At 43.8% G+C, this 287,726-nt stretch overlaps 4 protein-coding genes and 1 pseudogene across 8 annotated transcripts; 1 reads left to right on the top strand and 4 right to left on the bottom strand.

The window, feature by feature from the left end:
* Positions 1–4,063: 4,063 nt before the first annotated feature.
* On the bottom strand, positions 4,064–57,308 carry adamtsl5 (ADAMTS like 5). The gene is made up of 13 exons (XM_045209592.1): positions 56,037–57,308; positions 41,337–41,412; positions 26,862–27,022; positions 26,537–26,597; positions 23,345–23,450; positions 21,699–21,826; positions 18,561–18,681; positions 15,032–15,118; positions 13,669–13,832; positions 12,027–12,240; positions 8,839–8,985; positions 7,135–7,206; positions 4,064–6,775 (listed from the first exon to the last, which is right to left on the bottom strand). The coding sequence occupies exons 1-13, from the start codon at positions 56,054–56,056 to the stop codon at positions 6,432–6,434; spliced, it is 1,701 nt and encodes a 566-aa protein (XP_045065527.1). The 5' UTR covers positions 56,057–57,308; the 3' UTR covers positions 4,064–6,431.
* A 25,176-nt stretch (positions 57,309–82,484) lies between these two features.
* Positions 82,485–157,897, bottom strand: crtc3 (CREB regulated transcription coactivator 3). Of its 5 annotated transcripts, none has more exons than XM_041899199.2 (15): positions 156,619–157,897; positions 141,420–141,530; positions 135,238–135,369; positions 122,067–122,128; positions 108,645–108,707; positions 106,913–107,010; positions 101,431–101,469; positions 100,225–100,310; positions 99,865–99,914; positions 98,236–98,459; positions 90,454–90,719; positions 87,902–88,147; positions 86,114–86,260; positions 85,356–85,572; positions 82,485–84,287 (listed from the first exon to the last, which is right to left on the bottom strand). In XM_041899199.2, the coding sequence occupies exons 1-15, from the start codon at positions 156,748–156,750 to the stop codon at positions 84,076–84,078; spliced, it is 2,085 nt and encodes a 694-aa protein (XP_041755133.2). In that variant the 5' UTR covers positions 156,751–157,897; the 3' UTR covers positions 82,485–84,075. The 5 variants fall into 5 exon arrangements, with proteins under 5 accessions (XP_041755133.2, XP_041755135.2, XP_041755132.2 ...); XM_041899201.2 differs by having other exon boundaries at positions 86,180–86,260; positions 98,206–98,459; XM_041899198.2 differs by having other exon boundaries at positions 98,206–98,459.
* Positions 157,898–160,003: 2,106 nt separating this feature from the next.
* Positions 160,004–231,651, bottom strand: iqgap1 (IQ motif containing GTPase activating protein 1). The gene is made up of 37 exons (XM_041899204.2): positions 231,400–231,651; positions 229,021–229,123; positions 204,815–204,971; positions 202,843–202,920; positions 202,471–202,547; positions 201,092–201,159; positions 199,152–199,265; positions 198,721–198,899; positions 198,049–198,136; positions 197,615–197,778; positions 197,135–197,219; positions 192,113–192,276; positions 191,608–191,768; positions 190,085–190,209; positions 189,066–189,229; positions 183,041–183,131; positions 182,477–182,644; positions 180,690–180,832; positions 179,727–179,897; positions 179,028–179,111; positions 178,688–178,759; positions 177,770–177,839; positions 177,267–177,631; positions 176,872–177,035; positions 176,213–176,437; positions 175,841–175,981; positions 175,252–175,336; positions 173,131–173,363; positions 172,578–172,710; positions 171,863–171,965; positions 170,834–170,969; positions 170,085–170,172; positions 164,147–164,359; positions 163,760–163,929; positions 162,978–163,100; positions 161,517–161,625; positions 160,004–161,235 (listed from the first exon to the last, which is right to left on the bottom strand). The coding sequence occupies exons 1-37, from the start codon at positions 231,443–231,445 to the stop codon at positions 161,122–161,124; spliced, it is 4,974 nt and encodes a 1,657-aa protein (XP_041755138.1). The 5' UTR covers positions 231,446–231,651; the 3' UTR covers positions 160,004–161,121.
* Positions 231,652–233,340: 1,689 nt separating this feature from the next.
* On the top strand, positions 233,341–236,814 carry cartl (cocaine- and amphetamine-regulated transcript-like). The gene is made up of 3 exons (XM_041899604.2): positions 233,341–233,590; positions 234,635–234,712; positions 236,293–236,814. The coding sequence occupies exons 1-3, from the start codon at positions 233,453–233,455 to the stop codon at positions 236,398–236,400; spliced, it is 324 nt and encodes a 107-aa protein (XP_041755538.2). The 5' UTR covers positions 233,341–233,452; the 3' UTR covers positions 236,401–236,814.
* Positions 236,815–245,792: 8,978 nt separating this feature from the next.
* LOC121583440 lies at positions 245,793–249,258 on the bottom strand (annotated as a pseudogene).
* Positions 249,259–287,726: the final 38,468 nt, after the last annotated feature.

Below are 287,726 nucleotides of genomic sequence, written 5' to 3' on the forward strand. Positions count from 1 at the left end.
ACATGTTTGGTTTGAAGGGGCTCTCTGTGATCTGGGGTGTATTCGCTAGGAACAGAACGGAAACAAATGTGCCGAAACGGGAAGAGACCTACCTGAAATGTTCCAATAGGAAACGCTTGTTTTTGTATTCACGTTGCAAAATGCTTCGCTACGGAGTTCACTAATGAATACACCCGTTTTAGAAGACCCATTGAGGATCGAGAGCCACGTTTCTGTGAAGACTTCTCCACAGTTAATGACCAGTAATTTGACTCTGTAAAACCCACTATGATAGCAGATGTGTGAAGTTATTTTTGTAAATACATTTTGTAACGAAACACAGCTTTTGTTGATTAAAGTGTGATTTTTTTGTAAGCGAACAACCCCTAAAACCACATGGATTTTGGTAAGGGTTATGGCGAGTGGGTTTCTCTAATCACATGACATGGCCGGGAAAAAACTATGGCCCAGATTAACTAAGAGGACCACATTTTGAATTGTGTGTACTAACTAGATGGTAATTTTCCATGAAGAATAATTGTGGAACTCTTTAAGACTATTTTTGTGGTAGTGGAAGAAGTTTAAAACGTTTTACTTAAGATAAGCAGTTAAATATAGTCAAAGTTAAATGTAGTAAAATAATTGATCTGATTACTTTGATAGACTACTAGATCAACCTTATTACTTTGGATTGTAGGGCAGTTAAATCACACATTTCATCAGAAATAACTACACTTGGACTACTACACTTTTATACACTCTCCTACTAGAATATCACAGTATATGCAAACTGTAATAAAAGAGCACAGAAGACAATGAGGCATTGTTTAAGTTTTAAATAAAGAAAACATTATTTCACAACGTATTTGGACGACAGCGGGATGTTCATGAAGTCCTCTGGGCTGGAGGGGGATCAGTGGGAAGAGGGACCCACTGGCCGGAAAGGCGGAACCCCTTCCCTCTGAGGACCTCTGCCCCCAGGGGGGACACAAGTTAACTGAACACAGCATACATAGGGCCCTATAAAATCATGTAACTTTTTTGCCTGATTCCGTTTAGTTGTTTCCCGAATACCGTTTTCTCCGTTTAGTTTCCCCCCGATTTTTCAGGTTTTTGCTCTCAAAAATCACACTTTTTTAACAGATAACAACAAAATTGGATGTTCCAAGTCTACAACAATGCTTAAACCACATCAGGAGACCACTTTTGAGGTCTGTGAAAAATTGAAGACATAATTTTTTTTTGGTGTTGCCATTTAAAGCAAGTGTGCACCAGCAAGAGACTGTTGTTTGGTTATTGACGTTTCTGTAGCGCTCAAGTGATTGCAGAGTTTGCTAAACAAATGGCCACTGGATTGATGCAAATAATCATATAATTCTGCCAGGTAGGCATAGGCTACTTTGTAGTTAACATTTAATTGAGAAGGTTTTTGGGAAAAGCCTTTCCATCTCTACCAGAAGAAGGTTATCATTAGCATCATCGCTAACGGCTACACAAAGTGTGGACGTACACTACCAGTCAAACATTTTGACACACTTACTCATTCAAGGGTTTTTCTTTATTTTTACTATTTTTTACATTGTAGAATAACATTGAATACATCAAAACTATGAAATAACAGATATGGAATCATGTAGTAAACAAAAAAGTGTTAAACAAATCAAAATATATTTTATATTTGAGATTCTTCAAATAGCCACCCTTCGCCTTGATGACAGCTTTGCACACTCTTGGCATTCTCTCAACCAGCTTCACCTGGAATGCTTTTCCAACAGTCTTAAAGGAGTTCCCACATGCTGAGCACTTGTTGGCTGCTTTTCCTTCACTCTGCGGTCCGATTCATCCCAATCCATCTCAATTGGGTTGAGGTCGGGGGATTGTGGAGGCCAGGTCATCTGATGCAGCACTCCATCACTCTCCTTCATGGTAAAATAGCCCTTACACAGCCTGGAGGTGTGTTGGGTCATTGTCCTGTTGAAAAACAATGTCCATTGTCCATTGCTCGTGTTTCTTGGCCCAAGCAAGCTTCTTATTATTGGTGTCCTTTAGTAGTGGTTTCTTTGCAGAAATTCGACCATGAAGGCCTGATTCACACAGTCCCCTCTGAACAGTTGATGTTGATGTGTCTGTGACTTGAACTCTGTGAAGCATTTATTTGGGCTGCAATTTCTGAGGCTGGTGACTCTAATGAACTTATCCTCTGCAGCAGAGGTAACTCTGGGTCTTCCATTCCTGTGGTGGTCCTCATGAGAGCCAGTTCCATCATAGCGCTTGATGGTTTTTGCGACTGCACTTGAAGAAACATTCAAAGTTCTTGAAATGTTCCGTATTGACTGACCTTCATGTCTTAAAGTAATGATGGACTGTTGTTTCTCTTTGCTTATTTGAGCTGTTCTTGCCATAATATGGACTTGGTCTTTTATACCAAATAGGGCTATCTTCTGAATACACTATAGTTTTGATGTCTTCACTATTAATCTACCAAGTAGAAAATACTAAAAATAAAGAAAAACCTTAGAATGAGTAGGTGTGTCCAAACTTTTGACTGGTACTGTACATACGCACGCACACGCGCACACACACACACGGGTATTCCTGTTCCGTTTCAGAAAGTTGCAGGAAAATACGAATTACTAATGCTGACTGACTGAACCGAATAGGCTACACAACTCTCATTCAAATTAAAATGTCTAAACTACAGTTGTTGCATGTGAAAACCGAAAGAAGTTTTCACATGCAAAAAATGTAAAGTCAGAATGTGGGTCAGTGTTCCTTCTCCTTTCCCTCCTCTCACTTCGCTTGTTAGATATTGTGCACATTGATAGCTTGCTAGCAATCCTCCTCTCCTATTGATTTACTGTATCATAGTAGCAGGCTAACAGGAGGCAGCAGCAGTCTAAATGATCAGACCGAAACATGCGATGGGAAGTGATCGGGTGAAATATGAAGCGAGTGAACAGAGACAGCTTCACTCTATCCAATCAGAGTAGCAGGATCAACGTACAGCCCTCCCTTCTCTTTACAGACAGGCAACTAGCCAGTTGAGGTATTTACAGCACGGTGCTGAGAAGGAGGATGACACGCTGTTGCCTTGGCTGCCTCCTCTGGAGCAGTAGCTGCTTTCTTGTTGTTCACAATTCTTCATCATCCTTACACTATTGTTCTAAATTCAATCACCCTTTTCACTCTCTTCATTTTCCTTGCGAGTGTGAATATCCATAGCAACAGCTTAATGACGAGACATGAGAGAGCTGTTAGCTGAAGTTAGCTAGCTAATTTTCATCACTCAACTCAAAAAGCTGTAACCTTTGATTGGTAGTAGATACTTCTGTTCTGATTCCAGATTTGAATAGCAGATAAGTAGACCAAGATGTCATTACGTCTAAGTTGTTGTCTAAAGTGCTGCGAAAGTTGTCAAAATGTCTGTTGTTTGGAAAAAGTTGGTTTATGCAGTTACTAAAACAGATGTATCGTTAGATTGGTAGCAGATATTTTTGTTTCTGATTTCCGATTTAAATAGCAGAGAAGTAGAGGAAGATATCAAACGCCCAACTTTTTGTCTAACTTGTTGAGAAACTGGTCAAAGTAGCTGATTTGTGTCAAAAGTTGCATTGTTCACAGTGAATTGAATGTTGGAAGTTGACATTGTCACAACGGGACCTTTAGAAATCCCATGAAAGTGAATGAAGATGGGGGAAAAAAGGACAAAAAGCTTAATAGTTTAAAAAGTATAAAATATATCAAAAAGTTGTATGCAAGCATTCTGCACATTTGAAAGTTTGAATGACGTTTCTAGTTTAAACGGTGTAAGAGGAGTAGCATTCCAAATAATAAGAAGTATAACAAAAACTCTTGCTTCACAAGCCCCACAAAAAATTGCTGTCAGTAACTTTCTAAATTTAACAGGTAATCTACCTATACAAAAATGCATATGAGCACAGGCCCATCTGGCCTTGTAAAATGTGGTCTCGGTGGTGTTAAAGACAGCAATGTGTTGGCACATGTTTTAAACCTTATAATAAAAAAATAACTTGTTACAGCATAGTTAATGTATCGGAATGGATTGCAAATAATTCACCAGTCATTCAAATTAAATATGTTTCTTATATTTGTAGCTACTCAGTGCCACACCAATATACAATACTGTATAATCCATATTTTTACTTTCTCACAAAACTAAATATTCATGTGAATAGGACAACAGGAGACATAACAAAACAGACTAAGGGAACCTGATTTTTTTTATATTCAAAACACAGTAACACATTAACTTGCTCTTATATCGGTGTAGTTTTAATTGCATAGTAACAGTAGTAGAGTTGAGCGGTTTCTGTTACTATACAAGTGGAATAAACTCCACCTCATCACTATGCAATTACAATGCAATTAATGAAGTACTATATTATAACATGTAAATACAATGTTACTAGTGTAATTCATGACAGTGTTACTACACAGGTATAAGAGCAAATGAATGTAAATTGTTACCCAAAACACATACTGTACATCAATAGAGAGAAATGCATTGATAGATTATTTTTAAAAATATTATATTTTAGAAGCAAAACACAAATATAAATGTTATGATCTAGCTATTCTTTTGCCACATAAATACAATATGGAACAATATGTTGTTTTATACATCTTAGGTATGAGAAAAAAAGGAAAAGGCACATATTTATTTTGACAAAGAGTGACTGAACTGCTAGCAGTGTTGGGGAGTAGTTCCACTACATGTAATTCAGATAGTAATTTACCTAAATTTTTGCAGTAGCTTGGTGGTAGCTTAACTACATTCAAATCTTTGTAGTGTCTTTGGTAGTTCATTATTTTTATCATGTAGTGGTGTAGCTATCTACTGGAACTACCCACTACATTTATTCAACAACAAACATTTTTGGTAAATAACTACCCCCTATTTTTTCTCTCTCTCCCTGGCCGCTGGGCTAAGCCAAAGCACTCACTCTGGCTGTCACACAGATCTCACTGGGCTAAGCCGAAGCACTCACTCTGGCTGTCACACAGATCTCACTGGGCTAAGCCGAAGCACTCACTCTGGCTGTCACACAGATCTCACTGGGCTAAGCCGAAGCACTCACTCTGGCTGTCACACAGATCTCACTGGGCTAAGCCGAAGCACTCACTCTGGCTGTCACACAGATCTCACTGGGCTAAGCCGAAGCACTCACTCTGGCTGTCACACAGATCTCACTACACTGTTAACATCTGACTCCAGTGATGTGTTCTTGCAGTCATTTTTTAAAACTTTGTAGTCTATGACATTTCAGATTTAGATATGATAGTTTTTCACGAGGTAGTTTTCAAAGTAACTATTAAAGTAAACTATATGTTTCTTAAGGGTAGCTTAATGGTTCTATTCAATCAGATCCGCTTTAGCCGACATCCGCATAGCAGTTGTTTAGGCAGTGTTGGAGGTGGAACTGCATTAGAGCTGTCAAATACACAAGCAGCTCGTGGCATTATACCTAAAGCGGACATTGCCATTGGCTGCACGGAGTTGCATTAAGAGAAATCTCATGCAGCCTTGTTTATAAGTTTGAAACACTGGAATGTGAGATGTAATCTACATCTCGATTAGGCTGATAAAAATCCTCATTAATTCATTTAGGCTACTGATTTTCAATTTGAGCGTCATTATTTCTATATAGCCTACACTTTGTCGTTCTGAACATCTAACGCGAGTGACAATGATTAAGAGCATCTATTCACCGATTTGACAGCTCCAACGCAGTTACATCTCCGGCACCGTCAAACCATCAGCTATGCAGGTGTCGGCTATCGCCGGTTAACGCTTGATCTGATTGAATCTAGGCCTAAGTGTAGCTTAACCTCTTCCAGGGTGAAGTAATTGATACAAGCTGTAAACTATATTTTTAGAGTAGCTTCCCCAACACTGCCTGTTAGTAACCCAGACAGATAGTTATAGTCAGTTATCTGGTTAGCAAAGGGTACAAAACAAAACACAAACGCTTGGCCATTGAAGTGGATATATTCTTCTCTTTGGTATCTGAAATTTAAAGGTGGGTGATAACATCCACCTAAAGTGCTATACTTTGTGAGCTGGTCAGCTTTTGCATTGCTCTTTGAGAGGGATTTGCTTTCTTATCGTGGTGACTGACAGATCTACTGGGTCACTCTGAGTATCTTCCAAGGGTTCAACTAGTGTTTGCTTCTGCCATTTTCAGTTCCCCCATTTTGGAATTCTAGTGGTTCTGTTGCTCTCTGTGTGTCTTTTGAAGGGTCAGAGGGAGCAGTTGTTGCGTGGGGTGTATGGGGTTTTAATGTCTCACACACACATGCAGCCCTGTTGTTTGTCTGATTCGCCATCAGAAGTGCCCAGTCTTGAGGAGTGTTAAGGAGTCGTGACAGTGAAAGTGTATGTGTGCATCAGTGGTGTCTGGTGTGCAGGTATATACTGTACATGTCTGTCTCTAGGCATAGCCGCCCCTCAGTTCCGCAGGTGGCCTGGGCCCTCTGTTACTACACAGATCCTCCAGGGGGCGCAACAGAGTGTCCTCTCTGGGTTTATAGGGTATAGCGTAGCTGTCCTCCTCCATCAGTATCCGGTTCAACGTCTGCTCGTAGTTAATGTGGCGGCGCACCATCAGCACGTACTGGCGCCCTTCCTCCAGAGGGGGGCAGTCACACACGTTAGGCACCCACAGGAACTCGCGGTGCTCCAGGCGGAACCGATTGCGGTAGGTGTGGATGATCTGGACATCGTAGCGCGTCTCCTCGCCCCGGTACAGCTTGCTCATGACCTTGGCACGGAACACTGACAACCGATGAAAGACATTACGGTAACACTTAAAGCCAACAGGTATAATTTATTAGAACTTATAACTTACAAGCATGTATGAGCCTTTACAATGTTTTATAATAAGGCTTGTTGTGCCATGCTTGTTTTTCCATACTGTGATTTTGTGACTTCAAATGGCTGGTTTTCAGTTTTACAGAATTAAAAAAAAATGTTACAATTAAAGTGAGATTTGTCAATTTACACCACTAACCCCTAATGTTGTAAACCCAAACCAGCTGCAAATTGGGTAATGTGAATCGAAAGGTATTGTGTTCATAAAGCACACAAGGGTGTTTGAACCTCTAACTCCAGGTATTCAAGAAGTTCAGACGTACCGAAGTCTTTCTGGCAGTACTGCCTCTGGCGCTCCCCTCGACCCCGAGCCCGCCTACATTTCCCACAATGCCCTAAGGGAGTAGAAAGAGCAGCAGTGAGTTGATTTCAGCACAGATTGTGTAATACCCTGATTTAAAAAAACTATGTTTAGGATGGCACAGATGAGTTTCTGAGAGTGAGTAGGGGAATTGAGGATAGTAGAGTAGAGAGTAGGATAGATTAAAGGGAAGAGTAGAGTAGAGAGTAGGATAGATTAAAGGAAGAGTAGAGTAGAGAGTAGGATAGATTAAAGGGAAGAGTAGAGTAGAGAGTAGGATAGATTAAAGGAAGAGTAGAGTAGAGAGTAGGATAGATTAAAGGGAAGAGTAGAGTAGAGAGTAGGATAGATTAAAGGGAAGAGTAGAGTAGGATAGATTAAAGGGAAGAGTAGAGTAGAGAGTAGGATAGATTAAAGGAAGAGTAGAGTAGAGAGTAGGATAGATTAAAGGGAAGAGTAGAGTAGAGAGTAGGATAGATTAAAGGGAAGAGTAGAGTAGGATAGATTAAAGGGAAGAGTAGAGTAGAGAGTAGGATAGATTAAAGGAAGAGTAGAGTAGAGAGTAGGATAGATTAAAGGGAAGAGTAGAGTAGAGAGTAGGATAGATTAAAGGGAAGAGTAGAGTAGAGAGTAGGATAGATTAAAGGGAAGAGTAGAGTAGAGAGTAGGATAGATTAAAGGGAAGAGTAGAGTAGAGAGTAGGATAGATTAAAGGGAAGAGTAGAGTAGAGAGTAGGATAGATTAAAGGGAAGAGTAGAGTAGAGAGTAGGATAGATTAAAGGGAAGAGTAGAGTAGAGAGTAGGATAGATTAAAGGTAAGAGTAGAGTAGAGAGTAGGATAGATTAAAGGGAAGAGTAGAGTAGAGAGTAGGATAGATTAAAGGGAAGAGTAGAGTAGAGAGTAGGATAGATTAAAGGGAAGCGTAGAGTAGAGAGTAGGATAGATTAAAGGGAAGCGTAGAGTAGAGAGTAGGATAGGTTAAAGGAAGAGTTGAGTAGAGAGTAGGATAGATTAAAGGGAAGAGTAGAGTAGAGAGTAGGATAGGTTAAAGGAAGAGTTGAGTAGAGAGTAGGATAGGTTAAAGGGAAGAGTAGAGTAGAGAGTAGGATAGATTAAAGGGAAGAGTAGAGTAGAGAGTAGGATAGATTAAAGGGAAGAGTAGAGTAGAGAGTAGGATAGATTAAAGGGAAGAGTTGAGTAGAGAGTAGGATAGGTTAAAGGGAAGAGTTGAGTAGAGAGTAGGATAGGTTAAAGGGAAGAGTAGAGTAGAGAGTAGGATAGATTAAAGGGAAGAGTAGAGTAGAGAGTAGGATAGGTTAAAGGGAAGAGTTGAGTAGAGAGTAGGATAGATTAAAGGGAAGAGTAGAGTAGAGAGTAGGATAGGTTAAAGGGAAGAGTTGAGTAGAGAGTAGGATAGGTTAAAGGGAAGAGTTGAGTAGAGAGTAGGATAGGTTAAAGGGAAGAGTAGAGTAGAGAGTATGATAGATTAAAGGGAAGAGTAGAGTAGGATAGATTAAAGGAAGAGTTGAGTAATGGGGGGAGGCAGAGAGGATTGTAGCATTTGAGTAAGGGTAGAGTTGGGGTTTGGGGGAGTGGGGGTGAGATAGGGGTTGATGATTAGGTGAGATGAGGTGAGGGAGAGATTGGGGTGAGGTGGAGCAAACCTCCTCGGGGGGGTTGGGGTAGTCGGTTCCCCCTGGTTTCGTCCCTCTCCAGGCGGGGAAGGACAGGTGGGCGGTGGGGCTGGGGCTGGTGAGGGGGTTGGCGAGCTGGGTGGCGAGGGGACTTGACGGGCCAGCCACCTGGAGGAGCTGAGGGACAGTGCGGGAAAAGGTAAGTTACATTACTGAGTATCAACATGCCTTTGGACAAAGTTGGGGCCAGGAGTTTTTCATGACCTGACCAAGAAAATGACCTGGGTCCAAGACATAAACTTGAACGTAACTTTAAGGGATGGTTCAGCGATTTTACATATTTATTAGATATTTGTTTTCTTACCTTAGAAGCAGTCTATGGACAAGGAGTGACTGAAATCCACATTTGGGTTTTGTTAAACTAGCCACTGCCAACAAAATGTTACATTTTTAACCAAAGCACCATGTAGATCAATCTCCCCAGTTAAGCATGTTTAAAATTTCCTGCCCAAATAATTTTGAGATGAGGAAAGAAATATCTAAATATGTACAATTTCTGAACTATCCCTTTAAGTTTTGCATTAATCACCCATTAATGTGAGATTTGAGATTTGTGCAAACGATGGAGAAGCACATGTGTATCTTGAATCAGGATTCGGCCAAAGGATCTTTCCAATACATTCTTTAGGCAGAATCACTAAAGACTGACTTTCTGTCCAGCATCAAATCACTAGGATACGACATGAGCAAACATTGTCTTAGATCATTGATTTCTGCTCCAAAACGCTAACGCTAAAAAGCAAATCACTTTTGTTCATCTTGACTCCCCCAAAGGCTTTCAATGCTCCCTGTGACCCACAAGGTAAACAAGACCATGTTTCTGGACCAAACCCAGTCTTTAGCCACGACCCAAGAGGAACTGACTGCGTGACCCTTTAGTGGATCTAAACCCACCAGTTGGGTCTCAACCCGTCAGTTAGAAAACACTATGCTAGGGGCTAGGCTACTTCTCAACCCGCCAGTTGGGAAACACTATGCTAGGGACTAGGCTACTTCTCAACCCGCCAGTTAGAAAACACTATGCTAGGGGCTAGGCTACTTCTCAACCCGCCAGTTAGAAAACACTATGCTAGGGGCTAGGCTACTTCTCAACCCGCCAGTTAGAAAACACTATGCTAGGGGCTAGGCTACTTCTCAACCCGCCAGTTGGGAAACACTATGCTAGGGGCTAGGCTACTTCTCAACCCGCCAGTTAGAAAACACTATGCTAGGGGCTAGGCTACTTCTCAACCCGGCAGTTAGAAAACACTATGCTAGGGGCTAGGCTACTTCTCAACCCGTCAGTTAGAAAACACTATGCTAGGGGCTAGGCTACTTCTCAACCCGGCAGTTAGAAAACACTATGCTAGGGGCTAGGCTACTTCTCAACCCGCCAGTTGGGAAACACTATGCTAGGGGCTAGGCTACTTCTCAACCCGCCAGTTGGGAAACACTATGCTAGGGGCTAGGCTACTTCTCAACCCGGCAGTTAGAAAACACTATGCTAGGGGCTAGGCTACTTCTCAACCCGCCAGTTGGGAAACACTATGCTAGGGGCTAGGCTACTTCTCAACCCGCCAGTTAGAAACACTATGCTAGGGGCTAGGCTACTTCTCAACCCGCCAGTTGGGAAACACTATGCTAGGGGCTAGGCTACTTCTCAACCCGCCAGTTAGAAAACACTATGCTAGGGGCTAGGCTACTTCTCAACCCGGCAGTTAGAAAACACTATGCTAGGGGCTAGGCTACTTCTCAACCCGCCAGTTAGAAAACACTATGCTAGGGGCTAGGCTACTTCTCAACCCGCCAGTTAGGAAACACTATGCTAGGGGCTAGGCTACTTCTCAACCCGCCAGTTGGGAAACATTATGCTAGGGGCTAGGCTACTTCTCAACCCGCCAGTTGGGAAACACTATGCTAGGGGCTAGGCTACTCCCATTATGTCCTGCACCAAATCACTTGAGTAATTACTAAATGATCAAACCTGTTTTACTAAATTCTAAAGAATGCTAAAGTCTTAGATCATTGCTTTGTTGAGCACTACACAGAAATCAGTCAAAACTATGGTACTGTACCAAGCACCACTATCTCAGCATGGAATATGCAGTGGGTTTTGGGATTAGGAGTGTTATCACTAAACACTTCTAAGATAAGAGAGGGACATTCCACTCCAGAAACTTCATTCCTTGGCTTTATCTGTTATTGTCAGCCAAGTACAGATCAAAGTATAGCAGGTCAGCACATTGTATTCAGTTTTGGATCAAAGTCCACTTTTGCAGTTATATAGGACAAATATAATGATTTCTATTGAATGTTGGTTACATTCCAACCAGGGCCAATTTAATAGTAATACAACACTGATTATAAACCTATGATTGAGTTTGCAGTTAATCATTTCCCTCAGTTATATAAACGGATGTAATAAAACATTCCGGAAGACATTTGCTGCACATTAGCAAGGCACAGTCTGAGGCATTTTGTAGGCCAGGGGTTTTCAAACTGGGGTCCCTGTAAGCCTCCCAGTCCCATGTTGCCCAGGATTATGAACATAAATGGTAGATTACATTGTATTGTATAACACCCTCTAAACTTATTCCAAGGATCCCTTGGCCACAATGTGTTACCTCTGTTGTTGTTAATAATATTCATTTAAAAAAATGAAATGTAAAAAAACCTATTTGAATATTTTGAGATCTGGCAGTACCTCTGCAGTACCGGAGGCAGTCAGATCTGAAAATATTAAAAACGTTTTTTAAATTTAAAAACAAAAATGAATTTTACGTTGTAGAGCTTGTCGTAATGTGCGGATTTTGTTTTTATCTCTTGCAATAATGTTTAGATCCATCTATCTTCCATATCTATCTATCATGTATTGAACTTTAGTTACACAAACAGAGGATGAATGAAACCAGGGGCAGGTCTTACCCATGTAAATACGTACATCAAATTAAATTGACATTTTGGACATGAAATTTAACACATGTTAATATTAAGTACATTGACATCCATTTGGCTTTTGCTTAGAAAATGCTAGCTAGCTAAGTTAGCGGTTGGTGACAGCGGCTAGGTAAACAAACCCAAAACCTGGATTGCATTTTGTCCTTACACTTCTTACAAGGTAAGGAAACAACATGTTAATTTGGGTGAACTACCCCTTTAACAATGGTCAGCGGTCTTACCCCAGTAGGGTCTTGTGGTGACAGAGAGAGGCCTAGTAGTAGTAGTGGTGGTTGTGGTAGTAGTAGTAGTGGTGGTGGGGTGATCCCAGGGGATGTAGCTAGCAGTGTGGTGAGGCTGGCGTAGCTGACTCCTCCTGCCATGGTACAGGGCGTAGCTGTCTGGAGGGAGCCAATACTCGTATTCTATCCCCGGGTTCCTGTCTGTTGCCAACACCTGCAGACACATAACCACACAGTGTACAACGGATATATATTTGAATATAATTTGAAATATATTGTTTTATAATACCTGGTATATTTAAGCAATAAGGCCAAATGGGTGTGGTATATGGCCAATATACCACGGGTAAGGGCTGTTCTTATGCACAACGCAACACAGAGTGCCTGGATACAGCCCATAGCTGTGGTATATTGGCCATATACCACAAACCCCCCAGGTGCCTTATCGCTATTATAAACTGGTTACCAGCGTAATTAGAGCAGTAAAAAAAGAAATGTTTTGTCATACCCGTGGTATACGGTCTGATATACCACGGCTGTCAGCCAATCAGTATCAGGGCTCGAACCACCCAGTTTATAATTGTCAATATACCAACAATATACTGACAAAAATATAACATATGGATGACAATACATTTTGAAAATATACGTCAGTTACATATAGGAGAGAAGACTGAATGGTTCTGCTAAATTGGGGTTGAACAAGTATACTAACAAAGCTATCATTGCGTACCTTAATTTGTGAGGTTAGTTTGCCGTCTCTATATACGCTGAACAAAAATATACAGTAAACGCAACATGTAAAGTGTTGGTCACATGTTTCATGAGCTGAAAAAAAAAATCCCTGACATTTTCCATACGCACAAAAAGCTTATTTCTCTAAAATGTTGTGCACAAATTTGTTTACATCCCTGTTAGTGAGCATTTATCCTTTGCCAAGATAATCCATCAACCTGACAGGTGTGGCATATCAAGAAGATGATTAAAGCATGATCATTACACAGGTTCACCTTGTGCTGGGAACAATAAAAGGCCACTCTAAAATGTGCAGTTTTGTCACACAACACAATGCCACAGATGTCTGAAGTTTTGAGGGAGCGTGCATGTTGACTGCACGAATGCCCACCAGAGCTGTTGCCAGATAATTTAATGTTTATTTCTCTACCATAAGCCACCTCCAATGTCGTTTTAGAGAATTTGGCAGTACGTCCAACCGGCCTCACAATCGCAGACCACGTGTATGGCGTCGTTTGGGTGAGCGGTTGGCTGATGTCAACATTGTGAACTGACTGCCCCATGGTGGCGGTGGGGTTATGGTATGGACAGGCATAAGCTACAGAACACAATAGCATTTTATCGATGGCAATTTTAATGCATAAAAATACCGTAACGAGATCCTGAGGCCCATTGTGAGGCCCATTTGTTTTAAAAGGTATCTGTGACCAACAGATGCATATCTGTATTCCCAGTCATGTGAAATCCATAGATTAGGGCCTAATGAATTTATTTCAATTGACTGATTTCCTCATATGAACTGTAACTCAGTAAAATCAATGAAATTGTTGCATGTTGCGTTTATATTTTTGTTCAGTATAGTTATTGCATTGCAGCTCCTATCCCCTATAACTTTGACCAGACTGACCATGACGTGTAGGTCCTCCCTAGTGGGTCCAGGGACCTCAAAGCTTTCCCAGGTGTCCGCAGAGCGCTTGTACAGGAGCTTGGTTCCCGCTACGCTGTACTCCCCAGGAACACTGATCTTCCAGTTTCCATTAATGACAAACTGGGAACGCCCGTTCTGGAGCGCTGGAGGGGGAAGAGAAGGAATTGAATGAAGGTAGATGGGAATGTTTCTGATTTTCAATGCTGATTGGTGAAGTGAGACTGAAATTGGCTTTGTGACGATAATATGTATACAGTGTTTGATTGAATTATGCTAGGGTTGGGGTCATTTCCTTTTCAGTCAATTCAGGAAGTAAACAGAAATCGCAATTGAGGAAAATGTGTTTACTTCCTTAATTACATTTAACATTTTAGTCATTTAGCAGACGCTTTTATCCAAAGTGACTTACAGTAGTGTGCATACATTTTCATTTTCACAACCCTGGCGTTGCAAGTGCCATGCTCTACCAACTGAGCACATGGGACCACGGGACCACTTTACTAAATTGAAATGGAATAAACCCCAACCCTGCATTTTACATAAAGATTTCTTAATTCAGCAAAGTAATAAACATAGTTGCCTTGCCAAACAGAGTACCATTACTACATAATTGCCTTGTTTGGCCTAACAGTGACAAGTTGCAGGAACAGACAACAAATAGGGAAACCATCTCTTGGAAGTTAATTTTTTTGGTGGAAATCTTCCAACCAAATCAGAACTAACCAAGTACTTCCACCTTCCCGCCAGAAGGCCAGATCCCCAGTTCCTCCCACCCTCTTCCCGCACCCAGTTCCCCCACCCTGCCCCATGGCCAAATTAAACCTTTACGAGTGTTTCATTTCAGGATCCCTGCATTTTCCATTTCAGGAGTCACGTTATTTCGGTCTTGTAAATGTGGGTGAGAATAGATGGATAGCCTTGGGTGTTGTGTTGACTGGAGAGCCCACCCAGAGTGCAACTGGGTATCAACCAGAGAGCTGTATCGGTCTCTGGTGCCAGGAAGTGGCAGTAAGCTAACAGGAATGAGAGGGGAGCAGTATTATGACCAGATATGTAATGTGTCAGGGTAGCGGTGGAGTTCTATAGCCATGGGTGGGTGGGTTGAAACTCATAGCAGACATACAGAACATGATAAAAAGGATAATCTCTCAAAGCAAATTATCGGTCACAACCAGCTGTCTGTATATGTACTGTATATAGTTAGTGATACTACAGAACATTGACGCTGTCCTTGTGTGACAGTTCATTCCCAGTGTGTGTGTGTGTGTGTGTGTGTGTGTGTGTGTGTGTGTGTGTGTGTGTGTGTGTGTGTGTGTGTGTGTCAAGCTGAGCCATCTCTTACCCAGATAGTTCCTGCTGTTATCGGTGACGCGGATGTGAGTAGCTCCAGCTGGGATCATGGTCACTTCATTGTACCCAAACGGACCCGCTATAGCCAACAGAGTACAGAGACATTCATTAAGACAGATATTACACCAGTGGGAGACAAGCATAAACCATTCATTTAGAGACTGGGTAACACTAATGATGTATATAAACAACATATGTGGTGCAGCATGTGATATATGCAATATATATGTGAATATATACTATATATGCTTATATGTGTAACACTTCTAAAACTTTATTAAAGTAAATACATATGGATTTCTTTCCTGAATAATATATTCTCATAGCAAATAGTTAATACATACATATCCATTTACTAATATTAATGATAACGACTAAATTAGGATTATATAATGATTTACAGACAGTTTACTAATGGTTAACATTTAAAACCAAAGAGGGATATTTCACCATCGAGCCAAAAGCATGAACCATTCATTTAGAGAGTGATATTTCACTAGTGGGCCAAAAGCAGGCAACATCTCTATGGTCCCCCTGCTGCTGGTGGGTGAAAGGCAAGCAGCAACCCTATTCATCCTGTTTTTTTCTATGGGACTGAGATCCCGTTGCTCTTGTTTTGACAATTGTAGGTATCTGAGATTAAAAGCTATGCGCAGAGTTAAAGTGCTATTTTAAAGTTGTCAATTTTCTTATTATTTTGTGTTTGAAGAAAGCGTAAAGCTAATATTGGTGATTTACCGCCACCATACTGGAGTCCTGAACCAAATATTGTGTGCAATTCATATATTCTGGCCACTAGATGGCGGTGATATAGCTTACAGGGGCAATCAGCGGTTGCTACATCAATTTTTGGATTTATAAATTAATGATATGTACCCATTGATTCTTGAAGAATATAACTTATAAATGCCTCATGAACTTACTTCAACTGCTGTACCCCATCGGAACCCAAAATATAAGCTTGTTTTACTCCAACAAAGAAAATGTAAACAAACACTATTTGGCCTCACAACATGGTTAAAGCTATAATGTTGATATCATGGATGGTCAGTCCTTGCATTCGTAGCTTTGTCTATGAATTTGAGAGTGGTTACATTTCTCCAGCCCCATCCCTCAGCTTTTTACCGAAACCAGGGGCAGGGAGAATGCTTTGTTATTGTTTCTACTGCTGATTGCCGCTTTAAAGCCATTTACTAACCATATGCAACCCAATTTGAAGACAATGCTATAATCATTGACTAGTTTAAAATGGTGCAAGCACTCAATGGCAATGTCCATGCTAAAACAGGTTATGTCCATCTAGAGCCCTCTATCCATCTCTATGGTTCAGCAATAGACTTAGTTATGAACCTGAGTTTGAGTTTTTTTTATGAATCTCGTGTGTTAGTGCTGGGCTAGAACAAAGGCCTGCAGACAGCGGAGGGGCCTACCCTTACTAAGTTCAGCTGTGTTCAGGACTTCCTCGTTCAAACAAACATCTAGCAACATCTAAAAACCAAAACCATGTTTTCTCTGCAAGCTAACATTATTGTGTGGCTATACTTGTTGTTTTCGAGTTAGTAGGTACTGTTAAAAATGCCACGAAATAGCTTTTCATTCAAATTCCAGTGGTTGCATGGCCAAATGCAAAGCAAATGTAGGAAAAATCCAACTTGTGCAAACCTGCATCAAAGCAACACAGCCTAGTGTTGTGTGAAGAGCTGGAGTCAGTCAGCTGTTCTACAACACAACATTCTAAAACGGTCTAGTTTTGGCTCTCCTTATGGTCGGCTGTTAGATCTGTACAGGGCTGTAGAGTTAGGAAACTGATCTAGATGTATTTTTGTGTTAGTGCTAGGCTGAAACAAAGACCTTCACACATTTTAGCCACAAAGGTGCCTATCCTGTAGAGTTCAGCTGTAGGGTTTGTGTTATCAACCTTGACTTAGAGTGAGGAGGAGTTGTAAAATGTTCTGTTCCACCTCCGGTTAACGTTAGAGAGTTATAGCCTGACCGTGATGATTATTTGAATCAGGTGTTTTCGTGCTGGGCTGGAACAAATGCCTGTACACCAGACGTGCCTACCCTTAAGAAGATCTTATAGGGTTAGAAAGGTTAGAAAAATGTAAGTAAGTCGCTCTGGATAAGAGCATCTGCTAAATGACTACAATGTAAATCTAGATATAGCCTGACCGTGATGAGTTCTCTGGGCCCTTGGCTTTTGACCCTGTGGGAAGTAATGATTGTGCCCAGCGGCATCAAATCTGTTACGCCTCATTCGGACACACAGCTGCAGGAGGAGAGAAAACCAGGCAAGCCCTCCTAGGCTACCCAGGCACCCAAACAAAGCCTTCTTTCTCTCCATGTTTTCTCCTCACTCAAGCTGAACCATTATGAAGCAGTACAGTCACTCTTCAGTTACCATGCCCACACGCGGCGCCAGCTCAAGAGAGGATTCTGTTTCAGAATGGAGAGCAGTGCCAAATCACACGGCAGAGGTGTTGGCTGCTCTGTGTGTGTGTGTCTGTGTGCGGAGGATGTATTCTTGTGTCTGTATGTTTGTGTCTGCCTTTGATAGAGACAGAGTGCACGTGTGTGTGTGTGTGCGTGCGTGCGTGTTTCACTGCTGCTTGAACACTCGGTCACTGTCCTGCAGGAACCACTTAGGTTGAGAATTCCATGGCGGAGGGCCAGAATATAGAGTTTGGTGGCCTCTGCTTTGACCCTCAGAACACACACACAGTGCATTTATGGCCCTAGCGTAAAATATTCTGTTAACGCTCTGTTTGAACATTCTATTTCCATTGAGTGAAGCAAGTACCATTAATTAGCGTTCCCTTATCGAAACTTAATGAATCCAGCTTTGACTAAACATATACACTGAGTGTACAAAACATTAGAAACACCTGCTCCTTCCATGACTTAGACTGACCAGGTGAATGCTATGATCCCTTATTGATGTCACTTGTTAAATCCACTTCAATCAGTGTAGATGAAGGGGAGGAGACAAGTTAAAGAAGGATTTTTAAGCCTTGAGACAATTGAGACATGGATTGTCTATGAGTGCCATTCATGGGCAAGACAAAAAGATTGAAGTGCCTTTGAAAAGGGAATGGTACTAGGTGTACCGGTTTGAGTGTGTCAAGAACTGCACCGCTGCTGGGTTTTTCACGCTCAACAGTTTCCCGTGTGAATCAATGGTCCACTACCCAAAGGACATACAGCCAACTTCACACAACTGTGGGAAGCATTGAAGTCAACATGGGCCAGCATCCCTGTGGAACCTTTTGACACCTTGTAGAGTCCATGCCCCGACAAATTGAGGCTGTTCTGAGGGCAAAGGGGGTGCAACTAAAAATGAGGAAGTTCCTAATGTTTTGTACATTCAGTGTATGTCAGCCCATTTCGTTTACTCTGTCTATGCTTCAGAGGTTGTGTTTGTGTGTGTGTGGTGTGTGTGTGTGTGTTTGTGGTGTTTGTGTGTGTGTGTATGTGTATGTGTGTGTATGTGTATGTGTGCGTGCATGCATGTGTGTCTATACCTGCTCCCTGTGCATTCTGGTACACACTCCTGTGGTGTAGACAGGTTGAGTTCTGTCCTCCACACACCATACAGGCATCCTCCTGCTGGTCCGAGCCCAGGATCAGGTCACAGCCCGGTGTCTGCACAACACAAGTTCAGGCAAAGTACAGACAACGTTGAGACAATATACAGACAACGTTCAGACAACATACAGACAACGTTCAGACAACATACAGACAACGTTCAGACAACCTACAGACAACACAGAGACAATGAACATAAAACCAGACACACATCAGACAAAGCAACAAAAATAATCTAGGTTGAAAACCAAATACAGCACCCAAAGATAACACCTGAAAAACACAGCGCCACTAACTGGTGATGGACTTGTTAAAGGTAGACTCAGCAAAATTCCACAAGCAGCACCGCAGATACTGAGATGAGCAAGATGCAAGACTCTCTAAGGGTTATATGTGGTTAGGCAGCAGTGGTCTCACACGATGACCAGCTAACTCTAACCATTCTATAGAGAGGCCAGTGCTGTCCGGATGCTCGGAAAGGCACCAGTGGCCCCAATGCACCTTCTACGGCAGAGAATTCAGACACAGATACGCACTCACTCACGCATGCGTGCACACACACACACATATATATGCAGTCACTCACACAACACACAAACCCATGTGAAAGTGCATGTACACACCATTTACTTGGATATACCACAGAGGCACAAAGAGGGACTGGTGACAAGGGAAGCTGTGGAGTGATGGAGGAGAGAAGAGGAGGGGAAATGAGGGGAGAGGAGGGAAGGAGAGACGAGGAGAGGGGAGGGGAGGGGAGGAGAGACGAGGAGAGGGAGGGGAGGAGAGACGAGGAGAGGGGAGGAGAGATGAGGAGAGGGGAGGGAAGGAGAGATGAGGAGAGGGGCGAGGAGGAGAGGGAAGGAGAGGGGAGGGGAGGAGAGATGAGGAGGGGGGAGGAGAGGGGAGGAGAGACAAGGAGAGGGGAGGGGAGGAGAGACGAGGAGAGGGGAGGGGAGATGAGGAGAGGGGAGGGGAGGAGGATGAGGAGAGGAGAGGAGAGGAGAGGAGAGGAGAGGAGAGGAGAGGAGAGGAGAGGAGAGGAGAGGAGAGGAGAGGAGAGGAGAGGGAGAGGAGAGGAGAGGAGAGGAGAGGAGAGGAGGGGAAGAGAAATGAGGAGAGGAGAAACGAGAAGGGAGGAGAGACGAGGAGAGGGGTGGGGAGGAGAGGAGAGATGAGGAGAGGGGAGGGGAGGAGAGATGAGGAGAGGGGAGGGGAGGAGAGACATGGAGAGGAGAGAAGAGGAGAGACATGGAGAGGAGAGAAGTGGAGAGCAGTGACGAGCAGAGACGTAGAGAGCAGAGACGAGGAGAGGAGAGGAAAGGAGAGGAGACGACAGAAGAGGAGAGACGTGGAGCGGAGAGACGTGGAGAGCCGAGGAGAGACGTGGAGAGCAGAGACAAGGAGAGGAGAGACCAGGGAACGGAGAGGAGAGATATGGAGAGAAAATGAAAGGAGAAACATGAACCCTACAAAGCACTGGAGCCTGGTGAAAAGCACCATATAAATAGAAATCATTATTATAATTATTATATTAAAAACTCAGAGCAGAGAGAGAGAAGATTCAAGTGGGACTTTGTGTATGTGTGTGTGTGTATATGTGCGTGTAAAGGGGTCATTTGCTTGCTACACCCCAGAGATGGACAGATTACAGTCTGTACCTTCCTTCTGCAGTGCAGAGAAAACCAATCAAGTGGGAGGTTCTGGAGTAGAGACCAGCAATCTAGGAAACATATAATGATCTACCCCTCACACACACACACACACACACACACAGTGAATCTGTGTACACAACAGGGTATGAATCAACGCAACAAGCTACCTGAGTGCATGAGGGGCCCTTTACTGTACACACACACAATATTTAGTCCAGGCAGCTTTGTGTAGTGTTGGTCTGAACTCAATCTGTGTCACGCTGCCTTCCAGCCCAGCTGGACTCTGCATCTGCTTCCTGTCCTAGACCACGCCCCCCCCCGTGACCTCAGACAGCTTATGGCCACCGCTGACCTCACGCCCCATAAATCCACTCATACACTTCAACAAAGACAGACAAGCACACATGCAGACATAAAGACCAGCATGGTAATGTTCACACTCACACACAGAGACAGACACACACACACAGAGACAGACACACACATGTTTGGATTTGGTACTAATGACCAAAGCCTCAACCTCAGGGTAGAGAATTGAATTTCCAATCATCTCCATCTGCTAGTGTGTGTGAGAGATGGGAGAACCCTATTACTGAGGTGTGTGAGTGTGTGTGTGTGTCCCTGAAAGGGCCCCTCATGCAACCCCTTGTTGCATTGTTCCATTTGCACAGAGCCACAACATGTCTGTGTGTGTGTCTTTATCTGCTGCTTGAACACTCGGTCACTGTCCTGCAGGAACCACTTAGGTTGAGAATTCCATGGAGGAGGGCCAGAACATTGTGTTTGGTGGCCTCTGCTTTGACCCTCAGAACACACACACACACACACACAGTGCATTTATGAGCGTAATGTTCTGTTAATGCTCTGTTTGAACATTCTGTTTCTTTGTAGTGCAGCAATACCATTCATGTTTAGTGTCCCCTTATCGAAACGTAATGAATCCAGCTTTGATTAAACATCAATTAGTTATAAAAGAAAGCCACAAGGAATGTCAGCCCTTGACATTTATTTTGCTCTGTCTATCCTTTAGAGGCTGTGTTTGTGTGTGTTCGTGCGTGCAGGCGTGTGTGTGCTCTGACAAGTCCACTGACAAGTGCACTCTGGTCCTAATGCACAGGATGAGTGCACTACTGCTGAGAGAACCAGAGGAAATGGCCAACACAGTCCTAATACTGTCCAGACAGAGAGAGACAGAGAGAGAGACAGAGAGAGAGACAGAGAGAGAGAGAGACAGAGACAGAGAGAGACAGACGGAGAGAGAGAGAGACAGAGAGAGAGAGAGAGAGAGAGAGAGAGAGACAGAAAGGGCAAGAGTGAGAGAAAGAATGTGTGCCTTCGATTCCCGTACTGCCTGACACACACACATCGTGAAACCACCTCTCTGCATAGTGGGGGGACACACACAAAATTGTCACTCACCAAGCATTTTCCGTTGACACACACAGCTCCAGGCTCTTTACTGCAGGCAGTGCCGTCCAGGACGCGACCAAAGTTGTAGTAGAAGTTGTGACCCAGGGCCAGACAGCTCAACTCACATGGGTTAGAACCTTAGGAGAGGAGGGAAGTTAGAGTAGGTGGTATTATATAACAATCTAAACGTACACATACAGCACTAGTCAAAAGTTTGGACACACCTACTCATTCCAGGGTTTTTCTTAATTTTTTACTATTTTCTACATTGTAGAATAATTGTGAAGACATCAAAACTATGAAATAACACATATGGAATCATGTAGTAACCAAAAAAGTGTTAAACAAATCAAATTGCCAAGAGTGTGCAAAGCTGTCATCAAGGTAAAGGTTGGCTACTTTGAAGAATCTCAAATATAAAATATATTTTGATTTGTTTAACACTTTTTTTGGTTACTACATGATTCCATATGTGTTATTTTATAGTTTTGATGTCTTCACTATTAATCTACAATGTAAAAAATAGTAAAAATAAAGAAAAACCCTGAATTAGTAGGTGTCCAAACTTTGGACTGATACTGTATATACAACCACCTCACTGACAGACATTACCTCTCAGCTACACTAAACAGTACAGTTACAGGTACTAGAAAGTTGGGTTAGTCAGGTTACTGGCTGCAGTGTCTATGAAACATTGCATTCTAGTCTATTGTCTCCTAGCCTTAGCACAGCAGTACAGGGTTTTAAAAAAACGTTACATTAGAATTGAAGGAAGGAGGTAACTTGTAGCAGGTGGGGGACAGATAGGAATGGAATGAGGTAGGAGAAGAGGGAAGGAGGTAGGAGGTAGGAGAAGGAGGTAGGAGAAGGAGGTAGGAGAAGGGGGAAGGAGGTAGGAGAAGGGGGAAGGAGGTAGGAGAAGGAGGTAGGAGAAGGGGAAGGGGGAAGGGGGGAAGGAGGTAGGAGAAGGGGAAAGGAGGTAGGAGGTAGGAGAAGGAGGTAGGAGAAGGGGTAAGGGGGGAAGGAGGTAGGAGAAGGGGGAAGGAGGTAGGAGAAGGAGGTAGAAGAAGGGGGAAGGGGGGAAGGAGGTAGGAGAAGGGGGAAGGAGGTAGGAGGTAGGAGAAGGGGAAGGAGGTAGGAGAATAGGTAGGAGATGGGGGAAGGAGGTAGGAGGTAGGAGAAGGAGGTAGGAGAAGAGGGAAAGGAGGTTGGAGAAGGGGAAAGGAGGTAGGAGGAGAGGGAAAGGAGGTTGGAGAAGGGGAAAGGAGGTAGGAGGAGAGGGAAGGAGGTTGGAGAAGGGGAAAGGAGGTAGGAGGAGAGGGAAAGGAGGTTGGAGAAGGGGAAAGGAGGTAGGAGGAGAGGGAAGGAGGTAGGAGGTAGGAGAAGAGGGAAGGGGGGAAGGAGGTAGGATAAGAGGGAAAGGGGTAGGAGAATGGGGAAGGAGGTAGGAGAAGAGGGAAGAAGGTAGGAGAAGGGGGAAGTGGGGAAGCAGTGGTGGGGGATAGGGTGCAGAGGGGAAAGAGTGAAACAGGTCAGTGGAGAGTATGGACTGAACTCATAATACAGGTGTGGCCAAATGACAAGCAGATTTCCAAATGGACACATGCCACATTTAGCACGCACACGCACACACACACGTGTCATGCCTCACCGACCTCCATGGAAGGTGGTCCATCTGTAGCTGTTTCCAGCCACCAGCGGTCTGTCGTTGTAGGCAGAACACTGCATCTCCCTGAAGTCCTCTGAGCCCCCAGTACACCCCTACAGCAGACAGACACAGAGAGACCTGGTTACCCAGTGCTATGCACTCACACGTGCATGCCTCAAAACACCTCACCATCTTATGTTAATATGTTTAGAGTTCATTAATATACTGTACTGGGCTCCCGAGTGGCGCAGCGGTCTAAGGCACTGCATCTCAGTGCTTGAGGCGTCACTACAGACCCCCTGGTTCGATTCCAGGCTGTATCACAACTGGCCGTGATTGGGAGTCCCATAGGGCGGCGCACAATTGGCCCAGCGTCGTCCGGGTTTGGCTGGTGTAGGCCATCATTGTAAATAAGAATTTGTTCTTAACTGACTTGCCTAGTTAAATAATGGTAAAATAAAAAAATATTTAAAAAATACTGACTCACTGTCTAAACACACACCCACACGTCTGACACACAGGATCCGCACCGTATACTTTCCAAGAAAACGGTATATCTTCAAGAATATATATCATGAGGGTGTAGATGAAAACTCTATGTTATATCTATCTATTTATGGGACTCCGATAGAAGCATATGCACTGTTCATATAGTATCAGGAGCTCAACTTCTGTACAGTACAATGAAGTGACAGGTTCATATTTTCAGTGAAACTGATCACGCCCAGACAGCATACCTGCTTGGTTAAATATAGTAACAGCACAGTTCACATTCACTGAACCAACTTTGTTATCAGCCCTCAAGCACACTCAGCTTATCGTTTCAAAATGTTTGACAACAATATGAAAGTCTGCATCGATTAAGACCATTCTGTATAGAAATCCATCATTCAAAAGTTGTTGTGATTCTGATTACAACTTTTTTGAAGGAGAACAGATAAAAAAAATTTATTCGGCTTGGTTATTCTTAGACAGTGAAGAAAGGGATGATGTAGGGTTAAAAGTGATTGACTTTAGGGCGGACCGGGAATCAAACCCTTGTGTCTTGGGGCAAAGCGTGATTGGGGGTCTGCAGTAGACAGCACATGATAACAAGTTACAGTTACAACAAGACAGTGGAATCTACAGTGGGGAGAACAAGTATTTGATACACTGCCGATTTTGCAGGTTTTCCTACTTACAAAGCATGTAGAGGTCTGTAATTTGTATCATAGGTACACTTCAACTGTGAGAGACGGAATCTAAAACAAAAATCCAGAAAATCACATTGTATGATTTTTAAGTAATTAATTTGCATTTTATTGCATGACATAAGTATTTGATCACCTACCAACCAGTAAGAATTCCGGCTCTCACAGACCTGTTAGTTTTTATTTAAGAAGCCCTCCTGTTCTCCACTCATTACCTGTATTAACTGCACCTGTTTGAACTCATTACCTGTATAAAAGACACCTGTCCACACACTCAATCAAACAGAATCCAACCTCTCCACAATGGCCAAGACCAGAGAGCTGTGTAAGAACATCAGGGATAAAATTGTAGACCTGCACAAGGCTGGGATGGGCTACAGGACAATAGGCAAGCAGCTTGGTGAGAAGGCAACAACTGTTGGCGCAATTATTAGAAAATGGAAGAAGTTCAAGATGACGGTCAATCACCCTCGGTCTGGGGCTCCATGCAAGATCTCAACTCGTGGGGCATCAATGATTATGAGGAAGGTGAGGGATCAACCCAGAACTACACGGCAGGACCTGGTCAATGACCTAAAGAGAGCTGGGACCACAGTCTCAAAGAAAACCATTAGTAACACACTACGCCGTCATGGATTAAAATCCTGCAGCACACGCAAGGTCCCCCTGCTCAAGCCAGCGCATGTCCAGGCCCGTCTGAAGTTTGCCAATGACCATCTGGATGATCCAGAGGAGGAATGGGAGAAGGTCATGTGGTCTGATTAGACAAAAATAGAGCTTTTTGGTCTAAACTCCACTCGCCGTGTTTGGAGGAAGAAGAATGATGAGTACAACCCCAAGAACACCATCCCAACCATGAAGCATGGAGGTGGAAACATTATTCTTTGGGGATGCTTTTCTGCAAAGGGTACAGGACAACTGCACCGTATTGAGGGGGAGGATGGATGGGGCCATGTATCGCGAGATCTTGGCCAACAACCTCCTTCCCTCAGTAAGAGCATTGAAGATGGGTCGTGGCTGGGTCTTCCAGCATGACAACGACCCGAAACACACAGCCAGGGCAACTAAGGAGTGGCTCCGTAAGAAGCATCTCAAGGTCCTGGAGTGGCCTAGCCAGTCTCCAGACCTGAACCCAATAGAAAATCTTTGGAGGGAGCTGAAAGTCCGTATTGCCCAGCGACAGCCCCGAAACCTGAAGGATCTGGAGAAGGTCTGTATGGAGGAGTGGGCCAAAATCCCTGCTGCAGTGTGTGCAAACCTGGTCAAGACCTACAGGAAACGTATGATCTCTGTAATTGCAAACAAAGGTTTCTGTACCAAATATTAAGTTCTGCTTTTCTGATGTATCAAATACTTATGTCATGCAATAAAATGCAAATTAATTATCATACAATGTGATTTTCTGGATTTTTGTTTTAGATTCCGTCTCTCACAGTTGAAGTGTACCTATGATAAAAATTACAGACCTCTACATGCTTTGTAAGTAGGAAAACCTGCGAAATCGGCAGTGTATCAAATACTTGTTCTCCCCACTGTATGTGTTACACAAACTCCCCAAAAAACGCAGCAAGTGACAAATTGAAAGGTTACAAATTCCTGTCATACACACAAGGCTGATGCAGGGTTCCACATCTGTTTGTGCTTTAGCCAACTCCTAGTTCTGTTGGGTTTGTCTGTTGTCATGCCAACGTGTCCTGTCCTATGGCAGGAGTCGGAGGAGTTGGCACTTCAACAGATGAGTCCAGGGATGTGTTAATTAGGCCCCGAAAGGGGAAAAACAGACTAAAGGGACTTCCTGGACCTATCCAAAACGAAACACTAATTTAAATATTCCTTTACAAAACATTTTAAAACGTTTTCCATTGCGTGCCCTACACAAGCTTGACACTCCGCTGCATGATATTCTGGATGTTGTACTGGACCACTAGGTCTTGGCATGTTATGATAGACATGTGCAAACACAGCATACTGGTTTCCATGTGTGGTGATGTCATCGTGTTGACACATACCTTGGGGTTGCAGATCTTGTATTGTCTGGGGTCTCCTGAGCATGGCCCGCCAACTGGGTTCCTGGGACAGAGTTCAGTCATTTATGAAAATGAGAATGACTGTACACTTAAGGGCACACTAAATAAGGCCACTGGTCATCCCATTACAGAAAGCTGACTTGAATGGGAAAGTTTGTGGTAGTCATTCTGTTTCCCATGTTGTATTACTAGACAGATCACAGCAAATACAGAGAAAGCAGCCTACAAAGTCATTCACTTTCATTTTTTGAGGATTAACCTGTTTGAAGTAGATCTCTGTTGTGATTGGTCCATCCCTGGTTCTTACCTGGTGATGCAGGTGCGTGTACGCACCGAGGCCCCTCCCCCACATGAGCGCGAGCACACAGACCAGCCGTTCCACGAGGCCCATTCGTTCCTGTAGTGCAGCTGTCGTCGGGCACGCGCTGGACGACCCTCCGACGGACCCCACGCAGACACCCAGGAAGACTGAGACACAGAAGGTCAGAGGTCAACATAATGTATTGACGTAAAGTAAACTAGATTCTATCTATTGATATATTTATATGGTTCACATACTATATAAACAGCATTCTGCATCAACTGATTATTCATTGATTTACTACAGAATTGATCCCAAAGAGCCAAGGCCATTAGCTTATTGGTTGGACGATGGATTCTCTAAGTATTTGACCCCCTCTCAATCAGAAAGATTTCTGGCTCCCAGGTGTCTTTTATACAGGAAACGAGCTGAGATTAGGAGCACACTCTTAAAGGGAGTGCTCCTAATCTCAGCTTGTTCCCTGTATAAAAGACACCTGTCCAAGACCAAAGAGCTCTCCAAGGATGTCAGGGACAGGATTGTAGACCTACACAAGGCTGGAATGGGCTACAAGACCATCGCCAAGCAGCTTGGTGAGAAGGTGACAACAGTTGGTGCGATTATTCGCAAATGGAAGAAACACAAAAGAACTGTAAACTCAGAGGTCAACATAATGTATTGACGTAAAGTAAACTAGATTCTATCTATTGATATATTTATATGGTTCACATACTATATAAACAGCATTCTGCATCAACTGATTATTCATTGATTTACTACAGAATTGATCCCAAAGAGCCAAGGCCATTAGCTTATTGGTTGGACAATGGATTCTCTAGGGGCCCAATTATGATTCCTTAGAAGATACGTCACTTTGGATTGAACGATTGACTGATTGATTTGGTCATTCAACAATACACGTAGACAACAGTCAAATCAGTTTACATTATTACCACTCACATATTATAATTAAAGCAGTACATTTATTCCAAATGATTGAGCATGTAAATGTATTGCCAGAATAAAGCCAGCAACTCTGCAGACGCATGCCAGATCTTACAATGCCTGGATAAGTATTTAACATATCAGTCTATGTGTGTGTGGTTGTGTGTGATTGTGTGTGGTTGTGTGTGCGACTGTGTGTGTTTGAGTGCATCAATGTGTTTGTGTGTGAGGAGGGGGTGAAAGCGAGGTATAGGTGAGGTAAATACCATAAATGTGTGAAAGGGGTGTGTAGTGTGTGTGTGTGAGTGTGTGTGTGTGTGTGTGTGTTTGTTCACACCCTGCTACCTGTCAACAAGATCACCTTGGGGAAGCCAGTTGTTTAGTGCTATATATAAAAACCTCTTCTCTATCACATAAATCTATTTTTGTGTGTGTGTGTGTGTGTGTGTGTGTGTGTGTGTGTGTGTGTGTGTTCACACCCTGCTACCTGTCAACAAGATCACTTTGGGGAAGCCAGTTGTTAAGTGCTATATACAAAAACTTCATCTCTATCACATAAATCTATTTCAAGTGTGTGTGTGTGTGTGTGTGTGTGTGTGTGTGTGTGTGTTCACACCCTGCTACCTGTCAACAAGATCACCTTGGGGAAGCCAGTTGTTTAGTGCTATATATAAAAACTTCATCTCTATCACATAAATCTATTTCAAGTGTGTGTGTGTGTAGTGTGTGTGTGTGTGTGTGTGTGTGTGTGTGTGTGTGTGTGTTTGTTCACACCCTGCTACCTGTCAACAAGATCACCTTGGGGAAGCCAGTTGTTTAGTGCTATATATAAAAACTTCATCTCTAGCACATAAATGCTCCTGGTTATCCGTAAATAAATAAGAAACACGAACAATTGTGCCTACTGGTTTGCTTAATAAGTTATTATTCATACTTTTACTTTGATACTTAAGTACATTTTAGTAATTACATTTACTTTTGATACTTAAGTATATTTAAAACCAAATACTTTTATTCAAGTAGTATTTTACTGGGTGACTTTCACTTTTACTTGAGTCATTTTCTATTAAGGTATCTTTACTTTTACTCAAGTATGACAATTGGGTACTTTTTCCACCACTGATTACGAGCCTAGTTGGTTAAGCTACAGAAAAAGACAGCAACCTTCCCACTAGCCATGATTGGCTGAGATAATGAGTGGCTGGACATGCCGAGAGACGAGTTCGGATTGGTCTGCAGTGAGGGAAAAAAGTATTTGATCCCCTGCTGATTTTGTATGTTTGCCCACTGACAAAGAAATGATCAGTCTATAATTTTAATGGTAGGTTTATTTGAACAGTGAGAGACAGAATAACAACAAAAACATCCATAAAAACGCATGTCAAAAATATTATAAATTTATTTGCATTTTAATGAGGGAAATAAGTATTTGACCCCCTCTCAATCAGAAAGATTTCTGGCTCCCAGGTGTCTTTTATACAGGAAACGAGCTGAGATTAGGAGCACACTCTTAAAGGGAGTGCTCCTAATCTCAGCTTGTTCCCTGTATAAAAGACACCTGTCCAAGACCAAAGAGCTCTCCAAGGATGTCAGGGACAGGATTGTAGACCTACACAAGGCTGGAATGGGCTACAAGACCATCGCCAAGCAGCTTGGTGAGAAGGTGACAACAGTTGGTGCGATTATTCGCAAATGGAAGAAACACAAAAGAACTGTAAACCCCCCCGGCCTGGGGCTCCTTGCAAGATCTCACCTCGTGGAGTTGCAATGATCATGAGAACGGTGAGGAATCAGCCCAGAACTACACAGGAGGATCTTGTCAATGATCTCAAGGCAGCTGGGACCATAGTCACCAAGAAAACAATTGGTAACACACTACGCCGTGAAGGACTGAAATCCTGCAGCGCCCGCAAGGTCCCCCTGCTCAAGAAAGCACATATACAGGGCCGTCTGAAGTTTGCCAATGAACATCTGAATGATTCAGAGGAGAACTGGGTGAAAGTGTTGTGGTCAGATGAGACCAAAATCGAGCTCTTTGGCATCAACTCAACTCGCCGTGTTTGGAGGAGGAGGAATGCTGCCTATGACCCCAAGAACACCATCCCCACCGTCAACCATGGAGGTGGAAACATTATGCTTTGGGGGTGTTTTTCTGCTAAGGGGACAGGACAACTTCACCGCATCAAAGGGATGATGGACAGGGCCATGTACCGTCAAATCTTGGGTGAGAACTTCCTTCCCTCAGCCAGGACATTGAAAATGGGTCATGGATGGGTATTCCAGCATGACAATGACCCAAAACACACGGCCAAGGCAACAAAGGAGTGGCTCAAGAAGAAGCACATTAAGGTCCTGGAGTGGCCTAGCCAATCTCCAGACCTAAAACCCATAGAAAATCTGTGGAGGGAGCTGAAGGTTCGAGTTGCCAAACATCCGCCTCGAAACCTTAATGACTTGGAGATGATCTGCAAGGAGGAGTGGAACAAAATCCCTCCTGAAATGTGTGCAAACCTGGTGACCAACTACAAGAAACGTCTGACCTCTGTGATTGCCAACAAGGGTTTTGCCACCAAGTACTAAGTCATGTTTTGCAGAGGGGTCAAATACTTATTTCCCTCATTCAAATGCAAATACATTTATAACATTTTTGACATGCGTTTTTCTGGATTTTTTGTTGTTGTTATTCTGTCTCTCACTGTTCAAATAAACCTACCATTAAAATTATAGACTGATCATGTCTTTGTCAGTGGGCAAACGTACAAAATCAGCAGGGGATCAAATACTTTTTTCCCTCACTGTAGCACACTTCTGTCTATTTGAGCTGGTCAGTATGTGTAGGTAATCGTGTCTAACGTGGCTTTAAAAAAATGTATTGCATAGTAAAACTGCATAAGTGTTGCTCTCTACTTTCTGGAGGACCGAGTTTTGAAAATCAGTGGAATTCAAGTATGATAGCTAAGGAGATGGAGAAAACATTCTCAAACTAAGGGCAACCATGGCATCTGTGACAGGGAGACGCATCCATCCATGATGTATACGGGTAATATAGTCTAGCTAACTACATTTTCAGATATTACACATTTCTAATTTGGACAGAAAGTAGTTTCATTTCAAGTTAAAGTGTACTGTTAGCTAGCTAGCTAATGTTAGCTGGCTGGCTCGCTAGCTAATGTTACGTGTATGATCTTATTATTCGTATCTCAGAGCCATTTGCTTTGCTAGTTATAGCCTAATGTTAGCTAGCAAACATTGAACCTGGTTGGTTAGCTACCTGCAGATTCATGCAGGGTAGTAACGTCATGAGTTGGGATTATGGTTCATTATTTACCTAGCTAGCTAGCTACATGTCTTAACAAAAGACACCACTATGCAAGTAACCATTTCAATAGAATGTCACAACTGTTGATAGACGTAGCTGGTAAATTTGCTCTGGCTAACTACTCCGATTTCAGAGCACTCCCGTCTGAGTGTGCCAGAGCGCAGAATAACTGACAAATTCACGAACACTTACCACCCGTTGAATATGGCCGGTGTCAGTAAACGTTGGCAAAAAAGCGTAAATTGTTGCCAGCAGCACAGTTGCAGTCACCAATGCTCTGGATAACATAAAAACAGCCTAACCAGCTCTGCTAGGGTGAGTAATGGTCAGTGAGCTGTTCTCTCATTTGTGTCTGGAAGCAGCTAGCAAGTTAGCCAGTTAGCTTGGGTGCTTGACTGCTGTTGCTAGTACAGAACGCTCGGATCAACGCTTAAAGAGATGGGTGGGGCTAAAGCTTAAGAGGGTGTGAGCGATGGTGAATGGGTGTAGACAAAGAAGAGCTCTCCAGTAGGTACCAAAACATTCAAAGGCCATTTTCTCAAAAGTGAGGTTACAAGTTTATCAACTTTCAAAGCAGCATTACTTTACCATTGTTCCTCAAATGCAGTGTATGATATACCATTTTGTAGCTCTGTGTCTCTGCTTTTATCCAATGTAAAAAGACACCATTTCAAATGTTGCTACATAAGACCGAATCAAGGTGGTCGGGGTCCTAGATCAACAGTCCTACTCTGAGACGCTTCCAGAATACGGGCCCTGATGAAGCAGATGCAAAACACGTCATTCATACCATTTCTATTCACACCTTAATAAAGACTAAACACTATGATTGGAATCTATGGTAGTTCTCAAGGTTGATTGTTGTTTTTCAAGTGTATAATTTTGCATCTGAATGACTCAGGTAAGATTTCAGGTAGGACTCAGGTAAGATTTCAGGTAAGACTCAGGTAAGAGTTTAGGTAAGATAATAAAGACTTCCCCAAAGTTGAATTGTTGTTTGTGTAACATGGTGGATGGACAAAGCACAGGGGAGCAGCATTATACAGTGTGCTGTCCTTTCTTTATATATAGTGCATTTTTGCCCAGCACCTGTTTTCTTTGGGTTCTGTGTGTAGTGACACGCCGCAGGCTCATGGTCTCGTGATAAGGTGGCCCTGCTTGAGACTTCAAAATCAATGTCACGTCTATAACGGTGTACTCCCTGTTCACCCATGACTGTGTGGCCAGGCACGTCTCCAACTCAATTATCAAGTTTGCTGACAACACAACACTGGTAGGCCTGATTCCCAACAATGACGAGGAGGTGAGAGCGCTGGCAGAGTGGTGCCAGGAAAATAACCTCTCCCTCAACATCAACAAAACGAAGGAGCTGATCGTTTACTACAGGAAACAGCAGAGAGAGCACAACCCATCCACATCGACGGGGCCGCAGTGGAGAGGGTAAAAAGCTTCATGTTCCTCTGCGTGCACATCACTAGCGACCTGAAATGGTCCCTTCACACAGACAGGGTGGTGAAGAAGGTGCAACAGCGCCTCTTCAACCTGAGGAGGCTGAAGGAATTCGGCTTAGCACCTAAGACCCTCACGAACTTCTACAGATGCACCATTGCGAGCATCCTGTCGGGCTGTATCACCGCCTGGTACGGCAATTGCACCGTCTGCAACCACAGGGCTCTCCAGATGGTGGTGTGGTCAGCCCAACGCTTCATCGGGGGAACACTACCTGCCCTCCGGGACATCTACAGCACCCAGTGTCACAGGAAGGCCAAGAAGATCAAAGACCTCAGCCTCCCCGAGACACAGCCTGTTCACCCCGCTACCACCTATAAAGGCGGAGACAGTACAGGTGCATCAAAGCTGGGACCGAGAGACTGATAAACAGCTTCTATCTCCAGGCCATCAGACTGTTAAACAGTCACTACTAGCCGGCCTCCGCCCAGTACCCTGCCCTGAACCTTAGACTCGGTCACATAATGTTTATATGCTGTTTTACCCAATTAATATGTATATACTGTATTCTAGTCATGGCTAATCCTATTTAACTATTGCTATACACACAACTTTCTATTCACATACTGTCCATATGGTCGATACACATCATTCACATACATATACAGTGCCTTCAGAAAGTATTCATACCCCTTGACTTTTTCAAAATGTTGTTGTGTTACAAAGTGGGATTCAAATGTATTTCATTTCCATTTTTTGTAAACGATCTGCACAAATAACTCTGTAATGTCAAAGTGGAAGAACATTTTTCAAAAAATGTAAATGTATGTAAAATAAGTATTCAATCCCCTTAGTTAATACATGTTAGAATCAACTTAGGCAACGATTGCGGCTGTGAGTCTTTCTGGGTAAGTCTCTAAGAACTTAGCAAACCTGGATTTTACAATATTTGCCCATTATTCTTTTAAAATTCTTCAAGCTCTGTTAAGTTGGTTGTTGATCCTTGCTACATAGCCATTGTCAAGTCTTGCCATAGATTTTCAAGCCGATTTAAGTCAGAACTGTAACTAGGCCACTCAGGAACATTCAATGTCATCTTGGTAAGTAACACCAGTGTATATTTGGCATTGCGTTTTAGGATATAGTTCTGCTGAAAGGTGGATTTGTCCCCCAGTATCTGTTGGAAAGCAGACTAAACCATGTTTTCCTCTAGGATTTTGCCTGTGCTTAGCACTATTCCATTAATTGTCATCCTAAAAAACTCCCTAGTCCTTACCGATGACAAACATACCCATAACATGATGCAGCCACCAACATGCTTGAAAATATGAATAGTGGTACTCAGTGATGTTGTGTTGGATTTGCCCCAAACATAACACATAATGCTTTGTATTCAGGACAAAAAGTTAATTTCTTTGCCACATTTTTTGCAGTATTACTTTAGTGCCTTATTGCAAACAGGATGCATGTTTTGAAATATTTGTATTCTGTACAGACTTCCTTCTTTTCACTCTGTCAATTGTTAGTATTGTGCAGTAACTACAATGTTGTTGATTAATCCTCAGTTTTCTCCCATCACAGCCATTAAACTCTGTAACTGGCTTAAAATCACCATTGGCCTCATGGTGAAATCCCTAAACGGTTTCCTTCCTCTCCGGCAACTGAGTTAGGAAGGACACCTGTATCTTTGTAGTGACTGGGTGTATTGATACACCATCCAAAGTGTAATTAATAACTTCACCATGCTCAAAGAGATAGTCAATATCAGATTATATATATTTTTACCCATCTACCAATAGGTGCCCTTCTTTGCGAGGCATTGGAAAACCTCCTTGGTCTTTGTCGTTGAATCTGTGCTTCAAATTCACTGCTCGACTGAGGGACGTTACAGATAATTGTATGTGTGGGGTACAGAGATGAGGTAGTCATTCAAAAATCATGTTAAACACTATTATTGTGGAGGCGAAAGAAACGCACACCTATTTAGGCGAGGTGCTGGCTAGCGGAGTAGAACACCTATTTAGGCGAGGTGCTGGCTAACAGAGTAGAACACCTATTTAGGCGAGGTGCTGGCTAACGGAGTAGAACACCTGTTTAGGAGAGGTGCTGGCTAACGGAGTAGAACACCTATTTAGGCGAGGTGCTGGCTAACGGAGTAGAACACCTATTTAGGCGAGGTGCTGGCTAACGGAGTAGAACACCTATTTAGGCGAGGTGCTGGCTAACGGAGTAGAACACCTATTTAGGCGAGGTGCTGGCTAACAGAGTAGAACACCTATTTAGGCGAGGTGCTGGCTAACAGAGTAGAACACCTATTTAGGCGAGGTGCTGGCTAACGGAGTAGAACACCTATTTAGGAGAGGTGCTGGCTAGCAGAGTAGAACACCTATTTAGGCGAGGTGCTGGCTAACGGAGTAGAACACTTGAAAAAGAAAAGGAAAGCTGCACACTCTAAGAGCTCAGATGTTATAATTTAATAACCTAATACCCAACGTTTGGACTGTCGAAACGTTGGTTATTAGGTTATTAAATTATAACATCTGAGCGCCTAGAGTGTGCGGCTCTCCTTTTCTTTTTCAAACACTAGTATTGCATACAGTTAGTCCATGCAACTTACTATCTGTCTTGTTAAGCACATTTTTACTTCTGAACTTATTTAGGATTGCCATAACAAAGGGTTTGAATACTTATTGACGCAAGACATTTCAGCAATGTTTTTATTAATTTGTAAACATTTCTAAAAACATAATTCCACTTTGACATTATGGGGTATGGTGTGTAGATCAGTGACACAAAATATAAATGTAATCCCTTTTAAATTCAGGCTGTAACACAACAAAATGTGGAAAAAGTAAAGGGGTGTGAATACTTTCTGAAGGCACTGTTTATTTATATTCCACTAATTTCCTGCAATTCTATCCATTTTGCTATGTGGTTTTGTCCTGTGTATTTAAATACTGTATTCTCGACATAGCTAATTCTAATATTTCTACTACTGTACATTGCATTTTAGTTACACTGTTTATAACACACACACACACACACACACACACACACCTCATATTTATTTATATACTGGATTCTTGACATAGCTCACTCTAATATACAGTTGAAGTCGGAAGTTTACATACACCTTAGCCAAATACATTTAAACTCTGTTTTTCACAATTCCTGACATTTAATCCTAGTAAAAATTCCCTGTCTTAGGTCAGTTAGGATCACCACTTTACTTTAAGAATGTGAAATGTCAGAATAATAGTAGAGAGAATGATTTATTTCAGCTTTTATTTCTTTCATCACATTCCCAGTGGGTCAGAGGTTTACATACACTCAATTAGTATTTGGTAGCATTGCCTTTAAATTGTTTAACTTGGGTCAAAAGTTTTGGGCAGCCTTCCACAAGCTTCCCACAATAAGTTGGGTGAATTTTGGCCCATTCCTCCTGACAGAGCTGGTGTAACTGAGTCAGGTTTGTAGGCCTCCTTGCTCGCACACGCTTTTTCAGTTCTGCCCACACATTTTCTATAGGATTGAGGTCAGGGCTTTGTGATGGCCACTCCAATACCTTGACTTTGTTGTCCTTAAGCCATTTTGCCACAACTTTGGAAGTATGCTTGGGGTCATTGTCCATTTGGAAGACCCATTTGCGACCAAGCTTTAACTTCCTGACTGATGTCTTGAGATGTTGCTTCAATATATACACATAATTTTCCTTCCTCATGATGCCAGCTATTTTGTGAAGTGCACCAGTCCCTCCTGCAGCAAAGCACCCCCACAGCATGATGCTGCCACCCCCGTGCTTCACGGTTGGGATGGTGTTCTTCGGCTTGCAAGCAACCCCCTTTTTCCTCCAAACATAACAATGGTCATTATGGCCAAACAGTTCTATTTTTGTTTCCAAAATGTACGATCTTCGTCCCCATGTGCAGTTGCAAACCGTAGTGTGCCTTTTTTATGGCGGTTTTGGAGCAGTGGCTTCTTCCTTGCTGAGCGGCCATTCAGATTATGTCGATATAGGACTCGTTTTACTGTGGATATTGATACTTTTGTACCTGTTTCCTCCAGCATCTTCACAAGGTCCTTTGCTGTTGTTCTGGGATTGATTTGCACTTTTTCGCACCAAAGTACGTTCATCTCTAGGAGACAGAACGCGTCTCCTTCCTGAGCGGTATGACAGCTGCGTGTTCCCATGGTGTATATACTTACGTACTATTGTTTGTACAGATGGACGTGGTACCTTCAGGCGTTTGGAAATTGCTCCCAATGATGAACCAGACTTGTGGAGGTCTACAATTTTCTTTCCGAGGTCTTGGCTGATTTCTTTTGATTTTCCCATGATGTCAAGCAAAAAGGCACTGAGTTTGAAGGTAGGCCTTGAAATACATCCACAGGTACACCTCCAATTGACTCAAATGATGTCAATTAGCCTATCAGAAGCCATCATTTTCTGGAATTTTCCAAGCTGTTTAAAGGCACAGTTAACTTCGTGTATGTAAACTTCTGACCCACTGGAATTGTGATACAGTGAATTATAAGTGAAATAATCTGTCTGTAAACAATTATTGGAAAAATTACTTGTGTCATGCACAACGTAGATGTCCTAACCGACTTGCCAAAACTATAGTTTGTTAACAAGAAAGGTGTGGAGTGGTTGAAAAACAAGTTTTAATGACTCCAACCTAAATGTATGTAAACTTCCGACTTCAACTGTATCTACTGCTGTACATACACTGTAAAAAGTAATTGCCTAACTCTTAAAGCGATTGTGTAGTGATTATCTCCAACTGCCTGTAGAACTCAAATCATATAAGTGGTACTAACTCAGATGTCAATCAGATGTTCTTATCGCTTACTGTTTTTGAGTACTGTTAACAAATAATAGGTTATTTTATAAATAACTTTATTTATCTGTGTTCTGCTAATCTAAAGTTGATTTAATATTTTAAGGTCAATCTAACATTTATTAAGTTGTTCTTACTTGATTCTATTATGTTTTACATCTTTAATTTAAAGAATAAAGTAGTAGTCAGACACATTGATATTTGAGTAAAAAAACACTTGATTTATCTGATCTAGAATTATTACGTTTTTGTAAGATATTAATACTTAATAGTGGGTAATTATAATTTTGACTTTATTTTGCATGGAAGTTTGAAGAAAGAAAAGTATATTTCTAAAAACCATGTGCACCACTCTTAATGCCAGAGGCTAATGCAGCATCCTGTTCTGCTTACAGGTAGCTCTACCTTACTGCTAGAGGAATGTGCTCATAAATGTACTTAGCAGAACTAATTACTTTTTACAGGGTATTATTCTTAGTATATCTCATGTTATTTAATCTGGTGTATATATGCACAGATTGCGTTTGGATTACTGTTACAGTGCTTTTTGGGTTGTTCATTGGATTAGTTCTGAAATGTATTGATTCCCTGTTGTGTTTTTTATTTATTTGATATTTTTTATTATTTGTGTACTTTTTTGACATTAAACTGCATTGTTAGGAGCTAGTAATTTAAGCATTTCGTTGCAACCGCTATAAAATCTGCTAATCTGTGTATGCGACCAATAAACTTTGATTTGAGACTTTGGTTTCTATCATGGGTGACCTGGGTTCAGATCCCGCCCATGACTTCACCTTTGTTGGCTTCAAGAGTTTGGCACATGCCTACCTTAGTTGGACTGTAAAGTGCTCAGTTCGATCGTTCCAGCATGCCTCCCCTTTTCACTATAGCCCAGTCAGTCAGAGGAATGACACTGATGATTGGCTGAGGGTTAACAGACATGGATGGGCTTGGTTGACTGCCTCAGCTAGTCTCAGCCACCTGAGGGCAATGGGAGTGTGTGTGTGTTTGAGAGAGAGAGAGAGAGAGAGGTATGTGTGAGAGAGCAAGAGAGAGAAAGAAAGAGTAAGAGTGAAAGGAAGAGTCCAGGGCCAACCTCAAGTTCAGTTTTGCTGCCACTTTTAGTGGAGCTGCCTTTTAAACCGTTCTGTCTGTGTGTCAATGTTCAGAGGGACACTTGAGAGGGAGGCCTTTGGCTTTGACGTCTCTGACCAACTATTTGCGGAGGGACAGAATGGAAGGAGTGGATGGAATTCCACGAGAAAGTCATGTTAATAAAAACACTGCTTAGTTCGAGAGGGGGGGGCATCTTAGTCACTCTCTCTGTCACCGCCTGTGGACAGGGGACTATTTGTGTACGTGTGCATGTGTGTCAGGAAAGCCCCCTTCCCCTCAGGCTCTCCCTGACAACCAGACAAACAGTGATGAAAGATGGCCGCTCCGCTTGGAGAAGAAGCGAGGGGCAACGCAGCAATTAGAGCGTGCCCAGATGGGAGAGAGATGGAGAGCAACAACCAGCCCTATAGGAACACGCTAAACGCTACACAAACATTCCAATCAGCTCCTTTCTTCCAGAACCTCAAAACCTCAATAGCCATGCCAGCAGGACCCCTCATCACATCTGATACTAGTCGGAGAACTTTGATTTGTATATTATCTAAATGACCTGGATTTTCCTCAGGGAAACACTGGAGAACAGGGATTTGGGGTGTGTCCCAAATGGCACCCTATTCCTTATATAGTCCACTACTTTTGACCAGGGCCCATAGGGTTAGGGTTAGGAGTGCACTATATAGGGAATAGGGTGCCATTTGGTACTCAACATTCTTCGCACAGATTAGAGCATTACACTAATCAGGCCCTGTTCTCAGACCTGTTTGTGCTGTCTTGACAACTCCTATGGTCATTGTCAAGCCAATAGGAGTTGGCAAGACAGCACAAACAGATCTGGGACCAGGTTACTAAATGGGGCCTGTGAGTTTATAAAGCGTCCAGCCAGGATGGGTTCAATTCCATTTCACTTCAGCCATTTCAGGGGGATGATTGGAAATGTCCCATCACTGTCCCATTAATGGAACATACAGTACCAGTCAAAAGTTTGGACACCTACACATTCAAGGGTTTTTCTTTATTTTTGCTATTTTCTACATTATAGAATAATAGTGAAGAAATCAAAACAATGAAATAACACATATGGAATCAATGTAGTAGCCAAAAAAGTGTTATATTTTAGATTCTTCAAAGTAGCCACCCTTCGCCTTGACAGCTTTGCACACTCTTGGCAATCTCTCAACCAGCTTCACCTGGAATGCTTTTCCAACCATTTTGAAGGAGTTCCCACATATGCTGAGCACTTGCTGGCTGCTTTTCCTTCACTCTGCAGTCCAACTCATACCAAACCATCTCATTTGGGTTGAGGTTGGGTGATTGTGGAGGCCAGGTCATCTGATGCAGCACTCCATCACTCTCCTTCTTGGTCAAATAGCCCTTACACAGCCTGGAGGTGTGTTGGGTCATTGTCCTGTTGAAAAACAAATGATAGTCCCACTAAGCGCAAACCAGATGGGATGGCATATCGCTGCAGAATGCTGTGGTAGCCATGCTGGTTAAGTGTGCCTTGAATACTAAATAAAATCACCAACAGTATCACCAGCAAAGCACCCCCACACCATCACACCTCCTCCTCCATGCTTCACGGTGGGAACCACACATGCGGAGATCATCCGTTCACCTACTCTGCGTCTCATAAAGACACGGCTGTTGGAACCAAAAATCTCAAATTTGGACTCATCAGACCAAAGGACACATTTCCATCGGTCTAATGTCCATTGCTTGTGTTTATTGGACAAGCAAGTCTCTTCTTCTTATTGGTGTCCTTTAGTAGTGGTTTCTTTGCAGCAATTCGACCATGAAGGCCTGATTCACACGGTCTCCTCTGAACAGTTGATGTTGAGATGTGTCTGTTACTTGAACTCTGTGAAGCATTTATTTGGGCTGCAATTTCTGAGGCTGGTAACTCTAATGAACTTATCCTCTGCAGCAGAGGTAACTCTGGGTCTTCCTTTCCTGTGGCGGTCCTCATGAGAGCCAGTTTCATCATAGAGCTTGAAATTGTCCGGATTGACTGACCTTAAAGTAATGATGGACCGTCGTTTCTCTTTGCTTATTTGAGCTGTTCTTGCCATAATATGGCTTGGTCTTTTACCAAATAGGGCTATCTTCTGTATACCACCCCTACCTTGTCACAACACAACTGATTGGCTCAAACACATTAAGAAGGAATGAAATTCCACAAATTCCCTTTTAACAAGGCAGACCTGTTTATTGAAATGCATTCCAGGTGACTACCTCATGAAGCTGGTTGAGAGAATGCCAAGAGTGTGCAAAGCTGTCATCAAGGCAAAGTGTGGCTACTATGAAGAATCTCAAATATAAAATATATTTTGTGTGTTATTTCATAGTTTTGATGTCTTCACTATTATTCTACAATGTAGAAAATAGTAAAAATAAAGAAAAACCCTGGATTGAGTAGCTGTGTCCAAACTTTTGACTGGTACTGTAAATGTGGACTTTCATGAACTGACCCAAAACCGTGGCATCCAGTCAGTAGGTGTTGAGGTGAATCCAAACATTCTTGTCTGAGCTTTCCTAGCGAAAGTGTTATTATTTGTTATTTAGTAGTGTTATCTTGACAACATGAAATCACACGCTCATAGAACAGTTAAGTGCTTCATTTTACAAATTCTGCTCGTTCACACATAGAATGTATAATTGTTACTCTCTCGCGGCTGTGCAGCAGGGCTGTGGAGAGAAATAAGAAACTTCTTTAGCGATGGGAAACCCAGGCTCAGCAGGCGCTGTGGACATGTCTATAAGTGTTAATGAGGTGTGCTGGAGAAGGGGGTGAAGAGGACAGAACTAACTTACGCTGTGCTGGGAGGACAGGCAGATGGCTGAGACCAGCAGGCAGATGAAGGTCAGAACCTGGCAGTGACACAATCTCCTGGAGACAGAGAGAATAAACAACCTCACTCAGTTACATACCCACCTTTTCTCCATACCAATTACATCGATAAACCACCCCGATTGAATCAGAGAGAGAGGAGGGAGAGAAAGAGAGGAGGGGGAGAGTGAGAGAGGGGGGTAAGAGAAAGGGGGAGATGGGAGAAAGAGAAAGCGAGAGAAAGAGAGGGGGGACAGAGGGAGAGGAGAGAGACTTGATGCGCTTTTTAAAGAAATCCTCACTTAGTTAAAAAGCAGAGACAAAGAAACATCCTCTCTTAGTTAAAAACAGAGACAAAGAAACATCCTTCTTAGTTAAAAACAGAGACAGAGAAAGAGACATCCTTACTTAGTTAAAAACAGACACAGAAGGACAAATAAATCAGGTAATTGATTAAATTCAAGCTATATGTTGTAATATCTAAGCAGGATTCCTGATACTGTGCATATGTGAATGACACCAGCCCAAGTGCACCTTGGAGTTGTAGAGTGGTATATTTGTTGTGAAGATATCCATCTTGTGGGCAGACATGATGGAAAGAGCGAGCGAAAGAGAGAGAGAGAGTAAAACAGAGACATAAACTGATAGAAAGTGGGACAGAGAGAGAGACCCATCGGGAGACAATGAGAGAGAGAGACAAATCGAGAGACAATGAGGCAGAGAGAGTAAGAGAGAGAGAGAAAGAAAGAGAGAGATTGCTTTCGAGAGGGCGGACAATTCAGGCCTCGCTTAACACAGGAGCCCCAGCTCTAGGGGTCACTGATAATAACAACAAATAAGCTGCCATGCCACTGGGGCCCCTGTTGGCAGGGCAGGAGCCAAAGTCAAGAATGCCCCCACACAACTACCCACCATCATCATAATTAACTCTCTCTCCCACAGCACCACCAGGGTTAATTATTAACTGGCCCACACACCCCAGGGAGAGTGTGTGTGTGTGTGTGTGTGTGTGTGTGTGTGTGTGTGTGTGTATATATATATATATATATATATATATATTTGTGTGTGTACCGGCTACCTACCTTATTTAACCTTAATATATACCCGAGAAACACACACACTGCATTTGACTCGTTACACGCACATGCAAACGCACACACACACGCACAAAGGATATCTGTTCTTCATCCTCTCCCGGGCTGACACACACACACACACACACACTTGTACAGTCACTCTGACTCAAAGGCTTTAGTGTGTTTTCTCAGAAATGCCTCCTCAGAAATGATTGGAAACCCCCCTTCTTTAAAGGCTTCTTGGCACTGCTTTGCTTAGTGCTAACTAACTACTGAGAGTTGCACAAGTCAAGTGGGTCTGATTTGTCATTTGAGAAACAGCACATGGGTGCGTCCCTAACGGTACTCTATTCCCTACATAGTGCGCCATTTTTTACCAGAGCCATAAGGGCCCTATAAAATGGAATAGGGTTACATTTGAGGCGACACCCATGCCATTTGTCCAAGCCTCAGTATTAGAGACCACTAGGGTAATTTCCAGGATCTCCCGAGTGGCGCAGTGGTCTAAGGCCCTGCATCGCAGTGCTAGCTGTGCCACTAGAGATCCTGGTTCGAATCCAGGCTCTGTCGTAGCCGGCTGCGACCGGGAGACCCATGGGGCGGCGCACAATTGGCCCAGGGTAGGGGAGGGAATGGCCGGCAGGGATGTAGCTCAGTTGGTAGAGCATGTTGTTTGCAACGCCAAAATTGTGAGTTTGATTCCCACGGGGGGCCAGTATGAAAAAAATAGAATAATAATAATGTATGCACTCAGTAACTGTAAGTCGCTCTGGATAAGAGTGTCTGCTAAATGACTAAAAATGTAATTTGATGTTAGATATCAAGCACCAAAACAACCTCCTCCTCTTCTTGCCTTTTCTGTCCATCTCCACTCAGGCCTCATATAAACCGGTCCAGGGGAATAGGCACGGGTGGGCACAACCAACCACTGGGGAGCCAGGCCCACCCACTCAGATTGAGCAATTTAAATACACTAATATTTGTATTTATTTATTTTAAATATTTGTTTATGCTATTTACTTTTCAGTGTTCCAAACAGGACATTATTTGTCTTTTTTATCTAAACATGCAAACACCATCAGACAGAATTCATAGCAAGCAGTGCACTGGATTAGTCAGATTGGATTAAATATAACAGAACACATGACCTGGAATGACATTCACTCTCACAGGATGAGTTGCCAAAAAGAACTAACTGAAAGCCACATTCCCAATAAGCCACAAATATGACTACATTGAGGCATATGTCACTGCTTTTATGGCTATATGCATCATGCCACTGCCTATTTAAATTTGTTCATTTGGCAAATAAGACAGCTCATAATCCAGTGCCTTTATCACAGTCAACACACCTATATTTTAACTTTAGAAATGCTAAATATCGGGATGTTAGCTGCTTCCCACATTTCTGCAGGCCCACCCACCAACGAATTTCTGGCTATGCCACTGCACCGGACTAGGAACCATATTTTTACCTGGGTCTCCCTTCAGTGTATTTGGGTCTTCCCATGTAATGATATGCCATTAAGCAGACGCTTTTATCGAAAGCAACTAAAAGTAGTGCATTGATACATTTTGTATGGGTGGAACAACCGCAGTGGGAATCAAACCCACAATCCTGGCATTGCAAGTGCCATGCTCTACCAACTGAGCCACACACACACGATTCCCTTCCCCTTTACGCGTTCTGTTTATTCTCCCCCTCTCCTCCCTCTCCCTCTTTCTTATCTGTCACAGGTTCGTAAACACACATCTAGGCCAAAAGCTCTGTTTTGGCAGAGTTCCAGGTCAGTAGTCGCCCTGTCCAATTAAACGATACACATGTCCCTCACATTCCACTGAGCAGCCCTTCTACTAGGGAAGCCTGGGGGAATCTGGTGCTGGGCTGGAGCTAGAGAAGCCTGGGGGGAGCTGGGGGAATCTGGCACTGGGCTGGAGCTAGGGAAGCCTTGGGAAGTCTGGGGGAAGCTGGCACTGGGCTGGAGCTAAGGGAGGCTGAGGGAACATGGGATGGTTGGGGGAATCTGGGCTGGGGGACGCTGAATTGGTGCAATGGAAGGCTGGGGGAAGGTGGGGGGATCTGGGTTGAGACTTGGGGAGTATAGGGAGGTTGCAGGATGCTGGGTTGGGGCTAGGGGAGGCAGGAGGAATCTGGGCTGGGCTCAGGCTAGGATAGACCGGGGGAAGTTATGCTAAGGCTGGGGAAGGTTGGGGGAAAACTAGGCTAGGGCTAAGGGAGGCTGGGGGTAGCTGGGCTGGGGCTAGGAGAGACTGGGGGGTAGCTGGGCTGGGGCTAGGGGAGACTGGGGGGTAGCTTGGCTGGGGCTAGGAGAGACTGGGGGGTAGCTGGGCTGGGGCTAGGAGAAACGGGAGGAAATTAAGCTAATTGGGCTGGGGCTAGAGGAAACATTTGCAAAAACCAAATTTACGGAGGGGAAGTGTAGCAGTAGGCCGGATCCAAGATCTAATGTGCCGCTTATCAGACAGAATGAATTGAGTCGTACCCAAAACTACATGCTGGACCTTTAATGCCTACTCCATTTACCCCTGGTCGTAAGGGAGCCTGTCTGGCCACTGTTGGCCCCCTAATCACAGAGGCCCTACTGGAGGTCAACGACATTTCCTGCATCTCATTAAGCCAATGATAGCACATTAGAGCAGGGCTCAGGGGCAGGCAGGGGGAAATGGCTTTAATCAATACAAGACAAGTTGTTTATTTTGACTGAAATTAGCCTTTCTATGGCATTGGGAAAACATACCCATTACCCATCCACATGGGTACACACACACACACACACACACTCACAATAAGTCAGCGAAAAAGCAGTTGGTGGTACCTTCATGGTGATGGGTATCCCATAGTCTCTCTATTAAACCTGTGACTGGCAGCATCATGCTGTGGGGATGTTTTTCAGCGGCAGGGACTGGGAGACTAGTCAGGATCGAGGCAAAGATGAACGGAGCAAAGTACAGCGAGATCCTTGATGAAAACCTGCTCCAGAGCGCTCAGGACCTCAGACTGGTGCGAAGGTTCACCTTCCAACAGGACAACGACCTTAATCACACAGCCAAGACAACGCAGGAATGGCTTCGGGACAAGTCTCTGAATGTCCTTGAGTGGCCCAGCCAGAACCCGATCGAACATCTCTGGAGAGACCTGAAAATAGCTGTGCAGCAACACTCCCCATCCAACCTGGCAGAGCTTGAGAGGATCTGCAGAGGAGAATGGGAGAAACTCCCCAAATACAGGTGTGCCAAGCTTGTAGCGTCAAACCCAAGAAGACTCGATTCTGTAATCGCTGCAAAAGGTGCTTCAACAAAGTACTGAGTAAAGTGTCTGAATACTTATGTAAATGTGATATTTACGTTTTTTATTTGTAATAAATTTGCAAAAAAATCTAAACCTATTTTTGCTTTGTCATTATGGGGTATTGTGTGTAGATTGATGAAAGGAAAAAACAATTTAATCAATTTTAGAATAAGGCTGTAACGTAACAAAATGTGGAACAAGTCAAGGGGTCTGAATTCTTTCCGAAGGCACTGTATGTATACAGTATGTATGTATTTTTCAGATTTTACTGAATAGAGCGAGAGGATGACAGTGGGGAAAGATAGGGAAAAAAAGGTAATGGTTTTATTTGGCCACCAAGTTGTCTGAGCAAACAAACAAACAATATTTTTTTATTTACATTGTTGGACATGAAAGACTAAAAACACCAGGAAATCAGCTCCAAATCTGTTCAAGTATTCCCACATATAATAGAAAGACACGTGATTGTATACAAATGTAAGCAAGGTTTGAAATGATTATGTTTTAGTCAAACGTTATATCTGTTTGTGCTTCTTGCGGTCAATTTGCAGTCTACAAATTATTTGTAATTATGTTCCGGCCCCCCGACCATCTGCTCAAGAAAAAAATAGTCCGGCAGCTGATTCTATACTGAACAAAAATATAAACGCAACATGCAACAATTTCAAAGATTTTACTGAGTTACAGTTCATATAAGGAAATCAGTCAATTGAAATAAATTAAATTAGGCCCTAATCTATGGATTTCACACGACTGGGCAGGGGCATAGGCCCACCCACTTGGCAGTCAGGCCCACCCACTGGGGAGCCAGGCCCAGCCAAACCGAATGAGTTTTTTCCCACAAAAGGGATTTATTACAGACAGAAATACTCCTCCATTTTTGTTCCAGCCGAGAACAAACACACCTGATTCAACTAATCAAGGCTAGGGCTTGGTGATTAGATTCACTAGTTGAATCAGATGTTCTAGTGCTGGGCTAGAACTAAAAGGCATGGGTTCCTAAACTAATGCATTTCGGTAAACACTGGTCAGGCCTGGAGGTTTCTAAGGCCGGGATAAATCTGAAACCGAGCTATATGTCGCTTGACATTTAAAGGGAATTTCCAATTGAGCTGACATCTGCAGTGTTTACCTTGAACGTGATCTCCGCAAACACGTTAACATTGCCGCGTCTACAAGCACAATCAGATTGAATCCTGGCCTAAACTATGACTCAACTATACGCTTGAATGTATGCAGCTGTGCCGGAGCTACCAAAGGTTTCTATGGGAACGGGGTGCTTTTCTGGGTAAACATATCAAGAAAACTGGGTAAAGAAAACAATAAAAATTACAGCTAAGGGGGCCTCCTGTGTGGCGCAGCGGTCGAAGGCACTGCATCGCAGTGCTAGAGGCGTCACTAGATCCGGGTTCGATCCCGGGCTGTGTCACAGCCAGTTGCGACTGGGAGACCCATGAGGCGGCGCACAATTGGCCCAGCGTCGTCCGGGTAAGGGGAGGGTTTGGCCTGCCGGGATGTCCTTGTCCCATCACGCTCTAGCGACTCCTGTGGCGGGCCGGGCGCATGCACGCTGACACGGTGTCAAGAAGCAGGGTCGTGTTTCGGAGGACGCATGGCTCTCGACCTTCGCCTCTCCCGAGTCCGTATGGGAGTTGCAGCGATGGGACAAGACTGTAACTACCAATTGGATATCACAAAAAAGGCGTTAACATTTTTTATTACAAATAAATATGACAGCTACACCCTATGACTGCAACAATGATATATTCAGTTCATTTTGCATCAGCTTTTTAAAAAAAATGTATTTTATAAAAGAGCCATAAAATGAACTGAATACATCGGCGTTGTGTTCATCTGCAGCTTTTGAATGATCCACAAAGTGAACAAAAGCCAGTGTTTCTAACCAGTCCCCCATCCTCCATGACCCAAAGGGACTTAGCTGTGACACACTATTTGGTGAACATTGGTTTAAAGAGATTCTCCTGTACTTTTATATACTTTTTAGCCAGTAGTTCTGAAAGTAGTGCTCATGAGCCAAAAGTGGTCCTCGAAAATTGCGTACTGTGTCACATATGTGCAGATATGTGCACCACATCATTGTGCTCTCTCTTGCTTTGCTATGTGTGCATCTTGCTAGCTGTCGCTCAAATGGCGATGGGCTAAAGTTCATTGGAGCTTGAATTGCTAGGAGGCTGGCCCACATGGGGGTAAACAGTCACTTTCAAACTAGGGGTTTCGTGGCTTATTGAAGTAAGACAGTAATTCTGCTAATATATTATGCATGTATGAACTACACATTGACACATCCAGTGCAAACCGGGAGGTTTATGTACCTGTGCGATGGGATGAGGTTGTGTTTCTCTAAGCGGGAGGTAAGCTTGGCTTCTTCTTTATATGGTGTCGAGTAAAGCTTAAACCATGTATTTAGATTGTAGGTAGGTATTGTAGTTAGGTATTGTAGGTAGTTTATCTAGGTAGTTATTGTAGGTATGTATTGTATTCGGCTGAGCCCGATGAAGCACGAGGCTAGCTAACCCACTACCTGGAACAATAAAGCTAGCTAGCGGGTAGCTACTGGTAACTATTAGCAACTGTGGATAGTTGTTTCCAATGTTATTTCACGCTTAAGAGTACCTGTAATTATGCCAGCTAGCTACCTACCATTCAGCTGTTTTTCTAACCTCATTATCTGAAGCATTAACGTTAGGTAGTTAGTAGCTACTGTACTCGAAATGTAGCTAGCTTTTTGCTACCTGGATAGCTAACTAAACAATAGCTGGAACGACCTAGCTGTAATGTTTGGAGACGCTTTCTCTCCGTTGGGACAGACGCAAACTGGCTAAATCGATTCAGTAGCTAGCTTTACACTTAACTAGCTAACAGTAGCTACTAAGGGTAAGTTATAACCTACATTTATTTTTATTTTATTTTTACATACTGGTAACCAGAGTCATTCCCTCCTGCTCCGTGGCTTGACGACTCATTGCAAGCTCACAGAACAGGGCTCCGGGCAGCCGAGCGGAAATGGAGGAAAACTAGACTCCCTGCGGACCTGTCATCTTTTCACTCCCTCCTCTCTACATTCTCTTCCTCTGTTTCTGCTGCTAAAGCCACTTTCTACCACTCTAAATTTCAAGCCTCTGCCTCTAACCCTAGGAAGCTCTTTGCCACCTTGTCCCTGCTGAATCCTCCTCCTCCCTCTCTGTGTGGATGACTTCGTCAAACATGAGTGTGCCTTGAGTGTGCCGTCTCTAGCCAACTCTCCTGCTATCTCTCTCAGAATGACCTTCTTGATCCAAACCAGTCAGGTTTCAAGACTGGTCATTCAACTGAGACTGCTCTTCTCTGTGTCACGGAGGCTCTCCGCACTGCTAAAGCTAACTCTCTCTCCTCTGCTCTTATCCTTCTAGACCTACCTGCTGCCTTTGATACTGTGAACCATCAGATCCTCCTCTCCACCCTCTCCGAGTTGGGCATCTCCGGCACTGCTCACTCTTGAATTGCGTCCTACCTGACAGGTCGCTCCTACCAGGTGGCGTGGCGAGAATCTGTCTCCGCACCGAGTGCTCTCACCACTGGTGTCCCCCAGGGCTCAGTTCTAGACCCTCTCCTATTCTCTCTATACACCAAGTCACTTGGCTCTGTCATATCCTCACATGGTCTCTCCTATCATTGCTACGCAGACAACACACAATTAATCTTCTGATAACAAGGTGGCGAATCGCATCTCTGGCAGACATATCAGTGTGGATGTTGGATCACCACCTCAAGCTGAACCTCGGCAAGACGGAGCTGCGCTTCCTCCCGGGGAAGGACTGCCCGCTCCATGATCTCGCCATCACGGTTGACAACTCCATTCTGTCCTCCTCCCAGAGTGCAAAGAACCTTGGCGTGACCCTGGACAACACCCTGTCATTCTCCGCTAACATAAAAGCGGTGACCCGATCCTGCAGGTTAATGCTCTACAACATTCGCAGAGTACGACCCTACCTTACACAGAAAGCGGCACAGGTCCTAATCCAGGCACTTGTCATCTCCCATCTGGATTACTGCAACTCGCTGTTGGCTGGGCTCCCTGCCTGTGCCATTAAACCCCTACAACTTATCCAGAACGCTGCAGCCTGTCTGGTGTTCAACCTTCCCAAGTTCTCTCATGTCACCCCGCTCCTCCGCACACTCCACTGGCTTCCAGTTGAGGCTCGCATCTACTACAAGACCATGGTGCTTGCCTACGGAGCTGTGAGGGGAACGGCACCTCCTTACCTTCAGGCTCTGATCAGACCCTACACCCAAACGAGGGCACTACGTTCATCCACCTCTGGCCTGCTAGCTCCCCTACCTCTATGGAAGCACAGTTCCCGCTCAGCCCAGTCAAAGCTATTCGCTGCTCTGGCACCCCAATGGTGGAACAAGCTCCCCCACGATGCCAGGACAGCGGAGTCACTGACCACCTTCCGGAGACACTTGAAACCCTACCTCTTTAAGCAATACCTGGAATAGTATAAAAGTAATCCTTCTACCCCCCCATAAAATAAAATAAAAAGTGGTTGTCCCACTGGCTATCATAAGTTGAATGCTCCAATTTGTAAATCGCTCTGGATAAGAGCGTCTGCTAAATGACGTAAATGTGAGGGATTAGCCCAATCAATGAGGCAACAATTCATCATTGCACTGGTCATGAAGCAATGAAATGATCTGTGAATTTGCACGAAACATTGACATTTTTCAGCGAACTCTTAGTTGCCTGATGGTTTGAAACAGATGGTTTGATCAAAGAAAATATAATGTATTTGAGGCTACTTTAAAGGGACATTACATTCACAAATCAAAGTTGGTCAGATGTTTTCAGAGCGCAAAATTAGACTAATGTTAAGATACATCCATGTCCCAGGTAATCTATTGTGCATTAGATCCATGGGTATACGTCAATCCAAAATGAATGGCAAAGATGAGCACCATATAATGAATTTCTTTCAGTTGAGGCAGGAAACTCGATCAACACAACCGATGATGTGGGATATGGCTTTTTTACATTTACATTTTAGTGATTTAGCAGACGCTCTTATCCAGAGCGACTTACAGGAGCAATTAGGGTTAAGTGCCTTGCTCAAGGGCACATCGACAGATTTTTCACCTAGTCGGCTTGGGGATTAGAACCAGCGACCTTTCGGTTACTGGCACAACGCCCTTAACCACTAAGCTACCTGCCGCCCTAGTTAGCTTTTGACTAACTAACTTTGTGTAATACCCCTTTAAGCAACACAAGTAGTTTCTTAGACATTTATTTAGTAAAGCAGTGCTCAGTATTGATCAAATGCATTATGTTTAATGTGATGCCATTCTAAGGCCCGAGGTTGCTGTTTAAATTAACTGTTGCTCTGACTGTTGCTCCTAAAACTCAAAGATGCTCCTCTGTTCCTCTACTGGCTGACTGGCTGCACCATCATTCTCCTTCTCAGGACAAACAGACGAAATCTCTTGACATTGTCATATCACTTGGATTATGAGCTTATCTTTTCACATTTGACCATCTGTCTGATCTGGTCTGGCTGGCCATCTACGGTCATGCTCTTCCTCAGCCAGCTCCATAATTTGGATTTACTGACATGGTGAATAACACCAGGGTCATGTTCAGTAGGGCAAGCAACAGAAAATGTTCTAAAAAAATGTGCAATGCCAAACGAAAGTGTGTGTTTCTTATTGGTCAAATCCAGGGAGTCCCTGCCTATTTAGGTCCGTTTTCTTCCGTTTGGTGCCTAATGAACATGACCCACTCCCAATCTCATTTTAGGTCACTTCCAAACACCAACATTTTTCCACCCACACTTCCTCCACTGAGAATTGAAAACACACCTGGTCCCAGGTCTGTTTGTGCTGTATAGCCAACTCCTACAGTGAGGGAAAAAAAGTATTTGATGCCCTGCTGATTTTGTACGTTTGCCCACTGACAAAGAAATGATCAGTCTATAATTTTAATGGTAGGTTTATTTGAACAGTGAGAGACAGAATAACAAACAAAAAATCCAGAAAAACGCATGCCAACAATGTTATAAATTGATTTGCATTTTAATGAGGGAAATAAGTATTTGACCCCCTCTCAATCAGAAAGATTTCTGGCTCCCAGGTGTCTTTTATACAGGTAACGAGCTGAGATTAGGAGCACACTGTTAAAGGGAGTGCTCCTAATCTCAGTTTGTTACCTGTATAAAAGACATCTGTCCACAGAAGCAATCAATCAATCAGATTCCAAACTCTCCACCATGGCCAAGACCAAAGAGCTCTCCAAGGATGTCAGGGACAAGATTGTAGACCTACACAAGGCGGGAATGGGCTACAAGACCATCGCCAAGCAGCTTGGTGAGAAGGTGACAACAGTTGGTGCGATTATTCGCAAATGGAAGAAACACAAAAGAACTGTCAATCTCCCTCGGCCTGGGGCTCCATGCAAGATCTCACCTTGTGGAGTTGCAATGATCATGAGAACGGTGAGGAATCAGCCCAGAACTACACAGGGAGGATCTTGTCAATGATCTCAAGGCAGCTGGGACCATAGTCACCAAGAAAACAATTGGTAACACACTACGCCGTGAAGGACTGAAATCCTGCAGCGCCCGCAAGGTCCCCCCTGCTCAAGAAAGCACATATACAGGGCCGTCTGAAGTTTGCCAATGAACATCTGAATGATTCAGAGGAGAACTGGGTGAAAGTGTTGTGGTCAGATGAGACCAAAATCGAGCTCTTTGGCATCAACTCAACTCGCCGTGTTTGGAGGAGGAGGAATGCTGCCTATGACCCCAAGAACACCATCCCCACCATCAAACATGGAGGTGGAAACATTATGCTCGGGGGGTATTTTTCTGCTAAGGGGACAGGACAACTTCACCGCATCAAAGGGACGATGGACGGGGCCATGTACCGTCAAATCTTGGGTGAGAACCTCCTTCCCTCAGCCAGGGCATTGAAAATGGGTCGTGGATGGGTATTCCAGCATGACAATGACCCAAAACACACGGCCAAGGCAACAAAGGAGTCGCTCAAGAAGAAGCACATTAAGGTCCTGGAGTGGGCTAGCCAGTCTCCAGACCTTAATCCCATAGACAATTTGTGGAGGGAGCTGAATGTTCGAGTTGCCAAACGTCAGCCTCGAAACCTTAATGACTTGGAGAAGATCTGCAAAGAGGAGTGGGACAAAATCCCTCCTGAGATGCGTGCAAACCTGGTGGCCAACTACAAGAAACGTCTGACCTATGTGATTGCCAACAAGGGTTTGTCACCAAGTACTAAGTCATGTTTGCAGAGGGGTCAAATACTTATTTCCCTCATTTAAAATGCAAATCAATTTATAACATTTTTTACATGCATTTTTTCTGGATTTTTTTGTTTTTATTCTGTCTCTCACTGTTCAAATAAACCTACCATAAAAATTATAGACTGATCATGTCTTTGTCAGTGGGCAAACGTACAAAATCAGCAGGGGATCAAATACTTTTTTCCCTCACTGTACATATGTAGGATCTTCATGTGAGCCAGTTTGCTACAGCAGGAAAACAATCCTGCGGCAACAGGAAATGTGGATTATAATTAATGGCTATTTTTGTAGGGGCTGATACATTTTTTGTAATGAAAAATCAAGTCTGACATTTCCTATTGTAAATTACAAACTTCAGTAGTCTTTTTAAACCTCAAATACACTACAAGTTTTACATTTCCTGCATTGCAGGCAAGTTCTCCTGCAACAGATTGGTAAAATTAAGATCTTATATCTGTGCGGTCATTCAAGCCAAATCATATGATCATAGAAGTTGACGAGACAGCACAAACAGATCTGGGACCAGAGTACAGTGGAATACAAGCCAACACATAAACATGCGATTGGGGGAGAAAGTGCAAGGTGATATTAATATAGACAAACAGAACTGAACTATCATAGTCATACCATTCCTGACGTGACTATTGAGCTGTAAATTCTTATCTGACAGTGTACTTTGCGACACTCCAGTGTCGCTCTAAAGGATCCATCCACATTCTGTTAATCATTCCTATTTCTCAACGGCACGCAAATACAATTTATAGTTGTGCTGACCCAAACCCATAGTCCACTGTGCTGGCTCAGATATTGTATGTTTTCCACATTGTTATTTCCAGCGCGGTTTCAATTCCAGCAACTATGGTGGGTAAATAACCAGGCCAGCACAGTACAGCTGCTCAATAGTGTGAAAAGTTTAAAACAGAAGAGGCTATATCACAGTGTGACCGACCAGAGTTCTAAGGCTACGGCCACACAGACGTATGAACACGGATGAAATCGTATGTGACGTATAGGATTGTCCGTTTTTGTCCGTCAAAAGTACAACTCAAGTCAACTATTTTCATGGAGGAGTTTATCAGTCAAAAGACAGACCTTTCGTGCGTTTTTTTGTCAGACAATCATCCACGGATGACTCCCATTGAAAAAGCATTTGCTCCATCTGAAATTCTCGGACACAAAATCCAAGTGTGCGGATAGCCTTATCCAGGTCTCCTGCGGCGCTGAGCTTAAGCCTTAGCTTGGAGAGCAGACGCACGTGGAACCGAACCTCCATTACACCATCAAGGATCAGACCTACTTATCCATGACCTTCATTAAAGTATAGATTACACGCTGCCTCATGCATAAACATACATACCCATCGCCACGCAATCGAAATTCCACCCCGGGGGAAGAGATCTCTCGAGTGACGACATCGACATTCTGAACCTGTCGCTTCAATTAGGGAACTCATTCCGAAGGGATTTGGGCAATGTTCAATATTACATTGAGGGATCATAGTGATGAGCTGGCTCGCTCCCAAAAAAACATTCCTCAAGAGAAGGATCTGGGAGAAACGCTCCCTGAGGTCTGACTCTGTTATCCCTCTCATGTCCCTAGCATTCAACCTGATCAGCCCATTTGACAGACTACAGACCAGTACAGGATACATCATTGGTTTATCCTGAGGAAGCTCATGTCATCCATTGAGAGAAGACTCACTATTTTGTTTGTGCTTCTAATATAAAAACGACATTTGATTAGTCAAAAAGTGCTTCATTAGCTGGTCTAAAATCCCAAAGCACACCCAGATGTTCTGATTCTCATTTTCCCCAGGAATGTCTTCTTCAGTGAATTACAGAAAATATCTAGGAAAAGTAGATGATACTTCAACTCTTCAGGAAAATAAGACACCTCATCTCCTATTAGGGACAGAGTATTGAGGCACTATCCAGTCCCATTATTCCAGCAGGATGGTTCTGTAGAACAGCCATCATGAGACTCCCCTTATTCTAGTGGGGCGGTTCTGTAGAACAGCCATCATGCGATACGTATGAAGCTGGATATTTATAGCCTCTGACATTTGGAGATAAAGGTAATGGAGCCGGATGAGAGGAATGCACAGCCAGGGGCTTCTATACAAGCCACGCTGCTGCGGTCTCTCAGTATATGGATGGGGGTTACCTCATAGACTAGAAAGGCTACTTCACTCCACTTTTGATAAGTATGCCAGACTGTATCTGCATCATACTCTGATAGGGACTGTTACACACACGCACACACACAGCAAACACAAGGCCGCATGCACGCGCACACACACTGCATATACGTTTGCCAGGGCATTCAAGACCAAACTTTCACTTGTTTACCATAACAATGTGTCCGGTCACTAGACCATTTTTGAAGTGTTAGCCAACTGCCATACAAGGATATACCATGTACAGTGGGCTATACATCACAGGTAATCTTACAGTTGTTTGTCATCAAAAAGATAATGTGTTCAAGATCATGTGTTCTCTACTTAATCTTAATATACTCATTTCAATCACACCTTCATAGTTATATTGGATAAATCAGAGTGTATTAAAGCATTCATTACACCATAGGGTGATATATAGTAGGCTACATAGTCACACAGGAGACATAACTCAAACTGCCACTGGAATTTATCACGACAATCCGTTGATGTAGACAATACACACACACAGTCTCACGCTCCCTCTCGGTTCAAAGTAATAACAGACTAGGAGAGAGCTTGCCAAGTTACTAAATCAATTTAAATCACTATGGGCCACTAAATACTCCCCTTTCATTCACTATAACAATTTGGCTGTGTGGATTAATTATAACTTTATCCGAGTACGTACACCGTCATAAACATATACTTCAGCATAAACATAGGCTACTTCAGCATATAGGCTACACTTGTACAGTCAAACTTGTAGGCTATATAAAATGTTAAAACTGCGTTTATAACCATACACCTTTGTTTCTAAACATTGTGTCTTACCTGGTTAGTAACGTTGACATAGTAGGTCCTTGTCAAATGTGATCAGCTATGTTGCATTCGATGTCAGGTGCAATTTTACGCTTGCATCATGATCCAAGCAGTTTCAGCTCAGTCAATGGGCTTGTTGGGCATCCCCGAGTCAGTGTGGTCCAAGAGAACGTTCACGAATTTAAGCTCAAGACTATCCATACTTTGAGAGAGGTCTTCCGGTACTTTGTTGAAATACCATAACCAGCGAATTCACTTGTGATCTCTTTCATTCAACCTTAGAACGTGTGGCTATCCAAAGAGTTCCACATATATCCTTTGCAGTTCTATTCCATGTTCTTGCTCCGAAAGGCGCGCATCCCCTCTTCTCTCCACGACGAATCCCTTTTGGAAGACAACGCAAAACTAATCTCGCCAAGTAGACCTTCAGGTGCAATGTCACAGGACACACACTGCGTTCTGCGTCTGGCCGTGTCAGGATTAAATTACATTTGTATTATGTCCTATTCTCAGCGATAACTTTTATGAGGAGAACATTGGAAAACGCAATGGTTTATCATTGGAATGGTGCCAATAGCGCAGGTGATCCCAAACCCGATTGCTATATTAGCGTACAGAAAGCATAGGCTAGGCTACTGGCAAGAATAAGATTACAATCTGACACATTTGGTTTGCGTTTCAGGCGATTTAGCAATGGTAGGCTAAAATATGAACAGTAGGCATATGCTCTTAAAATGGCATGAATGTGCGATTTAGCCTACTGCTGTCTATTTTCCCATGCGCACAAAATCAATATTGTGGAAAATACAAGAATGAGGGTGTTTTTTCCATTTAAGCAACTTTTTTGAGTGAGCTCTTACAAAGTGGTGGAGCATTACAAACAAATAGATATGTTAAGCAAATAAACTATTCTGTGGACTAGGCTACTCCTCTGTATTCTTCATTAGTCAACATCTGTTCCATTTGCAGCCGGAAAAAAATATCCTTCTGATATGCCGTTACCAGCAGCCAACAGGACAGGTAGGTAGGTAGCCCTGTACCTCTCTCTCAATCGAAACAAGTTGTTTAGGGCCCAGTCCTTTTGTAAATATCCTACACACGCAAGCCTTTTCAGATATAATAGATCGCTGTCAATAAATAATGTCAACCCCGCAAGCCACAACCACCCTTTAGTTATAGTCCACCAATAGGGATCAGCTTGTCAAAAAATAAACTCGCCGAAAATAAAAAAGCTTCTCTCATTTCTGAGCATATCCAGTCATCGCTTCTAGCCTGCTGCCTACACCTGAGGCCCGCTCCCCTATGCTGCATTCCATTGAAATGTAGTAAACACGCCCCTTTCACTCAGCGCGTCCAATCGAGAGCGCGATCGCTCAGTAGCCCTGCAAAAAAAAAAAAAAACAGGAATCGAATGATCTGCTATTTTTGTCTGTGTGTTTGAAATGATGAGAGAGTAGGGGACTGGGGTATGTACACGTAACTGCCAAATAAAGGAAACACTTGAGTAAATGAGGGATACAAAGTATATTGAAAGCAGGTGCTTCCACACAGGTGTGGTTCCTGAGTTAATTAAGCAATTAACATCCCATCATGCTTAGGGTCATGTATAAAAATGCCCAGTTGCCCATTATTTTGCCTACCATGGCTACGCTCCTAGAAAAAAGGGTTCCAAAAGGGTTCTTCGGCTGTTGCCATAGGAGAACCCTTTTTGGTTCCAGGTAGAACCCTTTTGGCTTCCATGTAGAACCCTCTGTGGAAAGGTGTCCACCTGGAGCCCCAAAGGGTTCCGCTATGGGGAAAACCGAAGAACCGTTCTAGGTTCTAGATGGCTTATTTTTTTCAAAGAATGTAGAAGAGATCTCAGTGACTTTGAAAGAGGGGTCTCAAAGTAGCATAGGGGGTTTAAAGGGTGTGTGTGTCTCAGTCACCAGATCTCAACCCAATTGAACACTAATGGGAGAATCTGGAGCAGTGCCTGAGACAGCGTTTTACACCACCATCAACAAAACACCAAATTATGGAATTTCTGGTGGAAGAATGATGTCACATCCCTCCAATAGAGTTCAGACACTTGTAGAATCTATGCCAAGGCGCATTGAATCTGTTCTGGCGGCTCGTGGTGGCCCAACGCCCTATTAAGACCTATTCTGACAGTTACCTGTAGCTTGGCTACTGTGTATTGTCTGCAGCAGCCTAGCTGTCAGACACAATAGTTATACTCTGCATTCTTCTTGACCTGTAGGTTACCTGGCTACAAGCTACAAGCTGACTTTCAAACTCTTTGCTCTTTGAACCTATATCGCATGAAGGGCTATGACACTTAACTGATCTCTTAGGCTATTAGTGAAAGTATCCTATTTTTGCCAAGCGGTTGTACCAATGTCCAGAAAAAAGTGATAGGAGAAAAGACCATGGGGAGTGACGTGTGATCCGTTTCTCTGACAATGAGTCCCAGACTGCCTTTCTCTCCCCATAGGCCTCATCACACACCTCCTCCCTATAGGCCTCATCACACACCTCCTCCCTATAGGCCTCATCACACACCTCCTCCCTATAGGCCTCATCACACACCTCCTCCCTATAGGCCTCATCACACACCTCCTCCCTATAGGCCTCATCACACACCTACTCCCTATAGGCCTCATCACACACCTCCTCCCTATAGGCCTCATCACACACCTCCTCCCTATAGGCCTCATCACACACCTACTCCCTATAGGCCTCATCACACACCTACTCCCTATAGCCCTCATCACACACCTCCTCCCTATAGGCCTCATCACACACCTACTCCCTATAGGCCTCATCACACACCTACTCCCTATAGCCCTCATCACACACCTCCTCCCTATAAGCGTCAGCATACACCCCTTCCTATGGGCCTCATCACACACCTCCTCCCTATAGGCCTCATCACACACTTCCTCCCTATAGGCCTCATCACACACCTCCTCCCCATAGGCCTCATCACACACCTCCTCCCCATAGGCGTCATCACACACCTCCTCCCTATAGGCCTCATCAAACACCTCCTCCCTATAGGCCTCATTACACACCTCCTCCCTATAGGCCTCATCACACACCTCCTCCCTATAGGCCTCATCACACACTTCCTCCCTATAGGCCTCATCACACACCTCCTCCCCAAAGGCCTCATCACACACCTCCTCCCTATAGGCCTCATCACACACCTCCTCCCTATAGGCCTTATTACACACCTCCTCCCTATAGGCCTCATTACACACCTCCTCCCTATAGGCCTCATCACACACCTCCCTATAAGCCTCAGCATACACCCCCTTCCTACGGGCCTCATCACACACCTCCTCCCTATAGGCCTCATCACACACTTCCTCCCTATAGGCCTCATCACACACTTCCTCCCTATAGGCCTCATCACACACCTCCTCCCTATAGGCGTCATCACACACCTCCTCCCTATAGGCCTCATCACACACCTCCTCCCTATAGGCCTCATTACACACTTCCTCCCTATAGGCCTCATCACACACCTCCTCCCTATAGGCCTCATCACACACTTCCTCCCTATAGGCCTCATCACACACTTCCTCCCCATAGGCCTCATCACACACCTCCTCCCTATAGGCCTCATCACACACCTCCTCCCCATAGGCGTCATCACACACCTCCTCCCTATAGGCCTCATCACACACCTCCTCCCCATAGGCCTCATCACACACCTACTCCCTATAGGCCTCATCACACACCTCCTCCCTATAGGCCTCATCACACACCTCCTCCCTATAGGCCTCATCACACACCTACTCCCTATAGGCCTCATCACACACCTACTCCCTATAGCCCTCATCACACACCTCCTCCCTATAAGCGTCAGCATACACCCCTTCCTATGGGCCTCATCACACACCTCCTCCCTATAGGCCTCATCACACACTTCCTCCCTATAGGCCTCATCACACATCTCCTCCCCATAGGCCTCATCACACACCTCCTCCCCATAGGCGTCATCACACACCTCCTCCCTATAGGCCTCATCACACACCTCCTCCCTATAGGCCTCATTACACACCTCCTCCCTATAGGCCTCATCACACACCTCCTCCCTATAGGCCTCATCACACACTTCCTCCCTATAGGCCTCATCACACACCTCCTCCCCATAGGCCTCATCACACACCTCCTCCCTATAGGCCTCATCACACACCTCCTCCCTATAGGCCTTATTACACACCTCCTCCCTATAGGCCTCATTACACACCTCCTCCCTATAGGCCTCATCACACACCTCCCTATAAGCCTCAGCATACACCCCTTCCTACGGGCCTCATCACACACCTCCTCCCTATAGGCCTCATCACACACTTCCTCCCTATAGGCCTCATCACACACTTCCTCCCTATAGGCCTCATCACACACCTCCTCCCTATAGGCGTCATCACACACCTCCTCCCTATAGGCCTCATCACACACCTCCTCCCTATAGGCCTCATTACACACTTCCTCCCTATAGGCCTCATCACACACCTCCTCCCTATAGGCCTCATCACACACTTCCTCCCTATAGGCCTCATCACACACTTCCTCCCCATAGGCCTCATCACACACCTCCTCCCCATAGGCCTCATCACACACCTCCTCCCTATAGGCCTTATCACATACACCTCCTTCCCAGTTGTCTCATCTTATCTCCCCTCCCCTCCTCCTCAGGCCTCACCCTTGCCTCTCCTCTCGTGTCCTCTCCTCAAAGTTCTCCACATCGCCTCTCCCCTCTTCTCATCTCCTCAGAGTCCTCCACGCCTCCTCCCCACTGACGCACAAACTGGTTAAATAAACGTTGTTTTCACGTCAGTTCAATGAAATGAAGTTGAACCAACATGGAATAGACGTTGAATTGACGTCTGTGCCCAGTGTCTCCCCTCTTCAACCCTTTCCTCCTCCTCAGTCCTCTCCTCTGCTCTCCTCAGCTCAGTGCTGCCTGTCTGACACCTCCGGGAATTGAACATTATCTTAATCTGCAAGTCAAGACACCTATAGCTCACTCACTTCATGCCTCTCTCTCTCGCTCTCTGGGAAATCATCTGGGCTTCTCTCATATTTCTGGCCTGGGTGTAATTTATCCCTAAGGCATCTCCTGCTGCTGTGACTACTGTGTGTACTTTCGAAAGTTAAACATTTTGTGAAGACGGCCTATCACTCATAGGATTTGAAAATGTAGCACAGTGACATTTGACAAGTCAGGACAAAGCAGGGACGATAATCTGTAATTTCCTACAGCACTTTCACCCCCGCATGTCCTTTCCAGGACCAAAGTTTGAACAATCTCCATGACAGAGTTATCATCAAGAAACAACACGGCCTCACGCTGACCCAAACCTACAGTGCGCTATCTGCACAAACCACACAGCGCTCTAATCTATGACTAAAGGGGAAAAACTAAGGGTGTGTTCATTAGGGCACACAACGGGAAGCGTTTTAACACGTTTTGCAACTGAAACAGAACATTTGTGTTTCTTACCGGACAAGTCCAAGTAATGACCGTTTTCTTCCGGTTGGTGTCTAATGAACACAACCTTTAGACAGTGACCTTGAGCTACCATCGGTAGCTCTGCAGCCATAACAGAGCAAAACACATTAGTCTAACCATGCCAAAAGAGGATCCCAATGGAATGCAGTCTTATCTCAGGCCTACCTGTGTGATATTGACTGTAATTGCCATTTTTAGCAATTACATAGTTAGCTGCTATGATGTCATCAATGGAATCCAGTAAGATTCTGCAGACCCAATTACAAGTGTGACAGAGGTGGTTCTCGAAGCCGAACTAGGCTCCTGCAATGAGTAACCATGCAGAGACCTGAAGATTCATATTAGCGCCCAATGCTTCTTAGACTTTAGCTCAGCAGGCTAACTCAGTCTTTAGTCTCACAGACAACTTGGATCAGTAGACTGTGTAGTACTCTACAGGAGTGTGACTGTTGAGCCATCATCCTTTTACTATGTGTGTTACATTCACTAGCCTGCCTAAACCTAAACCTAAACCTAACCTTACCCTAACCTAAACCATTCACTAGCCTGCCTAAACCTAAACCTAACCTTACCCTAACCTAAACCATTCACTAGCCTGCCTAAACCTAAACCTAAACCTAACCTTACCCTAACCTAAACCATTCACTAGCCTGCCTAAACCTAAACCTAAACCTAACCTTACCCTAACCTAAACCATTCACTAGCCTGCCTAAACCTAAACCTAACCTAAACCATTTTACCTGCATGCCTCATTTTTGTTTTACATTTCCTTTTATAGTCAAGTGAAACCAAGGACACCTGATTAGAAATGTAAACTATCCCCCTGTTATCCTGTTTAGCATGGCCTCGCTAGACAGAACCTGTATCTACTAGGACACTGAAGGAAAGGGTAAATCATGCACTGTAGAGAATAGCTATGGGAAATCACAATAAAGAGGAAAAAGCTATAAACATGACATTCGCTATTTAAAACCCAGATGTGAGATGAGCTGTGCAGCCTCTTCACGGACAGTATGTCAGCTTTATACCCATGGTAGCCGTTATGAAACAGATGATTACAATAACAATTTACGACAACGATGAAAGAACACAGCAACACCCAGCATTTCTTACTAGACAAGGCCAGGTAGTCCCTCCCCGTTTCAGTACATTTTCTTAAGTTTGATGCCTAATGAACACAACTTTGGTCTTGCAGCTCCAACAGCATGGAGTGATTGTGCTGAATAATAATGATGAGCTGAGTAGTCTCCCTGGCATCTATGGACGTGTCCCATCTCGCAGGGAGATTTTCCATGGCAGTACCCATAGGTTCCCCGTCTTCATCTCCTTGTTTAGGATAGTCTGAGATATAAACAGAGAGACCAGAGAGATGGATAGCAGTAGCTGATTAGCATTCTACTGACGGCCAAGCGTGTACAGTAATCATTAGTTTGGGTGCACAGCATTACATAAGGAGGAGTGTGTGTGTCTGAAGCACCGATCGGCGGACAGCACTAAACTGATTTATTACTGCATAGAGACATGTGGATGACACTTCCTGTGTTCCAAGCATAGCATCCCACTGGACACACACTGGTTGAATCAACGTTGTTTCCACGTCATTTCAATGAATTTAGACGTTGAGCTGACGTCTGTGCCCAGTGGGATGAGCCACGGTGAGAATGTGAGTGAGTATGAGAAAAGGCTTGGACACATGACCTGGCTGACACACACACCTCCACTACGAGGCCAATTACGGACCAATTATGAGCCCGAGGCACTTCCTGCTTTTTTCTCAAGATGGCCGCCGTGCTGTCGCCTAGGCAACACACGTGATTGATGGATCTCTCAGGTAGTGGGCTGCTGCTGCTGTGTGTACATGCTTGACAAAGGCTGCTGACGCTTGACAGATGGGGTTCATCAAGTTCATAAAATAAAGTAGCTGGAAAAAGGGAATAACAACAGTGATTTATGCTGGCAGGGAGGTGGAAGGTATTAGAGAATTACACAGCTCATAATGCTAAGGTATGGGAAAGGGCAAAACAAAAACGTTTTCCCACTATTTAGCGTGCGTGGGGATAAATCTAATGGGTCTCTCTAATCTAGCGACACACAAGCAAGCCCTGGCAATGTGATGGGCAATGTCAGCATCACAATAGGGTTTATAAATCAAATGGAACCACCATGTTAAGTTCACCGTCAGTTTGTAACACAGCAAGAAAGCAGAAGGTGAATGCTCCTGTAAAATGACAGTAAATAACAAGCAAGCATGTCTGCCTGTGACCTACCGTTATTGATCACCAGCCCAAGAGTCAAAATGTTTATTTTACACAACGTTTTCACCAAACAGCAAACATTTTACAAGGTAAGCTTCGATATGGTCTGTGTTTGAGCTATAGCTACATGGGGGGTGTCAAATTAGTCTTTAGGTCGGTAGGAACAAATCTAGCCTATTGCCAATGTTATCTGATGATGTATGACTTAATGGCAACATCGAATGTCCACCAAGTGACTAAATAACAATAACAAAATAACAAGTAAAATAAATAACAAGCAAGCATGCATCAATACAATATCTGTTTCATTTTACAACAGCTCCAATTACCATAAAAACAAACCAAAACAATGTGTTATGTAGTGAGGAACCTCTGGGGCTGGTTTCCAGGACACAGGTTAAGCCTATAGACTAAACACCATTTTCAGTGGAGATCCTCCATTGAGTGTGCTTTTTAGCCTAAGAGTAGGCTATGTGTCCAGGAAACCACCCCAAATGTATTTGTTATACAGTAAATGAAAGGGACAGAACACACAACAGTAATAACTGTGTGTCTTTGCACAACATCTGGCTAAGAGTGAGTTTTGTCCGTAAAGTCCCCATATTTGGGGACCCTATTTGATTTTTTTTATTCAATTCAGTCTGATTTGAGAACGGTAGCCCCTATCTGCAAAATCAGGCTGTCTGCGGAAAGCTGAGTATCTTGGCTATTGATCGGTGCCTTCAAATCTTTGCTGTGACTTACTACCATATATGGGCATACGAATTTATAAGGGCAGGTCGAGCTGATGACCTCAGATGGCTGCTACCTACATTTCGGTTAGCGTTGTGAAGCATAAACAAAATAAACACGGAATACGTTGATACACACCGAACGCCGGGTCTCCACAGATCATGAGGATATCTTATTTGTCTGCCTGTGACCTACCGTTATTGATCACCAGCCCAAGAGTCAAAATGTTTATTTTACACAACGTTTTCACCAAACAGCAAACATTTTACAAGATAAGCTTCGATATGGTCTGTGTTTGAGCTATAGCTACATGGGGGGTGTCAAATTAGTCTTTAGGTCGGTGGGAACAAATCTAGCCTATTGCCAATGTTATCTGATGATGTATGACTTAATGGCAACATTGAATGTCCACCAAGTGACTAAATAACAATAACAAAATAACAAGTAAAGTAAATAACAAGCAAGCATGCATCAATACAATATCTGTTTCATTTGACAACAGCTCCAATTACCATAAAAACAAACCAAAACAATGTGTTATGTAGTGAGGAACCTCTGGGGCTGGTTTCCATGACACAGGTTAAGCCTATAGACTAAACACCATTTTCAGTGGAGATCCTCCATTGAGTGTGCTTTTTAGCCTAGGAGTAGGTTGTGTGTCCAGGAAACCACCCCCAAATGTATTTGTTATACAGTAAATGAAAGGGACAGAACACACAACAGTAATAACTGTGTGTCTTTGCACAACATCTGGCTAAGAGTGAGTTTTGTCCATAAATGCATGGAACCCAAGACAGTGTAAGTGCTGCTCCTTCCCCTGTAATCACTACAGTACAGACAGTTCAGTCCCTCTAATATTTCTGTATGTTTCCGTGTGTGTGTATCAAATCAAATCAAATTTAATTTGTCACATGCACCGAAAACAACAGGTTTTTACCATGAAATGCTTCCTTACAAACCCTTAACCAAGAATGCAGTTTTAAGAAAATAGAATTAAGAAAATATTTACTAAATAAACTAAAGTAAAAAAGCAAAAAAATAACACAATAAAATAACAATAATAAGGCTATATAGAGGGGGTACCGGTACCGAGTCAATGTGTGGGGGTACAGGTTAGTGGAGGTCATTTGTACATGTAGGTAGGGGTAAAGTCACTATGTACAGCTGTATACTTCTCTCTGTGTGTCTGTGTGCAGGGCAGGATGTCTGCCTCTGATCTAGGTGAGCTGCGCGGAACATTGCTTTATCATGTTTATTTTGCACGGGACGTCAAACAAACAACACATTTAACCCCTGTCCCTCTCCCTTCACCCCGGACAGCTCTCCGACGCTGAGATTTAGGGATATTACTGGAAGTAAAATAAACCGGATCGCTGCTCGGATGATATAGTTCAGATGCTGCTGAGTTGTGTTTACATGAATGGACAGTAGTCAGAGTTGCAGGCCGGTGTGTGTGTGTGTGTTTGTGTGTGAGGAGGAGGCCACCTCTGGACATCTCAACACAAACACCATAGGCCAGTAAACACAGCTGCAGGGTGAGTCAGCGTCAGAGCATGCCACTGATTACCACGGGCCACAGTGTGTGTGAATGCGTGCTTGTCTTGTGTTTGAGTGAGAGATCAAATGTGTACGTGGCTGCATAGATATATGTACTGTACAGTGTGTGTGTGTGTGTGTGTGTGTGTGTGTGTACACAGTGGACAAAACATTAAGAACACCTTCCTAATATTGAGTTGCACCCCCCCAATTTGCCCTCAGAACTACCTTAATTCATCGGGGCATGGACTCTACAAGGTGTTGAAAACGTTCCACAGGGATGCTGGCCCATGTTGACTCCAATGCTTCCCACAGTTGTGTCAAGTTGACTGGATGTTGTTTGGGTAGTGGACCATTCTTAACACACAAACTGGTGCGTCTGGCACCTACTACCATACCCCGTTCAAAGGCACTTCAATCTTTTGTCTTGCCCATTCACCATCTGAATGGCACACATACACCATTCATGTCTCAAGGCATAAAAATCATTCTTCAAGCTGTCTCTTCCCCTTCTACACTGATTGAAGTGGATTTAACAAGGGATCATATCTTTCACCTGGTCAGTCCATGTCATGGAAAGAGCAGGAGTACAGTGTATATATCCATGTCTGTATATTAAATGACAGGAGTGGACATGAGACTGTCTGTAAGCAGGTCTATAAACAGTATATAAAATATGTATTATTGTCACATCGACTGGATAGGTGCAGTGACGTGCTGTTTTACAGGGTCAGCCATAGTAGTACAGCGCCCCTGGAGTAAATTAGTGTTAAGTGCCTTGCTCAAGAGCACCGACAGATTTTTCACCTTGTCGACTCGGGTATTCGAACCAGCATACTTTCGGTTTCTGGCCCAACGCTCTAACCGCTAGGCTACCTGTCACCCCGTACTTAACAACTCAACGTTGATTCAATCAAAAGCAATGGAAAATCACTAGGATAAACAAGGACACTAGCTGTTCTGGTCATACCAGCAGACGTGAGTGCTGTAATACCATAGTAAGAATTCCCCAGCCCCTTGGCACCAAATAATAGCATAAAAATAGAATACCAGAACACCATACTAGTCTTGTGAAACTCAACCACTCTTTCACACAATATCAAAGGATCAAAACAGATTTAGAACATGAGAGGTTTGATAGTTCTTCATTTCGGGGAATACAATGTATTTGGAGTAGTTAAAGGGGAAGTTCACTATTTTACAATTAATATTAGATGATTCCTCAACCTGACTGTAGTCTATGGGCCAGTAAAAACTGTAAACCATCGTTCGGTTTTCTTTACTCAACCACTACAAACTTCAGATAAATGTATCCACTGCTAGCTAAAAATCTATGGGAATGGTAGGTGCATGCAAATTACCTTTATGTAATGCCAAACCAAATAATTGGGTTGATTTGAGTTTGATTTGGCCATTACATTTTTAACAGGCATCACATGCCCCATAGGCTAGTATCAGGGTGATGTTGTAAAATAGTGTACTTCCCCTTTAACTGCTTATCCTAGTGTGGTGGTTAGGATATAAGGCTATTTCTGTCTCAGGGCCACTACAGCAGTCAACAACATAGCTGGGACTTTTGTGATCCAAGTCGCCGTATGCGTCCCAAATGGCACCCTATTTTGACAAAATTAGTACACTAAATAGGGAATAGGGTACCATTTGGGACACATCCTCTGTGCTCTATTTATAGGGGTCACAGGTCTGGATACAGAATGGTAACCAAGGAGTCTGTTTTGTGGACGACTTTGCGTCAGATGTGCAGCAAAATTAAATTTCTTAAATCCGATTTTCCTTTGAATGTGCCAGAGAGGTTACAGAGGGAGAGCAGCTGACTAGGGAGATGACAGGTAGAGATCTAAGGAGCGTTACATGAGGGGAGGGCCGAGGGATGTGTGTGTGTGTGTCCAACTGAGCCAGAAGACTGTGTTAGCCCAATTAATTAAAGGCATTAGCTCTGGGAGCTAACACAAGTCTACAGGTCCCAGGCAAGGTTGCTCATCACGTGGGCATAGTTCACAGAAGCACTTCTGTGATGCATGCGTATGTGTGTGTGTATATATATATATGTGTGTGTGTGTGTATCAGCCTACAGGAAGTCATATACACTAACAGCCAAGACAAAGTGTCAACTTCAAACAAAACTGCTGGGCCACCACACACCCCATAGTCAATTAGTGGTGGATATCTTTACTTTCTTTTCCGAACACTAACCCTAAATCCTGTTACTCAGTTTAAAGCCTGATGTAGAGAGGAGAACGAATCACAGTAATATCCAAGGTAGTGTTCAGTAGGGCACACCGTAGCAAAACGAAAATGAGTGTTTCTTGTTGGACAAATCCAGCTTGTCACTCCATGTTTAGGTGTGTTTTCGTCCATTTGGTGCCTTATGAACACAACCCAGGTCTTACTGCAGTTCTGCTATGTTTATAACAGAGCTGACACAGCAGGTCAGATAAACAGATATGATCAAAGCCAAGCAGAGTTCAGGTAGAAAGGCATAGATGTAGAGATACGCACGCACAACATTTCAGCCACCCCTGAATAGTTTGTTTTTTAACCAGTTAGACTAGAACCACATAAAGCCAGAGTAAATATCAAGGCCATGTTCAATAGGGCACGCAAAATACATTTAAAAAAAAGTTTTGCAACAGAAAACAAAATAACATTTCCTATTAGACAAGTCAAGGGAATCCCTCCCTGTTTCACTCCGTTTTTACACTGGCCTGTGTAATGTGGTATGTTCTCTGTGGTCTCCCTGTACAGCTGCCTGACAAACAGCACAGGGACAACAGGACACATAAACACCAAGAAAACATGTGGGAAACAACACACACAGACAGACACACACACACACACACACACAACAGCACACAGACAGACAGACAGACAGACAGACAGACAGACAGACAGACAGACAGACAGACAGACAGACAGACAGACAGACAGACAGACAGACAGACAGACAGACAGACAGACAGACAGACAGAGAGACAGAGAGACAGACAGAGAGACAGACAGACAGACAGACAGACAGGGGGTTGGGAACGCAATTGTTTACGACTGAAAAGGTAAGAAAGTTGGAGCGTCAGGTAGCAGAAGGACACTTAAAGTACCATGGAAGAGTGAAGACTGGATAGAATAGAATATAACTTTATTTTATAGAGGTGGACGGTGTTAACAACAGTCGCAACCGTAGGCCTGGGAAGCTCTCCACAGACTCTAATCAAATTAGCCCAGAGCTAAGCCCCCCATTGTCCATTGGCCAGAGGTTCACAGTCAGTTAACAAGCATAGAAACACCTGGGGGGAAATGGAAAAGAGAGATCATATCAGGGAGATAATAATCCAAAGTGAAATAAACAATCACAAAAGTTCCAAAGGAATAGAGACATATACAGTGAGGGAAAAAAGTATTTGATCCCCTGCTGATTTTGTACGTTTGCCCACTGACAAAGAAATGATCAGTCTATAATTTTAATGGTAGGTTAATTTGAACAGTGAGAGACAGAATAACAACAACAAAATCCAGAAAAACGCATGTCAAAAATTGTATACATTGATTTGCATTTTAATGAGGAAAATAAGTATTTGACCCCCTCTCAATCAGAAAGATTTCTGGCTCCCAGGTGTCTTTTATACAGGTAACGAGCTGAAATTAGGAGCACACTCTTAAAGGGAGTGCTCCTAATCTCAGCTTGTTACCTGTATAAAAGACACCTGTCCACAGAAGCAATCAATCAATCAGATTCCAAACTCTCCACCATGGCCAAGACCAAAGAGCTCTCCAAGGATGTCAGGGACAAGATTGTAGACCTACACAAGGCTGGAATGGGCTACAAGACCATCGCCAAGCAGCTTGGTGAGAAGGTAACAACAGTTGGTGCGATTATTCGCAAATGGAAGAAACACAAAATAACTGTCAATCTCCCTCGGCCTGGGGCTCCATGCAAGATCTCACCTCGTGGAGTTGCAATGATCATGAGAACGGTGAGGAATCAGCCCAGAACTGCACGGGAGGATCTTGTCAATGATCTCAGGGCAGCTGGGACCATAGTCACCAAGAAAACAATTGGTAACACAATACGCCGTGAAGGACTGAAATCCTGCAGCGCCCGCAAGGTCCCCCTGCTCAAGAAAGCACATATACATGCCCGTCTGAAGTTTGCCAATGAACATCTGAATGATTCAGAGGAGAACTGGGTGAAAGTGTTGTGTTCAGATGAGACCAAAATGGAGCTCTTTGGCATCTACTCAACTCACCATGTTTGGAGGAGGAGGAATGCTGCCTATGACCCCAAGAACACCATCCCCACCGTCAAACGTGGAGGTGGAAACATTATGCTTTGGGGGTGTTTTTCTGCTAAGGGGACAGGACAACTTCACTGCATCAAAGGGACGATGGACGGGGCCATGTACCGTCAAATCTTGGGTGAGAACCTCCTTCCCTCAGCCAGGGCATTGAAAATGGGTCGTGGATGGGTATTCCAGCATGACAATGACCCAAAACACACGGCCAAGGCAACAAAGGAGTGGCTCAAGAAGAAGCACATTAAGGTCCTGGAGTGGCCTAGCCAGTCTCCAGACCTTAATCCCATAGACAATCTGTGGAGGGAGCTGAAGGTTCGAGTTGCCAAACGTCAGCCTCGAAACCTTAATGACTTGGAGAAGATCTGCAAAGAGGAGTGGGACAAAATCCCTCCTGAGATGTGTGCAAACCTGGTGGCCAACTACAAGAAACGTCTGACCTCTGTGATTGCCAACAAGGGTTTTGCCTCCAAGTACTAAGTCATGTTTTGCAGAGGGGTCAAATACTTATTTCCCTCATTAAAATGCAAATCAATGTATAACATTTCTGACATGCGTTTTTCTGGATTTTGTTGTTGTTATTCTGTCTCTCACTGTTCAAATAAACCTACCATTAAAGTTAGAGACTGATCATTTCTTTGTCAGTGGGCAAACATACAAAATCAGCAGGGGATCAAATACTTTTTTCCCTCACTGTATATATATAGAGAGAGATGTAGAGATAGAGATGTAGAGATAGAGAGAGAGTGATGTAGAGAGAAAGAGCGATGAAGAGATAGAGAGAGATAGAGATGTATAGAGAGAGGTATAGAGAGATGTAGAGAGAGAGAGATAAAGATATATAGAGAGATAGATGTAGAGAGAGCGATGTAGAGAGAGAGAGGGATGTAGAGATAGAGAGAGAGAGATGTAGAGAGAGAGAGATGTAGAGAGAGATGTAGAGAGAGAGAGGGAGATGTAGAGATAGAGAGGGATGTAGAGATAGAGAGATGTAGAGATAGAGGGAGATGTAGAGAGAGATGTAGAGAGAGAGATGTAGAGATAGAGAGATATATATATAGAGAGAGATGTAGAGATAGAGAGAGATAGAGATATATATAGAGAGTGATGTAGAGAGAGAGCTGTAGAGAGAGAGTTGTAGAGAGAGAGTGGTGTAGAGCGAGAGAGAGAGATGTTGCGAGAGAGATGTAGAGAGAGAGAGATGTAGAGAGAGAAAGAGAGAGATGTAGAGATAGAGAGAGATAGAGATATGTAGAGAGAGAGATGTAGAGAGAGAGAGCTGTAGAGAGAGAGTGATGTAGAGCGAGAGATGTAGCGAGAGAGAGAGAGATGTAGAGAGAGAAAGAGAGAGATGTAGAGAGAGAGAGAGAGAGATGTAGAGAGAGGGAGATGTAGAGAGAGAGAGAGAGATGTAGAGAGAGGGAGATGTAGAGAGAGAGAGAGATGTAGATAGAGAGGGAGATGTAGAGAGAGGGAGATGTAGAGAGAGGGAGATGTAGAGAGAGAGAGATGTAGAGAGAGTTGAGGAGGCCTTTAGATCTACTCCACAATGACTTCAAGGCTTTCCTTCAACCAAAGGTCTTGTAGCGCATCAAAACAACAAGTCGAGGACTGAAATGCAGAGATTAAGAGAGAGAGAGAGAGAGAGACAGAGAGAGAGATGTAGAGACATATTTAGAGAGAGAGATGTAGAGAGAGAGATGTAGAGAGAGAGAGATGTAGAGATAGAGAGAGAGATGTAGAGAGAGAGATGTAGAGAGAGAGAGATGTAGAGATAGAGAGAGAGATGTAGAGAGAGAGAGAGATGTAGAGAGAGAGGTAGGGAGAGATGTAGAGATAGAGATGTAGAGAGAGAGAGATGTAGAGAGGGATATGTAGAGCGAGAGAGATGTAGAGAGAGATGTAGAGATAGAGAGAGAGATGTAGAGAGAGATGTAGAGAGAGATGTGGAGATAGAGAGAGAGATGTAGAGAGAGATGTAGAGATAGATAGCGATATATAGAGATAGATGTAGAGAGATACGTAGAGAGAGAGATGAAGAGATAGATATATGTAGAGAGAGATGTAGAGAGAGAGATGTAGAGAGAGAGAGAGATGCAGAGAGAGAGGGAGATGTAGAGAAAGAGAGAGTGGGCGGCAGGTAGCTTAGTGGGTAAGAGCGTTGTGCCAGTAACCGAAAGGTCGCTGGTTCTAATCCCCGAGCCGACTAGGTGAAAAATCTGTCGATGTGCCCTTAAGCAAGGCACTTAACCCTAATTGCTGATGTAAGTCGCTCTGGATAAGAGCGTCTGCTAAATGACAAAAAAAAAGAAAAGAGAGAGAGATGTAGAGAGAGAGATTTAGAGAGAGATGTAGAGAGAGAGAAATGTCTCTATTCTTTTGGAACTTTTGTGATTGTAATGTTTACTGTTAATTTTATATTGTTTATTTCACTTTGGTTTATTATCTATTTCACTTGCTTTGGCAATGAGATAGAGATAGAGAGATGTAGAGAGAGAGAGATGTAGAGAAATAGAGATGTAGAGAGAGAGATGTAGAGAGACAGTTGAGGAGGCCTTTAGATCTACTCCACAATGACTTCAAGGCTTTCCTTCAACCAAAGGTCTTGTAGCGCATCAAAACAACAAAACATGCATTTATTTCACCTATTTCAAAGCAGGAAGTCCCATTGAGACACATAATCGGTTCCAACTTCTAAGTGAAAATCTGGCCAAGAAATACAAACAGAGGCTGAAATCTCATTCCCCTTGTTGACAAACTGAACCACAGTTCAGGGTTGTGCTGCTGCAGATCAGGACATGGTCTCACCACAGTCAGCTCCCTGTACTCAAAATGATTTAATTGAGCTTGTAAAAATAACAAAAAGGTAATTTACTCCTCCGGCTCCAAGTTCCCACCAGCTGGCCTGTACACACTCGTCATCAGAGGCTGCCTGGGCCCTGATCTTGGTCTTGACTACTGCGGCCTGTACTCTCCTGTTCTCTTTCTCTGGCTGGTCGTTACACTGCCCATCATCTCAGCACTGTGGTTCATGTGTGTGTGTGTAGTCACTGTCCATGCCCCCTACAGTCCAGTAAATGTCCCCTTCGTCGTAATTATCTGTCCAACATCACACTCCAGATCTCTCCTTATCCCCTTCCTTCCTCCCCTCTCTCCTTCTCTCTGTGTCATCATGCGTGGTTTGGCCTGTGTGTTGGATGGGTAATCACCCATTGAGTCCTATAGCAGCCATCAGAGAGCCATCAGAGCCACACCTGGGTTCAAATACTATTTGAAATCTTTCAAAGATTTTTTGCGTTGGATTTAGCCTGCCAGGCAAGCGCAATCAAGCTTGGCTAAAGTATTTGATATGATTTCAAATAATATTTAAACCCAGGTCTGATCAGAGCCCTAGCACACATTAACGACCCATGGAGACTTTCAAGGATTTCAGGGAAAGGCCTGAGTGGACACTAATGCTGCATGGGCTCAAAGAAGGACAGAGCTGTCAAACACTCCTGCAAATAACGGCTTTCATCTTTAATGGAATGACAAGGAGGGAGAAAATAGAGAGGGAAGACAGGAGGGAGAGTTAGGGAAGAAGGGGGAGGGGAGGGAGATATGGGGGGAGGAGGAAGGGAAGACAGGAGGGAGAGTTAGGGAAGAAGGGGGAGGGGAGGGAGATATGGGGGGAGGAGGAAGGGAAGACAGGAGAGAGAGAGAGAGAATAGGGGGGAGGAGAGTGATGGAAGAAGTGTGTGAGAGAGATATGGGGGAGGGAGGGAAAGAGAGTGAGAGAAACAAAAACAGAGAAAGATAGCGGAAGGGATAGGTCGTGATAACCAAAGGAGTGCAACGTGAGGTACTCGAGCACCCCTTTCAATCCTGACAAGACAGATGAGTGGAAGTTGGAACTGAAGATCTGGTTGTTAAGGGTTCTCAATCCAGTACTGGGCCCGTATTCATACAGTGAGGGAAAAAAGTATTTGATCCCCTGCTGATTTTGTTCATTTGCCCACTGACAAAGAAATTATCAGTCTATAATTTTAATGGTAGGCTTATTTGAACAGTGAGAGACAGAATAACAACAACAAAATCCAGAAAAACGCATGTCAAAAATGTTATAAATTGATTTGCATTTTAATGAGGGAAATAAGTATTTGACCCCTCTGCAAAACATGACTTAGTACTTGGTGGAAAAACCCTTGTTGGCAATCACAGAGGTCAGATTTCTTGTAGTTGGCCACCAGGTTTGCACACATCTCAGGAGGGATTTTGTCCCACTCCTCTTTGCAGATCTTCTCCAAGTCATTAAGGTTTCGAGGCTGACGTTTGGCAACTCGAACCTTTAGCTCCCTCCAGGACCTTAATGGGCCTTAATGTTCTTCTTCTTGAGCCACTCCTTTGTTGCCTTGGCCGTGTGTTTTGGGTCATTGTCATGCTGGAATACCCATCCACGACCCATTTTCAATGCCCTGGCTGAGGGAAGGAGGTTCTCACCCAAGATTTGATGGTACATGGCCCCGTCCATCGTCCCTTTGATGCGGTGAAGTTGTCCTGTCCCCTTAGCAGAAAAACACCCCCAAAGCATAATGTTTCCACCTCCATGTTTGACAGTGGGGATGGTGTTCTTGGGATCATAGGCAGCATTCCTCCTCCTCCAAACACAGCGAGATGAGTTGATGCCAAAGAGCTCCATTTTGGTCTCATCTGAACACAACACTTTCACCCAGTTCTCCTCTGAATCATTCAGATGTTCATTGGCAAACTTCAGACGGCCCTGTATATGTGCTTTCTTGAGCAGGGGGACCTTGCGGGTGCTGCAGGATTTCAGTTGTTCACGGCGTAGTGTGTTACCAATTGTTTTCTTGGTGACTATGGTCCCAGCTGCCTTGAGATCATTGACAAGATCCTCCCGTGTAGTTCTGGGCTAATTCCTCACCGTTCTCATGATCATTGCAACTCCACGAGGTGAGATCTTGCATGGAGCCCCAGGCCGAGGGAGATTGACAGTTATTTTGTGTTTCCTTCCATTTGCGAATAATCGCACCAACTGTTGTCACCTTCTCACCAAGCTGCTTGGCGATGGTCTTGTAGCCCATTCCCGCCTTGTGTATTACAATCTTGTCCCTGACATCCTTGGAGAGCTCTTTGGTCTTGGCCATGGTGGAGAGTTTGGAATCTGATTGATTGATTGCTTCTGTGGACAGGTGTCTTTTATACAGGTAACAAGCTGAGATTAGGAGCACTCCCTTTAAGAGTGTGCTCCTAATCTCAGCTCGTTACCTGTATAAAAGACACCTGGGAGCCAGAAATCTTTCTGATTGAGAGGGGGTCAAATACTTATTTCCCTCATTAAAATGCAAATCAATTCATAACATTTTTTACATGCGTTTTTATGGATTTTGTTGTTGTTATTCTGTCTCTCACTGTTCAAATAAATCTACCATTAAACTTATAGACTGATCATTTCTTTGTCAGTGGCAAACATACAAAATCAGCAGGGGATCAAATACTTTTTTCCCTCACTGTAGGAGTGCTGATCTAGGATCAGTTTACCCCTTTGATCATAATGGATAAGATTACATGGACGGGGGAGGGGGGATCTGATCCTTGGTCAGCACTCCTACTCTGAGATGCTTTATGAATACGGGCCCTGAGCCAACAATCCACTTTCTCTCCAAGTTGGAAGAGGTAATGATCCCCACCATCTGACTTGCATTTGAGTCCTAACAAACACACAAACAAACCAGTGTATTGTTGCCATCACCTCTTCCTTAAAAGGGGAAAACTACTGGAGGGGTTTGGAGAGAAGCAAGAATCACTTAGGAGATACGAGAAGAATCACTTAGGAGATACAGGAAGAATCACTTAGGAGATACGGGAAGAATCACGTAGGAGATACGAGGAGAAGAATCACTTAGGAGATACGAGGAGAAGAATCACTTAGGAGATACGAGGAGAAGAATCACTTAGGAGATACGAGGAGAAGAATCACTTAGGAGATACGAGGAGAATAATCACTTAGGAGATACGGGAAGAATCACTTAGGAGATACGAGGAGAAGAATCACTTAGGAGATACGAGGAGAATAATCACTTAGGAGATACGAGGAGAATAATCACTTAGGAGATACGGGAAGAATCACTTCGACTGATCCAGTTCAGAAGACTGGGAACATTAAAAAACACAAAAATAGCTTACTTTAATACCAGTACCAGTTCCGAGGTCAGTGACACCATGAAAGTGTACATTATCATCAAATACAGTCTCACTAAATAAGAGGGTACTGTATGATACTACTGTATAGGTAAGTATGAGGTGTTGAAAGAAAGTGTGCTAAAATTACACAGCTTGTTGCCCGATTTTCTCCCTTTGTGGTTTTATGAGAAGTGTGTGTGTTTGTGTGTACATCTCTCTGTACTGTATTACATCCCACCTCTTTAATCTTAACATATAATGACAGGGTTGGCCTAGCTGTTTTTTCACATCCATTATCCACACTGCATCCAACAAGTAATAACAAGCCAACCTGGACATGTGTTCCTCTGCGTCGGGTTTACCTGTAATCAAGGTATGCACATAGATACAATATAATACTGTTCCATTTCATTATGTGGGTGCGCACTACTGCAAATGGATGGAGCGCCAGCTTCTCTCAACAGACCACGCACTTCTTCACTAACAGACAGAAGCTCTTTCAGACGGCTAGAACTGATGGAGAAGCATGTTAGTGTATGTGTATAGTACTTCTGTCCACAAAACCGTCACTTGATTTACCCATGTATGTCTTTGTGTGATAAACAGACCTGGGGAGAATCTTTGGAGTGGCTACCCAGCAGCTAGCGCTTCTATCACTTCGCAAGTTATAAAGCACTCCCTCCACCTAGTGACCGAAGTCAGAAATGTATTGCACGCATGACTGTAAGTCGCTTTGGATAAAAGCGTCTGCTAAATGGCATATTATTATTATTTATTATTATTATTATTGGCTGATCCAGCTCTAGTTCCCCAAAGCCTGTTTTAGAACTTTCCCCATTTTGAAGTAGTCAACCGGATTCCTATGGATTAAGAAAGGGTCACATAATTCCCCCGATGACCTGGATGGAATTATGTGATCCTTCCTTAAACCATAGAATGTCCAAGCCAGTTTACTACTTTAAAAAGCTGGAAGCCCTTAATGGCAATGTCCATGCTAAAACAGGTTCTACCCATCCAGAGCCCTCTTTCTACCTCTGTGGGACAGACCGGTCGCTCTCTTTTCTCTCTGGTCCATCCATTATAATCTACTATACCAAATTCGGTCCTGGGACCTCCCAGGCATGCACGTTTTGGTTTTTGCCCTAGCACTAGACAGCTGATTCAAATAGCTTGATGAGTTGATTGTTTGAGTCAGCTGTGTAGTGCTAGGGCAAAAACCAAAACGTACACCGATGGGAGGCCCCAGGACTGAGTTCGGGAAACCCTGTACTAGATGGGCACCTAAATCTCCAGCCAAAACCCCGACATTCGTTCTGCTAGTGTCCGGACAGTAGCACGTTCACAGGGCCATCACATCTACCTCTGTGTTTGAACTACCTCTCCAGGTATTGCAACCAAGGGCTGCCAAGACCTGATGAGTGGGATAAAGTCCTAAAATTACATTTTATGGATAAAGTTGCCTCTTGACACTAATCTAAGATGCATTTTGCATTATCATGATGTGGCCGGTGACACTTTGCTTCTTGACAGTCCAATATCTTGAAAACTTGACTGCTGACATGCAAAACATTTTGGGACTGTAGTAAGTGGACTAATGAAAAAAATACCAACATTTAGTTTGAGTGGATTTTTACCTTTAAAGTGATATTACACTCCGAAATGAAAGTTTGTCAGATGTTTTCATACAATACCTCAAAAGTGGTCCTCTCTTGAGATAAGTGCACATCCCAGGCATTCTGTTTTGTAGATCCAGCTATGCCACAATTAAAAATTAATGGAAAAGACAAGCACCATGTACTGTAATTTCAAGATTTGCAACGCTAATCTTTTCCATTAATTGAGGCATATAGCTGGATCTACACAACCGTAAGATGACCATAGATCTGTACCTGCAGTCTTTCTACCAGAAACAAAATGAAACCAGGACCATAATTTGATACACAGTATAAGGTTTTATTGTTTATATTAAATCAAAAGGTAAGCACTAAAACATACGTCACAAACCAAAAAAAGACTTGTGGAGTAGTAAAATGTTATATCAAAAAAAAAAAAAAAAAAAAAAGATTTCAAATGACATATTACAAAAAAAAGTAGTAACACTAGTGGACAAACATTCTTTAAATAATAGAACTGTACATATTTTTTAAAAAGGTAACCAAAAAAAATTGTAAGATGCCGAACAAAAACAAAGGAGAGAGATTCTGAAATCCTTCAACAGAAATGAATAACGATAACATCAACAATATTAGCTCTAACAGGATCATAAAAGACTGGAATAACAAAAAAGAAATGAGAAATATAGTGATATAGCGAAAATAAGTGTGGAGGGGGGATGGGAGGGGGCTTGGGAGAACGTCACAGTAGAAGTACAGAAATAGAAGTCAAAGTTCGAAGAGGGACACCAGAGGTTAAAGTTCAGAGAAGTAAGGCAGTAGAGTAGATAAAAGACTTCCCACAGGAAGTGGAAGGAGGACTGGGGTCAGCCACTTCCTGTCTCTAGACAAAAAAGCCAGGACAATATAGGGGGGGTTGCCTGGTCAACCCTGGTCGAGAGCTACAGTTGGTTTCAACCTTGGTCGGTTTGCAGGCTTTTGCTCCAGCCAATCACTAAAGCTTAATTTAAACTACAGTGTTAAGTGGAGTAAATTGCGTCGCTGCACACATTTGCGTATTTTTGCTACAGATGTACGCAGAACGGCCATGATTCAACTTAACTTATAATTGAGATATTGAATCAATTGTTAAAGAGCTGAGATAAAACAACTACCCAATTCAACAGATTGAGTTCTTGAGTTAATTCGCTGAAACAGGTTCTTAGTGCTGGGCTGGAACAAAAGCCTGGTCACATTGTAGTAGCCCTCCAGGACGAGGGTGGGTGACCACTGCTAGACTCAAGATGATCAAACGGTGGCGTGTTCATTAGAGCATACAACAGAACACACTACAAAACGTTTTACAACAGAAAACAGAAATTAATTATTGACAAATCCAGGTGGGCCCTCGTTGTTTTAGTCTGTTTTGTTCTGTTCCGTGCCTAAGGAATACGACCCATCAGAATAGATCCCATCCCACCCGAGACTACTGGTTACACTGAACCACTCACCTTCAGATAGAAAGGAGATGTACAAAGTACTATAGTGGAAATTGAACAGAAAACTGTCAGTTATATAACCAATCTGGTAAAGCCAAATCCCCAACAGAACCACTGACTATGTCATGGTTTAAGTTCTTTAAACATTTCATAATGAGAGACAGAGAGACCAGAAAGCAGAAAGGACGTCAGTGCCCAAAGCAACAGAAGCACGCCATTACTCACACAAACGGATTGCAGCGTACACACACACACACACACACACCATGCTCCAATTTTGCGCAGACAGTTGCAACTACTCTCCGACAGCAACTATAAAACACAATTTAAAATACAACGCTGCAGTTACTGTACCAACTACAAAACAGTTGTCTGGATGGCGAGAAAACAACTGCAAGATGACTGAAATCAAATGTCTGTAGTTGGGCCTGTTTGGGAAATGCCCATACAGAGATACGACCAATCCCTTCCTCTTATTTGTCAATCAAAAAGCACAGGAGCTATAGCTCCTCCCTCCCTTATGTATTGGCTGTGGACATTGCACACATGTAACATTGCTCTTGCTCAGTACTACAAAGACAGTACAAAATCTTGTGAAAGGGAATCACAATCTATATTGTATAAAAATGTACGTTGCCACAACACATTTGCATAATATTAACGTGTTTACCTGTTCAACAGGTTGCATTGATTTCTCGCCTCATTCGACCGTGCCATAAAACACACATGCATAGCTGGTGAGAGAGAGGACTAACTAGACAGAGCTAGTGGTGGGTCCTCCCTGTCTATGTAATCTCATCCATTATGATCTAAAAGGCAAAATTGATCCTAAGTCATTCCTCCTACTCTGAGACGCTGTATGAATATATATGGGCCGTGATGATACTGCGATAATTGTCATTCACTTTCAAAGTGAATACGCATGCATACTACAAAAGAAAAAAGGCCATTGGCAGAACATGAGACTATAGCTTCAACGCTAGTTCTGTCATTCAACGAATTGGAAATCTCTTAGAAAAGGGTTAGCATGACTTGTGTTCAATAGTCATGTTTAATCTCTTTGAAACAACACGTTATCTTTCTGTGCAAATGAAACAATCTACCACCTGAAGTTGTATCTGCATTTCTACGCTATGGCTTCAGCAAGTACACCTTTAAACATGATCTTTGGGTTTTCTGTCACATAAAAATAGATAAAATGTAGCAATAAAAATATCACTCTCATACATTTAAATCTATAGAATGGGAAAAGCTCAGTGCAAAAATGTTACACAAGGCAATGTTAAATGTGTTCCATGTCCACAGTGTTACTGTCACAGGCTGCTGTCAATCGTTACATAATTTTGACCTTTAAACTTTCAACCATCTTTGGGGTCGTTGATGTAGCGACGAGTGGTTCATGGGAGCGCTACTGTACGTAAGTCAATCAGAACAGACTTTGGAGGAAGTAAACCATCCACAGTAAACCACTGGCTGTAGCCTCCCTACGGTGTCCCAAGGTTCATAACGTACAAATACTTCAACACGAGCTGCATTACAAGTCAGTACAAAACATGTAATAAAGAGTATTAATGGATATAGATATATAGTAGTAGATAAACAAGTTAAAAATAAACTTCCTCTTTAATGGTCTAGGTTGTCCCAGCCCTCTCAGAGACCCCTATGTGGTGTGAGAGTTCTGCATATCCGTATCCAGAGGCAGGGAGAAACCACAGTTGGCCTGCGGTTCTGTCCATTTGCGTCCAAAAGACGGTGGCGGGGGAGTTGCATCCACTCTGATTGTGTCATTGTGACATGAATATATATATATATAAACACGATTTATCTTATTTTTCTTTTACAATTATACCAAAATGTCAGAAATTCAAACTTATACTCATATTAAGTATAATTTGACATAGTAAAATCTTATCCTGTAAACAGCTTGCCCTTTTTGTCTCTTGTTTGAAAAATACATTCAAGTCAGACTGCACTTAAAGAGAGGCATATTATATATGTGGCAAACAACTTCTGACAGAAAAATATACTAGGACTGTATATAGCAAAGACATTGAAAATAATGCTCTACGCAGAACAATAGATACAGTGCTGTGAAAAATAATTTCCCCCTTTCTAATGTTCTCTACTTTTGCATATTTGTGATACTGAATGTTATCAGATCTTCAACCAAAACCTAATATTAGATAAAGGGAACATAAGTGAACAAATAACACAACAATTACATATTTATTTCATGAACAAAGTTATGCAACACCCAATTCCCCTGTGTGAAAAAGTAATTGCCCCCTTATACTCAATAATTGGTTGTGCCACCTTTAGCTGCAATGACTCCAGCCAAATGCTTCCTGTAGTTGTTGATCAGTCTCTCACGTCGCTGTGGAGGAATTTTGGCCCACTCTTCCATGCAGAACTGCTTTAACTCAGTGACGTGTGGGTTTTCAAGCATGAACTGCTCGTTTCAAGTCCTGCCACAACATCTCAATTGGGATTAGGTCTGGACTTTGACTAGGCCATTCCAAAACTTCCAATTTGTTGCTTTTTAGCAATTTTCATGTAGACTTGATTGTGTGTTTTGGATCATTGTCTTGCTGCATGACCCAGCTGCGCTTCAGCTTCAGCTCACAGACGGATGGTCTGACATTCTCCTGGAAGCATTTGGCTGGAGTCATTGCAGCTAAAGGTGGCACAACCAGTTATTGAGTGTAAGGGGGCAATTACTTTTTCACACAGGGGAATTGGGTGTTGCATAACTTTGTTCATGAAATAAATATGTAATTGCTGTGTTATTTGTTCACTTATGTTCCCTTTATCTAATATTAGGTTTTGGTTGAAGATCTGATAACATTCAGTATCACAAATATGCAAAAGTAGAGAAAATTAGAAAGGGGGCAAATTATTTTTCATAGCACTGTAGATCGATCCCTCTTCATTTCTACCATGATTGTTAGTTGGGGTGTACGGCCACGTAGAGGGCTGTCATTGGGCCGGGCCAGAACTGGCCTTCACCTGATCATCACAAAGAGGGGAACATGGCTGTCAGGGGATGTACTGGTGTCATTGTACTAGAACCATATCAGCACAGTGCTAACAAGGTATTAGCATAGTAGTAGAACGATACCAGTGCTGGCTCTGCCTCAAACACCAGGTCCAAATTCCTCAGTCAGTAAACTCTGCCGGTCTGCTCAGCATGGCGATGGGGCAGTTACCATGGCTTGGGTTGCCCTGGCGAGGGTGTTTCTATGGCGTTGTGTAACCAATGTGTCTTGGTGATGGGTGTTGCCATGTCTGCAGTGCTGTTTGAGCGGAGCGGTGTGAACTGGAGACAGACGGAACCCCCGAGCAGACACTCTCAGGGTCCAAGAACACCAGCTGCTGTTCTAAGAAACAGCATCCCCATGTTCTAGAACGTGAGCTGCTCCTGCTTGAGAATGTGTTCTGTTCTAGAACATGAAAGAACATCTTCTAGAATCTAGAATATCTGTCCTGTTCTAGAACACATTCTGGAACAGGTGGAGCCTGTGTCCTGTTCTAGAACCTAGAAAAACATGTTGTAGAATACATATTGTGTTCTAGAACATGTGCTCCACTTGCTCCAGAATACATGTCCTGTTCTAGAACATTGGCTCCAAAAGGTTCCAGAGCAAAACTCCTGTTCTTGAACAACAGTTCCTTTTCCTCTGGAACATTATCCAATTGTCTTGCTCTGACTTTGACCAGCTCTGGTCCAAAACTTCTGGAGTAAATGTGGCAGTGAGGAGGACAACCAATGAAGGATCAGGATCCGAGCACTAAGCACTGTCAATGAGTACGGATTGTCCTGCAGCCACCCTCTCTGTTGAAGACATCTGCTGCCCTCTCAGTCTGTGGCAGTCAGTAAGGGCCCTCAGGCAGACAGATAGGAGCTGCTTGGCTGTGGCAGAGTCAGATGGCTGTGTGTGTGTTGGTGTGAGTCTGTGGCAGCAGTTGGGCAGAGGAAGGCTGGTGGGGGGGCCAGCGGTCTTTGAGCTGAAGGACTAGACACTGCACAGCTAATATATATAGGTGGAGGAACACTATAGGAACGTTATAGTAAAGTTATAGTAATGCTCAGTGCTGATGTAATGTGGGTGAAAAAAAGGATATCAATCAATGGTACATCAGTCCATCCGTTCCAAATGACTATGCACAACGTAGGTATGAGCGTGTGTGTTGCATTTACATGTGAAGCCCATGTAAACAGTGACTGTATACAAGTCTATTCCTCTGAAATAGTGTGTGTGTGTAAATTACTTAAAACATAGCATACGCATGCTGCTGGAGATGCATGCCATGAGTGTGTGCATGCCAGTGTGTGAGTGAGGCATATGTACGTGTGTGTGTGAAGGAGGTGGGGCTCATTCAAGTTTAACCAGGTTTAACCCACGGTCCCTGGCCTATACAGTCCGCGTGTGTACGTGTGCGTGCCCGTTTACAGTCTGTCGCTACGGAAACTGTCCTCCACAGAGGGGTCAGAGAGCACCATGTCGGGATCACTGAGCATGTTCAGACCATCCAGGCTCAAAGGCTCGATGCGCAGCTCGTCCTCCAGTGGGAAGCCCACCTCCGAGTCGAAACACTCAGCCATGTTGCCGGCCGACATGGCACTGCTGATGTCCTTGGAATGACTGGGGTTGGAGTCATCTATGGAGGGATGGAGAGAGGGAGAAAAAGGGAGGACAGACACCTACCAGTCAGTATGATGTTGGACACCCCTCCCCCTACCAGTCAGTATGATGTTGGACACCCCTCCACCTACCAGTCAGTATGATGTTGGACACCCCTCCACCTACCAGTCAGTATGATGTTGGACACCCCTCCACCTACCAGTCAGTATGATGTTGGGCACCCCTCCACCTACCAGTCAGTATGATGTTGGGCACCCCTCCACCTACCAGTCAGTATGATGTTGGGCACCCCTCCACCTACCAGTCAGTATGATGTTGGGACACCCCTCCACCTACCAGTCAGTATGATGTTGGACACCCCTCCACCTACCAGTCAGTATGATGTTGGGCACCCCTCCACCTACCAGTCAGTATGATGTTGGGCACCCCTCCACCTACCAGTCAGTATGATGTTGGGCACCCCTCCACCTACCAGTCAGTATGATGTTGGGCACCCCTCCACCTACCAGTCAGTATGATGTTGGGCACCCCTCCACCTACCAGTCAGTATGATGTTGGACACCCCTCCACCTACCAGTCAGTATGATGTTGGACACCCCTCCACCTACCAGTCAGTATGATGTTGGGCACCCCTCCACCTACCAGTCAGTATGATGTTGGGCACCCCTCCACCTACCAGTCAGTATGATGTTGGGCACCCCTCCACCTACCAGTCAGTATGATGTTGGGCACCCCTCCACCTACCAGTCAGTATGATGTTGGGCACCCCTCCACCTACCAGTCAGTATGATGTTGGGCACCCCTCCACCTACCAGTCAGTATGATGTTGGACACCCCTCCACCTACCAGTCAGTATGATGTTGGACACCCCTCCACCTACCAGTCAGTATGATGTTGGGCACCCCTCCACCTACCAGTCAGTATGATGTTGGACACCCCTCCACCTACCAGTCAGTATGATGTTGGGCACCCCTCCACCTACCAGTCAGTATGATGTTGGGCACCCCTCCACCTACCAGTCAGTATGATGTTGGGCACCCCTCCACCTACCAGTCAGTATGATGTTGGGCACCCCTCCACCTACCAGTCAGTATGATGTTGGGCACCCCTCCACTGCAGTTGTAGTAGTTGTTGGGTCTCATCTGCTGCAGCTGGTCCTGCAGGTTGCCGTGACTCCCGCCCAGGCCCATGAGGGCGGCCTGCGAGCAGTATAGGGGTGAGGAGGAGGGCGAGGAGGGGTCGAAACACGAACCCCCTGCAATTTGGCTCATGGCACTCTCCAACATGCTGAACTGGTCCAACTGAAGAGGAGGCAGGAAGAGATAGAGGTGGGAGGGGAATGGAGAGAGAGAGAAAAGAGAGAGTGGTGATGGGGTGGGGGGACAAAGGTCAAACACAACTATTACAGATGACCAACCAATGAAAAACAACCATCACAAATGACCAAGCAATGATCAACAACCATTCCAAATGACCAAACAATGACCAACCAATACAAACATGCATACTCTTGAGGTGACTTGGTTCACTACTCCACAACACGATATTTCATAGAACTACAAATATCTGGTCGCCACAATTACACGCCTTAAAACTTATACCCATCAATTAAGAAATTAGTTCACTCAAACAATCATTTAGTATTTTGCTCATTAGTCCACTGTTAATACAATCCCAAAATGTTGTGCTTGTCAGCAGTCAAGTTTTCAAGAAGGAGCACTTTCAGAACAGAGCAAAAACTGTGCTGATGCGATTTGTGCCATTTTTGAGTCAACTATCCCTTTAAGTCACTTTGGCAGGCCTAAACCCAACATTGAAATAAAATAAACTTCAGATACTAACTGTAAATGAAGGAATGAAGTCCTTTCCTGAGGATCCTTCTCTAGAGCCTTCTCCCCGGTGGTTTACCTGGTAGGACAGAGCCTTGGCCTGGCGACTGGAGAACTGTGGGTCCATGAACGGGTCGTTGAAGAACGCCCCCATGTTATTCTGTGGGAGGAAGAGGAGGGAGAGAGAGAAACATAGGAGAGAGATATGGGAGAGCGAAAGATGGAGCGGAGGAGGGAGAGAGACAGAAAGAGAGATAGATGAAAAATGGGGGAGAAAAGGATGGAGAGGAGGAGAGGAGGCAGAGAGGAACAGAGGAGGGAGGAGGTAGAGAGGAAGAGAGAGACAGAGGAACAGAGAGAGAGGAACAGAGAGAGAGGAACAGAGAGAGAGAGAGAGGAACAGAGAGAGAGGAAGAGAGAGAGGAAGAGAAAGAGAGACAGAGGAACAGAGAGAGAGGAGGTAGAGAGGAACAGAGAGAGAGGAACAGAGGAGGGAGGAGGTAGAGAGGAAGAGAGACAGAGGAACAGAGAGAGGGACAGAGGAAGAGAGACAGAGGAAGAGAGACAGAGGAACAGAGAGAGAGGAACAGAGAGAGAGGAACAGAGAGAGAGGAACAGAGAGAGAGGAACAGAGAGAGAGACAGAGAAAGAGAGAGAGGAACAGATATACAGAAAGAGAGAGGAACAGAGAGAGAGACAGAGGAACAGAGAGAGAGGAACAGAGAGAGAGGAACAGAGATACAGAGGAACAGAGAGAGAGGAACAGAGATACAGAGGAACAGAGAGAGAGACAGAGGAACAGAGGGACAGAGACAGAGGAAGAGAGAGAGAGAGGAAGAAAGAGAGGAACAGAGGACAAGAGAGAGAGAGACAGACAGAAAGAGAGACAGAGAGACAGAGGAAGAGAGAAATGGGGGAGAAAAATATGGAGAAGAACAAATGAGGGACAGATTGAGACAAAAGAGAGATGCGAGGTGAAGGAGGGACAGATGAGAAGACCGATGGAGAAGAGGTAGATGGAGAGGAATGGAGGAGAGACAGATGAAGAGAGAAGAGGAGATGAGAGAAGAGATGGATTAGGAGGAGAGTGGACAGTGCATGTGAGAAGAGAGTTTAGTTACCAGGTATAATGCAGTGATTTACCAAGTTAGTTACATTTAACTGCTGACAAATCGTTCTAATAAAGCACCGCTACCATTTAGTGCATTACTTTTGAGCCGTACCATTTAGTGCATTACTTTTGAGTGCTACCATTTAGTGCATTACTTTTGAGCCCTACCCATAGGACTCTGGTTAGAAGTAGTGCACTGTGTAGGGAATAGGGTGCCATTTAGGATGCACCCAAGGACATTTTTAGTTCTTTAGAATTTGGGTCTGCTTCCTTCCTTCCACGAATTTGGTGTTTATCAACCACAGACTTCAGAGTTAGACAAATAACATTTGGGTTCCTGGAAATGGTTGAGTCACGTGGCTGTGTGCGTGTGTGTGTGTGTGTGTGTGTGTGGGTGGAGTGGAGTGGTGCTGAAGCAGACTGATGAAGAATAACATCCCTGTCTCTTTATCGGAGCACACCAACAGTCCTCTGATATTAGACACTAGGCCAGCAACAGAGGTGTACGAGACCTACAACATTGGGGCATAGACTCAGACATACTGTTTGCATATAGAAGTGTTTCCCTAAATGGATATGCCGCTCAAAGGGATGATTTTTCAACTAACCTAGGCTGTAGTACATTTCTCAAGACAGCTTTTGGCTTAAGAACAGACATATCTAGACACACAGACAAAGACAAACACTTACACCAGAGTTAAAGTCCAGAGAGATGTTCTGCAGAGGGGACACTGGCTGCAGCTGTTGTTGCTGCTGCTGCTGCTGCTGCTGCTGTTGTTGTTGTTGTTGTTGTTGTTGTTGTTGTGGATGATGATGATGTTGTTGCTGGCGTTGTTGTTGTCCCATTGAATGCTGGGACTGCTGGTGTAGCTGTTGGTAGAGAGGGTAGGGAGGGGGAGGCTCCATTGGCAAGCTGCTGGTGTCCAACGCAACCCCCTGAAAACGAGATGGAAGGAATGAGGGAGGGAGGGTTAGAGGGTGGGAGATGGAGAGAGAGGGGGTCATGCCAGATTCAAGAAAAGGAGAAAGGAGGGATGCAATTAGAGTATTCAAAAGATGCACTACTATGCGTATCGGGTTAGCGTTAAACCACGGAGGACTTTCCCTAAAAATACACTACATATGAAGCTGCCAGGTTGCCCTCCCAGCAAGGGGTTTCTAACCTCAAGGATCTTTCCTGGTTACAGGAAGAAAGGGCCCACAGGCCAGTGAGTGTTTGGACACTATGCTGGCTAGTCAATCATGCTTGGGCGACTGAAAGCATCATCATAAAGGTCATCTGCAGTCTATAAAAATGTACTAATAAACAAACACACTTCTTAAATGTAAATACATTTAAACTTAAATCTATTTTCAATAAATAAATGAATAAATAAACCTGATTCCCAAAGCTGTTAGTTTGCTAATTCATGTATCTTATCGCACGCTGTTATGCACACAGTTCGAGATGAATATCATCTACTTGTTGGCCAGCGAGAAATCCGTTTAGCACTTAACTCTCAAACTCTGACAGCTGGTTGCTGTCAGCGAGCAGCTACAATATGAAAGACCGCAGAATGACAAGTATAGCGGTAGGAAAGGCGTTTTATAAGTTAGATTTGGCCCTGTGTTGTAGGTTATTGTCCTGCTGAAAGGTGAATTCCTCTCCCAGTGTCTGGTGTAAAGCAGACTGAAGCAGGTTTTGCTCTAGGATTTTGCCTGTGCTTGCCCTATCCCGTTTCTTTTTATCCTGAAAAACTCCCCAGCATTTGCAAATGTCAAGCATACCCATAACATTACGCAGCCATCACCATGCTTGAAAATAAGGAGGCAGTTACTCAGTGATGAGTTGGTGTTGGATTTGCGCCAAACCTAAGGCTTTGCATTTAGACCATAAAGTTTATTTTTTTGCCATGTTTTTTTTTGCAGTATTACTTTAGTGCATATTTTGATTATTTGTGTTTTTCTTTTCACTGCCATTTAGGTCATTATTGTGGAGTCACTACAATGTCGTTGAGCCATCCTCAGTTCTCTCCCATCACAGCCATTGAACTATGTAGCTACAGTATTTTAAAATCACCAATTTTATTCATGGTAACATCCCTGAGCAGTTTCATTCCTGTCCTGCGGCTCAGTTCAAAAGGATGACTGTATCTTTGATGTGTCTTGGTGGTTTAATATATAATGCACAGCATACTTATTTACTAGACCATGCTTAAAGAGATATTCCAAATCTGATTTGTTATTGTTACCCATCTACCAATCAATGCCCTTTATTATGAGTCTTTTGAAAAGCTCCCTGGTCTTTGTAGTTGAATCTGTGCTTGAAATCCAATACTTGACTGAGGGACCTTACAGATGTTGTATGTGTGTGGGAGAGAGGATGGGTTAGTCATTTAAAAACCATGTCAATCCCCATTATTTCACAGTGAGTCCATGTAACTTTTTTATTTGTGATTTGTAAAGCCAAATTTTACTCCTGAACTAATTTAGGCTTGTCTAAGCCAAGGGGCTGAACACAACAACTATATTTTTCTGTTATTAAATAATTAACAAAAACAATTATTCCATTTTGACAAGATGATTGTGTGTATTGTTGACAACAAATTCTAATTAAATCAATTTTAATTCCACTTTTAACACAATAAAATGTGAAGAAATCCAAGGGGTCTGAATACTTTTGCAAGGCACTGTAAGTTAAACACATTAATATATAAGTTAATTAGTATAAAATATACCAGGAAATGCAAGAAGGCAAGAATGAGCATGCTAACATTTATTTTCTATAAAGTTTAGTAAGAAGCCTTGGTTTAATATTTGTGATGAGCAGTTCAGTCATCATGCACTGATGGAATGAAAATGGCCAAATGTAGCTTGCTGATTTAAAATTAGATTAAGATCACTTTATTCGTCAATTGAACCGAAAGTTGACTTCCGCTTTAACCCAACCCCTCCGAAAGACACGCATACATATACAGGTTGGAGAGGTTGGAGCAGGGGGCTGCCACACTTGGCGCCCGTGAAGCATTTGTGGGGGGTTAAGTGCATTGCTTACGGGCACAGTGGCAGGATTTGATACCAGTAACCCTCCAGTTGCCAGTTCCCTTCCTGACAGATTTTTTCGTCAGACCCGGGATTCGAACTTGCAACCATCCGGTTGCTGGCTTGCCTCTATAATCGGGGACAGCGAGGTGTATGTGTGTATAGCGAAGTAAGTAGCAAGTTGTGCGTGTGTATTGCGAGGTAAGTATGACTATGTGTACCTGTGTGATGGGGGACAGCGAGGGCGACATGGTGGGAGACAGCTGCTTGGAAAGCCCCCGCCGTTGCTCGGTGCCGGGTGACAGAGTGAGGGGGCTGATGGGAGCAGGGCGGCGGCGAGGCGAGTTGCTCATGGCGCCCTGCGGAGGGTTGGAGAGGGACGCCAGACGGAGGGACGAGTGGATGGAGGGATTGCTGAGGGACGAGTGCAGCTGGGAGTTCTGGAGGGAGTTCTGGATGGAAGGATTGCTCAGAGAGGACGAGAGACCTGGAAGAAAGAAGGGAGGGACAGAAGATATATATATATATTTTTTTTAATGGCTTTTAGAGTCACACATAAGAAGAACCGAGGTCACACATTCAGATCACATACTATTATTAACAGTGTGGAGTATTTTATTCCCCAAGAGTTGTGGGACATTTCCTAATTTCCCTTCTCAGCACCAGGTATCAGTAGTATGCAGCATTGTTATCAGGTGCCTTCACACACACACGTCAGTCATTTAGCAGAGCGACTTAGAGCAATTAGGGTTAAGTGCTTTGCTCCAGGGCACAGACAGATCTTTCACCTAGTCGGCTCGGGAAGTGGAAACAGCAACTTTCGTTTACTGGCCCAATGCTCTTAAGTGTTAGGCTAAAACACACACACACACACACACACCAGTGTTGTATGAAAGACAAAGATCTCCACACACTGATTCAGCAGAGAGGAAGAATTGAATCTAAAAACCAACTTCTATTTTTGTGATTGCTTCCATTTCCGAATGTTTGCTTTGGCACTATGTGCCAATTCATTTCATCATGCCAATAAACTCATTATGTTTATGAAAGAGGCAATCTGCGATTACTACATCAAGGTTTGGACTTTTAAATAATAATATATAGCCATTGATTCTTGAAGAATATACTGTAACTTATAAATGCCTCATGAGCTGTCTAACCCCATCAAAACCCCATATAAAAGCTTATTTTACTACATTGTAAATAAATTCATTGAAAACAAACACTGTATAGCATCATTTTGATATCATGGATGTTTAGTCCTTCCATCCATAGCTCTGTCTATGAATTTGAGTGGTTACATTTATCCAGCCCCATCCCCTAGCTGTTTACCCAAAAAGGTGTCAGGGTGTCGCTTTGTTGTTATTTGAACTGCGGATTGCCCTTTAAATAAAGGCAAGCATCATTGGTTTGAAATGAACTGCAAGGAGCAGAGAACAATGCTGCTTGGGTAGATAGGAGTCTTGTGAGACCCAAGAGAATGTGATAATGTGGAAGTTATTATGTATGCATTCGGTTTTCCAATCCCCACCCAGATACACACACAGGACCCATTTGTTAATATCCCAACCATCAGAGGGAGAGCGGGTCAGAGAGAGAGAGAGAACGTCAGCGAGAGAGAGAGAACGTCAGCGAGAGAGAGAGAGAGAGACAGAGACAGAGAAGAGAGAGAGAGAGAGAGAGAGAGAGAGAGAGACAGAAAGAGCGAGAGAGAGAGAGAGAGAGACCGAAAGAGAGAGACCGAAAGAGAGAGAGAGAGAGAGAGACAGAACGAGAGAGAGAGAGAGAGAGAGAGAGAGAGAGAGAGAGAGAGAGAGAGAGAGAGAGAGAGAGAGAGAGAGAGAGAGACACAGAAAGAGAGAGACAGAAAGAGGCGAAAAGAGAAAAGACAGGGCGAGAAAGAGCCTAGCGAGAGCGATAGAGAACAGAGGGGAAAAAGAGAGAGTCCATAGAAGAGAAAAGAGCTGTTAACATGAAGTCAAAATGGGGTGAGAGATCCCCTGCCAAGCTGAATCATGTTCAACCATGTGTTCAACACACACAAGCACACACAGTCACACACAAAGAAGGAAAGCCTGAGAGACAGAGTGAGAGAGAGAGAGAGCGAGCGAGAGAGCGAGTGGAGGGATTAGATAGCGGTAGATTTCAGAGGGAGGAGGGTTGGATACAGAGATCCCTCCATCTTCACTTTACTCTGGTCGGAGAAGCTCACTTCCAACTTAGTCTCTTTCCATTTCCACTACACTGTGGAAATCAAAAAGGGGGCCAGACATGATTCACTTAAAGGCCCAATGCAGCCGTTTTTATCTCAATATGAAATCAATTCTGGGTAACAATTAAGTAACTTACTGTTATTGTTATTCAATCAAAAATAAGCTTCATAGCAAAGAGCAATTTCTCAAGCAAGAATTTAGCTATGGCTGTCTGGAGTGGTCTGAGTGGAAAATTGAAAACTAGCTGTTATTGGCAGAGAGGTTTGGAACTCTTTTTTATTGGTGATGTCGCCATGCAGACCAAAACGCCATCCCACCAAAACAGGCTGAAATTTCAGGCGGCCTTTTCAAACCGCTCTTACACTGAAAGGGTATTATCATAATTTTCACAATTTCAAGTATTATTCCAACCACAGTGTGGAAATATATATAACACAGGAAAATCCCGTTTTTGACTGCACTGGGCCTTCAAATTGTTTTTTTGTTGTAGATATTTTTTAAATATTAAATAATGTGGTCCAGAAAACACCCAATGTGAAGGTCTCGGCTTGCTGGCCCTTTTATTTGTTTAGTTTCATAGGCGATCGCTCCTTGGCTTGGATCACCCTTTTAACGATTGTCTTTTGAAGAAAATAAAGTTGAGCACTTTCCACTTCCTTACAGGGTGGTTCCTCCCCAGGCACAAAACCAGCACAGAATTCAGGGACACACAGATTTACACTGAGTGTACAAAACATTAAGAACACCTGCTTTTTTTCCATGACACAGACTGACCAGGTGAATCCAGGTGAAAGCTTTGATCCCTTATTGATGTCACTTGTTAAATCCACTTCAATCAGTGTAGATGAAGGGGAGGAGACCGATTAAATGAGGATTTTTAAGCCGTGAGACAATTGAGACATGGATGGTGTATGTGTGCCATTCAGAGGGTGAACGGGCAAGACAAAATATTTAAGTGTTTTTGAACGGTATGGTAGCAGGTGCCAGGCGCACCAGTTTGTGTCAAGAACTGCAACGCTGCTGGGTTTTTCACGCTCAACAGTTACCCGTGTTTATCAAGAATGTTCCACCACCCAAAGGACATCCAACCAACATGGGCCAGCATCCCTGTGGAATGTTTTCGACACCTTGTGGTGTCCATGCCCCGACAAGTTGAGGCTTTTCTGAGGGCAAAAGAGGGGAAGGTGTTCTTAATGTTTTGTACATTCAGTGTATATGTCACTTAGCTGTCGCTTTTTAGCAAGGTGACTCAGTACAGTGAGCGCATACATTTAGTTTGTGTATGTGACCCCTGGGGGAATTAACTTGGTATTGCTGCTGCCACGTTCTTACCAACTAAGCCACACAGGAACACATACAGTGCCTTCAGAAAGTATTTACATTTAGGTATTTACATTGTGTTGTGTTACAGCCTGAATTTAAAATGGATTAAATGTAGATTTTTTTTTGTCACTGGCCTACACACAATACCCTATAATGTCAAAGTGGAATTATGCTTTTCAAAATGTTTACAAATTAATAAAACAATTCAAGCTGAAATGTCTTGAGTCAATAAGTATTCAACCCCTTTGTTATGGCAAGCCTAAATAAGTTCAGGAGTAAAAATGTGCTTAACAAGTCACATAATAATAGTGTTAAACATTATTTGTTTATGACTACGTCATCTCTGTACCCCACACATACAATTATCTGTAAGGTCCCTCAGTCGAGCAGTGAATTTCAAACAGATTCAACCACAAAGACCAGGGAGGTTTTCCAATGCCTCGCAAAGAAGGGCACCTATTGGCAGATGGGGGAAAAAAACAGACATTGAATATCCTTTTGAGCATGGTGAAGTTCTTAATTACACTTTGGATGGTGTATCAATACACAAGTCTTTACAAAGATACAGGCGTCCTTCCTAACTCAGTTGCCGGAGAGGAAGGAAACCGCTCAGGGATTTCACCCTTTAACAGTTAGAGTTTAATGGCTGTGATAGGAGAAACTGAGGATGGATCGTTGCAGTTACTCCACAATACTAAACCTAATTGACAGAGTGAAAAGAAGGAAGCTTGTACAGAATACAAACATTCCAAAACATGCATCCTGTATGCAACAAGAATAGTGGTGGCTTCATCATGTTATGGGTATGCTTGTAATCGTTAAGGACTTGGGAGTTTTTTAGGATAAAAAATTAACGGAATGGAACTAAGCACAGGCAAAATCCTAGTCATTTTGGGGGATTTGTAAAAATTGTTACGTTCCACAAAGCATAGTTAAAACTATAGTTACCCCATGTCTAGTGGACATTAATATTTTTTAGAGGGTTCCTTTACTTACTCTATACGTTTAGACAGTATTGTAGACCTGTTTCCAGACCTGTAGTCAGTCAGTCCACATTAGTAGACCTGTTTCCAGACCTGTAGTCAGTCAGTCCACATTAGTAGACCTGTATCCAGACCTGTAGTCAGTCAGTCTACATTAGTAGACCTGTTTCCAGACCTGTAGTCAGTCCACATTAGTAGACCTGTATCCAGCCCCCTCTCCCAGATTTCACTCCTCACCTTAGAATTTCCAACCTATGCTCTCTTGCTCTGCCTCTCTCCTATACTAACCATGTACAACGGGAATCTCTCTCAGCATCCATGTCTTTCTGAGCTCGCGTAAACTACTAAACGAGCGTGATGTTTCTCTCGCTCTCTCAAGGGAGCAGCAGCCTTGGGCCGAGGAGAAACGACCAGGATTTAGATTAATATCACAGCTCAACAGGTGACCTTTGAACTCTCAGCCTCCTCTCTTTCTTTGTCTCTCACACAGACCAACCACTCCACCGGACCCCCTCCCTCCCTCCCTCCCTCCCTCCCTCCCTCCCTCCCTCCCTCAGAACAGTGTGACTGCGTGGGTAAGGCGGTCACCCCCCTACCTTGTCGCTGCTGCCACCGCCAACACTACCTAACACCGTGCCTCCTGATTCACAGTGGATTTATTCACTACTATTTAATTTATTCACTACTATTTAATCACTACTTTGCATTCATCGTTTGGTCTTCCTTTAGACCATCTGTCGTTTTCCTGATGTGATGTTACAATGCCAATTGCAAATGCTACAATGTTAATTTTCATTATTGTGGACATATAACACAAGGCCATGTTATGTTAATCACCAATGTTTTTATGTCAATCATTATTGATGATATGCTGTTAATGAATTAATGAATTGACTCTTATGAACCATACTGCACTCTAGGGCATGTTCAGTGGGAGGAAAGCGATAGTTCAGAAACCGGGAGCTACCATCTATCTGTACTTGTCCAATAAGATACACATGTTTTTGTTTTCCGTTGCAAAGCGCTTTGATACGGTGTGCCCTAATGAACCTGGTGTGGTCTCAGATAATTTAGGGACTGCACAGAGAGATGTTATAACCACCCAGAGAAAGAGGGTGTCCAGAGGTGCATCCTCAAGAGGAAGAGAAAGTGAGGGATGGGGAGAGAGAAAGAGGGAGGGAGAGATTTGTCCTGAGAGGGAGAGTGAAGCATAAACACAGCCATTGGAGCTTAATGAAGAGCCCTTGAGAAAACCCTCAGCTGTAGCCAGTGAAAGAGCTGTGTGTGTGTGCGCATCTGAGAGAGAGAGGGGGTGTGCGTGTGTGTGAGAGATTGTGAGTGAGTGTGTGTACGTTTGAGCGTGCACATGCGCTTGTGTGTACGTGTGTAGGCAGAGCAGAGTGCGGGCCCACCACTGAATGACTCTCTGACCTAACCGCGAGGCGTCCTCAGCCTCTGTCCACCACTGACTCAGAATACTAACACCCTCCTCCTCCTGCTCCCGCCATCCTCTCCCTCAATCTTCTCTTCCTGCACAGAACCAACTCGGACTCGGCTCTTCACACGAGTACCATGAACCCCAACCCCCAGGACCCCTTTCACATAAACCAGCAGATGGGCCGAGGGCCCCCCAGCGCAATGGTGAACACACATACAACCATCTGCACACACACAGTGCCTTCAGAAAGTATTCACACCCCTTGACTTTTTCCACATTATGTTGTTAAATTGAGATTTGTCACTGGCCTACACACATTACCCCATTATGTGAAAGTAGAATTATGTTTTTAGAAATGTTTACAAATGAATTGAAAATGAAAAGCTGAAATGTCTTTAGTCAATAATTATTCAACCCCTTTGTTATGGCAAGCCTAAATAAGTTCATGAGTAAAAATTGGCTTAACAAGTCACATAATAAGCTGGACTTACTGTGTGAAATAATATTGTTTCTCATGATTTTTTGAATGACTACATCATGTCTGTACAATTATCTGTAAGGTCCCTCAGCCAAGCAGTGAATTTCAAAACAGATTCAACCACAACGACCAGGGATGTTTTCCAATGCCTCGCAAAGAAGGGCTCCTATTGATAGATACAAAAATAAAAATAAATAAAAGACATTGTGAATATCCCTTTGAGCATGGTGAAGTTATTAATTACACTTTGGATGGTGTATCATTACACCCAGTCACTACAAAGATACAGGCATCCTTCCTAACTCAGTTGCCGGAGAGGAAGGAAACCGTTTAGGGATTTCACCATGAGGCCACTGGTGACTTTAAAACAGTTACAGAGTTTAATGGTTGTGATAGGAGAAAACTGAGGATGGATCAACAACATTGTAGTCACTCCACAATACTAACCTAAATGACAGCGTGAAAATAAGAAAACATTCCAAAACATGCATCCTGTTTGCAATAAGGCACTAAAAAGTAAAACTGCCAAAAATGTGGCAAAGAAATGAACTTTATGTCCTGAATGTTTGGTGCAAATCCAGCACAACACATCACTGAGTACCACTTCATATTTTCAAGCATGGTGGTGGCTGCATCACGTTATGGGTATGCTTGTCATCGGCAAGGACTAGGGAGTTTTTTTAGGATAAAAAATTAACTGAATAGAGCTAAGCACAGGCAAAATCCTAGAGGAAAACCTGGCTGTCTGCTTTCCAACAGACACTGGGAGATGAATTCACCTTTCATCAGGACAATAACATAAAACACAAGGCCAAAGCTACACTGGAGTTGCTTACCAAGACGACATTAAATGTTTTTGATTCAAAAACCAATTTGACAGAGCTTGAAGAATTTTGAAAAGAGTAATGGGCAAATATTGTACAATGCAGCTCTTAGAGACTTCCCCAGAAAGATTCTAACATGTATTTATCCAGGGGTGTGAATACGTATGTAAATTAGACATTTCTGTATTTCATTTTCAATACATTTGCTAAAATTACTTAAAACATGTTTTCACTTTGTCATTGTGGGGTATTTTGTGTAGGTTAAAAAACAATTCAGGTTGTAACAACAAAATGTGGATAAGTCAAAGGGTATGAACACTTTCTGAAGGCACAGTATATTTTTTTCAAACCATTACATTACTTTGTGGTGATTGTAGACATCCTCTAAGCATCTGTATGGTTGGTACATACTGTATGTTTATATGCGTCTGTGCCTGGTTTCGCATTAGTGCACACAGACAAAAGACACATCCCCACCCACCCGCAGTACATACATTCACAGCCATCACCATCTCAATCCATCCAACTGTAAATCCTCACATCCCATCTCCCAGCCTCTTCTTAACCGTATTGGAGGAAAGGGTCCATGGTCCCTCCCCTTTGAGCTTCTTCTCCAATGAGTTTGGAGAAGGTGAGAGGAGAGGATGCGAGGAAAGATGAATTGAGAAAGAGCCACCCACACACACCCTGTTCCCCCCCACCCCAAACACCCACCTCCTTCAGTCCAGCCTCCCTGGTTGTTACCTATGCCTAGGTGCATCATGGCGGCGGGCAGGTTGCCTGTGCTGCTGCCCCCGCTCAGGTTGGGGTGGTAGCCACCCCCTCCGTGGTGCCCGTCGTCTGGGTCCAGGGGGGTGGGCAGCGGTGAGGGGAAGTGCAGGTTGCTGAGGTCAGGCAGGGAACCACCCGTGTTCAACGAGCCCTGGTAGTTGGAGAGGCCCGCGTTCTGCTCTGGAGACGGGAATATACTGAGGAGAGGAGGGGAGAGAAAACTAATCATGAAGTGAATTTTAAAGGGGAACCTCATTCAAAAGGTTGAATCTCGTTGGGTAGAGGGGAGCAGGTTAGCATTTTTTGTAATGAATCTTGTTCTGGAGGCAGCTCTGCAGAGTGGTCACTAGCTGGCACAGCCACAAAGTCATACAATTTGATTTTAAACCTAACCCTAACGTTAACCACACTGCTAACCCTAATGCCTAACCCTAACCTTAAATTAAGACCAAAAACCACATTTTTGTTTTCAAGAATTTTCACAATATAGCCAATTTTGACTTTGCAGCTGGCCTATCTAAGGGGCAATCGCTAAGTTCTGAACAAGACTCATGACAATAAACATCAATGTGCTAGAGTGGAGGGAATGTAACAACTGTGACATCATACTTTTGGGCAGAGATACAGCCTTTTTTGTTGTGTGGCCAAAGCATTGTATGTGAAATATACTAAATAAATGTTATCAATAATAGTATCAATAATACCATTGGTGAGAAGCAATGTTTGTGAGTGGATTACAATATTTGTGAGTGGACTTCCCCTTTAATGTACCAGCAAGCGGTACCGGAGTGCTAAGTCTAGGTCCAAAAGACTTCTCAACAGCTTCTACCCCCAAGCCTTAAGACTCCTGAACAGCTAATCATGGCTACCCGGACAATTTGCACTGCCCCCCCACCCCATCTTTTTACGCTGCTGCTACTCTGTTAATTATTTATGCATAGTCACTTTAACTCTACCCACATGTACATATTACTTCAACTACCTCAACTAGCCGGTGCTCCCGCACATTGACTCTGCACCGGTACCCCCCTGTATATATAGCCTCCCTACTATTATTTTATTTTACTTCTGCTCTTTTTTTCTCAACACCTTTTTGTTGTTTTATTCTACTTTTTTATTAAAAAATAAATGCACTGTTGGTTAAGGGCTGTAAGTAAGCATTTCACTGTAATGTCTGCACCTGTTGTATTCGGCGCATGTGGCCAATAAAATGTGATTTGATTTGATTTGATCCCTGTTCATTCAAGCCCTCAGTGAGATAACTGACTCACTGCTCTGTACTACAGTGACCAGCAGCACACTGTACTGCACTGCTAGACCCAACACACACACATAATGCTGAAAGACTGTTTGACACACACATCAACAATGTTGACACACACACACACAATGTTGACAGACTATGTTGACACGCACATCAACACACACATCAACAATGTTGACGCACAAACACACACAATATCTGGATCACATCCCAGCCTCTCTCCCTCTCAGACAGCTGTCATTGAGAATCACAAACAACTTGGATCATAATGATGACTGATTGTTGTCTAAACATAGTGCCATGTATGAGTGGATGGAAGATGGATCCTTAAGACTCACTTGATTCCAGGCACTTCACAGGATTTGGGCCGTGATGAGAGGGATTGAACCTATAATAGACAACCAATTACGTGATTAAACTGATCAAAAGCAAAAAGAGTGATGGAATCTCAAAATGATTCATCTAACTACTGGAATATTTAGTCAACAGTCAAAGTGTTATGGTCCTAGAACATGAGGCAGATTTCTGTGCATTGGAAGCATGCATTCATTAGTACTGCAGCTTTTCCCATCAGCATTATCACATCCCAAAAGGCTTCCATGTCTGTCATTATGTCTTAAATCAACCCCCCGTGTCCCTCTCTCCAACCAATGAGAAATGACACACGTACAGTCATGCACACACTTCTTCACACTCACCTTCTTGGCCTCCCACAGTTGCTTGGGCAGGGGCTTGCTGACACCTATCAGACCCTCCTCATTAGACAGCGAAGGGAAGGAGAACACTGGAGAAAGAGAGAGAGAGATTAGAGATCATCAACTCCTCACACATCTCTAGTTATTCACACCTATTGAAAGACCAAAAGACTGCAGATCAATCTAGACAAGAGGTTATCAAGTGTTAGGACACTATGGGTGTTTCTCAATATGCATACTACCGTACTAAACACTCTCATGCTCCGAGTATGGAGAATGCATAAAACAATACATTTGATAAGCACTCGCACTCCCCCTACTGTATTACCTCACGCTTCACCTCCCCATTCACTGAACCTTCTTCCAAGATATACACAAAGCATGTGAAACGTAATAATCTAGCTAGCCAGCTAGTTAAACAGGCAAAAATGACCTAAAACTAATATTATGCAAGATGTCAATTCTTCGTGGGTAGCTAGCTAACAATTCTTCGTGGCTATCTGGCTAGCTAACAGTACTAGTAGCTAGCCAGTTAGCCCTATTGACTTATTATGGGCTTGTGATTTATGGTACATAGGCAGGTAAACATGCCAAAATTAACACAGCATGTATTTATTAAGATTACATATTGTAGTCAGGCAACATATGAGATGTGAATGTGTATTTTGTCTCACTTCAGCTCAAATAATGTCCAACATTGATTAAGAAATGTTGCATAATTTTTTATGTGGTTGCGTCATATTTCTTTGCACAATTTCCCTTGAAGCTTGCATTGATGCATGCTTCAAAATATGTAAAAAACGGAATACGCATTGGAGAAGTGCCTTTCGTGCGCCGTTTCGCCTACTTTGATTTGTACTCATATTCCTCCTACCCTCCCGCACTCGGAGCACAGTAGTATGCATTTTGAGAAACACCCAATGACTCAGGGGATCTGCATGCAGAATGCCTAGGCAGTGTGTGTGTACATTCAGGTATTGGGGTGTAAAGGTCAACGATGCTGTGAATGAAGCATGTCTTGTATGCTGACGCACATCTGCACACATACCAGGCAGCAACACATCCAGTGGCAAGCACCCTCACACACACATTATGACCAGAGATCTAGGGGTGTGGGAGCTAGGGGGCAGCAGAAGGCCTCTTCTACACTCTGTGTTGGTAGATATGGAAGCAAGGATGAAGAAAGAGGGGGGAGGAGTTTCAACTCACCATCTCCAGAGCCGTCCACCTCCGCCTCGTTCACACTGGCTGCACTCCGGCCCCCGGAGGAGAGAGAAAGAAATATAGAGGAGAGAGAGAAATATAGGAGAGAGATCAGAGAAAGGAGAGGAGAGAGAGAGAGAGAGAGAGAGAGAGAGAGAGAGAGAGAGAGAGGAGAGAGAGAGAGAAAGGAGAGAGAGAGAGAAAGGAGAGAGAGAGAGAGAGAGAGAGAGAGAGAGAGAAAGGAGAGAGAGAGAGAAAGGAGAGAGAGAGAGGAAGGAGGAGAGAGAGGAGAGAGAGAGAGAGAGGAAGAGAAAAAGAGGAGAGAGAGAGAGAGAGAGAGAGAGAGAGAGAGAGAGAGAGAGAGAGATCAGAGAAAGGAGAGGAGAGAGAGAGAGAGAGCAACAGAAAAGAGGGGGTAAGAGGGAAGGGGTGAAGAAAGCAGAGGAACATTAGACAATAACATACTTTCACCAGCTGCTCAGATCCGGCCCACTGTGTTTACTTCACTGACAAGATAAATCAACCCTTTGGACATCATCAGCAGGCATTTTGCCTTCCATATGCATATACAGTACCAGTCAAATGTTTGGACACACCTACTCATTCAAGGGTTTTTCTTTATTTTTACTATTTTCTACATTGTAGAATAATAGTGAAGACATCAAATCTATGAAATAACACATATGGAATCATGTAGTAACCAAAACATCAAAATATATTTTAGATTCTTCAAAGTAGCCACCATTCGCCTTGATGACAGCTTTGCACACTCTTGGCATTCTCTCAAGGAGTTCCCACATATGCTGAGCACTTGTTGGGAGCTTTTCCTTCACTCTGCGGTCCAACTCATCCCAAACCATCTCAATTGGGTTGAGGTCGGGTGATTGTGGAGGACAGGTCATCTGATGAAGCACTACATCACTCTCCTTCTTGGTCAAATAGCCCTTACACTGCCTGGAGGTGTGTTGGGTCATTGTCCTGTTGAAAAACAAATTATAGTCTCACTAAGCGCAAACCCCACACCATCACACCTCCTCCTCCATGCTTCATGGTGGGAACCATACATACGGAGATCATCCGTTCACCTACTCTGCGTCTCACAAAGACACAGTGATTGGAACCAAAAATCTCACATTTGGAATCATCAGACCAAAGGACAGATTTCCACCATTCAAATGTCCATTGCTCGCGTTTCTTGGCCCAAGCAAGTCTCTTCTTCTTATTGGTGTCCTTTAGTAGTGGTTTCTTTGCAGCAATTCAACCATGAAGGCCTGATTCACGCAGTCTCCTCTGAACAGTTGATGTTAAGATGTGTATGTTACTTGAACTCAGTGAAGCATTTATTTGGGCTGCAATTTCTGAGGCTGGTAACTCTAATGAACTTATCCTCTGCAGCAGAGGTAACTCTGGGTCTTCCTTTCCTGTGGTGGTTCTCATGAGAGCCAGTTTCATCATAGCGTTTTATGGTTTTTGCGACTGCATTTGAAAAAACTTTCAAAGTTCTTAAAATTTTCCGGATTGACTGACCTTCATGTCTTCAAGTAATGATGGACTGTCGTTTCTCTTCGCTTATTTGAGCTGTTCTTGCCATAATAAGGACTTGGTCTTTTACCAAATAGTGCTATCTTCTGTATACTACTCCTACCTTGTCACAACACAACTGATTGGCTCAAACGCATTAAGAAGGAAAGAAATTCCACAAATTAACAAGGCACACCTGTTAATTGAAATGCATTCCAGGTGACTACCTCATGAAGCTGCTTGAGAGAATGCCATGAGTGTGCAAAGCTGTCATCAAGGCAAAGGGTGGATACTTTCAAGAATCTCAAATATAAAATATATTTTGATTTGTTTAACACTTATTTGGTTACTACATGATTCCATGTGTTATTTCATAGTTTTGATGTCTTCACTATTATTCTACAATGTAGAAAATTGTAAAAATAAAGAAGAACCCTGGAATGAGTAGGTGTGTCCAAACTTTTGACTTGTACTGTATTACCACTTCTTAAAACACAGCAGCTGGGCTTAACATAGGAATCATGTTATATAATTTAGTCCCAAATGGCACCCTATCCCCTATGTAGTGCACTACTTTTGATCAAAGCCCATAGGGCTTATTTCAAAATGAGTGCACTAGGTAGGGAATATGGTGCCATTTAGGACACAAGTCTTATTATTATTGTCCAACATCTCAGGAGGTTGGTGGCACCTTAATTGTGGAGAACGGGCTCGTGGCAATGGATGGAGCGGAATAGGTGGAATGGTAAAGAAATACATTAAACACATGGTTTCTATGGTTTCTATGTGTTTGATGCCATTCCATTTGCTCCGTTCCGGACATTATTATGAGCCGTTCAGCAGCCTCCTGTGTCCAGCCTCCTGTGTCCAACATCAATTCTGGTTGTCTTATCTAAAAAGCTATAGACTCACTGAGGTGAAATAAATAAAGTATATACAGTACTGTGTACTGTAGTACAGTAACGACGTGCTAGGGTTGTGGGTTCGATTCCCACGGGGGATATGAAAAATATATATTAATAATAATAATGTATGCACTAACTAAGTCGCTCTGGATAAGAGCGTCTGCTAAATGACTAAAATGTAATGTATTGTGAACCCCTAGAGGGTGTGTTGTGATCTCAGTCCTGGGAAAGAGGGGAAGGAGGGAGAGAGGATTGGTGAGCGACGGAGGGATGGCGGGAGAGAGGGAGGGACGGCGGGAGAGAGGGGGATAGCGGAAGAAAGAGGGTAAAAAAAAAATAGCCTAAGTGACCAAAGTCCCAGTGAGAATGAAGAGAGGACCATTGTTTTTCCCTCGCCACAAAGATCCCACTGAGAACAGAACCTCTCTTTTTCCTCCCTCTCTTTTACTCTCTCACTCTGTCTCTCTCTCTCGCTCTCTTCCGCTCTCCTCACACACTGCTGGCTGGCTACCAGATGTCTGATCCTCCCCTCCTTCAGTTTACTTCTCTTTTCTTCCTTGTTCACTCTGCCTCTCCCTCTTCTAAACCGTCTGCCATTTTCTGTCTCTCCAAGCCTCTAATAACTGTCTCTTTCCCTCTGCCTTCTTGTTCCCTTTACTCTCCTGGATTCTCTCTTCCTCTTTTCCTCCCATCGTCCTTTCCAATTCTTTCGCTCTTATTCTTTCCTTTTGTCTCCCTCTTCCCCTTTCTCAAGAATCTGGGCCACGTTCAGTATAAAAATATAACCTGAACGCTAACAAAATTAGGACAAGTAATAGAGAATTTCCACGGAAGCTGCTAGCTAAATATGCTAACGAGCGCAAACAAAAATAAACTAATTGCAAAGACAGGCAATCCAGCTCATAAAGTTATACATATATAGGTAGGAGCTACTGAATGTCATTTTTGGTGAGCTTTGACATTTACAAGCAAATGTGAACGAGAGATTGTGCAAATGAACAAAATGTTGACACATGCTTGTCTGAAGGAAGAACAGTACTGGCTCTGGAGCACTGTCTGTGTGGAGTCTGGAGTCGCTAGGGCAACAGGCCTGCCTGCTCTGCTCTGAGAAAAGGGGTGAGGAGCAGACAGGCCAAGAACGAAGAGGACAAAAAACACAAGGAAATCAAGCAGTGGCATCTGTACAGATAACTCATCCAAAGGGCTTTGACTTCTCAAACACGGCAGAAAGCGTACACTATATGATGCCCCGTGACCTTATTAATTCAACCACTTGCTTAGATAACTTGCAAGTTAAAGCAGAATTCTGCGTTTTTCACGCAGGAAAAAATGATAAATTGCATAAGAAATATCTTGCTGCCAGATCTAAAAAGTTTATTGTAATTTCTGCTCGGCATCAGACCAATTTTGTGCTTAAGTTGCACTTCTCAACTCGGATGAGAATTCACGAACAGGCATTCTGTCAGCAGACAGCGCTCTGACTGGTACTTTTCTCAGTGTGGCCAGCCTACTTTTTTCAGGTAAAATGAAAGGTTAACTTTAAGCAAAACATTAGGAAATGTAGCTGGCTACATTCTTTCTATGATAAACATTAAAAACATGATGGCCATGCATCGTTTTTTGAAAAACATATTCTATTCTTATTTGCAATAAAAGTGACTCCAAAACACACTCACGCTCTGCGTTGATTCTGTTTGTATTTTAAACTCACGCTTGGCCCGGATCTTTTGCCAATATCCTGTTTAAACTTGTTGGCTAAACAAAGAGAGTAGTAATCCATTCTGGAACCGTAGGAGCCTATCCAAGTCTCACTCTCTCTCTCACTCTCACTCTCTCGCTCATTAACAATTACATCCTCACATCACTCACTGATGTGCAATAACACAACACATTCCACTGTCTGAGTTTCTGTCACTCTTAACAGAGAGGGGTCAGGGGAGGAATGGAGCATTTTTTTAAATACACACACAGACGAGGGAGGGAGTGAGGCGGGGGGGAGGGGGGGGGGAGGGAAGGTATAGAGAGGGGAGAGATGATAAAGAGAAAGAAGAGAGGATGAGAAAGAATAAGTAGCGATGTGGAGGTAAAGGGGAAAAAAAAGACGCATCAGACACAGAGGAGAGAGGAATGGAGGAAAGGGAAACAGGAGAGAAAGAGAGGAGTGAAGTCTCTACAGGCCCAGGAGTGTCCCAGCCAGGCATACAGAAACTCTTCTTATCTCACCACTTAGATATTTTAATAAGGCACACTGACAGTGTAGACAGGAAATAATTTCATATCTTTCTACGTCGTCTCAGTAAGGTTTAGACATTTTTTATAAACCTTACTTAGACGTTGTAGAAATATATATGAAATTATTTCCTGCATACACTGTCTAATGTTTACACTGATTACAATTAACACAACATGATGACCTAATATACCAGTGTTTCTCAAACCTCTCCTCAAGAACCTCCAACCAGTTCCACATAATCGATACATTCCAGAACTGGTACAATGCGCGCATAGAAAGTGGATGGATGCGTGTCACAATGGTAAAATGTAAACAGGAGACAACATAATTTTTGGAGACATGGTATCGACACGGCAGCACTACCGTAGCTAGCAAAATAGTGTGGAAGCGATTGCTAACTGTAAACCATTTTACCCGTCTAGCTAATCATCGTGGCTAACTGTGGGGTGAAAACAACTCCCTTATTTACTGTTAAATAGCCACCGCAAAACTCTTTGGGCTCTGTTCAGAAGAAGTGCACTGTGCAGGGAATAGGGTGCCATTTGGTACGCAGTCACATTTAGAAGGTGGACACGTGATGGCTGCTTTATTTGTATCCATTCAGGAAACTATTGTAGATGCAGAGGTGTGTGCGCAGTTAGAAAGAGGTGTGTGTAGGTGAGGTGTGTGTGTTTGTGAATGTATGCAGGTGTGTGCAAATGGTACGTATGGGCGTGTGTTTGCGCACGTGCAGATGCAAAGAAGTGTGTGTGTAGATGAGATGTGTATGCATGCGTGTGTGTGCAGATAGTTGTATGTGTGCAGAAGCTGTGTGTGTGTGTGTTCTCACCGTTGCGCTGGGGGGGCCCTCTGCCCATCTGCTGGTTTATGCCAAAGGGGTCCTGGGGGTTCATAGCACTCGTATGAAGAGCCGAGTCCGAGTTGGTTCTGTGGAGGAGGAGAGAGGGAGGAGGAGGAGGGGATGGAAGAGGAAGAGGAGAGAGGAAGGAGGGGGGATGGAGGGAAGGAGGAGGAGAGAGGGAGGAGGGTGTTAGTATTCTGAGTCAGTGGTGGACAGAGGCTGAGAACGCCTCGCGGCTAGGTCAGAGAGTCATTCAGTGGTGGGCCTGCACTCTGCTCTGCCTACACACACTCGTACGTCCACACACACACATACACACACACGTGCACGCTCAAACGTACACACCCACACATGCACACCCCCCTCTCTCTCTCTCAGATGCACACACACACCTCTTTCACTGTCTACAGCTGAGGGTTTTCTCAAGGGCTCTTCATTAAGCTCCAATGGCTGTGTTTATGCTTCACTCGCCCTCTCAGGACAAATCTCTCCCTCCCTCTTTCTCTCTCCCCATCCCTCACTTTCTCTTCCTCTTGAGGATGCACCTCTGGACACCCTCTTTCGCTGGGTGGTTATAACATCTCTCTGTGCAGTCCCTAAATTATCTGAGACCACACCAGGTTCATTAGGGCACACCGTATCAAAGCACTTTGCAACAGAAAACAAAAACAAGTGTGTCTTATTGGACAAGTACAGATAGATGGTAGCTCCCAGTTTCTGAACCTTTTCTATCGTTTTCCTCCCATTGAAAACGCCCTAGAGCTCAGTATGGTTCATAACAGAGAGTCAATTAATTAATTCATTAACAGCATATCATCTATAACGATTTATATAATAACATTGGTGATTAACAACATGTCCTTTAAATGTCAAATATCCACATTTATGTAAATAAAACATTGTAACATTTGCAATTGGCATCGTAACACCAGCATCACATCAGGAAACAGACAGATGGTCCAAAGGAAGACCAAACGATAAATGCAAATTAGTAAATAAATTAAATAGTAGTGAATAAATCCACTGTGAATCAGGAGGCACGGTGTTAGGTAGCGTTGGCGGTGGCAGCAGCGACAGGGTAGGGGGCGACAGCCTTACCCACCCAGTCACACGGTCCTACAGCTGGGTTAGTGACAATGACAGAAGAAAAAAAGACTGATTAGTGTTACTAGCATAGAGAGAGAGAGAGAGAGAGAGAGAGAGAGAGAGATCAAGCGGTAGAGGGGGAGAGAGGTAGAGGTAGTGGGAGAGAGAGGGAGACAGAGAGGGAGACAGAGAGAGAGAGAGAGAGAGAGAGAGAGAGAGAGGGAGAGAGAGAGGGAGAGAGAGAGAGAGAGAGAGAGGAGAGAGAGAGGGAGAGAGAGAGGGAGAGAGAGCTAACAGACACAGTAGTCTGTCTTGTGCTCCAACTCCGCGTCTCAAAGCCTTGCTAGAGACAGATGAACAGATATCTAAAAAAAGAGGAAAAACAAGAGGGTGATTGAGGAGAGGAAGAGGGCATACAAAAGATAGAGCAAGAGAGGACACGAGAGAGCATGAGAGAGATTAAAATAGAGAGGAGAGAGAGAGAGCAGGGGGGGAAAGGGGGAGTGAGAGTGAGTGAGAATGAGAGGAAGGATTGGGCAGTCTACAACAGAGAGGAGAGACAGAGCAGTCCGGCGGAGTGGTTGGTCTGTGTGAGAGAGAAAGAAAGAGAGGAGGCTGAGAGATCAAAGGTCACCTGTTGAGCTGTGATATTAATCTAAATCCTGGTCGTTTCTCCTCGGCCCAAGGCTGCTGCTCCCTTGAAAGAGAGAGAGGGAGAGAGAGAAACATCACGCTCGTTTAGTAGTTTAATCGAGCTCAGAAAGACCTGGATGCTGAGAGAGATTCCCGTGGTACATGGTTAGTTTAGGAGAGAGAAGGAGAGAGAGAGAGAGGTAGAGCAAGAGAGAATAGGTTGGAAATTCTAAGGTGAGGAGCGAAATCTGGGAGAGGGGGCTGGATACAGGTCTACTAATGTGGACTGACTACAGGTCTGGAAACAGGTCTACAATACTGTCCAAACGTATTGAGTAAGTAAAATAACCCCCTAAAAAAACAAATAATGTCCACCAGACATTTAACTATGCTTTGTGGAAAGTAAATATTTTTCTAGCGGAACCGACTACACCTATTACCCCTATACACTATCCCAAAAAAGTATACTTTTTAAAAAGATATACAGTGAGGGAAAAAAAGTATTTGATCCCCTGCTGATTTTGTACGTTTGCCCACTGACAAAGAAATGATCAGTCTATCAATTTTAATGGTAGGTTTATTTGAACAGTGAGAGAGAATAACAACAACAAAATCCAGAAAAATGCATGTCAAAAATGTTACATTTATTTTTTCATTTTAATGAGGGAAATAAGTATTTGACCCCCTCTCAATCAAAGATTTCTGGCTCTTTTATACAGGTATGGCACAGGAGTGCTCTAATCTCAGTTTGTTACCTGTATAAAAGACACCTGTCCACAGAAGCAATCAATCAATCAGATTCCAAACTCTCCACTATGGCCAAGACCAAAGAGCTCTCCAAGGATGTCAGGGACAAGATTGTAGACCTACACAAGGCTGGAATGGGCTACAAGACCATCGCCAAGCAGCTTGGTGAGAAGGTGACAACAGTTGGTGCGATTATTCGCAAATGGAAGAAACACAAAATAACTGTCAATCTCCCTCGGCCTGGGGCTCCATGCAAGATCTCACCTCGTCGAGTTGCAATGATCATGAGAACGGTGAGGAATCAGCCCAGAACTACACGGGAGGATCTTGTCAATGATCTCAAGGCAGCTGGGACCATAGTCACCAAGAAAACAATTGGTAACACACTACGCCGTGTAGGACTGAAATCCTGCAGCGCCGCAAGGTCCCCCTGCTCAAGAAAGCACATATACGGGGCCGTCTGAAGTTTGCCAATGAACATCTGAATGAATCAGAGGAGAACTGGGTGAAAGTGTTGTGGTCAGATGAGACCAAAATGGAGCTCTTTGGCATCAACTCAACTCGCTGTGTTTGGAGGAGGAGGAATGCTGCCTATGACCCCAAGAACACCATCCCCACCGTCAAACATGGAGGTGGAAACATTATGCTTTGGGGGTGTTTTTCTGCTAAGGGGACAGGACAACTTCACCGCAAAGGGACGATGGTCGGGGCCATGTACCGTCAAATCTTGGGTGAGAACCTCCTTCCCTCAGCCAGGGCATTGAAAATGGGTCTTGGATGGGTATTCCAGCATGACAATGACCCAAAACACATGGCCAAGGCAACAAAGGAGTGGCTCAAGAAGAAGCACATTAAGGTCCTGGAGTGGCCTAGCCAGTCTCCAGATCTTAATCCCATAGAAAATCTGTGTAGGGAGCTGAAGGTTCGAGTTGCCAAACGTCAGCCTCGAAACCTTAATGACTTGGAGAAGATCTGCAAAGAGGAGTGGAACAAAATCCCTCCTGAGATGTGTGCAAACCTGGTGGCCAACTACAAGAAACGTCTGACCTCTGTGATTGCCGACAAGGGTTTTGCCACCAAGTACTAAGTCATGTTTTGCAGAGGGGTCAAATACTTATTTCTCTCATTAAAATGCTAATCAATTTATAACATTTTTGACATGCATTTTTCTGGATTTTTTTGTTGTTATTCTGTCTCTCACTGTTCAAATAAACCTACCATTAAAATTATAGACTGATCATGTCTTTGTCAGTGGGCAAACATACAAAATCAGCAGGGGATCAAATACTTTTTTCCCCTCACTGTATACAGATCTCAGAAAGTAACTACTTTTGTAAACTATTTGAAATCAGATCTGAGAAAGCAAATAGAAGACAAAAAAACATTTGAATATTTTATTAGCATGTTGTTACATAATACCTTGGTAATTGCATTTTAATTGCATAGCATTGAGCTGAGAGTTTTTGTAACTACTGTACACAAGAGGAATAGTGACTGTTCCTTATTCCACTGATGTTATAACTCCATCATTACGCAATTATAAAGCAGGATAATAACTGACACAATAGATTGTTTGTTTAGACCCCATTTGGTTGTGCTGTCCAGTAAAACATGTTGACAACTAAAATCATTTTAATGTGTGGTTTCTACACTTGCTTTTGGATACTAGTTTTGTCTGCCAAAACAAGTGCATGGATCTAGACGTTCACTGTGTGCACAGGGTTCTCGTTTTATTTGTAATAGTTTACCAGACCGTGCCAGGTGTGTGGGCGTGAACAGGTCCCTATGAGATTGTGGAGAGCCCGGTATTAACCGTTTTAAACTGAATCCCCATGTCGGACAACTGGGATTCAACTGGGAGTTGACGGGAAGCAACAAGCAGAGTTAAACTACGGGGGACCAGCCCTGCTCGCCAGGGACGGAACAGGAGCACTAACAACATGTAGACCTAACCAGGTGGACTAGCTGTGCCAAAGTTCTGTAGATGATACAATACAGTCCATCTTCATTGATCCAGACAACAGGGGATTGTGGTTATTCTTGCCGTCCTACACTACTGGCTGGGAGGGAGCAGCACAGGGAGAGCCACAGAGCAGCGCCCCTAGAGCAGGTTAGAGGTTAAGTGCCTTTCTCTCAAGGGCACATCTGCAGTAGGTGGCACCTGAGATATTGATGCCAGCAACACAGCGGTTGCCGCCTCTCTCTCACCATAGCCCTAGAGCACCAGGAACTGTAAGACAACTGTAGATCAAACCAGAACATAAACACGTAAAAAACCCTACTAACTTTTCATTTGACAAATTAATTGTATTGCTATTCCTTACAACCCTTAGGCTACATCCACACTTTCTCACATGGCAGACAGACACAAGTATCTGTGAAAATGAGCAAAGCATCAATGAAGTTAAAAACCAACGCAAAATCTCCATCTCTGTAAATCTCTTCAAAACAACCCTTATGTGAAGAAACAGAAATCTGACAGCCTCACTGTAGTTGACTAGTGAACGGCTGCTGTGACAGTGGAAGACACCAGCTGAAAGGAGAAGAGAGACTCTCTTCAGGAGAAACCCACTGATTTTCAGCCATGACTACATTTAGATTACTGAATTTAGCGATTACAAGCTCACCCTGCTACTCTCACACATTGTGGTCTGATGATAAAGTGTGTAATACAATGATAAGCTCACTGGAAATAGCCTCTGTGAACCCCAAATCAACCCCTAGCCGTAGCCCCTACCCCCCAGTCACTTGTTTGACATACATTGTAACGTGAAAAATCTGAGTCTCAGTGTCACTCTGTTGCCGTGCAATTACCCTTGTGTCAAAGATCCATCTTGCCCTCTGATAGACCAGGGGAATGGTCGCCATATTGTTTACACCTATGCAATCCTCTCAAATCTACGCAAGTACACTGCCTAAGGGCCGGCAGTAGGGTTTGATTTGGGATTCAGGGCCAGAGTAAGGGGGATAGCCAACTTCCCAGTCCAAACATGTTCTTCTTAGATGGGAACCATCGTTGCCAAGGCCTGCAGATCTCCCATCTGCCTACAGGGGGCGATCTCTGCCTCTCTCCTGAGGGGGCTTTGGACTGCATTGTGTGGGGCTAATAAAAACGGACCACACCAACCTGTCATATCACTAAGCTCTGACACACACTGGGGGTATTGTATTTAGGCCCAGCAAAGTACACACTCCAGGAAGATGGACTTTGGAGCCAGTGGGATATATACCAAATGTGCAAACTCCACCCACCCTGCACTTTCAGCCGGTACACTGCAGCCGGGTGTTCTGCGATGCTATGCCAGTACACACACACACACGTCGCATGGCCTGCTCTCCCCAGATGACAGCGGCTTTATTACACATTTCCAAGTAAAGCTGTGTCCCTCCTCCCCCCTGTACTGTTTTGGGGCTTAGCAGCATGGGCCATATGGAGTTGGAACAGCCACACACGCCTTCCCCTCCCCTTGTATCATTTCGTTTCTCTGTCTCTATCCATCTCTCCCTTTCCCTCTGTCCATTCCTCACCTTCCCTGTGCTTCTGTCTTTCTCTCCCTGTATGACTTCCTCCCGCTCCCCATCCATCCCAGCTAGCAGGATGGCCATCCTTAACTGTAAGGCAACATACTCACTGGTACAGGTTTGTCTACAAGAACATCTTAGGGCAGCTGCCACCATATTTATTATTCACCCTACAGAATCATGGAGATTTCCATCTGAGCTCACAGAAATGCATTTGATATAATATTCCCAACACAAGAACAGAGTTTCGTAGGAGTGATTTTAGCTTTGCTGGCCCGTCATCGTGGAACAGTTTACAAAAGGATTTAAAACTGGATCTTTTTATTCTGATTGGAGGGCTGCTGACAACATATTGCATATGTTTTGAAACCTGCTCTTTTAAGCTCCCCTATGCACTTTGCACTGTTTTAACTTCCATTCATTGTGTAGTGGTGTGTCTTATATGGAACTATATGTATGCTGCTTCTCCAGGGCTCACTTGGAAAAGAGATGTAAGTCTCAATGTGTCTCTGGTTAAATAAAGAATGAATAAACACAACATCCCTCCTTTCCACATCCTCCATCCCTTCAGAGGATAGAAAGACATCTGTAAATTAAAAGACTTGTGATAACAATGAGGCCTGCCAGACGATTAAAGGCTATACAGCGGCCAGAGGAGAAACAGAATCACACAGATATGAGGATTACTGCCGCGAATCACACAACCAAACAGCCAAAGTGGTCAAATATTGCTCAGAGGATCGTGTGTCTGGCGCACGCTGCTTTGGCCGTCTGATGCCATTCGTTACCAAGGGTCTTCATTTAGCTACACTACTGTACTGCTACAGCACAGCTGGGCTGGTTGATTTAGCTGCGCCCCAAATGGCAGCCTATTCCCTACATAGGGCACTACTTTTGACCAGAGCACTATGGACCCTGGACAAAAGTAGTGCACCTAGGGAATAGGGTGCCATTGAGGGCACACTGTGAGCTGGTGAGAGAGAGAGGAAATTATCTTAGCATACGTTAACCAAAATAGAGGCTTGTTGTTAATGGGTGGGTGGTAGTAAATATTTAAACAGACCACCTAAGCAGAAGATAAAGGGACTCTAGAATCAGAACAGAACTACATCACAGGCTCACACAGAAAGAGCACAGGAATGTCTAAATCCCATCCCCAGGAGGGCCTTTTAGTTAGTCTATCCCCAGGGGAGGTCAGCGTAAGAACCTATCCCTGTGGAGAACAAGCCGGGCTGGGAAGAGAGTAGGGCCAGGGAAAGATGGGTGGTGTGTACAGTGCCTTCGGAAAGTATTCCCATCCCTTGACTTTTTCCACATTTTGTTGTGTTAGAAAGTGGGAATAAAATGGATTTAACTGTCATTTTTTGTCAACTATCTACACAAAATACTCTGTAATATAATATAATAATATAAATAATAATATGCCATTTAGCAGACGCTTTTATCCAAAGCGACTTAGTCATGTGCGCATACATTTTTACGTATGGGTGGTCCTGGGGATCGAACCCACTACCCTGGCGTTACAAGCGCCATGCTCTACCAATTGAGCTACAGAGGATATCAAAGTGGAAGAAAAAAATCGAACATTTGTAATGGAAAATAAAACACTAATATATGTTGATTAGATAAGTCTTCAACCCCCTGAGTCAATGCATGTTAGAATCACCTTTGGCAGTGATGTGAGACTTTCTGGGAAAGTCTCTAAGAACTTTGCACACCTGGATTGTACAATATTTGCACATTATTATTTTAAAAATTATTCAAGCTCTGTCAAGTTGGTTGTTGATCATTGCTAGACATTTTCAAGTCTTGCCATTACTTTCAAGACAATTTAAGTTAAAACTGTAACTAGGCCACTCAGGAACATTCAATGTCGTCTTGGTAAGCAACTCCAGTGTAGATTTGGCCTTGTGATTTAGGTTATTGTCCTGCTGAAAGGTGAATTTGTCTCCCAGTGTCTGTTGGAAAGCAGACTGAACCAGGTTGTCCTCTAGGATTTTGCATATGCTTAGCTCTATTTCGTTAATTTTTTTCATAAAAAAAACTCCCTAGTCTTTGCCGATGACAAGCATACCCATAACATGATGCAACCACCACCATTCTTGAAAATATGAAGAGCGGTAATCAGTGTTGGATTTGCCCCAAACATAACGCTTTGTATTCAGGACAAAGTTAATTCCTTTGCCAAATGTTTTGCAGTTTTACTTTAGTGCCTTATTGCAAACAGGATGCATGTTTTGGAATATGTTTATTCTGTACAGGCTTCCTTCTTTTCACTCAGTCAAATCAGGTTAGTATTGTGGAGTAACTACAATGTTGTTGATCCATCCTCAGTTTTCTCCTATCACAGCCATTAAACTCTAACTGTTAAAAGGGTGAAATCCCTGAGTGGTTACCTTCCTCTCCGGCAACCGAGTTAAGAAGGACGCCTGTATCTTTGTAGTGACTGGGTGTATTGATACACCATCCAAAGTGTAACTAAGAACTTCCCCACGCTCAAGGGGATATTCAATGTCTGCTTTTTGTATTTATTTATACCCATCTAGGTGCCCTTCTTTGTGAGGCATTGGAAAACCTCCCTGGTCTTTGTGGTTGAATATGTGTTTGAAATTCACTGCTCGACTGAGAGACCTTGCAGATAATTGTATGTGTGCGATACTGAGATGAGGTAGTCATTTAAAAAATCATGTTAAAACACTATTATTGCACACCGAGTCCATGCAACTTATTATGTGACTTGTTAAGCACATTTTTACTCCTGAACGTATTTAGGCTTGCCATAACAAAGAGGTTGAATACTTATCGATTCAAGACATTTCAGCTTTTCATTTTTCATTAATTTGTACAAATTACGAAAACATTGTTCGACTTTCACATTATGGGCTATTGTGTGTAATCCATTTTAAAATTAGGCTGTAAAACAAAAAAATCGAAAAAGTCAAGGGGTGTGAATAGTTTCTGAAGGCACTGTAGGTGGGGGTGGAGGAGGGCGTGGGACAGGGAGAGAGCCTGTGACCCCGGTGACTGACCCGGTTCAGCTGGGCTCCATAGGGACACATCAGTGCCTCTTGCCCAGGGCCCAAGTCTCAAGACCCAGGGTGCAGGGCCTTAGCCAAGGACCCCCTCTACCCAGACACTGGTGGGGCTAAAACCCCACTGGTGGGACCAACGCTCTCTCTTGGGGAGTAGCGTACTGAGAAACCTGCTCCAAATACACAACCTGACCTCTTCTTCACTGGGTCACACCAGACACACTGAACACCCACTATAAACAGGCCATGAGAAGAGGGGGAAGCGAGCGAAATAAATGGAGAGAGAAAGAGAAGGGAGGGAGAAAGGGAGAGCGAGAGAGAAAGAGAGAGATGGAGAGACCAAAAGCAAGGAAGAGAGGGGGATATATTTGGGTATTTTGCACCACATTCATAAACTCCTCCGGAGAGATATAACAGGTCAGGTCAAGCAGCCATATTTAGATGTGAGAGAACCACAACCCTAAAATAACAATCTGGAGGGGGAAAAAATGATAAAATCTGTTGGCCCGACAGCTAGTCAGAGAGAGGACAGTGCACTACATAGGGAATAGGGTGCCATTTGGGACGTAGCCAGGGACTGTGTGTGTGAACGGTGCGGTTCCCCCTAGCTGCATATTTGCCGTGCTTGCCTGGCCCGCGCTGCCAATCCCAAAGCATTGACCCCATTGGTCTCTAAGCCCACTGAGCCCACTGAGCTTTAGACAAGCCAGCAGCCTGCAATGCATCTCTACGCACTGGAGTGGTTTCACAACGCTAGACAGAGGAGCACAATCACACATGCACACACGTGTACTATACACACACACAGCGCCATACAATACTAATGGATACAATGCCTCCCAAGAAGAACACACACACGCTTGCTATCTACACTCTGGTTCTGCACTTCATCCTCTCGTAAATGTCTGTTTGATGACAGCCGGAGACACTAAGCCTGTGTGTAGACAGCGGGCTCGGATCTGCTCTCTGGGGCACGGGCAGCGCTGAAAGGGTTAAGGGGATTTGTGGCTCGTCTCCAGGCAACCTGCCTGGGCGGTAATACAGTGCAGATGTGGCCGGCACTGTAAACACTTCCCGCTATCTCCCCTGAGAGGGACCAGCGCTGGAGCATCTGCCTCCCAGACCCATACTGAATCTCAGCAACAAGACTCCCAGAGTCATGCAGACACACATAAACAGATCAACACCACTACAAAAACACAGTGAAAGAGCCAAACTGAGAGCCACAAAACAGACACCACCACTAGACAGGAAACACTACCAGACCCATAATGACACAGACCTGAAATACTACCAGATCGATACACTCCAAGAACCACACACTCAGACTTAATGCTGCCTTCCCATCAGTGTTGAGCTGTATAAGAGCATCTGCTTAATGACTAAAACGCTAAATGTATTTACCATTATCTAGGAAGAACAGCCCACCCCACGGCACAGGCTAGGTCTGTTGCCACCCACGGAAACACATTGACGCTACTTGGTTTCAATACAAAATGTCCCTGTTTAAAGCCTGTAGATGAGCACTTCTTAGGTCAAGGAAAACATCTAAAGGGGAAACTGCTTCCCATTGAACATTTGAAGAATGTAACATCACATGGGCACTACTACGACCACAACACATGTAAGTGCCCAACCTCAGGGTCAAAAATAGGTCCGGTTGGCTTGAGACTCAACGGTCCCAACAGTAGACTGACAGTCAGCAGACGCTAAGCTAAACACAAAGTAGCTAGTTCTACTTTGTTGGGGTAAGGTGAAGTTTCCTCCAGGTGCTGGTCTTGGGTCAGTTTAGCAATTTCCCCATTAATGGTTAAGGTTAGGATTCGGGAAGGGGAAGCGGATCCTAGATCTGTACCTAGGAGAAACTTACCCCACCCTCCTCCCTGAACGTCCTTTGTTTCACATGAGAGCCTACAGCTGATGCAGAAACCCATCCACCAAGCTCCGACGCAATACATTCTATGTTCCATGCTAGACTGTGCAATCATGTGTTGCTGGTATTATGTCCTTGGGAACTCGTTGATGGCCGCATCTGCCTCGTGCATTCAGAGGATGGGACTCGGGGAGAATCTCCATTGCATACTCCTCGCATCCTCTCTCCTCACCTCCTCAAAACCCATTGGAGGAAAAGGTCAGAGGGGAGGGACCTCTGGCTTTCTCGTCCAATGGGTTTTGAGGCGGCGAGGATGGGGGACGTGAAGAGTATACAATTGAGATTCTTCCTCAGTTTAGCACTCCCCTAGCTTAGGCAAGTGGTTCTCCAATGTTTTTGTGCAGTGACTGGACAAGATTACATGTCACCAACAGAATATCCACAACAACCTGCTGTGCCCCAGAAGGAAATCGGCCACAAGTGGCTTCTGATCCACCAGTTGAGAAGCAGGGTCCCAGCAGACCAATTCCCTCCACATTAGTGCTGTCACTTACTACCAGTCTCTACCATACTACATACAATACTTGATTTTTCATGGCAAAAAAAGAAAACATGAAGCAAACTAAACTCTATGGTGCTTTATAACCCCAGTGCAGTCAACATTCTGTTTTTCCTGTGTTTTGTATTATCTTGTACAACAGCTGATGAAACGAACACTGTAAAAGTGTGAAACATTTAGATCAGTGTTATTTCCTGATACAGTAGTTGCCCGATAGTTGCTAATTGAAAATTAAATCTACACAGACCTTCACAGAAGGCGGATTTATAGCCAACTTTGACCTTTTTCCATTTCCCTACACCAGCAATAATATCTGCTAAATATGTGTATGCGACCAATAAAATGTGATTTGATGGCAGGGGCTACCACTGAAAAGCACTTAAAATACAAGACAGGCCTGACCCAAATTACTCCCAGATCTTCTCACCAATTTAGCTTGGACATTCCTGCAGTCAGCATACCAATTGCATGCTTCCTCAAAACTTGAGACATCTGTGGCATTGTTTTGTGTGACAAAACTGCACATTTTAAAGTGGCCTTTTATTTTCGCCAGCACAAGGTGCACCTGTGTAATGACCATGCTGTTTAACCAGCTTCTTGATATGCCACACCTGTCAGGTGGATGGATTATCTTGGCAAAAGAGAAATGCTCACTAATAGGGATGTGTACAAAATGTGTGCGTACAGAACATTTCTGGGATTTTTTATTTCACCTCATGAAACACGGGACCAACACTTTACATGTTGCGTTTATATTTCTGTTCAGTGTACAAACTTAACAGATGTTATGTTTCTTTCATCAGTTAACATTAAGAGGTGACATGAGAATCGAGTCCCAGAAAGGATAAAAAAAATGTGGCAAGTTCAGTGGAAAGATAAACTATAAACAACAGTGGAGTCACAGATGAACTGGAACAGATTGCAGAGCTCGCTTCTTTCTGAGCTCCCATCACCCTTTGACCCTACCGAGAGAGCCAAAAAACAGAGAGGGACGGATTTGACTGTAACACACGGTGCACACAGTGGTCAGAGCGCCAACACTGAGGGGAGCATATCCCTGTAACACACTGTGCACACAATCTGCTGTGGAGTGGAGTGGGAGGCTAGGATTGGCCAGCAGAGCCATGGAGGGGTTAGTGCCAATAATGCTGAGTGAGAAAGGGAGATCGAGAGAGATAGAGAGGAGGGAGAGAGACAGAAATAAAATGTTATATTATTTAATTTAGATTTCATGGGGCAAGATACCTTAAAGAGAGAGAGCGAGGAAAGGATAGATATCTAAAAGAGGAGAGAGAAAGCAATAGACTAGAGAGAGACCGGTAAGCTGGCCACACAACTCTGTCCTTGAGGGGTGGAAGAGTGTTAGAGTCAGAGAAGTATGCATGTGGATAGTACTGGAGTGGACACCAGGGCCTCTGATACAGTAGAGAGAAGCATTAAGACAGGTCATTGACATCAATAAAAACACACACATTTAACACTGTGAATCAATACATGGCATTAACAACACATTTGTCTTTCAGCAACCTGTCTTTCAGCAATCACAAAAACAAGAGTCATTCAATCAATCCAAAACAAATGGTGAAACACAGCCTTAACGTGAGGCTCTCAAAGATATTCATCATTAGCCAAGTCACCTGAGGGCTCATATGATGTATTCTATACTGTGTAGCTAGCATGTCACATAATGCCCAGGATCGCTTGGTACGGTGCAATTTGAGTATAGAGTAAACCCATTGGCTGGCCTCTGGAAGCACTTGATTACCGGCCATCTGAATGAGGGATGTACACATAAACACTGGTTACCAAGCCAACACGTTTAACCAGTTCAGGACAGTGACTGAAGAGAGGGAGTGGGAGGAGTCGTGTTTGTCTGCCAATGCTGAACGCTCCAATACAAATAAATCGTTGTTCACTGTCTAAGGGTTAAATATGGTCCTATTTGATCTAATAAGTTGGCCCCAAGGGAGACAGTGAAATCCTGATTTAATCTTCTAATATAGTCGGATTGCTTGTTCATAATCATAACCTTATTTTTCAACTACAACATGGGCCTACCTTCTTTGGTTTGATTGTTTATGAGCTTAATTAGGGATGTCTTTAAATAAACAATATGGTTAAACATTAGTAGAGGCTCTGTCAAAAAGGTAAGCTGAGTTTAAAACTTCAACACTTAATTTTGTTCAACCAAACCCAATCAGATTTTATCTAGGCTATCACTATCCCACAACGGGTCAATTGTGATGGAGCCGAGCGGCAGTGTGAATCAATCCCAACCCAAATCCACACAGAGTAAATCTGTGTGTGTTCGGATGAGTGTGTAGCGTCTCGCACATGCCTGTGTGTGTGGCACATGGCACTCCCTCCCTGCTCTTTCTGGGAACACAAGGTCACGGCAACATCTGTTTGCTCGGTCAGGAGGTTCGTTGTCGCAGGCCAACCTGTTTTTGTCTGTCAACAATGACATGAGGGTGTGGACCTGCCGATTTGCATTTCCCCCACTATTGGTTAAGGTTAGGATTGGGGGAGGGGAAACTAGGTTTTACGATCCAGTCCTCCAGTACAGTACAGTCGCTGCAGTTCTATGGGGTTGAGAGGAGGAGGCAGGGCGACTGGCAGCCGGCCAAGCCAACATTCAAAACACACAACTGTAGAGAGAGAGAGGAAGAGAGAGTGGGGCTTGGCTAAGCCCTTTATTGCAGGGCTGCAATTCACTGCCTTGTAAACACTGGAGGGAGAGAAAACTGTCCAGTAATTACACTGCTGCCTTCTCTAGGTAGATAAAACCAAGCAGGCAGTTTAACTGAAGAAACACACACACCTGGCAGTGGTACCTAACGAACATTAATAAGCCATGTAGCCAGTATCACTTTTCAGCACCAGCGTTGATTTCCCCTTTAAGATGGAGATATTTAAGCAAAGCACAGTAGGACTGCAAAGACTTGTGGGCCAGATTCACCCTGTGACAGCAATGAGTCACAACAGCGCCAGGGTAGAGCATCAGCATGACGGCGTCTGACCTTTAAACCAAAAGGCTATCTGTCAGAAGCACCGCTGTAGACGTGCAGCCCACCCGAGTGCCCCACGTGGCGACCTGATCATTTCTGTCACCTCACTGAGCCTCTCTGTGTAGATACAATGGCTGCATCTTAAATGGTATCCTATCCCCTATATAGTCACGATCCCTGGGCCCTGGACAAAAGTAGTGCACTATATAAGGGGATAGGGTGCCATTTGGGATGCAACCAATGCTTAACGCAAATCGAACTGCTGTACAAGGGTATTACTGGGCAATGTTTATCACCTGCTTCAGAGTAGGTTAAAGCAGCTGTCCAGTGTTCCATGTCTATGAAAAATTACAATTAAGTGTTGGTAGAGCGTGGCGCTTGCAACGCCAGGGTTGTGGGTTCGATTCCCACGGGGGGCCAGTATGAAAAATGTATGCACTCACTAACTGTAAGTCGCTCTGGATAAGAGCATCTGCTAAATGAGTAAAATGTAAAAAGTATGTTAAAAACAGCTTTTTTTTTTTTTTTTACAAACAAGACAACAAGGACAATGACAAGACAACCATATAAAACTGATTCAACCATTTAAAACCGGCATTGATTTGTGTGGATCAGTGGAAGGGACAACTCACCACAGAATTAAATAGAATACAGCATTACTAGTATCTGTAAAGCCACTCACCTTCTCCAGTTGTTGTCCGGCGGAGGGGACAAGTACACCGTTCCGTACGGGGAGCTCTCCATGTGGGGTTCAGTCAAGGAAATTACAATACTGGAACACACGCTGCCATGACAAAACATTTCATGCATTTCTAAATAACTAACAGTAGACTACATTTCCTAACAGTAAAACTACTTAAAGACTATTCTATTACTAAGTTCCATTATAGTCTAATCCTAGTTTGATTCAAAGGGAGTATGAGATTGCATATTCTACCTAGATTATTAGGACATGTATCTTTATACATGCACAGATGTGATATGGGACTGTATAAACTTGATGCAGCAAATTCAAATCATTTACAGTCAGAAAATATTTTCATTACAAAGCACAGTGGAGTGGGCGGCTGGTGCCAGGTTCTGTGAACAATACGGCTGCCAGGACTGGTCACAACCACCGGAGCGGAGTTCCTGACATTGTCTAGAGAGCAGTAGGGAGTGAAGTGCAATGTAGAGTCAGACTATAGAAGGCTTCAGACCTTCAGTTAGACTCATTTCACTCTTATGAAAGTAAGGTAAGAGGGTCTCTGCGCTTTTCATTGAGAAAGGTTAGGCGGAACTCACTCAATAGCAAAATATGACTTGATTCTATCAAGTTCTAGCTAGTTTAAAAAACACGTTTCATCCCAAAAAAACATCATTAGGTGGTTCAAGTGCGGAGACGACAATGGGGCTCCTGAGTATCGCAGTGCTAGAGGCGTCACTACAGACCCTGGTTTGATTCCAGGCTGTATCACAATACGGCTGTGATTGGGAGTCCCATAGGGCGGCGCACAATTGGCCCAGCGTCGTCCGGGGTAGGCAGTCATTGTAAATAAGAATTTGTTCTTAACTGACTTGCCTAGTTAAATAAAAATACAAGACCAGACAAATTAGTGTGCATCTAGCAGCCACAAAAAGAAAGACTATCATTAAGAAGCCTACTAGCCAGTAGAAATGACACACTATTAGCACACACACTGATTTTTCACATTTCTTTTGAAAATCAAACAAGAGAAACTTAGCTAAATAAATATTTTGGAGTGTATCCCGTCTCTAATAGGGACTTAGACTACTCTCACTACTAGCCATCATCTGTACAGGGTCTGGCTAAAATAACTCATTTCTACGGAGTGACTGGCTGGCTGGCTAGCTGAGGCAGAGGGACACTGGTGCCCTCCTGGCAACCCCTGGCACAGATCTCCTTCAGTGACTCTGGCTCGCTGCAAATCAGGAGAAAAGCGACCTAGTTTGAAAACAAAAACACCACGCACACACTAGGGCTGGGCGATATATTGAAATAATTTGAATGTATGTTTCTGCGCGATATTCCAAATGCCTATATCGCAAGAATCTCTAACTTTTTCTATGAGCGTTTATGTTCGCTTGTTTTTTAACCTCGTCTCCATCGCTCCTTCCGTGCTGTGTGCACCTTTCCATTTTACACCAGAGATCTGTATATAATGACGAGATGCTCATGTCTCCGTCCTAACAATGGGAGTCGTTGTCCCAAAGGCGGGAAGGCAGGCAACAAGCTCATGTCCAAAATAAGCTAATAGAAACGTTTCGCCTCTTCCTCACCGTTTACACACACACCAAGGCCCTCCCCCTGCCACTCACAACAACAACGATGAGAGAGCACTTCTTCCTCTCTGACAAGCGATTTCAACTCGCTATTTGCATTTCAGGTTTGGTCCAACAGAAAAATCTGTCATATAGACACCGAAACACATTATTTTATTGTAATAGAGAAGAAGTTAAAAATGGTATCATTAGAAAAGTTGTCTCAACTCATCAAATTGTATGCAGAGCAGACACTACTAAAATGGGAGTATCAATGAACATTGATTCTGGAAAATTCATGCTCAGTTTGTCGCGCGCGGTACTGCTAGCAGCATTTTAGCCAAAGACTGTTATTCTACCGTCTAGTCTGTGTTTTATAAATGTGCAATAAGCATAAAATACAATTATTTAAGGAATTGGCAACTCATTTTGAGAAATAAGTTAGGCCACTCGATTTCAACATCTGAACAAAGTTGGAGACAGACAGAAGGGTATGTTCATAACAATTCAACTGTTATGCCTTGTTAGCTAGCAAATAGATCCAAGTAGCTCAGTTGGTAGAGCATTGCGCTTGCAACGCCAGGGTTGTGGGTTCGATTACCATGGGGGGCCAGTATGAAAAATGTATGCACTCACTAACTGTAAGTCGCTCTGGATAAGAGCGTCTGCTAAATGACTAAAATGTAAGTAGATGATGTAAAGATTAGCTGGCTACTCACTAGCACATGTGCTTCTGCTTGAGAGTGTTTATGAGACCAGTGTTCATTTTCTATGATGCCTGCTACAAGAAGTTAGTCATTATTAGTGAATGTGCATTATGCATGGTTGTGTTTAAATTTGTAACAAAAAGGGCATTTTCATAGACAGACTTCAAAGCCAGATCAGTGATTATTGCAAAAAAAGCAGGTTAAACTATTTTCATAAAATATTTACATTATTAGTGTGTCTTATGGTTGTGGAGGGCTTATATTTAGCCTAGGTACAATTTCACAAGCCCTGAATTCATGTGTTCATTGATGACTGTTTGAAATGTAGTGTATTTGATAATCATTTGTACAACAAAGCTTATTTAGAGATGTACTGTATATCATGAATCGCCCATAAGTTTGAAAAAAAATTTATATGATTTTTAGGCCATAATCTCAGACCAGTGTATGAGAGGAGATAATGGAATGAGATCCTGTCCAACACCTTATTTCAGTCCAGTCTGCATTAAGACAATCAGAACTGTACTCTAGACCAGGGGTACTCAAACTTTTTGGGGCCAGGGACCCTATTTGTGATAGCAAATTCATCAGGGACCCGTCATAAATCAGAACACAACTAGAATGAGATAAAATAAAATAAAAAAGCATACAAGGATTTTTTACTTCGGCAGTGTATGCATGGCTGGACAAACCAAGTCTCAGGCCCTGGGAAATAATATTTTAAAAGCCTGCCCCTTGGGATCAGAGAACATTTTGCAGTTTAAGTTAATTCCCAGCAATTCTACACATTTTTGTCATGGGGCAGAGATTTTGTTGTCGTTGTTGCTGCCTTAAAAGCTAATATCCTACAAGTCTACACATTGTGGCACAGGGTAAAGAGAAAACGTTGCAGTTTTAAAGCTTAAATTACAGTGCATTTATGAAAGAAAATAATATAATTAGGGAACACAATTAGTATAGAGTTGAACAATGTATAAATTGGTGGAGTACTGCAGTGGATACCAATATCCTGTGAGCCTGCCAGGCCTCAGGATAAAATAAATTGTAGACTAATAATATTACATTACACCCTATAAACTTATTCCATGGATCCCTTATCCCAAATGTATTTAATCTGTTGTTGTTAGTAATTTTCAACAACAAAAAAGTATGTTTTATTTTTAGTTTTTAAATATTTTGAGATCAGGCCTCCAGAGGTACTGCAGGGGGTCCGTGGCCAAATCTTAAAAACGTACCAACTTAAAAACAAACCAAAAAAATGTTTTATGAATTTGAGAACCCCTACTCTAGAGATCAAGGCGAGTAACCCTCTCCCTGGACTGAAATGACTGATTCATAATTTAGAGATGACTGCTCTGCTCACTATATTTGTGACCACAAACAAGAACAACTGGGACACACATTATATTATTACATTATTATTATATTAAACAGAAATCCACCATGTGGCTCAGCTGACATTTCAAATAAAAGTTTATTGGTCGCGTACACAGATTTCCAGATGCTATCGCAGGTGCAGCGAAATGCTTGTGTTTCTAGCTCCAAAAGTGCAGTAATACCCAACAATGTAACAATATACACAATACAGACAACAACAAAGAAATTACGAAAAATCTGAACGAGCAATATCAGAGACCAGTATATAAAATATACATATAATGTATATAAATATATATAATGGTGTGTAAAGACAATATATGAATAGAAAAGGTGGGTACAGGAGTTAAGACTTAAAAAGAAACAAATGCAATAAAGTAACCTTTACATAATATATAGGTGTAGATAGATATCACTGAGTGGAAAGCTCTTACTGCAACGACAGGACATGTGATGATCATAACATAATAATATGCCACTAAGCAATTTACAGCACAGTGTGTCCATTCATTTTTTGTATATGTGAAGCCTGAAGCAATTGTCACAGACAGAGATTTGTCTTGGTCAGCCTAAGGGCAACACAGTGCAATTTAAAAAGGGACTAGCGTCCTGCCTGTAGCCTATCCCTGAAAGCTTTGAAAAACAACACAGTGTGGTCCTCTTAATAGGTCAGCTGACATGGCGGATTAGAAGACGGGGATTAGAAAAACATGTTCTATGTTGATGTGATCAATAAAGTTACATGACAACGGGGCACCAGGAGACATGATGACACGCATGTTCCTGGTCCGCAAAGCCAGAAGGAACGGATGGATTACAACCAGGGGAGATCTGTTCAGGGCTAATTACGCTAGCAGTGAGCCGCTAACGCAGAGCGAGAGAGAGACAAAGAATGACGGACAGACAGGGGAAGAGAGAGAGAGAAGAAAGTAAGTAACAAAGAAAGACAGATGGCAAGGTAAGACAGGAAATGGACTGGTAGAGGTAGATCGAGAAAGAGGTAAAGGGAGAAAAAGAGAGAAGAGAGCATTCACACTGATAGCTTTGTCCACCCTCTTCAATACATTTTAGTAATTTAGCAGAAGCTCTTATCCAGAGCGACTTACAGGAGCAATTAGGGTTAAATGCCTTGCTCAAGGGCACGTCGATAGATTTTTCAAGGATATATAAATTGTTTATTTTGCGCCAGCTTTGTTTTTTAATAAAAAAAAGCACCATTATATGAGCTGAATACTTCGATGTGGTCATCTGTAGCTTTTGAATGATCCACAGAAGAGTTCCTTATTGTTCAAGTCTGTGTGCATCAAGTTATATTATGCAGATGTTTCAGTTCTTGCCTTGAAGGCTTGTCCAATTTACATAAAACTGGAGAATTAAAAGAATGGCCGAGAACTTGACTGAGAATGTAGTAGTTACTGTTGCTAGCAAATCAAGTTCTGGGAAGTTGTCTACTGTTGGTCTTGGAGATGGGGGCTGTGTGAGAAAGGGAAAGAGAAGAGAGGGGGGGAAGAGAGAGAGAGTGAGAGTGTGTGTGTGTATGTGTGTTTGAAAGCGAGAGAGAAAGGGTGAGAGAGTGTGTGCATGATCTCGCCGGGCTTCAGCAGCAGAGAGAGGAAGTATTTGATTTGGAAGGATATTGAGTTGCATGTTCCATCTCCCATAATTCATCAGGATGACTCCCTGTCAGCCTGTGGCAAACAGGGTGCTGGTAAGTTATTCAGAGTGAGACGTGCGCGCGCACACACACTTAAAATAAACACACACACAAATGATTCCTCCGCCTCAGTATGTCTAGAGAGGAAGGGACTAGCACACAGTAAGTAGTATGCTCTCCTGGACATCACAGTACTTGGGTGCTTGGCATCACCCTGCCTGAGAGTTTAATAGATTAGCTAGTAAACTGACCACAGACTTGATGACTGCCTATAGAATCTCATTTACAACAGTGCCAGAAAACCCATACCATCTCATGTACAACAGTGCAAGAAAACCCATACCATCTCATTTACAACAGTGCCAGAAAACCCATACAATCTAATTTACAACAGTGCAAGAAAACCCATACCATCTAATTTGCAACAGTGCAAGAAAACCCATACCATCTCATTTACAACAGTGCCAGAACACCCATACCATATCATTTACAACAGTACCAAAAAACCCATACCATCTAATTTACAACAGTGCCAGAAAACCCAACAAATACAGAGTACTTTCAAACAGCTTACTTCATTTTTTAAATATATATTGTTTCTACATAGGGGAATTTTAAAGCGTCCGCTTCAGTTGGGCTGGTGCCTAGCCGTAGGTCGAACACAACAAGTGTGCTGCATACTCCCTTAAAAGACCTTCGCTTGAAAAACTAGAAAAAAAGTGGCAATAGTACTATTTGTCTATTTTGAGACGCCGTAGCCAGTATACACTTACTCAAAATAGTAAAAATTAAATCTAAGATAACTAAATCAATCTGTCAATAATTTTGACATTTCTGCAGAGATCTTAGTCTGGCAATTTTTCGTCTGACTAGGATGTTTGGTGCAAAAAATATTTTTGGGGGGAGAAAATGTGCATTAGGACAAGTCGTCACTCGTTGAACAACAACAGGCACTTCATTGAAGAACCCCTACTGTTGACCAATCGCCGACGAGGGGTTGTAGACTTCGGCTACCGACTTCGGCTTGCCTTGAGAAAAACATTTGTGCGCCCGAACAGAAGAGTTTGGTCTGGGAAGCATGCAGACGCCTTTACCCAAACGTTTCAGCTAAAAGCCTTCTTCAGTTCATTCAGTTAATAAACCCACATGGAGTGAAGGGCGTTGAAATAAACAAGAGAGAGAGAGAGAGAAATGGGAAGATGGTCAAGTGTGTACAGTAGTAGTAGGCTAGTAAAACAAGTACAGTACAGTCCAACCACTGCTGATACATCTACAGTGCTTCAGAAAACCCTGAGTAAAGAGAGTGAGTGAAGAGAGGACGTAATGGAGATGATGTTCAACAAGAGTGGGTGTAGAGAAATCTCCTCGGCTCTCTTTCACCGCCTATCTGATCTTGGCAGACTCGACCAGTCCGACTCATGTGGAAAAACAAGCTTCGACTGTGAGGGACATCTGGCGTGTAGGGGAAAAAAAAGAGCCCGGCGAATGAAAACACATTTTGGCTGGAGGATACTCCTCTGCCCCGGCCTCTTCCTTCTCCCAGTGTGAAGATCGTATGCTGCAGGGCGCTGCCGACTCAGTATCCAGACCTCAAACACACACACACACACACCGTGGAGAGACCTCTATTTACACAAACAAAGGGCCTGTTTGCACACACAGAGCCAAAAACCAGGAGAGCCTACTACTGTGTGTGCAGGTCCCTTCCTCTCCAGACATACTGACTCAACACTATAAATGTCAGCTACTACAGCCACTGAAATGACTGCAACACTTAACAAAGAGCTGCAGTTTTTTTCAGAATGGGTGGCAAGGAATAAGTTAGTCCTAAATATTTTTTAAAAATTAAAGCATTGTATTTGGGACAAATCATTCACTAAACCTCAACTAAATCTTGTAATGAATAATGTGGAAATTGAGCAAGTTGAGGTGACTGAACTGCTTGGAGTAACCCTGGATTGTAAACTGTCATGGTCAAAACATGATACAAAAGTAGCTATGATGGGGAGAAGTCTGTCCATAATAAAGCGCTGCTCTGTCTTCTTAACAACACTATCAACAAGGCAGGTCCTACAGGCCCAAGTTGTCACACCTGGACTACTGTTCAGTTGTGTGGTCAGGTGCCACAAAGGGAGATTTAGGAAAATTACAATTGGCTCAGAACAGTGCAGTACAGCTGGCCCTTAAAATGTACATGGGGAGCTAACATTAATGATATGAATGTCAATCTCTCATGGCTCAAAGTGGAGGAGAGATTGACTTCATCACTACTTGTTTTTGTAAGAAGTGTTGACAAGCTGAATGCACGAGGTGTCTGTTTAAACTACTTGCACACAGCTCGGACACCCATGCATACCCCACAAGACGTCTCTTCACAATCCCCAAGTCCAGAACAGACTATGGGAGGCGCACAGTACTACATAGAGCCATGACTACATGGAACTCTATTCCACATCAGGTAACTGATGCAAGCAGTAGAATCCGTATTTATTTTTTTACACATAAAAAGACACCTTATGGAACAGAAGGGACTGTGAAGACACAGGTAGACACACGCACATTGAAATAACGTTGCATTATACATTTTGTATTGTAGATATGTAGTGGTGTAATGTTATATGATGTACTGTTTTATCTTTTGTTTTCTATGTAATTTAAGTGCCTTAATGTGTTTGACCCCAGGAAGAGTAGCTGCTACCTTGGCAGCAGCTAATGGGGATCCCTAATAAATACAAATACTGGAGCGGAGGGATCCTGTGTGTGTGTGTGTGCACTTTTATTTTAAGAGTGTTTTACGTTATATGTTAGCCTATGTGTTTTATGTTATGTTGTGTGTGCGCGTGTGTATGTATGTACGTACAGTTGAAGTCGGAAGTTTACATACACCTTAACCAAATACATTTAAACTCAGTTTTTCACAATTCCTGACATTTAATCCTAGTACAAATTCCCTGTTTTAGGTCAGTTAGGATCACCACTTTACTTTAAGAATGTGAAATGTCAGAATAATAGTAGAGAGAATGATTTATTTCAGCTTTTCTTTCTTTCATCACATTCCCAGTGGGTGAGAAGTTTACATACACTCAATTAGTATTTGGTAGCATTGCCTTTAAATTGTTTAACTTGGGTCAAACGTTTCGGGTAGCCTTCCACAAGCCTCACACAATACGTTGGGTGAATTTTGGCCCATTCCTCCTGACAGAGCTGGTGTAACTGAGTCAGGTTTGTAGGCCTCCTTGCTCGCACACGTTTTTTCAGTTCTGCCCACACATTTTCTATAGGATTGAGGTCAGGGCTTTGTGATGGCCACTCCAATAACTTGACTGTTGTCCTTAAGCCATTTTGCCACAACTTTGGAAGTATGCTTGGGGTCATTGTTCATTTGGAAGACCCATTTGCGACCAAGCTTTAACTTCCTGACTGATGTCTTGAGATGTTGCTTCAATATCTCCACATAAGCTTCCTTCCTCATGATGCCATCTATTTTGTGAAGTGCACCAGTCCCTCCTGCAGCAAAGCACCCCCACAGCATGATGCCGCCACCCCTGTGCTTCACGGTTGGGATGGTGTTCTTCGCCCCCAGTTTCCTCCAAACATAAAGATGGTCATTATGGCCAAACAGTTCAATTTTTGTTTCATCAGACCAGAGGACATTTCTCCAAAAAAGTTTGATCTTTGTCCCTATGTGCAGTTGCAAACCGTAGTCTGGCTTTTTTATGGCGTTTTTGGAGCAGTGGCTTCTTCCTTGCTGAGCGGCCTTTCAGGTTATGTCGATATAGGACTTGTTTTACTGTGGATATAGATACTTTTGTACCGGTTTCCTCCAGCATCTTCACAAGGTCCTTTGCTGTTGTTCTGGGATTGATTTGCACTTTTTGCACCAAAGTACGTTCATCTCTAGGAGACAGAACGCGTCTCCTTCCTGAGCGGTATGACGGCTGCGTGGTCCCATGGTGTTTATACTTACGTACTATTGTTTGTACAGATGAACGTGGTACCTTCAGGCATTTTGAAATTGCTCCCAAGGATGAACCAGACTTGAGGAGGTCTACAATGTTTTTTCTGAGGTCTTGGCTGATTTCTTTTGATCTTCCCATGATGTCAAGCAAAGAGGCACTGAGTTTGAAGGTAGGCCTTGAAATACATCCACAGGTACACCTCCAATTGACTCAAATGATGTCAATTAGCCTATCAGAAGCTTCTAAAGCCATGACATCATTTTCTAGAATTGTCCAAGCTGTTTAAAGGCACAGTCAACTTAGTGTATGTAAACTTCTGACCCACTGGAATTGTGATAGTGAATTATAAGTGAAATAATCTGTCTGTAAACAATTGTTTGAAAAATTACTTGTGTCATGCACAAAGTAGATGTCCTAACCAAAGTGTGAAGTGGTTGAAAAACAAGTTTTAATGACTCCAACCTAAGTGTATGTAAACTTCCGACTTCAACTGTATGTGTGTGTTCGTGCACGCATGCCTCACTCGGAATAACTTATCAACATTATTTGCCACAGGCTAACAGGGAGTCGTCCAGATGAAATATCCTTCAAAACCAGACTTCCACTCTCTGCTGCTGCAGCCCGGCGAGATCACACACAGAGTGGCACGTGAACACACACTCTCCCCCCTCTCTTCTCTTTCCCTTTCTCACACACCCCCATCTCCAAGACCAACCGTAGACAACTTCCCAGAACTTGATCTGCTAGCAACAGTAAGTACTACATTCTCAGTCAAGTTCTCAACCATTACTAGTAAGAAGTGAAGTGGTATATTGTTCAATTTCTTTCCTTTTTTGTGTCCCGAGTCTTTTAACCAAAATATCACAGATGAGACAAAACATTCACCTGCCCCTTCAGGGCGGGAGGTTACCGTGGTAATGCAATGCGAGTCATGTTTTGTGCCTGTGAGATTGAGTCCGACTAGTATCCGCGTTGCTTCTCTTCCCTAGCAGCTGAAACTCCAACAACCTAGCATGTGAACAGAACAATGTAAATAGCCAAGAAACACAAGGACAAAGTCTCACTTCAGTAGACTTTCATTTCAAGTAAATTAGACCAACTTTTATGCTCTTCACAGCACAGCCCCCAGCCAGGCAGTGTTGCAGCACGAGGCAGAAATACTTTTTAAACAGCTACCGCAGCATTTATTTTGCTATAATGTGATATAATAATAATAATAATAATAATAATAATAATAAGCCATTTAGCAGACGCTTTTATCCAAAGCGACTTACAGTCATGCGTGCATACATTATTTGTGTATGGGTGGTCCCGGGGATCGAACCCACTACCTTGGCGTTACAAGCGCCGTGCTCTACCAGCTGAGCTACAGAGGACCACATACTGACTATTTTTATTCACAAATACGAGTGAAATGTGAAATGCTCGCACTGCGGAGCCCTGACCACCCACCGACCCACCAACGTGGCTGATGAAATAGACATCTTACCCTCAAATGCTAAAATCGACCCACATTTGGCGGGTGTTAGGCCCTGCTTATTCACTTGCTCTTTCCCCCCACTTACTCACCGACTCAGTCTTTCTTTGCATCGTGTGAAAACAGTGTAACACAAGCAAACCACACAATTGAGTAGGGTGTGGTCCTCTGTAGCTCAATTGGTAGAGCATGGCGCTTGTAACGCCAGGGTAGTGGGTTCGATCCCCGGGACCACCCATACGTAAAAATGTATGCACACATGACTGTAAGTCGCTTTGGATAAAAGCGTCTGCTAAATGGCATATTATTATTATTATAGAATATACTGGCTCGGAGACAGTGCTTGAAGAAAGGGTTTCTGAAAGGGCTGACTGATAGCTGGTGTTTCCAAAGAAAGACCATCCTTTCTCCTTTCACTACTTTGAGAATTTGAGCGTTCGAGCTCGCAGACCCACTCCCACATCACTCCTCCTACTAACCCACACAGTTAGAAACCGAAAATGTGCAGTTTTAAAGCAAATTTCCTGCAATTATACAAATTTTTCCGTGGCTTATGCCATGTCATGGAGGCCCCATGTTATGACATTTTTATATTTTTACATTCTCCCTAACTGTCTAGTTTTTATTTTGGTGATTGTTAGTTCTCAAAGATGATCTTACAAAAAAATATATGGCTCCATTTTCCTTTCCTACATACATTCACCGGCCAGTTTATTAGGTACACACCCAGTTCACAAAAACGGATCGCTCCTACAGACATTGAGTCACGTGGCTGTGGCTTGCTATATAAAGCAGGCATTGATGCATTCATTAACTGTTCGATTGAACGTTAGAATGGGCAAAACAAGTGACCTAAGCGACTTTGAGCATGGTATGATCGTCGATGCCAGGCGCGCCGGATCCAGTATCTCAGAAACTGCCGCCCTCCTGGGCTTTTCACGCATGACGGTGTCTAGGGTTTACCGAGAATCATCTGAAAAACATCCAGTCAGTCCTGTGGGCGAAAACAGCTTGTTGATGATAGAGGTTGAAGGAGAATGGCAAGAATCGTGCAAGCTAACAGGCGGGCCACAAACAGCCAAATAAGCACAGAACTTGTTGAGGATGGGCTAGCGCAGCAGATGACCACACCGGGTTCCACTCCTATCAGCTAAAAACCAGAAGAAGCGGCTCCAGTGGGCACGCGATCACCACTGGACAATTGAGGAGTGGAAAAACATCACCTGGAACATGACAGGGATTTCAGTTTCCTTGAGTGGCCTGCGCAATCCCCAGATGGAACGGGCAGTTCGCAGCATGAATGTACCGCCGTCCAATCTGCAGCAACTGCGTGATGCCATCGCGTCAGCATGGACCACCATCCCTGTGGAATGTTTCCGACACCTTGTAGAATGCCCCCGAAGAATTCAGGCTGTTCTGGAGGCAAAGAGGGGTCCAACACGGTACTAGATGGGTGCACCTAATAAACTGGTCGGTGAGTGTATGTTGTTTAAGATTACTTTGAAAACATTAACATCCAGAAAATTACATATATTTATTGTATCAGTGGCGGCAGCGATTTAACAGCGGTGGATCGCCTCTGCTAAATTAATATAGGGGAATCACTGCAGTAACACACACACACACACACACACACACTATCTCTCCCATCCAAAATCTCCCACCAATGTCAATGTCCATTAAGCCGTACTGTCAGTGACTGGCACAATGCATTACATTTCATGTTTTTATAATGACTAACTGAGCCTTGGGCTTTAACAACACTCTGCCCACACTAGCAAAGGTCAGCGAGCACACACAAATTTACACCACACACAAACCTGCCAAAAGGACACACGGCAAAGACCAACAGTGCAACCACCTTATGGCTGCAACAATATTTTACATTGTATTTGCTTCCTTGTAAAATAAACCTTGGTCTCAATGGTGACTCCCTGTTAAAACAACAGTAAAATAAATGTCTAGTGGAAAAGTGCAATCAACAATTCCATAGATATGCATTTTAAGAGCACATTACATGCTGGGTAAGCTACACTGTAGTCCAATGGCACAACAAGGGTTGTGCGCCCCTCTGCATAGGCCACAACATGAACCTCTATGCTGAAATTCAGATGTAATGTATTGATTGACAGTTACTGACAAATCATGGCATTTATTAGTCGTAAACCGTTGTTACAGGTTTCATCAGCTTTGTCAACATGCGTGTGAGAATTCTGACATTTTAGAAGCAAAACACATTTCTGAGGGCCTCAGATGTTGCACTGGTACTAAGTGTGGTAATAGTTACTACTGGTAAGTTCACTACGTACTACTGGTACTAGTTTCTATATGTACGAGTTACTGCTAGACACTAGTTGCTACTAAATACTACCGGTAACTGGTTCCTACTGGTACTACTTGTGGTAGTGGAAGGATATCTGCCGTCCGTGCTTGTCGATGGGCCGGCGGTGAGGCAAGTTAATGCGTTGGTTGCGGTCCCGGTGCACCCTCTCCACCAGGCCATGGTGACGTGTCCCCCTGACACTGTCCAAGGCCCCTGGGAAGCCACCCTGAGGAAGAGGGAGAGAGGGGGGATGTTAATATGAGAGAGAGACGAACCAAAATGTTTTGGCAGCCAAATACTTGGTCTCCTGCCACAGCCTGAGGGACAGTCTGTAGCTAAATAAGCTTTTCCATGCTATTACTATTCCATGATTAGTAATGATGTTACAACTAGTACCAGTATTACTATTGTTATTATTCTCACTTTTGTAATACTATTATGAGAGACAGAGAGACAGAGAAACCGACTGGGGCAGACAGAGAGACAGACAAGAACAAAAATAACAGCTTTAATTCTGTCTACAGTGTGTAGGTACTACATGACTAACAACCTACTTTTACTCCTTGATTTCAGACAGATATCATTCATTAAAACACTCAAACCCTAACCAAAAGGACATCCCTACTGTTACAATGAGCACTAACAAATGATTAGGATCAAGTGCAGCCAGGTCCATTAAACCTGTACTAGCATCCCTAAGGGGGAAAGAGCAATGTTTTTCTACTGTGATATCAAGTCTGGTTTCTAGGCCTGCATCCCAAATGGCACCCTATTCCCTTTATAGTGCACTACCTTTGACCAGGGCCCATAGGGATCTGGTCTAAAGTAGTGCACTATAAAAGGGAATAGGGTACCATTTGGAATGCAGAACTAGATCCAGAGATCACTGCTCCCACCCCTCAAAAGAGCCATTCTTCAACACAAGGGCACTTTTACCTGGAGCTACTGTATTGTAGAATACACATCTAGGCTAACGTTAGCGCTCTCCCCTCTATCCTCTGAGGACTGAAACCAATACAAGCAATCCCACGTGGGCAGCTACAGCGCTATCACATTCACCCACTCTGTGTGTTTCTTCTGGGGCTGAACGAGACAGACCAAAGCCAGAGAACAGATCTCTGTATTTTGTTGTTGCTTGTCTGGGTAAGATTAACATCTGAATTATTTAGTTGGAGTTCTCAAGAGAGGCTTGCTGTTTTGAATTTCTGAAAGTATAGTGCTGTACTGTACTGTGCGGAGCGCCATGTGCGTGTGCATCTAGGGGGTCATTGTGGTCTGGCCTGGATTTGTTGAGAGGGACCTTGTAATTACTGCCTAACAGAGACAAGGCGAGTCTCCTTTTCCAGAAACTGTCACACATACTGTAGTTTTTACGGTAAATGTGCATCAAACATACTGTGGTTTTTACAGTAAATGTACATGTGTGCTGTTGCTGGGTGCGAGGACAATGGGGCTACTCATCCCAATCTTGCGGCCCTTTCTTGGTTGAATGTCTAGTTGGTGAATAAAAAAATAATTGGCCATAGAAGTAATGACCAAACACGTCGAATGGAGGCCTAGGTATAGTAGATAACCATAGACTTCCAGTCATTGCGCTAACGCTAGTTAACATTGACTCACAAAACTACCTCCAACTTCCTTCTTACTGGACACAGAAACATAAAAATGGTATCCACAAGTTCATCTGACTCTGGGGAAGTAGATAAAGGGCCTCATTGCCAAAATGCAGAAGTATCCCTGTAAGTCTACATTAATATTGTTTTTAATTTACAAAAATGATCTAGCCATTTTATCTGCTACAGCAGGGGAACATGCTCTGTCAGCTTGAAGTCCATACCAAGCAGTGAAAACTTAGACCTTACCGTACATAAAATATTTATATCCAAAAGTTCCATAACACTGTTGTACCTTACTACTTAGTCTAGCTTGCCAGACTTGTAGAATATTAAAATTACTGACGGGTCATGGTACCCAGTGCCTGAGTTTGGCTCAGGGTGTAACACCGTCAACAAGTTATCCCCACGCCAGAGACCGGGGTTCACTTCCTGGTACCCCATCTGGAAAAAAGTATTTGATCCCCTGCTGATTTTGTACGTTTGCCAACTGACAATGAAATGATCAGTCTATAATTTTAATGGTAGGTTTATTTGAACAGTGAGAGACAGAATAACAACAAAAAAATCAATGTAAAAAAAATTATATATTGATTTGCATTTTAATGAGGGAAATAAGTATTTGACCCCTTCTCAAATCAGAAAGATTTCTGGCTCCCAGGTGTCTTTAATACAGGTAACGAGCTGAGATTAGGAGCACATTCTTAAAGGGAGTGCTCCTAATCTCAGCTTGTTACCTGTATAAAAGACACCTGTCCACAGAAGCAATCAATCAATCAGATTCCAAACTCTCCACCATGGCCAAGACCAACGAGCTCTCCAAGGATGTCAGGGACAAGATTGTAGACCTACACAAGGCTGGAATGGGCTACAAGACCATCGCCAAGCAGCTTGGTGAGAAGGTGACAACACAAAAGAACTGTCAATCTCCCTCGGCCTGGGGCTCCATGCAAGATCTCACCTCGTGGAGTTCAATGATCATGAGAACAGTGAGGAATCAGCCCAGAACTACACGGGAGGATCTTGTCAATGATCTCAAGGCAGCTGGGACCATAGTCACCAAGAAAACAATTGGTAACACACTACGCCGTGAAGGACTGAAATCCTGCAGCGCCCGCAAGGTCCCCCTGCTCAAGAAAGCACATATACATGCCCGTCTGAAGTTTGCCAATGAACATCTGAATGATTCAGAGGAGAACTGGGTGAAAGTGTTGTGGTCAAATGAGACCAAAATCGAGCTCTTTGGCATCAACTCAACTCGCCGTGTTTGGAGGATGAGGAATGCTGCCTATGACCCCAAGAACACCATCCCCACCGTCAAACATGGAGGTGGAAACATTATGCTTTGGGGGTGTTTTTCTGCTAAGGGGACAGGACAACTTCACCGCATCAAAGGGACGATGGACGGGGCCATGTACCATCAAATCTTGGGTGAGAACCTCCTTCCCTCAGCCAGGGCATTGAAAATGGGTCGTGGATGGGTATTCCAGCATGACAATGACCCAAAAACACACGGCCAAGGCAACAAAGGAGTGGCTCAAGAAGAAGCACATTAAGGTCCTGGAGTGGCCTAGCCAGTCTCCAGACCTTAATCCCATAGTAAATCTGTGGAGGGAGCTGAAGGTTCGAGTTGCCAAACGTCAGCCTCGAAACCTTAATGACTTGGAGAAGATCTGCAAAGAGGAGTGGAACAAAATCCCTCCTGAGATGTGTGCAAACCTGGTGGCCATCTACAAGAAACGTCTGACCTCTGTGATTGCCAACAAGGGTTTCGCCACCAAGTACTAAGTACATGTTTTGCAGAGGGGTCAAATACTTATTTCCCTCATTAAAATGCAAATCAATTTATTACATTTTTGACATGTGTTTTTCTGGATTTCTTTGTTGTTATTCTGTCTCTCACTGTTCAAATAAACCTACCATTAAAATTATAGACTGATCATTTCTTTGTCAGTGGGCAAACGTACAAAATCAGCAGGGGATCAAATACTTTTTCCCCTCACTGTACCGTCTGGATAAATAAATAAATACGATGCCTTCAGGAAGTATTCAAACCCCTTTACTTTTTACACATTATGTTTTTCGAAAATGTTTACAAATTAATACAAAATGTAAAGCTGAAATGTCTTCAGTCAATAAGTATTCAACCCCTTTGATATGGCAAGCCTAAATAAGTTCAAGAGTAAAAATGTGCTTAACAAGTCACATAAGTTGCATTAACTCTGTTTGCAATAACAGTGTTTAAGATGATTTTGTGACTACCTCATCTCGGTACCCCACACATACAATTATCTGTAAGGTCCCTCAGTCAAGCAGTGAATTTCAAACATTTGACCAGGGAGGTTTTCCAATGCCTCGCAAACAAAAAAAACAAACAGATATTGAATATCCCTTTGAGCATGGAGAAGTTATTAATTACACTTTGGATGGTATGTCAATACACCCAGTCACTACAAAGATGCAGGCGTCGTTCCTAACTCAGTTGCCGGAGAGGAAGGACATTTCACCATGAGGCCAATGGTGACTTTAAAACAGTTAGAGTGTATTGGCTGTGATAGGAGAAAACTGAGGATGAATAAACAACATTGTAGTTACTACACAATACTAACCTAATTGACAGGGTGAAAAGGAAGCCTATCCAAAGTATTCCAAAACATGCAGTCTGTTTGCAACAAGGCAGTAAAGTAATACTGCAAAAAAAAAAGAATAGTGTTACATTTGAGGCAATTCCATTAGAGCATTTTACTGAGTAACACTCTCTATATTTTCAAGTGGTTGCTGCATCATGTTTTGGGCAATGTTTCCTCAAAAAAATGTTGGCACTGAGCAAATTTCAGATCTGCTGAACGCAAACTTGAACGTTGTGATTATTCTGTGCAACTTCCAGTGCGCTTTCACTATGAACAGTGAGGCTGTACCCACTTTAAGTTACAGTTTTAACAGTAGCCAAAGCTACTGTGGCTATTTGATCATAATGTAAGCCTACCAGAGGCCTAGCGTCAAAAAACAATGGAAAAATGCATCCCATAACATTTTTACATGGAAATAGCCGTTCTATCATTCAGCCTAAAGTAGCAGCCAATGTGTGGTGTTCAACGTAGGCCTACATTCCATGAGACCTTTGGAAAAAAAACATGCAGGGCTTGACATTAACATGTTTATCCACATGTCCTTCAGACAAGGAGGTGACTGAAAATGTTGGTGTTGTTTGATGGAAGAAACCACTTTATAAAATAAAATGCATTATTATTCCCATACCATTCCTACAGAGAATCAGACAGATTATACTACCCTCTGCCTATTGGCTACTTAGCTTATTCAAGCCTGTATCAAAATACAACACTGCCCCTTTAGCACACAAAAAAGCTCTTTACCTACTCGCTTTTCAAAGATGTCTTCATACCCCTATTCCAGACAAAAAAAGTATCTATAACTGGGCTAAAAACTCACTAACTAGCCAAGGATATGAACAAAATATGCACACGTGGCTACATGCAGCTCTTGCTTTGATCTCAACACAAGCGCATCTACTCATGACCACAGCTGTAAACACAGTCCAGTTCAAAGTAAATGGCACAGATCCATATTTGGCAATGGTCTATTTGCATATAGGACTACTGCAGCTCTGATTGGTTACGCTGCACCGGTCTGTGTAGAGTATGGCCTGAGGCGTGTGTAATACAATCCTACTCCGATGCTTTCTGCCAACAACAACATCTCTTGCATAGTTTGTTTTGTTTCGGTATGTTGCATTGAAAGTGGCTAATATTGCGTTGGTTCAATCACAATTGCCACAGTAAAGGGAAAGGTTAATAGTGTTAACTAACAGGGAAAACTCTAGAAAGTTGAGTGAAGTTCAATCTTGTGCTTCTCTCCGTGGACTGATATTTCTTCTGCGCAGCAGTCCTGGGGAGCTGCGAGGCAGTCTCGGAGCTACTGCACGCAGCTTAGAGGGAACATTGGTTATGGGTATGCTTGTAATCATTAAGGACTGGGGAATTTTTCAGGGTAAAAAAGAAACAGAATGGAGCTAAGCACAGGCAAAAGCATAGAGGAAAACCTGGTTCAGTCTGCTTTCCACCAGACACTGGGAGATGAATTCACCTTTCAGCAGGACAATAACCTAAAACACAAGGTCAAATCTACACTGGAGTTGCTTACCAAGAAGAAAGTGAATATTCCAGAGTGGCCGAGTTACAGTTTTGACTTAAATCTGCTTGAAAATCTATGGCAAGACTTGAAAATGGTTCTCTAGCAATGATCAACAACCAATTTGACAGAGCTTGAAGACTTTGGGGCTAATATTGTCCATCCAGGTGTGCAAAGCTCAGAGACTTACCCAGAAAGACTCACAGGTGTTATCGCCACCAAAGGTGCTTCTACAAAGTATTGAATCAGGGTTATGAATACTTATGTAATTAATTTCTGTATTTCATTTTCAATACATTTCCAAAAATGTCTAAAAACATGTTTTCAATTTGTCATTATGGGGTACTGTGTGTAGATGGTTGGGATTCAAAAAAATTAATGAATCAATTTTGAATTCAGGATGTAACAACAAATTGTGGAATAAGTCAAGGGGTATGAATACTTTCTGAAGACACAGTATATAAAACATTTTTGGGAAAAAAAGGGAACATGATTGTTGAGGAGGGGGACTCACCTGGAAGTCGGCGCTGGCGTTGCCGATCTGGTTGACGTTGGGCAGGGAGCCTCCATAGTAGTGGGCCCTGGTCTGGGTCTGACGCAGCTGTTGGATCTTCTGGAACTGCACCTGTTGGTCAACAACAAAACAACATGTCAGTTACCAAGGAGCCACAGAGGAAGGATGAGCAGGATTTATTTGAGGGATGTCCAATAGCGGTCCTGCCTGGAGGTGTGCAGTGCAGGCTTCTACAACGGGTTGGTCAAAACAAGCATTGTGATTGGTCGAGACGCGCTGTACAATAGTTGCCATCTGTCTCTTGACAGTTGCAACATAGTTTCAATATTGAAATTCGATCTCCGCTGTACTATTGAGAATTAAAATGTCAGGACGAGACTGACATCTTTTCTCAGCCATTTGAAATCATGAATCAGCATAATGCAGCTAGTTTGCTGTCTTACCAGCTTCAGTTTTAAGTAATTGCGTTAGCGGTGTAGTTGGCTTGCTCCTCTGAACAGTGTCCTGATGAGAGAGCACATTTTCTATGCCGGGCGAAATCATGCATCATTAGCTCATTGTTATGGATGTATCCAAAACAGCTTAAACAAACACAATTGCAGCTACTTTGCTGTTATTCTAGCTGCTTGACCTGACTGTGTTAGCCGTTGTTTGCTAGCTAGCAAGCAAGGGATAAGAGCGTTGCCAGCCAGCATGGCAACGGAACATTTAGAACGAACGACTGGGACGCATCCATAGATATAGAACACAAATATTTAACGAATGGGTCGCGTCTCTGGCAAACTAACTGATAGAATGAACGGTCAGCCGGCTTGGCTAGAAACCATAAATGTCAGAACTATATTTTCGTTGAGGGATGAAATAGTAGCCTATGAATACATTTATCAAAATAACGTTATATACAGTGCCTTGCAAAAGTATTCATCCCCCTTGGCGCTTTTCCTATTTTGTTGCATTACAACCTGTAATTTAAAATGATTTTTATTTGGATTTCATGTAATGGACATACACAAAATTCTCCAAATTGGTGAAGTGAAAAAAATAACTTAAAAAAATTACACAAAATAAATAACAGAAAAGAGGTGCGTGCATATGTATTCACCCCCTTTGCTATGAAGCCCCTAAATAAGATCTGGTGAAACCAATTACCTTCAGAAGTCACAAAATGTGTTAAATAAAGTCCACCTGTGTGCAATCTAAGTGTCACACGATCTCAGTATATATATATATATACATACACATACACACACACACATACATACACCTGTTCTGAAAGGCTGCAGAGTCTGCAACCCCACTAAGCAAGGGGCACAACCAAGCAAGCGGCACCATGAAGACCAAGGAGCTCTCCAAACAGGTCAGGGACAAAGTTGTGGAGAAGTACAGATCAGGGTTGGGTTATAAAAAAAATATATATATGCGAAACTTTGAACATCCCACGGAGCACCATTAAATCCATTATTAAAAAATTGAAAGAATATGGCACCACAACAAACCTGCCAAGAGAGGGTCGCCCACCAAAACTCACGGACCAGGCAAGTAGGGCATTAATCAGAGAGGCAACAAAGAGACCAAAGATAACCCTGAAGGAGCTGCAAAACTCCACAGCGGAGATTGGAGTATCTGTCCATAGGACCACTTTAAGCCATACACTCCACAGAGCTGGGCTTTAAGGAAGAATGGCCAGAAAAAAGCCATTGCTTAAAGAAAAAAAATAAGCAAACATATGCTGTGGGGATGTTTTTCCATCGGCAGGGACTGGGAAACTGGTGAGAATTGAAGGAATGATGGATGGCGCTAATTACAGGGAAATTCTTGAGGAAACCTGTTTGTCTTCCAGAGATTTTAGACTGGGACGGAGGTTCACCTTCCAGCAGGAGAATGACCCTAAGGATACTGCTAAAGCAACACTCGAGTGGTTTAAGGGGAAATATTTAAATGTCTTGGAATGGCCTAGTCAAAGCCCAGACCTCAATCCAATTGAAAATTTGTGGTATGACTTAAAGATTGCTGTCCACCAGAGGAACCCATCCAAATTGAAGGAGCAGGAGCAGTTTTGCCCTGAAAAATGGGAAAAAAATCCCAGTGGCTAGATGTGCCAAGCTTATAGAGACATACCCCAAGAGACTTGCAGCTGTAATTGCTGCAAAAGGTGGCTCTACAAAGTATTGACTTTGGGGGGGTGAATAGTTATGCACGCTGGTGTACAGTTCTATTTTTTTTGTGTCTTATTTCTTGTTTGTTTCACAAGAAAAAATATTTTGCATCTTCAAAGTGGTAGGCATGTTGTGTAAATCAAATGATACAAACCCCCCCCCCCAAATAAATTTTAATTCCAGGTTGTAAGGCAACAAAATAGGAAAAATGCCAAGGGGGTGAATACTTTCGCAAGCCACTGTGTGTGTGTGTGTGTGTGTATATATATATATATATATATATATATATATATATATATATACAGTGAGGGAAAAAAGTATTTGATGCCCTGCTGATTTTGTACGTTTGCCCACTGACAAAGACATGATCAGTCTATAATTTTAATGGTAGGTTTATTTGAACAGTGGGAGACAGAACAACAACAACAAAAACCAGAAAAACGCATGTCAAAAATGTTATGAATTGATTTGCATTTTAATGAGGGAAATAAGTATTTGACCCCTCTGCAAAACATGACTTAGTACTTGGTGGCAAAACCCTTGTTGGCAATCACAGAGGTCAGAAGTTTCTTGTAGTTGGCCACCAGGTTTGCACACATCTCAGGAGGGATTTTGTTCCACTCCTCTTTGCAGATCTTCTCCAAGTCATTAAGGTTTCGAGGCTGACGTTTGGCAACTCCAACCGTCAGCTCCCTCCACAGATTTTCTATGGGATTAAGGTCTGGAGACTGGCTAGGCCACTCCAGGACCTTAATGTGCTTCTTCTTGAGCCACTCCTTTGTTGCCTTGGCCGTGTGTTTTGGGTCATTGTCATGCTGGAATACCCATCCACGACCCATTTTCAATGCCCTGGCTGAGGGAAGGAGGTTCTCACCCAAGATTTGACGGTACATGGCCCCGTCCATCGTCCCTTTGATGCGGTGAAGTTGTCCTGTCCCCTTAGCAGAAAAACACCCCCAAAGCATAATGTTTCCACCTCCATGTTTGACAGTGGGGATGGTGTTCTTGGGGTCATAGGCAGCATTCCTCCTCCTCCAAACACGGCGAGTTGAGTTGATGCCAAAGAGCTCGATTTTGGTCTCATCTGCCCACAACACTTTCACCCAGTTCTCCTCTGAATCATTCAGATGTTCATTGGCAAACTTCAGCTGGCCCTGTATATGTGCTTTCTTGAGCAGGGGGACCTTGCGGGTGCTGCAGGACCTTCACGGCGTAGTGTGTTACCAATTGTTTTCTTGGTGACTATGGTCCCAGCTGCCCTGAGATCATTGACAAGATCCTCCCGTGTAGTTCTGGGCTGATTCCTCACCGTTCTCATGATCATTGCAACTCCATGAGGTGAGATCTTGCATGGAGCCCCAGGCCGAGGGAGATTGACAGTTATTTTGTGTTTCTTCCATTTGCGAATAATCGCACCAACTGTTGTCACCTTCTCACCAAGCTTCTTGGCGATGGTCTTATAGCCCATTCCAGCCTTGTGTAGGTATACAATCTTGTCCCTGACATCCTTGGAGAGCTCTTTGGTCTTGGCCATGGTGGAGAGTTTGGAATCTGATTGATTGATTGCTTCTGTGGACAGGTGTCTTTTATACAGGTAACAAACTGAGATTAGGAGCACTCCCTTGAAGAGTGTGCTCCTAATCTGGGAGTGCTCCTAATCTCAGCTCGTTACCTGTATAAAAGACACCTGGGAGCCAGAAATCTTTCTGATTGAGAGGGGGTCAAATACTTATTTCCCCTCATTAAAATGCAAATCAATTTATAACATTTTTGACATGCGTTTTTCTGGATTGTTTTGTTGTTATTCTGTCTCTCACTGTTCAAATAAACCTACCATTAAAATTATAGACTGATCATTTCTTTGTCAGTTGGCAAACGTACAAAATCAGCAGGGGATCAAAAACGTTTTCCCTCACTGTGTGTGTGTGTGTGTGTGTGTGTGTGTGTGTGTGTGTGTGTGTGTGTGTATATATATATATATATATATATATGTTCTATTTTTTTTTTTTTGGGGGCATTGTAGAATTTACTGGATTACTACAACTCGCTGTTGGCTGGGCTCCCTGCCTGTGCCATTAAACCCCTACAATTTATCCAGAACGCCGCAGCCCGTCTGGTGTTCGACCTTCCCATGTTCTCTCATGTCACCCCGCTCCTCCGCACACTCCACTGGCTTCCAGTTGAGGCTCGCATCTACTACAAGACCATGGTGCTTGCCTACGGAGCTGTGAGGGGAACGGCACCTCCTTACCTTCAGGCTCTGATCAGACCCTAAACACAAACGAGGGCACTACGTTCATCCACCTCTGGCCTGCTAGCTCCCCTACCTCTACAGAAGCACAGTTCCCGCTCAGCCCAGTCAAAGCTATTTGCTGCTCTGGCACCCCAATGGTGGAACAAGCTCCCCCACGACAGCGGAGTCACTGACCACCTTCCGGAGACACTTGAAACCCTACCTCTTTAAAGAATACCTGGAATAGTATAAAGTAATCCTTCTACCCCCCATAGAAAAAAAAGAAAAAAAGTGGTTGTCCCACTTGCTACCATAAGTTGAATGCACCAATTTGTAAGTCGCTCTGGATAAGAGCGTCTGCTAAATGATGTAAATGTAAATGTAGAAAAGCTATTGTACACTCGAGGTTGTGCAAAACAACTTTTTTAGCACGGCTGTGCTGATCTACGGTACTTTGTGCCGCCTTGTACCTATGACCACAGCACAGCCGTGCTAAAACAAAGTCATTTATCACGCCCTCTCATGTACAATTGCTTTATTTTCGTCCAGCCCAGCATTGACTCCTCTCCTACTCCTGCCTACATGACCAAGATTGGCCAATGGTCAACCCTGGGCTATAATTGCATCCATTCCAATGCCAGTCAACACAGCAGCTGCATGGGCAGAGCCTGGGGATAATAAGGGCAAGATAAGATATAGACAAAAAGTTGTACACAAGAAAACTTAAAGATACACTATGGAAGTTACGTTGCTAGTTTAGTTAATTGGTTAAAATCAAATGTTGCCTTGAATGTTGGCTGTATGGTTCATTTACATGTGATATAATCCTATAATACTATCAATTTCTTATTTCATAAAATCACAGAAATCCTTAGGTTTTAGACAAACAATACTTAGGCTATGCTTTTGCTCATGGGTGTGGAGAGGTGTGTCATTTCTGTCCAATGACATCAAATCAAATCACATTTTATTGGTCACATACAAGTGTTTAGCAGATGTTATTGCGGGTGTAGCGAAATGCTTGTGCTTCTAGCTCCGACAGTGCAGTAATATCTAACAAGTAATGTCTAACAATTTCACAACATATACCCAATACACACAAATCTAAGTAAGGAATTAATTAAGAATATATAGATATATGGACGAGCGATGTCAGAGCGGCATGGACTAAGATACAGTAGAATAGTATAGAATACAGTATATACACATATGAGATGAGTAATACAAGATATGTAAACATTATCAAAGTGGCTAGTGTTCCATTTCTTAAAGTGGCAAGTGATTTCTAGTCTATGTCTATAGGCAGCAGCCTCTAATAGGCTAGTGATGGCTATTTAACAGTCTGATGGCCTTGAGATAGAAGCTGTTTTTCAGTCTCTCGGTCCCAGCTTTGATGCACCTGTATGGACCTCTCCTTCTGGATGAGGTGCACCCATGACCAGCTCGGAAACCGGATTGCATAGCGGAGAAGGTACGGTGGGATTCGAAATGGTCAGTGATCTGTTTGTTAACTTGGCTTTCAAATACTTTCAAAAAGGCAGGGCAGGATGGATATAGGTCTGTAACAGTTTGGATCTAGAGTGTCACCCCCTTTGAAGAGGGGGATGACCGCGGCAGCTTTCCAATCTCTGGGGATCTCAGACGATACGAAAGAGAGGTTGAACAGGCTAGTAATAGGGGTTGCGACAATTTCGGCGGCTAATTTTTGAAAGAAAGAGTCCAGATTATCTAGCCCTGCTGATTTGTAGGGGTCCAGATTTAGCAGCTCTTTCGGGACATCAGCTATCTGAATTTGGGTGAAGGAGAAGCGGGGGGCATGGGCAAGCTGCAGCAGAGGGTGCAGCGCTGGTGGCCGGGGTAGCCAAGTGGAAAGCATGGCCAGCCGTAGCAAAATGCTTATTGAAATTCTCGATTATCGTAGATTTATCGGTGGTGACAGTGTTTCCTAGCCTCAGTGCAGTGGGTAGCTGGGAGGAGGTGCTCTTATTCTCCATAGACTTTACAGTGTCCCAAAACTTTTTGGAGTTAGTGCTACAGGATGCACATTTCTGTTTGAAAAAGCTAGCCTTTATTTTCCTAACTGCTTGTGTATATTGGTTCCTGACTTCCCTGAAAAGTTGCATATCGCGGGGGCTGTTCGATGTTAATGCAGTACGCCACAGGATGTTTTTGTGCTGGTCAAGGGCAGTCAAGTCTGGGGTGAATCAGGGGCTAAATCTGTTCTTAGTTCTGAATTTTTTGAATGGGGCATGCTTATTTAAGATGGAGAGGAAAGCACTTTTGAAGAACATCCAGGCATCCTCTACTGACGGAATGAGGTCAATATCCATCCAGGACACCCGGGCCAGGTCAATTAGAAAGGCCTGCTCACTGAAGTGTTTTAGGGAGCGTTTGACAGTGATGAGGGGTGGTCGTTTGACCGCGGACCCATTACGGACGCAGGCAATGAGGCAGTGATCGCTGCGTGGGTCAAGGGTGGCAGGTAAGGTAGAGGTGATATGATCCTTGACTAGTCTCTCAAAGCACTTCATGATGACAGAGGTGAGTGCTACGGGCGATAGTCTTTTAGTTCAGTTACCTTTGCTTTCTTGGGTACAAGAACAATGGTGGCCATCTTGAAGCATGTGGGGACAGCAGACTGGGATAGGGAGAGATTGAATATGTCCGTAAACACACCAGCCAGCTGGTTTGCGCATGCTCTGAGCACGCGGCTAGGGATGCCGTCTGGGCCGGCAGCCTTGCGAGGGATAACACGTTTAAATGTTTTACTCACGTCGGCCACGGAGAAGGAGAAGGAGAGCCCACAGTCCTTGGTAGCGGGCTGCGTCGTTGGCACTGTGTCATCCTCAAAGCGGGCGAAGAAGGTGTTTAGCTTGTCTGGAAGCAAGACGTCGGTATCGGCGATGTGGCTGGTTTTCCTTTTGTAGCCCGTGATTGTCTGTAGACCCTGCCACATGAATTGCAACTCCACTTTGTCTCTATACTGACGTTTTGCTTGTTTGATTGCCTTGCGGAGTGAATAACTACACTGTTTGTATTCTGCCATATTCCTAGTCACCTTACCATGGTTAAATGCGGTGGGTCGTGCTTTCAGTTTCGCGCGAATGCTGCCATCTATCCACGGTTTCTGGTTAGGGTAGGTTTTAATAGTCACAGTGGGTACGACATCTCCTATACACTTCCTGATATACTTAGTTACGGTATCGGTGTATTCGTCAAAATTATTTTCGCAAGCTACCTGGAACATATCCCAGTCCGAGTGATCAAAACAATCCTAAAGCGTGGATTCCGCTTGGTCAGACCAGTGTTGAATAGTCCTTAGCACGGGTACTTCCTGTTTCAGTTTCTGCCTATAGGAAGGGAGAAGCAAAATGGAGTAGTGGTCAGATTTGCCGAATTGAGGGCGGGGGTGGGCCTTGTAAGCATCGCAGAAGTTTGAATAACAGTGGTCTAGTGTTTTAGCAGCGCGGGTACTACAATCGATATGTTGATAGAACTTCGGCAGCCTAGTCCTCAAATTTGCTTTGTTAAAATCCCCAGCTACAATAAATGCAGCCTCAGGATGTGGTTTCCAGTTTGCATAAAGTCCAGTGAAGTTCTTTGAGGGACGTCGTGGTATCGGCTTTAATGGGGGATATAAACTGCCGTGGCTATAACAGAGGAAAATTCGAGAGATAATACGGTCGCCATTTGATTGTGAGGTACTCTAGGTCGGGTGAACAAAAGGACTTGAGTTCCTGTATGTTAGCCTAGTTTCAGGAGAATGTCTGTCCATTAAGGGGAACCCTTTTGTCTCAAGAGCACCCCCAGAAGCAAACGTTTTGTAGCCTATCCATTCACCAATTCATAGAAATGAGTCCAGTATGGCAGCCTGACTCCACACCAGGGCCCGTATCCATAAAGTGTCTCAGAGTAGGAATGCTGATCTAGGATCAGTTTGGCCTTTTAGCTCATAATGAATAAGAGTTATATGGACAGATCCTAGAACAGCACTCCTACTCTGAGACGCTTGGTGGATACAGGCCCTGTGCTCCTCCAACACAGGACAGAGGGCCAACTCAGGGACCACACAGAGCATGGTTTGTTCAGCTAAGGTAAACAGTTCCAATTATCAATTCTGATCAGGAAAAGGCAAATCCGTGGGGCGTTTCTTCCTCACACTAACCAAAGGACAAAATTTGAATCTCAAAGACTGACCTCATTTGATGCTGTCAATAGGTTTACACAGACAGGGAACTCTCAGAGAAGAGAGGGCAGTAACAGAGTTGACAAGGAGCTAAGCTAGGTTTAATTTAACACTATACAGCCTCGGGGCCATTCAGGAGACCTTTAGCTCTTGTTGTGATTAAATGTCATTCAGATTTAACACGTGGCTCGTGCTCCAGGGAAAGCTGTTCTCTCTCCGTGTGTCTGACAAGCCGACAACATCCCGCAGGTGTAAGATGAGGCAATGTCTCTCTGTCTGCAAAGTGAGAGAGAACACCATTGATGTTGGACTAGGGCTGAGTGATATGGCAAAAAATATGCCATTTTTTCAAACTTATGGGCGAGTCGCGATATATAGATTTTAATGTTCTCTAAATAAGCTTTGTTGCACAATTAAAGGTCAAAACACCACATTTCAAACAGTCCAGAATAATTTAATGAATTCAGGGCTTGTAAAATGATACCTAGGCTAAATATAAGCCTTCCACAACCATAAGACACACTAATCATTTCATAATTTCATCAAAATAGTTTATCCTGCATTTTTTTGCAATAATCACTGATCTGGCTTTCAAGTCTATGAAAATGCCATTTTGGTAGAAATTTAACCAGAATATTCACTAATAGTGCCCAACTTCTTGTAGCAGGCATTATAGAAAATTCACACAGGTCTCATAAACAAATCACAAGCCCACGTGCTAATGAGTAGCCAGCTAAAACTTTATATTTCAAGTCTAGAAAACTTGGATCTATTTGCTTGCTAACATGGTAGAACAGTTTAAATGTTAAGAATACACTCTCCTGTCCATCTCCAACTGTTTGAACAACATGTTCACTTTGTTTAGATATTGAAATCAAGTGGCCTACCGGGATAAGATGCTTATTTCTAAGAATGAGAACGAGTTGCTAATTTCTTATATAAATTAGGATTGGGTGATATACCGTATAAGCGGTATATTTCGAAATACCGACAGTATGATTTTCTAAACTTTTGTTTTGTTTTTTGGGTTGGGGGAACACCCGCATCACGGGGGCAGTGCACTACGCCACTGCTTATAACTATAAGAAATCTAAGATGTGTCAAATAAATTATATCCAGCTCAGGGCTCCAGCTATGCATTTGGTTCGCTAACTTGCTAGCCAAGTGGCTAGATGTCAAAATCAAGTTTCTTGGTTACAGCAGAGACATTCAATCTCCTCCTGGATCAAGATCCCGGTTGCCTAAATTGTTTTGTGGGTGGTTGTTGAAATGGCGCCCCTTGTGTGCACATCCGGTAATACCATATACCCCAGTATGGTACAGAAACGGTATGAACATTGGATACCACCCAACCCTAATATAAATTTGTATTTGTATGCTCATTGCACATTTATAAAAACACAGACCAGACAGCTAGCACATAACAGTCTGTGGCTAAAATGCTGCTAGCGGTATGTGGTAGCACAATGCAGCGCGTGACAGAAACTGAGCATTAATTTTCCACAATCATGTTCATTGATACTCTTATTTTAGTAGGGTCTGCTCAATTCTACATTTTGGGAGGGGAGACATAAAAAGGGTATCGTTAGAAAGGTTAACTTCTCATTATTATACTGTAATAGACGTCTCTAAACGTTTCGCTGTCCATATGACCGATTCTGTTGGACTAAACCTCAAAATGCAAATTGCGAGTTTAAACTGCTTGTTGTCAGTGAGGAAGAAGTTATCTTTTGTATTTTGTTGTGGTGAGTGGCAGGGGGAGGGGCTTGGTGTCTGTGTGCCAGTGGGAAGGTGCACAGTGCACACGGCACATAAGGAGACAAGCCCAAAAAGACAGAACGCTCATAAAAACGGGGGGTGGGGGGGAATAACGTTAATTATTGCGATACAGGCATTTGGAACATCACACTAAAACATACTTTCAAATTAATTTGATATATCGCCCAGCCCTGTTGGACTCAGCACGTACAAACCACAACCTCTGTTCTGAATCCAACAGCCCCTCAAGAGCAACTTGAGAGGGAATTTCCCCAAAATGCATAGCAATCTCATTGCCAAAACCAAAACTCACTCCCTCTTTTCCCCAGCTTCCCAGATAGCCTACCTAACCTGGCATAGACCACACCTTAATATAAAACCTATCACAAGACAGAGACTGTCCCGCCAAAGCCAAAACAAAAACGCAGGACTATTTTAATATACTCCCAGCCAATTGGTTAAAACAGTGCTTAACGAATGGGGTTTTAGAGGAAGGGATAAAGCAACAAGACAAACCCCAAATACATCCATCATAAACAGAACACACAAACACACACCCTCCAGCTCCTCAGAGTATCCAATAATAGTATTCATAAAAGGCACAGAGGGACAAAATGTGGAAGACCTTGCGGTGGCATCATTCCCACGGGTTAAAAGGAGGCAATCCAGGCGATTTCCACAACAACTCATACAAGGGCCTTAGTGACAAACTGCAGATTAACAACATAGGAGAAGCAGAAAGCATCTGCAGACCATGAAGCACCGGTGTAGACCTTTTTCGCAAAGCAGGAACAGACTTTGCTAGCTTACTTTCCTAAAGAGTGTGCAACAACAACAACTTCATATTTCCTAGTTCAAAAAGACACATGAACACTTTGCTTTCAATACAAACCAGAAAAACCTGTGTCAACCTACATGTAGACTGCCCTATGCGTTTATCAAAGTTAGCAGGCAAACTCCTACACCATTCAGTGAAATAGCCTGGTCTACTACCTACAGCGGTGGGAAAGCAGTAGCAGTTTACCTTCAGGTAAAAACAAACTAGTGACGGGCAAATTTTAAATTGATAGTTACATATAGGGATATTATTTTTGACAATATCACAATATTATTTTTGCACTAGTTTGCTGTACCTGCACCAAAACTCCAGTATTTTTGCCTTCATAGCTTGTTCTCCATCTTTTTAAATAGGGAGCCAATTTGTTTTAAGCACCTTTAATTCCATGACTGATCAAAACTTGTTTTCTCATGGCTCTCGCATCCCTCTGCAGGAGCAATATATTTGGAACATCAAATTGCAATAAAGTCACAGTATCAAATTGCAATTGTTTTGGCTCTGTAGCACTTTGGATTGGAAATTAGGTTAAAGTGCAGACTGTCAGCTTTAATTTGAGGGTATCTTCACAATATCGGTTGAAGCATTTAGAGAATTACAGCATTTTCTGTAGATAGTCCCCCTATTTTAGGTGACCAAAAGTATTGGGACACATTGACTTCTGTGTACTAAAGTAGTCAAAAGTTAAGTATTTGGTCCCACATCCATAGCATGCAATGACTACATCAAGCTTGTGACTACAAATTTGTTGGCTGCATTTGCTGTTTGTTTTGGTTGTGTTTCAGATTATTTTGTGCCTAATAGAAATTAATGGTAAATAATGCATTGTGTCATTTTGGAGTCACTTATTGTAAATAAGAATAGAAGTGCTGGAGTACAAAGCCAAAACTAAAAAATTTGTTACTGTCCCAATACTTTTGGAGCTCACTGTATAGAATAGTGAGAATCGCAATACATATCGTACCGGCACCAACATATCGCGATAATATCATATTGTGAGATCCCTGGCAATTCCCAGCCCTAAAACAGACCAACTCAGTGCCACTCGAGCACTTTCAACTCAGCCTGTAATGGCCTGTTGTGAATGTTGAAACAGAGAGTTTTAATTACAGCCGTTTTCTGCAACCCACTCACTGGGCCTCTGTCTCTCAAGGGTCATCAACAGTTCATACCTTATGGGCAACATCACTCGGAGTAGCCTCCAAACCACATCTCCTTTAACTGGCCATTTCCAACTCTGGCCTCTCATAAAAGAAGACATTGTGAACCGATGGTATGGAAATAACATGAATGGAACCTTTATATTTTTTCCCAGGAGATCATGTCAGTTTTCTTGACTGTGTGCGTGTAGTAGCACCTGAGCTCAATTGAGTCTCACAGCAAAGGGTCTGAATACTTATGTAAATAAGGTATCTGTTTTATTTTTAATACATTTTCTAAATTTTCTAAAACCTCTTTTCACTTTGTCATTATGGGGTATTTAGATTGATGAGGAAATTGTTTTATTTAACCAATTTTAGAATAAGGCTGTAAAGTAAGAAAATGTGGAAAAAGTCAAGGGGTCTGAAAACTTTCCGAATGCACTGCATATAAAGCGCTGCACAATTAATCAAATTCACATCGAAATCGCAATAGTGACATGTGCGATATCCACATTAAAAGAGATTTATATCGCATGCAATATTCTGAAACGCATCTCAGCCACTTGCAACATTTGTTATAGTTTACTCAGTTCTCCTCCTCTTGCGGCTGCTTCCCACACACACCAAGTGCCTCCCATAGACATTAAAACCAGTAGATGGTGACTTCATCCACGTATTCCCATGGAAAACTCCCGATGGCGCATGAAGCGGGAAGTATTTGAAGTGTGCCTTATTGCTGAATGGGGCTGAATAGCACAACAAAATAATACATTAGAAAAATAGTGAAAGTGGCCGTAACTAGCAAAGGATCATGGTCGATGTAGTCGTTTTCATCCTGCATGAGAGACACGTGCATGAGGGCGCGAGCCTCCTCGTAGCCTGCCGGCCCGTGATTGGTCTGTGTCAGCACGTGGTCCTGTGTGACGACAAATGTTGTAGTCGGAATGGATCACTATTTAATTAAATATCTCGATTTGTAGCGAACTTTAAAATAATTCGTAGTTGGACTTGATCAAAATAAGAAAAACTACTTTTAGAGCTCAAAACAGGCGCCTACATTTTTTGGGTTTGGCCGTTCTGGCGATCGTAATTGACATAGGCTTTCTAGGGCAGACCAGGGCTTTGGCACTGCTAGTTTGCTACGCAGTAGCCGACCAGCAGAGCTAATGACTTCACGCTCCAGACCGGACACTGGGGGCCTGGCGCCTCCCCTGTCACTCAAGCAGCACAGTTCCTCCTCCTCGCTGTTAGATTCACTATAAGTTTGCTTGCTGTTCTGTAAGGTTAAATGCAGTCAACCGATTGTTCCAAACAAGAACGATGCTGCTTTCCATTCTGCTTCTTAATATAAGTCATTTAAATATGACATTGGATGCAAAGCTGGTACATTTCAAGTGACTCAGACCCACAAGAAGTGTCCTTCCTAGCTAGCTGGATACACATGGTGAACTGGTTATGAGTAGTTAGCAGATGAGGCAGGGCTGGTATGTCTACACAAGGTTCCCTGCAAGCTTTGGCCATTCATTTTATTTTACACACACATTAAAATACAAAAACACAGTCATGGGAAGCGCAAATAAAACCTCACAAATCACCCAGAAAACAGTAACATTCCTCAGCAAATAAGTCCCCAATACAAGGATGCCCTTGCCATCTTTACATTCAACCTGCCAACCTCCAACGGTTACAGGCTACCAACACTGAGCAAAACCAGGCATGCGTCACCCAACGCCCCCAATAACTCTGCCTTTTTACTCCATTAAGATAAATGCAGGAGAGACCTCGAGGGCTCTATTGAAGATAAGAGCAGCATGACTGTGTGTGTGTCCCACTGTAAAGCAATGTGAGAGCTGCTCGTTCACAATAGAGGGGATTGATTTGAGACCTTGATGCAGCCTAACAGTAAACTGGCCTTGGGTGTTGTAGAATGCAATTGTCCTGACAAATGTAAAGTGCTGCCCAACTCAAAGTTAGCCTAGCTACATTAACATTAGTAACTGTAAGTTGCTCTAGATAAGAGTGTCTGCTAACTGACTAAAATGTAAATGTAATAAATAGTCAAATGGATGAGATCTGCACATAATTAGCGGTTTGGGTCCCTTTCAGTGCAGAAAAGTCAGGTCTGAAGATCTCACTTCTCTGTATAAAAAAATGCAACATAATGGTTTATTCAAACAGATGATTACAGGGGAATGTAGCTAAGCCACAGTTTATTGTGCAGGCAAAATTAGAGGCGCCATTACAATTGCCATCTACATCATCATATGACAACAACACATTGCTGCTAATGATGACTCATAAAAGAATATGCAGCTGCTGGCTGGTTATTAACCAATCATTTCAAACAAGAATAGGCTGACTAGTGCAAGAGTGGGTGGTGCAGAAAGCATGTTCACTGGTGATGTTTCTGTTCAGATGACATCACACACAAGGCAGTGATCAATGATGGCCTATGTCTAATTAGTGAGTGTGAACTGTCAGCCATCGATTGATAGCCCCCTGTTTAGGCTAAATATATTTCCAAACGATCCTGATGAATTTAACATCGATTTATGATTCTCCTTGTTGTAAGTATTAAAAACAACCTCATTGTTAACTACAGTCATTGTAGTTCTATACTAAACAATAACCATAGGGGTATTTTTTTTTTAAACAGCTAGCCTTATTTCGAAATAGCCTGCCTAACTATAACCTCAATGAATTGTAATTCGTTTTACAAGTTTGACAGGTGCCCCGCTGCTTGACAGCGGAGAGCATTCACACCTTGCGGGATTGCCTGTCCAACTTCCTTGATCAAAATAAACATGGCATTCTTATCTAGTTTGAGACAACTCATGCACTAATAATCACACTTAATAATTCGATATTTATAGACAGGGATCTGCTTACCCTTGAGACAGTGAGATCTGTCATAAGCTGATCGAAGGCCCGCGTCTCCTCTGCTTGTTTCTGGTTGTGCAGCGCTATCTTTTCGCTGAACTTCCTGGGGTTTGAGCCACCCGAGCCCGGGGATCCGGACATGGTGTGGGCCGCACAGTTTCAAAACTTTACTTAAAAAATGTAAAGCGAGTGCTTGGTGCACAAATATAGATAGTGTAGTTTTGTATGTCAGTCCACTTTTAGCGAATCCATCAGTGCTGCTTCAAAAATCGTCGCGTTGGCAAATCTTCGGCGCTAGCTAACTTTAGCTCGATAGCCACATAAGTTAGCTAACTAACGTTACCTAACAATAGTACACAGTTCAGCTGACAAGTGTTTGTAAACAAATCATCAAATTCCAAAATATTTTGTATTTTCGTGTCCAGCAAGTAAGGAGTCACAACAATTATCGAAGTTCTTGAGTTTTATACATCCAACGTATTGTCAATGCATGTGAAAACATTTTCATTTGTAAATAGTTAGCTAAACTAATAACAAGCCAACAACTTGTTTGAAACTCAATCAGTAGCTAGTTATGCTAACTAGCTAGCGTGAGAGAGTGCCAGTGCTAGCTAGCTACCTGTCACTTCCATTTTCTTCATTAACAATTTAGCTTAAAATATTTCAGGAACTATCTAATAGTGCATTGTCAATTGAAGCAACACGCGTAGCTAAATAACAACTAATAAGTACTTCAACCTCTTCAAAGCTATCAAAATTGTCATTTTATATCATCGATAAAAACTATAGCTAGGCAGATAGCTAGTACAGTAACGTTAGCTACCCCGTAATGCGACACGAACAGCAGAAGAGACGCGCAACTAACGTTAGCTTACAAATCTTTAGCTATCTAAAACAATATTAGCTAACGTTACCCTCGGCAGTTAGATGGAATTAGCCCAAATATAGTTGTTAGTTAGCAATGTTTTCATTAGCGAATACTTCCCTTGTGGAGAAGATTTCGAAATGTCATTTCAACAAGTGTCGGAAAGATCTTGCAGTAGCAGCGCGAGCGTTACCAGATTGCAAATATCCAAATCCAAATCTCTCGAACTCAAAAACATTGGTTTCGATTCTTGTCCTCTGATTATCCACACAGGCAGGTCGACTATAACTGTTACAACTATTTTTTACCAGCTATATTTAGCTAGCATGTAAACATTAAAATCCATGCGGTAAAGTCTAGCTTCCTCTCGTCTTGTCTCCTCCTGTTGCATATCGCTCCATAGTTTGTCGGCTCTCGTTATCTAGTGAGATCCCTTTCTCCACTGATCCTGCTGCATAAAAACAGCCGAAACAACCTTACCGGTTATGTCCACAGGAGGGCAGTGAAGAACTCTTAAAGGGGACGTTTAGCTGGCTGCATTATCCAACTGAAAATGGCAGCATGGAAACACTTCAAAGGCATCCTTTTTATTGGAGCCAATAACAAGTTTCCATCCACAGTTTTTATGCGAGTTAAGTCATTCAGTATAAATAAAAAGTCAATTTATCTGTTGGCTTTTATAAAATTGTACCGAAACACAAAGTTTGTTCGACATGGTGGGATCTGTTTGTTTCGGTAAAATAAATTATGCAAGAAATGGTGGTCAAGCGTCTTTATGCGCAAATATTTATATAATAACCATCATATCGAAGTAAATTTGGAGTCATGCGATGATATGGTTTGTGCTCCTCCCACTACAACTTGGGAAACCATGTAGTTTATTAGGCTACAGATGAAATAAGTTATGAACTTCACATGGTGGTGAAAGTGCATGATGATGAGCTTGATGCTTCTTTCCACTAAATAGAGGGTCTTATTCTGGAGACATGATTATCGATGCTTGACTGCCGTTTGACAAATAAAAATATTCTCGCTCTTATCCATAATCTTATCATGTAGACTAGCCTACCCGCACTGTATCTGGGAGCTGTTGGCTAGAGCGCACGTGCCAACACCAGAGTAGGCACATTTGCTATTTAATGCAAGTTTTTGTGACAAAACTATTGGTAGAGTTGAAAATGCAATGGAAACACAATTCATTTTAGATTTTTATTCAGGACATGAAAACTTAAGCGAAAAAGTACATTTTGTGTGCACTACCTCATCACACACTGATTTTTACCCACAACAAGTCAGTTAGGTGGAAACACCTCTGGTGGGAAAATGCACACATTTTCTTTATGCAGATTTTAAAATATTTGCATGAAAATCTGTCATCAATTGGATTGAAACCTAGTTTATAGTAGAGGTGATTGCCAACCTGAGATTATTTGACACTGGGGATCACTTGATACGCTGAAATAATTGACTTTAACCACTTCTGAATATAGCCTAGATACACTGAAATATTTGACTGTAACCACTCCTGAATATAGCCTAGGTGTGAAAATCTAGCCTTTGTCTGAAAAAAAGGTATCAGTGTTTTTGTTTCATTTTGTACATAATTTAATCATAGCATCCACTAAGATAAGAAATGGTATATTACATAATCTTGTGTATATGATACCATGGGGAACATGTGACTATTTCTGTTAGTGTTTTGCTTGTGACACCTAGGACGGGATTTAATCAGACTGGACATGTTACCATGTTTGCAAAGATGGCATTCAAGGTAAACACTGCAGATATCGGCTCAATTGGAAATTTGCCTTTAAATAATAATACAAATTAGGTGGGTGCTTATATTTGTCTACTTCCGGCCTAGCCTTTATCATACGGTTGTTCAGCCTCATTATTTAGTGAACCGAATGGTAATTGACCTGGATATAAATGTCTACTAAATAAAATGACAAACATTTAAGTGCTCAGAACAATCGTAAATATGTATTTTACCACAGTGGAACACACATGAAAGTAAATGAGCTTGACTTATTCAGTTCCTTAAATTGTGCTTTTCATTCTCAAACCTATCCAACCATCCATGGACATACAGTACCAGGCCCCAATATATTAATATATTGTATTAAGTTATATCTATCATATAAAATCTTACAACCAGACATCATACAATGCAAATGACATTATACTGATATTATATTCTGCAAAACAATACATTTGAACTAATAGGACCAGTTTCCCAGACAGAGATTAGGGTAATCCTGAATAGTCCAGGACTAGGCTGGATCTGGTTTTGGGAAACCTTCCCTTAAAGTCAATTTACTATTCATAAATAGTGTGCATAGTAATCAATGTGTATTCCACCTTTTATGAACATTAAATTGTATAATCATGTGTAAGTATTCTAAGCATTTAAATCATTTAAAAAGCATTTAAGCATCTTAATGAATGTTATTATAAAGTGTCACTGGTAATACATATCTCACAAGAAAAATTACTTGTGGATGATATAAAATTGAAATAAATGACATATTGCATTATTAAAGCTTTATTAATTTTATAACATGTAAAACATTCTATGGACTACGGGCAAAACATAGCACAGAAAGAACATAGGCTCCTAGATAACTATATCCTGGTTAGGCCCAGTGTAAATTAACTTCAATACAAGGGTACACTGGTTTAAAAAACAAAAACATTTCAAAACAATTGTGACAAGGCAGTACTGTATATCACGCTTTCCAGTCTTCTGAAATAGAACTAATTGTCATAAGGATTCTGTGCCGAGACTGTTTGTTTAGTGTACAGTGAGTGACATCTACTGGAACCTAAAGCATATCTCTCTTCATTATTATATAATACTGCACTCTAGACTGGAGTGTATGAACGGTTTCCTTTAGAGTGGTTAACGCAGTAAAAAAAACTGAAGTCACCGTATTTTCAATTAATAATGAATGTGTGACTAAAGAACTATGAAACGTGATTTGCTCTGATACAACTATGCTCCTTAAAGGAAAATAAAAGGAAGTAATGTTAACTATACTTGGAGGACTCACAACACTTAAAACATGAATAAATAAGGACAGTTTTCGATTTATAAATTTATTTAACACAAAGCATGATAAAACATCTCTTCTACATTGATTGTTCAGTTTAGTCTCTACTCTTGAAAGGCTATTTCCTATGCCAATAGTGGATTTGCAAGTTTCTTAAAGCTATACTGTATGACAAAATTGCTTGCGTGATGTCATCAACATGCAACTCTTGAACTGTGTTTCAAATAACCGGAAAACGAGCGCCTGACACAGACAAATCCCTATCTTATACCTTTGACCGCCTTACAGTAACATAGTAACACAAAACGCAACAAGCACTCTGGATCACGCACTCTGGATCCCGACTAGGATACACTTGGAGCATCCAGCAGGCTTCCGGATGACTTTTCCTTGGAGAATAAGGCACATACCGTACGGTGAATATTCCATCTCAATAAGGCACATAATGAATGCATACTTAAAGTAGTGCGGAAGAGGGGGAAACCGAGCTAAGATAAGACAGCATGGGGCCAAGGCCCTCTCTGTTAGATGTTCTGTTCTCAACAGTGTCTGTAGCCCCCTCTCCTTCCCTCTCTCTCTCCCCGTCTCATCCATCTATTTTCCGTAAAACTTCTTGTTGAGCAGGAAGATGAGCAGGTTGACATTGATGGTGGCCCTGTCGAAGAGCTTCATCACAGCCACACCCTCGTACTGCAGCTGCAGGAGGTCCTGGGAGAGAGAAGAGAAGGAAGAGATTGAGGGAGGAGGGAGGAGAGAGGGAGGGTAGAATGGAGAGACAGATGGAGAGAGAGATGGAGAGGGGGGAGAGGAAGAGAGGGATGAAGAGGAGGAGAGAGAGAAAGTGAGAAGGAATCATTACAAAAAGTATAAAAACAGACAACAGAAATATCAACAAACCATAAAATCCCATTTGACCACCACCTTCTTTCTCACATTCCTGCATCACTGTACATCATTCATTAATTCATTCAATCATACAGTATATATACCTGGTATTCCAACTGTAACGTCTCCAAGTGCACTCCCATGAACTTGGCCTTCACATCGAACACTCCAACCGCCTCCGACGGAGAGATCTCAAAGATAACGTTCTTAAACCTGTGTAGGGGTGGGGTGGGATGGGAGTGTACACAGTGTGTCATGTTGGTGTAGTCTCTGAACAGGTGCCCACTCGGTCAGGGTGGGTGGGTGTATGTGTGTCACTATGCAGGTATGGGAATTATACGGGCAGGTATGGGTACAGAGTAAGTTCTGTATATGCAAATATGCGTGAGATATATAGATATAGGCTACGGCCACACAGATTACATCTTATAGGTTTTCATCAATTGTTCGTTTTTGACCGTCAAAAGTTCAACTCAAGTCAATTATTTTCGTACGAGTTGCATCAATAAAAGAGCGAAATTTGTGAGTTTTTTTTAATCAGACAAACATCTCCGCCGTCCATCATCTGTCAACAGATGACTCCCATTAAAATAAAAGCTGTCTCAAACCGGATGTTTCGGACACAAATTATCTGTGTGTAGCCATTGGCTAGAGAGCTTAATGTTCATGCTCTTGGTTAACGGCTTGGTTACCAAAAAACTGTCAACTGGATCTGATGTCTCGGCGCAGTCGATTGTATGACTTAAAATGTTTACATGAAAGTGTGTTTTTGATTTATCAGATTTGTAATTGAGAGTCATGGATTGATTGGTTGATTGATTGATTAAAAGAGGACAGAAAGGGGCACAGCTACCCTCACCCATTCTGAGCAAAAGCATTAACCCTATTGTTTGCATAAAACTAAGGATTTGTATGGTGTCATGAGATAAGACATGTATTCATATTACATCATATTTACCATACAGCTAACATTCAAGCCAACATTTGGTAAACAATTATCAACTAAACATCCAAGGTGTATCTTTAACTTACTGGTTTGTCTGCAGGTCTTCCAAGGTGTATCTTTAACTTACTGGTTTGTCTGCAGGTCTTCCAAGGTGTATCTTTAACTTACTGGTTTGTCTGCAGGTCTTCCAAGGTGTATCTTTAACTTACTGGTTTGTCTGCAGGTCTTCCAAGGTGTATCTTTAACTTACTGGTTTGTCTGCAGGTCTTCCAAGGTGCATCTTTAACTTACTGGTTTGTCTGCAGGTCTTCCAAGGTGTATCTTTAACTTACTGGTTTGTCCGCAGATCTTCCAAGGTGTATCTTTAACTTACTGGTTTGTCTGCAGGTCTTCCAAGGTGTATCTTTAACTTACTGGTTTGTCTGCAGATCTCCCAAGGTGTATCTTTAACTTACTGGTTTGTCTGCAGGTCTTCCAAGGTGTATCTTTAACTTACTGGTTTGTCTGCAGGTCTTCCAAGGTGTATCTTTAACTTACTGGTTTGTCCGCAGATCTTCCAAGGTGTATCTTTAACTTACTGGTTTGTCCGCAGATCTTCCAAGGTGTATCTTTAACTTACTGGTTTGTCTGCAGGTCTTCAATCTCGATCAGCACACCCTTCTCATGGAGGCGAGCGGCGGTGTATTTCTGAGACACCTGTTTACTCTTCTTGGCCTTGGTGTCACCTGGTTTCTTTGACAGCCTGAGCAGGGAGGGAGGGAGGGGGGAGAGAGGGAGGGAGGGGGAGAGAGGGAGAGAGAGTCTGTCCATAACACTGCCACACATCGTAACATAGCAGAGGAAATAGCAGTCCATGTAAGGATGATTCCTCAACTTGAGATGCAGTTGCCTTGTGCTAGAACCAATAACAATTTGGTAGTTCCATTCCGGACCCTACCCTCTTTTGTAACGGCAACCCTTCTATGTTCAGGGTTGTGTTCACTAGGCACGAAACAGAATAAAACAGTCTAAAACTGAATAAAATGGCGAGGTACTTCCTAGACTTGTCCAATAACAAACACGTGTTACGTTTTGTAACATTTTGTTAATGTGTGTCCTAATGAACACAACCCAGATGTAAGAAGTATGCTGATGGCTCCACCCAGCCCTCTAATAGGCTCAAACCTTTGTGACCTCTGCAGTGCAGGTTTCCCCGTCTATCTTATTCACTTACAACCCTTCACCCATCAACATTTTTGTAATAAGAATTCCGAGTTGAGCTCTTGATCCTTTATTCTACTCGCATACAAAACATCCTCCGTCAACACTGGGATTCAAACCTGCATCCCTCCGGTTACTGGCCCACCTCTCAAACCTGGAGGCTAGTGTCTTCCCTCTGGTATGAAGAGAAAGGCCACTCACTTGCCCTTGTTGCTGGCCAGGTTGTCCATGCAGGTCTTGATGTACTGGTTGTAGTAGTCGATCTGGACGTTGTAGAAGGCGGTCTTGGAGTTGAGGGCGGTGTTGGTCTGTTGGAGCTTCACCAGCTCCGCCTTCCTCCGCTGCCGATACCGCCGCTGATTTCGGATGTCCTGGAACACACACGTTATATTTTATGGGGCACATATACAAAAACATCCATAATCACACGTATATGATAAGTACCACACACACATCACGTGACAGATACAGAAACACTAGCACACCCCCACCCCCCACACACAGTACCGCGGCGATATCGTTGATGAGGTCCTGGAAGTGGTTCTAGGGGTGGACACACACAGCTTCAACTAGCGAGCAGTACAGTACCTTGGCGATGTCGTTGATGAGGTCCTGGTAGCGGTTCTCAGGGTGCACCTTGCCCAGCTCTGCCAGCCGCTGCAGGTTGCTCCTGATCTTGTCCTTCTTGCCCTGCAGCGTCAGGCTGTCATCCACCACCGCCGGCTTGGCCTGCTTCATCTTCTCCGGGGTCTTGGCGTCGCGGATGGCCCGCCGTTGCATAGCACGCTGGTACTCCACTTCCTGGGAGGGGGGAAACAAGGGTGATGTCATGTGTTGCTGTTAGTGTGCGCGAGAGTGAAGTTTCCCCTAGGCACAGATCTAGGATCAGCTTCCCCTCCTCCAATTCTAACCTTAACCGTAGTGGGGAAAATGCTAAACTGACCCAAGATCAGTGTCTAGGGGCAACTTCACCCTATACGGTTACTGTGCACAAATCATAGCGAAAGTGATCCCTCCCCAACCCAGAGGAAGTCCTACTCAGTTGACTACTATAAACCTGGTGCATGCTGTCAGTCTTTAGTGGTGTGCCCCCTCTGCTTTATTTAACTATGGCACAACTATATCATCAAAAACCAGGATCAACTGTTAGTATGTGAGCTGCTAACTAATATTACAGGTTTGCATCCTTCCCTCCCCCTCCCTCCCTCAATTCAAAGGGCTTTATTTGCATGGGAAACATGTTTACATTGCCAAACCAAATGAAATAGATAAACAAAAGTGAAATAAACAATCAGAAATCAACAGTAAACATTACACAAAAAATTCAAAATAATAGAGACATTTGAAATGTTATTATGGCTATGTACAGTGTTGAAGTAGAAAAGGGAAAATAAATAAACATATAGTAAGTATGGGTTGTATTTGCAATGGTGTTTGTGCTTCACTGGTTGCCCTTTTCTTGTGGCAACAGGTCACACATCTTGCTACTGTGATTGCACACTGTGCTATTTCACCTAATAGATATGGGACTTTATCAAGATTTGATTTGTTTTCAAATTCTTTGTGGGTCTGTGTAATCTGTGGGAAATATGTGTCTCTAATGTGGTCATACATTTGGCAGGAGGTTAGGAAGTGCAGCTCAGTTTCCACCTCATTTTGTGGGCAGTGGGCACATAGCCTGTCCTCTCTTGAGAGCCAAGTCTGCCTATGGCGGCCTCACTCAATATGCTCACTGAGTCAATAAATAGTGAAAGCATTCCTTAATTTTGTGTCAGTCACAGTGGTCAGGTATTTTGGCACTGTGTACTCTCTGTTTAGGGCCAGATAGCATTCCAGTTTGCGCTGTTTTTTGGTTAATTCTTTGAAATGTGTCAATTAATTATCTGATTTGTTTGGGTCTAATTGTGTAGCTGTCCTGGGGCTCTGTGGGGTCTGTTTGTGTTTGTGAACAGAGACCCAGGACCAGCTGGCTGAGGGGACTCTTCACTAGGCTCATCTCTCTGTAGGTGATGGCTATGTTATGGAAGGTTTGGGAATTGCTTCCTTTTAGGTGGTTATAGAATTTAACGTCTCAATGGATTTTGCGGGTATCGTCCTAATTCTGCTCTGCATGCATTATTTGGTGTTTTACGTTGTACACCGAGGGAGTTTTTTGCTGAATTCTGCATGCAGTCTCAATTTTGTGAATTCTTGGTTGGAGAGCGGACCCCAGTTCTCACAACCATAAAGGGCAATGGGTTCTGCAACTGATTCAAGTATTTTTAGCAAGATCCTAATTGGTATGTCGAATGTTATGTTCCTTTCGATGGCATAGCAGGCCCTTCTTGCCTTGTCTCTCAGATCGTTCACAGCTTTGTGGAAGTTACCTGTGGTGCTAATGTTTAGGCCCGAGGAAGATATCGTTTTTTGTATGCGCTAATGCAACGGTCTCTAGATGAAATTTGTATTTGTTGTCCTGGCAACTGGACATTTTTTGGAACACCATTATTTTGGTCTTACTGAGATTTACTGTCAGGGCCCAGGTCTGACAGAATCTGTGTAGAAGATCTAGGTGCTTCTGTAGGCCCTCCTTGGTTGGGGACAGAAGCACAAGATCATCAGCAAACAGTAGACGTTTGACTTCAGATTCTAGTAGGGTGAGGCCGGGTGCTGCAGACTGTTCTAGTGCCCTCGCCAATTCATTGATATATACAGTGGGGAGAACAAGTATTTGATACACTGCCGATTTTGCAGGTTTTCCTATTTACAGAGCATGTAGAGGTCTGTAATTTTTATCATAGGTACACTTCAACTGTGAGAGACGGAATCTAAAACAAAAATCCAGAAAATCACATTGTATGATTTTTAAGTAATTAATTTGCATTTTATTGCATGACATAAGTATTTGATCACCTACCAACCAGTAAGAATTCCGGCTCTCACAGACCTGTTAGTTTTTCTTTAAGAAGCCCTCCTGTTCTCCACTCATTACCTGTATTAACTGCACCTGTTTGAACTCGTTACCTGTATAAAAGACACCTGTCCACACACTCAATCAAACAGACTCCAACCTCTCCACAATGGCCAAGACCAGAGAGCTGTGTAAGGACATCAGGGATAAAATTGTAGACCTGCACAAGGCTGGGATGGGCTACAGGACAATAGGCAAGCAGCTTGGTGAGAAGGCAACAACTGTTGGCGCAATTATTAGAAAATGGAAGAAGTTCAAGATGACGGTCAATCACCCTCGGTCTGGGGCTCCATGCAAGATCTCATCTCGTGGGGCATCAATGATCATGGGGAAGGTGAGGGATCAGCCCAGAACTACACGGCAGGACCTGGTTAATGACCTGAAGAGAGCTGGGACCACAGTCTCAAAGAAAACCATTAGTAACACACTACGCCGTCATGGATTAAAATCCTGCAGCGCACGCAAGGATCCCCTGCTTAAGCCAGCGCATGTCCAGGCCCGTCTGAAGTTTGCCAATGACCATCTGAATGATCCAGAGGAGGAATGGGAGAAGGTCATGTGGTCTGATGAGACAAAAATAGAGCTTTTTGGTCTAAACTCCACTCGCCGTGTTTGGAGGAAGAAGAAGGATGAGTACAACCCCAAGAACACCATCCCAACCGTGAAGTATGGAGGTGGAAACATCATTCTTTGGGGATGCTTTTCTGCAAAGGGGACAGGACGACTGCACCGTATTGAGGGGAGGATGGATGGGGCCATGTATCGCGAGATCTTGGCCAACAACCTCCTTCCCTCAGTAAGAGCATTGAAGATTGGTCGTGGCTGGGTCTTCCAGCATGACAACGACCCGAAACACACAGCCAGGGCAACTAAGGAGTGGCTCCATAAGAAGCATCTTAAGGTCCTGGAGTGGCCTAGCCAGTCTCCAGACCTGAACCCAATAGAAAATCTTTGGAGGAAGCTGAAAGTCCGTATTGCCCAGCGACAGCCCCGAAACCTGACTGATCTGGAGAAGGTCTGTATGGAGGAATGGGCCAAAATCCCTGCTGCAGTGTGTGCAAACCTGGTCAAGACCTACAGGAAACGTATGATCTCTGTAATTGCAAACAAAGGTTTCTGTACCAAATATTAAGTTCTGCTTTTCTGATGTATCAAATATTTATGTCATGCAATAAAATGCAAATTAATTACTTAAAAATCATACAATGTGATTTTCTGGATTTTTGTTTTTAGATTCCGTCTCTCACAGTTGAAGTGCACCAATGATAAAAATTACAGACCTCTACATGCTTTGTAAGTAGGAAAACCTGCAAAATCGGCAGTGTATCAAATACTTGTTCTCCCCACTGTATGTTGAAGAGGGTGGTGCTCAAGCTGCATCCCTGTCTCACCCTACGGCCCTGTGGAAATACATTTGTTTTTTGCCAATTTTAACCGCACACTTGTTGTTTGTGTACATGGATTTTATAAATGTTGTATGTTTTTCCCCGAACACTGCTTTCCATCAATTTATATAGCAGACCCTCATGCCAAATTGAGTCAAAAGCTTTTTTGAAATCAACAAAGCATGAGAAGACTTAGCTTTTATTTTGGTTTGTTTGTTTGTCCATTAGTATGTGCAGGGTACGAAAGTGAGATGCACAAATATCATACCCACGCAAGACATGCTAAACTCTCACCATTACAACGGGGGGGTGTATGATATTTATGCCTCTAACTTTCTCACTCATCATTATTCACCATTCATTCAGGACTATCCATAATCATGGTAGCATCCACATTAATGTAGAAGTGTTTAGAAACATATTCTATTCTTATTTACAATAACAGCTTTGCACACTCTTGGCATTCTCTCAACCAGCTTCATGAGGTAGTCACCTGGAATGCATTTCAATTAACAGGTGTGCTTTCTTAAAAGTTAATTTGTGGAATTTCTTTCCTTCTTAATGCGTTTGAGCCAATCAGTTGTGTTGTGACAAAGTATGGGGGGTATACAGAAGATAACCCTATTTGGTAAAAGGCCAAGTCCATATTATGGCAAGAACAGCTCAAATAAGCAAAGAGAAACGACAGTCCATCATTACTTTAAGACATGAAGGTCAGTCAATACGGAACATTTCATGAACTTTGAAAGTTTCTTCAAGTGCAGTCGCAAAAACCATCAAGCGCTATGATGAAATTGGCTCTCATGAGGACCGCCACAGGAATGGAAGACCCAGAGTTACCTCTGCTACAGAGGATAAGTTCATTAGAGTTACCAGCCTCAGAAATTGCAGCCCAAATAAATGCTTCATAGAGTTCAAGTCACAGACACATCTCAACATCAGCTGTTCAGAGGGGACTGTGTGAATCAGGCCTTCATGGTCGAATTGCTGCAAAGAAACCACTACTAAAAGACACCAATAAGAAGAAGAGGCCTGCTTGGGCCAAGAAACTCGAGCAATGGACATTAGACCGGTGGAAATCTGTCCTTCAGTCTGGAGTCCAAATTGGAGATTTTTGGTTCCAACCACAGTGTCTTTGTGAGATGCGGTGTGGGTGAACGGATGATCTCCGCATGTGTAGTTCCCACCGTAAAGCATGGAGGAGGAGATGTTATGGTGTGGGGGTGCTTTGCTGGTAACACTGTCTGTGATTTATTTAGAATTCAAGGCACACTTAACCAGCATGGCTGCCACAGCATTCTGCACCGATACGCCATCCCATCTGGTTTGGACTTAGTTGGACTATCATTTGTTTTTCAACAGGACAATGACCCAACACACCTCCAGGCTGTGTAAGGGCTATTTTACCAAGAAGGAGAGTGATGGAGTGCTGCATCAGATGACCTGTCCTCCACAATCACCCGACCTCAACCCAATTGAGATGGTTTGGGATGAGTCGGACGGCAGAGTGAAGGAAAAGCAGCCAACAAGTTCTCAGCATATGTGGGAACTCCTTCAAGACTGTTGGAAAATCATTCCAGGTGAAGCTGGTTTAGAGAATGGCAAGAGTGTGCAAAGCTGTCATCAAGGCAAAGGGTGGCTATTTGAAGAATCTCAAATATAAAATATATTTTGATTTGTTTAACACTTTTTTGGTTACTACATGATTCCATATGTGTTATTTCATCGTTTTGATGTCTTCACTATCATTCTACAATGTAGAAAATAGTAAAAATTAAGAAAAACCCTTGAATGAGTAGGTGTGTCCAAACTTTTGACTGGTACTGTATGTGAATTTGTCCCAATACTTTGGTCACCTAAAATGGGAGGATTACGTACAAAAAATGCTGTAATTCCTAAACGGTTCGCCCGATATGGATGAAAAGACCCTCCAATTAAAGCTGACAGTCTGCACTTTAACCTCATAGTAATTTCTCATTTCAAATCCAAAGTGCTGGAGTACAGAGCCAAAACTACAACAAAATGTGTCACTGTCCCAATACCTTTGGAGCCCACTGTACTGTTTAGGAGTTCTACTGCCAAGTTCTGTCCAGGTCTCCCTCTCCCCTAGTCTCTCTCCCTCAGTCACTCTCTCTCCCTCAGTCCCTCCCATTCCTTCCCTCCATTTATCTCTACCTCCCCAGTGTCTCACCTGTTCAGGACTGGCAGCCCCCTCCAGAATCTCAGTTAGCGTATCTCCAGGTTGGAACCGGATCACATCCACGATCAGCCGCTTGGTGCTGGAGAGAGAGAGATAGGGGGAAAGAGACATAGGAGCTATTCTAGGGCGTCGAGACAACAGTAGTTTTTTTTTTAGCTGTTACAATGGAAGCGCAACTTTTGGCCGGCGTGAGCAGAGCGCAAGCCACTTTATGCTATTGTTCTCGGGTGTGAGCTGCGCGTCGAAATCTTGAAAATACAACCAGAGCGTAATTTTTTGCGGGGCAGCGTGAGCCTCTCGCGGAGCCGGCACTCACAACCAGGTTTCATTGAAATGAATAGGAGCGTCTCACGCTCTGCAAAGGTTACTACGTCTGGTGTAGCAGGCCAGAAAGAGGGAAGGGAGAGAGTGAGGAGGTTCAGCTGGGAACGCACAAACTGCTGAGGACTCTGGTCACTGATCTGCCCTTCTTTTGAACCAACACCTTGGATCAAATTGCTTAAAAATCTGTCCTCTCATTATCTCCTCTGCTTCATCTCCTCTCCTTCATCTGCACTGATTGGAAATTAAACTTGACAGATGAAAACAATATGGTGGCAGCTCATCATTAGGCTGGCCTACACCTGGTCAGTTCTTTCAGATGAGAGCAATCAGGAGAGGAGGTGAAGAGAGGACCGATTTAGACAAGAGCCCTAGGGAAGGGGTGTATTCTTTATTGTATAAAAATATTACAGTCTTACTTAAGCAGTAGAGTCCTGGCGTCCATCTCGGCATTGGCCTCTCCAGAGACTTCAAACTTGTTGGCGAGGGTGAGGGACACCTCCGTCTTCCCCATCGTCTCCCTGTTGGGGTCCCCCGGGGCGAGGGGGCTCTCACCTGGAGGGAGAAGGGGGACGGTTAGGGGAGAGGGAGTTGGGATTCTACATTGGACGTGAATGACACATGAAATTGTGGGGAGGGTGGAAGGAAGCTCTAAGAGGGGAAACAGATGACAGGTGAGACATTTGGAAGACTGTATGGTTTCCTCACTGAAGGGGTAGAACAGAGCAGATACACCATGGACACATAGGAAATATTTATTAGGCCTGTTCCTTTATCTCATCTTGCCCTCTCTACGTTTCACATATGATATATTAACATGAACACATGTATGAATATATGATATATGAACACAGAATACTTTTGTCTATGGTACTGACCGACAAGGGACTATATGGAATATCTATGGTACTGACCGATAAGGGACTCTATGGAATATCTATGGTACTGACCGATGAGGGACTATATGGAATATCTATGGTACTGACCGATGAGGGACTATATGGAATATCTATGGTACTGACCGATGAGGGACTATATGGAATATCGATGATACTGACCGATGAGGGACTATATGGAATATCGATGGTACTGACCGATAAGGGACTATGGAATATCTATGGTACTGACCGATAAGGGACTCTATGGAATATCTATGGTACTGACCAATAAGGGACTATATGGAATATCTATAGTACTGACCGATAAGGGACTATGGAATATCTATAGTACTGACCGATAAGGGACTATATGGAATATCTATGGTACTGACCGATAAGGGCCTATATGGAATATCTATGGTACTGACCGATAAGGGACTATATGGAATATCTATGGTACTGACCGACAAGGGACTATGGATTATCTATGGTACTGACCGATAAGGGACTCTATGGAATATCTATGGTACTGACCGATGAAGGACTCTATGGTATATCTATAGTACTGACCGATGAGGGACTCTATGGTGGGCACCTCTCCCAGGTCCTCCAGCAGCTCGTGGATGGGGTCGTTGTGCTCCGAGGCGATGGCATCCTGGTGGTCCAACAGCAGCTGAGGGGGGGGACGAGCAGGAACATTACAATGTGAAAATCTTTATTGTCCACACAGTGTGGACATTTTGTCTTTGGCTTCATTTGGGAACAAAAACTAAAACACCAAACACATTACCCCTCTGTGGTACTTGCTATGAGAAAATACACTAGTACTTAGTATCACTTTACCCCTCTGTGGTAATGGCTATGAGGAAATACACTAGTACTTAGTATCACTTTACCCCTCTGTGGTACTTGCTATGAGAAAATACACTAGTACTTAGTATCACTTTACCCCTCTGTGGTAATGGCTATGAGGAAATACACTAGTGCTTAGTATCACTTTACCCCTCTGTGGTACTGGCTATGAGGAAATACACTTGTACTTACTATTACTTTACCCCTCTGTGGTACTTGCTATGAGCAAATACACTAGTACTTAGTCACAAATTGTAGAAATGACTCCTGCATGTATATTGTGGGTTTTTCACAACAGAGACAAAGTAAACTCACTGAGATGATAAGTGTGTAAGGGAGTATACATTTTTATTTATGAGGGCAGAAACAAGCATGCCTTCCTGTGTGTGTGTGTGTGTGTGTGTGTGTGTGTGTGTGTGTGTGTGTGACTGACCGTGTGTGTGTTGATGACCTCCCCTATAGAGATGTAGATGACGGGCTTCTGGAGCGTGACCAGGTCAGAGTATTGATCCACGTTGAACTTGTCCTCCAACGACGGGACATCACACGCCGCCAAGAAGAAACGCCTGCGGAGTGACAGAGATACAAGGAGAGTAAGGAGCTACGCACATGCCCCGCCCACCTCAGGAAGTCCACTTTCCAGACATTTTTTCCATATTTAAGTGGGGTGTAAATTCACGTGTCACATCATTTTTGCTGGATCTATTTATTTCAAAAGAAAATCAATGCATATTCTAACTCTTGCTTGTACAAGCACGTTTTCCTGTTGATTTTATGATTGTGCAATTGTCTTCTGACCGCTCAAACACATGCCAGTCCCCTTCAAATTATCAACAATGGCACGTGTTTTTTTATCTGCATCCATTTCAGTGCTGACACTTGGATGGGTATTAAATGCACCAAGATAATATTTATACCACAAGACAGTGGTAAAAGCATAGCATGCCCTAATGAACACGACCCATAAAAACGGTCCTCCACTGCACCTGAACTTCTGGTAGGAGCTGCTGAGGTACTCGTTGATGGGGTTGAGGTGGGCGTTGTCCCCCAAGAACATCTTATTGGACGCGGCGTGCTGCAGCATCTTGGCGATGGAGCCCAGGTTCCGCCGTTGGTCCGTGGTCAGCTGACCTCCGGCCGACAGGTCGATGATGTCGAAGGCGTCGGGCGCCACGATGGCCGGGTTCATATAGCGGTAGTACAGCAGGTTACCCACGATCTGAGAACACACACACACACACACACACACACACACACCGTTAGATACAGTACTGTACCTATTCTAGGCATCACATGCAACACCAGGCCTGGCAAGGGACACCAGGGAATAGGGTTTGACTGAAACTGTTGCTGTGTCCCAGTGGACTTGGACTCCTTTCCTTTATAGGCAATACATTATAGCCACTAATCTTGGACTTGAAAAGTTAAGTAATGTTTTGAGGTTCAAGCTTAGTAGTTAGGGAGAAAAAGAGATGAGGGAAGGAAGGTTTTTGACAGAATTGGCATGCAGCCTGAGTGTTTGCAGGGAAAAGGAGGAGAGGGGAAGGAAGGTTTTTGACAGAATTGGTATGCAGACTGTGTTTGCAGGGAAAAGGAGGAGAGGGGAGTGTCTCACCTTGTCTCAGCAGGAGTACAGAAAGACATGTTCCAACAGAGGAGAGAAGATGAGGGAGGAGAGCACAGCTGGAGAAAGGGGAGGAAGAGAGAAGGAGATAAAGGGAGAGAGGAGAGATGGAGGTAAGGAGAGGAAGGAGGAGAAAGAGAAGGAAACCACATTCAGTAAGAGAAGGGTGATAGTGAGTCAAGCTCACCAGGGTAACAGTGCAAGTAGTAGAGGAGAGTAGAGCACAGTAGAGGAGTAGAGCACAGTAGAGGAGAGTAGAGCACAGTAGAGGAGAGCACAGTAGAGGAGAGCACAGTAGAGGAGAGTAGAGCACAGTAGAGGAGAGCACAGTAGAGGAGAGTAGAGCACAGTAGAGGAGAGCACAGTAGAGGTGAGTAGAGCACAGTAGAGTAGAGTAGAGCACAGTAGAGGAGAGCACAGTAGAGGAGAGTAGAGTAGAGCACAGTAGAGGAGAGTAGAGAACAGTAGAGTAGAGGAGAGCACAGTAGAGGAGAGCACAGTAGAGGAGAGTAGAGTAGAGCACAGTAGAGGAGAGTAGAGCACAGTAGAGGAGAGTAGAGCACAGTAGAGGAGAGCAGAGCACAGTAGAGGAGAGCAGAGCACAGTAGAGGAGAGCACAGTAGAGGAGAGTAGAGTAGAGCACAGTAGAGGAGAGTAGAGAACAGTAGAAGAGAGTAGAGCACAGTAGAGGAGAGCACAGCACAGTAGAGGAGAGTAGAGTAGAGCACAGTAGAGGAGAGTGGAGAACAGTAGAAGAGAGTAGAGCACAGTAGAGGAGAGCACAGTAGAGGAGAGCACAGCACAGTAGAGGAGAGCACAGCACAGTAGAGGAGAGCACAGTAGAGGAGAGTAGAGAACAGTAGAAGAGAGTAGAGCACAGTAGAGGAGAGCGCAGCACAGTAGAGGAGAGCACAGCACAGTAGAGGAGAGCACAGCACAGCACAGTAGAGGAGAGCACAGCACAGTAGAGGAGAGGAGGCACAGTAGAGGAGAGCACAGTAGAGGAGAGCACAGTAGATGAGAGTAGAGCACAGTAGAGGAGAGGAGAGCACAGTAGAAGAGAGTAGAGCACAGTAGAAGAGAGTAGAGCACAGTAGAAGAGAGTAGAGCACAGTAGAAGAGAGTAGAGCACAGTAGAGGAGATTGGAGCACAGTAGAAGAGAGTAGAGCACAGTAGAAGAGAGTAGAGCACAGTAGAGGAGAGTAGAGCACAGTAGAGGAGATTAGAGCACAGTAGAGGAGAGTAGAGCACAGTAGAAGAGAGTAGAGCACAGTAGAGGAGAGTAGAGCACAGTAGAGGAGAGTAGAGAACAGTAGAGGAGAGCACAGTAGAGGAGAGTAGAGGAGAGCACAGTAGAGGAGAGTAGAGAACAGTAGAGGAGAGCAAAGTAGAGGAGAGTAGAGGAGAGCAGAGCACAGTAGAGCTCTAGTAGTAAAGTGCAGTTTAACAGTTGACTATGGTATAAGACTGATAGAATGACACCTTTAGAAGCTCATCCTCTGTAGCGTCGGGGAACTTCTCATGGAGTGTGTCCTTCAGCACCTTGGAGGTGAAACGCATCCCATACCTGACACACACAAAGAACAATTTGTTTCCGTTTTTATAATGGGTTAATTCCCTATATAAGTGACCCTATCTCATAGAACTGATAAGCATCCTAACACACAGTAGCTGGTTCATGTTCTGTAGAGCAGGGATGAAAAACAGTCACAGGTTAAAACTAATGTCTGCTGTTTCTCCTTTAGAACATCACAACATTTCAAACTTGATCAATTAAAGTCACAGATTTCAGGTCTAAATCACCAGTTGATAAAAAGGCAACGTTGAGAACTACTAGATCATGCGGCACTCGAGGGCCGTAGTAGTTGGGACCGACCCCTGTTATAGAGAGCAGCATAGAAATATAATTACTAGAATGGACATTCCCATTCAAGATGACGTTCAGTAACGGGTGGACAGGCAGCCATATTGAGTGTAGCCATGAGTGTTCCAGTCAAATTGCTGTGGTCTGAAGGGCTCTGTCCTTTCTTGTAATTCTATTTCTATTGAGAGCAGAGCTAGAGACACTTACGGGATTTTGTCCACAGAGACAATGATGGCGGACAGGAACTTGTCTGTGACCGTCCTCATGTTCTTGATGGACGCTTCCAGGCGCGTGCGCACCTCCTCGTGACTCATAGCCTGCTCCGGTGTTACCTCATAGGGTAGTTTACTGTTGGAGAAGAGAGGGGGGAGAGTGGGGCAGAAGTGGTACAGAAAGGGGGGAGGAAGAGAGAGAGAGAGAGAGAGAGAGGAGGAGAGGAAGGTATACAGTCATACAATTTTACTCTAAAATTGTAACGACAGCTCTAATACTGTCCATATTTGAACAGTTGACTCCAAACTCCAACTCCTCTCTGACAGTCTCATCTAAACTCCATTACCCAGACTCCTCCTCTCTCACCTGGCCTCTCCAGTTTGTGTCTCCATCTGGTTGACCCAGCTCTTGTAGATGTCCACCGGGTCCGTCTTGATGTTCAGCGTCTTGTCGTCCATGATCTCCTTGACGACAGGTGCCAGGATCTGCCGCAGTGCATTCTGGCCCCGGGCGCCACGGTTGAAGCTCACCACCATCTTGATGACAGTGGGGTTGCCTGTGACGATCTCCTGGATCTGGTCCACTTTGGATCTGAGGACACAAGGTTAGGAACATGGTGAGACACTGCTAGACTGTATAAGTGTTTCTGTGTGGCTCAGTTGGTAGAGCATAGCGCTTCGTCGCCAAGAATCGTGGGTTCGATTCCCGCTAGGGCTACCCATACGAAATATGTATGCATGACTAAGTGGCATATACTATATTATAAACTGGGTTGTTCGAGCCCTGAATGCTGATTGGCTGAAAGACGTGGTATATCAGACCGTATACTACGGGTATGACGAAACATTTATTTGTACTGCTCTAATTACGTTGGTAACCAGTTTATAATAACAGTAAGGCTATATCCAGGCACTCCGCATTGCGTTGTGCATAAGAACATCCCTTAGCTGTGGTATATTGGCCATATACCACACCCCCTCAGTCCTTATTGATTAATCATATTGTTTCTAGTATTAGCTCCTTACTTGATCTCCTCCTGCAGGGCAGTCTTGAAGAGTTTGAGCAGCAGGTACTCCTCTCTCTGGTTGGAGGCGTAGTTATACAGGGTGAAGATCACAGAGTCCATGAACTTAGTGGACTTATTCTGGGGCATCTGGAAGATCAGCTTGGCCAGGTAGGTGGGGTTGGTCTGCAGGGAGGACCGAGAGGAAACAAGTTAACTACGGTTAGATTGGATGTTTTCCTGTTCCGTTTCTATAGTCTGTCTAGCTTACTGTCACCTACAGTATTTTATGTTTCTCAGCTGTTTGCCAGTGGGATCCTCTTTGCAGTACAGCTTTACTAACCGTGTGTGTGTGTGTATTTCCATGTGTGTGTATACACCTGCTGTGTATAGATTCACACACAGTATCTAGTGTACCTGCAGCAGGTAGAAGAGATACTGATAGGCCTCCAGCTTGAGCCTCTTCTCCTTGCTCAGTGCCTTCAGGCCTCCTCTCTGCTTGTTCATCATCATCAGGTTGGACAGCTCTCCCTTGTTCTTCTTGGTCAGCTTCTTGCTGTGGGACACCACCTCCTGCAGGGTGATCTTGTTCTTGACCAGCAGGCCGATCTTGATGTCCATCAGGTTCAGGTCATTCTCCAGCTGCTGGTTGGAGCGGATGTTGGTGACCACCTCCTCCCGGAGCCTCATCAGGTCCAGCTCTTCCTGGAAGTCCTGGTCACTGTGGTCCAGGAGGTGGACGAACTTGCGCACCACCGCCATGGGAGGGTCGTCAGCGCTGACTGAGTGAGTGAGTGAGAGAGTTTCAGTCAGGATGGAGTCAGTATGTGGCAGAAAGAAGGAACAGGTGAGAGAGAAGGCTCAGTATTGAGAGAGAAAGCTAGTGGTGGGTGAGGGGTTCTCATCATCATCATACTCACTGAGTGTCTTGTAATCGCCTCTGGCTTTGTTGGCTCTGATGAACGCCTGGATCTTTACCACATCATTGATCTGCCACAACAGAGCAAACAGCAGTCACTTCACTGATCAATAACATGACTGTGTCCCAAATGGCACCCTATTCCCTTAATAGGGCTCTGGTCAAAAGTAGTGCACTATATAGGGAATATGGTGCCATTTGGGACACAGCCCATATGTAAACATTAGGTTGGTAATCTGCGGTGAGTCAGGGTACACAGTTAAGTAAGTGAGCCATCTAGCCTAGTAGCCTCATTAAGCTGAACAGACATTGGATGTGTCCCAAATGGCACCCTATTTCCTATATAGTACACTACTTCTGACCAGGGCCCATAGGGAAGCAGAAGAGAGTTAATGTCACTGTATGCGTCAGGCTAGGATATAAGATGTGACGTCATACGGTGATTACACCAGACTAGAGAACAGACAGCCTTGGGCACACTATATAACTATAATTCACCTCAATCAATCCTATTTGATTTATGTAGCGTTTTTCACAAAAGTGACAATGTGCTTCGCTGTTACCTGGCCTAGAGTCAAGTAGGAGCATAGTAACAAGGAAACACTCCCTGGGAGGAGGAAACCTTGACAGGAACCAGACTCTACAAGCTACTGGACCTTCTAGCTACCGGTACTTCTCTGTCGTCAAAGATTCATACTCATTTAATGGAACTATAGTTATCACCCTCAAACTCAACTCTGGACCTGGAAGCCAGCTCCACTGAATGTTTTCATTGTTTTCCTCTAATCGGGGACTGATTTAGACCTGGGACACCATTTGTTCAATCTGGGATTCAAACTACCAGATACTAATACATTCAAATTACTTGCGTATCTTGTAAAATAAGGGTTAACTAAATGATCTAAATAAATCAACTCACATGGTCCTTGAAGTGCTTCAGGCGGTCTCTGTACTTCTTGCGAGCTTGGTGCATCCTCACCATGGATTGGATCTGAAAACAAAACTAGGTCAATACTAAAAAAGCTTTGAAGTTCACCAAAAACGTAAGACTTAAAGGAAAAGCAGCAACACAGGCTCATGTTCATTAAGGCACAAAAGAGAAGAACATGGACTGAAACAGGGAGGGACAACGGTAATTATTGTTTTCCTTTCCAAAGCGTATTAGAACATTGCATGCCCCAATGAACAGGACCCACCAATCAAGGTATGGTTGTTTTATTATAAAAGAGGGCTACACCTACAGTAGGTGGAGACATTACCTTTACAGCATCCTCGCTGTGGTCATTCAGGTACTCCTTCCTTTTTATATAAATCTTCCTCTGCTTGTAGCCTCTAAAATGAGCCTGTAAGATAGACAGACAAATATACAGGACCAGTGTTAAGGAGCATAGGGCATTTTTAGGGCCAGATTCACACACAGTTTAAGTCCTAGACTAAAAATCATGCTCAATGGAGAATCACCATTGTAAGTGCTCCTTAGTCCAAGATGAGGCTTAATCTGGGTCTGAGAAACCGGCCCTTAAAGTTCAACATGGCAATAAAGTGGTAGAATGTTTTCTTTAAAATGTCAGCAGTTCCCAATTCACTCCTTACCACTTCCCCTTGGCCCTAACCCTTCAGTGTTTGCAGAACTGGATAGATATACTGTCGAAGGCTTAGGGCTAAGGGGGAGGGTTAGGGAACGATTTGGGACCGGCTGTGTAGCACTGGGGTTGTGTATGTTGTGTGTACTGTGAAATGTGTAATGTCTATGGGTGAATCTCAATTGTATTTCCTTGATTGCTCGCGCCCTCGCTCCTCGCCTCCTTCTCAAAGCACATTGGAGGAGAAGGGGAGGAACCTCAGATCTTCTGCTCCAATGGACTTTGAGAAGGAGATGAGAAAGGACGTGAGGAATCAAGGAAATATTATTGAGATTCACTCCAAGTCCAAAGGAAGGGAGGAGATTGACCTCTGACCTGTATGGTGGTGATGGCTGGGTCCTGGGATTTCAGGAAGTTGTTTCTCTCCTTCAGGCCTTTCCTCACCAGGTAGCCACGGCATCCAGCCTGCAGCTTGGCAATCAGGCTCTCATTGGCAAGCCACAGCTGCTCCCGGTTGTAGGTGGTGGTCACCCCGGAAACCACAGACTGATTGACAACACAGAGAGCCAGTCACACACAGGCCCACTTACATAATGACATACTATGAACAACACAGCTTTAGGCGTGGCAGTGGAAGGTGTATCTGTTTTTAGCAAAAGAGATGGGAGTTAAGTGAGAATGCTAAAGGAAAACCTACTTGAATTTCACCTAATCGTACGGATACCAAGAAAGTAGTCTATATGGACCATGACGGTATTCAGACTTGGGATCCATGCACTTAACTACTATTGATATCATTGAATGATTTACATGAAAGTCTGAGTTGTGCACAATGATCTCAACTATACATTCGCCTGCATTAGCAGAAACAATGTAAGGCTTGAGCTTGTCCGCTTAGCTACAGATGAGTTTAGCATTAGCATTATGTTCAAACCAATGGGAGTGGTAGGAGGAGCGCGGTTAGCCTGTTAGCATGCTCCAGAAAAGCTAAATCACTGCAACACCACAGTACTGCGGCCTGTTCAGGAGGGTGCAGCGTTAGATCGTCGACATAGAAATGCATTTCGTAGAACAGATATGGGTGTCTGTCATGTAAAAGAGGGAATCATGCATGTTCTATTCATTACAATTCTATCTGCAAGGTTCTGAATGTTTCACCTCAATGAATACAGCCAGAAAGGAAGAGGCAAAGCCCTGTATGAAATTGCCCCTAGATGCGGTCAGTTTGGCATTTTCCCCACTAATGGTTGACGTTATGATTTGGGCAGGAGGAACTGATCCTAGATCTGTACCCAAGGGAAACTTCACCCCAGATCGCCCCGTCTCCTCTTAGCCTACCTGGATGTCCTCCTTGTTGAGCTGGGTGTTGTTCTGGAGGAAGTCTGCAGGTTCGGTCCAGGAGCCCTCTCCCTTCTTCAGGTTGTAGTAGTAGTTGTGTCCTCCCTTCACCCAGTGCTTCATCCAGTCACTGCCGTTGTCACCTGGAGCATGGACACACACACACAGAGTTATGGACATATTTCTCACCAATTTATTTACACACACACACACACACACACACACACACACACATATATATCTATCTTCATCTATCGCTCTGTCAGTCTGTCGGTCAAGGAACCATCTATACCTTGTCTGTTGTACTAAAGCAAGCAATCAAGCTCCTCTATATCTGCACTTCCTGGTTAGAAACAGAAAGTATTTTGACTCTGAACATTAACTTGCTCTGGCTGATGCCATTTAGTCACATTATAACTACCAATGTAACCTATATGTCATTGCACTAACTCCATTGTAGAATGAACTGTAAGTGCAAGTAATGAACACAAAACAATAAAAGTAATGTGTATGACTGCGCCCCAATGGCACCCAATGCCCTATGTAGTGCATATACAGTATATTCCCCTCCATAGGGCTCTGGTCAAAAGTAGTGCACTATGTAGGGCATTGGGTGCCATTGGGGCACAGTCATACACATTACTTTTATTGTTTTGTGTTCATTACTTGCACTTACAGTTATTATTGGCAGACTAAATAGCCTTGGTTTCTCAAATGACTGCTTCGCCTGGTTCACCAACTACTTCTCAGATAGAGTTCAATGTGTCAAATCGGAGGGCCTGTTGTCTGGACCTATGGCAGTCTCTATGGGGGTGCCACAGGGTTCAATTCTTGGGCAGACTCTTTTCTCTGTGTATATCAATGATGTCCCTCTTGCTGCTGGTGACTCTCAGATCCACCTCTATGCAGACGACACCATTTTGTATACATCTGGCCCTTCATTGGACACTGTGTTAACAAACCTCCAAACGAGCTTCAATGCCATACAACACTCCTTCCGTAGCCTCCAACTGCTCTTAAACACTAGTAAAACTAAATGCATGCTCTTCAATCGAACGCTGCTGGCACCCGCCCACCCGACTAGAATCACTACTCTCGACGGGTCTGACCTAGAGTATGTGGACAACTGCAAATACCTAGGTGTCTGGTTAGACTGTAAACTCTCCTTCCAGACTCACATTAAGCATCTCCAATCCAAAGTTAAATCGAGAATCGGCTTCCTATTTCGCAACACTGGTCATCCCCAAAGCCAACACCTCCCTTGGCCGCCATTCCTTCCAGTTCTCTGCTGCCAATGACTAGAACGAACTGCAAAAATCTCTGAAGCTGGAGACTTATCTCCCTCACTAACTTTAGGCATCAGTTGTCAGAGCACCTTACCGATCACTGCACCTGTACACAGCCATTCTGAAATTAGCCCACTCAACTACCTCATCCCCATATTGTTATTTATTTTGCTCATTTGCACATATATCATTCCAGTGTTAATACCAATTGTAATTATTTTGCACTATAGCCTATTTATTGCCTTACCTCCATAACTTGCTACATTTGCACACACTGTATATATATTTTCTGTGGTATTTTTTACTTTGTTTTGTTTTACCCCAAATGTAACTCTGTGTTGTTGTTTTTATAGCACTGCTTTGCTTTATCTTGGCCAGGTCGCAGTTGTAAATGAGAACTTGTTCTCAACTGGTTTACCTGGTTAAATAAAGGTGAAATAAAATAAAAAAAATAAAAAATAGAGTGCCATTTAGAATGCACACTGTGACCATCCTCCTCACCCTCCTGGGTCTTGTCCTGTTTGACCTTGGCCAGGTCGTCCTGGTAGTTCTGGGCACACTCAGGGGTGACTCCGTAGAGGCCGGCCCCAGGGGAGCGCAGCGCAGCCAGGGTCTGAGACGCCTCGCCACTGTCCACCGCTCCGTTGATGGCCTGGATGGCCTGGGAGACTGACAAGGGAACAGGGAAATGGAGATTAGTCATCATTCCCATAGTTCATCATTCTGTTTTTATCCAGTTTTTTTTATTTGGCTTTTCAGTATTTCATCATGCTCTCCTTACAAGAAATAGCTTGGAACCAAACCTGTGTTCAAATAGTATGTGTTCTTTCAAATACCTTAGCTGTGTTTGATTGAGATTGCCTGGCACGATGGAACCAATGGAATAGTCCCAAATGTGCAAAGCCTGCCCATCTGGCACTTCAGGCAGTCAATAAAATGTATTTGAAAGAAAACAAGTGATACTATGTGAACCCAGGTCTGCTTGGAACCCTGAGAAAAAGGCAGCATTTTATCCCATTTCCCAAACTGTGGTTGTGGGACAGCTAGGGTGTGTACTATTCTTACACTGCAAGGCCTCCTGGGTATCCTTATTGGCCGTCAGTATGGCGTCCTGGATCTCATCCAACCAGAGCACAGCGGAGGGGTCCTGGGTCTCCTGGAAGAAGACCACACACAGAAGCGGTCAGTCTCACACACTTGGTCACTCTCACCTGAAAAACAACACCCACCGGGTCTGCAGCATATTTACTGCCATTCTACTGAATGACCACTGGGGGGCGATATCCTCCTGCTGAATGAAAGTACTTGGGTCTAATTTGCATCCAACCACAATGGCATGAGACCACAGGAAAGGCAACTCTATAGACTAGTACAGGGTGTCACGCCCACACAACTTAGAACAGAATTCCATATGAAAGTACGGGTCATTGGTCATTCCACTTATATCAACAGAAATCCAATCCAATCTCAGGAGATGGAGAATAGAAGAGTCAATAATGAACACCTGCTTAGTGCAAAGGCCTACAGAAGGCAGTGAGACACTACATCTTTAGTCTGATATCCAAGTTGCAGAAGTATCCAATACCCTCCTATATCAGTCCCACCTTCCTGCAACAGCATTCCCTCCCTGTGTACATTCTTGACCCACATAACACAAGTCTCTCTCTCTCTCTCTCTCTCTCTCTCTCTCTCTCTCTCTCTCTCTCTCTCTCTCTCTCTCTCTCTCTCTCTCTCTCTCTCTCTCTCTCTCTCTCTCTCTCTCCCTCTCTCTCTCTCTCTCCCTCTCTCTCCCTCTCTCTGCTAGCTGTGCTGGTTTCCGGAGTGAGCAGGGCTAGATGCTAATAGGCCAACAGGACAGGCCCATCTTTGTGCCTCCCCCACGTACCTGCCCCTCCCTCCTCCTGCCGTGTTTCAGGGGAGGGGGGCTGGGGGAGACTGATACCAAAACTCAGGGTAGGTGAGATTCCTTGTGCAAGCCAGGCAGGCAGGTAGTGCCAAGCAACAATCCAGGGTGAAGTTGCCCATAGACGCTGATCTTGGGTCAGTTTTGTATTTCCCCCACAAATGGTTAATGTTAGGATTGGAGTGAGGAAGCGGATCCTAGAGCTGTACCTAAGGGAAGCACTGGCTCTCAATCCGTCAGTAGCAGAATAGCTTTATTGACAGTAAATAAGGGGTTAGTGCTAAATCATATTTGTTTGGAAATGATCCTTGCAGCTTGTGGCAGGTAAGCGATACAGAAAGGGTGTGGTGCCAGAGAGGAGGGGGTGGGATTAGAAGGACGTATCTTATTAAATCAGGACTCCTGACAAACACACAACTGCTGGGTCGTATTCATTAGGCACCAAACGGAAGAAAACGGACTGAAACAGGGAGGGACTGAAATGCTCATTTAATTTTTACCCATTACAATAGGTTTTTTTAAAATGTTTTTCGTTGTGTGCCCTAATGAACAGACCCCTGATCAGAATAGAGGAAGTGTAAGCCGATAGGGTGTTGTTCTTAGCCAGTGAACCCTCCCATCATTGCCTCACTAATGCAGTCTAGTCCCTACATGCCCTTCTATAATGTCTTCCTACAGAGGAACTCCTCTATTCCAGGCTGTTGACTGATATCATCAGAGTGGAGTCAGTGGTCACAAAGCAGCTCGTGAACATATACATAAGTAACATAAAAACATCACAACACAGCGAGTGCACATGCACCCCATGGACACACACACACAGAGCCGTGCATGCTTTAATGATGACGTGAGCGATGAAGTTGGACTATTACGGAGCCCCAGGCTTGTCCTCCCACTGTGTTTACTTTGGCCAGTCAAGCAGTCAAGCTGAACCCTCAGACCACAAGACTGGCACAGAAAGATATCACAGGCTGTACATGGGTGTCTGGCATCATATAAAAACACTCCCTGATGAAACATCAGCGTCTGAGAAAGAAATCTGGGCCGTGTTCAGAAGGCACGACGTGGAGTGAAACAGGGACACACTCTCTGAACCTTTTTCCGTTACAAACGTTTTGCTGCGGCGTGCTCTAATGAACAGGGCCCTATAGTCACACACTAGAAACCTAGTTGTGTCTACAAAAGTAGATCTCAAACCTATTGCTCTATGGTCCACCAAAAGGCTTAAGAATTCACTAGTGAATCATTGCACAAAAGTATAGATCTAGGTCTACGATCTGAAATCATATTCCATGTATTAGCCTGGGGCCTGTTCAGGAGGGCGTGATGTTACAGAACAGAATAGAACAGATACAGCCAGATACGATCTGAAAGTTTCACCATACTGAATATCCCCCTGTGTTCATTCTCCTTCAACATCTCCCATTCCTTCCCATCTGCTACTATCCCCATGCCCAACCAACCCCCTCCACCTGCAGCTGTGGAGCACATGAGCCGCATCAGGCCTTTGAAATCCAGCCGGAACTTCCTGTTTCTAACAACTTCCTGTGTCTGTGCCGTGTGTCTGACTGAGTCATCCAATTCTGAATGCACCGCAGTGGAGTCACTCCTAGAGGACGACTTTCAGTCATGGATTTGATCCTTTGGAGACAATGAAGATGTTTGACATATTTGACCCCTACCCCTGTGTGTGGTGTGTGTGGTGTGTGTGTGTGTGGTGTGTGTACACCAAACATTAGGAACACCTTCCTAATATTGAGTTGCACCCCCCTCCTTTTGCCCTCAGAACAGCCTCAATTCGTCAGGGCATGGGCTCGAAAGCGTTCCACAGGGATGCTGGCCCACGTTGACTCCAATGGTTCTCACGGTTGTGTCAAGATGCCTGGATGTCCTTTGGGTGGTGGACCATTCTTGATACACAAAGGAAACTGTTGAGAGTGAAAGCCCAGCAGCGTTGCAGTTCTTGACACACATCGATACGCCTGGCACCTACTACCATACCCCATTCAAAGGCACTTAAATATTTTGTCTTGCCCAATCACCTTCTGACTGGCACACATACACAATCCATGTCTCAATTGTCTCAAGACTTTAAAAAATATCCTTCTTTAACCTGTCTCCTCCCCTTCATCTACACTGATTAAAGTGGATTTAACAAGTGACATCAATAAGGGATCACAGCTTTCACCTGGATTCACCTGGTCAGTCTATGTCATGGAAAGAGCAGGTGTCCTTAATGTTTTGTACACTCAGTGTACGTCTGTCTGTCTTGTCCAACACGAACCCACCACAAAGGAGAATCCTCACCTCAGCTATCAGACCCATGGATTGAGGCCACCAGAGCCCCAGAGGGGCCAGGTTAAACCAACTACCAACTAAATGAGTCTATTGTGAAAAGTCCCCTTCTGATGTAGTGTTGGGCTTCGTGCCCTTTTAAGGAAGCAGACAGAGTAGTCCTGGCTTGTTATTTCCTATGCCTGTGAAAAAGATCGGCAGGGAAATGGCTTGCTTTCTTTACCGCCCCCTACCACGCCCCTCCTCCCTCTCTCTCCTTCCTTCCCTCTCTCGTTCCCTAAAAGCGTGATTTGGAAAAAAAGGGCTTGGCAAACAAATGAGAGTCACATTCCCACATTGCCACGACGAGAGCGCTCGAGATGTGACTGGCCGATTGTTGACAATTATAACATTCTCCCGTTCCCTGGCTGTGAGAGTACGAGGGCGGAGGCCAAGCTAGTCCATCATCTAACATCGATAAGACACATTTACTTTTCTATCTATAGGCCAACTTATAAAACAGGAAAAACTGTGAGTGCGAGAGAAATAGATACACTGTGGGACACTTTCTATTAGTGGCCTTTGGCCTTAAGTTTAAGCACTGACGAGTCATTCTGGTTAAAAACGAGGACAAGCCAGTTTCTGTGGAAAGTGCAGCTCACTGAGCTAAACTAAAGCTTCGGCCCAATAACAACTACATCACTTTCCTAATATGTGACGTCTCTGTGTGGTTCTGTTTCTGTGTTCTAAATCTACAGTCTTCCCCACAGCAGTTCACATCCTCTGCACTTGTGTTTGTGGTAAACCATGGCCCAAACCCCCTTTTACCCCACCTGCATCTTCTACAGTCTCGTTAACCTTTCTGTTTCACCAGCAAACAGGAAACAACCAAATATGGGACTGGAGCGGTGACATTATATGGGACCGTTACATAGACATGCATGTACAAGAACAACGACACTCATCACCCCACCCAGGCAAGATAACACAGTTAAATGACTCAGAGACAGTGTGTGTGTGTGTGTGTGTGTGTGTGTGTGTGTGTGTGTGTGTGTGTGTGTGAGGTCTGATGAGTTTATGGCTTGTTATCTACTTCCCAGTAACAAGACTGACGTAGTCTCTGTCAGCCCGTTTGGCTTTGAATTGGGCTATACAGTTTGACTACTGTACATAAAGGCCTAGGCTATTTTAGCCAGTCCTTTTGTTGTTAAGTTGAAAGAAGGAAGAGAGAAAGAAAGAGAGAGCGAGCGAGACGAGAGAAGAGTAAAGGAGAGGGAAAGAGAGAGGGATAAAGAGACGGAAAAGAAATAGACAGAGGGAAGGAGAGACAGAGAGTCAAAAAGAGAGAGAATGAAAATGAAAGAAAAGAATGGGTGCGAGACACAGACAGGAAGTGAGTGGGGGGTAGCAGGACCAGCCGGGGGAGCAGAAAGCATGATCACACCATGACATCACTGAGGGGGTTAGTGGGAGTCATGTGGGGATGATAGGGCTGGATCACATGGAGTCAGTCCACTGTCCCTCAGGACATCAGCCTAGAAAACACCACTCAAAAATAATATTTATACACTGACTAAAAATAATATTTACGCATGACCATAATAATATTATGGTTGTTTAGCAGACGCTTATATTGAAAGAAACGTACACATAGATACATTTTTACTTATAGTACGAAGCCTGTAGACCTTAAGGTAGCCCCATCCCACTTCTGACACCAATGTAGCCAATTTGTATAGACCATACTTATTAAGCATAGGTTTAAACATAGGTTAAGCACTATATTTGAAGGTCTGCCTTAGAGATACACTCAACAACCTATTGAAAAAACACCTGTGAAGTAACTGTAAATTAGCTATATTTGCATACAGTGCCTCGTGTGTTTGCATAATCCCAACACAGCATTGTGCACTCGAACACACCCCTGCCGACCTCGGGACCTATTCATCACCAAGCAAACAGATGCTTTGACGAGAAACTGCATCTCTACTCAATTGTAAACAGTGTCTGTCAGTTGAAAATATCTACAGTACCAAATTATCTGCTTCTACTTTGCATATAATATGTAAATAGTTGGGTCAAGTGTGTTTTTTCATCAAACCTTCTCCATTTTCTGTAATTGTAGGTCAAAACATCTATCAGATGAAAACATTATCTGCAGGGCTAGCTCTATGCTAGTGTGGGCGGCAGGTGGCTTAGTGGTTAAGAGCGTTGTGCCAGTAACCGAAAGGTCGCTGGTTCTAATCCCCGAGCCGACTAGGTGAAAAATCTGTTGATGTGCCCTTGAGCAAGGCACTTAACCCTAATTGCTCATGTAAGTCGCTCTGGATAAGAGCGTCTGCTAAATGACTAAAATGTAAATGTAATTCAAGGGCATCCAACACTGATGCTCAAACTCCCATCAGTCATTAATGCTCCGAAACCAGACAAACTCCCATCAGTCATTAATGCTCCGAAACCAGACAAACTCCCATCAGTCATTAATGCTCCGAAACCAGACAAACTCCCATCAGTCATTAATGCTCCGAAACCAGACAAACTCCCATCAGTCATTAATGCTCCGAAACCAGACAAACTCCCATCAGTCAGTAATGCTCCGAAACCAGACAAACTCCCATCAGTCAGTAATGCTCCGAAACAAGAGAGACAACAAGCCTATAAAGAAGGAGAAAGTGGAGGAAAGTCTAACACCTACACCCAGGTGACTGGTCCAGTTCATTACAATGCAATGAGAGGTGAGAAAGACACCGTCCCAGTAAAAGCAGAAAGGAGAGTGTGTAATATGTGTTTGTGCGTAACGTAAAGTGTGTATAAGGTGTGACATGAGTCAAGCAGCTCTGTGCCAAAACACACCCAGTCAAGCAGCTCTGTCCCATTGTGTGTGTGTGTGTTTATACATAAATTGGTCCTTACATGTGCCTTCTCCCTGCGGGCCTCAAGCAGTTTGTCATAGTAGTGCTGGGCGATGGAGGGGTCTACGTCTGTTAGCTTGGCTGCAGAGTGCAGGAGGGCTTCTAGGGTGTTCTGTGGGTCTCCCCCATCCAGAGCTTCGTTGATCTGACCGATGGCCACGATACCTAGACACACACACACGATTAAGACAACATCTTTATTGTCCGCAAAGGACAAATCATTTGAAGCATTTATGAGCACAAGCACAAGGGCATACAATACATCACAAGGATAAGCCTGAAGACATAGATATGGGAAGGTAGAAGAGACAATCTGGTAACTTTAAAACCCATATGTTAGCATTGTCCATCTATTAGTGGAAGAGATCTATTTTTGACAATGTAATGCTATCTTTTTAAACTACATATATCTTATGACATCACCTTATGTTCTCTTCTTTAACTCAGACTGATGAGGAATGTCCATAGAGTTGGATACAGGGTGCACTTGGCCCAAAGCCTGTTTTAGCATGGGCAGCACCATCGAGTGCTTTCACGGCACTGCCCATGTCACACTAGAGGACATTATAAAGATAGGAGATGAGCTCTCATGTATATCTCTATGGGAATGTCTCAGACTCTCAAACATGTTGAGGAACACTGAGGTTTAGCATTCAATACTGTAGATCAAACATGTTGAGGAACACGGAGGTTTAGCGGTCAATACTGTAGATCAAGTTAATGATAAGAGATCAGAAAGAGAAGTGATCTTGAAAAGCCAAATAAATGAGGCAGAGTGACGCATGATCACATTGGTCTCCTTCTCTTCTAGATCTATTTGAAGGTTACAAGTCTTGGAAGTGGAGTTCTGCTGTGTGTGTGTGTGTGCATTCTGATAAGTATGTGCATGTGTCTTCCTGGAGTGTGTGTGTGTGTGTGTGTGTGTGTGTGTGTGTGTGTGTGTGTGTGTGTGTGTGTGTGTGTGTGTTTGCGCACGTGTGTGTGTGTACGTGTGCATGCAAGTGTATGTGGTCCACTCACGTTCGTGCTCCTCCTGTATGGTCAAGTTGACCTGGTCAACACAGGCCTGGATGTCGTTCCAGGTCAGATAGTCACTGCCTTCCTCCCTGGCCACTGCCTTCAGCCGCATCAATTCATCCATATACCTGAGACACCAACACCAGGGTTAATGAGTGCTGATCCTAAATTCATGGGAATTATTGTCACCATCTAATTTCTTCTAATTATAACGAACCTCATAGTTATGGACTAACCAGTCAACTGAATAGACAATATTAAACCTCATAGTTATGGACTAACCAGTCAACTGAATAGACAATATTAAACCTCATAGTTATGGACTAACCAGTCAACTGAATAGACAATATTAAACCTCATAGTTATGGACCAACCAGTCAACTGAATAGACAATATTAAACCTCATAGTTATGGACTAACCAGTCAACTGAATAGACAATATTAAACCTCATAGTTATGGACTAACCAGTCAACTGAATAGACAATATTAAACCTCATAGTTATGGACTAACCAGTCAACTGAATAGACAATATTAAACCTCATAGTTATGGACTAACCAGTCAACTGAATAGACAATATTAAACCTCATAGTTATGGACTAACCAGTCAACTGAATAGACAATATTAAACCTCATAGTTATGGACTAACCAGTCAACTGAATAGACAATATTAAACCTCATAGTTATGGACTAACCAGTCAACTGAATAGACAATATTAAACCTCATAGTTATGGACTAACCAGTCAACTGAATAGACAATATTAAACCTCATAGTTATGGACTAACCAGTCAACTGAATAGACAATATTAAACCTCATAGTTATGGACTAACCAGTCAACTGAATAGACAATATTAAACCTCATAGTTATGGACTAACCAGTCAACTGAATAGACAATATTAAACCTCATAGTTATGGACTAACCAGTCAACTGAATAGACAATATTAAACCTCATAGTTATGGACTAACCAGTCAACTGAATAGACAATATTAAACCTCATAGTTATGGACTAACCAGTCAACTGAATAGACAATATTAAACCTCATAGTTATGGACTAACCAGTCAACTGAATAGACAATAGACGTACATGTTTACTACAACGTAAATATAGTTGTCATCTGCAACAACAAAAACACGACAGGCATTTACATGACCTGGTTAGATGGGTAGAAAACACATGTTAATACATCATTTATACTTTAATATCTCTGAGGTTACTGTAGATCAGGGTTCTTCAATTCCGGTCCTGGAGGGCCGAAACACCTCTGTTTTTCATCCTCTCCTTCTAATCAGGGGCTAATTCAGACCTGGGACACCAGGTGAGTGAAATTAACTACCAGGTAGAAATAAAAAACAGAAGTGTTTCGGCCCTCCAGGACCGGAATTGAAGAACCCTGCTGTAGATGGTGCCAGTCTTTCACAATTTGGGATTGAGGCCTAAAGATTTCTTCAAACGCACACAGCAGGATCTACACAACTAGTGACAGACAAGTGTGTGTCTGTGTCCGTCTCTGTGCGTACCTCTGTGCGTATTCGTCCTCTACGTTACTGAGTCCAGTAACGGCGCTGGCCAGTTGTCTCCACATGGAATTCCGGTCGCCCACGTCCAACGCCCTATTTATCAACACCACCGACGACAACATCTCCACGGCAACCAGTAGCTCCGGGTGGGACAGAGAACCCTTGGGGAACACAACCAGAACGTTCAACTAATCAATACCTCTGTTTGATGATACATTTATCAATATATTGTACTTATTAGCAATAACAGTCATCAATACAGTTGACTTCTAATGCCCAACCATGTTGAACCCTGTGGATTACAGACAGTTTAGCTAACCAATATGTATTTTTGAACATTTATTTATAGATGTATTGTCAATAAGATTGGTAATATGTACAATCATAAATACACTTGTAATGCCTGACAATGTCCATCTGTGGCTCACATCGATTGAGATGGTGAGTGTGTGTGTGTGCGCGTCTGTGTGCGTCTCTGCGCGCATGCGCGTGTGTATGCGCTTACCTCTGGGCTCTGCTGCTGCAGGCTGGTCAGTTCTCTCTGGTAGAGGTCGGCAGCGCTGGGGTAGACCTCGGGCAGCTGGGCATCAGGGTTCATCAGCTCTGCCGCCGTGTTCTCGGGGACACCTGCTCTGATGGCTGTGTTGATCCTCTCCACCGCCTGCAACACTATATACACAGAGAGACAGGGTGGAAAACAGTATTATATACACATCAGAGAAACATGATTATATACACAGAGAGACAGGGTGGAAAACAGTTTATATACACATCAGAGAAACATGATTATATACACAGAGAGACAGGGTGGAAAACAGTATTATATACACATCAGAGAAACATGATTATATACACAGAGAGACAGGGTGAAAAACATGATTATATACACAGAGAGACAGGGTGGAAAACATATTATATACACATCAGAGAAACATGATTATATACACAGAGAGACAGGGTGAAAAACATTATATACACATCAGAGAAACATGATTATATACACAGAGAGACAGGGTGGAAAACATGATTATATACACATCAGAGAAACATGATTATATACACAGAGAGACAGAGTGAGAAACATGATTATATCCACAGAGAGACAGGGTGAGAAACATGATTATGATGATTAGTGCCTTGCAAAAGTATTCATCCCCCTTGGCGTTTTTCCTATTTTGTTGCATTACAACCTATAATTAAATGGATTTTTGGGGGGATTTCATGTAATGGACATACACAATATAGTCCAAATTGGAGAAGTGAAATAAAAAATATACAAAAATAACGGAAAAGAGGTGCGTCGTGCACATGTATTCACCCCCTTTGCTATGAAGCCACTAAAGAAGATCTGGTGCAACCAATTACCTTCAGAAGTCACATAATTAGTTAAATAAAGTCCACCTGTGTGCAATCTAAGTGTCACATGATCTGTCACATGATCTCAGTATATATACACACACCTGTTCAGAAAGGCCCCAGAGTCTGCAACACCACTAAGCAAGGGGAACCACCAAGCAAGCGGCACCATCAAGACCAAGGAGCTCTCCAAACAGGTCAGGGACAAAGTTGTGGAGAAGTACAGATCAGGGTTGGGTTATAAAAAAATATCAGAAACTTTGAACATCCCACGGAGCAGCATTAAATCCATTATTAAAAAATTGAAAGAATATGGCAACACAACAAACCTGCCAAGAGAGGGCCGCCCACCAAAACTCACGGACCAGGCAAGGAGGGCATTAATCAGAGAGGCAACAAAGAGACCAAAGATAACCCTGAAGAGAGCTGCAAAGCTCCACAGCGGAGATTGGAGTATCTGTCCATAGGACCACTTTAAGCCGTACACTCCACAGAGCTGGGCTATACGGAAGAGTGGCCAGAAAAAAGCCATTGCTTCAAGAAAGAAATAAGCAAACACGTTTGGTGTTCGCCAAAAGGCATGTGGGAGACTCCCCAAACATATGGAAGAAGGTACTCTGGTCAGATGAGACTAAAATTGAGCTTTTTGGCCATCAAGGAAAACGCTATGTCTGGCGCAAACCCAACACCTCTCATCACCCTGAGAACACCATGTTTTTCATCAGCAGGGACAGGGAAACTGGTCAGAATTGAAGGAATGATGGATGGCGCTAAATACAGGGAAATTCTTGAGGGAAACCCGTTTCAGTCTTCCAGAGATTTGAGACTGGGACGGAGGTTCACCTTCCAGCAGGACAATGACCCTAAGCATACTGCTAAAGCAACACTTGAGTGGTTTAAGGGGAAATGGCCTAGTCAAAGCCCAGAATCTGTAGAATGACTTAAAGATTGCTGTACACCAGTGGAACCCATCCAACTTGAAGGAGCTGGAGCAGTTTTGCCTTGAAGAATGGACAAAATCCCAGTGGCTAGATGTGCCAAGCTTATAGAGACATAATAATATAATAATAATAATAATAATAATAATAAGCCATTTAGCAGACGCTTTTATCCAAAGCGACTTACAGTCATGCGTGCATACATTTTTGTGTATGGGTGGTCCCGGGGATCGAACCCACTACATTGGCGTTTCAAGCGCCGTGCTCTACCAGCTGAGCTACAGAGGACCACTGAGAGACTTGCAGCTGTAATTGCTGCAAAAGGTGGCTCTACAAAGTATTGACTTTGGGGGGGTGAATAGTTATGCACGCTGGTGTACAGTTCTATTTTTTTTTGTCTTATTTCTTGTTTGTTTCACAAGAAAAAATATGTTGCATCTTCAAAGTGGTAGGCATGTTGTGTAAATCAAATGATACAAACCCCCAAAAATCAATTTTAATTCCAGGTTATAAGGCAACAAAATAGAAAAAATGCCAAGGGGGGTGAATACTTTCGCAAGCCACTGTATACACAGAGAAACAGAGTGAGAAACATGATTATATACACAACACAGAGACAGGAGGACTAACACACTAGACACAGAGAGATACAGGGTGACAAGTATTTTTGGAGCATGTTCTGTAGTAATACTAGTGGAAACAGATTGAATCAGCAAGTGGTTCTGTGTAGGGGAAGAGAGGTGGAGGGGAACTGTAACCCAATCCTTGCGGCAGTTGTCAAGTGAAAAATAAGCTAATATTTCAACAATCAAAACGAAACCTTCTGTTTAAATACACAGCACAGAGAGAGACAAAGGGTCAAAACCACAAACGGAACACAAAGTAGCCTGAATGCCAGTCTGTTAAAAACCATGTGGAAAGGACATGTGATAAGCATACTGCAATCAGCACAGGAACATAAAACAGCCAGTGATGTGGGTAACTAAAGGGTAAACTGCAGTGTTCTAATGCAGGCCATGTCATGGTGAGGATAACGTCAACACCAGTTGGTATTGAGTGAAGAGTAGGGTAGTTGCCCCTAGACGCTGATCTTGGGTCAGTTTCCCCACTAATGGTTAAATATTTGATTTTTTTGTGTATATATACAGTGGGGAGAACAAGTATTTGATACACTGCCGATTTTGCAGGTTTTCCTACTTACAAAGCATGTAGAGGTCTGTAGTTTTTATCATAGGTACACTTCAACTGTGAGAGACGGAATATAAAACAAAAATCCAGAAAATCACATTGTATGATTTTTAAGTAATTAATTTGCATTTTATTGCATAACATAAGTATTTGATCACCTACCAACCATTAAGAATTCCGGCTCTCACAGACCTGTTAGTTTTTCTTTAAGAAGCCCTCCTGTTCTCCACTCATTACCTGTATTAACTGCACCTGTTTGAACTCGTTACCTGTATAAAAGACACCTGTCCACACACTCAATCAAACAGACTCCAACCTCTCCACAATGGCCAAGACCAGAGAGCTGTGTAAGGACATCAGGGATAAAATTGTAGACCTGCACAAGGCTGGGATGGGCTACAGGACAATAGGCAAGCAGCTTGGTGAGAAGGCAACAACTGTTGGCGCAATTATTAGAAAATGGAAGAAGTTCAAGATGACGTTCAATCACCCTCGGTCTGGGGCTCCATGCAAGATCTCACCTCGTGGGGCATCAATGATCATGAGGAAGGTGAGGGATCAGCCCAGAACTACACGGCAGGACCTGGTCAATGACCTGAAGAGAGCTGGGACCACAGTCTCAAAGAAAACCATTAGTAACACACTACGCCGTCATGGATTAAAATCCTGCAGCGCACGCAAGGTCCCCCTGCTCAAGCCAGCGCATGTCCAGGCCCGTCTGAAGTTTGCAAATGACCATCTGGATGATCCAGAGGAGGAATGGGAGAAGGTCATGTGGTCTGATGAGACAAAAATAGAGCTTTTTGGTCTAAACTCCACTCGCCGTGTTTGGAGGAAGAAGAAGGATGAGTACAACCCCAAGAATACCATCCCAACCGTGAAGCATGGAGGTGGAAACATCATTCTTTGGGGATGCTTTTCTGCAAAGGGGACAGGACGACTGCACCGTATTGAGGGGAGGATGGATGTGGCCATGTATTGCAAGATCTTGGCCAACAACCTCCTTCCCTCAGTAAGAGCATTGAAGATGGGTCGTGGCTGGGTCTTCCAGCATGACAACGACCCGAAACACACAGCCAGGGCAACTAAGGAGTGGCTCCGTAAGAAGCATCTCAAGGTCCTGGAGTGGCCTAGCCAGTCTCCAGACCTGAACCCAATAGAAAATCTTTGGAGGGAGCTGAAAGTCCGTATTGCCCAGCGACAGCCCCAAAACCTGAAGGATCTGGAGAAGGTCTGTATGGAGGAGTGGGCCAAAATCCCTGCTGCAGTGTGTGCGAACCTGGTCAAGACCTACAGGAAACGTATGATCTCTGTAATTGCAAACAAAGGTTTCTGTACCAAATATTAAGTTCTGCTTATCTGATGTATTAAATACTTATGTCATGCAATAAAATGCAAATTAATTACTTAAAAATCATACAATGTGATTTTCTGGATTTTAGATTCCATCTCTCACAGTTAAAGTGTACCTATGATAAAAATTACAGACCTCTACATGCTTTGTAAGTAGGAAAACCTGCAAAATCGTCAGTGTATCAAATACTTGTTCTCCCCGCTGTATATATATGAATTTCGAATAATACTGTGAAAATTATGATAATGTCATTTTAGTGTAAGAGCTGTTTGAAAAGACTGCCTGAAATTTCAGCTTGTTTTGGTTGGTGGGATGGAGTCTTGGCCTGTCTGGTGACATCACCAGGCGCTAAATTAGTTAATAGACAAATAAGAAAGAGAGTTCCAAACTTCTCTGCCAATAACAGCTAGTTTTCCCCTCCCCACTCAGACCACTCCCAGACAGTCTCAATTCTTGCTTGAGAAATGGCTCTTTGCTTAGAAGCTATTTTTGTTAGAAGCTATTTTTGTTTCTTTTTGACTATTTTAATTGAAAACAGTAAGGCACTTAATTGTTACCCAAAAATGATTTGATTTTGAGATAAAAAGCAGCTGCATTGGCCCTTTAAGTTTAGGATTGGGGGAGGGAAGCTGATCCTAGATCTGTACCAAGGGGACAATACACCCCAGAACGAGCAGTGACTGCTGCTTACTTTTCTGGTAGCCTGCTGCAATCCCATTGGCTGCATCTACTCCAGTCTGCAACTCATCTTTCGTCAGCGCCTCCCCTGGAGAATTCTGGGAAAGACAAAGAAAGAGGAACTACTCAAAACAGGGTTGTGGAATATTCAGTGTTATTTTCAACAGTGTAAATCTGTGAACAAGCTCACATCTAAGATATGGGGGAGGTGATCAACATTACATTTACATTTTAGTCATTTAGCAGACGCTCTTATCCAGAGCGACTTAACATCCCATAGAAAATCAGGAGGGAAAGGCAACCAGGGTTGTGTTCATTAAGCACCAAAAGGAAGAAAACAGACAAACACCTTGTCCAATAACAAACACATTTTCTGTTTTAAAACGTTGTCAAATGTCTGTCGCATGCCCTAATGAACACAACCCTGATGTAAGCAATGGTATTCCCGATTTCCCAACGTGGGATGAATCAGGAATAATTCCACCTACTGTACCTGTTCTTTGTCCTCGCGGGCAGCCATCAGCTGTTTGAGGTACCAGCCCTTGTTCTGGGCCTGCAGGCCGTGTAGGCCCAAAGCCTGGGAGCGGAGTGCCTCGTACAACCTGTCTTCATCACTACTCAGCAGGGCCTGCTCAGCTGCACTCAGGGAACTGGTCACTGATGAGGGAGGATAGTGTTAGAAAAACCTATTAGAACACTCTGGGGTGGAGTTTCCTCTAGGTACAAATCTAGGATCAGTTTTAAAACTGACCTCAGATCAGCTCGAGGCAAAACTCACTCACTTCAGTGAATCGAAAAATGAACAGCACAGGGAAGTAAGAACTGACATTTTGAGACTGTTGACTACAAACTCAATAAACATTTAAAAAGGCATGTCTACATTCTCATGTGGATTCATCACATAAAGTGGGTGTGTATGTTACTCACAGTTGACCTTGTTGACGTTGCCCTGGATCTCAGCTTGTGTGAGGAGCTCTTCATAGACGTCTCTCTCTGCGTCTGAGTTCTCCCCCAGCTACAGTAGGAGGGATAGGGCAACAGCAGCAGCAACATCATGGTAGTGTTCAATAGGCATGAAACGGATCAAAACACTCCGAAACTGGGAGGTACCACCTGAACTTGCTCTATATGATACACACATTTTAGTTTTCTGTTGCACATAGATGCATGGATTTGTGACTTCAACATTGTACATTTCAACCAGTGATCCTCAAGGCTGCTCAAGGAGAAACAATGTATTGCAGGTTCAGGGCGTTGACCCTCAGTTGATTATTTAAAATCTGGTGTGCTGTCACTTAGCTGGGGCCAAAACACTACTGTAGTCCAGCTCGCCAGGAGAAGGATTGAGGGTCATTGCTTTACAGGAACTATACAGCTGGAGAAACCCAAATACACTTTTCAAAGAAAACACTATTACTACAGCAGCCAAGATTGGGGTTGATTTCAATTCAATTCAGTCAATTCAGAAAGTAAACTGAATTAGTGAGAACAATTGGAATTTGACTTTCGGTTTACTTCCTGAATGGACAGAAATGAAATGGAATCCCCAACCCTGCTACTGGCATTCTCTATTCCAGTATTTCGAGCAAGCTCTCATACCCGTTTGCGTGAGTTGGCCACCTTCTCAGCCTTGGCGCTGTGCAGCATGTCCTGGTAGTGCTGGGCAGAGCAGGTGTTCATCTGAAGCAGCATGGCGTTGGGGTTCTGCATGGCAGCCATAGTGCCCTCGGGAACCCCCTGGTCTATGGCCTCATTGATGGCTATCACTGCCGCATGCACTGGAGGAGAGGGGAGAGGAGGAGAGGGGAGGGGAGATAGGAGGAGAGGGGAGGAGGAGAAGGAGGGGAGTTAACCAATTACCAGAAATGTGTGTAATATTTCCATGAATAGATTTAAAAGGAAAGAGAAGTTACATAATATTACACCATTTTGAATTTGTTATAAAGAGGTGTTGAAATCAACCAAAGTCCTGCCACTCAACCAAACGGACCCTTAGTCCCGCCCCTCTGTGATATCTGATAGGTGCTTACATGCAGCCTCATCCACTGACAGCTCATTGGCCAGGATGCCGCCAATCTTGCTGAAGGCGGGCATCTGGATTCCGTACTTCTCCAGTTCACTCTTCATGTTGTTAATCTCCTCCTCTGAGTGGTGGAAAGGAGGGAAAGAGTGAGGTATAAAGGAGGGAAAGAGTGAGGTATAAAGGAGGGAAAGGGTGAGGTATAAAGGAGGGGAGGGAGAGGAATAAAGGAGGGAAAGAGTGAGGTATAAAGGAGGGGAGGGAGAGGGATAAAGGAGGGAAAGAGTGAGGTATAAAGGAGGGAAAGAGTGAGGTATAAAGGAGGGAAAGAGTGAGGTATAAAGGAGGTAAAGAGTGAGGTATAAAGGAGGGAAAGAGTGAGGTATAAAGGAGGGAAAGAGTGAGGTATAAAGGAGGGGAGGGAGAGGAATTAAGAGTTGGTTATGCATTTGGTCTATCAACAGTTGTTTGGTGGAGTAGTGAAAGAGGAGGGCAGGGGTTATTCTGTAAACATAATCATGGTACAAAAGGTGTGTGTATTTCTTGCACTTGGAGGGAAATGTTATCAAGCACTGGGGAGTGTGTGTTCCCTGAGTTGTAGGTGTCTCTCTGCATAGTTTGGCTAAGACTGAGGCTAGAGACTGGACAGAGAGCTTGGCTAAGACTGAGGCTAGAGGCTGGAGAGAGCTTGGCTAAGACTGAGGCTAGAGGCTGGAGAGAGAGCTTGGCTAAGACTGAGGCTAGAGGCTGGACAGAGAGCTTGGCTAAGACTGAGGCTAGAGGCTGGACAGAGAGCTTGGCTAAGACTGAGGCTAGAGGCTGGAAAGAGAGCTTGGCTAAGACTGAGGCTAGAAAGAGAGCTTGGCTAAGACTGAGGCTAGAGGCTGGAGAGAGAGCTTGGCTAAGACTGAGGCTAGAGGCTAGAGAGAGAGCTTGGCTAAGACTAAGGCTAGAGGCTGGACAGAGAGCTTGGCTAAGACTGAGGCTAGAGGCTGGACAGAGAGCTTGGCTAAGACTGAGGCTAGAGGCTGGAGAGAGAGCTTGGCTAAGACTGAGGCTAGAGGCTGGAGAGAGAGCTTGGTGAAGGTAATGGCCAAGGTAGTGACAACCAACTCTGGTCCTGGAGCACTAGACAGTGTGTAGGCTTTTGTTCCAGCTCTGCACCCAAACGCATGATTCAGCTAATAAACGTCTTGATGATTAGGTCATTAGTATCATATTAGAATCACATTTTTTAGTGCTGGGTTGGAACCACACCCTGCACACCCTGGACCACACTGGCTAAAGTACAGTACCCTTCAAACTGTAGATTATAGATTCTACTAATTATCTCTTGAGTATGCAATTAGTAGAATCAGACTTTTTAGTGCTAGGTTGGAACCAAACACTGTACATAATGGAGTAAAGTACCCTTCATACTGTAAATAGTAGGCTAACTGTATATTAGAGGCTAAACACAGACAGGAGACAGTTATTGTTCCTGGCCTGAGTGTGATAAAAATATACCCCTGGTCGGGAGCTTGGCAGACAGAGTAGAACAGAGCAGCAACAGGAAACACTCACAATCACTAATGACTTTCACATTGTCGCTAGCTGCCTGGAAAACCCTTTCCCTGTGGAACTGGAACTCAGGACTGGAGCCAACACTATGCTTGTTTGCCACTTAGAAGACACTTTATCCAAAGTGACTTACAGTACAGAACATTACAGTACAGTGAGTGTATCCATGTTTCGTATGTGTATGGGATCCCTGCGGGAGTTGAACACACGACCTTGGCTAGCAACTGAGCCACAGAGGACCACAAATCATGTTTAACATCATATGTGTAACAGTGATGTTATGTTGGTCGTGTTTACTGTTTGACGTTAAAACAACAAAATGGACAATGGCAAACTGAATGAGTTGAGTGAAAGAATATTGAATTCTGTGTGGTCTTGGGACACACTCACCTGTGAAATCCACCTTGCCATACAGATCCTGGATCTGAGGGGCTAGACCCAGCTTGAACAGGTACAAACTAGAGAGAGAGAGAGAGAGAGATCGAGTGATGAGGTGGTAAGGAGAAATGGAGGAAGGGGAAACAGAGATGGAAGAGAAGATGGAAAAGAGAGAAGATGGAAGAGAGAGAATGAGAGAAGAGAACAAGGAGGAAGAGGAAAGGGGATTACAACAGAGCCAGGAAAGAACAGCCACTTCCACAGGAGACATGAGGCCTTTACAGACTGTGGGTTTGAGCTTTGGAATGATGGCCAACATGAGAGGCCTTTACAGACAGTGGGTTTGAGCTTTGGAATGATGGCCAACATGAGAGGCCTTTACAGACTGTGGGTTTGAGCTTTGGAATGATGGCCATCTTGAGAGGAAAGTAGCATCACACACACTCTGGGCCTCTAGTGTACATTACAAACTATTGGATGTTAAGCGTAAGCCATAAACATGTTGTTGGAGCTGTGTTCTGGCATGTGTGTGCCACCTGGGGAGGGGGCCAGAAGGCATTGTAAAGTCATCTAGCGTGGCCTGGAGCTGGGGGTCTCACACACACACACCTCCTCCCCCCCTCTGCTACCCTGTCACCCAGTCCTGTTGTGTAGTGTTGACTTCCTGACTCTAAAGGCTAAGGACCCTTCCCAAACGGCACTCTATTCCCTATATTGTGCACTACAAAGGCAATATGGTGCCAGATTTCCAGCCTCTGGACTGAACAGGCTCAGCATCCATTTTACATGCAGCTGGAATGTTCTATTAACACAGACTCTGGCTGCGTCCCAAATGACCAGAGCCAATAGGGGACCATGGCTGCCATCCAATAGGGCTCTGGTGTAAAGTAGTGCACTTTATAGTGAATAGGGTGCCATTTGGGCCGTGAACTCTACCATTGTTAGGCTAAGGCGGTTGGAGTTTTCCTCCTTGGTGCTGAACACCTCACCAGTCCAAAACCGTACCGTTCACCTCGTAAACGTGTCAGGTTCCCAAAAACCTAATCCTGAGCATAAACATGTACAAACCCAGGCTACATTTTCACCTTCACATACCGGCGGTATTGAGTAGGACCATTTCTCACAAGTATTACAATAGACAATTTGTCTATTGTGACTTTTCTGTGAGAGTTCAGGTAGCATTGTTGTACACACATATTTCCAACCTCAACTAAGAGGCAGATCAGGGTTGGGTTTAATATCATTTTAATAGGAAAATAAAGCAAACAGACCAGATGGAGAAAGACCAGATTTGTCTGGTTTGTGATAAATCATTTTCCTAGAGTAGTCAGAAAATGTATAGCAATTCCAATTCATTGTGTGTGTGTGTGTGTGTGTGTGTGTGTGTGTACCTGAGAGCATGTATGCAGTAGATGCAGCGCGGCATGTTCTTCCTGTCGTAGATGTCTGTAGTCTCTGGATAGAAGATCTGAGGACAGACGGACATCTTCATTAGGCACGAAACATGCTAAAACATTAGGAAATTAATTACATATTACCAGGACTTGTCCAATAAGAATGTGAATGTTTCAGAACATTATCTTCCGTTCGTTCCTATTGAACGTGACCCAGGGCTGAGGGTTCAGTAGTCAGAGACTGGGTGTGGGATCCAGGCAAGACCCAGCTTGTTACACAGGAGTGGTACAGGGGGAAATACCCTTCCCTGGTATTGTTAGAGAACACAGTGATTGCTATGTCTGTGTGTCTGTAAGCCCACCACTCACCTTTGGTAGACCCTTCTCGGTCATGGCGTTGAGCCACTGGATGACGTTGTCTGTATGTCTAAAATGAAGCCCAGTGGCCTGCAGGAATGAAACACACACACAGTGAGTTACAATGTGACACCCACTCACACTGACATGCACTCACACTGATACACACAGACATGCACTCACACTGACACACACGGACATGCACTCACACTGACACATACGGACATGCACTCACACTGACACACACGGACATGCACTCACACTGACACACACGGACATGCACTCACACTGACACACACGGACATGCACTCACACTGACACACACGGACATGCACTCACACTGACACACACGGACATGCACTCACACTGACACATACGGACATGCACTCACACTGACACACACGGACACGCATTCACACACTGACACATACGGACACGCACTCACACTGACACATATGGACACGCACTCACACTGACACACACGGACATGCACTCACACTGACACACACGGACATGCACTCACACTGACACACACGGACATGCACTCACACTGACACACACGGACATGCACTCACACTGACACACACGGACATGCACTCACACTGACACACACGGACATGCACTCACACTGACACACACGGACATGCACTCACACTGACACACACGGACATGCACTCACACTGACACACACGGACATGCACTCACACTGACACATACGGACATGCACTCACACTGACACACACGGACATGCATTCACACACTGACACATACGGACACGCACTCACACTGACACATATGGACACGCACTCACACTGACACACACGGACATGCACTCACACTGACACACACGGACATGCACTCACACGGACATGCACTCACACTGACACACACGGACATGCACTCACACTGACACACACGGACATGCACTCACACTGACACATACGGACATGCACTCACACTGACACACACGGACATGCATTCACACACTGACACATACGGACACGCACTCACACTGACACATATGGACATGCACTCACACTGACAGGCACTCACACTGACACATATGGACATGCACTCACACTGACACATATGGACATGCACTCACACTGACACGCACTCACACTGACACATATGGACATGCACTCACACTGACACACACTGACATGCACTCACACTGACACATATGGACATGCATTCACACACTGACATGCACTCACATAAACAAACAAGCAATTACAGTTACAGTAATACACACAGTGACAGACATAAACAAACACGTCATTCATTCCTTCCCCATGGAGTAAACCAAGCCTGTCCTATTCTACTAAAACATTTCCAAGGTAAGACTAGAGATGGGGGATTTCTTGGGCGCATTCTTGCAGTGCAATAACAATGTCTGTTTTTGGTCATTTAACTTAAGTCAACCTGTTTTGATTGAATAGGACCATTGATGTGGGTCTGTTCCTCGTGGCATTGAGAGGCGCTCCGGGGTGAAGTTTTCCCTAAATACAGATCTAGGATCAGCTTCGCCTCCCCCAATTATGGTGAAAATGCAAAACTGACCCCAGATCAGTGTAAAATAATAATAATAATAATATGCCATTTAGCAGACGCTTTTATCCAAAGCGACTTACAGTCATGTGTGCATACATTTTTGTGTATGGGTGGTCCCGGGGATCGAACCCACTACCTTGGCGTTACAAGCGCCGTGCTCTACCAGCTACTTGCCCCTACACCTTGATGGATAGTCTAGTGTGAGTTAGGCGGGTTGGGCAAAAGGGAGTTTGCCTCCTCTGTTAACTGACTGAATAGAAGAACATCTTTATCCCTTTGAACTGCACTTATCTGGAGTGTGTGTGTGTGTGTGTGTGTGTGTGTGTGTGTGTGTGTGTGTGTGTGTGTGTGTGTGTGTGTGTGTGCGCGCGCATGCGTCTGGTTGCGCCTGTGTGTGTTACAGTCTGCAGCGCATCTCCTCAGTCCTCACCTTGTAGCGGGTCTGCTCGCGGTCGTAGATCTTCTTGATGGAGACGGTTCGTGGTGCGAAGAAGTTGCCCAGTTTGGCCAGGTACACCCCGTTCCTAAGCCCCTCCTCCAGCTCTGTGGTGGGAGGGAGCTCCTCATCCAGACACGCCTCCATCCACCTGGAGGACACAGAGTAGAGAGAGGTTTTATTTAACCTTTATTTATCCAGGTTAGTCTCATTGAGATAACATCTATTTGTCAAGAGAGACCTGGTCCATCCAAGACGGCAGCGGAGGGGAACAATGTTTGAGACATATAGTCAGACAAACTGTAACAGCTTACAGACAGACACCATAAACATATTTTTTACGTAAACACACATTCATAAGAATTCCAGAACCATACAAGCGTCATAGATAAAAATCTATCATATGTACCACCACGTAAAGTCCTAATGACAATCATGTCTCAGTGACATGTGAGTAAACCAAACCTTTAAACTCCTCCAAGGAAACAAGATCCTGGAGTATCAAGCTGGTCTGGAGAGGATTCCAAGACCATGGAGCTGAGTAGCTAAAACCCTTTTGCCATGATCCGTTCTGATTATAGGAACCATTAAAAGTAAGGAGTGAGACCGTAACTGGTATTTATTTTCTGACCTTGTCAAAGAAGAACAGAGATAAAGTGGCAGTTTTCCCCAAATGGCCTTATAGATAATAGTATAGCAATGTTTAAGCCCACGTAGAGTCAACGAAGACCAACCAACAGCACTATAGAGGTCACAGTGGTGTGAAGACCAGCCAACAGCACTATAGAGGTCACAGTGGTGTGAAGACCAGCCAACTGCACTATAGAGGTCACAGTGGTGTGAAGACCAGCCAACAGCACTATATAGATCACAGTGGTGTGAAGACCAGCCAACAGCACTAGAGGTCACAGTGGTGTGAAGACCAGCCAACAGCACTATATAGATCACAGTGGTGTGAAGACCAGCCAACAGCACTATATAGATCACAGTGGTGTGAAGACCAGCCAACAGCACTAGAGATCACAGTGGTGTGAAGACCAGCCAACAGCACTATATAGATCACAGCGGTGTGAAGACCAGCCAACAGCACTATATAGATCACAGTGGTGTGAAGACCAGCCAACAGCACTATATAGATCACAGTGGTGTGAAGACCAGCCAACAGCACTATAGAGGTCACAGTGGTGTGAAGACCAGCCAACAGCACTATAGAGATCACAGCGGTGTGAAGACCAGCCAACAGCACTATATAGATCACAGTGGTGTGAAGACCAGCCAACAGCACTATATAGATCACAGTGGTGTGAAGACCAGCCAACAGCACTATAGAGATCACAGTGGTGTGAAGACCAGCCAACAGCACTATATAGATCACAGTGGTGTGAAGACCAGCCAACAGCACTATAGAGATCACAGTGGTGTGAAGACCAGCCAACAGCACTATATAGATCACAGCGGTGTGAAGACCAGCCAACAGCACTATATAGATCACAGTGGTGTGAAGACCAGCCAACTGCACTATATAGATCACAGTGGTGTGAAGACCAGCCAACAGCACTATAGAGATCACAGTGGTGTGAAGACCAGCCAACAGCACTATATAGATCACAGTGGTGTGAAGACCAGCCAACAGCACTATATAGATCACAGTGGTGTGAAGACCAGCCAACAGCACTAGAGGTCACAGTGGTGTGAAGACCAGCCAACAGCACTATAGAGATCACAGTGGTGTGAAGACCAGCCAACAGCACTATATAGATCACAGTGGTGTGAAGACCAGCCAACAGCACTATAGAGATCACAGTGGTGTGAAGACCAGCCAACAGCACTATAGAGGTCACAGTGGTGTGAAGACCAGCCAACTGCACTATAGAGGTCACAGCGGTGTGAAGACCAGCCAACAGCACTAGAGATCACAGCGGTGTGAAGACCAGCCAACAGCACTATAGAGGTCACAGCGGTGTGAAGACCAGCCAACAGCACTATAGAGGTCACAGCGGTGTGTCAGACGCTTTTGGTTGGTAATAGACCTCAGAGCTGCGTGATACACAGAATCAAGTGCCTTCAGGGTTGTACTGGGGTCCTGATGAGGAGGAGGAGAGGAGAAACACACACAGAAGACACATACTAACAGTACTCAAACACACACATGCATAGTACACACACACACACACACACACACACACACACAGGGCTCTACAGTGCCACCATTTTACTCGCATATGCTCCTGAATATTTTGCTGTGCGACCTGGAATTTTAATTTAGGATCACCAGTGCGCCTACATAAATTAAGGATTCTAGCTTTACTACCTCAAATATTTTAATTGTGCGCCTACATTTCTTTGTGTGCGCCTACATTTTTCAACAACGTAGGAGCACACGTGCTCCTTGTAAAAAAGGTCAGTGTAAAGCCCTAACACACGCAGTACAAACACACACACACGCGCAGTAAACCCAGTGACATTCAACTCCTCAGCCCCCCGGAGTCAGTAAATCTCTGAGAGGACAGTTCTCTCCTGTTGCCCCTAGTTACCACGGGGTAGCATTTCATTTCCTAGGAGCTGAAAGTATCAGTTTGGTTACTGTTAGAAAATGAACAGTGTGTGTCTCCAATCAGCGATTAGTACACTACATTTTAACCTATACACGGTATATCATACAATCATGTCTTCATATCACCATAGGATTTAAGATAAGCCACTTAGCAGTCGATTTTATCCAAAGTTGCACAGTGATTGCATAAATGTTTTGTGCATTAATATGTGTACTAATACTAATATGTAATCCCTGCAGGAATTGAACCCATGACCTTGGCATTGCTAGTGCCGGGCTCATAGCAACAGAACCACAGAGTTAGACGTCAACTAGAGGAGAAGATTACATCCAGTACAGTACGCACTCCAGCCAATAACTCTCACCTCTAACAAACCACACCTAAACATTTTCAGCATTCCTCTTGACATGTAAATTCCCTGAGGTCAGACCTGAAGACACATTCTTACTGTGTGTTTGTATGGTGCAAAGCCACTGAGGAACCATACTGCTGTTCTAGGTACAGGGGACAGAAGGAAGAAATGGGGAGAGAAAGCCACTTTATAACTATAGACTATCAACAGTGTGTATGTGATGGTGCTAGGTAACTGTTACAGTGTGTATGTGATGGTGCTAGGTAACTGTTACAGTGTGTATGTGATGGTGCTAGGTAACTGTTACAGTGTGTATGTGATGGTGCTAGGTAACTGTTACAGTGTGTATGTCATGGTGCAGGGGTAACTGTTACAGTGTGTATGTGATGGTGCTAGGTAACTGTTACAGTGTGTATGTGATGGTGCTAGGTAACTGTTACAGTGTGTATGTGATGGTGCTAGGTAACTGTTACAGTGTGTATGTGATGGTGCTAGGTAACTGTTACAGTGTGTATGTGATGGTGCTAGGTAACTGTTACAGTGTGTATGTGATGGTGCAGGGGTAACTGTTACAGTGTGTATGTGATGGTGCTAGGTAACTGTTACAGTGTGTATGTGATGGTGCTAGGTAACTGTTACAGTGTGTATGTGATGGTGCTAGGTAACTGTTTCAGTGTGTATGTGATGGTGCTAGGTAACTGTTTCAGTGTGTATGTGATGGTGCTACGTAACTGTTACAGTGTGTATGTGATGGTGCTAGGTAACTGTTACAGTGTGTATGTGATGGTGCTAGGTAACTGTTACAGTGTGTATGTGATGGTGCAGGGGTAACTGTTACAGTGTGTATGTGATGGTGCAGGGGTAACTGTTACAGTGTGTATGTGATGGTGCTAGGTAACTGTTACAGTGTGTATGTGATGGTGCTAGGTAACTGTTACAGTGTGTATGTGATGGTGCTAGGTAACTGTTACAGTGTGTATGTGATGGTGCTAGGTAACTGTTACAGTGTGTATGTGATGGTGCTAGGTAACTGTTACAGTGTGTATGTGATGGTGCTAGGTAACTGTTACAGTGTGTATGTGATGGTGCTAGGTAACTGTTACAGTGTGTATGTGATGGTGCTAGGTAACTGTTACAGTGTGTATGTGATGGTGCTAGGTAACTGTTACAGTGGGTATGTGATGGTGCTAGGCAACTGTTACAGTGTGTATGTGATGGTGCTAGGCAACTGAAGAACCATAGAGGGACTGGATACCAACTGCCTCCCAGTAACTCAGTAGTTCAATGACTCCCAGTAGACAACCTTCCCAATAAGTCACCAGTCTAGTAAATAACATCCCAGTCCCCATACCAGTATGTGTTCTCTCCTATGAAAGCCCAGAGTCTATCCTTGGGTATAAGCCATTTCACAGTTAGAGGACAAAGTGAGTATGTCAAACATGAGCTTTGAAGGAAGGAAAACACATTCTTTCTGTACTACCCTTTTCAAAAGGGGACCATCGCGCTCTCCCAGAAGTTTGGTTGGTGCGTAAAACCCGTGAATTCAGACAAACAAAAAGGAGTGATGGGTCAAAAAGATGTCGCATAAAGCTAGCTTACTTAATTCTTATATTATTTGTTGTGTTCTTTCCACTGCATCAGGGATAGGGTACACAAACGTTTCAACTTTGCCGCCTTGTTCAGTGTGAAGGAACCCTTTACTAAAGAAAAAGGTCCACTCCCACTCTTGGCCCTTGGCCTTGACACACAGCTACAAAAGGGTTAACTACATCCTGTATTAGACAAAAAGGCGCGACACACACACACACACACACACACACACACACACACACTATTTGCAGTACACAGGCCAACAAACCCAAACCCTCCAGCTGAAACAACTCCTCCCTCCCAGTAAGTCATGACTGGGTCTCCAGACACAGGCCCCCTATTCAGCTCGGTGTGGCCAGGCCACAGGCAACGGGGCTGGGGTGGGCAGAGGGGAACAACCCCCTCCTTTCACTGCTCCACAGTGAAAGGCTTCATAAAGGTGCCATACTAATGGGTATTTTATCAGGGAGACACAGGGGCCAGCCCTGAGCAAACACAGACACACCCTCCACAACACAAACACACACACACACCTATGAATGGGACTGCAGAATGTCAATGACAATTGAATTCCGCACGCAGGAGAGATGCCAGAAGAAATGTCAGAGTTATGAACAGGACACACACAAGCAATTTTCCGGAGATTAAACAACAACCTCAAATATGATAGTGTTGTCAGGAATGCAGAGAGATAACATTGGAGAGGCTAGCCTATCATTAGATCCATACTATAACTATTTTATCTAGCATGTCCTCTCTCTCAGTCTTCAACAGTGTACTACTGCAACAGTGGAGGCTGGTGTCATTTAAAATCAGACAGGCTCATTGTAATGGCTGGAATGGATTAAATGGAACGGTATCAAACAAATCATTAATTCATTACAATGAACTGGTCTTTCAATGTCTTCTTCCACCAGCCTCCACTGTCCTGAAAACTGTCAGTGTTTCTCCACAAGAGGCTTCTGTATGTCTTCCTGAGGAGACAGTCGTCAGGTAGCAGTCTCTTCCTATTGGATTGACCCCTGACCTCTGTGCTGTGGGAGGCTTCCTGACGTACACTACCAGGAAGTGTGAGAGCAGGGGACTGGACTCTACTGGACACTGTGGCACCGCAAGCTGTTAGCCTAGCCAGCCTACTTTAATACTGTTTTCACAGTACAATACTAAGCTGTGCCGAGCAGAGCTGTATTGTGCTGGCCTGGCTACGCATCCACCAAAGATGCTGGAACCTTGCTGGAAGAAAGTTAGTAGTACCTCCCACATTTCAGATAGTACCTCCCACATTTCAGATAGTACCTCCCACATTTGAATCAGTTAGAATCAGGAGATGGATACAGTCTGTAGCGCTAGCTGCTGTGGCTATGGAGAATCCCTAAAGCATACTCCCTCTATCCTTCCTCTCTTCCAGGATTCTCTCGGTGTAGAATTAAGTCACTCCTAGACGCTGATCCTTGGTCAGTTTAGCATTTTCCCCACTAATGGTTAAGGTTAGGATTGGGGGAATGGAAGCTGATTCTAAAACTGTACCTAGGGGAAACTTCACCCCAGAGTGTTTCTCCCAGAGCAGCAGACCACAAACACACACTTTCTGCCTCACATCCTGTTTCCAAACACAAGCAGGATGATAGCCACTATGATCAGAGCTGGCCGCCGGTGCCGTTCCAATACTTAAAGTGCATCCTTTCTTCCCTCCTTGCTTAAATTAATGTCTCCCTTTGATCCGATCAGGCTGCAGGCGCAGTTCCAACACTTCGAAGATGCATCCTTCCTTCCATCCATATGATTTGATCAGGCTGTGGACTTAGAATTGTGCCCCCCCCTTGTCTCCTACCTTAATGAAATCACTGATCTGAATGGGTATGATTAGATAGGTGAAGGGAACAGTCTCCTACTCAACTCTGTTAGATTAGGTTTGATTCTGCTGGCCTTCCAGAAAGAGAGACCATGGAGTTGTTAGATATTGTAACAGGCCTTTGGCATGAAGGAATGGGAGGGTAAAGGCTCACTCACTACTATACAGTCATTACACACTGATGTGAGAGTTCCTTTCTGCACAATGTCAAGTCTGTGTAGGTGTGTGTGTGTGTGTGTGTGTGTGTGTGTGTGTGTGTGTGTGTGTGTGTGTGTACGTGGACAGGTGTGTTTATAGAGGGCTGAGACGGGAGGGAAAGGCAAATCCATGGTGCTCCTTATCTGGTTACAGAACAATGTTGTCCAGGTATAGAAACATTTCTCTATTTATTCACCCTCTCTTTCTCTCCTTCTCCCCCTCTCCCTCCCAGTTGTCTCTGTTCTCTCTCCCTTTGTATTTTAATGGGAAACAGGAGGAGAATATTATTCAATATTGTGTAAATAATTTTACAGTGAGCAAACCAATCTCTTCCACTCACTTCCACTTGGATGGCCCCACACAGTGGGCCTTTATCACCAGGCTCCTGTAATTACACAGTGATTCACCAGAGAGAGCGTGAGAGAGAGCACGAGAGAGAGAGAGAGAGAGAAGAGAGAGAGAGAGAGAGAGAAGAGCGAGATGAGTGAGTGAGGGAGAGCGCAAGAGAGCGAGAAGAGTGAGATGAGAGCGCAAGCGAAAGAGAGAGCAAGCGAGAGAGCGAGCAAGCGCGAGAGAGCAAGAAAGAGAGAGAGAGAGAGAGAGAGAGAGAGAGAGAGCAAGCGAGAGAGAGCAAGCGAGAGGGGGAGAGAGCGGGGGAGAGGAAAAGTGGAAGCCAAACAGTCCATTACATGCTTTGCTGCAACACTGGAATCCTTCTGACCTGACTGACCTCTCCTTGTCACAAACTACCAGGAGGAACTGATCCTCTTCTCATCACTGTGGGGGGGGGGGGCTGACTCACACTCATGGGCAATGGAGGCTAGTGACTGGGAAACCCATTCAACAACACACATTAAGCCACACATTCAAGCGCTTACAAGCATTCACACACACACACGCTCCAGATGATATGCAGTTCAAAAGGACAAAGCTGTTCTTCTATTCAGTCATAGTTCACAGACGAGACAAACTCCCCTCCACCCAACCTGCCTGACTCACGCCAGACTACCCATCAATGCCAAGAGGAACACACTACACACAGCTGTCTGTCCTACTCACTCCTTACGTGTGTCAGTGTGTGTGTGTGTATATATATATATATATATATATATATATATATATATATGTGTCTTTTCAGAACAAACAGGGGAGGAGGCCAGACCAGGCAAAGCTAAGCCTGTTGATCAAGCAAGAGGAAGGACAGACGAGACCAGTCACATGAAACCACTACCCCAGCTCTCCATCACACACACACACTTTCCAGCAGCAACAGGTCACCCTCAGCAAACTGTCTCTCTCTGTCTCCCTCTCTCACACACACACACACCTCCCTTCCTTGTCTTATCGACAGCTCCTGTTCAAGCATTGAGATTTACCCATGACTGATATCTAAACCGGAAAAGTAACTTCTATTCTTTGGTTTCATTGACGGGATGCGGGCGGGCAGCAGCTTTTCAATAGAGCTCTACGGACGACTGTGCTGACCCCTCCCTCTCTCATCTCCTTTCTCTCTCCCTCTGTCCCTCTCAATATTCACATATACTCCTCCCTCTCTCTCTCTCTCTCTCCCTCTGTCCCTTTCTCCCTCTAAATATCCCATCTCTCCCCCCTCGCTCAGTTCCTTTCTTTCTCTCACTCTCCCTCCATATCTCTCCCTTGGAGGCATATACTGTAGGATGGACACTGTCAGAACCTGTCATTACTGACAGTTAGGCTTTCACTGTTGTTGCCAAGCAACCAGTGACACCCACAGGTGACCAACAGAGGCGGACAAATTTAAGGGCCAATCAAACAGGACAATATTACCAGGCCAAGTTTAAGGGCCATTCAAAAAAGACTACGTTGCAGCTTCAAATTTAAGGGACCAATCAAAAAGGACTATGTTGCACCTTCAAATTTGACAATAAAAATTAAATTACGATGTGACCATTGGACATATAGCCACCACAAATATTAACAGACTTTACAGAACAATGACTAAGGATTTTACTACCTCAATTTGATATGTCAGAATAATAAATCACCATGATATCACAACAGTCACATGAGGAGATGATATCACAACAACAGCCACCTGAAGAGATGATATCATAATGTCATCATGATATCATTATGTTATCCAAACTGTTTGATTTCATGAAAGCCCTAGATGTATTCTACTACTTCATCTACTTGCTGCTCTGTTCTCTAGAATAGCCCAGCGATTACATCATCCTCTATGCAGTTGCTATACTCCAGTGAGCCTGGAAAAGACAAACAGGAAATGACTTGAAAAAGGCCTCTGTAAAGGGGAACTTGGGCTGACTGAGCAGCACTGGGTCCTGTTCATTGGGGATAGTGCTGAGCGATTAGTGCTTTTTGAGGTCGGTTCGGTTTGAAAAAAACTGAACGAAATGGAATTCAAATAATTGAACCGACGGTCTTGTTTAAAAAACAAAAAATAACCAACATTTCGGTGAATCGCTCAGCACTAATTAGGGAACAAACATAGCAAAACTTTTCAAAATGTTATGCACTGGAAAACTAAAATGTGTGTTTCTTATTGGACAAGTCAAAGACGTCCCCTCCCTGTTTGAGTGCCTAATGAACACAACCCTGATTTTTAGAGTGTGTGAGAAAGTCCTGGCCATTTAGCACTGTAGACTTCCTTCATGACAACAGCGAGAGACCTGGGATATTTACTGCGTTCATTACCTGCATGAAACTATGTTGTGTCTGTCTCTTGTTGATTGGTGGTTTAGTACAGCTAAGCTACTGTAGTTAAAAATATATTCTAATTTGTTTCTCACGTGGAAGGATTAAACAAATATACTGTACACACAGAGAGAGAGAGAGAGAGAGAGAGAGGAGGAATATACTGTCCACAGATAAAGAAGAGGAATATACTGTCCACAGATAAAGAAGAGGAATATACTGTCCACAGATAAAGAAGAGGAATATACTGTCCACAGATAAAGAAGAGGAATATACTGTCCACAGATAAAGAAGAGGAATATACTGTCCACAGATAAAGAAGAGGGGAAGAGGTAAATAGGAGGGAGGGAGCGCGATAAAATGATTGTACAACTAGAGAGAAGAGAAGGAGGTGTAGATAAAGAGATGGAGGGAGGGATCGAGGGAAGGAGGGAGGGCGTGAGAGCAATACATTTCTTATGTTGACGGCTGCAACAACTATACTGTACTACTCTAGAGAAGAGGGAAGATTAGATGGAGAGATGGAGGGAGGGAGGGAGGGAGGGAGGGAGGGAGGGAGGGAGGGAGGGAGAGCTCTCCAGCAATACAGTAACTCACTGTCAGAAAGGTATGATGTAACACACACACACACATTCACTCTGCAAGTCTTCTCTTCCTCTACTGCCACTAAACACATCCCTCCTTTCATTCACCAATACTTCTCTACTGCCACTAAACACATCCCTCCTTTCATTCACCAATACTTCTCTGCCACTAAACACATCCCTCCTTTCATTCACCAATACTTCTCTACTGCCACTAAATACGTCCCTCCTTTTCTTCACCAATACTTCTCTACTGCCACTAAACACATCCCTCCTTTCATTCACCAATACTTCTCTACTGCCACTAAACACGTCCCTCCTTTCATTCACCAATACTTCTCTACTGCCACTAAACACATCCCTCCTTTCATTCACCAATACTTCTCTACTGCCACTAAACACGTCCCTCCTTTCATTCACCAATACTTCTCTACTGCCACTAAACACATCCCTCCTTTCATTCACCTATACTTCTCTACTGCCACTAAACACATCCCTCCTTTCATTCACCAATACTTCTCTACTGCCACTAAACACATCCCTCCTTTTCTTCACCAAAACTTCTCTACATAGCTCTGTCAAACAAAGCAGGCTCTAACGTCACATGGTTACATACTGTAGTTACAGGCCCTTTCACAGGAGACAGTGGATCTAAAATTCACTAACTGACTAAAAGAACCCAATTGCAAATATATTCATAACATGCCGCATACTGGTTAGCTGAATGTTCATTACATGTAAACACTGGCAGCTGAAACATAACATGCAGCATACTGGTTAGCTGTATGTTCATTACATGTAAACACTGGCAGCTGAAACATAACATGCAGCATACTGGTTAGCTGTATGTTCATTACATGTAAACACTGGCAGCTGAAACATAACATGCCTCATACTGGTTAGCTGTATGTTCATTACATGTAAACACTGGCAGCTGAAACATAACATGCCTCATACTGGTTAGCTGTATGTTCATTACATGTAAACACTGGCAGCTGAAACATAACATGCAGCATACTGGTTAGCTGTATGTTCTTTACATGGCAGCTGAAAGCCAAATAGCAGTAGACAACACAATAGTGTGTATTGATGTTCTTGTACATGCCTGCAAGACGGTGCATTTAACCCTCTAAAATCCATAGGGTATCAAAGACCTATGCACATTAGACTCCACATAGTATAGCACTTGTGCATCTTTGTCAACAGCAGGAGGGCAGTACGCAACACACAGATGGAATCTAGCCCCAGCGGAGTTATGGAAAGACATGGTTGGCTGGAGCTGTGTGTGGTGCTGTGTGTGGTGTGTGTGTGTGTGTGTGTGTGGTGTGTCTGTGTCCTGCCTTCTCTCCGCTCTAAAAAGACCAGTTTTGTGTACGAGCAACAGGCACCACACTAGAGGGGAGGGCAAATACCACGAATAGCAGCAGCTTGAGAGAAATCACACACACACACACACACACAGCAATAAGGTGGTAAATAAAGTGCAGTGAGTATACTGTAGTGAAGGGAGAGAGGATGATGATTTAGAACACTATGATTTAGAACACTGATTTAGAACACTACATAGTTCTGAGATGTAAACACTGGCAGCTGAAACATAACATGCCTCATACTGGTTAGCTGTATGTTCATTACATGTAAACACTGGCAGGTAGCTTAGTGGTTAAGAGTGTTGTGCCAGTAACCGAAAGGTCGCTGGTTCTAATCCCCGAGCCGACTAGGTGAAAAATCTGTCGATGTGCCCTTGAGCAAGGCACTTAACCCAAATTGCTCCTGTAAGTCGCTCTGGATACATTGAAATGACTAAAAAAAAAAAAAATTTCTAAACAAAAAAAAATTCTAAAATAAAAATAAACCAAAATAAAAACGTACTAAGCTCACTTTTAACGAATTGTCTTTCTCTCTCACAGTTCTATATCTCGCTGGTTCAGCTTTGGTCTGTGCTGCTATGTCAGGTATATACAGGGTAGACCTCCCAGTAGACTCATGTACTGTCTATCCAAACCTCTTATTAAATGTTAAACGTAGGTAGGCCCCTCCTCCACAATTACTGCTGATACATGTAGAGGGTACATGGGTAGGCTAAACACACACACACACACACACACACACACACACACACACACACACACACGAAAGGGGAAGGAAAACTGGTCCTTATCTTACACTTTCACTAACACACATTCTAACTGTCACAAGTACACAGTAAAAATAATGAACGTGCTAGGCTGTCAGTTCACAGGGCCAGCTTACAGGTTTAAGATGACAGAGGGAAGCACTTCAATTCAGGGTTAGGAGCTGGCTTACCAGTGTTGTGTTCATTAGGCCACAAAATAATGATTTTTAAATGGTTTGCAACAGAAAAATAAAATGACTGTTTCTTATTGGATAAGTCCATGTGTTGGTCCCTCCCTGTTTCAATACGTTTTATTCCATTTTGTGCCTAGTGAACACAACCCAATCAAATCCTGACAAGATCAAAACCTAGTGTTGTCTTCAGATTTCACCCAACCTCCAACTGAGGATGTTGCATGCCCCCATACCAGAACGGGATTAGACAACCAGACACTAGCAATACAGAAACAGTGGGTGGAGCCTTAAACAGCTGCACATTTCAATTAGCTTTGTTTTTGATCAATGTAGTTTAGTCGTGCTATTGTAGCATGTGCACACTTGAAATGTAAATTCATGGCTGATCTAGATACAGTATCTACCTGTCATGTCTATACACACTAACATAACTAGTGATATTGTATTCTGTCACAGGTAGCCTAGCGGTTAGAGCAGGGGTGTCAAACTCATTTTAGCTCAGGGGCCACATGGAGGAAAATCTATTCCCAAGTGGGCCGGACCGGAAAAATCATGGTACATATAACTTAAAAACAACAACTTCAGATTGTTTTCTTTGTTTTAATACGATCAACATACAACATAAAGCTGGAGCCTGAGGACAGTGTGTCCAAAATAGTACAAGCACAACATCACTATTAATCATAAAACACGTCAAGTTTATTTGAAAATTCTAAAGAAAAAGAACACACAAACACACAATGCCTCAGTGATTAACAGAACTGTTTCATAGATCACAGAACTATATCAGGGTGTCATTTCTCAGGCAGAAATGTAGATAAAAATAATGAAATCCTGTTCCCCAAACAAGTGCAAGAACCACAGAGTCAAGAATAGGTTAAATATACAAATAAAATAAAATCAATTAAAAACAATAGCACATCAACATAAAAACATATAAACATAAATCTGAAAGCGTTGCTCAAACTCCCGTAACAGTCCCGTTATTTTATCTTTGAACCGCTTCATGTCTGCCACATGTTGGGTCGCGCACACATTTTTCAGACAGGGGAAGTGAGCTGCATCACCACCGGCAAGTTGCGTCTCCCACAATGACAGCTTCAACTTGAAAGAACGTATGCTGTCATAATACTGCGTGACAACTTTGTTGCGCCCTTGCAGCTGTTTGTTCAAGTTATTCAGGTGCTCTGTAACATCCACCATAAATGCAAGGTCCTGCATCCATTCTGCGGAATGAAATTCTAACACTGGTTTGCCCTTTTCTTCCATGAACTGTTCAATTTCTTCTCGTAAATCAAAGAAACGCCTCAGCACAGCACCTCGGCTTAACCATCTTACCTCAGTGTGGTATGGCAGGCCATAGATGTGGTCTTTCTCTCCGAGAAGGATGTCAAACTGACGGTGATTCAGGCTTCTGGATCGGATGAAATTAACAGTTTGGATGACCACCTTCATGACGTTATCCATCTTTAATGACTTGCAACACAAAGCCTCCTGGTGCAAAATACAGTGAAAAGTCAAAAAATCACATCCTCCATTTGCAGATTGCACTTTCTCTCTGAACTTTGTCACAACGCCTGCTTTTTTCCCGATCATTGAGGGCGCACCATCTGTAGCCAGGCTGACAGCACAGGACCAGTCCACTCCGACCCTGTCCAGCGCGCCGACGAGTGCGGTAAAAATATCAGCTGCTGTCGTTGTATCTGTCATCCGCACCAACTCCACGAACTCCTCGGTGATGGTCAATGTGTCATCAACTCCGCGGATGAAAATGGCCAGTTGTGCAACATCTGTAATGTCCGTGCTTTCATCAATTGCAACCGAAAACGCAATAAATGACTTTACTTTTTGCTTCAACTGGCTGTCCAAATCCACTGAAAGATCGGAAATCCTGTCTGCAACTGTGTTTCTTGTCAGGCTGATATTTGCAAAAGCCTGCCACTTTTCAGGGCACACAATCTCCGCTGCCTTCATCATGCATGTTTTTACAAATTCACCCTCACTAAATGGTTTTGAAGCCACTGCGATTTCATTAGCAATGAGGTAGCTAGCTTTCACTGCAGCGTCACTGATGTCTCGGCTGCGAGTAAACACAGACTGCTGTTTCTTCAGACCCGCCAACAGTTCATTCACCTTCTCTCATCTCCGCTGTCCTTGAAAGTTGTCATATTTGTCGGCATGAAGACTCACATAGTGGCGACGAAGGTTATATTCTTTCAGCACTGCAACATGCTCTGAACACACCAAACATACAGCTTTCCCATTCAATTCAGTGAATAAATAGGATGACCATTTTTCTTGGAACACTCTGCACTCTGCGTCCACTTTTCTCTTTTTTGACAGAGACATATTGGGGCAATGAGGGTGCCAAAGCACATAATGTTAAAAGTAGAAACCGTAATAAATATCGCGGGCAAAACAAAGTAGCTCATTGGCTGCACGTGCTTGACCTACTTGCTCTGCCCCGGTATAAAACAGTTTGCTTGCTTAACACAATTGCTATTGCGCCATCCAGTGGACGCAATTGGAACAGCAGTTTATTTTATTGAAAAATTGCAGCGCATTTTTATACTTTTCAAAATTATTATTATTATTATTATTATTATTATTATTATTTTATTTTTTTAAATCATCTCGCGGGCCGGATTAAACCCGTTTGCGGCCCTGATCCGGCCCGCGGGCCGGACGTTTGACACCCCTGGGTTAGAGCGTTGGTTACGAGCATTGGTTACGAGAGTTGGGACAGTAACCCAAAAGGTTGCTTGTTCGAATCCCCGAGCCGGCAAGGCCGTTCTGCCCTTGAACAAGGCAGTTAACCCCCAACAACAACTGCTCCCCGGGCACTGATGACGTGGATGTCGATTAAGGTATTCCCCCCCGCACCTCTCTGATTCAGAGGGGTTGGGTTAACTGTGGAAGACACATTTCAGTTGAATGTATTCAGTTGTACAACTGACTAACGTTAGGCATCAGCCGCTTTATATCCAAGAGGAAACCCTCTCACAGAGCATCTTCACCACTTCACCCCAGAAGCTTACTGCTAACTACTCTCTCCAGATGTAGTATCAGATTGAAGTGGGGGCAGAGAAAGCTCAGCCAGCCCCTCACGTAAACCAATAACATGCAGGAAAGTGCATTCCCACAGAGAGAGAAAGGGAGAGAGAACAAGACTAAAATGACAGAAGATGAAGAGGAAAAACCCATTCACATGGTTGTTGTGTGATGTCATAAAGAGAATAACAAATACTGTACTCCTGAATCAAAGTCCTGAACAACTCTTCAAATAACATGCAACTGTAGGCCTATTTCACACACAGTATGTCTACGTCTATTGGTCATTTGTCATTGGCCACCAAGGAAATTCCTCAAATAGTCAGTGGTCAACCTGTGAGAGATGAGCAATATTCAAATATCTCCTCTGATACCATCAGGCAGAACTGACAGCTATAGAACTAAACACTGCAATGCATGGCAATGACTGGTACCGATAACACAAAGGCCTCTTTTGCATATATAAGAGCGAGAGAGAGAGAGATTTGTATATTTGACCTCTCAGCTTCCCTATCAAATCTAAACATTTCAAGCAGACAACCTAAGAAAATGTATAACAATGACAAATGGTTTGATGAAGAATGCAAAAACCTAAGAAAGCAATTGAGAAACCTATCCAACTCAAAAACATAGAGACCCAGAAAACCTGAGCCTACGCCTTCACTATGGTGAATCACTAAAACAATACAGAAATAAAACTACGGAAAAAGAAGGAACAGCACGTCAGAAATAAGCTCAATGTAATTGAAGAATCCATAGAATCTAACCACTTCTGGGAAAATTGGAACACACTAAACAAACAACAATACGAAGAGTTATCTATCCAAAACAGAGATGTATAGATAAACCACTTCTCCAATCTTTTTGGCCCTATAACAAAGAACAAACAGCAAAAACATATACATGATCAAACACAAATCTTAGAATCAACTATTAAAGACTACCAGAACCCACTGGATTCTCCAATTACATTGAATGAACTACAGAACAAAATACAAACCCTCTAACCCAAAAAGGCCTGTGGGGTTGATGGTTTCCTAAATGAAATGATAAAATATACAGACCACAAATTCCAATTGGCTATACTTAAACTCTTTAACATCATCTTCAGCTCTGGCATCTTCCCCAATATTTGGAACCAAGGACTGATCACCCCAATCCACAAAAGTGGAGACAAATTTGACCCCAATAACTAACGTGGGATATGAGTCAACAGCAACCTTGGGAAAATCCTCTGCATTATCATTAACAGCAGACTCTTCCATTTCCTCAGCGAAAACAATGTACTGAGCAAATGTCAAATTGGCTTTTTACCAAATTACCGTACGACAAACTATGTATTCACCCTGCACACCCTAATTGACAAACAAATATACCAAAACAAAGGCAAAGTCTTGCTTTGTTGATTTGACATGAGGGCCTGCTATACAAATTTATGGAAAGTGGTGTTTGGAGGAAAACATACGACATTATGAAATCCATGACCAAACAACAAGTGTGCGGTTAAAATTGGCAAAAAACACACACATTTATTTCCACATGGCCGGGGGGTGAGACAGGGATGCAACTTAAGCTCCACCCTCTTCAACATATATATCAACAAATTGGCGAGGGCACTAGAACAGTCCGCAGCACCTGGCCTCACCCTACTAGAATCTGAAGTCAAATGTCTACTGTTTGCTGATGATCTGGTGCTTCTGTCCCCAACCAAGGACGGCCTACAGCAGCACCTAGATCTTCTGCACAGATTCTGTCAGACCTGGGCCCTGACAGTAAATCTCAGTAAGACAAAAATAATGGTGTTCCAAAAAAGGACCAGTTGCCATGACCACAAATACAAATTCCATCTAGACACCGTTGCCCTAGAGCACACAAAAAACTATACATACCCCTAAACATCAGCGCCACAGGTAACTTCCACAAAGCTGTGAACGATCTGAGAGACAAGGCAAGAAGGGCCTTCTATGCCATCAAAAGGATCAAAACATTTGACATACCAATTAGGATCTGGCTAAAAATACTTGAATCAGTTATAGAACCCATTGCCCTTTATGGTTGTGAGGTCTGGGGTCCGCTCACCAACCAAGAATTCACAAAATGGGACAAACACCAAATTGAGACTCTGCATGCAGAATTCTGCAAAAACATCCTCAGTGTACAACGTAAAACACCAAATAATGCATGCAGAGCAGAATTAGGCCGATACCCGCTAATGATCAAAATCCAGAAAAGAGCCGCTAAATTCTACAACCACCTAAAAGGAAGCGATTCCCAAACCTTCCATAACAAAGCCATCACCTACAGAGAAATGAACCTGGAGAAGAGCCCCCTAAGCAAGCTGGTTTTGGGGCTCAGTTCACAAACACAAACAGACCCCACAGAGCCCCAGGACAGCAACACAATTAGACCCAACCAAATCATGAGAAAACAAAAAGATAATTACTTGACACATTGGAAAGAATTTACAAAAAAACTGAGCAAACTAGAATGCTATTTGGCCCTAAACAGAGAGTACACATTGGCAGAATACATGACCACTGTGACTGACCCAAAATTAAGGAAATCTTTGACTATGTACAGACTCAGTGAGCATAGCCTTGCTATTGAGAAAGGCGTAGGCAGACTTGGCTCAAGAGAAGACAGGCTATGTGCACACTGCCCACAAAATGAGGTGGAAACTGAGCTGCACTTCCTAACTTCCTGCCAAATACACTGCTCAAAAAAATAAAGGGAACACTAAAATAACTCATCCTAGATCTGAATGAATGAAATAATCTTATTAAATACTTTTTTCTTTACATAGTTGAATGTGCTTACAACAAAATCAAACAAAAATGATCAATGGAAATCAAATTTATCAACCCATGGAGGTCTGGATTTGGAGTCACCCTCAAAATTAAAGTGGAAAACCACACTACAGGCTGATCCAACTTTGATGTAATGTCCTTAAAACAAGTCAAAATGAGGCTCAGTAGTGTGTGTGGCCTCCACGTGCCTGTATGACCTCCCTACAACGCCTGGGCATGCTCCTGATGAGGTGGCGGATGGTCTCCTGAGGGATCTCCTCCCAGACCTGGACTAAAGCATCCGCCAACTCCTGGACAGTCTGTGGTGCAACGTGGCGTTGGTGGATGGAGCGAGACATGATGTCCAGATGTGCTCAATTGGATTCAGGTCTGGGGAACGGGCGGGCCAGTCCATAGCATCAATGCCTTCCTCTTGCAGGAACTGCTGACACACTTCAGCCACATGAGGTCTAGCATTGTCTTGCATTAGGAGGAACCCAGGGCCAACCGCACCAGCATATGGTCTCACAAGGGGTCTGAGGATCTCATTTCGGTACCTAATGGCAGTCAGGCTACCTCTGGCAAGCACATGGAGGGCTGTGCGGCCCCCCAAAGAAATGCCACCCCACACCATGACTGACCCACCGCCAAACCTGTCATGCTGGAGGATGTTGCAGGCAGCAGAACGTTCTCCACGGCGTCTCCAGACTCTGTCACGTCTGTCACATGTGCTCAGGGTGAACCTGCTTTCATCTGTGAAGAGCACAGGGTGCCAGTGGCGAATTTGCCAATCTTGGTGTTCTCTGGCAAATGCCAAACGTCCTGCACGGTGTTGGGCTGTAAGCACAACCCCCACCTGTGGACGTCGGGCCCTCATACCACCCTCATGGAGTCTGTTTCTGACCGTTTGAGCAGACACATGCACATTTGTGGCCTGCTGAAGGTCATTTTGCAGGGCTCTGGCAGTGCTCCTCCTGCTCCTCCTTGCACAAAGGCGGAGGTAGCAGTCCTGCTGCTGGGTTGTTGCCCTCCTACGGCCTCCTCCACGTCTCCTGATGTACTGGCCTGTCTCCTGGTAGCGCCTCCATGCTCTGGACACTACGCTGACAGACACAGCAAACCTTCTTGCCACAGCTCGCATTGATGTGCCATCCTGGATGAGCTGCACTACCTGAGCCACTTGTGTGGGTTGTAGACTCCGTCTCATGCTACCACTAGAGTGAAAGCACCGCCAGCATTCAAAAGTGACCAAAACATCACCCAGGAAGCATAGGAACTGAGAAGTGGTCTGTGGTCACCACCTGCAAAACCAGTCCTTTATTGCGGGTGTCTTGCTAATTGCCTATAATTTCCACCTGTTGTCTATTCCATTTGCACAACAGCATGTGAAATGCATTGTCAATCAGTGTTGCTTCCTAAGTGGACAGTTTGATTTCACAGAAGTGACTTGGAGTTACATTGTGTTGTTTAAGTGTTCCCTTTATTTTTTTGAGCAGTGTATATGACAATATTAGAGACACATACTTCCCTCAGATTACACAAACCCACAAAGAATTTGAAAACAAATCCAGTTTGGATAAACTCCCATATCTTTTGGGTGAAATACCACAGTGTGCCATCACAGCAGCAAGATTTGTGACCTGTTGCCACAAGAAAAGGGCAACCAGTGAAGAACAAACACCATTGTAAATACAACCTATATTTATGTTTATTTATTTTCCCTTTTGTACTTTAACTATTTGCACATCATTACCTTCTGATAACCAGGTGGCGAATCGCATCTCTGCATGTCTGGCAGACATATCAGTATGGATGACGGATCACCACCTCAAGCTGAACCTTGGCAAGACGGAGCTGCTCTTCCTCCCGGGGAAGGACTGCCCGTTCCATGATCTCGCCATCACGGTTGACAACTCCGTTGTGTCCTCCTCCCAGAGTGCGAAGAGCCTTGGCGTGACCCTGGACAACACCCTGTCGTTCTCCGCTAACATCAAGGCGGTGACCCGATCCTGTAGGTTCATGCTCTACAACAGTCGGAGAGTACGACCCTGCCTTACACAGGAAGCGGCACAGGTCCTAATCCAGGCACTTGTCATCTCCCGTCTGGATTACTGCAACTCGCTGTTGGCTGGGCTCCCTGCCTGTACCATTAAACCCCTACAACTCATCCAGAATGCCGCAGCCCGTCTGGTGTTCAACCTTCCCAAGTTCTCTCACGTCACCCCGCTCCTCCGCACACTCCACTGGCTTCCAGTTGAAGCTCGCATCTGCTACAAGACCATGGTGCTTGCCTACGGCGCTGCGAGGGGAACGGCACCTCCGTACCGTCAGGCTCTGATCAGTCCGTACACCCAAACGAGGGCATTGCGTTCATCCACCTCTGGCCTGCTGGCTCCCCTACCTCTGCGGAAGCATAGTTCCCGCTCAGCCCAGTCAAAACTGTTCGCTGCTCTGGCACCCCAATGGTGGAACAAGCTCCCTCACAACGCCAGGATAGCGGAGTCACTCACCACCTTCCGGATAAAGTAATCCTTCTACCCCCCCCTGTCATACCACAGATCACGTTCATGAGCACAAGCTCCAAGCATTCCTTGCCTCCAGCACTAGCCCTGCAGGCTGAGATGTTCACAAGCTAGTAGTTCTCACCTGGCTGCCTGTCGGCTGCTCTCGTTCACCTGACACGCACTTTCTCTCCCTCTCTCTCTCTATGTGCGAGTCCTAAATGGCACCCTATTCCCTACATAGTGCACTACTTTTGACCAGAGCCGTATGGGCCAGGTTGCCATTTGGGACACAACTCTCTCCCCAGCCTGACATTGTACAACAACAAGCACCTGACTATGAGGAGCTGTATGTATCAAGAGTCTCATTATATGCAACAGAGTAAGTCCAGTCTCTGTCCTGACCTGGGTGTCAACGCGGGACTTTCTGCACTTCATAGAACTTCACAATTCACACTCACTTAGCAGCGTTGTAACTTCTAACCAATCGCTATACCAAACCTTAGTCTTGGTTGAGTTAGGGTGACACTACTTTAGTTCTCAGGCAGGGTGATGTCACCGCACAACACTCACTCTGGTGCTAGGCTAACCAGCTAGCAATACCTCATCTGCTAAAGACACCGTAGGGACGACACTGCATGAGAACCACAGACATCAACTTCAGAGGTGTTTGGAAACCGGTGTATGTAGACTTACCATAGGGCCTAGGCTAAACATGACATAAGGCTCTTCTCACCTCTTTATCAATATATTTGTCAAGCCATGTTTGGAGAACTACTAGTCAGCACTAAAGCACAGGAGAGGAGAGGAGAACAGGAAGATAAGAGGAGAAGACTGAAGAGACCATTGTACTGCAGCAGTTAACCATACACTGCTGTTTAATATTCACAACATACAGACAGACAAACACTCACACCGGAACCCGTTGCTATGACGGCCAGGGGTTTCTGTGGCAACAGCAGAAGACACTAAACTCAACAGAGATTTAGTCACTTCCTGTCTCGTTCACTCCTTCCTCTTCTGAGTGTGTGAGTCCACTGAGGGACCTAGGAGTGTGTGTGTCAGAGTCCTCTCAACCAAGGCCACTAGCTACTTTAGGTGTCATCACCACAACACACTAAACACACTTTTCTTTTCTATACTTCTACAGTATCGAACACTTCAAACATCACACGACAGTGAGCAGGTATGAATGAATGTGTATAGCATGTTAGATCTGGTACCAAATACATATTATACAGGGAGAAAGTAAACAGCACATCTAATGGGGAAACTGCAGCACTGCAAGCAGGTTTCAACACACATACAAAAACCTCAACCTCAAGAGGGATTGCTAATACAAATAGCAGAGCGATTATCGCCACCAAATAAGGCAGTCCTAAAATGATATGAAATGTGAGAACTAGGGCGCATTATGACTGAAAAGGACATAAACATGTCTAACCTTACACAAGTCAACATGTTTCATAAAATACTGACGTGTGTACTACCAGGCTAGCACAACAGGTAGTAAGGTGCGTCATATGGTGGAATGGAACAAGGATATTCACACGCACACACACACTTTTACCTTGAATGACCGTTCATTAAACCTTGTTTTAATCTACAACACTATTTAGGTTTTCTATTCAAGATCACATTGCCAACCATCGTTGATCTCAGCAGTATGTGAGAATTCCAACTATCTGTTCCTCAACAACAGAATGACAAGGCAATTAAAGTCTTAACAGGGAAGTCTGATAGAGAGTAGTTACAAACACACACACACACACACACACACACACACACACTCTGATGCAAAGCCCATGCCAGCGATTACAACAAACACCATTGCAATAGCTGAGATGCAACACTGGAACTGGAATACAAAACAGGCCCCTGTTTCCTTATACAGTGGGGGGGGGGAAAGTATTTAGTCAGCCACCAATTGTGCAAGTTCTCCCACTTAAAAAGATGAGAGGCCTGTAATTTTCATCATAGGTACACGTCAACTATGACAGACAAAATGAGGAAAAAAAATCCAGAAAATCACATTGTAGGATTTTTAATGAATTTATTTGCAAATTATGGTGGAAAATAAGTATTTGGTCAATAACAAATGTTTCTCAATACTTTGTTATATACCCTTTGTTGGCAATGACACAGGTCAAACGTTTTCTGTAAGTCTTCACAAAGTTTTCACACACTGTTGCTGGTATTTTGGCCCATTCCGACATGCAGATCTCCTCTAGAGCAGTGATGTTTTGGGGCTGTCGCTGGGCAACACGGACTTTCAACTCCCTCCAAAGATTTTCTATGGGGTTGAGATCTGGAGACTGCCTAGGCCACTCCAGGACCTTGAAATGCTTCTTACGAAGCCACTCCGTTGCCCGGGCGGTGTGTTTGGGATCATTGTCATGCTGAAAGACCCAGCCACGTTTCATCTTCAATGCCCTTGCTGATGGAAGGAGGTTTTCGCTCAAAATCTCACGATACATGGCCCCATTCATTCTTTCCTATACACGGATCAGTCGTCCTAGTCCCTTTGCAGAAAAACAGCCCCAAAGCATGATGTTTCCACCCCCATGCTTCACAGTAGGTATGGTGTTCTTTGGATGCAACTCAGCATTCTTTGTCCTCCAAACACGACGAGTTGAGTTTTTACCAAAAAGTTATATTTTGGTTTCATCTGACATTCTCCCAATCCTCTTCTGGATCATCCAAATGCACTCTAGCAAACTTCAGACGGGCCTGGACATGTACTGGCTTAAGCAGGGGGACACGTCTGGCACTGCAGGATTTGAGTCCCTGGCGGCGTAGTGCGTTACTGATGGTAGGCTTTGTTTCTTTGGTCCCAGCTCTCTGCAGGTCATTCACTAGGTCCCGCTGTGTGGTTCTGGGATTTTTGCTTACCGTTCTTGTGATCATTTTGACCCCACGGGGTGAAATCTTGCGTGGAGCCCCAGATCGAGGGAGATTATCAGTGGTCTTGTATGTCTTCCATTTCCTAATAATTGCTCCCACAGTTGATTTCTTCAAACCAAGCTGCTTACCTATTGCAGATTCAGTCTTCCCAGCCTGGTGCAGGTCTACAATTTTGTTTCTGGTGTCCTTTGACAGCTCTTTGGTCTTGGCCATAGTGGAGTTTGGACTGTGGCTGTTTGAGGTTGTGGACAGGTGTCTTTTATACTGATAACAAGTTCAAACAGGTGCCATTAATACAGGTAACGAGTGGAGGACAGAGGAGCCTCTTAAAGAAGAAGTTACAGGTCTGTGAGAGCCAGAAATCTTGCTTGTTTGTAGGTGACCAAATACTTATTTTCCACCATAATTTGCAAATAAATTCATTAAAAATCCTCCAATGTGATTTTCTGGAGAAAAAAAATCTGTCTGTCATAGTTGACGTGTACCTATGATGAAAATTACAGGCCTCTCTCATCTTTTTCAGTGGGAGAACTTGCACAATTGGTGGCTGACTAAATACTTTTTTTCCCCACTCTAGGGCTCCAGACTCCCTAAGAACACTTCTGTTTTCTCTCACATTGGAAGTGTGGATCAATGGCAGACTATTTGCATTCTTTGTCCTTCACAGACTGTGGTGAGAGACATTTCCCTTCCTTTCCCACTGCAGGTTGAAGTCTCCCCCAGGTACATATCCGGCAGAATTTGTATTTATCTGCTTTTATTAATTGTTATCCCTGCCCCCCCAAAAAAGGCAATAACCAACTAATGAAACTCTCTCTCTTACCGTTTAGCCTCTTCCAGATGACAGAGGTACTCGTAGGCCATGTTCTGCTGCCTCCTCTCGTCCATCTCCTCTGCTGTGAGTCGCTCCACACCATCCAGAACGGCTGGAAAACAACACACACTAGGTGAATACTAGCTTTGCTCATGAAAAAAAAACAAATTATGCACTCACTAACTGTAAGTCGCTCTGGATAAGAGCGTCTGCTAAATGACTAAAATGTAAATAACAGCATAGCTGTACAGGAAACACTCATGAATTTACAAACGTTCACAGTACACACACTGAGTTGAGTCTAGCTCACACTCAGATTTATAGTAAACACACACAGATTTGCAGACACACACACAAACAAACAAGTAGGGAAGATTTTTTTATTTTTTTATTCAAGAACTTCCCTTCAAATTAACAGTGAGACTTCTCATTTTGCATGTAGGAGGGGTAGGGACTGTCTAGCAAATCACATCCATCCCGAATATCAAAACTGGCATAGTTGTGTTGGCCATCATCATAAGCACAAAAATGTAAATTGACTCAAGAAATCAGGTGTTCATTCATTCACAGGCTGATTCTGCTCAGCTGTCATGGTGAACAGTCCCCAGTGCTAGGCTACTCCAACCCCTCCCAGTCTGGTTAGAACTTGGCCTCACCACCAGTTCCACATATTGAGATGATTCAAGGGTTACTGATCGGGGGAGGCCAACTTAGCTTTAGTCACACAGTAGCTAAATGTAGGCTAGCCTATACCAACTTTGTTTAAACATCTTGTTTGACATTTTTCATTTCTGTGGAAAATGGTTCTTATCACTTCAAGTGATCCAGCAAAATATGCCAAATGAAATGCACAGGAGTTTCTTACAAAGAACTTGGAGATACTGCGAGTAATAATTCTAACTTGTTCTGCAGGAAAACAAAGCTCCGTGGTGTGGGCTAGGGCCTAGGCCTGCGTTCCCAACCTTTTTCGGTTACTGTACCACCAATTGAATTTCGCTCTGCCAGGAGTACCCCTGAAGTACCCCCTCATGTGCATTTTACCAGTAGGCCTATGGTCTCATTTCACGTACCCCCTTTGGATGGGCCAAGTACCACCAGGGGTCCTAACACCCCTGGTTGGGATCCACTGGCCTAGGCTAGAGAGACCGAAATGGTTACACCGGATAGGCCCACATCTTCCCGCCTGCACGGTACTGTATTTTTAGAGCTGGGAGGGAGAGAAATAAAGGGGACATGAGCGCTCGCATTATAAGAGCTCTTTCAGCCTCCTTCTGGTGGTCTAGGCCTTCTGAATAACGAGCATGTCAATTATAATCTAGGCTACATGACCATTAGAGAATGGAAAATGGAAAGGTCTAAAGATTGTCACTTACAGTTTCCAGGATTTTATTGTGGGGTTTTATTCTACTGACTATGATTAAAATGATTATTATTGAGCAGCCTTAAACTCATTTATTAGCCTGGTAAACTTATCAAACAATTAGGTAATTTACAGTTGCAGTAATCTTCAATGCAGTTGACAATCCAGTAAGTAAGTGTTATGGTTCAACCTTAGGCCAAGGCTATTGACTGACTCAGGCAAGTCTAGTTCACCACTAATAATAATTATAATTATACAAATAATTATTATTATAAATTACATTTGTAAAACACTTTTCATTATACAGAATGATTTCAAAGTTCATAAAATCACAAATTTAAACAAAATATAAAAATTATATAATTATTTTATAAAATACAATAAAAAAAGACAATATCCGAATGTAAATGTTTTTATTAATATCATCAATGATCCAGTACTATATGGGGCTACTAGTTTACATATCAATAGACTATAGTAGGCGATCAATAGATTCCAATGAATCGACCAGGTAAACCAGTCAACTATTGCATCTTCTTGCTACCTTCGATTCCCTATAAGAAAACAACAATTTTATCATTTACTGTGAAAAATGCAAACATGTCAAAATTCTGTGGGTTAGTGCTATCCGCAATCCTTGGGACGTCCCTACCCTAGACGTCCCTACCTTAAAAACTTAACCCTAACTTTAACCCTTACCATTTTAAATTCAATTACTTCAATGACGTACCAAGGATCTCGGATTGCATCGACCAAATTCAATGTAGGTTAACGTCATTCGATGTAGCTACGTAAAATTGCAATATTATAACCGATGTAGATGAAAACGCGGAAGTCAGAGCCTACCTACCACGCTGTCAAAAGTCAAACCAAAGTCAAACACATGAATATAAATAGAAAGAAGACGAAAAAACGCATTTGAAAATGTATGTATTGATTAAAACAATTAACTAATTGTTAAACTTCTGTAAACGGAGGTAAAATAAGATCAAAAGGTGAGCGAGCAGGAAAAGTTTTTAGATACTCACACCCATATCTCGGCCGAAGCCCGTCTGCCTCGTCTGAGGTTGACATCTTCTCTGACTAAGTGTTATAATCCTCAATCTCCGAGTTGATTAGGTCAAATTATAGTAGCTGAGATGATAGCCTACAGTTTCGTCCAGTTCTCTTTGTGGGCTATATAATTGAAAAAGTCGGGAAGGCGCTCTCGGCCCCCTTGTTGCTCCACTGCACTGTTTGAGACGAGAGCTGAGACTTTTTTTTTCTTCAAACCTAACTGATGTCACTGGGGTGTGTGTTCCTTCCTAAATCCTAAACTAAAGTATGCGTTCCAGGAAACACCCATCAGCAGCCACTCGGCGAAACTGCAGGCGCAGCGCCATCTGCTGCCTTCTATAGGCACTCAAAGGACTTTCCTTAAGGCACACTACACATTGAATGGTGAAGTTGCCCCGACTCTGAAATAGAAGGTGAGCGTTTCTCCCGAGTGTTCGGTTCTGGGACCCACCTATACTTCTTCACTGTTCTAGTGACCCAGACCCAAGTAAACAAACCCCATTTTTATAGTCAGTACTCCGATGTAAGCTTAGACACAAACGGTATCAGCCACAGCCTATTTGTCTCTACCCAACATTTGGTAAATGCTGTTCTAAGACTACTGAGTTTTCTACCTTACATTATTCCCTGGGAATACAGTTGTGCAGTAAATGTATGTCTCTACTATGAAACCAAGCAACGAGCTGCAACACAGTTCAACGGTGGTTATCTACTGCAGAATAGATAAGAGGTCATTGTTCGATAGATAAAGACACAGGAACAACACAATTGAGTTCACTGGAGTGCTCTTTTTAAGGAATTGCAAATGATTTCCTTAATCTGTCCAGAGAGACTCGGGGTGAGCCAGTCAGAGCCATACACACACTGAGGGAGGTGCAGGCCGAAAGGTATGCCAGTGGGTTGTCTATTATTAAGACATGCTGCTGAGAGTTAAAGGAAAATAAAACCAAGCTTTAATTGCAGATTATATTCAAGTGAGTGCTGGACATTGCCCTGCGGCGTATCATATCACACACCTTTAATTAAGACGAGGAATCAATAGGAGATGAATGGGCCAGAACAGATGAGTGTTGCCTTACAACGCCCCAATGTGTGTGTAATAGTGTAATAGCTCTGTGAGCCAGACCCTCCCAGTGAAAAAAATGGTATCATTATTATTTTTGTATGTCCTGGATTATGTATGTATATTAGTAAGTGTTTTTTATGCTATCTTCTATGCAACTGACGTAAATTCTGCATTTCTTCTCTTTGTGTTAAACTGTGAGCAAGAATTTTATAAAGTCAAAGAGGAATGGAGCTTTTATATTATTATTATTATTATTATTATTATTATTATTATTATTATTATTATTATATTAGCTTCAGTATTAGAACATTTCCCTTCTCTATTTCACTGTATATTAGGTTTGTGCAGGGAAAATTAGACACTGGGTTGTTTTGTAATGGATTGCAATGATTAGACATTTTAATTGTGTTGAAATCACAATTGATCTCCAACTCAGTTGAAATCACCGTTGAAATTCTATTTGGGGATTGTATTGGTCTCATTCAACGAGAGAAATGGCCCCTACAAGGAACATTGTATTTAGTAGCTTACAATTGCAGTACGAAATTTAATTTGGTATATATTGAGGTGGGGCTTGCAACAGAGTGAAAAACAACTTTATAAGATACAATTATAAATAGAGAGGTTTTAAATCGGTAACAAGTCTGAATAATGGACACAATAAGAAGCTACGGGATGCAAGTGTAACGTGTGGGATTTGAACCCACCAGTTCAAATCACAATTAAGAGTCATCCTTCAAACCATTCAAAATGCATTAAAGACTGGAGTTCCTCGCTATGGGTCTGGCAACCCAGCTACATTACCTTACAGGCGGGGCTACTCGCTTTGTATAAATGCAGAGGTCCGGCAGTCCGTTGCACATTTACGCACTCTGGACTTTCGACCCTTCGCTCTGATCACTGCGCTCTCTTATTGCCGCCACGACCGCACAGCATTTACGACGCACAGCTTCAGAACCATGGATAGCTCAGGAGTGCTGCTCCGACTGCTGTGCATCGGCCTGATGTTCGTTATGTGCCGAGGACAGGCGTCGCAGGAAGTTTCCGCAGAGGACTTTGGAGCGCAGAAGTCGGCCGCGGCCGCAGAGAAAGAACTTGTAAGTTCATATAGGGAATCACTTTTGTTGTTTCAGGCTAGCCTATCATGTCTGTCCTGATCAATATATTCATGCAATACTGGTTCTCAATTTAATATCTAAATCGAAATCAATATAATTCGATATCAGCCTCCCAAGTGGCACAGAGGTCTAAGGCACTGCATCACAGTGTTGCAAAGTCACTACTGGTGTTTGATCCCAGGCTGTGTCACAACCGGCTGTGACCGGGAGTCCCATAGGGCAGCACACAATTGGCCCAGCGTTGTCCGGGTTAGGGGAGGGTTTGGCCGGTGGGGCTTTACTTGGCTCATCACGCTCTAGCTACTCCTAGTGGCGGGCCGGGCGCCTGCAGGCTGACTTCGGTCATCAGTTGGTGCAGCTGGCTTCCGGGTTAAGCGAGCTGATGTTAAGAAGCGCTGTTTGGCAGGTCATGTTTCGGAGGACTCATGATTCGACCTTTGCCCCTCCCGAGCCCGTTGGGGAGTTGCAGAGATAAGACAAGATCGTAATCACGAAATTGGGGAGAAAAAGGGGGTAAAAATATATATATATACTGTATATAATTCACAATCTAAATGTTTGCTCATGATTGGATTATGGGACAACATAACCTTCTTCTGCAGTTCGTCCTGATAAAAGTGTCAGTGAGAATCCAATTTATCCATCAGTTTTATCCATGGTTGAACACAGGGATGGAAGCTAAAGATTTAGTGCACTTGCCAGCCCGGTCTGAAAAGTACTGGCCTCGGGCTAGCTGGCTATCTTAATTTCCATCCCTGGTTGAACCTAAATGTCAAATGAATGACACCTGAAGAGATAGAGTTCCACAAGATTTCCTTGAAATGTAATCTGATTTAGCCTATAGATTTTTCAAAGGATCTTCTGAAAACTAAAATATAGCCTCTATAACACTGACATTTTCATTAGGTAGTACATAAACTCATGGGGAAATTGCAGTCATATAAGAGTATAGATTTTAAAACCCTCCTTGAGAAAAGCAATGAGAAATTCCATTGACCCTGTTTCCTTTACTCTGTGTCCCAGGTGGATGCGATGGAGGCTCTTCTAGTGAAGATGCAGAGCCATCTGCCTTCCACTGAGAAGAGAGGCATGATCCCTCCTGTGAGTCCTAATATGTTCCTGTTTAAAACGTTATTTTTGCCCAAATGTAGGCTATGACTGCATTTAAAATCATCAGTACTTTTCAAGTATCAAAGGGGTGTTATAAACTGGGTGGTTCGAGCCCTGAATGCTGATTGGCTGAAAGCCGTGATATATCAGACTGTATACCATGGGTATGACAAAACATTTATATTTACTGCTCTAATTATGTTGGTAACCAGTTTATAATAGTAATAAGGCACCTCGGGGGGTTGTGATATATGGCCAATATACCACAACTAAGAGCTGTATCCAGGCACTCAGCGTTGCGTCGTGCATAAGAACAGCCATTAGCCGTGGTATATTGGCCATATACCACACCCCCTCAGGCCTTACTGCTGAAACATATTGTAAGAGTTTATTTATTTGGAACAAAATGCGGATCAATCAATCAATCAAATTTGATTTATAAAGCCCTTTTTACATCAGCAGATGTCACAAAGTGCTATACAGAAACCCAGCCTAAAACCCCAAACAGCAAGCAATGAAGATGTAGAAGCACGGTGGCTAGGAAAAACTCCCTAGAAAGGCAGAAACCTAGGAAGAAACCTACAGAGGAACTAGGCTCTGAGGGGTGGCCAGTCCCCTTCTGGCTGTGCCGGGTGGAGATTATAACAGTACATGGCCATTAAGGCCAGATTTTTCTCCAAGATGTTCAAACGTTCATAGATGACCAGCAGGGTCAATTAATAATCACAGTGGTTGTAGAGGTTGCAACAGGTCAGTGCATCAGGAGTAAACGTCACTTGGCTTTTCATAGCCGGGCATTTAGAGGTTGAAATAGCAGGTGTGGTAGAGAGAGAGAGTTGAAAACAGCAGGTCTGGGACAAGGTAGCATATCTGGTGAACAGTGCCTGTTATTAAAGGGGAAGTTTAGGATTTTACAACTTGATGTTAGATAGTTCCTCACCCTGAAAGTAGTCCATGGGTCAGGAGAAGCTGTAATCCATGGTTTGGTTTTCATTAAATAGCCACTACAAGCTAACACTCAATGAAGGTAAAAGTGGCATGTGAGCTGTTTTTTTTTTAAATTGCCAAATCACCCCAAATCAACTCCATATTTTGATTGATGTTACAGGCCATTTGGCTTTTTTTGTAAAATTCTGAACGCCCCCTTTAAGCCCCCCATGTTTCTCCCACTCTGTATCATAGTCTGTAAACCATTTCAATGCAGTTCAATTTAAAGTTTATGTAGAATCAATTAGCAAGTATAAGTTGTCAGTATAATTAAATGCAAGCAGAAAAATGCCAGCAGCCTTTGATTTGAGTGCAATTATACAGCCTGATCAAGATAGCAGCCCTAAGTCTAATTAACTGAAAGGAGGAGGAGTCTGAAGGACCACCAAACACCTCTTCATTCATACATCAAACTAATTAGAACTTTCATTACCATCGCTGAGTAACTCTTTCTCTTCTAATTAAAAGTTAAGGACTGAGTTTTGTGATAAAGCTACTTTGTGTTTCCTCTCTATCTCTCTTTCTCTCTCTCCCTCTCTCTATCTATCTCCCTCCCCCTCCCTAACTCTCTCTCTGTCTCTCAGTGTGGTATGGGTGACCGGTGTGCCTTGAGGCATGGACCCCGCATTGGGAAGCTCTGTGACTGCGGCAGGGTCAGCAGCTGCAACTCCTTCCTCCTCAGATGTCTCTAAACTCCTTCAGGGAGAAACACTTCACTGTAGAACCACCGCAACCAACGCTCCAGCCAAGACAGAGGAATATCATCATCAACTTCTATCATCAACTGCGTCCCAAATGACACCCTATTCCCTTTACGGTGCACTACTGTTGACCATGTCCCCAAGGGCTCTGGTCAAAATGATTGCAGTATATAGGGAATATGGTGCGTTTGGGACAAACCACTATGTCCACAACCTCAAGGGCTATGCAGCATCCACAAGCTGTAGGCCAACATTATGGCACTTGCGTTTTTTCTTGTTTTGTTCTTGTGTGTTGATAAAGTAGTTTCCATTTAAAGAGGAGCATGGAGGGGTTTTGTAACCCAGAAAACATTTACAGCATGTGCACTCTAGACTGTCAAATAAATAAACATATTGGTCATCTCACTTGTTTTGGATTCAGAGTTCTTATTTGAATAACTCAGATACTATCCACACCAGAGAATAATGAAATGCAAAAATATGCAAAAATGTAATTTTGGGATCAAACTGTGACCTAAAGAAATCATTCAAGTTAAGATAAGATGCCTTCCAGCTATCATTAAGAACAAAATTACAAAACATTTCAACACATAGACCTACTATAGTCTGTTAATGTCATAGCTGGAATTATCATGTAACACAATCTATGTGAGTCTCACAGTCCAGTGTCCTGTGTTGATCCAGGAAATGTTAATTATGAAGAAAACGGGAGGGAGGGACTACCTGAACATTTTGCTATGATGTGCTCCAATGAATAGGACCCATGGTGGTGTTCATTAGGTACAGAACTGAAGAAAACAGAGTGAAAAGGGGAGTTAGGACTACCTGAACTTGTCCAATAAGAAACGTTTTCATTGCTAAATGTTTTGCTACGGTATGGTCTAATAAACACAACCCAGCCTTTTAGGACATCTTTCAGTGCACAGGGGAAACCAACCATTATATAAACTAATGACGAGGTTGGATATGATTCTGTTAGCTAGTAAATGTCAATACAACTCAATGCCATCGTTCCATGAGACAACTGTAACCCGAGGGCTGCTCCTGGCCATAGCAAATATTTACATGGGTATCACAAACAAAACCCATTTGCATCACCTATTTGCTTGCCACTGTAACAACAGGCAGTACAGCACGACTGCTAGCCTGAGCTATGTGTAAAGGAGCTGTCGTTTTCAGTGACAACATTCTGTCAGTACTACAGCCTCCCACCTTTCATTTAAACATGTGAATGAGTATGTGACATGGGAGGTCGTCTTCTTGGCGTCCAAACTGAGGGAAAGATGGCAGAAGCGGAAGCACTGTTTGAGTCGGATGACGCATTAAGTAACGTTAATGGAAATGAGTGGAAAACTGTAGTGTTGAGGAATGGAGCAAAACGGGATAAAGTTGTTCATGAAGATAGGCCTTGATCTAATAATGCCTCGTTCCTTGTTGGGAGTTCGTTTCATGGATAAAGATGTGTTTTTGGGAGATCCATTCAAGGAGATGGTGGAGGACGCACTGGGAAAGGTGGTGTCAATCAAAGTGACCAGGAGCGGTATGGTGTTGTTTTATTGTGTCAGAAGAACAAAAGGAAAGCAGAGCTGCCAACTCTCACTCTTTCGCCGTGTGACACACGTTTTTGCCTGTTTTCACACGCACTCACGCCACACATCCAATTTCTCACGCAAAAGACATCGGCCGAGACTCGTTCGTTCCTTTTTTCAAACTCCCCGACGGTAGATGGCACTGATGAGCGCCACTGAACCATATGCGCTGCACCCCGAAGTTAGCGACAGAAGAAGAGATACCATTGCCGCGAAAGACAACAGGAGAAGAAACGGTCACTACCTCAAGAAGTCTGATAAGAAGCTGAGCTGAGACTAGGTATGTAACAATGAAATGTCGTCCAATTGAGTACTCACTCTCTTACATTTTAAATCTTGAAATAAATTATTTGTTTGTGCGTGCGTGTGAACATGATTTAGTGTGTTGAATGTAAACTCAGCTGATTTCGAACAGGTAAGATGTATTCCAAAGAATTTAACATAAATACAGGAAATGTGTGCAATAGAAGTAGGTATGTTATTGTAACTGAGAGTAGAGTTATTAAACCAACATGACCATTGTTGTTTAAGGTTTCAAAGATGTACCGTAAGAGACCTTTGCCAGGACAAAAGCGAATACCTTTTATTTTATTTAAAGAACCAGCCAAGTGAGAAAAGACAGACAAACACACTGACAGAACAGCCAGAACGATTGATAGAAACGACAGGACAACAGACAGAGGAGCAACACAAAGGACAGAGAGAGCAGGAGACAGGACAGACTGACAAACAAGCAGAGGAGCAACAGACAGGACAGATTGACGCACATGCAGAGGAGCAACAGACAGGACAAATAGAACAACCAACAGGGCAGATGGAAGGAGACACAGAGGGACAGACAGAAGAGCCCCCCAATCCAACAGCAGGGCCAGAAGAGTCATGCTCTGGCTGGAGCAGCAAGATCCATTTTCAAAAATGAGTGGACCTCTTCATGGCCATTTATTACCAGAGGGAGCCTCAACACGCACTACTGGTGTGCAGTCTGCCGTATTGAAAACTCATGTTGCCACCAGGGTGTGACAGATGTAGTGCGCCATATTAAAAAAAAAAGGCCACCAAGATAAGCAACGAGCTCTCCTGTCCACAGCCACAATATCCCAAAATGCAATGGCCGTTCCATCTGTTGGGGGTATGTCTGCACAAGAGGTTAAGGTATGATATGTGTAATGATTCTGTCAAGGTTCAGTCAAGAGTTTTGTGTTCTAGTTGATCACGGTAAAGTCATGGTTGATAGTTTTGACTAATTTGTGGTTTGTATTTCAGTGTAGTACAGTCCAGTTTTCTTAATTTGAGATCTTAGTTGCTGAATGTGATTTTTTACCTGTGCCTTATTATCACAGGCGTCTATATTAAATAAACTATGGTCTTTTGGGAGGATTAATAATTTTTAATTTCTTACAGACAAGAAGGGCTGAGGTCAAAATGACAGCTGGGTTGGTAGTTCACAACGTCCCCCTAGCCTTTGTGGACCACCTGGTACCTCTCCTAAAAGAATGTTTCGGAGATTCGAAGACAGCGCAGGAGTACAGGTGTGCCAGGACTAAGTCATCCTGCATTACCAATGAAGCACTCGCATCATATTTCACACAGGAGCTTGTGAAGGAGATGAAAAAAACCCCGTATACCCTTGTTACGGATGGGTCGAATGACACTGGTATTTCACAAACTATTTGAGATTGTTCTCCTCTGCAAAACATGTGCACGGCGCTTGTAACGCCAAGGTAGTGGGTTCGATCCCCGGGACCACCCATACACAAAAATGTATGCACGCATGACTGTAAGTCGCTTTGGATAAAAGCGTCTGCTAAATGGCATATTAATTAATTATATTAATGTGCTTTGTGTATTTTTAAACATCTAATAACATGAACATCTGTATGATTCTAACTTGTCATTATAGGAGTGGAAAAGATGAACCCGCTTACACTCCGGGTCTTCATGGGCAGCAAAGTTGTCCACCAGTTTTTAAATATGTGCACAACAAGTGTGACGAGATGTGGGACAGCGTGAGATCTTCACCAAAATGACCTCCACCATAGAGGAGCATGGCATCCCTTGGGAGAACTGCATTGGTTTCTCAGTTTACAATGCAGCTGTGAACATTGGACCACGTAATTCCATTGCCTCTAGGGTGCTCCAGAAGCATCCCAACACCTATATTCATGGTTGTCCTTGTCATGTGGCACATAACACCGCCAAAGCTGCAGGAGTGGGATTTTTTAAAGTGAGTTAAGGCCTGATTTATCTATACATGTAACTTTTTATTTGTATCCTAATTACGTGCATTGACTGAATGTGTTATGATTGATTTATGCATTGCAGGTGTCCGGTTTTGATTTGGAGGATATGGTAGTGGACATCGGTTACTGGTTCAAGGGTAGCACAAATCGGAAAGGATACCTGACAGGTATGCATGTTTGATACTATTAAGTGTAATACTGAAATGCTGAGCTGTAGAAAATATATGATATGGATTTAATGTCTAAAACAGAGTTTTGTGAGCTCCATGAAGCGGAGTACATGGAGGTCCTCCTGCATATCTCGGTCCGTTGGCTAAGCCTTGAACGTTGTGTGACCAGGATCCTGAGGCTGTATGAACCTCTGGCCAGCTACTACAAATCTGCTAGTATGGTCATCAATTTTCAATTTCATTATGCAGCAACTACATGGATTGTTAGTCACATACTTGTATTAATGACAACCTCTTGTTTTGTGTTATTTATTGATTGATTCAAGATGAAAATCAGGCCAGGTTCAAGAGACTTGTACAGACATTCACTGACCCCATGACAGAAGTGTACCTGCTGTTCTTCCAAGCCACCGTACCAACTTTCACTTCTTTCAACTTGCTGCTTCAGAGAGAGCAGTCATCAATATTTTTGTTACATGATGAGGTGGGATTGGATTTTGCAGTTGTTTTTCCATTCTGTGTTTCTTGCTGATATCTGCAGGGATCCTCTAAAACAGGTTTCACCTACTATTTTTGTAAATATCTGTTATAGATGGTGAAATTCGTACGTTAGCTATGTTCCAAGTTTATGGTTCCAGGAGGCTGAAAATATACCATGTACCAGGAGTAGTGGATGTATTACGATTGAACTGTATGGTGAATGGAAGGAAAGAGGAAAGCCTATCGGTGCTATTGCTATTTGTTGAAGAGTCTCTTCCCACAGATGTAAAGCTGGGGTATATGAGGTACGCAGTGAGATTGTGGTGGGAACCACGTTCCTGAGTTCCAGGAACGCCCTGTAAGGGGGAAGGAGGTTGAAGTAGCAAGAATCTGGGCTGTTCACCAGGTCTCCTATGCAGAGGCAGTGCGAGGAGCGAGTGCAAATGAGGAAGAAATGGCAATGGATGCCCCGCAGCCTGCAGAAAGTGTTGTTCATCAGTTGAGGGATCCTGAAGTACTGATAGTGAAGAAGGTGGATTTTGTTGTGTTTATTGCGCAGGTGATAAATTGCACAAGTCAAACTAACAAGAAATCAAATAAAGTTTACATAATTGTGAATGCAGAGAAATGTTTTTGGATCGCCAGGACTTTTACTGCTGAAAAATTGCAGGGAATATTGTCTGAAGATGCAGTTCCCTTTCAAGACCCAGATTTGAATGATAGTGTCCCTTCCTCCCAGGCTGTTGGCCTGGGATAGGATCAAATAGGGCCAAAGTAGTGAAATAGTGGTGAGGTTTTAATGGATGTAGGGTTAGTTGGTAGGGATTTATTTTCTCTCACAAAGTTGAATGAATTCATATTACAGAATAATAGGCTGATATACAGCCAGAGCAGTAGGTGGCAGCATGCACCTATATCATTTGTTTGCTGACCTCCATAATACCGAAGAAGAAGTATGTGACATGGGCAAAGTCGGCCATCTTGTTTAGCAGCCTGGCTCAGGTAGTGCAGTTCAGTGTCATCTTTCTCTTTTCAGTGAAAACACTACTGTGCTCAATAGACTTAGGCCAGTATTCAATCCAAGCCGTGTTATAGAGCAGCGCATTGCACTTGACCTTTAAAGGTAATTTATGCTTGAGATGTAAAGCATAAATGTATGTAGTATGCAGTTGTATGTAGTTCTCTCTTTGAGCTGTTCTTGTCTATTAATGTTCTGTATTATGTCATGTTTCATGTTTTTTTGTGGACCACAGGAAGAGTAGCTGCTGCTTTTGCAACAGCTAATGGGGAACCTAATAAAATACCAAAATACCAACATGCGCATTGTTTTCCGTGAATGCGATCTCCGCAAACGTCTGTAAAATTGCCTTTGTAAAAGCGCATTGTCAGTGTGTTGCTCTATAACGCACCTTGGATTGAATCCCAGCCTAATTCAGTTGTCAATGTAACTGAATTGGGTGTCAATTTGTTTAATTTGTTGTTGTAAAAATGACAGTGACATGCATACACATATTTACAACAGTGGAAAGTATGGAAGCTTTCTTATGGATTAGGAAAAATGACCGTCCTTTTTATTCCTGGTTGATACCCCTCATTCCATAGACCATGGTTATTGAGCCATGTGCATGTGGTTCTGGACACTGTATAATGTTTGTTTATTCACTGTTTCATCAGGTACTACACAGTGTGACCAGAAATGAACCCATATCCTCCTGCTGTGATATGAGCCAAACCCTCTTATAATGCATCATTACTGTAAATATTCAGGTCAAACATTAAAATGCACAACATCTTTAAACAGAAAGAACTTGGGTTCAAATAGTCTTGGTTTCCTTTCAAATACTTTAGCGTTACTTCATTGAGTTTTTCTGGCGAAATGGAACCAATGAAATAGTCCCAGAAGTGCAAATCCTGTGGCCTCTGCCAATCTTGCACTCCAGACTGGCTCAATCAAACCCTCAAAGTATTTGAAAGAAAACAAATACTACTTGAACCCAGGTCTGAAACACAGTGGGCCATAACCTGGCTGTCAGACTGCATTGAGTGCACATCCCAGCAATTCAGAGTCTCTCCATCCACAAGTCCATAAAAGGACGGTCATGTTAGAAAGCTCATTTAAAGATCCCCTGGTTTCTTGCCTTGGGGGAAAAGAATAGTGAGTCAAGCACAAACCCCATGGTACTGCCTATCTAACCATGATGCACCATTTCAGTGTGCAATAAAAAACACGTCAATAAAGATCTTTATGGCTGAATGTTGCTCTGTTTGGGATATTTGACGCTGTGAGCAATACATTATTAAGGAGTGTCATCGTAATGTATGTGTCTGGGGGGTGTGTGTCGACAAATGTATTTGTTGGGATTGGAGGTGTCAAGAAAAATGGGAATCTGGTTAATGGGAAACCAGGCATCCTGATATCCAGACTGGGTATCCTAAAGCGAATGAGAATATCTCTCTCTCTCTCTCTCTCTCTCTCTCTCTCTCTCTCTCTCTCTCTCTCTGTCTCTCTCTGTCTCTCTCTCTCTGTCTCTCTCTCTCTCTCTCTCTCTCTCTCTCTCTCTCTCTCTCTCTGTCTTCTCTCTCTCTCTCTCTCTCTCAAAAGGTATGTCAAAATATATATATAAAATCATATACAAATCTGATTTATTTAAGAATAATCTATTTCACATATGAAATTCATATAAGATTAAAGTAAGATCCATTCTGTTTACTGTGAAGCATGCAAATGGGGTGGTGCAATCTCTGCCTCCCTCATGGTCAATCACACAAACTGCCCAGCCAAATGGGTTGGTGCGATCCCTCGCTGAAATGCATATGAATGTCTCCGGGCATTCTGGAGAACCTTCTACAACGATGAGAGCTCTAGGCTACTTTATAAACATAGGATCTTTACACACTTTTTGCAATAATCAACATACAGTATATGATTTTAATGCACCTTTTGCAATAGGTCTCTCTCTTCTTCTCGCCAGCAATTCTCTCTTTGAAAGTATGTGAAAATTCACTGCCCGTATGCTGTCCTCACCTCGACTTATCTTTGGTGAAACAGTTGGCCTTGACTTATCCTAAGATGGCAGACAGACAACTACTACCCTCGTTTCTCTAATTTGAACCTGTTTGTCTTTAGTTAGCCTCACTACACAGTGTCTATATACGTGGCTCCAATCTGCCTGAACATAGCCTAGATCTCTTTTTCTCACAACCTCTCTTATTACATCAGTTCTCGAGTGATGGCCTGGTGATGGGACACAACAGACCCATGTTCTCGCTAACGTCTGTCACACGCATCACTCCACTGCCAGGGCTCCTGTCAAAGCAATGGAGGCAGGAGGGACCAGACTGAGACTGTGCTAATCATGTTAAAGCAAGGAGAGGCTATCATACTGGCAGTGAGGGCAGGGTTCCATCCTCTCACTGTCTTAGTCAGACTAGCACTAATGTTGTAGTGATCAAGGGGGAACCGCCATAGTGGAGTTTCAACCAGCGAGCCTGTAGTTACAGGGCAAGCACACTGCCTCCTGTGCCATAAAGGTCCAGACCTCTTGACAGAAGCAGTATTGCGTCTACAGGGAGGCTATACTATTGCCTGCTTAGTACAGAAACAGAATGGGCAGAACATACATTTCATATGAATTTCCAATACACAGAAGAAAGAAGCTTAGAGTGTCCAAATTCTTCAACTGGTCATTTCACTTTTTACGGATACATTTAATTTATTTATACCTTTGATTTTCATACAATTTGTACATATCTTAAGGTTACTGAAATGTATATCATCATACATAAACCCGAATTACAGTTAATCAACTGTTAGTTATTTTAAGTAGCTAAGATCAGGAGGAACAACTCCAAAAGCAGTATTCTTCTGTTTCTCCACCACTTTAGCAAGCAAGGTGTTTCTGTTCAGAACAGGTCTTGGGACAAAAAGTCTGTCGGCACTCTGGGCAGCTGTAGACAGCCTTCAGATCATCCTGATCCCAGCAGCCCTCAATACCGCCCATACAGTAGTTGTGTCCACAGGCAGTAGTCACTGGATCCAGATACACTGCTGATCGGTGCGACAGTAAACCTCCAGCAGTTTGTCATGATGAGAGCAGATCTACTCCTGGAGACTGTCTGGCTTTGAGTTGTGTCATAGTACAGAGCAGATATTATTATTATTATATTATTGTTTTAAAGCAGTGTTTGTGTACACTTTTTGTACAGTGTTTGTTTACAATTAAAACAAGCTTATATTCTGGGTTCTGATGGGGTAAGACAATTAACTAAGTTTATGTGGCATTTCTAAGTAATATTATTCAAGAATCAATGGCTATATACAGTGCCTTGCAAAATTATTTCTTCACATTTTATAGTGCTACAAAGTGGGATTAAAATGGATTTAATTGTACAATCTACACAAAATACTCATAATGTACTGTAATGTGAAAGTGGAAGAAAAAATATATTTATTTTAAAGATTGATAGAAATTAAATGACTACAATATAGTTGTTGCATGAGTATTCAGCTCCCTGAGTCAATACATGTTAGAAACCCCTTTGGCAGCGATTTCAGCTGTGAGTCTTCTTGGGTAAGTCTCATAATGCTTCAAGCTCTGTCAATATGTTGGGGATCATGGCTACACAGCAATTTTCAAGTCATGCCATAGATTTTCAAGCAGATTTAAGTCAAAACTGTAACTTGGCCACTCAGGAACATTCACTGTCTTCTTGGTAAGCAACTCCAGTGTAGATTTGGCCTTGTGTTGTAGGTTATTGTCCTGCTGAAAGGTGAATTCCTCTCCCAGCAGATTGAAGAAGGTTTTCCTCTAGGGTTTTGCCTGTGCTTAGTTCCATCCTGTATTTGCCGATGGAACTAAGTATTTAGTTCCGATGTCAAGCATATCCATACCATGATGCAGCCATCACCATGCTTGAAAATAAGAGGGCAGTTACACAGTGATGTGTTGTGTTGGATTTGCACCAAAGATAGGGCTTTGCATTTAGGCTGTGTTTTTTTGCAGTTTTACTTTAGTGCCTTGTTGGATAAAAGATGCATGTTTTTGAATATTTTGATTCAGTATATTTGTATTCTTATTTTCACTCTGTCATTTAAGTCATGATTGTGGAGTCACTACAATTTTTACATTTACATTTAAGTCATTTAGCAGACGCTCTTATCCAGAGCGACTTACAAATTGGTGCATTCAACTTAGGATAGCCAGTGGGACAACCACTTGTTTTTTTATTTATTTTTATGGGGGGGTAGGATTACTGTTATACTATTCCAGGTATTCCTTAAAGAGGTAGGGTTTCAAGTGTCTCCGGAAGATGGTCAGTGACTCCGCTGTCCTAGCGTCGTGGGGGAGCTTGTTCCACCATTCGGGTGCCAGAGCAGCGAATAGCTTTAACTGGGCTGAGCGGGAACTGTGCTTCCGTAGAGGTAGGGGGGCTAGCAGGCCAAAGGTGGATAAACGTAGTGACCTCGTTTGGGTGTAGGGTCTGATCAGAGCCTGAAGGTAAGGAGGTGCCGTTCCCCTCACAGCTCCGTAGGCAAGCACCATGGTTTTGTAGTAATGTTGTTGATCCATCCTCAGTTTTCTCCCATCACAGCCATCCCATCCCTGAGCAGCTTCATTCCTGTCCTGCGGCTCAGTTCAAAAGGATGACTGTCTCTTTGATGTGTCTTGGTGGTTTAATATATAATGCACAGCATACTTATTTACTAGACCATGCTTAAAGAGATATTCCAAATCTGATTTGTTATTGTTACCCATCTACCAATCACTGCCCTTTATTATGAGTCTTTCGAAAAGCTCCCTGGTCTTTGTAGTTGAATCTGTGCTTGAAATCCAATACTTGACTGAGGGACCTTACAGATGTTGTATGTGTGTGGGAGAGAGGATGGGTAAGAAATGGGGGGGGCATGTAATTCTGTGGTCTTTGAACCTCTGGAGGGACTGGATGTTGTCCTCTGTGTGTGAGAACTCCTCCATCTCAGCATGTCTCTTCCTGAGCTCAGCCACCTCCTGCTCCAGTTGCTCCAGGAGTCCTTCAGCCTGACTCACTTCAGCCTTCTCCTGGGCTCTGATCAGCTCCTTCACTTCACAGTGCCTTCTCTCAATGGAGCGAATCAGCTCAGTAAAGATTTTCTCACTGTCGTCCACTGCTGCCTGTGCAGAGTGCTGTTAAGATATACAGAGAAAGAGAAGGTGGATACATTTCAACCAGCCCACTCACTCAGCTTTCACCAGGACCCCAATATGGAAATATTATAGATACAGTGCATTCGGAAAGTATTCAGAACCCTTCCCTTTTTCCACATTGTGTTGCGTTACAGCCTTATTCTAAAATTGATTAAATAAATAAAAATCCTCATCAATCTACAAACAATACCCTTCCCCAGATCTGTGCCTCGACACAATCCTGTCTCAGAGCTCTACGAACAATTCATTCGACCTCATGGCTTGGTTTTTGCTCTGACATGAACTGTCAACTGTGGGACCTTATATAGACAGGTGTGTGCCTTTCCAAATCATGTCCAATCAATTGAATTTACCACAGGTGGACTCCAATCAAGTTGTAGAAACATCTCAAGGATGATCGATAGAAACAGGATGCACCAGAGCTCAATTTCGAGTCTCATAGCAAAGGGTCTGAATACTTATATAAATAAGGTGTTTCAGTTTTTAATTTTGAATAAATTTGCTCAAATTTCTAAAAACCTGTTTTTGCTTTGTCATTATGGGGTATTGTGTGTAGATTGATGAGGGACTTTTAAAGAAAATCAATTTTAGAATAAGGCTGTAACGTAACAAAATGTGGAAAAAGTCAAGGGGTCTGAATATTTTCCGAATGCACTGACATGTATATATTTATACATATACTTGAAATATAAAGAAATTAGATTCTATTCTATTCGACAAATATGTGCCTAGTATTAAGAGGTCCAATGCAGCCATTTTTATCTCAATATCAAATAATTTCAGGGTAATAATTAAAATGCCTCACTGTGATTGTTTTCAACAAAAATTAAAATGAATAAACAAAAATAGCTTCTTAGCAAAAAGCAATTTCTCAAGCAATAATTTTGCAGGACTGTCTGGGAGTGGTCTGAGTGGGGAGGGGAAAACAGAAAATTAGCTGTTATTGGCAGAGAGGGTTAGAACTCTTTTTTTTATTGGTCTATTAACTAATTTGAAATCACCAGGCAGGTCAAAACTCCATCCCACCAAAACAGTCTGAACTAATTACAGGCAGTCTTTTCAAACAGCTCTTACATTACCATCATTTTCACAATTTCACAGTATTATTCCAACCTCGTAGTGTGGAAATATTTATAAAACACAGGAAAATTACATTTGACTGAACTGGGCCTTTAATGAATTCCCCCTAAAAAGTGAAAAACACTGGTCTAAATAACAGCAAGGATGGAACCACTTGGGAACTTTTAGTTTGTTGTTTAGTTTCCCTGTATTTTCTTTTTCACTCTTTTCTCACTTTTATAATGAAAATCTAAGGACTGATGCTGCAATTTAGTGCAAGCTAAAGCATGACGGTGAAATGCATCTGACTGTTGATGATTCAATGTGTCAATGTTTTCATTGTATCTGTGCCTTAAAATAAAATGCATATACTGAATGTATATTTTGTAGATGGTCCCAACACTCACCTTCAGAGAGTCCACAGCCTGTCTCAGCTTCTGCATCTCCTTCTCTCTCTCCTGGATTCTCTGCTGGGATTTCTGTTGATTTCCCCCCACCTGCTTCTGTTTCTCAGTCCTCTGTATCATGGCCTTTATCATGGCCTTTATGGTCATCCATTACACACAGCAGACAGATACACTGCTGATCAGTACGACAGTAAACCTCCAGTAGTTTGTCATGATGAGAGCAGATCTTCTCCTGTAGTTGTGTGGAGGCTTCGACCAGGTTGTGCTTCTTAAAGGCAGGAGATTGATAGTGAGGCTGGAGGTGGGTCTCACAGTAAGAGGCCAGACACACCAGACAGGACTTGACAGCTTTGTGTTTTCTTCCAATGCAGAAATCACACTCCACATCCCCCTGGTTCAGCATAACAGTGAGCAGGAGAAGTAGCTTGAAGACCAATATTTTTCAGTTTATCCACCATTTTAGCAAGCAAGTGTTTCTGCTCAGAACAGGCCTTGAGACAAAGGTCTGTCGGCACTCTGGGCAGCTGTAGACAGCCTTCAGATCGTCCTGATCCCAGCAGCCCTCAATACAACCCATACAGTAGCTGTGTCCACAGGCAGTAGTCACCGGATCCTTCAGTAGATCTAGGCAGATTGAACAGCTGAAGGAATCCCGATCTTGAAAAAATGCCTCTGCCATTTTGATACGACACACTAACAAACTGTGCAGCCGAGTAGGAGAGATAACTTTTGTTTTACTTGTTTGTGCTGAGGAATAGGAGTGGCCTCCACATGATTATTATGTCACTTCCTGGTTCTATGTGTGTGCAGTCAGTGCCTGTCTTACTCTGTCTTGTCTGCTCTGGCTGAGACTGTTTCATCATGGCCTTAATGTTTATCCATCGTACACAGATAACAGATACACTGCTGATTGGTACGACAGGAAACCTCCAGCAGTTTGTCATGATACGAGCAGATCTACTCCTGAAGACTGGCTGGCTTTGAGTTTTCCATGGTGCCGCACAGTGGTCCCAATCCTCCTGGTCAGTGTCTTTCTTACTCAACAGAAGATTCTATACGTCCTGATCCCCAATAGATGGAATACACACACTACTGACCTGCTCTGTGCTACTACAACACAGCATGGGAAGAGTAATACTGGAACAAAGGTGAAAGAGAATGGACCTTAAAACAGATGAAATACCCTAGTAACAGGAACACTAGTAACAGGAAATATGTTGTATTGCATTGGTAACTATATTTTTAAGTCTGCTATTGTATCAATCTGATAGTCACTTAGACATTACATGCTAAAAGGGTAATTATATTATAATCAATCAATAATTACTTTATTTTTTATTTTTGGTGGATTCCTTACAACAAGCAACATCACTGTAAGATACAGGTTATTGGATGCTTTGAAGTACTGTTGTTTCCACCTGTATAAAAGAGTAGCATGACATTCAGTTTGTTGTAGTTGCATTTATATTAATAAACTACAGCAATATAGATTTTACATCTTTGACCATTGGTGTGTTTTGAAAACTCCAAACAATACAATTTTAATGTCACCCTGTGACAGGAAAACATTGAAGTACTGAGTGCCGACAGTAAATATTGGTTGTTGTCCTGAGTAACCAAACAGTACTGACAGTATAGTTTTTATTCACCCCTGGAGATAAACACTTATTGACTAATACAAACATATTGCAGCCTAGGTCTCATTTATGAGCACTGAATGTGAATAAAGAGAGTCATTTAGAAATGGCCCAAATGGAATTATGTTTGTCAGTTAACCTTTGTAACTGTAGAAAGTTAAATGATCAGGTAAAGAGTTTTATGACTCAAGGCTTCTTGCCATAATGACGGTTTCTCAATCATGCCAAAATAGCTAATTACAACTATGTAAGACTAAACCCACTGAACACAAGTACAAGTGGAAACAACATTTGAATTATTGGTTTATTATTGCATAGTTATGCAATTCTATTTATATAATTAAGTAAATATCTGATTAATACTATATGGGAAGCAAAATAAAGTGTTAGCAAATACAATGCATGTTTGTTACAGGAGTGGGTCGCAGTTCCGGAGCGACCCACTAGGTGTCATCCTCCGACAACCTTAGGCACCTCCTCACTCACAGTCGGGACTAATTATCTGCCTATTGGTGTCACCTGTGTCGATCTGATTCACTTGTGTATTTATGCCCTCACTTCCCTGTGTTCCTTTGCTCAGTTTTCTCTTCTAGTTCCTTAATGTTAAGCAGTACGTAGCAGTGTCGGATCACGTGACGGAGTTACAGGTACTCGAGAAGTGTTCTCCCTGTGTCAGCCTGTTTTTTGGAGACCTATGTGCTCCTCATTTGTTTTCGTGAATAGTCCGTTGTTTTGTATCCTGGCTTTTGGACCACCAGTAAAGATCCTTGTTTCACCATCCTTGCCTACTGCCTACTGTCTATCCTGCACCGCACCTGGGTCACACCCCACACCAACCCTTACACATGTTTACAACTGATCAATCTAAACCTGTTTGTATTTGTATTTATTATGGATCCCCATTAGCTGCTGCCAAGGCAGCAGCTACACTTCCTGGGGTCCAGCAAAGTTAAGGCAGTTATACAATTTTTAAAACATTTCATATACATTCACAACAGATTTAACAACACATTAAGTGTGCCCTCAGGCCCCTACTCTACTACCACATATCTACAACACAAAATCCATGTATACGTGTGTATAGTGCGTATGTTATCGTGTGTTTGTATGCATGTGTTTGTGTCTATGTTTGAGTTGCTTCACAGTCCCCACTGTTCCATGAGGTGTATTTTTATCTGTTTTTTAAAATCACATTTTACTGCTTGCATGAGTTACTTGATGTGGAATAGAGTTCTATGTAGTCATGGCTCTATGTGGTACTGTGTGCCTCCCATAGTCTGTTCTGGACTTGGGGACTGTGAAGAGACCTCTGGTGGCGTGTCTTGTGGGGTATACATGGGGGTCTGAGTTGTGTGCTGGTAGTTCAAACAGACAGCTCTGTGCATTCATGTCAATACATCTCACAAATGCAAGTAGTGCTGAAGTCAATCTCTCCTCAACTTTGAGTCAGGAGAGATTAACATGCATATTATTAATGTTAGCTCTCTGTGTACATCCAAGGGCTAGCCGTGTTGCCCTGTTCTGAGCAATTGCAATTCTGAGCAAAGTCCCTCTTTGTGGCACCTGACCACACGACTGAACAGTAGTCCAAGTGCGACAAAACTAGGGCCTGTAGGACCTGCCTTGTTGATAGTGCTGTTAAGAATGCAGAGTAGTGCTTTATTATGGACAGACTTCTCCCCATCTTAGCTACTGTTGTATCAATATGTTTTGACCATGACAGTTTACAATCCAGGGTTACTCCAAGCAGTTTAGTCACCTCAACTTGCTCAATTTCCACATTATTCATTACAAGATTTAGTTGAGGTTTAGGATTTAGTGAATGATTTGTCCCAAATACAATGCTTTTAGTTTTTGAAATATTTAGGACTAACTTATTACTAGTGCTTGTGCTCTTCGATAGGTCAAAGACATTAGTCCTTAAATACACTATCTAGGGTGTCTGAATAGTTATCCCCAGTGAAATATACAGAAATAACTGTCTCATTGATTTCCCCTTATCCCTGCAGTGAGTCTACTGACTTTGCTACAATATTACTCTTCTAATGCTGTACTGTACATAGCACACAACAGGGCAGGAGTGCTTGTATGCAAACTATTGGGGTCAGGAGGACATGGAGAGGAGGAGTGGGACTTCTGCTATGCACTATGACACAACTCAAAGCCACCAAGTCTACAGGAGTAGATCTGCTATCTGTGTACGATGGATAAACATAAAGGCCATGATGAAACAGTCTCAGCCACAGTAGAAATAACAGGAACAGGGGCAGGATAACTCAATTGCCCCCCTGTAGGCACTGACTGCACACTGCAAACACATAGAACCTGTCCAACCTGTCCAATCCTTTGTAGATGAGATTTTCCGGGACATGCAGGGGCAGGGAGTAGTCGTGTACATAGACGATATTCTGGTGTACAGTTCTACCCGAGCTGAGCATGTAGCCCTGGTGCGCCGAGTATTGAGGAGGCTGTTGGAGCATGACCTATATGTCAAGGCAGAGAAATGTCTGTTCTTTCAGGAGTCGGTCTCCTTTTTGGGTTATCAGTTGTCTGCGTCAGGGGTGAAGATGGAGGTTGACCGGGTGTCAGCTGTGCGTATTGGCAATCCCCAACCACTGTGAAAGAGGTGCAACAGTTCTTGGGTTTTGCGAATTACTACCGGAGGTTTATCCGGGGTTTTGGACAGGTGGCAGCTCCCATAACGTCCCTGTTGAAGGGGGGTCCGGTGCGCTTTCGGTGGTCAGCTGAGGCGGACAGGGCTTTTGGGAGACTGAAGGACCTGTTTACCTCGGCGCCGGTGCTGGCGCATCCGGATCCCGCTTTACCATTCCAGGTAGAGGTAGACGCGTCTGAAGCCGGTATCGGGGCCGTTCTCTCACAACGGTCTGGCACACCACCTAAACTCCGCCCCTGTGCTTTTTATTCTAAGAAGCTCAGTCCGGCGGAGCGGAATTATGACGTAGGGGACAGGGAGCTGTTAGCCGTGGTACAAGCCCTAAAGGTGTGGAGGCATTGGCTTGAGGGGGCTCAACACCCTTTCCTCATTTTGACCGACCACCGTAACCTGGAATACATCCGGGCAGCTAGGAGACTGAATCCTCGCCAGGCTCGCTGGACTATGTTTCTAGCCCGGTTTGTATTTAAAATCACTTACATCCCTGGGTCCCAGAACGGGAAGGCAGATGCCCTGTCTCGGCGGTATGACACGGAGGAGAGGTCCGTTGAGCCCACTCCCATACTACCAAAGTCTTGTCTGGTGGCACCGGTGGTATAGGAGGTCGATGCAGAGATCGAGCGGGCGTTACGCACTGACCCAAGTCCTCCACAGTGTCCAGTGGGTCGGACGTACGTTCCGCTCGAGGTACGCGATCGCCTCATTTATTGGGCTCATACGTCCCCCTCCTCTGGACATCCAGGTATCGGCCGGACAGTTCACTGCCTTAGCACTAAGTACTGGTGGCCAACGTTAGCCAGGGATGTGAGGGTTTATGTCTCCTCCTGTTCGGGTGTGTGCCCAGTGTAAGGCGCCCAGACATTTGCCCAGGGGTAAGCTACAACCCCTGCCCGTTCCGCAACGACCCTGGTCCCACCTCTCGGTGGACTTTGTTACAGACCTTCCCCCCTCACAGGGGAATACTACCATCCTGGTCGTTGTGGATCGGTTCTCGAAGGCCTGTCGTCTCCTTCCCATGCCGGGTCTCCCTACTGCCCTACAGACCGCTGAGGCTCTGTTTACCCATGTCTTCCGGCATTACGGGGTACCCGAGGATATAGTGTCTGATCGAGGCCCCCAGTTCACCTCCAGAGTGTGGAGAGCCTTTATGGAACGGTTGGGGGTTTCGGTGAGCCTTACCTCGGGTTACCACCCGGAGAGTAATGGGCAGGTTGAACGTGTCAACCAGGATGTGGGTAGGTTTCTGAGGTCATATTGCCAGGACCGGCCGGAGGAGTGGGCAAGATATGTTCCCTGGGCCGAAATGGCACAAAACTCTCTCCGCCACTCCTCCACCAAACTAACCCCTTTCCAGTGTGTGTTAGGGTACCAGCCGGTTCTGGCACCTTGGCATGAGAGCCAGATCGAGGCCCCTGCGGTGGATGAGTGGGTGCGGCGCTCGGAGGAGACGTGGAACGCTGCCCACGTTCATCTGCAGCGGGCCATCCGTCGACATAAGACGAGCGCCGATCTCCACCGCAGTGAGGGGCCTGTGTACGCACCTGGAGATCGAGTCTGGCTCTCGACCAGAAACCTGCCCCTCCGCCTGCCCTGCCGGAAGCTGGGTCGGCGGTTTGTGGGGCCGTTCAAAGTCCTGAGGAGGTTGAACGAGGTGTGTTACAGGTTAGAACTGCCCATTGATTACAAGAATATTAACCCCTCGTTCCATGTGTCTCTCCTCAGGCCGGTGGTAGCTGGTCCACTCCAGGACTATGAGATAGAAGAGACTCCTCCGCCCCGTTGGACATCGAGGGGGCTCCGGCGCACACCGTTAGGTCCATCCTTGATTCGAGACGCCGGATGGGGGGTCTCTAATATCTCGTGGAGTGGGAGGGGTACGGCCCGGAGGAGCGGTGCTGGGTGCCGAGGAGGGACATATTAGACCTGTCTCTTCTGACCGAGTTCCATCGGGGTCATCCTACGCGCCCTGCTCCGCGTCTTCCTGGTCGCCCCCGAGGCCGGGTCGAGCGCACGGCTGGAGCCGCGCGTCAAGGGGGGTACTGTCACGGTTTCGGCCGAGGCTGCTCCTCCTCCTTATTCGGGCAGGCTTCGGCGGTCGTCGTCCCCGGAGTACTAGCTACCACCGTTCGATGTTTCATGTTTGTTTGGTTTTGTCTGTTTGTACACCTGTCCCTTGTTAGTGTTTGATTTTGTTTCCTATTTAGTTATCATGTGTTGGGTCAGGTGTTATGTGTGATTGTTATGTCAGCTGTTAGCTGTTGGTGGGTTTTCCTCTCATGTTGTTTGTTTTTTGAGAGTCCGCACTGCGTGCGCGTTTCTACTATTTTACGCACTGTTGTGTGTGTGCGTAATTGTTCATGCCTCCCGGTTGGGTTGGCCAGTTACCTGTTTGGAGTTATATTTTTGGATCACTAAAGTCTGTTGACGAACGCCCTTGTTCCTGCGCTTGATTTCTCGCACCACATCCACACTCAGCATTCTTGACAGAATCACACATCTTCACCATGGAATCAGCAGGAGCAACCGCGCCAACGGACATCATGGAGGACCGTCTTCGTGGGCAGGAGGACAGGATCAACCAGATCGGTCACGCCCTGGATCGGGTGATGAACAATCTCCACCGATGGGAAAGCAGCGGGGTACCCACGCCCCCACCTACCGGACCATCCCCATCGGTCAGTTCTCCTGTTCCCCTTCCGGAAGCCAGCGGGATTCGGCTCTCGCTCCCGAGGGCGTACGACGGCTCCGCTGCCGGGTGTCAAGGGTTCCTGCTGCAAGTGGAGCTCTACCTCGCCACCGTACACCCGGCGCCCTCGGGACACGAGAGCGTCTCCGCCCTCATCTCCTGTCTCACCGGCAAGGCGTTGGAGTGGGCCAACGCCGAATGGAGGAGAATAGACGCCGCTACTATTACCTATGCGGAGTTCTCCCGCCGCTTCCGTGCCGTGTTTGACCATCCACCAGAAGGGAAGGCGGCGGGGGAGTGTCTGTTCTACCTCTGACAGGGGATGAGGAGCGCACAGGATTTTGCTTTGGAGTTCCGGACTCTAGCGGCAGATGCAGGGTGGAATGAGCGGGCCCTCATAGACCACTTCCGCTGCAGCCTCCGGGAGGACGTCCAGAGAGAGTTGGCGTGCAGGGATACCACGTTGTCGTTTGACCAACTGGTCGACATGGCCATTCGGCTGGACACCCTGCTCGCCACCTGTGGACGTCCCGGGTGGGGGTTGCCCATTCCACCCTCCGACACCTCCGAGCCGAGCCCTATGGAGCTCGGAGGTGCTGGCGCTAGAGAACGGAGGAGTAGGAACCCGAGGGGGCCGTTCCCTGCACCAACTGTGGCCGTGGAGGGCACACCGCGGCTAGGTGTTGGGGAAGGTCCCCGGTGGAGGTGAAGGCAGGCCACGCATTGGGGAGTCCTCCCAGGTGAGTAGGCACCCTACTTACCCAGAGCTTTCTGTCGTTCACATAACCTTGCCTGTTTGTTTTCCACAGGTTGCACCTCGTTCCCAGCATAAGGCGCTAGTAGATTCAGGCGCAGCTGGGAATTTTGTAGATCGCCAGTTCTGTGTAGAGTTAGGGATTCCTCTCCTTCCCGTTGATAAGCCTTTCCCTGTACATGCCCTAGATAGCCGTCCGTTAGGATCTGGGTTAATTAGGGAGGTCACAGCGCCCCTTAGGATGGAGACGCAGGGGGGTCATGAGGAGACGATTCAGCTCTATCTGATTGACTCTCCTGCGTATCCGGTGGTGCTGGGACTTCCCTGGTTGATTACCCATGATCCTACTATTTCGTGGCGAGAGAAAGCTCTTAAAGGGTGGTCTGTTCAGTGTGAGGGGCTATGTCTGGGTGTTTCCATAGGGGCGACCTCGGTGGAGAGTCCAAATCAAATGCCCGCACTGCATATTCCCCCCGAGTATGAGGATTTGACACTGGTGTTTAGTAAGACAAGGGCGGCGCAGCTGCCGCCTCATAGACAGGGGGATTGTGCGATAGATCTCCAGTTAGGAGCAGCACTCCCGCGGAGCCATGTGTATCCCTTGTCTCAAGAGGAGAGGAAGGCGATGGAAACTTACATCGCCGAGTCTCTGAGACAGGGATACATACGGGCCTCCACTTCACCCGCTTCCTCGAGCTTCTTTTTGTGAAGAAAAAGATGGAGGTTTGCGCCCGTGTATTGATTACCGCGGTCTCAATCAGATTACGGTGAAGTACAGTTATCCACTTCCTCTGATTGCGACTATGACGGAGTCATTACACGGTGCTCAGTTCTTCACAAAATTGGATCTCAGGAGCGCATATAACTTGGTGCGCATTAGAGAGGGCGATGAATGGAAGACAGCATTTAGCACGACCTCCGGTCATTACGAGTATCTCGTCATGCCATATGGGTTAATGAATGCTCCCTCAGTCTTCCAATCCTTTGTAGATGAGATTTTCCGGGACATGCAGGGGCAGGGAGTAGTCGTGTACATAGACGATATTCTGGTGTACAGTTCTACCCGAGCTGAGCATGTAGCCCTGGTGCGCCGAGTATTGAGGAGGCTGTTGGAGCATGACCTATATGTCAAGGCAGAGAAATGTCTGTTCTTTCAGGAGTCGGTCTCCTTTTTGGGTTATCAGTTGTCTGCGTCAGGGGTGAAGATGGAGGTTGACCGGGTGTCAGCTGTGCGTAATTGGCAATCCCCAACCACTGTGAAAGAGGTGCAACAGTTCTTGGGTTTTGCGAATTACTACCGGAGGTTTATCCGGGGTTTTGGACAGGTGGCAGCTCCCATAACGTCCCTGTTGAAGGGGGGTCCGGTGCGCTTTCGGTGGTCAGCTGAGGCGGACAGGGCTTTTGGGAGACTGAAGGACCTGTTTACCTCGGCGCCGGTGCTGGCGCATCCGGATCCCGCTTTACCATTCCAGGTAGAGGTAGACGCGTCTGAAGCCGGTATCGGGGCCGTTCTCTCACAACGGTCTGGCACACCACCTAAACTCCGCCCCTGTGCTTTTTATTCTAAGAAGCTCAGTCCGGCGGAGCGGAATTATGACGTAGGGGACAGGGAGCTGTTAGCCGTGGTACAAGCCCTAAAGGTGTGGAGGCATTGGCTTGAGGGGCTCAACACCCTTTCCTCATTTTGACCGACCACCGTAACCTGGAATACATCCGGGCAGCTAGGAGACTGAATCCTCGCCAGGCTCGCTGGACTATGTTTCTAGCCCGGTTTGTATTTAAAATCACTTACATCCCTGGGTCCCAGAACGGGAAGGCAGATGCCCTGTCTCGGCGGTATGACACGGAGGAGAGGTCCGTTGAGCCCACTCCCATACTACCAAAGTCTTGTCTGGTGGCACCGGTGGTATAGGAGGTCGATGCAGAGATCGAGCGGGCGTTACGCACTGACCCAAGTCCTCCACAGTGTCCAGTGGGTCGGACGTACGTTTCGCTCGAGGTACGCGATCGCCTCATTTATTGGGCTCATACGTCCCCCTCCTCTGGACATCCAGGTATCGGCCGGACAGTTCACTGCCTTAGCACTAAGTACTGGTGGCCAACGTTAGCCAGGGATGTGAGGGTTTATGTCTCCTCCTGTTCGGTGTGTGCCCAGTGTAAGGCGCCCAGACATTTGCCCAGGGGTAAGCTACAACCCCTGCCCGTTCCGCAACGACCCTGGTCCCACCTCTCGGTGGACTTTGTTACAGACCTTCCCCCCTCACAGGGGAATACTACCATCCTGGTCGTTGTGGATCGGTTCTCGAAGGCCTGTCGTCTCCTTCCCATGCCGGGTCTCCCTACTGCCCTACAGACCGCTGAGGCTCTGTTTACCCATGTCTTCCGGCATTACGGGTACCCGAGGATATAGTGTCTGATCGAGGCCCCCAGTTCACCTCCAGAGTGTGGAGAGCCTTTATGGAACGGTTGGGGGTTTCGGTGAGCCTTACCTCGGGTTACCACCCGGAGAGTAATGGGCAGGTTGAACGTGTCAACCAGGATGTGGGTAGGTTTCTGAGGTCATATTGCCAGGACCGGCCGGAGGAGTGGGCAAGATATGTTCCCTGGGCCGAAATGGCACAAAACTCTCTCCGCCACTCCTCCACCAAACTAACCCCCTTTCCAGTGTGTGTTAGGGTACCAGCCGGTTCTGGCACCTTGGCATGAGAGCCAGATCGAGGCCCCTGCGGTGGATGAGTGGGTGCGGCGCTCGGAGGAGACGTGGAACGCTGCCCACGTTCATCTGCAGCGGGCCATCCGTCGACATAAGACGAGCGCCGATCTCCACCGCAGTGAGGGGCCTGTGTACGCACCTGGAGATCGAGTCTGGCTCTCGACCAGAAACCTGCCCCTCCGCCTGCCCTGCCGGAAGCTGGGTCGGCGGTTTGTGGGGCCGTTCAAAGTCCTGAGGAGGTTGAACGAGGTGTGTTACAGGTTAGAACTGCCCATTGATTACAAGAATATTAACCCCTCGTTCCATGTGTCTCTCCTCAGGCCGGTGGTAGCTGGTCCACTCCAGGACTATGAGATAGAAGAGACTCCTCCGCCCCGTTGGACATCGAGGGGGCTCCGGCGTACACCGTTAGGTCCATCCTTGATTCGAGACGCCGGATGGGGGGTCTCTAATATCTCGTGGAGTGGGAGGGGTACGGCCCGGAGGAGCGGTGCTGGGTGCCGAGGAGGGACATATTAGACCTGTCTCTTCTGACCGAGTTCCATCGGGGTCATCCTACGCGCCCTGCTCCGCGTCTTCCTGGTCGTCCCCGAGGCCGGGGTCGGCGCACGGCTGGAGCCGCGCGTCAAGGGGGGGGTACTGTCACGGTTTCGGCCGAGGCTGCTCCTCCTCCTTATTCGGGCAGGCTTCGGCGGTCGTCGTCCCCGGAGTACTAGCTACCACCGTTCGATGTTTCATGTTTGTTTGGTTTTGTCTGTTTGTACACCTGTCCCTTGTTAGTGTTTGATTTTGTTTCCTATTTAGTTATCGTGTGTTGGGTCAGGTGTTATGTGTGATTGTTATGTCAGCTGTTAGCTGTTGGTGGGTTTTCCTCTCATGTTGTTTGTTTTTTGAGAGTCCGCACTGCGTGCGCATTTCTACTATTTTACGCACTGTTGTGTGTGTGCGTAATTGTTCATGCCTCCCGGTTGGGTTGGCCAGTTACCTGTTTGGAGTTATATTTTTGGATCACTAAAGTCTGTTGACGAACGCCCTTGTTCCTGCGCTTGATTTCTCGCACCACATCCACACTCAGCATTCTTGACAGAACCAGGAAGCTACAAAATAATCATGTGGAGGCCACTCCTATTCCTCAGCACAAACAAGGAAAACGAAAGTTCTCTCTCTATTGGCCATATACCACGGCTAAGTCCTGTATCCAGGCCCTCCGTGTTGTGTCATGCATAGGAACAGTCCTTAGCCGTGGTATATTGGCCATATACCACACCCCCTTGGGCCTTATTGCTTAATTATACCACGCCTAACCACGCCCCCTTGGGCCTTATTGTTTAATTATACCACGCCTAACCACACCCCCTTGGGCCTTATTGCTTAATTATACCATGCCTAAGGGCTGTTCTTAGGCACAACTGTAAGCAGAGTGCTTGCTCTTTCCATGACATAGACTAACCAGGTGAATCCAGGTGAAAGCTATGATCCCTTATTGATGTCACTTGTTAAATCCACTTCAATCATTGTAGATCAAGGGGAGGAGACAGGTTAAAGAAGGATTTTTAAGCCTTGAGAAAATGTAGACATGGATTGTGTATGTGTGCCATTCAGAGGGTGAATGGGCAAGACAAAAGATTTAAGTGCCTTTGAACGGGGTGTGGTAGTAGTTGCTAGGCGCACCAGTTTATGTTGCTGGGTTTTTCACGCAGTTTCCTGTGTGTATCAACAATGGTCCACCACCCAAAGGACATCCAGCCAACTTGACACAACTCTGGTAAGCATTGGAGTCAACATGGGCCAGCATCCCTGTGGAACGCTTTCAACACCTTGTAGAGTCCATGCCCCGACGAATTGAGGCTGTTCTGAGGGCAAAAGGGGGTGCAACTCAATATTAGGAAGGAGTTCTTAATGTTTTGTACACTGAGTGTACAGAATAAAGTAAGTGTGTGTCTGACTCACAGTTGACCTTGTTGACGTTGCCCTGGATCTCAGCCTGTGTGAGGAGCTCTTCATAGACGTCTCTCTCTGTGTCCGAGTTCTCCCCCAGCTACAGCTGGAGGGATAGGGCTTTAGACACCTTGTAGAGACCATGCCCCAACGAATTGAGGCTGTTTTGAGGGAAAAAAGGGGTGCAGCTCAATATTAGGAAGGTGTTCCTAATGTTTTGTACACTCAGTGTAGTTAGCGTGTGGGATGGTGCCATGAAAACATGTCATTCTGGGCTTGTTTTGACCTCAAGTCGGTCAGACAGTGACCTCTATATGTTCTTACTTGAGGTCTGGCCTGCCACGAGAATATTTACTTTATGTGAGACACATGGAACCCAGAGAAAGAGCAACAAGTAACTCACACATAGGCAGGGTGCACAACTCAATATTAGAAAGGTGTTGCTAATATTTTGTATATTCAATGTATTATGTCTATAATATGTCCGGGGTCCAGAGTGAGTGAGTGGGCTGGTTGAAATGTATTCATCTTCTCTTTCTGTGTATCTTAACAGCACTGTGGATGACAGTGAGAAGATCTTTACTGAGCTGATTCGTTCCATTGAGAGAAGGCACTCTGAAGTGAAGGATCAGAGCCCAAGAGAAGGCTGAAGTGAGTCAGGCTGAAGGACTCCTGGAGCAACTGGAGCAGGAGGTGGCTGAGCTCAGGAAGAGACATGCTGAGATGGAGTTCTCACACACAGAGGACAACATCCAGAGGTTCAGAGACCACAGTACCCCCTCTGTGTCTGAAGAGTTACCTGTCACCATCCTTAACCAAGGTTGTGATTTCAAGACATTGAAGGAATCTGTCTCGAAACTCAAGAGGCAGCTGGAGTGCTACTGTGAGAAGGAAGCGGTGAAGTTATCAACAGCAGTCAAAGCTGTCCACTTACTGCAGTCCCACCCCAGAGAGGAGCAAGCTTCCTGTAGGTCTAAACCACAAAGTTTCACAAGACCACCATCATCCAACTACTTCACTTCTGATAGCCTGGTGGTATGTGTACATTGTGTCAATGGTAATTTTCAGCATGGCATAGTGTGCAAAATGTTAAGGGAATTATCTTAACTAACAGTTGATTAACTGTAATTCTGGTTTCTGTATGATTTGAGTTTCAGTAACCTTGTATGTGCAGATTGTATGAAAATAAATAAATGAAATGTGTCTGTAAAAAGTTAAATGACCAGTTGAAGAATTTGGTCACTTACAGTACGGCTTCTTTCTTCATCCTTCACTTTTCCCTGTGTATTGGAAATTCATATGAAATGTATGTTCTGCCCATTCTGTTTCTAAGCAGGCAATAGTATAGCCTCCTTGTAGACACAATACTTCTTCTCCCAAGAGGTCTCGACATTTATGCCACATATATTGACAAAAAGGTTCAGAGTATCTCTCATTCATTGGTGACAAGGCCTTTAAGAAAAGTCCCTGAAGAAGGCACGCTGATGCTGAAACGTTGGTGGTTTACCGAATAAATTAGTGGGAGCTTATACAACGGTGTGCAACTCTCTTTATTTTTAAGGCATTTAACAAGAACAGCTTTGTTTGGATTGCACAGCCCTCGGACATTGAGGTGCATGACTTGGATAATATGGTTATTCAATTTTCAAAGCCATTTCTACAGCACAGATACATGTGGCAAGTTTTTAATTTCATTGTGTTATTAATTTCCATAGGGTGTGATAAGCCAATCTTTAGTAAACATTGTAATGGAATTAAAGACTTTGGGTACGTCCCAAATGGGGGATAGGGTGCAATTTGCGACAAAGCCTGTAATTCAATGCCATGTTGAGGCTAATTAGGTTAATGTGTTTTAATGTAATCTCAGAAAGCCAGAACCATAATGTTGCGTAACTGCGTCACAAACGACTGTCAACGAGAGATTTGTTTTAATACAGCAGAATTTCCTCAGGAAAAGATAGACCCTTAGCTCTTCTTGTCCAATGTTTTAAAGTTGATATAATATAACCAAATTATATGGAATTATACAAAATAAATTAGATCATACTTAAGGAAAGCTGATTTTCTCCTCTGCTGGTGGTGAAGAGAAATGTACACTCAGTTTCTAAGAATGTCCTAATATTGGATTTATGGTATAAATTATTTCCTGTTCATTTGGGATGGCAAGGCCTGCTGGTGTACATCTATCTACCCAATAGATGACGTGTATATGGACTGACACTCTTTAGATAACGCTTGAGGTCTGAAAAGCGTTTGACAAACGTAAATTATCCCTTTAAGAAGTTTTAACTATACCTTTTGATCACAAGTCACGCTGCGAAACTTCTAGAAAGGATGATCTTACACATCGGTCTGAGATTAAACAAACATGATGTAATAATAAACCTGTTAGAGTCAGTTTCCCATCATGCACTGCCTTTCGATGTTCCAACGTACTCTCAGAGCAAACGTTAAACAATTCAAATTACTGCTGCTGGGCGCTTATGAAAAGAACTTGTGCAAATGATCCATCAGTTGCTGTATAGCCTCTCTGAGTCAAAAAAATTAATGTAGTACCCTTCTGTACTATCATAGTGAGCAGATGGAGCTTTGAAATAACAAAGAAGGTAGAAAATGGTAATGCATCCATTTGAAAAATCCAATTGGAATTGAAAGTGAATGGACTGTAGGCATTTTGAATACATTTCCTTTTCTTTTCTTCGGTAGCATAGATAGCATGGATTTGTCATGTGATTGTGCCTGAGGGACAAACCTCTGTTAACAGTGTGACGTAAATGCAATATAGAGAACCTTAGATTACAAATGTGTATGTGAGGTATGATGCCACAACAGGGTGGCTCAGCAGTATAATCTTTCATATTTAATGGTTTGTGTTTTTTAGTGTTTTTCACAGATGTAATCATTTGGAAGCTATCCCAGCCCACCTGAGGGGGAAAACAGTAAAGAGGAAAAAGAGGTTTCATATCTTATACTGATGAGGTAATCTACTAAGGCTACAGTACACAGTACTCTCGCTTTCGCTCTCTCTTTCTCTCTCTCACTCTCTTCCTCACTCTTCCTCTCTCTTCCTCTCTCTGTCCCCTCCCCCTTCTGTCTCTCTCTGCTGTGTCGACAGTCGTTACTTTTACACATAAACCGATTCTCTCACGAGTTAGAGGGAAAGTTAAACATTTCTGTTGACCACTAGTTTGTTGATTAATCGTTGATAGCATTCCATTTAACACCTTCTATTAAATTCAACTGATTTTTACTGTCTCCGGTATTGAAAGCTCTAATGTACTATTCTGGTAAAAATATAGAAAAAGTAATGCACGCTTCAGGAGAAAGGATATCTTATTATATTATGCATGAACATAATATGCGTCCCAATAATGTCTTCTTTCTCCTGAAGTGTACCCTCGTTCCCTACTTCCCACAAATCTAAAAGAATTGGATTGGTGGAGGCATGGGCAGTTAAGTGAATAAGTGCACACTTTGGGAGGTATGGGGGATAATTGGTACATAGCTTTAAGATTGGTAGGCAATGAAGGAATGATGCTACAGATGATCTTTAGGTTTTTGGGAAACTCACCCCTGACCAATACGAGCCAACATTCTTTTTTATTATGTTTCCTGGTCCGGATCATTCTAGTTTCTTTGTAAAAGCTAGTTGGTTTTTACACAGTCACTCCACTCAGAGCTAATATCTGAACACTTTATGGCGGGGGTATTCAACCGGGGGTCCGCGAAAATATGGATTAAAAAAACAAAGCATATTTAAATGTTTTTATGAATATCGCTAGCAACAACAGAATAAAAACATTTTTTGCATACCTACAGTAGAAAGCAGGAGAATATCTTCTTTCTCAACTTTATTTCTCAAATCCTAATATTGACCAAATTACACTCACTGGAGCTAATACACTCACTGGAGTATCTGACATGGGCTTTGAAAAAACACCCGCTAAAAGGCTGCTGGTAAGCTTTCTTAACTTGAACATACATTTTTGCCAACACATTTGTTTAACCAGCTAAAGCTGCACTTAGCGGAAATATGTTTGGAGTTTCCTTTCTAGCTAATAGACTATGTTAGAGTTTACACTTCCTCTTCCAATTATAACACAGAGAGAAGAAGGAGCCAGATGTCTCAACGGATGTATAAATCTGAAGTATCCATTTAGAACGTCCACTCACCACAAATTATGGTGATGAGAGGAAGTCCACTGGCGTGAAGGTGATGAGAGGAAGTCCACTGGCGTGAAGGTGTTGAGAGGAAGTCCACTGGCGTGAAGGTGATGAGAGGAAGTCCACTGGCGTGAAGGTGATGAGAGGAAGTCCACTGGCAAGAAGGTGATGAGAGGAAGTCCACTGGCGTGAAGGTGATGAGAGGAAGTCCACTGGCGTGAAGGGAGACAGAGCTAGATTAAACTTGGCCGACATTCTGCAAATGTTCTAATCGATGAAAAATCCAATCTCAATTCAGTTTTCTGTTCCCAAAACTAGAATCTGTTACGAACAGAGTGCACTGAGTTTTGTAGACTTGACCCTTTCTAAAAGTTTCAGAAAATTGTTTAGAAGGAGTCCAATGGCGAATGGAGTTATTGCACATGTGCACTTCACAGAGTAGGCTTTCCCTAATGGAAATATGCAAATACCTGCTGGAACACACCAATAGGTCTCACTAGCTCGTGCTTGGCTCTGCCCTCCTCCTTGCTTGTTCACCGGTGGTGTATCTTGGGTTAGTTACCAGTTTCTTTGATTATAATGTGGGGAGGTCAGAATAATGGAAAACTATCTACCAAATGTATTCATTCTAAAATGTTATCTACTTCTCAAAATGATGAATAAAAACACATGACTGACTAATGTATGCTCATGTTTGTTTGCCTGGGTTGGGGTCAATTCCTTTTCAATTCAGTCAATTCAGGAAGTAAACTATCGTTTCAATTCCAATTCCAATTTTCCTCAATGCCTCTCTAGGAGATATATTTGGAATTGGAATTTCAGTTTACTTCCAGAATTGACCCCAATCCTTTTGTATGCATATCAATATGAATAGTAGTGACTCTGCGACCTCTTCTTTCTGGCTGAGGGGGCCACTGAGGAAGCGCTTGGGTGAGCTGAGGTCTCCTCCTTCACTCTGGTTGGCTGTTCTGTTGCCACCTGTCATCTGATGTACAGGTGGTGGGCTTCCTCTGTTGCTGCTGATTCTGTGGGAGTGTGCTGTGTTCCTTGATAACCAGTTTAGGCCTCTTGGGCTGGCTCACTTTTCTGATTGACAAGACTATCCATCAGCCGCTTCCAGGAAAGGTACGAGGACACCTGTCTGGCATTAGCACAGGCCTCCAAATGCTGCACAGCACTCTGGGACAGGTAGTTCAGCTGGGGGCACGACTGTCTGTTATAAGGTATATGAACGCTTCATTCTAATGAACCTTCCCTTTCTGTGACACCACTGCCACTCTGTGGCCATACTCATATCCCACAAGTGTGTATTGTATTTAAGTTGTCAAGTTTTTCACTTTATGTCAATTTTTATGACATAACTTTGTGTCTTTCTAACCTGACATACTGTAAGTTGAGTAGCTAGATGCAATCATATTCAGTAGTCCTATATACTGTTCTTATTGATATATATAGAAGAACATATCCTTTCAAGCTCATTGCTCTAATATCTAGTGCTGAGCGATTAACCGAAACGTTGGTTATTTTTCGTTTTTTAAACAACTAATTGACCGACGTTGGTTCAGTTATTTGAATTCCATTTTGTTCGTTTTTTTCTGTGAGCTCATTGCGCACATTACACAGTTTCTCTAGACGAACTGTGCGATTTAGTAGGGAGTTGTAGTTTCCAACAGGCCAATATTTTGTTAGACAGCATAAGCAGCAGTTATATAGAGACTTGGTCCTTTGTAGCTCAATTGGTAGAGCATGGCGCTTGTAACGCCAGGGTAGTGGGTTCGATCCCCGGGACCACCCATACATAAACATGTATGCACACATGACTGTAAGTCGCTTTGGATAAAAGCGTCTGCTAAATGGCATATTATTATTACTTGGAATTAAATAATAAAGTCATCAAATAAAACAAATGTAATATACACAACAACTGAAATGTGAATAAATTAGAATAAGTGATTAGCAGTAATAGGCAGTCACTACCAGCATTTTATTGTGTGTCAACCCGAAAACCATGATTTTTTTTATTTATATAATCTAACCGAAACCGAACCGACCTCAAAAAGCACTAATTGCTCAGCACTACTAATATCTTAAAAAGCAGAAGATTATAAACGAGGTTTTACAAACCAAATAATTTCTCTCAAATATTATGAACAGGACATTTTGGTTGATCCATCTTCAAAAGTGATTGGTTAGTTATTCCTATTTCACTTTTACTGCTGCTGCTATTCATTGTATGGTCTGACTGAGTTGCTGTATTCTGTTTTCTGACCAATAGAGGGCGCTGTTTGTTTACAAATATACCTTGGAGGGAACTCACCAGACGTTACTGAACTTAGAAACGACTGATTTCCTCCTGAGACCCAGCAATTTCTTGTTGTCCCCTTTAATGGATATTCGTTTTTGGTCCATATCTCTAAAGGCCATACATGCCACTGTTTGGACCTGTTGTAGCTTTGAGAGGACATTCTGGGCTTTTCAGTGATATCACGTGTGACCTGGATAACTTTCTCCTGCTGGTTTTTCAAAATGGCTGCTAACACAATTAGCACATTTTATGGTATGAAGAAAGGTGTGTTATTGTGTAATTATAATTTTTGTGAGTTTGTTATTCAAATTGCTTTTAGTAAGCAAATATCCCAGGAATAGTTTGGTGAGTTTTCAGACCAGTGTAATCATTTTTTCACATTAAATGAGAGCTAAATAATATATTGTTTATAAATGTCCTATGTAGAGGACAGCAGAGCCGCCAACTATGTTTATGCCTACGGTACCCACATTTTCCAGATTTATTATCAACCGAACCTTATGTCCACTACAGTGCTCGTACAATACAAAATAAATAAATATATTTATTCAAAAAAAATACAGTACCAGTCAAAAGTTTGGACACACCTACTCATTATTCTTAATTTTTACTATTTTCTACATTGTAGAATAATAATGAAGACATCAAAACTATGAAATAACACATATGGAATCATGTTTTTACTTTTAAACTCGGACAAAACAGAGATGCTAGTTCTAAGTCCCAAGAAACAAAGAGATCTTCTGTTGGATCTGAAAATTAATCTTGATGGTTGTACAGTCGTCTAAAAAAAAAAACTGTGAAGGAACTCGGCGTTACTCTGGACCCTGATCTCTCTTTTGACGAGGACAGCTTTCTTCCATCTTCGTACCATTGCAAAAATCAGAAACGTTTTGACCAAGAATGATGCAGAAATACTATTCCATGCTTTTGTCACTTCTAGATTAGACTACTGCAATGCTCTACTCTCTGGCTACCCGGATAAAGCACGAAATAAACTAGTTGGTGCTAAACACGGCTGCTAGAATCTTGACTAGAACCAAAAAATTTTGATCATATTACTCCAGTGCTAGCCTTCAAGGTTTTACTGCTAACCTACAAAGCATTACATGGGCTTGCTCCTACCTATCTCTCCGATTTGGTCCTGCCGTACATACCTACATGTACGCTACGGTCTCAAGACACAGGCCTCCTTATTGTATCTAGAATTTCTAAGCAAACAGCTGGAGGCAGGGCTTTCTCCTATAGAGCTCAATTTTTATGGAATGGTCTGCCTATCCATGTGAGAGACGCAGACTCGGTCTCAACCTTTACTGAAGACTCATCTCTTCAGTAGGTCCTATGATTGAGTTTAGTCTGGCCCAGGGGTGCGAAGGTGAAGGGAAAGGCACTGGAGCTACAAACCGCCCTTGCTGTCTCTGCCTGGCCGGTTCCTGTCTCTCCATTGGGATTCTCTGCCTCTGACCCTATAACGGGGGCTGAGTCACTGGCTTACTGGTGCTTTCCATGCCGTCCCTAGGAGGGGTGCGTCAATTGAGTGGGTTGAGTCACCGATGTGATCTTCTTGTCCGGTTTGTCGCTCCCTCGGGCCCGTGCAGTGGAGGAGATCTTCGTGGGCTATACTCAGCCTTGTCTCAGGGTAGTAGGTTGGTGGTCTGTTGATATCCCTCTGGTGGTGTGGGGGCTGTGCTTTGGCAAAGTGGGTGGGGGTAACGTCGGACGGGGCCACAGTCTCTCGACCCCCCCTGTCTCAGCCTCCAGTATCTATGCTGCAATAGTCTATGTCCCGGGGGGCTAGGATCAGTCTGTTATATCTGGTGTTATTCTCCTGTCTTATCCGGTGTCCTGTGTAAATGTAAGTATGCTCCCTCTAATTCTCTCTCTCTCCCTCTCTCCCTCCCCTCCCGGAGGATCTGAGCCCTAGGATCATGCCTCAGGACTACCTGGCCTGATGACTCCTTGCTGTCCCCAGTCCACCTGGTCGTGCTGCTGCTCCATACTTCTGCCTGCGGCTATGGAACCCTGACCTGTTCACCGGACATGCTACCTTGTCCCAGACCTGCTGTTTTAAACTCTCTTTACCGCACCTGTTATTTCAACCTCTAAATGCCCGGCTATGAAAAGTCAAGTGACATTTACTCCTGATGTACTGACCTGTTGCAACCTCTACAACCACTGTGATTATTATTTGACCCTGCTGGTCATCTATGAACGTTTTAACATCTTGGAGAAAAATCTGGCCTTAATGGCCATGTACTGTTATAATCTCCACCGGCACAGCCAGAAGGGGACTGGCCACCCCTCAGAGCCTGGTTCCTCTCTAGGTTTCTTCCTAGGTTTCTGCCTTTCTAGGGAGTTTTTCCTAGCCACCGTCCTTATACATCTGCATTGCTTGCTGTTTGGGGTTTTAGGCTGTGTCACGTCTCCTCCCGTTGATCTCCTCCGGCGCTCTCGAACCTTCAGCTCCCTCCACAGATTGTCTATGGGATTAAGGTCTGGAGACTGGCTAGGCCACTCCAGGACCTTAATGTGCTTCTTCTTCAGCCACTCCTTTGTTGCCTTGGCTGTGTATTTTGGGTCATTGTCATGCTGGAATACCCATCCACGACCCATTTTCAATGCCCTAGCTGAGGGAAGGAGGTTCTCACCCAAGATTTGACGGTACATGGCGCCGTCCATCGTCCCTTTGATGCGGTGAAGTTGTCCTGTCCCCTTAGCAGAAAAACACCCCCAAAGCATAATGTTTCCACCTCCATGTTTGACGGTGGGGATGGTGTTCTTGGGGTCATAGGCAGCATTCCTCCTCCTCCAAACACGGTGAGTTGAGTTGATGCCAAAGAGCTCGATTTTGGTCTCATCTGCCCACAACACTTTCACCCAGTTCTCCTCTGAATCATTCAGATGTTCATTGGCAAACTTCAGACGGGCTTGTATATGTGCTTTCTTGAGCAGGGGGACCTTGCGGGCGCTGCAGGATTTCAGTCCTTCACGGCGTAGTGTGTTACCAATTGTTTTCTTGGTGACTATGGTCCCAGCTGCCTTGAGATCATTGACAAGATCCTCCTGTGTAGTTCTGGGCTGATTCCTCACCGTTCTCATGATCATTGCAACTCCACGAGGTGAGATCTTGCATGGAGCCCCAGGCCGAGGGAGATCGACAGTATTTTGTGTTTCTTCCATTTGTGAATAATCGCACCAACTGTTGTCACCTTCTCACCAAGCTGCTTGGCGATGGTCTTGTAGCCCATTCCAGCCTTGTGTAGGTCTACAATCTTGTCCCTGACATCCTTGGAGAGCTCTTTGGTCTTGGCCATGGTGGAGAGTTTGGAATCTGATTGATTGATTGCTTCTGTGAACAGGTGTCTTTTATACAGGTAACAAACTGAGATTAGGAGCACTCCCTTGAAGAGTGTGCTCCTAATCTCAGCTCGTTACCTGTATAAAAGACACCTGGGAGCCAGAAATCCTTCTGATTGAGAGGGGGTCAAATACTTATTTCCCTCATTAAAATGCAAATCATTTTATAACATTTTTGACATGCGTTTTTCTGGATTGTTTTGTTGTTATTCTGTCTCTCACTGTTCAAATAAACCTACCATTAAAATTATAGACTGATCATTTCTTTGTCAGTGGGCAAACGTACAAAATCAGCAGGGGAACAAATACTTTTTTCCCTCACTGTATATATGTAAATAATAATTCCACCCCAAACACTTATGTGATGTAAAAAAATAAATTAATACAAAACTATGTTTTTTGCTGGGTTATAAAGATGTTGAGGTTATAAAGATGTCAAATGTTGAGGAAAACTACTTTTGACAAGAAGGGACAAAAAGTGACAAATGAGAGTTAACTTATTTTGGCAAAACTGTTTTGTCATGCTTTGGGTGACCTCATTTAAGTTCTTCCCTACTTTTGAGAGGAGCTGGCTAGTAGATACCCATAGACTTTCAGCAATTGTGCTAAGCTAACAATATGCTACCTTCAACTTCCTTCAAACTGCACGCAGAGACATGAAAATTGTATCCATATGTTTGTCTGACTCTGGGTAAGTAGGTAATTAAAATCCCAAATCCCCAAATATCGAAGTTATCTTTAAGAACATACAAGAATATAAGGAGGATACATAATCTATATCACTGACACTGGAGAAATGAGTTTTAGGATTATGCTGTGACTGTGCATGGATGTTTAAAGTTTCCCTTACTGTAGTTTAAATTATCTTCTGTCTAGACACATTATAATAGGCTCGGCAGAAGTATTGGTCTTACCTTTATCATGTTTTATTTAATTTATTTATGTTAATAAATTAATGGCATTTGGCAAAGACCAATTTGGTGTTTTTTTCACTCGCCAAAAGCAAATGAAGACATTTTGGTTTTAATCATGTGATTCACTTTAATCAATGGCCTCTTTGTTCCTGTGTTTCTCTCTCTGGGCACCGTCCGTCCGACTCTATTTCCCACCAGACAGAAAGCGTCTGCAGTCTGAAACATGGTCTGTGGCCCAAATGGCATCCTATTCCCTAGTCACTACCTTTGGCCTAGATAAAAGTAGTGCACTATGTACGTAATAGGGTGCCATTTGGAACGTGGCCATGGTCTTCCATCAAAGCCAAGTAGAGGAGATTAAACCAGGTCACTAACGACCTCTGGGGCCAGGGGTAATTCCCCAAACCAAGAAATGATTATAATGTGACTGTAAGACATTGTGAAAGTAAGACATTACCTCAATACCTGGGTCTACGTGAATAATGCAAGTCATTATACGAACTCTAATAAACACCTCTCCCCTGATATTAATTATTTACTGTCTCTAAGTACTTTGGAGGCTTGTTGGACGGGGACTTTTTAATGAGGGCTTTGGTTTTTCCCAGTGAGTCAGTGGAGAGTGATCGATAAAGTGAGTGAATGGAGTAGATATGAGGTGGCTGCGGGCGATTGATTGTTGTGGTTTTGCCCCCGTGGTTAGTCCAATGGTATTTCAATAGTCTAAAAGGCTCCTTGTCTAATTTCCTTCAACTGCATTGCTAAGAAGGGACTGGACTGGAATAAACGGGAAAGAACAAGATATCTTTTTCCTGAGGAGAGGAGAGATTATACTTTTTATTTATTTAGAAGATCTCAATTGCATACTCCTCGTGTCCTGTCTCCTCTGTCCCCGTCTCCTCAAAACCCTCTGTCCTTCTCCTCCAATGGGTTTTGAGAAGGAGAGAGGAGAGAGGATGCGACGAGAGAGGACGCGAGGACTATGCAATTGAGAATCTTCCAGGGTGTAGCGAGCAGGTCATCCAGGTTGGCAGAAATTCACCTGACCTGTCTGTTCTCAGATCAGATTGAAATCATGACCTTTGCTCTCTCTATAAATATCCAATGGGTGCTTATATTTGTCATATTTCACACATATGCAAGTGTGTATTAATATGCATGAGTGAATTGGAAATGTGTTTTTTGCACATCCCAACTCTCCCTTGCCAGGGTCAATGAACTAATGTCAATGTGACTTTATAAATGGGTGAAAGACTAACATCCTGGTCAGAAGTAACTCATTCAAATGGCCAGTCAGAGCCTTTAATCGAGGGACAAAGTAAGCAATTATGTTAGTGTGAATTGGTCACATTATCATAGCAGTAACACTGTGGTAATTGAATGAAGGTACCTGTAGCAACATTTTTACAACGGAAAATGAAAACAAGTGTTTCTAATTGGACAACATTAGGTAGTCCCTCCCCTTTTCAGTCTGTTTTCTTCGGTTTGGTGCCTAATGAACACGACCCAGTTCAACTGCCTGTCACAGTCTACCTCCAGGGGGAAATAAGTCCAAAGGCAATATCTGAGTAGATGGCGCTTCCTTGAATTTAATCAGAATTACAATGACTCAGAATGACATTTCCATAAATGCTTGTTATTTTAAGAGATGGGGAGGTAAGACAATTAGTGGGGAATAAAGTTTATATCCATGGAATTACTCAACTCAACGCAAACACCTTCAGTGTGATTAGCAACGGAGCTCTCAGGGGAAGTTTCATTACTTAAATGTCAAATGAAACTTAGCGTTAGTCAGTTCCTATGTCTTGGGGTTGGCTATGTTTGTCCTGGTCTACTTACGGCTCACTTGGTGTATAACTGACTCAAACAGGGGTTTGAACAATTGCTATTATAAAAGCAATTTGGGGGGGTGTAATCAATGTTTTCCAGACCCTTTTTGCAAGCTGAATAGGTTTTCTGATTAAAGAGGCTACAGAAGTGATACTGGCAAGAGCAGTGTGCAGGTTTTTCCTTTTATTAATTATTCCCCCACACTTGCAACAAGCTAACTCAGAAGTGGGAGTGCTTTTTAGAATTTTGTCAGAGGCAGTGCTATATCATGAATATAGTTGCAGGTAAACGGTGTTGTTCGGCCTGACGCAAAGCAGAGGGCCAATCAATCCATTTACCTGTCACTCACAGGAGGTTGGTGGCACCTTAATTGGGGAGGACGGGTTCATGGTAATGGCTGGAGCGATATAGATAGAATGGTATCAAATACATCAATCACATGGTTTCTATGTGTTTGATGCCATTCCATTCCGTTCCAGCCCTAATTATGAGCCGTCCTCCCCTCAGCAGCCTCCACTGCTGTGACTATATTCATCAAAAAACACTGACTCACATGCCTTATTGCTTTTATAAAATGGTTACCAATATATTAAAATTTGCTCCTGAGTGGCGCAGTGGTCTAAGGCACTGCATCGCAGTGCTAACTGTGCCACTAGAGATCCTGGTTCGTATCCAGGCTCTGTCGCAGCCGGCCGCGACCGGGTGACTCATGGGCGGCGCACAATTGGCCCAGCGTCGTCCAGGGTAGGGGAGGGAATGGCCGGCAGGGATGTAGCTCAGTTGATAGAGCATGGCGTTTGCAACGCCAGGGTTGTGGGTTTGTTTCCCACGGGGGGCCAGTATAAAAAAAAATAACAAAAAATGTATTCACTAACTGTAAGTCGCTCTGGATAAGAGCGTCTGCTAAAAAAAATAAAAATACAATACAAAATACAAAAAATAAAAATAAATTACATACAGGTAAATCCCCAAATAAAGGAAACACCAACATAGTGTCTTAATAGGGCTTTGGGCCACCATGAGCCGCCAGAACAGCTTCAATGCGCCTTGGCATAGATTCTACAGTGTCTGGAACTCTATTGGAGGGATACGACACTATTCTTCCACAATAAATTCCTTCATTTTGGTGTTTTGTTGATGGTGGTGTAAAATACTGTCTCAGGCGCAACTCCAGAATCTCCCAGAAGTGTTCAATTGGGTTGAGATCCAGTGACTGACGCACACACAAACACCCTTTAAACCCCCTATGCTCTTTTGAGACCCCTCTTTCAAAGTCACTGAGATCTCTTATAGCCATGGTTGCTAAATAATGGGCAACTGGGAATTTTTAAACATGACCCTAAGCTTTATGGGATGTTAATTGCTTAAAGGAAAGTTCCACCCAAAAACAATCAGTCAGTCAGTCACGTCAGTCAGTCAGTCAGTCAGTCAGTCAGTCAGTCTGTGTGTGTGTGTGTGTGAGTGAGACTGTTTGTCTTCTTTCCCTCTTCACCACAACACATTTTGTTTGACATGTTCTGATCTTTTCTTCCATGTCACCTCTCCTGTCACGTGTTTAATGTGCTGTGGAGAGCCCTAACCTTTGAATGTGAAAGGTTATGAGAATTAAAAAGGTTGCAGTGTGTGTGTGGGTATGCATGTGTGATTTTGTGTGTGTGGGTTAGTGAATGTGTGGGTGCGCGTGTGTTTGTGTGCATGTACAGCATGTGTGTGCATTTGTGTATGTGTGTGTGCATGAACATACATGAAAGGGGACGAAGAGTTTCATCAATATTACAGAAGCTTAATGTCACACTCAACGCCAAGCATAGGAGCCTGCTGAGGGGAGGACGGTTCTGGGTGGGACTTTGTGGGAGGACGGTTTTGGGTTGGCCTTTGTGGGAGGACGGTTTTGGGTGGGACTTTGTGAGAGGACGGCTCATAATAACGGTTGGAATGGAGAAAATGGAGCGGCATCAAACAGCTGGTAACCATGTGTTTGATGTATTTGATACCATTCCACTTCTTCCACTCCAGTCATTACAATGAGCCCGTCCTCCCCAATTAAGATGCCACCAACCTCCTGTGACGCCAAGATTTCCATATAGTGCAAATACAGAAATAAGCTTGTTGTTTTTAGGAACAATAATAACAACACCAAGCTGTGGAGGCTGACAGAAAGGTTCCGAGCACGGAACCCTCAATTACCTCAAGATGACGCACAAGGCCAGTGGTGAGGGACTGCAGGGCCGACAAGGGGAGTAGGTCTGAGTGTACACGTGCACTGATCCAATGAACCCGGCACTGCTCCGTTTGCCTCAGGGCTGATGAGAGGACAAGGAAGGGGTGGATTGAGGTATCTCTCCCGCTTTCTCTCTCGCTGTCCCTCTTTCTTTCTTTTTCTCTCTCTCTCTGTCATGAGTTGGTTTTTGTTTTCTCTTTGCCATTATTAGAAAGGGGCCGAGGAACAACTGCTTACCCAAATTTAACAAGTCTATCTATTCCAACAAGGCAGGCTCTTATGATATGCCATTCCATTCTTGACCCATGTGTTTGACAAGTATTATTCAAAATAATAAAGCGTTGTCAAACACACAGCTATAGACACACTTTACCTACCCACGCATTAAGCATCTCAACAGATGGTGTTTGGCTTCATTAAGCAGGCTTTAAAGATCTCAATGTTATGATTTAATGTTGGTAGCTGTCAAAGCTAAGCATTAATCATAGCCTCCACCCACTCGACTGTGAGAGGCCATATTTTTCTTTCTCTCTGAATTATGCACTAAAGCACTAAAGACGCAGAGAATGTCAAATATACAGAGGGTTTCAACGAGAGAGAGAGAGAGGAGAGAGCGAGAGAGAGAGAACACAGAAAGAGATTCACAGAGTTTGAGAGGACAGAGAGAGGATGAGAGAGAGAGAGAGAGAGAGAGAGAGAGAGAGAGAGAGAGAGAGAGAGAGAGAGAGAGAGAGAGAGAGAGAGAGAGAGAGAGAGAGAGAGAGAGAGAGAGAGAGAGAGAGAGAGAGAGAGAGAAATATAAAGCACAAGAAGAAAACATCTGCCAAAAGTGAGGAGATTGGTTTTGACAGGAAGACATTACCAGCAGCCTGAGAACATGAAATGGGTCAGGATTCAAGGCAAAGTTAGCTGAGAGAAAATATAAAAAGGGGGATTGGAGGAAAATAAGAGAGTAATAAACAGTGTCAGGGCATGTTACGCAATCTAAAGTTTACCTCCCTGGCTTTCAGGGTCAGTTGTTGCAGAGCGCTGAGGATGTAATTGGATTAGTTCTGTTGACGTTTTCTTCATGTTTTCTTCATGTTTTCTTTATTTCTATTGAAAAGACGTTTGATGCTTTTCATTCAATAATTTGTTCACCTTCAAGTTATTAATATCTTAAAGCCACAATCTGTTATATGTTTTCCAGCAAAACGGGAGCCCCACCCGCAAGTTATATTGTTCAGGAATCAATGGGTATATCTTTATCATTCATTGAAATGACCATTGAACATCAGTAACTATTGTAGATTGAACCTTTAATAACAGAACAATGTTAAAAATGTTGTCACTCATCAGTAAACTAATTCAAGACCATCAATTCAGCACAAGTTAATCAGTCAGCAATAGTGGATGTAATCTGCTTCCCAAATGGCACCATATTAGCTTTGTAGTGCACTTCTTTTGACCAGGACCCATATGGATCTGGTCAAAAGTAGAGCACTATATAGGGTACCATTTGGGACACAGCCCTTGTCATCATTTGTTGTTCATTAGATAGGTTTCAATCCAATTGACAGATTTTCATGTGAATATTCAAAAATCTGCATACAAAAACAATATGTGAATTTTCCCACCAGAGATGTTTCCATCAAATTGACTGGTTGTGGATAAAAGGCTGTGCCTGACTTTTGCATTACATTTCCATACAATTTAAATGAGTTAAAGAAAAAATATATAAAGATCCCACCTATTTTGTTTTGTCCACATTTGGAAAGTTGACCAACAGATATGCTGCTTCCATCAGGCCTGTCATTACATGTTTTATCCAACATGTGCTTTACTCCCATAAAAAGGTTGGATGGAAGCCTGGGTAGTGACTATATTGTGTTGGAATTACACTTCCTGCTAACACTGTCAGCTCTCAACAAATGATTCTGATCGGACTCTGAAGGGAACTCAAGTGGCCTGTATGAATCAACTGTAATTACTAATGATCAGACAACATCTGGCTAAATAATTTCACAATGGTCATCAGCAGTGCTGGAGGGCTGCCCCACTGGGCAAAAACTAGTTGTTTCCACCTAATTTCCACCAAAGAAATCTATGTGATGATGTTGAATCAACATGGAAAACCGATTGGATTTGTAAAAAGTCATCAACATAAGGGCCTTTCATCTTTTTTTACTCAACTTTTCACCTAAATCCAATGACATGGTGATTAAAAAAAAAATCACATTAGTTGACAACTCAACGAAATCTAAATCAAAACTAGACCTTGAACTGACTTCTGTGCCCAGTGGGATTTTGTTCCAACCCAACTATGATAAACATTTGATAAGATGAACAAGCATCCATCCATCTACCCTACATCACTGGTCACCAACCCAATCTAATTAGCATAATACAAACATCTCCATAAAAATCAGTCCGTTTAAAGTAGAGATACAGTATCCGCCGATGTCGCACTTCTGCATCTGCAGTGCATCTGCGGTGAAAGTTGAAAGTTGACATCCCCAAAATCTGTCTTCTCACAAAATCGTCTGTAGACTCCAAACGGTTTGGCCTACAACTGTTATGGAAAGATGAGACTCTCATGAACACGATGGTGTTCTCCATTTTGCTCTACGACCCCCACAAGCGTCTTGGGACTCGTCTGAAGTCGGTACAACCGATATGCCAAATTCTGTCTGTAGCGTCCGAACAGTTTGGGCTACTCACTAATATGGACCCTCTGTGGAAAGGTGAGACTCTCACAAACATATAGAGCAGGCATTCACAGGGAGGATATGGGGGGAGAGAGAGGCAGAAAGAGAGAGAGAGAGAGAGAGAGAGAGAGAGGATACCTAGTCAGTTGCACAAATAAATTCATTCAACTGAAACGTGTCTTCCACATTTAACCCAACTCCTCTGAATCAAAGAGGTGTGGGGGGCGGCCTTAATCCACGTCCACGTCATCAGAGAGAAGAGGAGGCCCTGAGAGACCATTGCGCTGCAGCAGTCACAGTAACTATACACTCTGCTTTGTTTTCTGTGTGTAGAGAGCGAGAGAAAGGGAGAGAGAGACAGAGAGAGAAAGACAGAGAAAGCGAGAGAGAGACAGAGAGAGAAAGACAGAGAAAGAGAGAGAGAGAGAGACAGAGAGAGACAGAGACCGAGAGAGGGGGGGATGATCCTTAAAACAGTGTCTAAATCACAGCTCAAACTGGCACTAAGACAACAGGGCAGTTACTCCTATGAGTCATTCATTCAGAACACAATAGACATGACAAGCACTCAGGAAATAATCCACACAGACACCAGGCTGTAGTTATTGCAGATGTCTGAGGAATATGCCATCCCATTCTGGAAAAGGAAATTGTTGGCTGTCCATGCGAGCATGCCAACATAGTCGTTAGTGCATATATCTGCATGGATACGGCTTCTCTTGTCTCACTTGCTATCTACCAATTAGGTGTGAGTCATAGCTGGTATCAACACAAAACGTGTGTGTGTGTGTGTGTGTGTGTGTGTGTGCGCGCGTGTGTGCGCGTGGGTGTGTTGATTGGCACTCTGCTTGACAACAAAACCCTTAAAGACATCACAACACTTCATGTTAGAGGCCTGTAGACAATGACATTGGAGAGAGTGAGGAAGAGAGAGAGAGACAGAGATAGAGAGACAGAGAGACAGAGAGTCGAGGAGAGAGAGACAAGTAGAGAAAAGAGAGACAGAGAGAGAGGAGGAGAAAAAGTGGAGATCACAGACAGAGCAATTGATTGACCTGAGGAGCATCTTCACTTTCCCCTCGTGTCCTCCTCCTCCTCCCTCTCTTACGTCAGGGTCCATAAAAAGCGTGTTGTGGCAGTGATGGGCCCTGTACTAATGAGGCACCTTGGTGACAGTGTCATGGCCAGCTGTAATTAAAGCACTGTACTGAGATCGCTCTTCCTCTCTTGATATGAGTCAGTTTGTTTCTCTCTCCACCTCTCTGCACCTCTCTGCACCTCTCTCCCTCCTCTCTCCCTCCTCTCTCCACCTCTCTGCCTCTCTCTGCCTCTCTGCACCTCTCACCCACCTCTCTCCCTCCTCCCTCCACCTCTCTGCCTCTCTTTCCCTCCTCTCTCCACCTATCTGCTGCTCTGCACCTCTCTCCCTCCTCTCTCCACCTCTCTCCCTCCTCCCGCCACCTCTCTGCCTCTCTGCACCTCTCTCCACCTCTCTGCACCTCTTTCCCTCCTCTCTCTACCTCTCTGCACCTCTCTCCCTCCTCTCTCCACCTCTCGCTCCTCTCTCCTCCACCTCTCTGCACCTCTCCCTCCTCTCTCCACCTCTGCACCTCTCTGCACCTCTCTCCCTCCTCTCTCCACCTCTCTGCCTCTCTGCACCTCTCTCCACCTATCTCCCTCCTCACTCCACCTCTCTGCACCTCTCTCCCCCCTCTCTCCCTCCTCTCTCCCTCCTCTGCACCTCTCTTCACCTCTCTCCCTCCTCTCTCCACCTCTGCACCTCTCTCCCTCGTCTCTCCACCTCTCTCCCTCCTCTCTGCACCTCTCTCCCTCCTCTCTCCACCTCTCTGCACCTCTCTCCATCCTTCATCTTTCCGCTCTCACTCCTATTGCCGCCTGTTCTCTCACAAAGACCTATATACAGTATGTCTAAGGCTTTTCCCTAGTCTGTCCTCAAATCAAATATAATTGTATTTGTCACATGTGCCGAATACAACCGTGAAATGCTTGCTTGCGAGCCCTTCCCAACGATGCAGAGTTAAAAAATAATAATAATACAAATAAAATAGTAACACGAGGAATCAAATAAAATACACAAGAACGGAGCTATATACAGGGAGTACCAGTACCAGATCAATGTGGAGCTATATACAGGGTGTACCAGTACCAGATCAATGTGGAGCTATATACAGGGAGTACCAGTAGCAGATCAATGTGGAGCTATATACAGGGTGTACCAGTACCAGATCAATGTGGAGCTATATACAGGGAGTACCAGTACCAGATCAATGTGCAGAGGTAAGAGGTATTTGAGGTAGATATGTACATGAAGGAAGTGTAAAGTGACAATGCATCAAGATAGATAATAATAAGACTAAAATAAAGGACAAAGTAGCAGCAGCAAATGATGAGTGTAAGAGAGAGAGTGTGTGTGTGGGTCTGTATGCATGTGTGTGTTATGTGTGTGTGCGTATGTAGTGTGTGTGAATGTGTGTAGGTTTTGTGGGGGAGTGTCAATGTAGCATGTGAGTGAGTGTGTATATGGTGTGCATACAGTACATAGTCTAGTGAGTGTGCGTAGGGTCAGTGCAGATAGGGTCAGTGCAGATAGGGTCAGTGCAGATAGTTTGGTACCATTAATTGACTATTTAGCAGTCTGGCTATACAGCAGTCTTATGACTTGTGGGTAGAAGCTGTCTCGGAGCCTGTTGGTCCTAGAGCTGATGCTCCAGTACCGTTTGCTGGACGGTAGCAGAGTGAACATTCTATTGCTTTGGTGGCTGGAGTCATTGCCAATTTTTCGGGTCTTCCTCTGCCTGATATACAGTGCATTCGGAAATTATTTAGACCCCTTCACTTTACCCACATTTTGTTATATTATACAGCTTTATTCTAAAATTGATTAAATATGTATTTTTGCAAATTTACTAAAAAGACAGGATTGTGTCGAGGGACAGATCTGAGGAATGGTACCAAAACATTTCTGCAGCATTGAAGGTCCCCAAGAACACAGTGGCCTCCATCATTCTGAAATGTAAGAAGTTTGGAACCACCAAGTCTCTTCCTAGAGCTGGCCGCCCGGCCAAACTGAGCAATTGGGGGAGAAGGGCCTTGGTCAGGGAGGTGACCAAGAACCCGATGGTCACTCTGACAGAGCTCCAGAGGTCCTCTGTAGAGATAGGAGAACCTTCCAGAAAGACAACCATCTCTGCAGCACTCCACCAATCAGGCCTTTATGGTAGGGTGGCCAGATGGAAGCCCCTCCTCAGTAACAGGCACATGACAGCCCGCTTGTAGTTTGCCAAAAGGCACCTAAAGGACTCTCAGACCATGAGAAACAAGATGATCTGGTCTGATGAAACCTTCTGGAGGAAGCCTGGCACCATCCCTGCGGTGAAGCATGGTGGTGGCAGCATCATGCTATGGGGATGTTTTTCAGCGGCAGGGACTGGGAGACTAGTCAGGATCGAGGGAAAAATGAACGGAGCAAAGTACAGAGAGATCCTTGATGAAAACCTGCTCCGGAGAGCTCAGGACCTCAGACTGGGGCGAAGGTTCACCTTCCAACAGGGCAACAACACTAAGCACACAGCCAGACAACGCAAGAGTGGCTTCGGGACAAGTCTCTGAATGTCCTAGAGTGGCCCAACCAGAGCCTGGACCTGAACCTGATCGAACATCTCTGAAGAGACTTGAAAATAGCTGTGCAGCGACACTCCCCATCCAACCTGACAAAGCTTGAGAGGATCTGCAGAGAAGAATGGGAGAAACTCCCCAAATACAGGTGTGCCAAGCTTGTAGCATCATACCCAAGAAGACTCGAGGCTGTAATCGCTGCCAAAGGTGCTTCAACAAAGTACTGAGTAAAGGGTCTGAATACTTATGTAAATGTGATTTTTCAGTTTTTGTATTTTATTTAAATTTGCAAACATTTCAAAATATCAGTTTTTGTTTTGTCATTATGGGGTATTGTGTGTAGATTGATGAGGGGGGAAAAGCAATTTAATCCATTTTAGATTAAGGCTGTAACGTAACAAAATGTGGAAAAAGTGAAGGGGTCTGAATAGTTTCCGAATGCACTGTAGAGGTCCTGGATGGCAGGGAGCTCGGCCCAAGTGATGTACTGGGCTGTCCGCACCACCCTCTGTAGCGCTTTGCGGTCAAGAGCGGTGCATTTTGCATACCAAGCGGTGATGCAGCCAGTCAAGATGCTCTTGATGGTGCAGCTGTAGAACGTTTTGAGGATCCGAGGGCCCATGACAAATCTTTTCAGCCTCCTGAGGGGAAAGAGGCGCTGCCGTGCCTTCTTCACGACTGTGCAGGAGTGTGTGGACCATGTTAAGTCCTTAGTGATGTGGATGCCAAGGAACTTGAAGCTCTTGGCCCGCTCCATAACCGCTCCTATCCTCATCTCCTCTCCTTGATTGCTCTTATCTGAAAGAACCAGATGTAAGCCAGCCTGATGATGAGCTGCCTGTCAAGTCTTTTCCAATCAGTGCAGATGAAGGAGAAGAGATGAGGGTAGGGTAGATTTGACCTGGTGGGTAATCACAGCTTCACCACAGCAAAGCTAGGCAGGAAGGTTAGAGAGGAGACAGATTTGACCTGGTGGGGCAGGTAATCACAGATTCACCACAGCAAAACTCAAGAGGTGTCACAGAAATAGGCAGCAAGGTTAGAGAGGAGACATATGTCTAACTTTCTTACATGGAGAAAGTCTACTTTTCCCAGAGCTTCCCAAACAACTTGTAACTTTGGTTACATCACACTCAATTGACTACCAACCCAGCTTTTAGCTGCCATGTACAAAATAAAACTAAACTGAACTAAAAACCCAACTCACTGATCAGAGATGAATTGGACCCCGGCATCAGCTAATGGGGATCCAGATAAAGAAGCCTGTGTATGTGTGTGTGTGTGTGTGTGATGGGATGTTAATTGCTTAATTAACTCAGGAACCACACCTGTGTGGGAGCACCTTCTTTCAATATACTTTGTATATTGAAAGAAGGTGCTTTCCTTTATTTTGGCAGTTACCTGTATTTTCATTCAAAACTTTATTTTGATAAGTAAATCCATACTATTTTATTATTTGTGTGTGTGATGTGTGTGTGTGTGTGTGTGTGTGTGTGATGTGTGTGATGTGTGTGTGTGTGAGCATACAGTAGTTTGAACCTTCTCATGAATCATACATGGATGTCCAAGAAAGACGTGCGGCGCAAGTCCAAGTTTATGCCCACTAAAGACAAGATTTCTAGCTTTGTTCCAACTCCCTCTGCCATGACGCAGCAGCTCGGTGCAGTGCAGGATGCCGTCTTCTTCGTCTGCGTCCCAAATGGCACCCTATTCCCTATACTGTATATATAGTGCACTACTTTTGAGCAAAGCCCTATAGGGAATAGGCTGCCAGTTGGGACTCAGCCATCTTCTTTGTGTTTGTTTGAGCCCAGATCTTATGATTGTCCTCTACTGTGAGAGACTAAACAACATTTAAATATCTGAGGCATGAAGGACGTAATCATCCACTCCCACGCAGAATCAATGGCAGCAGCGCAAAGTCCTATTGGCTTGATAATTAGACCCTACTGACACACACACGCACACACACACACACACACACACATACACATGCACACAAACACGCACGCACACACCCACACACGCACCCACACACACACAGGGGAGAAAGGCTACAAAGGGAGGGGATTTGGGAGTCTCAATAAAACAAACACCAGCAGAAGTAGGATCTTATTAAGGAGAAAGGAGGAAGATTTAAGGAAGATGTGAGGAAAAGGGGAGGAAGAGGGGAGGAAGCTAAGAGGAAGAGGGGAGGAAGATGGGAAGAAGCTAAGAGGAAGAGGGGAGGAAGATGGAAGGAAGAGGGAAGGAAGAGGGGAGGAAGAGGGGAGGAAGATGGAGGAGGCTAAGAGGAAGAGGGAAGGAAGATGGGAGGAAGCTAAGAGGACGAGGGGAGGAAGATGGAAGGAAGAGGGATAGAAGAGGGGAGGAAGAGGGAAGGAAGAGGGGAGAAAGAGGGGTGGAAGATGGGAGGAAGCTAAGAGGAAGAGGGGAGGAAGCTAAGAGGAAGAGGGGAGGAAGATGGGAGGAAGCTAGGAGGAAGAGGGGAGGAAGATGGAAGGAAGAGGGCAAGGAAGAGGGGAGGAAGATGGGAGGAAGCTAAGAGGAAGAGGGGAGGAAGAGGGGAGGAAGCTAAGAGGAAGAGGGGAGGAAGATGGGAGGAAGCTAAGAGGAAGAGGGGAGGAAGATGGAAGGAAGAGGGAAGGAAGAGGGCAAGGAAGAGGGGAGGAAGATGGGAGGAAGCTAAGAGGAAGAGGGAAGGAAGAGGGAAGGAAGATGGGAGGAAGAGGGGTGGAAGAGGGGAGGAAGATGGGAGGAAGCTAAGAGGAAGAGGGGAGGAAGATGGGAGGAAGCTAAGAGGAAGAGGGGAGGAAGAGGGAAGGAAGAGGGGAGGAAGAGGGGGGAGGAAGAGGGAAGGAAGAGGGAAGGAAGAGGGGAGGAAGATGGGAGGAAGCTAAGAGGAAGAGGGAAGGAAGAGGGAAGGAAGGGGGGAGGAAGAGGGGAGGAAGAGGGGAGGAAGATGGTCGGAAGCTAAGAGGAAGAGGGGAGGAAGATGGGAGGAAGCTAAGAGGAAGAGGGGAGGAAGAGGGAAGGAAGAGGGGAGGAAGAGGGGGAGGAAGAGGGAAGGAAGAGGGGAGGAAGAGGGGTGGAAGAGGGGAGGAAGATGGGAGGAAGCTTAGAGGTTGAGGGGCGGAAGATGGGAAGGATAATGGGAGGAAGAGGGGAGGAAGAGAGAAGGAGGAGGGAAGGAAGGGATAACTAGGGGAGGAAATCATGAAGAATGAGTTCTCCTACACAACAGCAGCACCGTTCAGTTGGGAATTGACTTCAAAGACAACATTGATACACACACAGGCAGTAACACACACAGGCAGTAACACATACACACACAGGCAGTAACACATACACAGGCAGTAACACATACACACAGGCAATAACACATACACACACACACAGGCAGTAACACACACACACACACACACACACACACACACACACACACACACACACAGGCAGTAACACACACACACAGGCAGTAACACATACACAGGCAGTAACACATACACACAGGCAATAACACATACACACACACAGGCAGTAACACATACACAGGCAGTAACACACACACACAGGCAGTAAACACACACACACACACACACACAGGCAGTAACACACACACCGGCAGTAACACACACACAGGCAGTAACACACACACACACACAGGCAGTAACACATACACAGGCAGTAACACACACACACAGGCACTAGCACACACAGGCAGTAACACACACACAGGCAGTAACACATACACACACACAGCTGAGAAAGGCAGTGTACCTTCATACCATCATAACAGAATCCTTCACTCAGGGTAAACAAGTTGGATAACCTTTAACCTCAATCCTGTCTCTCTCTTGTACTCTTCCACTGTATTTTCACTTGTCTCTTCTCCGTTGCACTCCTAAACATACACACACACACACACACACAAAATCAATCAATCAATATCATGGGCTGGAGCTCTATATATGACATTGTGTGGTGTCGACTGTGTTTGTCGTGTCTGTTCTGTTTGTTGGTATTCTTTTTGTGTTGTGTGTGTGACAGATCTATACAAATGAAGTGAAAGAAAAGTGATTACAGTAGAGTCTTGTCTATTGAAACTTTTCCATTCAATTGTAGATTTAAAAAGCATATATGGAGTAGTTACTATTGCTGCACTAAAAAGAATACCCAGACTAAGTTTTGCAGTCAGTGCCTGACGCCTTCTTCATTGATGGATTGAAGTAGGCGCTATGTATACAGCCAATGTTGATTTATTTGGTCTAGACAGAAATCTGGTTCTAATTATCTGAATTTCCCAGAATGTGGGTTGGCTTTGGCTGCCTCCATGATCAATAAAAAGTTTAATTTCCTTGACCTTCCATTTGTAGGTTAATTGGTGCTTTGTTGTTGGGTCTAGTTAGGAAATATCTGAATGAGAGGAGAAGCTCTTCTAGCAGCTGATGTGTTGTTGAATAAAACTATGGCAACAACACAATGCAAAACATCACAACTCAACACAAATGCAAAGACATCTTTGTGTAGGCCTACATTCAATAAAAGCAACGCAAACCGATCACAAATAATAACAATTGAATTCTTGAAATTGGCTTGAGTGGGACCATAGGGAACCTGCGCCTGACTGTCCATGATTTATAAATAATTAAAAATAAAAATTGTGCCAACTGGTTTGCTTATTTAAGAAATTTGATGTCTCCTATAGCATTTACTTTTACTTGTTACTTTTACTCAATTATGACAATTGGATACTTTTTCCACCACTGTACATTTAAAACCAAATACCTTTAGACTTTTACTCAAGTAGTATTTTACTGGGTGACTTTCACTTTTACTTGAGACATTTTCTATTAAGGTATCTTTACTCAAGTAGCTTATGAAAAATTGGGTACTTTTCCCACCACTGCTAATAAACATGTGTTTTATCTGTTGTGAATAACATTTGTTTTTAATAGGCCTATCCGGCGTCGAAGTCGGTAATTGGAAAATAGAGGAGTGACTCACACAAATGCGCAGAGCCCCAGCGCAATCAAAGCGCTCTAGTCCTCATCTCCGTCTCGGGCTGACAGAGAGGAAACGGGGATATCGCGGAAATAAGAGATCAAAAGAGATGTTCGGATGTTTCGTGAATAGCCAGCTCCGAACCCGGAGAGACTTGATGCTGCCGTCAGAAACCGAGATGATCAAAAACAAAAACATAATGTAACAGCAACACAGCAACACAGTATCCCCGTCTGTGATCTGTGTCAATATTTCTAATGATCATCTCTACACGATAACCCTGCTTGTGTTGTGGTTAATTGTCTCAATGCACAGAATGGTTAAAGATGAGTAGGCTAGTGCGTCATGTGGAGTTCTGACCAGTTTAGTCTGTTTCCCAACCCAAGTCTCCAAACAGAAGGAGAGGAGAGATGACACACAAAGACATCCTGATTTCTGGATGCCATGATTTTTTGGCGAGAAAATGGGACAAAAAATGTACAGCACAGCAGCCTCACCGCACATGGCACCAGAGATAACTAAAACTATTGGCCTACATTTTTTTTTTACGTTCATGGTGTCATCTGTAATGTGTCCAAAATACACAATGAAACGGGTGTAATTATTTGATAAGATCGTCAATTCTATAGGCTATAAAAGTTTGCATCCAATGACCAGGTACAATGGTGGA

This window comes from Coregonus clupeaformis, chromosome 30, assembly GCF_020615455.1.
Source record: "Coregonus clupeaformis isolate EN_2021a chromosome 30, ASM2061545v1, whole genome shotgun sequence".
Taxonomy (NCBI): Eukaryota; Metazoa; Chordata; class Actinopteri; order Salmoniformes; family Salmonidae; genus Coregonus; species Coregonus clupeaformis.

Bases quoted from the DNA above. Each gene is read 5' to 3' on its own strand.
- adamtsl5 (XM_045209592.1), bottom strand. From the start codon at position 56,056: ATGTCAACGTTACTAACCAG. The intron at 26,598-26,861 runs GTAAGAACCAGG...ACTCTGTCCCAG, and splicing joins ACACGCACCTGCATCACCAG to GAACCCAGTTGGCGGGCCAT. The intron at 18,682-21,698 runs GTGAGTGACAAT...TGTGTTGTGCAG, and splicing joins GTGTCAACGGAAAATGCTTG to ACACCGGGCTGTGACCTGAT.
- crtc3 (XM_041899198.2), bottom strand. From the start codon at position 156,750: ATGTCCGGATCCCCGGGCTCGGGTGGCTCAAACCCCAGGAAGTTCAGC. The intron at 101,470-106,912 runs GTGAGAACACAC...GCCGGAGTGCAG, and splicing joins AGGGCCCCCCCAGCGCAACG to CCAGTGTGAACGAGGCGGAG. The intron at 88,148-90,453 runs GTACACATAGTC...TCTCGTTTTCAG, and splicing joins CGCTGTCCCCCATCACACAG to GGGGTTGCGTTGGACACCAG.
- iqgap1 (XM_041899204.2), bottom strand. From the start codon at position 231,445: ATGTCAACCTCAGACGAGGCAGACGGGCTTCGGCCGAGATATGGGT. The intron at 170,970-171,862 runs GTCAGTACTATA...TTCTCCCTCCAG, and splicing joins CACCATAGAGTCCCTCATCG to GTGAGAGCCCCCTCGCCCCG. The intron at 170,173-170,833 runs GTAAGACTGTAA...CTCTCTCTCCAG, and splicing joins GCCAGGACTCTACTGCTTAA to CACCAAGCGGCTGATCGTGG.
- cartl (XM_041899604.2), top strand. From the start codon at position 233,453: ATGGATAGCTCAGGAGTGCTGCTCCGACTGCTGTGCATCGGCCTGATG. The intron at 233,591-234,634 runs GTAAGTTCATAT...TCTGTGTCCCAG, and splicing joins CGGCCGCAGAGAAAGAACTT to GTGGATGCGATGGAGGCTCT. The intron at 234,713-236,292 runs GTGAGTCCTAAT...TCTGTCTCTCAG, and splicing joins AGAGAGGCATGATCCCTCCT to TGTGGTATGGGTGACCGGTG.